Here is a 233679-nt window from a genome sequence, read left to right on the forward strand (position 1 = left end):
ATTTGATTTGTATTTCACTCTGTAAATATACTCATTAGTAAACCATTCTCACAATGGCTCCTTGGTTCTTTGATAATGTCCTGAGTAATATTCCTATTTTAGGGTTGCTTTCTTGCAGAAAAAATATGGCTGAGGTCTTGTTAGGGTTATGTTTCCTAACATAAGAAATATTACTGCAGCAAAGAAGCTATACACAATGTTGTATTTCCAGACTGTATTTTCACATCATTAAATTGGAGGTTTGTCTGGCAGAAGGCTTCCTAAGTGGCAGGGAACAGAGCTATTTAAATAAATTGCTTCTTTGTCTCTGGAGAAGCAGGACATAGGTCCTAGAAATTATGTATATCCTGGATACTGTGTCATAATTTTCAGTCCTTTGGCACCAGTCATTCTCCATACGAGTATGTATCAGTCATGTAAGTCATCTGTTTAGCAAGTGAATAAAGTGATTCCACCATGCTAAAACAAAAAACAAAACAAACCAAAAAGAACCCCACCCCCCCAAACAATAACAAAAAAACCCAACAAACACCCCTCCCAAAAAAAAACCACCCAAAAAAACCAAACACAAACACCACCCCGCCCCCCCAACCAAAACCAACAACAAAAACAAGGAAAAGGCAAGGGAAGCAGGATGGGGTAGGTACTGATGTCGCTTTTGGTTTTCTTTTCTAGAGCTTTCGGCTTTCAGGAACAGACCAACTGCCTGGAGAACTCCCTGTTCCGCCACGGCCGAAGCGTTGGGAAACGTGAGTTCAGGAGCACGGCCGTGGGGGTTTTCGGGGCGGGTTTCCGCCAAGGGCCGCGGCCGGGAGCAGCTCCCGCTGCCGGGGCGTGTGCGCCGCCCCTGCTCCCACAGAGCCCGGGCCGGGGCGGGCGGGACACGGCGGGACACAGCCCCGCACAGCCCCACACGGCCCCGCATAGCTCCGCACAGCCCCGCACAGCCCCGCCGGCCGCGGAGGAGCCCCGGGCAGGGGGGAGGAGCCCCCGGGCAGGGTAAAGCCCCCGGGCAGGGGGGAGGAGCCCCCGGGCAGGGAAAAGCCCCCGGGCAGGGGCAGCCGGCCTGCGAGGCGCGGGGCTGCCGGCAGCCGGGCCCCATCCCGGTGCTGCACCCATCTCATCCCCCCTGAGCCGACCGTGGCGCCGGCGGCCGCCCCAGCCTGCCCGGGTGCGTTTTCCCTGGAGACATTTGCTGTCCTTAGGAATGCTCAGTGACAGGCAGGACTGAGATAGGCGTCTGGGAACTTTGTTGCAAAACAGGTGAAAAAACCCCAAAACTCAAACCCCACCATCACAGTATAGAACTGTGCAGTAAAATGTGTTTATGTGCATGTAGATGTGTATGTGTGTATATATATAGGAGTATGCGTGTATATACAATACAATTAAACAATAGGAACAAAAAGAAACTCAACAAAACAAACCCCATCTGTCTGGTCTTTTATTTGCTGCTAAACATTTACATGGAAAATATAACCCTGTGACCTTGGAGCAGGAAATAAAAAAGCAGAAACTAATTTTTTCCTGACATTGAAAGGTCACTGCATCAGCAGCTTTTCTGATCTCACAGTATTTTATAAATGTGTTTCAGTTTCTTTCTGTTGCACCTTTTTCTCTATTGAGACAATATAATTTAACCTATTTTTAAGAGCAGCAAAAAACCACAGTGGAAATGAACATTTAGCTGTCTCACCTACTGCAGATATCCACCCCCTCAATCTCCTCCTGAGGTTGTTACAACCTAAGTGTTACATTCAGCTATTTTATATCCACTGTTTCCACATTCATCTCACACATCAAGTAAAAACATTAACCTTAATCAGTTTTGTACATTACGTGTTTTTTCTTCCATGACAGATATTGTGAGTGAGCTGTCAAGTGGAAAGAAGAAAACACTGAAAATTTTTGTAGTGGTTGTTTCACAGTAATTTAACTCTTCTGAGAATTTCAACCCTTTTCTGAGATATGCGAAGACAGCTCAAGAGAAGGAATTTACGCTGAAACATATTTAGAGTTGTATTTTGTGCTGTTGACCCAATTCTTCCACTACAGTCTACAAGTTAATGTGAGTATATCCTTTTGCTTCTAACACTTGAGGGGCCAGGGGTGTTCTGTATTCCTCAATGACTTCTAGAATCAAGAAAATGAAAAAGACAGTGCTTGCTATTTTTTGCTAACGTAGTGCATGGGATTAAGAACTCTTCTTTTATTACACAGTAGCAAAGCAAGGGGCCTTAATTGTGTGCAAATCTTTGGAAAAGAATATCTGTCTTTACAAGAGGAGGGTAGAAAATGCTTTTCCTGTCATTCCTATATTATTTCTATTCCTATTACCTTTACGGACATGAGAAAGCTGTTTGGCACTGCTTGTGATTAATAATCTAGGGACCTTGACTCTGTGTAGATGGATGGCCACTTGCAGTTGGTGTTCCTGGTATTCATACAGAGCTTTGACTGGATTATATGCTTCTTAAAATGCCCATGGTGTTTTATGTTCTAATTTTTGCAACATTTATGTCTTTGGTTATAGTGAACCACTGTTAGCAATACAGAATTTTCCCTACTGGGGAACTTTCCAATAATGGGGAAGTTTCCTAAAGAAGTAGGTATAGTTACGTCAACATTTAAGTGGTCACATGAAGCTTTTTGACAAATAGTTCTGTTTTTCCCGTCTTTTTCATTTGATTGTGGCACAAACATGCAGCAGCAGTACTGAGGAGCAATTTGCACAGTGAATATATTTTGCTTTTAAAAAACTATTTGCCACAGATGTTGGAAGCTGGTAGGAGGACAGAAAGGGCATTGTGGTAGGTTATGTAAGAAAAACAGCAAGTAGATAGCAACGTCTCAAACTGATCCAAAGGATCCTTCTGCTCAGGGTAAAACAGAAGGTTCTATAATGGTTATTGCAGTGGTTTTCTTTTTGCATGCACAGCTGGATTTGACCTGGACCTACTTTTTTTTCCCTCTGAAAGTGAAAAATTGAATACAGCAGCCAACTTTCTCAGTCTTGAGGAAATTTGTAAGTAATAGTCTTACTTTTTTTTTGTATATTGTAAAGCTTGTTTTCCTCTACAGTGGGAGAAAGCATGCTAATAAATTTCAGCAATTGCAGGACATAAACATGGGTCTTAGGACTATAAAAGCTAACTTCTTGTCTGTCTTCCAGGAGTTAATTAGAACACCTCTCCTGGAGATCATGCCAACATTAAGTTTTCCTGTCAAAAAGGTGGATAGGGGTTGCAGGCAGGAATATGGGTATCTTTCAGTATCCTGACTCTAGTGCACATACTGTTTGTTCCAGGCAGTGTACTAGTTCAGGCAGTCTGCTTGGTTTTGTGCAGTCTACAGCCTCCACTTAAAAAAAAAAAAAAAAAAAAAAAAAAAAAAAAAAAAAAAAAAAAAAAAAAAAAAAAAAAAATTGAGTCTGAGTGTGCTGCAGCTCTGGTCATTCTGACATGGAGAGTGCACAACAATATCCAGTCAGTCTCAGTGGCAGCCTTGTCTTGAGAATAAGGGTGATTATGGCACATCTGTGAGATTGGTATATCTCTATCTGGTTTGAGAAGCTTTACTTTGGAGCTTAGTTGGTGGTCTGGAGTGCTTGTTACTCAAGCAGGGAAATCGTGATGGAGGCATTCCAATGCATACATGTTCAGAAAAGCTCTTGGCGACCCACAGTATTTGGCTGCAATTTTCTAGTGCTTTCAAGGACATCACTTGTGGGTAAGGAATAAGTCTGGAACCTAACCACTTTATGAAGCCTAGGATTTATCAATTAATCAGGTCTTGCACCCTAATAATCTTCTGTGTATTTTTCCTGCATCTGTTTTCAGGTCATGCTTACATGTTAACAATGTAGTAGATTGCCTTCCTTTCTCAGTTCCATATGCATTGCCTGCTGCAAATCAGCTGTTGGGATCAGGCAGCAACACTCTGAGGAAAAGAAGTAGCTTAAATCAAATTGTTATAAGGAGTCTAGTTCCCTTAAGCCACAGCACTGTAAAGGCACATGTGTCTTATGAATTCAGGACAATATTGTTTTTTCACTATTATCTTAAAGTTGACAATCAGAGAAAGAAGGATGAAACATTTTATAAAAATGGTGAAGAATAGCAGTCAAGATAGAATTTCATCAGTTAGGAAGTGTCATGGGTATTACAGTTGTCTAATTTCTTACACAAATTCTGAAACTACCACTAGAAAACACTAAAGGAAATCCTTCCTTATTTTTGTGGATGTTTGGGTATCCAAAATTAGGACTTTATTTAGAAAAAAAAAATTACCATTTTCTGTATTCATGAAATATATCTGTTAGGGTGTTTGATTTTTTCTTAACAGTAATTTGAAAAATTATGGCATTACTGGATATTACTATTGTTCTGACTTAAAATACAGATTTAAAATCAGTGGGTGTGTGAAGATTAAATGTATGAGTTGATATTAATAAGCATTTTAAAATATTAAAATGTTGGGTAGGACTATAAAACCTATGTCAATAAAGAGGAGAAAACTTCTGACAGAGAAGTGAAATGACTTTTGTATTCAGAGGTAAAGCAGCAGAAATTCAAGGCAATAGATTCCACTTGTAGATTTGCTGGCTTTGTCATTGTTTTACAAAGGCACTATTGTGTGAAGAGCTGATAAATAGTGGTTATTGTGTAAATACATGTTACAAGATTAACTACTGCATGAATTGTTTTCACCATATATGTAACTCTGTGAGCCTTCTGATATGTACTGTGAGGCCAGGGTAAAAAAGCTGGGTGTATTCACAGTATGTTAAACTAAAGCAAACAGGTGGGGAAGAACCAAGTTCTATTTCCTGCACTGACTGAGTATAGAAAATTATTTCATTCTCCTATTAGGAGCAACATTCCCTGCTATAGTTACAGGAATAATTGGGTCAACAGATAATTATAAAGTACCTGTTTAGCCATAGCCAAGAACAGATGTTTAAAGCAAATAAAGTAAGATATTTTTCCTGGATCCACCAATGCAGGAAGATTTCTGCCTGATTATCTACTGGATGCAGTTTTGTCCTGTTTTTAAATAGAGTGGAATTCAGTGTCTTCTGTCCTGTTCTTTGTGTGGACTGACTATAAAGTGTATTTGACAGTGCAAGTCTGAAAATGAGTATGTGTTTATATTTGTCTATTATTTTATCATTTTAGGTTCAATCTAGATCATGGGAAGACCTTTGTTTTTGTATATATTTTTATTCTACTGGCGTTTCCTAAATGGTAAGAAGCCAAATCATGAAAAGCAGAACTGTTTTAGTATGTTTTCTTTCCATGTATGGGCACAGAAATGTTAATTTCCCCAGTTTTCCTTCAGCTACTAGCATTTTAGGTTTTGCATTAATGTTTTAAGTAAAAAGGCACAAGCATGGCTTTACATTAAACTAGATGCATGTATTTTGATATGGGGCCAGGTTAAAATCCCTCTCAGTGTTCCAACAGAGGCACTGTTTCAAACAAAAAGTTTTCTAGGTTCTATCAAACCTGGGAATTCTTCTGTATTCTTTAACATTGTTGGTAAAAACAATTGGCATTTATACAAAGAGAACATTCTCATTGGAGGCACTAATACTGATCTGTTACCACAGGTCAGCTGCTCTCAAAGGAACAGCTGAGGGGCTGTGCATATGCAGTTCATTGTTTCTAGTACAGCATCACTCTGTGTGCATGTGTGTGCACAAAGCAGGTGTTTGCAGGTGTAAGTGCCCATTGTGTGTGCATACAGAATCTTGTGTTTTGTCACACCTTGGACAAGTACATACCAAAACGTTTAGCTTTTCAGAACAGAGCAGATACTTTGGTCCTTAAAATTTCCTACAGGTATGGTAAGACATGACTTGAAAGATTAGGTGTATTATTGAAAAACTAACTTTTCATCCAAATTTCATTTTTCAGCTTTATTCACTGTTGAAGCTCCTCAGTCACTCTGCACTGTGGAACGTGGGAACAATGTGACCATGGAATGCACATTTCCAGTGAATGGGAAATTAGAGTTGAAAGATTTAAGTGTCAGCTGGGAAAAGAAAGATGAGTTGAAGCTGGTTTATGTACTTCACAAAGGAGAAGAAGACTTCAAAAATCAGGACAGTGACTTTAGGGGAAGAATAAAACTGCTGAAAGAGAATCTGAACTTGGGACAGTCTCTCCTTCAGATCAGTGATGTGAAGCTCAGAGATGCAGGGGTTTACCGCTGTGTAATTGTCTATGGGGGAGCTGACTACAAGACAATCCATCTGAAAGTTAAGGGTGCGTGTGCTACTACAGAGGTTCAATATTCTGATACTCTTAAAAGATTTCAGAGGAGACCGTCAAGTAAGACGTATCTGGATTAGCAGCTAAAGAAACCTCATCGGAGACAAGGAGCTGTCTGATGGTGCTTGCGCAGCTATACAACTTGGCACATCTGTTTAGGTTGAATCTGTGTTCTGTCCTTTAAGTCCCCGATGACATTTAAGGAATGGGATTGCAAAATCATGTAGACAGTACAAAGACCATAAAGCCTATTGAGCTTTCTAAACCACATCAAAATGTGGTTTAGAAACCTCTAGTTACAGACACAATAGTGTTACTTTTCCTGTCAAAATCCAAGCTGAAACTAGACCTTGGGGCTGTGGAAAACGAAAAGGTGTCTTGCATTTAATACAGGCTGTTCTTCTAGTTTCCTATTGCTAATGATTCTTTTTCCAATTGTTTAGCTCCTTACAGAATTATAAACAAAGGAGTTGTGAGCACAGGACACAACAAATGGAAGTTGACGTGTCAGTCAGAAGGATATCCAGAAGCTGAAGTGATATGGCAAAACAGAAACTATGAGGATTTGACTGACAAGGCAAACACAAGATTTGAAACTGGAAGTGACCAGTTGTACCATGTGACAAGTACCCTTACAATCGAAAGTGGAATTGATGAGATTTTTTACTGTATATTCTGGAATAAAGAGCTGCAAGAAAATACATCTGCTATTTTACACATAGCAGGTAACACTTCTAAATTTCATTTATGGTAATACACTTCAAGGTGCTAATGTAATTTTGTCCCAGCCAAATCAGCCATGATTTGTTTATCTTTCCTAATTTTGAAGAGGCTAGAAAGAAATACCTGTGTCATTAAGTTTTGTTATTAATGTACACTTTTGCATGCTAACATGTTCATCATGAACGTATGGTCAGAATTCAAAGACAGCAATTTTGTCTGACCTGCAGGTATGTGGAAATTGAGTCTAAATGTTAAAAAAGTTCCATTATTTGGAAGACATGCAGCTCAGCACCTGGAAATTAAATCCTCCCATATAAATTAAACACATTTTCCAAGAATATTCTATTTTGTTGATGATTACTGTCACATAAATTTGAACAATATGGTCTTTTCCTGCCACTACAGCCTTTGCTTTGAGCATATTTAAATTTAACTAATTGTGCACAGATTTTTTTTCCTCATAAAGTCTGAATTGAAGGAAAACTCATAAATGGATAAGACCAATTCTCAATTCCAATGGATAGACAATTCCTAATTAGACCTTTTAACTGGGAAGTTCCTCTGCTGCTTTTGTTTTTGATTGTTCTTTTCTGTATTGTAGCCTGATACATTTTCAACTAGACTGGAGATCTGATCCAAATCAAAAATAGTATTTTTCTTTGTCAGACTATTACTTCATCAGATCCTTTCCCAGGTCCAGTTCACCACCTAGTTTTAAAAATACTTGTGAGGGCACACTTTTTGGGCCTGACAAGGGTTTGAAACAGAAAGGTTAGAGTGAGAAAGCCAAGTCGTTCTTTCAAATGGGAAAGTTTGATTTTAACAAGAAAAATATCTGACTCTTTGCATTTAGAGCTTTACCAGATGAAAGGAATTCTCTGACCTCTTTCTCAATTAGCTCTTTTTCTCCAATCCTGATGGGAAAATAAACCGGATGTAACACTTTGACAAGCAGAATTCTGATGAGATCAAAGGCACTATCACGTGATGCAGAAAGCAAAGAAAAATATTAATATGTTCTTCACTCCCCTCTTTCTTTGAAAAAAAAGTTAAGTGCACCACTAGCACCTGACCTTAGACACAATCTATAATGTTGTTATCATGACTTAATTGCTCATAGCAAAAATAATAGTGAAAATGAAAGGTAAAAGGAGGCTCTTACGCAATTATGTAATGTCTTATCCCCAACTTGTTTTTCTTGAAGATTCTACTGATGTCATTCTCCAGGCTGAGAGCAGACGCTTTGTTGGAGCAGCTCTCATTGCTACTGCTTTTGTTGGATCAGGGCTTCTATTTCTGCTCTGCATAAGAAAAGGTATGCAAATTATTTATTTTAAAGTATCTCCATTATTATCAATCTGCTCTGTTGATTCATTCTCACTGAGTGGAAGAGACAATTTTTTACCACAATATTTATTTCTCTTTACTGGACTTGGGTAGATACTAGCAAGTTGACAGAATGAAACCGATTATCAGCCCTTCACAAACCACTTCCCCATATATGTCTGTTACTCCTTCTTATAGCTAAAGATGTAAGATTAGTGTCTAACCTATTCCACATCAAAGCACTTTTTTTAAAACTTACTGGAAGATTCCTGTTCTGTGTCCTCCCCTTTGACTGGGGACCAGAAAGCTGGTAGCAGACAGGATACTGGAGGTTTTTTAGTGGTTCTTTTTCTGCATTCTCTGAAAAATTTCACTGAACTGTGAGCACCTTTTTTTTTTTTTAAGAGAATATTCTCACTCAATCTTCGTACCATTTCACTGATTTTCTTACTAAGTTTTGAGCTTCCTCAGTTCATTTAATGAATTAATATTAGACATTTTCAGCATCACAATATGTTGAAAAGCTAAAGCATTGGCAATAATTTAATTTCACTTGCTAGCTAACAAAAGAGAAACTTGGAGAAATAATTTTTAGGTTAGCTGAGTATGAAAAGAATATGGTTAGCATCCAAAATAAAGAAAAAAAAGGGGGATTAAACTTGTTACTTGAACTGAAAGAATTACTGTTAATTTCTTTTTCTTTCATAGGTTGGGTGGGGGAACGGGGCAGCTATGGAAATGTCCTGAGAGAAGTATTCATAAGCTTGCAGGTGATTCTAAAAGGCTGCAAAAAAGCCTGTAGGTAACTCTGCAGGTATAAGAATATACTTGCCCTAAGAACATGATAGGAATAGGAGTAGAACATGAAAGTAGAAGAAGGGACAGCAAAATCCTTGACTGCTCAAAAGAATCCCGCTGGGGATTTCAGCGAAGGTCAGAAGTTTCCTAGGTTGCCTGAGTAATATTTATTGTTTGTGTGCGTATGTGATAATGTATATCACATTAGGTTTCACATCTATCTACATATAGACACATATACACATGTGAGAGTGTGTGTGTGTGTGTGGTAAACTACAAGTTGATTCAAAAACTAAACTAGTGACAATAGGTTTTTGTCTTCAACACTAAGCTGCCCTGAGTTACTCAACAAGTGATTTTCTCAGAACAAAATCTTCTCAGAATGTGGGCATTTTCCCCCTCAAAAAAGTACTGAGAAGATAATCCGCTTTTTGTTCCCTGTTTTCTGATATGTTCAAATTCTGGGTGAAAAGATGTAATGGAAAACTATTTGAACAAGTATATTCCAGTGATGTTAGTGTATAGTATCAATGAAGTTCTGGCTTAGAAACAAAAAAAGGAAGTTGGAAAGGAAATCAATAGACTGGGAGCAATGAAGAATTTATTTTAAAGTCTTTGAAGAAATTTAGTGTTTTGAGAACAAAAGATTACACTATGCTAAGTGTGCCCCTCCCACCAATGTGTTTAAGCTCTTCATTAGATCTAAAGCAAGTACTTAGGGTGGTTCTTTAAATTTCTTTTTCCTTTGTTTTCTTTCAGCTAGAGAAAATAAGGGCAACGGAACACCTGTGGCGAGTTCATCAATAGCAAGTATGTACATATGACTTGTGGAAATAATTGCTTGAGAATTAAATTTGTAATGGTGACGACCAAATGGAGATTAAATTCAATTCTGATTTTGCTTCCTACATTTCATTTACATAACACCTATAAATTACAATTGAAGAGTGGCTTTTCATCACTGTGTCATCCTTTTGAAAGGAAAATGTGAAAGGAAAGCATACTTGTTCCAGGAACTGATGCACTCCTGATATGCACAAGAAAAGGACAGAGCAGTATGCTGTGTTTTGGAAAGCTTGCAACAGGAACCAGGCTCCCTGGAAACTAGTATCTCAGAGTGGCATCACATCCTGATGTGCAGACTTTGTGCTGCAATTTGAACTGCCTTGGCACGGTCTTCTCCAGTATCATACCATGCATTTGAGGGTCTTTGTCCCAACATTCATGACAGACACTTTGGCCCCATTGAGAGAAACACAGAGAAGCTTTAGTTTCTGTGTTGTGATATTGATGTTATTTACAATGAGCAAATCTCAGTGGAAGGCCAGAACCACCACGACAAGTAGTATTGAAGGAAATGAAGAAAAGAGCAAAGAGATTTAACATTTACACTAGGAGAGAAGAGATTAAAATCCTTTTGCTGCCTCTCAGGATGGTTACTGGTTGATTTATTTTTAATTTGTTGCATGTTTTTTTGGAGACCACCACAAATTAAATTGCTGAGTGAAATTTAGTTCATGCTAACCACTGGTGTTTTTCTGAAGAAAAACTCTCTTGAGAATACTTACCCAAATGTACATGGCATTTGGTGTTAATCTCATCTCTTGCTCTGCATTCAAGTCACTCCTGAGTGGCCTGAGGTGGCAGTTTCTAACACAGATTTATCACTCTAGAAAAAGTTTAAGCTATCCTCACTGCTGCATGTATTTATGACCTTTGCTTACAGAGATGTCAAAAGATAAGGATACACATGACTGCAGAGATGTTTCTTTTGAAGACAGAGAGCTGAAATGTAAGTATAAATGACAAAGGAGAAATCAGTAGCAAATTGCACACAACATAAACTATCCATGGTCACTGGAGCACTGATTCAAGGCTGGTTTATTTAGCCTCTTGTTTCAATAGACAGAGACTTCAAGAGAAATATAGCCTCTCATTCTGTGTCTTACAAACTCACCATCATAGAATCACAGAATGACTAGGTTGGAAGAGACCTCCAAGATCATCAAGTCCAACCCAACCCTAACCTCAACTAAACCATGGCAATCATAACTCATTGTGTACTGTTTGTTACATAAAATAATGAACTTGGTTTTTTAAATAGAAAGTAAAGATATATAAAGAAAAATGTGATGTGGAGATATGTAACAACCCAAACCATTTGTTTTTTCCAGCTTGCACTGTTGCTATAGAAAGAGTTGTTCAAACACACTTGTAAGGATAGTGATTGCAATGAGGGAGGAGACAGGGACCCATCACAGCCACTTAAGCAGCTGTGTGATTCTGTCTCACCAAGCAAAAAATATATGATCAAATATCTCAAATCTATAAACATCCTTTAGTGTGGAACAGAAGGGTGGAATTATTGAGGTTTTTCTCTCCTTTCCTTGCTGACTTCTAAAGCACTTGCATTAATTGCATCCCAAATCCCTCCCTGCTACACTTTACTACATTAAACATACAGGTAAGCCTGCTGCTGGTCCTGCAAGTATAGATCTCAAAGTCAAAGAGTAGGGGGCTGGGGATATGCCTCTGAAAATACTGACAGATGGAGCACTAAATGTATTTGAACTAATTTTAAAAGGTTTTAAAAGAAAGGGGGACCTAAGCAACAGCAATCTCACTCCATTTGCTAAAGAGCAAATATACTTCCCACAAGTATATTTGAACTACCACTTTATTTCCTCCTATGATCTTTTAATAATTTAATTTGAAATCTTAAATTTTGACAATGAAGGAGACTTCTTGGTACCTCCAAACTCTAGGAAAGGGCCCTAAAGCTATGAAGTGTTCTGTGCCTTCATCATTCTGTAATTTGATAGTTTTTTCTTACAATTCTTCCTGTTACAGATATGCAAATTGAGAAGACCTAGCAAGAGCAGGGGAAGATTGTTTTCCTCTATTGTGAAGAATTGACAGCTCAAAAGTTCTCTGCTCTATCTGTTCAAGGGGATATTAAATTTTTGTATTTATTGTTTGATGGCAATCTTCTATATGGTTGTAACAAAGGAAAAAATGAAGTTAATGAAGTTAAAATAAATATTATAGCATAAAAAAATATTGAATGCAAGCTTCTGTATATGAGACCAGATACTGAGGTATTTATTTAAATATCAAAGTTTCCACCTTCTCAAGTTTAGTCAAATGTGTCCTTTAAAGACACATTTAATTGAAAATATCTTTCAGGTAAAGCACTTTAGGTCTGTGAATTTCATAATGAATTTCATAGCTAGTTCTTCATAGGTCATCTTCTGAACCTTTTTCCCTTCCTATTTCACATGAGATCTCAATTTCCTGCATAAAACTGGTTTTCCATCTTTTGAGGAATCTTTTCAATACTTTGATCCTCATAGAAGATGAAGGAGCAACAAGACAAGATGCCATACATACAGGGCATTTTCAGTCCTTAAAATACCAGATGCTCACAGCTAAGCCTGAAAAAGATGATTTAAGACTCTTGGCAACTATGGATTGGAAATTAAATAATACAGAGCTTTTTGATATCTTCCTTTGAAAAGCATTTTGGGCATTTAATTTCATCATGATATAGCTGGCACTACTTGGTTACTGCTCATTGCTCTTCTGATTTACAATTTAGGGATGATACAATTCTTTGGACATTTAGGAAGAATAGCCCTTGGTTTAGATGGCCATTTTGTTTTCTTGGGAATGGATAAAGGAAAATCTATTTACTTCTAGGACATGAAATACATGCGCATGTGATTACATAGAAATGCTGAAGAAAACTGTTCCTAGATACCATTTCTCAAGTTATTGTTATGTTACATTTTGCTAAGTGCATAGCTTTTGCAGGAGGATCATACACACATGAAAATAATTTATTACAGTGGTATCCACAATTGTATTTTTTAAATAAATCACATTTTGTTTTTCTTGGTGTTTTTTTTGTTTTTTTTTTTTTTTTTTTTTTTTTGTTTTTTTGTTTTTTTTTTTTTTTTTTTTTTTTTTTTTTGTTGTTTTTTTTTTTGTTGTTTTTTTTTTTGTTTTTTTTTTTTTTTTTTTTTCCTGCTTTCCTTAACCTCTCAGCAAGTAATGTATGCTCTATTTGCATATTTCTGAGATAAAACACTACCTAAGATTTAGCTGTAGGAGAGAGTCTACAGCCATGACCTCCCTTTAATGGCTCCCACAAAGAACTGATGGCAGAGAACTGGAATCTCACTGGGCTCAGGTTTTATTTTTCAGTCAAAAATAAATTATTTATTGTGCAGTTTCAGGAATGTGGACACAGTCCTCATTTATGAATGCCAGGGCTTCACTGCTGGCAGTATTCAAAATAGCTAATGTAAGGTTGTGTTTAATAATCTCAGAAAGCTGTCTGTCCTATGTAGTAGAATAGGGAAATGTGTCTCAAAATCATAATGGGGTTGGCCAACCACAGTTAAGTAAAATAGTTGCTACGAAGTGATTTCCCTAATTCATTGAGACCTTGTGTATTCTGATACTGATTCTTCCCATTTGACTCTTCAAGGTTACTATGTAAACTTGAATATCTCCTCTTGCTTTCCAATGTGCTTTTTGATTCTGAGTGTCATCGAAGATGATAGCCAAATTTTAATTATCTACAGAGGGGTTTTTGAAATATCAGGGCCATTTGTAGACAAAGTACTGACTCACCACAAAAATGTAGAATCACATCACCACAAAAACAATTCCCTTTTCAGACAAGATGATCTCTTTACTTTCTACTTCCTGTTTGTAAAGTTGTGTGCACTTTACAATAAAAGTGAAGAACTCTCCTCTTATTAGTTCTTACAAGCCTTTGCAAGACAGTGCTTTTAACAGTGTTTAGTGTTATAGAACTGAAGTTAATGTCTTTATCAAACTCTACTGAACAGCAGGAACTGTTACGTTTCTCTTTTCCCAGTATGAGAAATGGCAAGTTACTGTTGAAAGTCCTGCATATTGGATGAGTTAGATAATGGAATGAGGGGATAAAAATATAAATTCTGCAACTGACTCCTAACTTCTAAAATGAGAGCGCTTGAATCCCTAGGTGGTTGATGGCAAGCATAAAATTTTGCTACTTCCTTAAAAAGCAGGACATGTTGTGGGAAATGGATTTGTGGGGAATTCTCAAAGCCTAACAGAAGGCTCACATAGTCCTATACACCTGTATGCAAACTCTGAGATAAGGTGGGCTGACTTGGAAAAGCCATGAAATAGGACAGACATTGTTGAAAGAGAAATTGAACTAGAAACAAGTTTCAAATGATGACCTTGCAAATTTTTTAGAAATAGAACTATGAAAGATGTATTGTACCAAGACTCACGTGAGTATTTTTAGATGATTGGCTTAGAAGCATTAGCAGCATTGTGTGCAAAAGCTGATGACCCAAAAACCACTTATAATGTATTGTAATTAGGAAATAGTTTGGCTTCTGATTGTAATGGCGTGAATTGCAACATCTGTACCATCTCACCATTCTCATGAGACTGAAAATGGAATAAAGTCTTTTAAAACGCCTCTCAGGAGCCTCATCTCAGAGGGAGATAAAGGCACATGTGGTGACTAACAGGTAAGGTGAAAAGGCCTACCCTCACTAAATAGGCTGTGTTTTGTACTTCTCTGAAAATACAAAGCTGAACTTCTCTAATCTTATTTTAGAAGTTAAGCTTTTAGTATAATCTAAGTTTTGTGACTTCACTTTTATGAATGCAGGGAGACAGGCCCACATGTTTATGTTTTAATGCCATAAGTGCGTTCAGGTCAAGTATTCGCTGCTTATTACAGAGGGAGAATATACACCAAAGTGAAAACAGAACACATTAAGTTCATGAGAACTAGGTAAGTGGAAATCCTTCCTATTCTAACACAAAAAATGTAGTTAAGCACTATACATGTAATAACATTTTTTCCTTCAGTTAAAAACATTTGCATGCCATTATCAGTGTTTTCAGATATCTGGAAAACAAAATACGGCAGCAAGCAGAAGCAGACTTAGGTGCAGTAAGCTGCATTTTACTTCCTAGTAGCCAAGCATTATTAGATTTCCAAAAGCACTCAGAAAAGCCTGGTTCTTGTGCACAATCTAAATTGGCTTATTGGTATTTCAATTCAGGACTCATTTATCTGACAAATGTAACTGTAAACCAGCGTGGTGGCCTGCTTTGTGATATGGCATATAATTTTGTGGAATATGAAAGCTATTGCTAATTAAAATTCCATTAAAGAGCTAATAATATCAAAAATAGAGTCATTGCTATTGATCTGCACAGCTTTTCACAGAGCAGAACTGCAGGACCTTCAAGTGTATTCCTCTATTTCCCTGTTCCAAAAAAATACCATTCAAGCATGGGCTAGCCAAGAAAACAACAGATATATTAACAGCGGAATTTCTGCTTTTTGCAGACATTAACTATAGGACTGCTGGTTTTAAAGCATCTTCTCCCAGATTCCCTGTCTCTCTCTCTGGCTCCATATTTCTCTGGCCCTGCAAATGCATGATTGTCCCAGGCAAGTCAGATACTACTGGGTTCATGTGATGCCTAAGGCAAGTCACTGACTCTTGGGCAATTTCACTAAGCTATCTCCTTGTTCCAAAATGGGAACACATAAAGAAAACATACTGAAGACAGGACAGGCTCAGAATGAGTAGAAGATGGTGATGGTGACCACAAAGTAGCTTTGCTGTTTCTTTTCTGTCATCCAAATCATTGACTTCTGCCAAAGAAGTCACTGGAGCTTTTCTGGGAAAAGGTGAGACTACCCATGAATTACTTCGTGTGACAGGGCTACACATGATAAGCTTACCGAAGAAAAATAAAGTAATGTAACAGTGGTTTTGTTGAACTAGTTTGCTCTCTAGGCAGCAGGAGACATAATTTCATAAATCAGTCTGGAACTGTGAGGTAGGCAATCATACACCATCCCAAATCAGCTAGGATTCACATCAGTAAAGCCACAATCGTTTCTTGTGTTGAGGTAGAACACAATTCTCACAAGCAGTGAGAATCAAATAGGAGACAAAAGAATATGTGAGTCCCACCTCTAGATCAAATGCATCTGTATCCCTTTTATGCATCTCATTCATGATGTCATCCTAAATTAAAAGACAGTGTGATGAAAAATTAAAAGATGCTGTTAAACTGATAAAGCTGTTTGATAGAACAAAATACTTTTATATTGGAAAGGGGATCTATCAGTCACCTAATCCAGTCTTCCACTCAAAGCAGTGACATCTTAAAAACAATTGCCCAGGCTTTGTCCTGTGAAGTTTGGTACATATGTAAGGATGGAGATTCATAATCTAACTGGAGTGTTTGATTAGCCTCATAGTGGTTTTTTGTTTTGTTTTTGAGTTTTTTGTTTTGTTTTGTTTTGTTTTTGGTTTGGTTTTTTTTTGTTTGTTTGTTTGGTTTTTTTTTTTTTTTTTTTTGTAATAACATCAATTTAGATAAAATTTAGGAGGAAATGGGTTCTGCAAATATTAGGTAATTGCTTGACAAATTCTTGTAAAATTAATCTGATGAAAGCTAAGAAAATGCAACTTGATAGTTTCATGAATGTAAAACAGTCCTAGTAAATGCAAATTCAGGTGCCAATGCTGTATACTGCTCTAAATGGTTATAAACCCACTGAAAAATCGTGGCTATAATCAAAAACATAATCTGAGCACATTAATTTTATGGAATGATTTGTATAATTTTTTTGGATGCATGCACCTTCTCAGCAATGCAGAGATGTGAGCTCAGTGTACATTCAGAATGAAACTGACACTGCCAGCAACATCCTAGGAAATGTCCTTTCAACACAGTCAGATTTTTTATGACATAAAGCCTGAATAAGAACAGCCTACAAGCTGTGCTATTGGTGCATGTTATGTGTTGTCATAAGAGTTGGGTAGTTTCTGCTGTTGTGCAAATACGATAGAGCTTTGAAAATCTTTGCTGTTACATGAATCAGATTGCAATGACCTCCATAAAGATCTGATGTGAGTACAACACTTATAAAATGCAAATTAATGTTTCCTGTGTTTCTGACTGATGAATTGCAGGTTTTTTCCTAGATTCTTAAGATTACTTAAGTTCACATTTACTTTTACTTTACCTAAGTTATTTTTCAAATTATTGCTGGGATAGAGATTCTGATTCTGAATGAAAGATAAGCTCCAGATCCTAAAACACAGGTCCGCATAATTTCTAATCCTGGTATTTTTGGTAGGTGAAGCTGTCTTGCAACTCTATCTTCTGTCACAGGCAAAGGCAGAGGAATGGTGCTGGTGAGACTCACGCATGAGGCTGTAGCTCTTAGAAAATATTTAATCCTGAATTTCAGGGAAGATTTGAATGGAGAAAAACCCCTCTGTATATATTTGTATCTATACATTTCTGTTTACTTTCTTTTAGTTGTTACTAATGCACTACCAGTAGACAATAGGTTTGATTGTACAGCAAGTCTGGAGACTTCCACCTTCTGCATCCCAGAAAAAGCATAGGCTATGAAGAGAAGAAGTTTTTGTGCCTCTCTGAGAAATCTTTCTTTCTGTAGAAGCTGCAGATATGAAAGAGAATCAGCAGTGTATCATGCCAGAGTGTCAGCCTGTATTCAGTAATGCTCCTAAGAGCTGAAAGGCTCTGAAAGGTTCTCTGATATACAAAACCACTTTTGAAATGTAACAAAATTTCATCCAGTTCTATCCTAGTATCTAGACAAAAAAAAATTTCAGCCATATTAGAATGATTGTATTTGTCACGGAACAAAAAAACTGACAGTAGAAAATATTCAACAGGTGACAGTTATACAATGCAGGGAAAGTGAGAATTCACAGAGAGTGTGAGCAAAGGAGGAAGTGAGAAATTATATGTCTTCACCTGAAACCTGAAGCGAGATGGAGAGCAGACTGAAATGATGCAAATAGGCTGTCACAGGTAAACATCAGGAACAAAGGAATCATCCCAACAATAAATTACCTGTGTGATGAGGTGGGCAACAAGGGACTAAAACAAGTGTGCAAAAGACAGAGGATCTTTTGAATAAGGTGGGTTTGAGAGAATGAGAACAAGAGATCATGTCCAGAGAATATACTGAGACAGGCTGGAGAAGTGGCATTCAAAAAAATTTAAAAAGGATTTTTTATGAAATTCCTGAAACAGAAACAAAGTATCTTCTTTCTGATGGTGAGATACAGAACAATTATAGTTTTTATGAGGATCTAATGCTTGTTTTTTTGTTTATTCTGTTGTTTATTTTCTGACCTAGGACTTTAAAACTTTTTTCTTTAATTTTTTGGAGTTTTTCTTTTTTTAAACTGGATTCTTCACTCAAAGTAAAATCGGTTTAGCCATTTCATGAAGATGTCAAAAAGTTGTGTCTTTCTGCACACACTAGGGTGTCAAAAGCTGTTGAAAAAAGTTTGCTTCCATTGCAAAATGCACAGAAGACATGGGAGTTTCAGTAACAGAAAAAGACAAAACAAACTGTGACTGGGACCATATAATCTTTTGCTGTGTACATAGGTGCATGAGAAGATAGTCTCTTTTCTAACTAAGTGAGCATAAAACTCCTTTTCACGCAGGGAGTGTCAAATGGAGAAAAGCCTGTTAACACACCTTGATTGCTTTGATTAAGATGAGTTTGTAATTTTGGATTACTTCCAGAAGGCACTGTCCTGTGCTTAGTATGGGTCCTAGCTTTGCAATACAATAAGACAGAGGGTGTAGAAGGAGAGGGATTAGGAAAGCACAGTCTGAACTGATCTCAGCTCAGTAATGTTGCAGAGTCTGTCTGCAGCAGAGCAAAAACATTGAATGTAGGACTGAATAGATCAATTGCAATATTGGTGTTTCAAATCCATAACAAAATCTACCAGCTCAAAGTGTCTCAGGATGCAAGACCACTTGCAAAACCTTGTTTGCTTAAGTGCACAAGACAGGTCATGTGGAGGTGGACACAGGCCACTGGCCAGCCTGGTGACATTTCCATCCTCCCAGCTGTGGAGTTCAACGTCCCCTCTTCCTTCTACATTGTAAAAACACCTGTGTTATACCTGATAAAACCAAGAAGGATCACATCATAAGTCCTGTCAAGGGGATACCTCGGTCTGCAGGGAAATACAATTCAAAGAAGGGTCTGTCTGCCATAGCCATTAAGTTTTAAAAGGACCAAGTACCCTTTCTTAGTCTTTTATTATGTTGATCTTCCAGAATGAAATCTGAGTGATTATTGTGAACTTCTGTGCTGATTTGACTCCTGCTTTAAACCTGGAAGAAAGCCACTGTGCTTGAAAGCTTGTTTAGCTTTTCCAACTGTTCTGATTATTCTAGTGGAAGTTATTGGTCTAAACTCTCCTTGCTTAATGCTGCTAAGTTTCATTATGTAGATACTAAATGTGTTTACCAAATGTGTTTTCTAAATTATCCATTTGCTGGAATACAAATATTTTAATAGCTGAAACAATGTTTCCAGGAAAGGGCTTTCCATTATTTTATAAGGTCCCTGAATCCCTACGCCTCTGGTTGTTTTCTGTAGTGTACACACACGGATTTTGTTCAGGATGCTTTGTTAAACTTCTGTTGAGAATAACCACAGAACTACAGAACCATTGAATGATTTAAGTGTAAGGAACATTTAAAGGTGATCTACTCCAACCTCCCTGCCATGTGCAGGAGCAATCACAGCAAGGGTACTAACCAAAGGTAGTTTCAGAGAATCTTACACTAAGATGCTTCTTTTACTTTAGAAAAGTATTATGATCTTTCATGGATGAAAAGAACAGGATTTAATTTACATTACTCAGATGTAGGTTTCAATCTTTATTAGAAAGGAGTAAATTGCAAAATATTCTGTGATCTTTATGTTCCTTTATTTAAAATAGTTCTTGTAAACTTAACATTATGAACATTGTGAGAGTTGTCACAAATGACAAATCAGTCCGAACTCTTATGACCAGATGGGTGCTAACCTCAGTGGCCAACTCATTGTGGTTCACATGAGTGTTTTCTGAAAAAAGGATCCAGTAAATAACAATAAACACATACAAAGAAGTCTGTACAAAGCACAGCTATTTAAATTAACTACCCCAGCTTTTGCTCAAGAGTTCCACGGTTTAAGCATGTAGCAGACTGATGTTCATATTTTGCCACTAGCTTCAGTTTCTTAGAGAATCCTTATAACATCGAGCTTTGTCAAGATAAGCACCTTTTCACTTCTGTCTGTAGAATGGAATGAAGTCTACACATTATGTTGAAAATGGAATAATATTGTTGCATGGAAGGTAGAACTCATACAGTTTGAAATGGGAATGCAGAGTCTAAATTTTCCAAAGGAAGAAGAAATATCCTTCTCACTTCTTACAAGAAGGATTTTGGACAATCACTTAAGATTTTACGTGAAGTAAGGCCAAAATTTACCCTTTTTTTGAGACAAGTGTTATAAACCTTCTGGATATGTGAGCTGGAACTAGGACTAAAGTCACAGGCATGATCAATTGAATGAACCAAGTGGAGAAAAACAATACTTAGTATCATTTTGATCTTTGGTGGAAATACAGGAATTTATTATCATTGACATCTGGATTTCAGTCAGCATTCACTACAAAATTTACCAGAATATGTTACTTGTGGGCCAATGAACTCAAGTCTGGGTATTTACTGAAAATACAATCTTTGTATTTTCAGGAAAGCAAAAAAAAACTATACAAAAAATAAGATTATAGTCCTCATTTTCCCTAATGATAGTCATACTTTTGTTTTCATTGGTCCCATTCAAACTTTTTCTATTGAGCCCTGCATCTTCATTGAAATTACTACAACTCAAAAAACTCCATAATGATCTTCAGATGTTTGATGTGATACTTTTTACCACTTTGATTATCCAAGGTTTTTTCAACTTAACTCTAATAATCACAGAGCACTGTGTGATAACTTGCTTTTTCTTCTGCAGGCTGGTCTGGGAAATCAATTTACTGACTGCGTCTGATCTGCTCTTGAAATGTCATGCTACTTCTTACTGTTCTCAGACATGTATTTTCAATTTCTCACTTTGCTGCAAGGAGTGTTAAGTGCTGATTTTTACGGCACAGCATTCCTTCTTTTATCTCTGCAAATTTGTAACAGGCATATGATGAATATATTTTAGAAGGTGCCTTTTGCTTAACAGAAAAACAAGAGACAGTGCTGTGCATAAGCTTAGGATAAGTTAGGATAGTTGTGTACAAGGACTACTGAAGAGCAGGGCATGTCATATATTTTATGCAAAGCAGGGAGAACATAACATGAGGGCTATTCTGCAAGGTCATGAATGGTTAGTAGTGCAAAGTTCAGAACAAATCACCTTCCAGATGCTGGTGCAGGCTTCTCTATAGAAGTGTATCAGAGCCACATGATGCAGTTGCATGAGTCGATTACACTGAGATTGCACAACAACTTAATGTCTACTAGTGAGATTACGGAAATAAAGAAGGATGCCTTCTAATGCAGATCCTTGCTGACAAATCCTTGATCATTCTAACACACATCTATGCTAATAGATCTTTGATCTTTTTAATACAGATCCTTCCTGATTCCCACAAGCATTCTATGACTGCTTTCAGTATCACAAGTTAAAATGTTCTCATGTTTGGTTTCTTTTGTGTATTTATATTGTGTAATGCTTTTCTAAAACTAATCCCTCTGGTCAGGCAAGATTTACTTGATATTTATTAATTGTAATTATCTGCTGGGGCTTTGATCATGTATCATCTTATTTTTACTACCAGTAATATGTATATTTTTAAAAATCCTATCACCTCTAGTATAAAATAAACATGCTCTGCATTCTCAATGTACTTTGAATTATAAAAAGAAAGCAGAATACCTAAAATGTCTCACATAAGGTTAATCCAGGGACCTAAATATTGATGTGAAATACTGTTCCATTCTTCATTCAGTTCTTCCCCTTATGTCCATCTTCTTCACGGTTAACTGTGTGGAGAAGTGAGCATAGCAGGAGACTGAGGATGGCAAATAGTAAGAGTCTTTAGTTCTGCATCTAGAAAATAGAGATATTGATAATGTTTATTAGCTCCTTTCTCACACAACCATAGTAATTATGATCCATCACACATTAAGTAGTGATGGACTCAGTCCTCTGACAAAGGTAACTAGCTTTCATTTACATGTAATAAGTCTGCTTACAGTAGTTTACATATAAATTCTGATATCATATGATTAAAGTCTAAATTTCCAGAAAAAGTCCCATAATTTTGGCTGCTAATTTGCTAAAGGTTGAGCCTCATGTTCCAAAAAACTGAAAGCTCAAGGGTAGAAGCAATGAGAGAAATGCAGCACCTGAGAAAATTGGAACCAGAATGTTTCAAGCTGAGCCCACAAAAGAATAGGGAAGCAAAATGAAACCCGTCCTCCAGTAAGTCTAGTTCTGGGGAAGTCTAAAATTGCTCCTTCGCTTCTTTACTTCCTTGTAGCTTATTTCTGGATCATATTCAATTTTTTTTTCAGATTATACTTCATGTTAGCAAGATTTACTCAAAGTAATTCTTCTGTCTTCTCTCCTTAGTTTTGTTATTTTGCTTTTGCCATTTCTTCATTGTTTGGGGCTTTTTCTTTTTTTAGTTATGTTGATCTGTATACAATAATATGAAAAACATGTGATAGTTTGTTTGCTACTGAAACACTCACTCCAAAACTGTACTTTCTCCTTTTGCATTATCCCAGGGCTGTCGGTTTACTGTCAGGTGAAATAAAAGGCGATTTGTACATGTCAGACGTTACCATTTGTAAAGCGAAAGAATAGCAGCAGTAGGTTCATTCTAATCCTTTCTGACGCAAACTTCAACTTACCTACTCCAAGATTTCCACTGCCTCACAATGTGTTCCAGGTTCTTCCTGGTCTTTAGGTTTAAGGCAATAAGTAAATGCTAAATACCCCATGCAAAGCAGAGTTGAAACTAAAGCAGGGCTAAAGATCTTGTGAATTAGATCAGGAGTTGGCACAGACAGTTAAAAAATCTGTTTGTGTTTGTTCACGAATCTCTCCAGCATGGGAGGAGTCAATTGTGATTGATTTTTATTTGTGGATAGTAAAAAATAAAGAACCATTTCCCTGTCAGACTATTTTAAACTGCCTGCAAGCTACAGATCCTGAAAATGTCATGAGTGAAGTTGTGGAAATGTTTTATTTCTCTTTACTTGCCACAGTTTCATTGCCATTGGTTCAAATTCTTTGTGTGTCTATGAGCTGCTCTAATAAGGATTTTCTCATTTCTGCTAGTAGCCTAGTATTAGTTTCTGCTTATCAGCTGTGATGGATTTTAAAGGCTAGCATGGCTCTGATCTGCCTCAGCAGAAGGTAGTTGTTGCAAGTTGTAGTGCAATCCTACTTTTATTTCAGGTTTACTTGAGAAAATGTTCCAGATTGTCACAATACTGTGGATGGAAACACAGCTCTCCATGGTTTCAGGTAAGAGAGAAACAGCCTTCCAGTTCCACTAGCAGAACCAATGCAGCTTTTAGTCTGTGGTTCTTCAGCACCTCCAGCAATACTTGCATGAATGGTCAGTAATGTCTGGAGCCTCTGCTTTCCATCTTATAGAAGGCACTGGCACTGACTGAGCACAGGACAGGTGTCCATCACTTTCCAGAGTCAGGCTTCTTTAACATATTGTGTACTGGCAGCTGACGTGTCCATCATTAGTGGCATGGCTGTGAGGAAGACGACCAAAGCAAGCAATGCCCACTGGGGAGCATAACAATCTCAGTGCACAATGGAGTGAAGCAAAATCACTTGTGTTCCCCTGTCCATGCCTCTAGCAATAGCAGGCTAAAACACAGAAAGAGCTTGACACTTTTTCACATATTTTTTTCCTTGTTACAGTTGTATTAGAGTGAACAAACATTGCTAAGGGGAACCTAGAAATGGTAAGGTTTCCCTGCATTTCAGAGACACATGCAATAAAAAGAATGCATGAACAGTTTCATGACTTCTCTTTGGAATGTCACTACCAACACTTCCAAGTGCTCCTGAATTTTCAACCAATATGGGAAGCAGTAACAAGGTATATTGAATGATGTATTATAAATAACTCTGCAATATCAAGTATACTTTAAAATAGCAACCTATTCATAACAATATTAATTTCAGATTGCATGAATGGCTGAGATGGTTTTGATGTATTTTCTGTAACACTGTTGCATGTGTCTGAGAAAACGCATGAGATCATGAGATATCAAATGATACTCACATGGTTCCAGGTTGGTGGAGACTTATAGCTACATAGCAACTCTGAGCTAGACATGTTTATCCAGTGGAACTCTGTTTCACAGGAACTACGTTGGTATTTCTTTTTGTAAAGGATAATAAATTAGATTTTACAATTTCCACAATTGTTGCTTTTACTACCACCTTACGATATATAAGAGACCATATCATAGTTGATAAAAATGGTCCCCGTGTAACCACTGGTCTAGCCTTAAGTCACTCATAAATGTGAAAAAAACCCCAACCCATAAAACTTAGTCATTTTGCCCTCATCTTTCAGATTCTGTCATCAATACAGAATGTAGATGATTTGCTAGAATTACTATGTGGTAAAAATATAAGTGTGAATATGAATAAAAAATGCTTAAAACTTTTAGTCAAATCAGTAACCATATACCTCTGACTATCTGTATACAGTATATACTATCTGTTTACTATCTAATACAGTTTTGCCCAAATTTAAAGGAAATCAGAACATATAATGATGAAACAAATGAACTTGTTCTCTTTTCCTCACATAGCTTTATTTACAGTTGAAGTTCCTCAACAGCTCTACACTGCAGAGTATGGAAACAATGTGACCATGGAATGCAGATTCCCTGTGAATGGTTCAGTAGATCTAGGACTCCTGACTGTTGTCTGGGAGCAGAAAAGGCAGGGATGGTTGAAATCAAAAGAGGTGTACACATTTCGAAATGGGAAGGCACTCCACCCATCCCAACATCCTGATTACATAGGAAGAGCATCACTTCTGCACAGTGAACTGAAGGTGGGACGAGCCATCCTTCAGATCACCAATGTGAAGATGACAGACACAGGATCATACCTTTGTCTCATTGACTACCAGGGTGTGGACTACAAGTACATTGCTTTAGAAGTAAAAGGTGAGTGGTCAAATTAAACGTAATTGTATACTCATTGAGATGTCTCTACTAAATTCCTACAAGCTTGTAGAGAATGGGTAATCTCAAGGAATTAGTTGCTTGTTGTCTGACAAAGACTTTGTGTTCAGCCCTCACTTGAACCAAAGCAGTTCTCTTAGTGGTGGCTAGCCTTTGGTTCAACAGCTGAGCTCCTCCAGGAACACTCGGTGCTGGGAAGGGACAGCATCTGTTCTTTTTCCATCCTTCTTCCTTTCCCCTTCTTTCTACAGCCTCTTCTTCAGTGTCACCTCCTCCCTCCTCTCCTTTGATCCCCTGACTTGTTGGGCCACCCTCTGGTCATTCCCAAAAGTTTCTCAGAGATGGTTCAACACACTTACGAACCCTACTGCAACTACCCAAGTGGCTGGGGATTCCCCAAGTGACTGCAGTTCCCACAGCAAGGATGTGATTTTCTGTGTTCATTGAAGCCAAATGGGCATTATTAATAGATGTATATGTTATTGGAGAGCACAATAAACCAGATCTTTGAAAGACTTCTGGTGTTTCCCACTAATTGCATGTCTGTGTGATGCAAGGCAGCATTTGTTTCCCACACAGATATTAAAATAACAATCTTTATCAAAAGCAAAAATGGACACAGATATTCTTAAGACCCATATTAGTTCCTCTGAAAAGTTAATTTTGTTCTAATATGATGAAAATATTACACTGTTTATAAGATACGGTAAAACAAACATGAAAATCAGCCTTTCTGGAAGTGGCATATTCTAAAAGTGAAAATAAGAGTCCTGTAAGATTCCATTTGTCTCCTCTGTCTCAATAAATTATAAATTTAGTGTCAACTGATGCCCTGTATAAAGTACTGGAGCATGTTCTCTTGTAGTAGGCATGGTAAGGATTGAATAGTCAATTTCTCATTATTCTACAAAACGTCCTTCATCATTTTAAATAAGTGTCCCACAGATATAACCAGAGAATACATAGCATTAAAGGAAGCAGGGAAAGTGAAGTGGGAAAATTACTATTGTTGCATACAACAATTTCACTCAACAACTTCTTATGCAGCATCTTACAAGAGAATAAACACTCAAGTAGTGAGAATACCAGGTGAAGACAAGTTTGTTTTTATGTGCCAGTCAGAAGGCTTTCCTCTGGCAGAGGTTTTCTGGCAAAATGAGAATGTCAATCTCAGTGGACCTGCAAATACGACCTATACACTGACTGCAGATGGCCTCTACAATGTCACCAGCATCCTGATATTCAAACCAAATATGAGTGAGAACTACACCTGTGTCTTCTGGAATAAAGAACTGAATGGAGAAACTTCAGCTCACATTTCCACTTTAGGTTTGTATGACCTTGAACTTGTACATGACAGTGTTCATACACAAATCATGCGCTATGATCCATCACTGGAGTTCAGTTCTAGAAACTGGTGTAATATTGATTCTTGGGAAATGGAACAAATCAGTATTATTTATGTCTTTGAAGTCTCAGCTAGCTTCCACTCCAAAAAATCAGTCTGTATTTTTTCTATATATTTTAATTTTAGGGTAGCTTTCATTATTTTCCCGCCAATACAGCGGGAAAATTTTCAGCTGCATGAGTATCTTCCCTCATAGTCTCCTATTTAATTGTTCTACTTAGTTGTCTACCTTGACTTCAGCAAGACTTTTGATATTGCTGTATAATATCCTCGTGGGTAGGCTCAGGAAATGTGAGTTAGATGAACAGGATCAACAACTGGTTAAATGACAGAGCTCAGAAGGTTGTGATCTGAGGAATAGAATCCAGATGGAAGCCTGCTGTCAGTGCCATTCCCCAAAGATCAGTACTAGGTCCAGGCTTATTCAATTTATCAACAACCTGGACAAAGGAATCAAAGGCACTCTCCACAGGTTTGCTGGTGACACTAAACTGGGGGGAGTGGCTGATCCACCCGAAGGCTCTGCTGCCATTCCATGGATCTTGATTAGCTGGAGAGTTGGGCAGAGAGAAACCTAATGAGGTTTAACTAAGTGTAAGGTCCTGCACCTGGGGAGGAATTGCCTTACATGCCAGCACAGGCTGGGGCCTGACCCCTGTGAAGTGGTTTTGCAGAAAAGGACCTAGGAGCCCTGGCAGACAAAAAGCTCTCCATGAGCCAGCCAAGAAAGCTAATGGTATTTTGGGGTGCATTAGAAAGAGCATTACCAGCAGATCAAGGCAGATGATCCTGCCCCTTTACTCAGCAGTAGTGAGGCCACATCTGGAGTGCTGTGCCCAGTTCTGGGCTCCTCAGGACACAAGAGAGAAGGACGTACTGCAGAGGGTCAAGTGACAGCCACAAGGATGAAAAGGGGTCTGGAGCATCTCTCTTACGAGGAGACACTGTTTAGTCTGGAGGAGAGAAGACCGAGAGGGGATCTTATCAATATATACAAATATTTCAAAGGCAGATGCCAATAGGATAATGCCAGACTCAAATGCCATACAAATGCGAGACTTCATTTGTTTTTTGTAAGGCTTTTTACAGTAATACTTCAGAACAAATTAATCATAAAGTAAGTGCAAATCACTACGTTGATAAATTTTAAAAATCCTTTGTTCAGTCAGAGCAAAACTTTAGAGAAACAGAACTGATAACTTGATAAACAATGTCTATTTTGTAAGTCATAAATTTCCTTTCCTTTCATGTTTTTGACAGCTTTAATGAGTACACAGTATAGCGGACAAAAATTCCTGATCTCTTTAATCATCCCCACAAGTGTGACTGTAGCTGTCGTTCTCTCTGTACTAATAATTTTTCAGAAGAGAAAATCATTCAAGAATGAGCAACCCAAAAAAGGTACATTTTACTTCAGATAGTGAAACTTCTCAGTTTTTTTTTTTTTTTGTTCTTTGAACAACCTTTAAGAAATTTTAGTAACCCTAGGTACACTTACATGACTTTGGTGACATTTTATTTCTAGATGACAAGAGGTTATAAAATGAGATCTTGGATAACTTGAGTTGGGTTTTATTTTCTTCACTTTGTTACCGATGTGAGACAAGGTGTATGGAAAGCTACATTTTTAAAACTAACCAGTTAGTATTTTGTACAGCACACAAAAAAACTCTGCTTTGGGTAAGGAGGACTGTAAAAGCAGTTTGAATGGTGTTTTCTTTATAGCTACAAAGACATTGTGGCTACAGTGTATTACAGGTAATTTTTATTTTTCAACTCCATTATTGCTGTATAAAATGGTGTGATACAGGACTATCACAGTATTTCTTTTATTGTTTGCATGTGCAGAAGTGCAAAAGTCATAAAGCAAAGAGACTATTATTCTAATATTTTCTTGCACATGAACAGACTCCACTAAACCAGACAAATGTATTTATAGTCATGAAAGGAGAGTCTTACCATTTTGACTTCCGAATTTTATTCAAGTTTTGTAAAAGAAACATAGAGATGTTTAGTTATTTCATATGATTTAATAATAAACTTATCTGTGCTTACAGCTAGTTTTATCTAAAGGTTTGTTGAATTGCATTGTTTCTTTCAAATGTAGAAATGTTTAAGCTAAATTTGTATATATTTACTTTAACAGACGGGAAAAGAAAAATGAACCCTAATGCAAAGGATGAGAACAGTAAGTCATAGGCAATTTTTAAAATTTACATTTACAGATTTTTCTTTCTTACATCTAAAATCTTAAAAAATATCTAGATTGTAACCTAAACAAGGTTACATCAAAATAGAGCGTAGTTTTGAGTTTAAATTCTTTTTTCCATGAGTTTTTTTAAAATGCAGTTTCTGGAGTTTTGACTTTCTCTTGGGCAATGTAAAAATTTATAAATATTGGTTCCCTTTCACTGAGGTACCAATAATTTTCATACATAGCTCAGCACACACCACTGTATACTAACTGGGGTTCTAGTAGTCTTGGCTGAGAAGGATATTCACAGAAAGCTGGTTGTTTTAGAAAGCATCAAGTTTTTGTGGCAATAGTCTATTATACTATTGGATCAGGCTACAGGTTTTAACAGCAAATAAAATGATACCTCATTTACCTGGAATACTATAATCTCCTAGGCAACTTCTTGTCTTATGAGAATCTGACTTGCCTAGACATCCAGGAATTTTGCATTTCAGAGGGAAGATAATACCTAAAAAATTGTCAGGATGCATCTATTTGTTCTATTCTAAAATTGAAATGGAAAAAGAAAAAAAACAAAACCAGATACCACCATAGAAAACTATAAAATATAAAATATGACAAGAAAAGTCTTAATGTACCTACTTAGATAAATCAATTTTGTTGCCTATAGATAAAAGTTTGACAGGTTAATGCATTGTGAGGAGAGAGGCTGTAGCCAGTGTTAGGTACTTTGGTTCAGCTGTAATTCCTTGGTGTCCATGCAGACCCTCACACAGCATAATGAGGTCAGCTCTGAGGCTGCCAAGAAGCACAAATGAAGTAATACTGTGATGCAGCTAACCAAGTGAACACAGAGACAAATCAGGGCTTTTCCAAGGACAGGATTTTTTTGAGAATCCACTCATGTTTCTCACTGCTAAAAAAATACATGAAGAAGTCATCAGCTTAAAAAAATAAATTTTGTGCATGAAAACTAGAGATTGGATGAAGAGGGGATGAATCCACTGATTTCCAAGTCACCTTCAGGTAGTCATGTTTGCACCTTAACTGTAACTGCCACAGCCAACAGTTAAAATAACACATTCAGAAAGACACTTTCAACTTAAGAAACATTGCTACAGTCAAAGTCTCATTCTTATTTTTCATGTGACAGTATGAAACTTCAGTGGCATCATGCCATTCACTAAACACAAGCTCAAGTCAAGCAGCATTGTGGAGGACAGCTTTGGTGCATGTCTGGACATAATTCCAGTGCATATTGTCCAACTATAGTTTAGCTTCTCCTGGCTTTTTGTATTACTTTTGCGGAATTTTTCCACTTCAGAGCCTCTTCTGTGCACTCAGTGAAATGAAGAAATTAAAGGAGACAAGGCTGCTCTTTGTGGTTTTACTTCTTCATTTTAAGGACAAAAAAACTGTCTTATTTGCAACAGCAGTAAGTCAGATGACAAGCATTCTCAGCATTGGATATTTTTAAGAAACCCTGGAAAGAACCTTTTTTCCATGATGAGTAGGTAGGTGAAGCATAAAACCCACAGATACTTTATCACAGTGCCTTGGAAATGACCCATACAGTTCTGGTTACGGGAACAAGGATTGTTAATGTTATCAGTTTTAATTTACAGCTCAAGCCGCAAAAGAACTGAATATGCAGGGCATTTAAACTCATCACTGAAGTCCCTGTTCTGCACACTTTTAATCACATGCACAGATTTACTGACAAGCATTACCATGGATGCTCTCTAAACAGATTTCAGTTTTCTTATTTTGTTTATATGGCTGAAAGTGAGTGATAGCTTCATTGTAATAGAAAATTCAGAGTTTGGACTACAGATAAAAGAGAGAATTCTTTCCTCGGAAAAGATTGCAGAAGATGTTCTTGTAAATTATGACAGTTTTAAGGAGCCACTGTAACTTCAGTATGATCCAGAAGACTGAGCTTTCATTCATTACGACTAGGTTGTTAAAATCAGGCTTTTTATTTTCCTTAATCACTGCAGAATATTTAAACTAATGCTATTGCATTTTCTTTCTTTAAGGTGATGATTTTAACTCTCAGACTGAGGCTTTATACTTGTCAACTGTGACAGCTTCAAGAGACATTGGGAGTGTGGGTCTGTGAAAATTCTTCATCTTACATGCCAGATTTTGCACTTTTTCAATCTGTTTTTGGGGACTTCAAAATAAAATTACAGCACTTTAGTCTTGGGATAAACAGTGAACACATGGGGATGTATTTGCACTGCAGTGATAGAAAGCTATGCCTCCTCAGATACTATATCTTCTTGAAGTTACTGAGAACTATGCTGTCATGAAATGTGGTTTACCACTGTGGAGAGGTCATCTGAGTACCTTTGATACACTTTACTTTGGGATTTACTGTTGCTCAAGGGATTTTTGTTTAAGAATGCCTTTATTAACTCTTCCAGTCTCAGGAAGGCTGCTTGGATTCAAACATCCAGCAGAATTTGAATAAAAGTTGTAAATGCTATCTCATGTCAACTATCTTTCAGGTAGAAACATCATTACATGCCCACATCCCATTTCCAAATTTTCTAACACATTAAGCAGGATATTACCACAAGTACCCATGATCATGGCAATATACAGACGATATTTCATATCACAAGAGCAATAAGAGGTTGAAATTAAATTAAAGGACAGACAAAAAAAATCCCAATACTATCAACAAATTGATGTTATGTTGTATAAGCGAATTATCATCTCTATATAAAACCTCACAACTAAGTCAGGTAAAAAAAAATGAACTGTGATGCTATGCTACAACAAGACAGTAAGAAGTTTCAAATTTGAACTGATTATTCAACAGAATTTTCTTTAGGAGGAATTTGGAAGCAAAAGTGAAAATGAAGGTCAGACAGATTTCTGCAATGGTTATTTTTAAACTGTAATTTTGCCTTTGTTCAGAGGAAGAAGTGAGTCTTTTCCATGCCAGGCTGCTTTACTTCCCAACACTGGAATACAAGATTAGGGAAAATATTCAAAATGAAACATCTTTGCTTCTTAGCTAGTCATGAGATAGTGAAACAGGGCAATAGGTAAGGTCTGTCACATTGTTTTGAAAGACTAGTGGCTTTGGTAAGCTGCATTTTCTAAGATAGATGTAACAAGACTGAAGAAAGATGTTCACATGGAAGCTACTTCTGTCATGATCTTAGAAGAGTTCCACTGATTAAAGTTTTTGTTCATAGCACTTGCTCTGAATTTGAATGGGAACTGCTTCTCCAGTGTCACTTTGCAGCTATTTATTCCATCAAAAAGTGGACCTACAGTGCTGCTATGAGACCAGAACATCAGCAATCACCCTCTTGTTTCACCAGGACAGCTGATTTTAAAAAACAGGCCTGCCATTGATTTTACTTGTGGAAGAGAAAAACTAATATCTCTCTGACATTATCTGTAATTTAGTGTCTATGTATTGCACCTTTAATTACCCATTTGTAGCCATTGCATTCAGCTGAGACAAATCCACTCTAGGCTTGCTATGTCCTATGTCCTTGCTGACATGGCAAATCAGGCAGATGTTAGAGAATCAGAAGCAGCTTCTTGAAGCATTGGTTGGCTTAATATGGAATAGCAGGTTGGGAAGTGCCCTGGCTTGCACCACTTAGCAATATTTAAGGGTCAGTGCATACGGTCAAGCAATTTCTTTCTGTTTCAGATTTTTACTCTGCTGGGAACTATGAGCCCTTGCCCTTCCATCAGCCATGGTGAAATCTAACCCACTGTGGTCCTGGAAACAGTTAATTTTCCATTGTTCTATTTCTTTTTTCCACATGAAAATGAAATGGAAGTAATTAAAACTTATTTGGACGTAATTAGAATTTATGTGGATGAACATAAACAGTATACTGCAGTGTTTGCAATTAGATTATGCTGATAATCATTGTTCCCTATGAAAATGGAAGTCAGCCTGTCATCATCTTATACTGGTGAGTAAATGCTGCCTTGGTGTAGGCAGCAAAGAACAAGTGTGGGTAGCATTTCCTGCTCATTTTATAGGCATGGCAAACACTACCCTGCTTTCCCTCTTACTGAAAGGTTTCACCTGGCATCCCTAGGCTGAGGCAACTCAGTTTTCCACAACACTCCTATGCCCTATCCACTCAATTTCATTATGTATGGAACAATACATAATTTTACTTTACTGTAATACTTTTAGTTTACTGCAATACTGTAAGAATACCTAGAAATGTATTTTGACTCATGAGTTTCTATTTTCACCAGCTCTTGCTGGATACTTATGAAGCCGATTGTCACATCTGAGTATGTGAAAGTCAGCTTGTCAGCAGCTTGGCCAGTCTATATAAGTCTATGAATTCATGCAAGACTTGTCTTTTACTGTAAACCACTGAGTATATGATATGTGTGTGATATGATGAGTCTCCATTCTTTCTGCTTCACCTACTGTTTTACATGCTGTTATCTCCAAACAGCTGAAATGAGTTTTCACATACAGATAAACTGCCTGCAAAATGTTTAAAGGGTTTGTGTTCTATTTGTTTGGGGATGTTCTCCTTCTGTGTGTGTTGTTGTTTTTGTTGTTTGTTGGTTTTCAAAAAAAACCTTGGGGTTGTTGGGGGGGTTTGTTTCTTTGGTGGTGTTGTCTTTTTGCTTGGTTTTTTTAATAGTTTTGAACGTTACAAGTGAGTCAAGAGCTGATGTTAGACTATAAAACTATTAGGTGTTTTTAGAATTTGACTTTAAAACTTACTTGTACTGTCATCTGGCATCTTTGAGTGGCAGAAAAGATACCTTGCCTGAGAAGATTCTGTTACCCTTTCTGATATGTACCACCTCTATTCACCTCCATACATTTGTCTCAACTAGGTGCATGTCATAAGCAATAGCATCTTAGTGTACTGGAAAAAAAAAAAATGGATTCAACTAAAGTTGGTGAAATGTTTGTTTGAAAACATGTGCAAAGAATCTACTTGGTGGTTTATAGTCACCTAAAACATAGTTCACCGAACTTTAATGATGACCATTTTTTACAAGCAAGCAGAGGAAAAAGTTTGTTTTCAGTATTTAATTTTTCTAGTATGGCTAAGGAATACCTACTTTTCCAATCCACTGACCTGCTTTACTATGTATGAGTGAAGTACTTGCCATTTTAGCACAGGAGTGACTGGCAAATTGGGCGATTAGTCTTTCTGTTCATTCCTTACCTCTGCTATCTACCAGAGATTTTAAGGGCTTACAGTAGGTTTATTTCAGCTTTTCTACAACCGCAACATTTTCAGTAGCTGTGAGTTGCAACTTAGTCTGTGATTGAGAGCATAGAGCAGAATAAGACTAGCTGTTGGTAGCCAATTCACTTTCATACTGGCAGCAGCCTTAGACCATACCATTTTCTTGATTCCCATTACCATAGACAGGTCTGAAAGCAATAGGTAACATCAAGAAGATGGAAAAAGACAAAAGCAGAAGAGATATTTCTAAGACCCAGTTGAAATGCCCTGCAAGACTTAAGTTTGCATACTGGAAAACCACCAGCTGATTCTGATTATGGGAGCAACTGGAAATGCCTTTTAGAATTTTGGACATCAGGAAACCCCTATCCTTTCTTAAGAAATACTGCATCTTTTCTTACAGAATTTCTTCTTTCATCTGACAGAATCATACTGTTTGCCACTGAAACCAGTATCTACCTACTCCACAAAATAGTTACAGAGAAAGGTTTACAAACCACCTCTATACAGTAAAAAGAGTTGCTGTTACAGGAATAAGACTAGCTTCAAGCTTGTCTTTTCTTTCTGTGGGGATGGGGATCAACTAAGCGACCTCAGAAGTCCCTTCTAACCCAAAATAACCTTTGACTGTAAACTTGTTGCTCAAATTATCTTCCATATCCTTTGTAATTAGGCTTTTCTTCTACTCTGATGAACATGTGGCCTGAAAGTACAGCCCCAGATCAATGACTACAATCTGGTTCAACAAGATATCCTGGTTTTCCTCACCATATGGTCAAGTGTGCTCTTTTTTCTATTGCTCAAGCATAATACTTTTTTATAGCCAGTGCTTGGTAATATTTCACTCAAACTCAATATGCAGCCATATGGTAAATAGTAACTGAAACAGGTAAGTGCACTGTACAAATATTGTTAAAAGCTGACTCTAAAGAACTACTGAGTTCCTTTTTGGTTTTATTTTTACTGTTTTTTCAGCAGCTAAAGTTTGTTTACTCACAAGCGCATTTCCTTAACTGGGCTTTTCCAAGTGAGAAGTGAAACATCTTTCATGCAAAGTTTGTGTTAGAATAAAGAATGATGCAGTAGAAATTCACAGAGTGGGTTTAAGCTCAGTCCTTACGCATGTGTTTTTCAGGCAATAGGGTGAGACGATTACCTGAGTCTCAGCTGGTGAAAGTGGGGCTTTCACTAATGAGGTGGGGAATCTATCTAGCCAGAAACTTGGGGTTCTAATCACAACATTGCTAGCAAGAGGATTTCTGTGCTACTGGACAACAGCATTTGTGTAGTAAATCAACTTTTTTTTCAGGTGATACAATGGTGATATAATAGACATACTCTTTACAGCAGTAAAATAGAAAATTGTCAGTCTTAACTATGCAAATCTGGCAAAACAGGGGCAACGTATCAGTGAATAGACAAGTGAATTCTATTCTATCAGTGAACAGATGTATAAACTTAAGAAAATCACTGAGAAAGGAGAAGCTGTTGGTGAGAACAGGGAACAGGAGAAGGTCAACAATTTTTTTTTCAAGACAGACACAGAATGTTTGTGAAAATAATACAGTCAGATGAAGCACTGTGAGCACAAAGAGCTTCCCAGTTCATATAAGAAGCTGTAACTGCTGACTGATATTTCTGTACATCCCCAAAATACTGCAGTCACAGTGCACAGATCTGCCTCAGACTGGTAAGAAAACTGAGAGTAAGACAGCTGAAAATTGATTGAGCAGAAGCAATGTATTTAGACTTTCATGTAAAGTCTTTGATTATCTCTATATTTGCCGTGGATGTACTTTACAGTCCTAAAGAGTTGTGAAGTAAAATGCAAACCACAGAGGGGAGACCTTGCTGAGATACTGGGGAGGATGTCAGAGGCTACAGCCTGCTTCTGGACTACCTAAGTGCTCAAAACCAGGTGCAGAATCTAATTCACCAAACCTAAGAAATGAAGAATCTGGTGAATTCCCATCTGGTGAAGCTTATTTAAATGAAATTTTACAGATGATGAAGATTAGTATATGTTGTGACTCGGAACAATTTCTACTGCCCCATACATTCTTCCATTAACACAGGTTTAACAGTTAAACTGCAGAAGATATTACTCACTCAATTGTTTTAATTGCCACTTTGTTAGTGTATGAAGGATTGTTTGATCCTTTATAAAAAGTCTCAAACCTAATTTCTACAAAGCTGTTCAGATTTCCAAACTAAAAATGCTTATGACAATTGCTGCAAGAGGACAGAAGGTTAGAACCCCTGTCCTCCTAGAACCTCCATTGTGAGGAAGTTGCTTGGGTTGGGGACTCCCAGGATTTCCACAATGCTGAGCTGTACAATTGTACCTCAGACTGCAAAGACAAGGGTGGAAAAAGTCCAAGGCTGAGAAGCATTTTCTTGCTTCAGCCAAGGCAGACTTGTTCAAGACTGTGGAAGCCAGTTCAGGGCACAAGCCAGCCCTGCTCAATTAGTCACTGCTGATCTATCCAGTCTCTAATACTGCAGAAACCATTATTCTGGAAGCTGTACTGTGCACTGGGATAATGTAACACTCCCAGTGCTTCCAGGTGACTGGTCATTGTCTAAAACATTGAGATTTAGCTGTGAATTTGGCCTGACAGGAGACTTGCTCATGGGAAAAAGCTAAGAGTTTCTTGACTCAAATATGGAAAGCTGTGAAGAACGGTAGGAAGTGATTACTAAAATCCATTAGACAGACAGGATCCCAGTATCATTCAGAAAAGACCAAGGATTTTCTCCAGTCAAAGGTCATCATCTGTGAATCTGCTGTGTGCTGGATCTTGATATAAGTCATGCATCTTTTGTTGATCTGCATGTTTTGAGCTTCATTCATTAATTGATATGCCTCAGGTACTGTAGCAGAATTCTCTGCCTAGAGTGAGGGTAAGCCAGCTTGAACAATACCCTATATGAAAAAGCCATATTTTCATATTTTCATGATCATGATGGATGGAAGAGAGGGCATGCACTGCTTTTGGCATTGTAGAATGCTGAAACTAGCCTGACTCATCATTTCCGAACTTAAAACATTCTGAGTAAAAACAATGTTTCCTGGCAAACTGGCCATGGTGATACAAGATTCCCCATAAAGGAATCAGTGATATTACGGGTAACTCATCTAAAGCCGCTGACTTGACACAGCTGGCCTAGAGACATTTGACAGATAAGCACTTTACCCTATAAAAGCCCAGTCCCACTCTCTAATGGTAAGATCTTCTAACATATTCCCTCTCAGAGTACATGTAGATATTCCTCCCTTGAATAGTCACAGCCCTCAGGGTTAGTCCTCGTGCCTAAGCAATAGACATGTCCATGGTCATTGGTATAGGTGGGGAACTTCAATATCTATTAGTTATTATTTTGCTAGCTTAAATATAACTCATTCAGTTTGCCTCAGTAAACAGTGCACTATACAAGCACTTATAGCTATCTATATTGTGTGTAGCAAGTAATTCTGATTAAGATCTTTTAGTCTAATCATTATCATTACCATCAATATCATTACCATCAGTTTGAAGAAATAATTTATTTATATAAATATATTTGGTTTGCTATCCTTAATCAGGACAAAGTCATATAAAGGCTCAAGTACACCTATGTAATCCTTTAGTTGTAAAGGAATAAATATAAATGTAAAGAAGTAAGTATAATATAAAGTAACAAGCTGTTGACAAAGGATTGTTGGCCTAGGATTGGATCCAGCACACCCAGCCTTCTCTCTGAGAAGGAGTTCAGAAAGCATGTATACCATTCCTGCACTGAAAGGAAGGGTCTCCTTGATGAACCTTGTGCAAAGATTCCATTCTCTCCACTGACGGGTACTGACGGGTACCCGCTTAGTAACAGCAGCACAGCCAGATGTATGGCTCAGCTACAATTCTGGGCTACACTTATAACATGATCTTTGATATGTAATTTCAAAGTATAACCATAAAATATAATTAAACTTCTTGTTTCCAAGCCTGCGTGGCTTTTATTTTGGCATTGCCCTTTGGATAGTATTTGAGTACTCCTTGGATTTCAGCTGCCTGTGCAAGTGAAGATAGGATTGTTGTTAAATAGTCCACCAGGATGGAAAGGAATTATTTAGAAGACAACAGTGACAGGGAGACAAAGATATAAAGTGGCTGTATGCTAAATGCACAGTAGTGATTAGACTTCTTGAGAGTTTTAGAGAAGGGAGGATCAACAGAAGCTTTTCCGTGAAAGAGGTAGAGCAAAAAACATCTACAGCTAGAGCTCAGTAAGTTCATGAAAGGGATTTTATGGCCAGAGTCTTGCGACATTGGGGTCATGGACACAGTAATAAAGAAACCTTCTCCAATTCATTGTTTCTGTTTTAAAGATCACTGAAACCTTTTTAAATACAACCTGTGAGAACATCAGCCTTCCTACAGTTGAAACTTTTGAGACACTGTTTCCCACCAGTAAGCCTTGCCTATAATTATTTTCTTTTATAATCACCTTTAATAAACAAGAATAAGAAGCTGTAGCTTAGCAACTACTAAGCTCTTGTCCAGAAAGTCTTATTGCCTAGGCCTCTAACCAAAGAAAAGGTCTGTTTTAATAAAAAAGCTTTGACCTTGGAGAGACATTTGTTCAAACCTGGGATTTACCCAGGAGAACAAGAACATATACACTGTTTTGATATATGTTGAAAACTTACTTGACATGAAAAACAGTTCTCATCTAGCACAGTCATGAACTAAATTTTCTAGTAAAGGGGCCTACTGGATGGTTTAGAAACCAGAAACTTCACAGCAGAAATAATGAAAAAGTAAATTAAGAAATAAGGGTAAGCTAAACTGTTTTTCAGGCTTATGTGGCTGCGTGTAGCTAGCTACTCAGGCTTCCCTATACCCTTTCACTTCACTGTTATGTGACAGTGGGAGCTGTAGTACAGAGTACAGGTATGAGTTACTGCCCTGCCCACGGCTGGCAGGCATTAGCCAGCTGACAGGTGTGTGCATGCTGCTCGCAGGCACCTCGTCTTTTGTACAATTGGGCTTTGTGGCATTAAGATACACCCCATGAAGACAAGCTACAAAAGCAGATGAAACCAACTGTGTGAACCAGTCTGCAGGGACAGAAGTGACACGACCTGTTTTAAACCCCTCCTAGTGCTTATGAACACCCCTGAAATTTTTGAAATTGTTAATTTTCCATCCAAAAAGCTCTAGCATCCAAAAAGCTATAAGGAAATAAGAGAAGCAAAATGTAAATGAGCTAGGGAGTCTGGCTTGTATTTTCAGTGTAATTTATAGAATTTTCCCCCTTCACTAAACTTGAACTGTTCTTTTTTGTAGTTTTATTAGGATACAATGCCTTCTAAAATGCCCCTTTTCTTCAGGAAAAGAGAGGTTCTTCCTCTGGCTTTTGGTAAGCTAGGACAACATGATAAGATTGTGCTTGTTTTCCTCCAAAACCTGATACCTGTAGATCTCAGTGCTGCAAGCTGCATTTTGATATATTTACAGAAGCACATTGATGTACAGCAGACTATACTACAGCAAGTATCCTTGAAAGCAGTGATGTTCTTACCGGCCTTCATAAAGTGTCTTCCCAAAGGCCATACATCCCACTATCACTATATTCATTTGAACTTTGAGCAACAGTTGCAGTTCAAAGTAGCAGGAAAATAGCTGACTATGTTTCTGAAAAAGAGATAGTAACTACATTGAAAACTCAGACGGCTGCTTTCAGAAGGAACAAGGCAGTCTATTTTGGTCCCATTTTCTAGCCTCAGTGTGAGTTCTCCTAAGACTAGAGTAACTTTTTTGTAGTGAATCCTACTATTTGTCATCTGATCTATTTCACAAGAAGTAAGAATTTCCTTAGAAAGGGATTTAACTAGCTTTGTGTTTTTTAAGTGGAGCGTTAACACAGTATCTCCTATCTGAAAATCTAAAAATGTTTTCCAAATATATTTTACTGACAGAGAAGGTAATATGGACCTTAATAAAAGCATAATGAAGGATATCAAAGAAATAAAAATGTGACATCTCTGAAGTTTCATTACAATCCTCATGTAACTAGTTCTGCTGTCCTTGCAAGCTGCCAGTAAGCTGCAAGAGCACAGCTGCCTCATGAGGGGCAACCTCAGCACCACATCCTCCCCAGCAGGGCTTAACACCAAGGTTAAGCAGGACAAGGATTAATGAAACATCTCTAACCCCTTCTTCTCAGTCAAGGTGATTGTGTCAAGTTCAAAACCCACCAAGGAGATCCAGTTGGGCACAGCCAGCCAGGCCTGGACATGGGACAATCTGCAGCATGCACCAATGGCCCAGTCAGGAAAAGCAGCAAGTCAGGATGACAGAGGCTGGGCACAGACCTACCTAAAGATCAACTCATGCAGTACTTGGGTGCCTGGGCATGAACTTAAAGGAGGGTTCATGGGCCCACTGGCAGAGGATGCATTGCTGGGGTCACCAGTGAGGCTGGCCAGGGTAGCTAAAGCCTACTGTTAGATATAGCCACCCAACAATGAGGGGTCCATTGCCTCCTGTAACACATCCTGTGTTCAATATTCCTAGTTTTAATAGCAATCTTTGTACTAGCTATAAAGATTTTAATAGCTACTCTTTGTAATAGAGTAGGATGTCTCCTGTAAGTCCTATTTTTAGAGCAGCCACTTCTGGAGTAACTATGTTCCTTCTGCTCTACCTATATTATTTTACCATTGCCCTGCATATTGCTATTTTTAAATATCAAAGGGTTTGGAGTTTCTTTTGCAATAAAGAGACACAGATGCTTAAAATATATTTATTCATACTTACATCTAAATGTCTGTTAAAAAAAGTTAAGTCAGTTAACTTACAGCTATTCTTTATTGCACAGCAGCACTAATTTTTTCCTTGTGAAATTCAGAACAGTTTGAGATCTCAGCAGAGGTTCAGGAAAACTCTGAGCAGAAACATAGCTGACATGATCCCTGCACCCACTTAAGACTTTTTTTTTCTTTAATGACTTTTAATGACTTTTTCTTTAAAGACTTTTAATGAAAGTATTAATCAAGGAAAAAACCTCGTCCCAGCTTCTCTTACAGCTAAGTTCTGCTGAACTGACCACAATGCTGCTGACAGATCTTATCTCAAGTTAGGAGGATTGGTTACACGCTTTAGTGACCTATTCTCTCTTTCTCAAAATAAACTTGGCTATATCTAAGGAAATGTCATCTGACTTCTGCTTCTGACAGCTACATAGTGTGACTTTGCAATTTTGCTGCTTCTCACAAGTCAGCAGACCAAATGACTGGTAAGGCTGATAATACAATAACAAGTGCTAGAGACCTTCTCTGCAGTAGTTCTGCCTTTACTGAATAATCATGCTCAGGCAAGGCCTTTAAATTAAAAGTTAAGCATAATACAAAGTATCACAAAGTATGGAGCCAAGTGATTTTCAGCTGAACAAATCATCAGCACAGTTACCACAGACCTATTACCAAGCAGAGTAATAGGGAATTATAAAAAATATTTCATAATAAGATCTCACCAACTAAAGGAAAAAACCCCACAAAACATACGAACAAAGTAAGTACTATTAAAGAAAATTATGATAACAACTATGATACTTTCCTTCATCATCTCCACCACCCCAACAGGGAATACACTGGTAAAAATCTGAAACGAGTTTGACTAAATTAGCCCTGAGGATGCGAAAAGAAAATAGTAAAATAACTAAGCAAAGTGTGATGATATGCAGGTATTTAAGTGCTGTGCTGGCATACTGTGTGTCTCAAACAGCCACAGGATTCTAATGGGGGTCTTTAATAAGGAATTTGATAGTTAAACTAGTAAAAGTTTCTTTGTATGCTACACTAATGATTTTCAGTCCTATTTGCTGTCTGGTTCTTCTCCTCTCCTGCTGCTCTCCTATGCATATTTCATATTTCAAATTTCTCTTGAGCATTATGTGCCAATAGCCACAAGGGGAAAAAATAAAAAAGAAATTACAACATATTTGTTAACATTTTTACCTATATAAACACTGAGTCAAGTACCACTGTCTGGCCAATGTTTCAAATAATCCCTTTTTTGCCCGTAAGTCTCTAAAGACTTAATTTTACTAATACAGAGGTCTGAAATTTTATGCTATTTGACTAAGACGCCATTTCAAGTCAGAATTTATAAATACAACCAGACAAGCTGTCTGATGGCCAAGCGCTGTGCTCTGTACATGGATGTCTGGGGCATGTGAGGGCTGTTTCTATATGCCATGAGAAATACAGCTCAAGTTGCTTCTCAAACAGTGAGGAAAAACAACAGTATCACTGAGAAATATGGTTATCTTTCTTCTTCTTTTTTAAAAAACATTTGCTGTGTTTTTTCCTCTTTTTAAGAATATTTGCTGTGCACTAGCAACGCTGCATGCACACTAGTATGTACTTTGTAACAAGAGAAATTTGAAATCTAGGTGTGATGTTCTTACATTTTTAATGACACCTAGCCCTGGTCAAAGAGGCCAAACAATGCTATTGACATGAGGGAGGCTTGTGTTTTATCTGTCATTTACATCCAGAAACACCAGATTGCTGGCATTTCCACTGGGTTTGTCAATATTGAAACTATGTCCTGCTCTTGGTGCAAAATCCTGTATTTCTGCATCTCCATTATTCTACTGGCAGAAGCTAAGTTTTCAGCTCCTTAATTCTGATTTGCATGTCACATTTGGAAATTTCTCTTGAGACCTATGCAACAAAGCACAGGATTCTGCCTGTAACATGGGAATTTTAGTCTGCTGCCTCACCAAGAGGAATATTATTTTGGAATTTACTTCTTAGTGGGATCAGAAGAAATGAGGGATGAAATTTCAATATTTCAAGGACTAGATAAAAGTCTCACAATTCCAAGAATTCACATGACTCAAGACAAGCACTTCTTTTACTTATATACTTAAAACACAGTTTTTCTCCAGATTTTGCTGAGCAATAGCATACCTGGTTTTCCCATGTTTACACAGAGCTAAATCTTGAGGGGTACTGAGCTGTCACAAGTATCTATGTTCAACAGCAGCTCCAACACTGAACAGTTGCAGGACTAGATCTGTAAACTTAATTTTTCTACTGACTTCAGTTATGAATGTCCTGTGCTTGCTTACAAGCCTTACAAGTTGGTAAATTCTTCCAGCTGATAGATAAAGCAAGGTTTCAAGAGCAGTTTTGCCTATGTGCCTTCTCATAAGCTCCCAGATGCGTCAGAGGAATTAAACAAAAAATAAAATTTTGCAAATCCATCCATTAAAATGTAATTTATAATTGTTGAACCACTGAGGTTCTGGTTTTTTAATCTCTACAGAGATTAATTAGAATTCTATTTGTACAGGGTTTCAGGATAAAATGGGTATTCTATCAAAGAACAAAACATACCATTTTGAAATGTGTTGCCTGAGTAAAAGCTGAAGGAGGCTCATTGGATACTGCAACTGAAGGATTAAAGTTTTACCCCATTTAATACTGGGGTGAATTATGTATTATGCATTCCAAATGGCAACACAAGAATGACAGTGATTTTCATTCTGGGCATTATAATTTTTAACCTTTAGGCAATCTTGTTCACGCTCACCAAGTAACATTACGTACGGGCTATCAGCCAGACCTGATTTTAGAAAAAATAATTAAATGGTGAGAAAACACATACCTACAGTGGAACAGCCTACTCAAGAAGTGAACACCCTGATATTTTCTTTCTGCTTATTTGGTATCTAGCCAAATGCCCAGCTTCACTAGATAGTCCCTAGGTTTTGTATTGGAAAGAGCAGTGAATACTAGTCCCTGTTCATATCGTCGAGTTTGATAGATTTTGCAATGTTTCCCCTCTCACCTCTTCCTTCTGTGCCTCCCACGCAAACAGAAGCTTCACTCATGCAAGCACAGACATACAGGTGGCCTGATCTTGTTCCTCCTCTCTGGCTGATCAACAGCAACACATATGCAGGCCCTCACTCAAATATGTCAAAGGAACATTCACATTTGAAGTCCTTTCCATGTCACATACAATAATTTTTCAAATTCTTTTCAATTAATTTAACCCTTGGTCAGATCCTACTCAGTAGCCTGCAGTCCTGAGGCCTTTAATAATTTGTTGCCCTTGTTGACATCAAAAGGTGAGAACAGCCCACTGTGTTGATGTGACAAGATCACTTTGAACTTACTGACAAAATAATGTTCTTATTACTATCAGTAAAGTAATACTGAGCTGGCATTTGTTAGGGCAAAACATCAGTGGCTAAAAAGGTGTTTAAAAGCTGATACCATAGCTGTAGTTTAGGAGTGCATTAAAAGCATGCTTCACTCATTTTTAACTTGTAAATAAGAACCTCTTATTAGTACAGCATGTCACACGGAAAAGTATAGCTGAACAGTTTAATCTATTTACATACTACTGAAGCCAACGTGTGTTGCTAAGGCACTTAAAGCATGTGCTTGCTAAATGAGTCTTCTGACTAAACATCTTCCTGCCTGCATCTGTCTTCTGTAAGACATACATTTCCTGTCACAGACATAATATCAATATATTCAGGGCTGGTCAGAATTTTTCCCTGACATACATAAGTGAAACAGAAAAAAATAACCCTTAATATGGAAGTGTAGTATTCTTAATAAGATCTGGTAGATACTCTTACTGAGACTGTAAGCCAGTCACTCCAAGACATGTGTTCCCTAGGATTACTTAAGAACAAACAGAGCTATGTTTCATCACATGATGCCTAAATGTTTTCTGCATGTCCTTATTTACTGTTTCCTAACTAAGTAATAAGCCAAGTCATAAAGCAGTATCCAAGCTGAAAAACTGGCATCCAATGATAAATAACAGTTATCAAATAGGTAAGCTTTGGTGTACAGAATTGTATTTTGTTCTGCCAGCATTTCAATCACTTTGCCTCCCACTGAGTATTTTTGTGGGTATGGTCTACAAAAGCTGAAATGCTCCTTTCTTTTATTAACTGGAAATGAGAGCTTTGATTACAATTAGGAAAATATCTGTTTAACTCTGTCAAGGAACTGCTGAAAAGTTGAGACTGATTCAGTGACTGAAAAAATGTGACTACTGCAGTATAGACTAAAAGCAGAAGTTCATATAGCACTTCTCCTTTTACTTTGCTGTTTTGATGCCAGTTTAAACCTCCTGAAGAACAAGCTCTACGGCTCCACACAGTGTTGATTTACCAATGTCACACCTCTGAACAGGCTACAGAATACCTACAGATTTTTCTAAATGTGGATAAAGTCAACCAACTTTCTATCATTTTTCAAGTGCATTCTTATTTAATGCTTTTATTTTTCATTTAGGTTATTTAATATTTGTCAGGTCTATCTAGGAATATAACTGACAGCATTCACTTTTTTTTTTGCGTGTATGTTTTCAGCTAGTCCTGATGTTACATCTTTTGCCACTTTAGATCTCCAGTTTCTGCTGAAGTTGTAGAAGCTTCTGCTTGACAAAAACTTCAAATCTGTCTCTTTAAATAATTTAAACACTTAATTATGGTGATGCACTAATTCTTAATATTTTAGCGGCAAAGACTTTGATGACATCCTAGAGACCACAAAGATGTCCCTGCACAGACTCAGACTAGAAGACAGAACTCTTGGCTTGTAACTGTCCTCATTGTTCTGAGCCTCATAATTGAAAAATATATTTTGTTTAATGTGAAGGGCACAGTCAGGAATGAGAGCAATTTACTAATAAATACAGGAATGAAAAGGCTCTATTTTCTTCGATTATATTTTTGCACTGAAAGGGTTACCATTTAATCAATGATGATTTGAAATGAGCAATCAATTTTCACACCTTTTATCAAGAGAGAAATTATTTCCAAGTTCTGTTCTGCAACTGGAAGGTACTTTAAGCCACAAGACACAGATTATTAACAAACAGGTAAAAAAAGAAAATTTGAAAATAATTTATTTAACACTGGAGTTCTATAGGAAACAGGTCAAAATATGACGCCTTCTCCAACACTGACAATTTCCACTGTACTTGCAGTCATATTTTAGGGATGTTTTGACAGTTCTATTTCAATATCAACTCGGCTCAAAGTGACAAAAGGCCCCTACAAAAAAGTTGATTTTTTTTTCAGTGTAATCATTATTCACAAAGAACTAAAAGCTGAATTGATCACCTTTTTCTTTCAGACATAGCCAGAAATAAGCTTCTAGGGTAAAGAGAAAGGGGAGTTGGAATTCCTGTTGCTCACAGGACTCTGTATGATTGTAACACAAAAACTGACAAGAAACCAGGCTCTTGAAACAAGCATGTAATTTGTGTGCCATTTCAAGAATTACTTTCAGCACTCTGCGTATGTTTCCAAGCAGCTTGGGAATGAAATTCCAAAGTTTAGATGATGGTCTGCTAGAAAAATACTTTAAAAGAATGAGCTCAACCACCATAAACACATAATCAAGACAGAGTGGAGCTACTACAGCTCTCTACTAACCACGAAAAATCCTGCAGGGGGGCACTGCTAAAGACTGTCTGCATCTTAACATACTTTCAGAGGTTATTTAACACACATCTCAGTCCAAGTAAGTGCCTGCAATGAAGAGACACAGAAGACAAGGTTAAGATCCACTAAGATTATAGAAGAAAATCCCAGTGTTTCTTTCTTCCTTTTACTTGCTCCTTATATCTGTCCAAGAAGAAACCTGTGGATGTGTTTTACATCCTGTCACCTGAAAGTCAGGGCCCTGCCTCTTGGATATAGACTGTGTTCCATGTCCCATGTTCAACAGACTGCCAGATCGGACTCCTGCCTCCAGCATCTGTTATCCTTTACTATGCACCTTCAGACTGAAAACATTCAAATTCATCAGCAGAGCTGAGGCATGATCTATTACAGGTAACACTGGATTACACATGTGTTAAGGATAACATGTATGGCTGTAATATGTATAGCAATATAATTCAAGGGCACTTCCTTTGAATTTCAGATTATACAATAAAGCAGACATTCACAAGGTATCAGAAACACCTAGTATAACTAGTAATTTAAACGTATAATATATGACAAGTCTAGGCCATGCTATCTAGCAATGCTTCCATATGCAAGAGCTCCTATCTCTCCAACTCTTTTGTCTGCTACTCCCATATCTGTCTAATACACTCTAACCCTACTCTATAGCCTTCATGTAGGTGGTGTTACCTGATAAAAACATGCAGTTATCACCCCAAAAAAGCTTTATTAATTTCTTTCCACACACAGCAGATTGCATGGTACTTTGGTCAGTTTGTTTACAGTGAATATAAAATGTCTTCCCAGCACTGGTTCACACTGAAAATTATGTTAGTAAATGCACACCAGAGTCAGTTAGCTCCTTCTACAATCCCCTTTTCCTCTTAGAAAGTCATATGTAGTTTATATACAGACTCTTTATTGAGCAGCAGTGACCCAATGCAATTAAATGATTTACAGTTCATTATGTTAGTGCTTTGCACAGGAGACAGCACTGTGTGTTCCAGAATCTAAAAGAATTTAATTACTCTCTAAAGCTGAGATTTCAATAATGATCTGTGATTCTGGATGTTTCATCTTCCTAGTATCAAATATCAAAGGAACACAGCTCTCTAGACATATTCAGAAACCACAAAGGCATTTGGCAAAGTAATTGTGTGCACAAAGCAAATACTTCAGTGGTAAGCTATTCATGAAACTAAGAGCATATTTACCAGTCACTGAAACTTAGATAATGAAGTCTGAAGGAACAGTCTGTATTTCTAAGGATATTTTCACTGATGTAGAAGTTGTTGGGTTTTTTTTAAATACCCTCCACTGAATTTATAGCAGTTATGAAAACCAAATTGAAGTTCTCAGGGCTGTACAACCTGAAGAACCCTGATTTTCTACAAATGTTGTGCTAGCTATGTTAAATCTGACAGACCATGGTTTTGGCATTCCAAAACTTTGAAATACTTGTCTCTCTTTTTGTCTGGCTTTATATATTGGTATGGCTGCTAATAAATGGAATGAGCCCTGTCATGATTTCCTTTTATATTTTCTCAGAGGTAATAAATAAAAGAGAGTATTTTGGGCCCAAATTTATTTGATTTCTAACCTAACTAAATCATAACCACAACTTTATCCACTCCAAAATTCACTAGTAAACTTGCAAATTTTAGCTCTGTGTTCTTGAATGCTTAGTGAAAGCCAGATTTCAATAATATACACATTTAAGAAATTTAGAATAAAACTTTGTCAGTTGTTTGGTTTATTACTGGAAAAAAACCCAAAACAAAACATTATTGCAACACATTGTTGACGAACTCAGGAAACTGGGTTCTAACACTGCTGGTTTATACTGCTGGTCATGTAAATTGTTCAGTCAAAAACTGAAATGGTACCATGTGATGTGTGCAAAATAAACTGTAAAATGGATGGCAGTACATTACAAATAGTCAGAGAATGATCTGAAACCAATCACTATTAATTACATTAATTTATAAATTACCAAATGGTAAATAATATTGCCAAATAAATTTGTGACCATTTGAGGGACTGATTGCTAGAAAAATCAGGTAGAATTTATCTAATTAATTCTATTACTTGCACTTTCTAAGCTCAAATTTAGCTTTTTACTATATTTAAATGTGGCTGGGTAAGCAACTTTGAAAAATCGTCAGAAAGTAAATCTAAACATTAGGATTAAGAACTGTACTGTACTCTGCTCCAAAATTATTGGCTTTGTCCCAGTACTTCAGGCCATCTACTGTACCTAAGAACAAATAGGTGCATTGAATAGTAAAAATATAATAAACTCTTCTTCTTCTTCTTCCTAACAGCCTTTTCAAAGAAATACTCTTTCTAGCTCTCTTGATTGAATTCAGAAATTGTCTGAAATAATCAGAGTGATTTTCCTCTTTATTAATTGCAACTAGCCCTAGCGTCTAATTCACTGCTTGTTTGGTTTTCTCCCTTTTACTTTTAAAATACGTAAGACTTTCTTGTGGTGTTACAAGAAATCACTTCCCTTTTACTGGGTTGGTTTTTGAGTACTTGGGGTTTTTTTTAAATTTCTGATATTATTATTTTGATACTCTTTTAGATTTCATCTTTAAGGATGGTAACAACCATTGTAATTCACCCTCTGAGAACACCCTGTGGATGGTCTGTAGGAAAATGATTTGAATATTTGCCCTACTTTGTCTTTATTATCTGGAACTGTTCTCAATGTAAATGTCCATTTCATGGATCAGTGGGACTAACAACAGGACTAACAACATGGGCAGTTTAAATAACAGACTAATCTATGACAATCTTCACACTGGTTTGTTCCACAACCAGTTTTACAAAGCAAAGAAGACTTAATGAAGACATTTTTATGCACGTAACACAGATGCTCACTCACTGTCACACACTTTCTGTGTTTTATATGACACAACACCTGCATGTGTAAGCAGCATGGCAAAAACTTTACCACACTGACTCTGAGCACGCCTCACTAACAGCCTTTCTGTGAGTTTTCTTCTTTTACTTTAAGCTAGCTACATTGCTAGTAGTGACAATAGTGGGGGGAGCAGTAATTGATCTTTTTAAATTTAACATGCAGGAACTGACACTGTCACTGCTCATGCAAGAGCTGCAGACACATTAGGTGAAAAGCTAGCTGCACATTCTAAAGGACAGCTCAGGGCAACAGCTGCACATTCACACCAGGAATCTTCACAGATGCAACTATACAGAACGGCTACCCTTGTCCAACATTTTCATTCCAGACACCAGCACTGTCTCCTTCCTTTCACTAGCCTGCTAATATCCAAACATTTGTACCTAGGCTTATGACATTTCAATGTCCCTGGACATTCCCACAGCTCTGCATTAGGTCTTCCTTTCCAGGACACAACCATGTCAGGAGTGTGGTTTCCAGAACAACATGACTGTCACTGAATAGACAGCTGCAATCAAGACATAATTTCAACTTGGTGAAGTTGATGACAACTGACAAGTGGACCTTGGTGTAGAAAGGGCTTTCACAATTCTCTTGAGCTTTGTTATCATAGTGTTGCCACTATCTCCTGTAATTGTGCCTTGGGAGCCACCGCCAGAGCTGATCAAGAAACTCTGAGTTTGGTCCACTGCATGCATTTAATTTCTACACAACTTTTGCATCCTAGAGTATTGTGAGTTACATTCCCATACCACAACACCCAGATATGCTTTTCTATTCAAGTACAAACAACCCATTATTAGAAAAAGTCTATCACCACTGATTTACCATTTTAGGCATCAGATTTGTTCTTGATTTAGAACAATAATGGACCGAAACAACTACATACTTTGGATCATGTTTGTATTACTGACGTGAGGATTTTGGTAGTCACACTTTTAACAACGTACTGCCATCATTACTTCTAATTTCAAGTATGTGCCTCATGTCTCTCCACAGAGCAAAGAATAGCAGCAATACAAAATTGCAAAAGCTTCAGTCTCTGCTTTTTGCATAATGTACAGTTTACCACAAAATCCTACTGTGTAGTTGCTATTAAAAGCAGTAGCAGTTTCCTTCCTTAAAGCTGGTCTCAGCACACAACCTTGCATTGATCCACACGCATGAACAGCATGATCTGGAAGTATGTTTGCTTCTTACAGAAACACATTAGGGTGCTGCAGCATTAACTAAGGAAGCTACAAACAACTATGAAAAACATGCAGGTCTCTTACTAACTGTTTCATGGAATTTCTTTGACAAATTTCTCCTTACTTTCAAGTAAAATGAACTCAGCTAAATGCAATTAATCCAGAAGGATGATTCTATCGTTTCAACTGTAGTGTGTATTTTGTACTATTTATTTCATAATCTGAGGGATAGAAGGAGAGTCAGTAAAATGAGATGACATCATACTCCTAGCATAATTTCCATTTCCTAATTCAGAAGGCTAGCAGTCAAAAACATGAATCAGAAAGAATTCAGAGAAAAGACTAAAACAAGGAGGGTCTTTGCAGCATAAAGCACTGGTTGGCATATATTTGAGAGTGGTGAATTTAATTTTAATGCATTCCTGACTTGCCCAGTTAAAAGTCTGAAGTATGAAACATCTGGGTATTTTGATCCTTATTTACTTTTTTTCCAAGTTATATTATGGTTTTGTTAGGATTCTAATGTATGTGTTCTTTTAACTCACTTCTCCTTTTGTGCTTGTGTTCAGATGAAAATATTTCAATTTGAAAATGGTATCCATATGGCAACAAAAATTCATATGGTAATATAATCAGAAAGCTGCAGGAGAGAGAAGGCCTCTGGTGTGTGGATAACATATGTTCTTTGAAGATCACTGGGTAATTCGTATGCAGTGAGACCTGTTACCAGACAGCTCAGTCCAGACAAACTCCTCTACCAGGCAACACCCAGAGGGAGCTATTTCATAAAACTCTTCTGATTATTTCTACCAATGGCTATTTCTTTCCAATAGAGGCACTGCCCTTGCAATGGCATGGAGATCTTACCTTTAGTTCTCTTCTATTTCCTTTTATTTTCCAGTTACATAAAAAGACTAACAAGCCTCATTTACAACCTCTAAACCTACAGCTTCAGTTTCTACTTTTCATCCTTCACACTACACACTCTTGCTTTCTCCACAGTGTGTGAAGAAAAGCATTTGGGCAATGATGGAAACAAGATTAACAAATAGGTCTTGGGTAAAAAAAAGTCAGTGTGGATCCTCGATTGGCAGAAACGTTTGTGGCAGCACCTGTCAGAAGACTGATGCAAAACCCAAGATACAGCACACTCACTGTGTGAGCAACCACTCCCTGCACTCACCTTGTCCCCAAAACCAGCTCAGTGGCAGTGTTATCACCGGACACCCACAAGGCTTTCTCACATGGATTCATCATAGAGCCACAGAATGGCCTGGGTCAGAAAGAACTTGAAAGGTCTGGTTCCAAGCTCCCTGCCATGGGCAGGGGCACCTTCCACTAAGCCAGGCTCCTCAGAGCCCCATTCAACCTGGCCTTGAACATTTCTATAGATGGGGCATCCACAGCTTCCCGGAGCGGCCTGTGCCAGGGCCTCATCTCCCTCACAGCAAAGAACTTCCTCCTCAGATCTACACTAAACCCACTCTCTCTAAGTTTGAATCTACTCCTCTTTGTCCTGTCGCCCCCGGCTCTGGTTCTCTGTCCTCCGCTCCGCTTCCCTCCCTTTCCCTCTCGCCCCCGCACTCCCCCTCGCTCCCGACGCCAGGCACCCCTTTTCCGCCCGGACCAGTGACGCGCAGCGATGTGACGTCACTTCCGTTCGCTCGGGCCCGCCCCAGCCCCGCCCTCCCCGTGCCGCCGCCGCCCCCCGGGGCCTCCGAGACCCGCGCGAGGGCCGGGGAGGAGGGGACGAGGGGGAGGAGGAGGAGGAGGAGAAGGAGAAGGAGAAGGAAGAGCAGAAAGAAGAGGAAGAGGAAAAGCAAGAGGAAGAGGAGACGGAGGGGGAGGATCCGAAGAAGGAGGAGCGGAAGGAGGAGGAGGAGGAAGAGGAGCGGAAGCGGAAGGGGGAGGAGATGGCGGCGGGGACCGCGGCGACGGCGACAACACCGACCCGGAGTGCGGGCGGGCAGAACTCCCGCGGGAGGGCGGAGCCGCCGCCGCCGCAGCGCCCCGGCGCTCGCTCGGAGCAGTGACCGCCCGGCCGCGTCCCCTCGCCGCCGCCTCCCGCAGGCCGCCCGGCCCTTGTCCCGCCCGCATCCGCCCCCGCCCCCGCCCCCGGCGGCTGCGGCGCTGCCTCGTCCCCGCGCCAGCAGCGGCGGCCCCAGCGCCAGGGAGGCCTCGGGCCCCCGCCCCAGTGGTGCTGAGCCCAGGGGTCCCGCCGGTGATTATGCGTGGTCTGCCGCGGACGCTGCGTCTCTCCTTCCGCTGTCCCCCCGCCTAGGCTAGAGCAGGCTGAGCGCCAGCTCCTCGGGAAGTCTTCAGTCATGTATTTCCTCAGCGGCTGGCCCAAGAGGCTCTTGTGTCCTCTGGAGTCCCTGGAGCAACCGCTTCACATCCAGACGGATCCCCAGAGAGCTTTCTTCGCAGTTTTGTTCCCGTCTCAGCTAAGCATCTGGTACTGCAGAGTGAGTATCCATCGTTTTATAAGCTCTCGGACCTTTCTCTCCCAGCTGAAAAGACTTATCGTCTGCTGATTTTTTTTTCTTCCAGAAACGATTGTAAAATTTGATGCTAACTTTACAGGATATTCCAGTATTTGTGAAACTGAGCGGTTGTCTACAATGTTTAGTGATAACAATACAGTCTTAAGAAAATATGCAACATCAGTCTGCTTGAATTTAATACCGTTTTTTCCTAGAAAGTGAGACTTCCAAGCAACTTTTTTTTTTTTTTTGAGAGTGTGCATTCTGCTTGTGCTTAACATAAGGAGTATTTGTAGCAGTGTCGGTTTTTTGCTTAGATGCCTCACGTCTTTCACCTTTGTATTTTCTGTGTTTTATATAAAGGAACGTATGAATGTAGGAGATATGAAACACTCTTTGTAAAACACAGAACAAATGCTGTTAGTACCCAAAATGTTATAACATTGAAGTTCACAAACTTTTATTTTTATGGCAAGTTTAAAAGTTTTGTGGCTCTAACAGAAGACTAGTCATGGCTTTTGTATGGAAGGTGCTGGTCTACCTATATCTGGTTTGAAACTGTATGAATAATTGACATTAAGCGCCTTGCTTTTAATTCATGTTGTATTAGTAGCAAAAATCCTGTTTGTCAGTTTGGTTTGATGCAGTCAATGAAAACCATGGTACTGACTTTAAATTTTGATGCTGGATCCTTTTAAATACTGCCTAGATTAGACCCTAAATCTGTCTATAAATATCTCTAGAGCCAGGTGGTTTATAGAGTTCATCTCAGATTACCAGGGAAAACCAACAATCTAGTTTTAGAAAGCTGATACTAAAAGATGTCAAATGATAGTCATAGCCTTAAAATCTTGTTTTAAATTATGCGAGGATTTCATCACGTTATGTTTTATTGTGCTCAGTAAGGCTGTTCACCTGGCTGGGGTGCTGGTGCTGTTTTCTGAACCTAGACAGGTATCCAGCTGGCACATAATCAGCGCAGTAACTTTGCTGTGTGAACATCAGCATCTGGCCTCTGTTTTCTTAGGTTTGGAGCACACAGTGTACATGAAGTGCACACTTTTTAGCTTTTGCCAGTTGTCGAACCTGTAGTTGTACTCTGCCAACACAGCAGAACAGATCTTTTTTGTGGAAAGACATAGAAAACAACAGGCTCACAAAATGCTTCACAAGATGTGCCCTGTTGTCTAGAATGTGGTTTATGTACTTTATGGTCTGTTCTCAAGGACGAGGTTCATTAGCTTGCACGCTTGGACTTGTTTTGAAATGTTAAACATTGTGTGACTGGCTACAGACAGAGCACTGAAAGAATTCACTTGGTGTAGATGAGTTGACTAAATTCACAGGTCATTAATATTTTTGAAATAGACTTTTATTCAGTTTGTAATGGGTGCTTTTGAGGAAGTTGCCGACTTTGCCAGGCCTGACTGCTGACTGATCTTAAACTGAAAAACGTGTTACAGTCTCACAGCTTCTGTGGACAACTGGCTGTTATCAAAAACCTAGAAGAATATAGATTTTGGTCAAGGTAATTTTTAAAGAGATTTTTTTTCATTATTTTTATGTATATAGCTGGGCTCCTGAGTGTGGTTTGGTGGTTTTTTTTTTTTTCCCAGGCATTTCTTTTTTTCAGTTTCTTGTTTGTTTTTGAAGGAGAATCTTAAAATCATATGTTTGCAGTTTGATAAAATAAAATAAAATTACTGCATTCTGGAAAATGTTTTCATTTGTCAGAAGTATAGCCTTTGGAACAAAGATAAATTCTAGTCAGGTTGCGCTAACTTGATTTCTTGTCACAGAAAAGCCTTCAGGCTGGTGTTCTTGTTAAGACTTGTTACAATCTCAGGTGTATATGAAAGGTTTAATTTAAAAATGAGGTGAGGAGACTGGGAAAGTTCTGTTCTGAAATTTTCAAAAACAGGGCTCTTTGAAATGTTTCCAGGTGTGTGAGTTTAGAATTCAGTATGTGTAGTTTTAAGGTGACATAGTAATGTTTAAAACTCCTTTTCACCTACTGTGCGCTAAGAGCTAGTGGAACTAAGGAAAGTTGATCCCAAAGTCTGGATTGTTTCCTGTTTTGTAATCAATATAGGTATTAAGACTCAGACCAGGTAAATCGTGTTAAAAAAAAACCAAAATGAAATTCTGCTAGTGTTTTTGAACCAGAAAGTAGTTGACTATTTTATGTGTTAGGAGACATTGGATTGTGGATAGAGAAGACCACTCAGGTGACTGATTTTGATCATGCGCAAGTATTGGTGAAAGGTTGTTGAGAACAGCCCCCAGATATGCTGACATTTATTTATTAATTATTTGCATGTGCTACTGTACTAGTATATACATTATTAAACATACAAAACATAGTCTAATTTTATTTCATGTGTTTAGAAGAGGCCTACATTTGTCACCTGGTCCAATTACCTGACCAATTCTGGGCAACTAGAAGTTAAATCATATTATCATGAACATTATTAAAATGTTTTTATGCACTAGTAGATTCTGGGCATGAACCACATCTCTTGGATGCTTGTTCCAGAGTTTTAAAAGGAATGAAAAAGAATGAGGTAACATTAAAATGAACACATTTTAAAATCATTACTTTATTTTTTAGTGGTACGAAAAGTCCTTTCTTGCTCCCCATTGGATTCTGTTAAATAAACCCCATTGTGGAGACCTCTGGTCCAAGCATTTTCTTTAAACCAGAAAGTTTTAGATCTACATACTGTAGATAATTCTTTGACACTTGAGAGCCAGCATAACTGTTTTTATTGATAGCATGGAAAAGCTCGTCAAACATTTTCATTCAGGTAGTTTTAAATACTTGGATGCTTGAAATGAGAAACATCAATAAATGATAGAACCTTTCTGAAATGCTGTAATGAGATGATTGCTGTTTAGTAGATTGACTTGGGAACTGAAGGTGAGGTTTACAATGCAGCTATGCAGTCCCGTGTGCCGTGATCTTTCCTGCTTGCACCTCTATTTTAATGGAGCTTATGGTGGACTAGTGATGTCTTTTTAAGGGGGTGTTAAGCTTAATGAACAAGTAGAAGCTTGTTTATGTAGTTGATGAAAGGATCAGAGGAACATTGTAGTTGACCTTTTGAAAGTGTTACTCATTTGACAGTTGTGGCTTTAATTCTGAATTGGTTTAGTTATCTCTTGAATTCTAGAAATTTACGCATAGGGCTCTTGATTTTAAGGGACGAGGTAATGCAGCTGAGGAATGAGGTCATAGACAAGTGGAGTTCCCTGCCTAATCCTTGCCAAGTGAGTTGTGTGCAGCAAGAATAGTCTGCTGGTGTAGTTGTATGTATAAATATGGTTCTGTGTTTCCTTTCTTTAGTACTAACAAACTTTTGACAATGACAGGGATAAGTACTGGCTTTGAATATTTAATGAAAACTCCTGTAGGTTTTTGGGACTATCTGCTGACTCAGTCAGTCAAAACCAGTTTTGTGAGCCCTTTGAAGCTAAGAGTAGCTTGTCCCATCTGCTCATTCAGAGGAGAATTTTTCATTACCTATATGCTTCTAAGTTTATTATTTGTATTTACTCTTGTCTTTTAAACTTGTGGTTCTGTTTCTTTTTTTCTGATGATCTGATATTGCATCAGAACAGCTAAATGAACTAAAATAAGCTTTTGGGAAAGCACGCATTAGATTGTCAAATAGTTGGTGTACATTTTAAATGCTGAGTAAGTTGATATTTAGACATCTCTCTCATATGTGCTCTTCAGCCTCTAGCTGTTGCCGTATTATAGTTGAAGTCAATGTGTGCTTTAAATCTGAGCATACAGTAGGACAAAAGAGGGCACTGGGCTTCTGTTGGGGAAATGATCTCCGTAACCTGGAATTTTGCCACACTATGAAAGAAGTTACTTGTGACACAGTGCATAGAGTTTGTAAGATATATGAATAAGTACATTAAAATTATCTGCAATTGTTTCTTTAGTCTTTTTTTTACTTACAAGGGCTGTTAAAAAGAAATGTTTTCACTATGCTTTCAAGATTATGTTTTCATCTCAGAACTGTAAGCAGAATAATTTACAGAATTATCATGCATGCCTTTTTCTTAATAGAATTGGATACAGCATCTGGAGGCTTTTTATCTAGAATTTGATTGCAGAATGGGACAACAGATGTCTCAATATAAGTGGTTGTGTTGGCTGTTTATTGTGAACAATATGATACAGATAGCATCAGTGCAAGTTAAGATATCCTACTACTTCTGCTGTGTTTTCTTCCTTAGTAGTTTAACCCCCGAAATGCTGATCTCTTATTTATGCCCTTTAGACATTTGTCTCAGAATGCCATTTCTTCTTACTTGTCAGTAACAGTAACAGTTGTACTGTTGTTTCTGTTGAAAAGATGCATTTGTGATTCCATAATGAAACAAATGTTACATTGATGAATTTATCTAATGAAATCCAAAATTGTCATGTGGTTACTCAGTAGGACTTACAGGCTTTCAGTGTCTCATATATCATAAAATAGATGACCCCTGAAAGCTGTGTCATAGTTACGTGCATGAAGGGAAAAGAAATTCTCAGTGATGACTTTTCGGTGTCCACTTAGTTGCACGTAACAGAAAACCAGAGATGTATAGAGTATGCCTTTGCTTTTTAGCAGCATTTTTGACCAGTAAGTTAACTGAAAACTTTCACTTGGGAAAGGTAGTGGTAGACAATTCTGCACTTTGGTTTTCTGAATTATTTCACAATAGCCATGAAGCACGTGACTGGAAGTTGTGTCTGCTCTGTTGAGTGGATACCCTGTTGATTCTAAGCTTTCCAAACACTTTCAGAATTGAATTAAAGGAGTTATGGTTTTATAATTAACCTTGCTTTTAGAAATTCTTTTGTCTTTCTATCTTCTGTTTTGTCTTTCTATCTCTGTTACTGACAAAATGGCCTTTTGTAGTCTGTTTGTATGATTTTCTTCTGTTCCTTATGCACACATACTTAGTTTTATTAGTTTCTAATTTTACAAAACTTCAGCATTTAAAGTGAAGTACAGACCATATAGTGACAAAGTGCACAGTGTCACTAGACTTTTGTTCTGTTTTGTTCTGTTTTCTCCTAGACTTATCTTCGTCACTTAGATCGTAAGCTCATCTGAAGAGCGTTTTTGATTTTTGTCTTATGCCTACAGCCTAATGAAGCATTGAAGCATTTGGTATATAAAACAAAACAGGACATTTGTGTTTGTCATAGAAATTGCTTCTTTGTCCTCCATGAGATGGATTTTTGATGTCTAGAATAATACATGGTCAGGGGATGAGAATATTACATTTAACAATTATCTACAGCCATGCAGGTTCTTGGATTGATGTTACATTAAGAAATCCATACATAAGACCATGTTGCATATGTGCTGTCAGATCATGTGTTTGTTTTTCAGACTTAGTCCAGTAGTTTTCTATTGTATGTGCTGACCTACTTGTAAAATCAAAAATATGCACAGTTTGTCATTAACCTGCAGTCAAGCTAGAGAATCTGGTTTAAGGAAACTATTTTTTTTTTCATTATTTTATATTCTGTCAAGTGGTTGCACGTCTTTTCAGTTGAGTAAAGTATAATTTTCTGTGACACCCTGTAAACATCTCAGTTAGGACACTTGCTCATGGGGGGGCTGTTGTTCAAGTCTGTTCAAGGCTACTTGTCCTCTTAAAGAGGGCCTTTTTAGAGCAACATTCACATCTCAGTTAAGGATTTAAATATCAGCTTGATTTGCATTTACATCAACTGTACTGGAATGCTTGTGTTAAGGTAATTAATAATTTCCCATATTTCTGAGAGAATTTGCTGAAGGGTTTTTATACATTAATAGATTTTTTCATAAAAAACACGTTATTTATGGCTAAGTGTTCTGACTGAGGTTATTCTTCTAATATTTGATAAGTGGGCAAGATACAGTGTTAGGTCAGGTAGAATTAAGTAAAACATTAACAATTTTGGATTATTTCATCGTGGGTTTGGCTGTGGTGTTTTGTGTTGTAGGTTTTTTTAATTGTTTGCATTGTATTTTGTCTAGATATTGATACAGAGGTCATCTTTCACAGAGGATCCAGAGGGACTCTTTTTGTTCAACTGAACAAAATGTAATGGCTGTGAGTTTTTAGGTGGTTTGAATTTAGGTGGCTTTGTTAATGGAGCTGTCTTGCTTACCTTACTGTTTTACAAGTAGTGCAGTTCATTTCTGGTAATGCAAACCAGATTTGCTTTCATGTTATAATCTCACATCAGTAAAAAGGAGGCATATTTAATGCTAGAAAAACGTTGTGAACCATAAAAACTTCTGAGTAAGAACTGTGGAACATGTTCTTGTTAAGAGATAGCCAAGGTAGCTGACTGATGGAAGGAGATAAAGCTGTGAGAATGAGAAGTTCTGTTTCTTTTCAGTACTGTTAACTACTGCACTGGAGAGTTTGTTTACACTTTAGTAATAGTAAAGCTATATTCTTTCTAAGGTTACATTTCTTATTTTTATTTTCACCATTTTTCTTGTAAGCATCCACTGCCACAGTTCCTTTTGTAACTTGAGTGGCAGGTTCTGACCTTATATTCCTCCTGAAAGACAAAATGTACCTTATCAAAATGCTAGATTTTCTTTACAGCAGATTTAAAAATGCTAGATATGCTTATCTATTTTGGGGAGCTTTTTTTAAATGTTTAATTGCAATTTGAATTAAAACTTGCTTACTCACTTCTTCCTTAACAACTGAAGGGGTTTACTTCTTCCTCTAGACAAAATTTTTACTGCTTTTTAAACAATTCCTTATTTATTAGGTCCTTTGCTATGTTTCTGGAATCCAGTTTCTTCTAAAGCTGTGACTCTACCATTAATATTTCAGCAAGTGGATTTTAAGCATTTTAAAGAAGATAATATTGGCTTATTTGAGACAGTGGGCATAATTAATTAATTGATCTAACTACATTTCCTTATAATTTTAGTAGCTGCATGCAGAAGTGTGAAGAATAAAACCCATGGAATTTTAATGAAGCTTATATGGAGATTTGGGTGGTTTTTTAACAGGAAAAAAGTAAAGATTTAGGGAAAATTAATAGTTACTAGGATCTAAATTAATCTAATTAATTAATAGAATCTAAACCTCTACTGTTTCTATACAGAGTATGAGGTAAGTATATAAACCTAACAAGAGAAGAGTATCTAGCTAACCATCCGCCCCCCTCATCCCGCCTTCTTGGTGTTTCTTTGGTGTTTGGTTTTGTTTTTTTGTTTGCTTTGGGTTTGGTTTTATTTGTTAAAATGTGTGTTCAGTAGCTTGCTGTGCTTGGGTCAAGTACTTAGGTTGATGTATATTCCTGTTTACAGAAGTATTCCTGTGCCATTATACATTTTCAGTCACTTTAGATATAATAAATTACTTCAGATGTAAAATTACCATTTTTCATGCATAAACAGAGCAGGATCTTGAGCTCTCCTTCTATCTTTGTTAATCCAGACCATTCACACATCTGTGGAAAGCTTTTAAACAGAAGTAAATTTCTATGTTAGCGTTTTCCTCGTGTCTGAATTAATGCTTTTGAGCTATGTAGTATGTAGAAATTAATAGTATCAGTGTAATAATTTCTCATTTAACCTCTAGCTAGGTAGCCTTTGTGACCTATTTAAATTGTGGTGGGTCTGCTTTCTGTTAAGAAGCTACTTAAACTACAAAAAATAACATTAGGAATTCAAGCAATCATTTTTAACTCCTTAAGTCTTCATCTGTGAGATGCAAAGCCTAGAAATCAATTTGTATAAATTTTGTACCTGATATATATGTATAATGTTCTTCCAGCTTTGAAGGTGTAAGCAACTTTCTTGTGAAACAATGTCACAAGAATTCTAAACTATAAATACTGTAATTATATTCTGTAAGTGAAGCAATATAGAAAGAAAATTGTGTATTATTGAGTTTCTAATTTTGCCAGCTGCTAAAATACTTCAGGCCACGGAAGTGCTTTAAGAATGACCTCCAAGTTTGCACTAGTGATACAGATTACCAAGATGCTACTTTTTCTCAGTTTGTCCAGTTAGGGTGATTCTAAGCCAATCAGTGAAAGGCTGTGTAGTTCATTGACAACAATCAATAACAATCTGCTAGTAAGAATAATTAGTTATCCGTTTTATGTTAAATAATTTGATGCAAAAGAAGCCACACAAATTGAAAAAGATGGTGCAAATAGTTCTTAGTGTAAAGATTAGCATGCTTGTTATACTTCATAGATGTTTATTTTTGATAATTCAGTTCTCTGTGTGTGTGCAATTTAAAGAATAATGCTGTTAGCAGCACACCAAGTCATACTGTGAATTTACCAAGGCTAAGGCTGCCCATATGATACTAATTCAGCTTGTCATTTACATGCACAATGACAACATTGCATTGCTTTGTTTTATACTATTTAAAATTATTATTCATGCTTTAAAATCAGGTTTTTTGTAGCTCTACTTTTTCTGAAAGGAAATGGAAGGAAGTGATTCCAAATAGGATGGTAGGAGATACTTAGCAAATTCTGGAGTGACGGACACTCAAAAGATTTGTGGGTAGAATTAATGTTTTTATATTTGTTGTACTGCTCCTACTGGTCTGTCAAGTAAGTCAAGAACAGTAGTAAACTTCCATCACCTGTGGTTGTAGTGATGGTTGGGAAGCTTTGCCTGGTGGTATCATGGTTAATTTCAGTAAAATGAATGATTACTCTATATCCTCTTGTTTCTCTTTCAGTGTGCTTTTTCTGGTACAGTGTTTGATGGTCCAAATCTGAGTGATAACTGAAATTGATAAAGTTAGAACAGCAGTATGATATGAAGACAAGGGGTAACTTCTTTGACAGAACAAAAAGTATGTCCTGCTTAATTTAACTCCAACCTCCCAATGTTGGAGGATAATGGAAGGGGAAGTACCCATCCAAGCTGAAAACAATGATTGATTCAAGACCAAGAAAATAGAAACAGTAGTGCAGTATATTTAAGGGGAATGAACGTTTTTAAGCACTAGAGCAAGGAAAGGTAACTTTGTGTTAGGTTTTTGTGTTGTAGCTCTCGACTGCATTCATGAAAGGGAATGAAGGCCTTAGTGCCTATGGTAGCTTTGTCAGGTCTTCATCACCCCAGAGCTTTTCTCCCTTCCCAGAAGGAAAGATGCTAATGACCTCATAACTTGCAAAATCCTTCCAGCTAACTGTAGAGGTGGATTTTCTGCAGGTTCTGACAACCTGTTCTAGAAAAAAAATTTCCTGATTATCATTCTCTTTAATACAATGGCCCGCCCATTTAGTAGAAGCTAAGCAAATGGACTGTGCCAAGTATTGTATAGATTATTTCATCCTAATTCATTTGACAGTCCTCGTCATTATAGGAGCCTGTTTGAGGTGGGTCTGTTCATCTTAAGCATCGGTCATCCTTTATCTAAATTGAAACTATTTCTGTAATGACTCCTGACTGTGCAATTAACTATTTTATTTAAATGTGCTGGCTTTGAAAGAGTGAGATTAGGAATGACAGTGTGACAGCAATTCTCCAAGGACTTTCTTTAAAAGCACCATTTTCTAATGGATTGTCAAATATTAATTTTTTAACTTACTTCAAGGAAAACATGTTGTAGCCATTAAGGAGACATAATTCTTTACAGGTATAGCATAATGTAAGAAACATCCCATTCTGTCTAAATATGCGATATAACTATTTACTGTTTTTTCCTCCAGCCAAGCGTATTAATCGTAAGCTACAAGGAACTTTCAAAAGCAGCTTCTCAGTTTGGACCTTATAAACAGGCAGAATGGCGGCCTGACAGCAGAATGATAGCTGTTTCAGTAAGTAGAATTTTTCCTTCTTACTCCAGTTAAACTATTGCAAAAACAAAATTATGCAAACACAATTTCTGCACTTCTACAAACTTGCAGATCATAAATATATTTAATTGATATTTATCTTGTGAAAATATGTAATGGTACCAAGGACTTTTTAGACAATGAAAGCTTTCTTTTGCAGTTTTCATTAATTTTTCCTTGTGAAAATGAACTACAGTTCTTTGTCTTAAAACAATGGTTAGATGTATTGGCAGGGATCAATACAACATCTCATAACTTTAGTAATCTGGTAACAAATAATACGGTAATGTAAAGTTACGTGAATGAAATAGTTGTGGACTTAGGTGACAATCCTATTTAACTTGATAAGTAGGGTTTAAAGCTGGGTCTTAAGAGATGAAACTTGCGGTTTTACTACTGGCTTTTGGTGGTTAAAAAATATTGCAAGTCACTGAGAACACAGAAACAAGGGCAGTGGTAAGTGATACATGAACTCTTGTGTTTAGAATCTTAGAGATGAGATCTTGTCTCACATGGAAATAAAGTCTTGTTTCATGGCTGTTGCTGTGTTCACAGCACTTTTGACTGTTTCAGCAGCAGTATTTAAAGATTGAGGTGCAAGGTGAACACAAGAAAAGTGGAGTACATTTTATAAGAGTTGCAATGTGGGATAATCCTCTTGGTGTCTTTTAGTCAGGTGTCTTAACATCAGGACCAGGTCTTAAATTAGGCATTGTTATCGTAGTGGAAGCCAGATGATTTATGGAGTAGTTCATGTCTCTAATAATATCATAATAATCATAAATCAGCTAAGCTTCCTGTGGTCCAGGGTTTTTTTTGCATAACGCAAGTTAATGCAAGTAAATAGTCAGTCTAAAATGTTTAAATTGCCTAAAAGTATTGCATGAAATCAGTGAGGTCAAGTATTTCTTTTAGTGCCAGATTATATTTTCAGAGACTACTAATAATTATTGATAAAGTCAGAAAGATTTCTATAATTTTTACTAAGAATGAAAAAGAATTCTTCAGTTTTATATTGTGGCATGTATATCCAAACAGATTTTAATTAAACCTTTATGTAGTAGTTTAGAGGAAATGTGAATTTTTATATTTAATGACTTTGCATATTATGGTTTTTTTTTTCCTGAAATGCTGTGATCCATTTGCTCAAGAGACCTTGTGGTTTAGCTGACAGTCAGATAACCTTTAGTTTCTCCAACTTCAGTCACTGCACTTTGAAGTTTTTCTGCAACTAAATGTACAGTGTTCTTTTTGGCAGATAGTGTCAGAGTCTAAATGCCCATAAAGTCTCAGTTTGTAAACTGAAGTTCTGTGAATTAGAAATCAAAATTATTGTAGTTTATAAAATAGTGAGTGTAATAAGATTTCGAATATTTTTCGTGTTTCTTAGGATAATATTTCATCCCTGGGTATATCTATACAATATAGTCAGGTATGTTTACTATGGTGATTTTAACATAAGTTGTTTTCCAGTATACTTTAAAAAAAAAAAAAAATATATATATATATATAGTTTAATTTGGAATAGTTAGTGAGTCCTACTGAAAGACCACATTTACAATATTGCTGGTTTTGTTATAGTGAGACAGGGCAGAAAGTCAGTTTTTGGAGCTTAGTGAAGAAGGTGTTCCTGCAGATGTGTGTTACCCTCATCCCCAGGGAGAGTTCAGTCCAAGTGAATACTTTTCTCATTTTTCTTAACTAACACATTCAAATGAAGGAGCAATAGCAAAGCAAGTTTTTAATGAAAAAACCCAGTAATTTTGGACTGAATTAGCTTCATGTAATTACTGAAGTCTTGTTTAACAGCTAAAAATTTTAGTTTGAAAGCTGAGTTAGGTGATGTTTCTCACCTGTTACTACCTGTGCTCATAACTACTTGATTATAGTAATTTTCTGTAATAAAACTTTTTTTAAGAAGGTGAACATAAGGCTTAGTATGTACTTATTAGCCAATAAGTACATTTATTAGCCAGTATGTACATTTATTTTCTTTTTTTTAGTGTCTTTTTTTTTTTATGACATAATGATGGGGAGCGTAGTCTGGATTTTATGTCCACCAGACCAGTGATATACACCATGTTTTTTGTTTCTGATAGCCCAAATATTCAGTGTCTCTATGAAAACAAATTACTTTGCAGCATATGCTTTGAGGTAAATATTATTTGTACTGCAGGCAGACTTCGAGCCAGTGTATCAGGCTTTATAAAATACCTCAAGTAGCTTTAAAGGAATGCAGTTAAACAAGCTTAAGCAGTTTTCACAGTGTCACCATCCCATAGAAATTCTGACTTCTTTTTCTAGTATCTTTTGTTGCTAAACTGTTGGCACAGTTCCTAGGCAGATCTTATTTTTTCCCCCTATATTTTGTAGTTTCTTCTTTCATATTGCTGGCTTTTTAATTTTTCCAGTGTTACTAGGAAATACTTTTTCTTTTCTAGATTACTGTATACATGCAAGGTAATTAATTCTAGTAGTAAATCAAACTTAGGAATTGGATCGAGATGCTTCAGTATGAAGTATAAGGAGGCATTTTGGTCCTTGCCATGTTGTAGGCAGTCCTCCAGTACAGACTGCTCTACACCATGCATTCCCATAGCTAAGGCAGAGCTTTATGATAGCATACAAGAAACCATATTGTGAAATCCTTGGTAAGATTCTTTGTGTTTATACTTCTGACTGTCAAAGATTAGAGTGATCAGGGAATGGATGACAGTGATGGTTACTTATTTAGTAAGTTTCATTCAGACATTTTTAAAGCAATGAAACCTCTGTAAATGAACATGATCAATTTTCCGGAAGTCTGTGCTTGAATGCTTCTGCATTTCATTTCCCTCTTTATGGAATTTGAGGTTCTATTTAGAAATGAACCTGTAACAATAGCAACTTTGTGCTTTGAATAGTGTTCACTAAGGCCCTTTGTACCTTAATATCGGTATAAAGATGCTTCACAGTATTGTTTTACTCTTCTTTCCAGGATAAGATAACTTACGGATTAAATATTTAATGATGTAATGGAAAGAACCTGTAAAGATGTTAGAAATGAACACGTTTCTTTACCACTTAATACCTGAACATGATATTACAGCACAGAGAACAGCTTCCATTTATTGTCACCCTGTCTCAAGCTCACCATTATGGTTCAGATTTTATTCTTGCTTGTAAAAGATACTCACTTTGAATGAGAATAATAGTGTTTCTTGGAATTCAAAACCAAAACACAATTTTTCTAAAGCAAAATGTTTGAGGAAAAGCTGTGGCATCTATGAAATGATACACTAAGCTAATAAGAGTGTTGCTTTATTCAAAGAAATGGAAACCAATCTTGCAATGAAATGTGAAACAATTCATTTCAGTGCTTTTTGTCTGCAGTACTTTGGATATGGGCCCTGTACTTTTAATATGGGCCCTGCCCATATTAAAATAACTCGATGGAAACTCTATTTAACCAAAATACATTTACCAATTTGCCTGGAAAATAAATTCATGCTGTAAACAAATAACACTTCTTTGAACACCTCACATTATTGATCATCTGCTTTTCTCACGATTAGGCAAGCAGGTCCTAGGTATGACTGGAACATCATGTAACTAAATGATTTTTATTTGTTCCCTGTGTATAGTATGAAGTCATTCTTCCAGAATGATAGCATATGGCTGGGGATTGAGTTATTACAGGTGTTGTGGTAGCTAAAGATATGTGATGTGAGGATTTTTGGAAACTACCTGGATGACCAACACTGAGAGGCAGTGCCTAAACTCTTTGCACTCAGTAATGTCTGTATGTTCAAACACCTGGAGAGTTTACTCAGGTACTTCCCACCTTCTACTTTGTTTTCTGCCTTAGTTCATGTAGTTGGTATGAATTACATGCCCAGGTTCTAAATATCTGAAATAATTGTCAGATTTTATAGATTTGTATGAATTACGGGAAAATTTCTGATGGGCTTGTGCATAAACAGCGTTGTTTTTCCATTCTTTTGACCTCCTGCCTAGTCTAATCAATTGACTTTAAGGGTGGGTATGGATTTTACCTGGAATTAAAGTCAATGCACAGTATTTAAAATGTGTGAATGGATGTATATATGAGACATACACAAATTACATGAGACTAACAGATTTTACTAATGCTGAGACTAGATATGTATCTTATCAGTATTTCTCTTTCAGACTGCAAATGGATACATCTTATTTTTTGAAGTCCTGTCAGGAAGAGACAAGTATCTTTATGAGCCAATATATCCCAAGTAAGTATTTTAAACTTTGCATCCTCACAGTGTGATAAAATGTTGCTAGACAACTCCTAAGCAGTTTTTATGACAAATGATATTTCTTTTACAGAGTATGTCTTAATACTTGATTAAGTATACGAACCATCATTCCTATGAGTTAGAGTCAGTGCCAGGAAGAAGTTGTTTTTAATTAGATTGCTATTAGATCTTTAGGTCCATCTTACAAGCTCTTAAAATCCTTAATAGCAGGGTTAAAATTGTCTAATTTTATAATTTGAGATAGTGTGTTGCATTCATGATTTTTAACATGATACAATAATTCCTTTTGAATAACTCTGTTGAAAAAAATCATGTGTCTTAGGAGCTGTTAAGGCGCAATTCAAAACCAGATCCTGTCTCCGATCTTTTTTGATAATTTAGAGATTTTTTGAAACAAATGGGAAATAAAATCCCAATATTTTTGAAAGCAAATTGATGTTTTTAGTAAGAATATACAGGTATTTTTGGTGCAGTGTGTTATGTTGTCAGTGTCATCTTATTTTCCTTATTGTGAATGACAGAATACACCTTACACATTTAAAAAGTGGCTGTATTTTGGGTGTGTTTGTGGTTGACTTAGTTGATCTTGGATTTTGCAAAATCGGGAAATGCCTATGACAAATTAAAACTTTGAGGAATATATGTGTATGTGTCTGTGTGTTTAGATAAGCAGAATCTGTAGTTATGGATTGGATTGAATTTGTCCATGCAAATTATAAGACACTCTCAATTTCTAATTGGCAAGAAATTTCTTACCTTTTTTTTGATATATTCCTCTATATATCTTCAGCATTATGGTAATACTAGTCAGTTGACTTTTTTTTCACATTCATAAAAAGAGTTAAAGTTGAATCGTGGGTGTCTCCACACAGTCATCTCTGAGGAGCATTGGATAACCTAGTATGTCATGTAAGAAAAAGACATTTTGATCTTTTTTTTCTTTTCATTGTAACTGTTAGCCATAAACATTAAAAGAAAATAAAGGAGTTTTTCAAACGTATTTAAATTCAAAATCTGTCTTCCTTCAAAAATATGTATGGGAAGAAATTACCTAGCAGGTAATGAATGATTTTGAAGTGAATATTGCTTTATTGACTAGAAAATTTTTTCTGTGCTATGGTTATAATGCATCTTTTGACTTCTGAAATAGCTCTCAAAGCTTTGGCATTAAATGAAATTTATTGTTGCAATTTAATTTTCTGTTTTCCAGAAACTTAAGAGTAATGTAGAGAACATATCTAATTTTACATGCCTATTTGGGGAACTGAACAGCAGTTTTCAAACTGACTCTTCACATCTGGCTTAGTGTCATCAGGGGAAAAGGCAGACAACCTGTTGCTGCAACTTGTCTAAATAAATAAAGTGGTAGTATATCCTTAGCTGTACATTACATAAGGCAGAAAACTAAGCCAGTAGTTTGAGTTTTTCTTGTTCTTTCTGTAAAGTTGGGGGGTGTTTTAATTGGCAAAATTGGAAAACTTATGGGAATGTGTATAAAGCACATGGTAAAAGTTGAAAAAAGAAGTTTTGGAAAGTTTGCTTAAAATATCACTTGTAGGAAGGCCCGAAAATACCTGTTAAGCCATCAGTGACTAACCAGTGCAACTTTTGCATAAATCTTTAGTAATTGATATGAATTGTTGACCTGAAAATGCGTGGTTTTGTTGTTAAGTTGTATGTTGAACAGTCAGGGTTTTAAAATATATTTGTATGGCCCAAAAAGGACTATAAGGCAAATTCTGTAGATGAGTAGGACAAGGTGTTTGTCCCTAGTGTGTTTATAATATGTTGCTCACAGTCTCTTAAGACTAATGTATGTGCTTATCTTTAAGAAGATGAATGATCTCACTGAATTTACTGGGATTAGTAGTTCGTCTATTCTTAGCCCTCAATTTTGAAAACCTAAATAAAATTACTACTGTTCTGATTATATTAGATCAAAAGAAAGACACAGGCATTTGTGGGTGAGCTTTGTCTCCTGCAATTAATGTCAAATGATTCTTTAAGTTATTAAAATGGAATGAACTTCATTTGTAGGTGCAGATACAGTGCACTGCCTGTAGGCAGTCTCACTAATTTTCATTGTAGAGCAAATACTTGGCAGGGAGTTAATCAAACAAAAACCTTGCAATCTAAAATGAATAAACAGACAAATGAGACCAAAAGCTTGAATTGAAACTTTAATCTTTCTTTTGGCATATGTTCATTTTCCAAAGGCATTATTTCATTGAAATGCTTGGATTTCACTTCTGCTGTGCTGAACAATACCAAATTAGTTTTCTTTACTCTGAAGCCATTACAGATCAGTTGTATGTGACTTGTTTCATGCTTTAAAGGGGACATCTTACTGTTTTCTCCCCACATAACTGTGTTCTTGGCTCCTTCCTCTATGTTGGCAGCAGTGATCATGCAGCTGTGCCTTAAGTAAAGTTGGGTTACTGACCTGATGGGGAAACTAAACCTACCTATCTCCCTTTTTTACCCCTCCCTGTCCCCTGTCGTGGATTCTAGTAGATTTGTTTGTAAGCTGGCATTTAGTAAAAGGCTGGCATTAGAAAATTGTGACCTTGAAGTAGCACTGAGTAACTACACTGAGAAGTTGAAAGACATGAAGTGACTGTTCAGTGATACTTGTATAAATCATATAGTTCATGGTAAAGCATTTGCTGGGAACATTTTAACTGTCATGGAGATAGTAATTAGGACTCTTCCAGTGCTGTCTTGTGTTGTTGTTTACTGACACTAGGTGAAGTGAGAGGGTGATGACTTTTGCAGAAAGTATGAGGGTGTCCTTGCATTAGCCAAGTGAGAGCTGCTGGAAAAAAGTCAGTAAAAACTGAAATGGATGTTCAGTCATGTTCTACTTTTTAAAATTATGACCAATTCTTAATGTTTATTAACTGCCCATATCTACTAACTTTTTGTAAGCAGGAAGAAGCCTGTTCTTTAGTAGAGTTTCTTTAAATAGTAGTGGCCAGTTTTGGCAGAAATACAAAATTTCAATGTCATGACTACAGTGAGAAGGGGAAACCCTCTTAATACAACTTCTTCTTGAACAGAATGCTTAAGCTGTGCATGTCAATATAACAAGGTGGTCGTGCACTGGGCATACACACCTCATGAGGATGAGTAACATCCTCAGCTGCGGGAAAATACTGGTCTGCTGCAAAATTTCCTGGTTTAGTCAATATCCTGAAGTTGAAATTGCAGCTAGGTTTGTTAACATGCAGGTGAAAATACTGAGAATGGTTGTGTTTAAATTATCTTGTCAGCTTAGTTCTCATTTAAACCAAATGTGCGTATTTTACCATAAATGAAAGAAAAAGTGGATAGTCAGAAAAGCAGGTAATTAGGTGTATAAATAATTTCTTGACCAGTAGTTTTTTACAGTCTTCAGGACTGGGGCCTGGGTAACTGAAGTAAAGTAACTTCATGTGGTATTGATACTTTTTTTAATAACTGCTTTAAAATTTGCTTGATAATGGTTTAGCTTTGATTTGAAGAACAGGATCAAATGAGTCGTTGAAAGTCAAGATCACTCATCATTTGTCTGTATGGGAGAGGGATGTTTGTGGAGAAAATGTCCTTTGAATTTGTAGTTACTTTTATACAGAGTTGTTACTATATGTAGCTGTTGAGTGAGGTGGTCTAGAAGTGCTTGCCTGTATTTGGTGTTAGTTAACTGAACTACTCTAGCATACAGCTGTTGTACGAACTGTAATTCCACTTATGAAAGTTTTTTATTGATCCAATTTAAACAAAATGCTTCAAGGTGGAAAGCAAAACAGAACTGTATTAGAAGTGACAGAAACACTTCTGTCCTTTATAACACAATATGCATTGTAGTATATCTAATCACAGCATGATTTATTTTCAGGGCCGAGTCTCTTTTTTCTCAATCTAATCAGCACATGTTTAGTAAAAAAGCTAAAGTGTGAATTGAGGCTAAGATGCCATCCTGTTTGAATGCCAGAGTCTTTGCTTTTCCTTATCTTTCAGTATTATGAAATAAAGAGATTTTGGAAAATAACACTGAGTGAACTTCCCCCTGCATCCTGCTATTGTTTGTTTTAAACCAGACAGAATCAGAGCCTAAGAAAATTGATTTCCTGTTTAAAAATGCACATTTGGCATAATTTCCTTCTTTTCATATCAGCCAATATTAATGGTTGTTATATTCTGAAATTCGGTGTTTTAATGGAAGTACTGAAATCCAAAATTAACATTCGTAGCTGTAGCCCACAAAGCTGTTGAGGTTTGTTGTATTAGTAACTGAGGATATAGCTCTTACGAAATTTAGAATATGTTAAATACTTTAAGAAGATTTATTGGGAAATACTTCTTAAACATCATTTTATACCTTTAGAGATTTAATCTGTATAAAATCTATTCATGTAGGTATGGTAGGAGTTAGTCAACTAACCTGTTCAGTATTATGCATATTATATGTAAAAACCTGTGACTAGATTTATATGACAAAAAAGTGTTCATGCCATAAGTGCAACATATAAATATTTATACATATATAAAAGGAAATTTTTCCTTTTTATTGCTGGAATCCATTGGTAGTTTTTTTCTCTGTAGGATCATCTGTGGATGGCAGGGAGAAGGAACTCTGCAGACCTGAGATATTGTAGAAACACGTGATTTTATTGCAAGGGTTGTGGGTAAAAAGTCCTGCTTTCAGCCACCAGCCTCGGCTGAAGGGAAGCCCCAAAGAGAGAGGGAGAGAGAGAGGGTAAGGGAGAGAGAGGTAAGGGAGATAGCAGGGGTAAAGGGGGTAAGGGAGGTAAGGGAGCTAGGGCAGGTAAGAGGGCAGGGGTCAGAGAAGTAAGAGAGATCGAAGACCTTGTTACAATACATTATATCTCCTTTTGTGTTGAATATTCTGATTCACAGTGACCAACTGGCATAAGATACAAAACCTACAAACTTTGCATGCAGCCTGTAAGAACTACTATATTACCATATCATCTTATATTCTAAACTCTAAAGACTACTTTTCTTATCTACTTTTTCCCTGATGTCTTGGCAGAGTGGAGAGGGCCTACACCCTTGGGTCCTTTTGTTTTCTGTCTCTCAACCCATCTCCAGCTAATCACTGTCTTCCTGCCTGCCCTGATCACATCTCAAAGCTGCCTTCATTTCTATTTCACTCACAGGTTTTACATCTCCAATATTTCTTACCAGGCAATCATATCCGTAAGCCCTTCCTATCCCATCTCTCCCTCTCTCCCCTGTTCTGTTGAATTACTGAAATAGTAGAAATTGTTTTATTCATTAATTTTTGCACACATTGAAGTATACAAGGTATTGCTACTATAACTACGATCATTACTATTCAAATAATCAAACCTATTTTTCAGTACATTAGTTTGAGAGCTGGTAGAAGGTTTTTCTGTAATTTTTTTTTTCAGCTTTTGCTTGTGTTTTGTTTTTAATTCACTAATCAGTAAATCTGAAAATTTCTGCTAAATTACAATAGTTTTGGAACTTTTTGAGGCAGGACTGAGAAAGTACATATTTATAAGATTTTAAATATGTACAAATTCTTTTACCAACTCCCAGGATAAGATTTGCTGAGACAAATAATACTTTTAGCTATACTATTTTTTCAGTAAAAAGACAAAAATAATTAGGCAAATCTAAAGTCAATATAATGAAGAATGCTTTAACTAACATTTGTCTACTCACTAAGTTATTCGCAAAGAAAATACAGACAAATAAAGCATTAAGAAACTGTTAATGCAAGAAGCTAGGGTGGCACTTTAAATTTCTTAGGTTTTCACGCAATTCCATCTTTTGTGTTGGTAACAGAGTCCACGAGAAGAGATGGTCATTACATTTAGGTGTGATGTAGCTCTTTGCAGTTTCTTTGTTCTTTTGCTTGCAAGGATGTTTTCCTTCCTAGAAAAAAGAAAAGACACAAGCTTCTTGGCAAACATGTGTCTGAGAGAAGCAGTTAATTACATTCACTTAGTTTTAGTTTTTATTTTGTGAAATGTTTTTGTTGTACTACTTTTGTTGTTTCCCTGTAAGTTATTGATGTAGTTTTTTCTAACTGATTGTTCAGCTGGGGAATGGGATTGCTTTTAACAAGTTTTGCAAGAATTGCACTCTGTTAAAAGAGGCTTCTGCTTTTTGTTTTGGAGCAGTTTGCTTAACTAATTTGCTCCTTTTGTTTCAGTGATTGAAGCACTGCCTAGAGCCATCCTTTCATTCCTCCTCCACCTTTTTTTTTTTTTTAAGAGTAAATTTGGTTTTTACACAGTGATGGATTTTTGTACTACATAGGGATGATTTGATCACATCTCAAAGCTGGCTTTTATTTCTATTTCACTCTCAGGTTTTACATCGCCAATATTTCTTACCCGGCAATCATACCCGTAAACCCTTCCCAACATTTGTCAAATTGTGATATTTTAGGACTGTAGTTTTTCTGTCAAAGAAAATGTTTCTGGCACTATTGATATTTGACTAGGAATTGCCAGTCTGTTCTTGGAGTGAACTGTCATTCATGCTTAATGAAAACTTACAGTATCCTGCTTAATTTGTGAGACTAAAAACAGGAGGAAAAAAGCAGTAATTGTATGGTGTTTAGTGTTTAGTTTTTTAAAATTGAGCCAGAGTAGTCTGCAGTTTCATTCCAGCGCTTGGATACTTTGCTCCAGTTCAGAGCAGATTTGAAGAGAATCAGTATTGGCCATTAGCCCACATTCTGGGATATTTTCCTACAGTGAGTGCAAGTACAAAGTCCTGCTTCAATTGCTTCAGTCTGGATTTTCCACCCAATTACTAAAGTAACTACAAGACAAAACATGAAAAATAATGCATTTAAGGTAAGACTGTAGCATGTTAAAATTTATCTCTGCCTATGATTGCATAAGGAAAGTGACAGTGTATAGAAGCAAATTTGCAGCTTTGTAGGCTGTGGCAAGCTGCAGTGGTAACTTTTTGAGGAGTTTCCAAACAAATTTGTACAACTATTTTTATATTTGACAGTGAAGAGATGGGTAATACCATCATTATAGAGGCTTCTCTGTACTGAACTGATCGTTGTTTCCGTGTAGAGTTTTGCCAAGGAGAGTAATCAAAGGTTTTTTGCTTGAAAAGCACGTGTGTTGGTGCTGAAGATATTTTTGCCTCTTAAAAAAGAAAGAATTGAAAAACTTTACATGGCTAATTAACTAAATGGTAATTGGAGAGTCTTTTTGTGTCAGGTTTCTTCATATCCTCAAGTGGAGCCTACATTTGGGAGTGATATGGATGTTGTGTAAATTTAAAATGAGACCACAATTGTGTAGATTATCAAGTCTCTGAAAGTGCCTTAAAAATTAAAGTTGTTATCTAACCAGTATGAATATGTGAAGAAACTAGTTCATATGCTGGTTTACAATACTGTATTGTTGCTTATAAACTTGGTTACTCTATTCATGTATTACTCTTTCTGGCATTTTTAAAAGCTATCTCCTTTTTTATAGCCTGGTGGTTTATAGGTGCCATAAATTACCTCATCAGTGGACTTTTTCTTCCTGATTCAACAGACTGAAGATTAGTATGTACAAAGGTTTTGAACTTCAAACTCTCTAAGGGTAATCAATGAGGTGTATAGTTAATTAACTTACTAGGTAATTTTCAGTCAGAATTAAGGTCCTGCTGAACTTTACCATTGTGATTTTCCCTTTAGGATTTTGGCTTTGTTTGGGAAATGTATTTTAAAAACTAGATTAAACTGAAGAACTTTCATTAACCATTATGACACTTGTAAACTCTTGATGTGGTTCAAGAGATTTTAACTTTTTAATTTAAGGGAAATTTAGGTTGGATGTTAGGAAGTTTTTTTTACTGAAAGAGTGATAAAATACTGTAATGGTCTGCCCACGGAGGTGGTGGAGTCACCATCCCTGAATGTGCTTTAAAAAAGACTGGATGTGGCACTTGGTGCCATGGTTTAGTTGAGATGTTACAGCATGATCTTGGAGGTCTCTTCCAACTTAGTGATTCTGTGATTCTGTAACTGTTGTCAAGAAATCTTTGCAACTGAAATAATAATTTGGTAAACGATATAGCTTTTTTTTTAACAGTCAATTAGCATGCTAGCTAGCTGTTTCTTTTCTCAAACTGCAGAAATCTGCCACTACCTAATTGTGTATTAAAGGCTGTACTAAGAATTACTTTTCTAAGCACTTATTCTTAATAGTTGTTACCATAAACTCACTTTAATTTTGTTGGTGCAGCTATTGCCAATCTGTATGAAAACTGCTCTGCATCCACCAGATGTAGTTAATCCTCAGCTGGTAGCTGCCTGCAGTGTGTGGTGAGATGCAGATTTAGGGGTGAGAACATGCTTGTTGCATGAAAATCATGGCTCAAAGGTGATGATGCAGGCTCTTTGAATCAGGTATAAAAAAAATGAAGTCCTCAGCTTTTCAGTGTGAACATTAACTGAAAATGTTCACATGAACCATTGTAAAATGGTTAGTAAATGTTGTGTAATTGTGCTAATGCAACAATAATGGCTGTTGTCAGTTTTTTTGCGTTCTTGCCTTCAAGGAGAACAACTTGGAGTTCTTGGTGATGTAAATTATTTTAGAAACACTGCCTTGTGTTGTCATATATATATTGTCATTAATAGATGAAACATCACGATTTTTAATCTTCTCCTCATCCCTTTCCTCCTACTCCATAATCCATTTTATCAGAAACAAATAAGAATGTCATAGTCCAAAGGCTGTATATAAATATTTTAGCTTGTTGGTATCAAACAATTGTTCTAGAAATAATTTTTAATTCTCTGAAGTATTTCATATTTTATTTAATGAAATGTCTCTATTATGTCTCATTACTTGTTACTACTAAGAATGGATGCTACTGCCTAGTTTGTTGGGTTTTTTTTAAGGAATGCATTGTTTGCCATTAGCCACAGTAATTTTTTTTGAAGAACTGTATTTTTTGACTCTGAGAGCATTTCTGAATTTTTCTAAACTATTATCTAACAATAACTGCCAACTATATTACTATGATTACCCCAAACTGTAAAACTTAAATATGAATTTAATGTGAATTTTGTCTCCGGACTAGAGTTCTCCTTTACTAAGATAGACAAGATAGACTAAGATAAAATGATAGACATTATTTTTAAATACTTAGAACAGACTTAAAAATTATATGTGTTATATACCATAATTGCAATTATGAAGAAATCTTTTAAGTACATGCTTTCAGATTCTGTTATAATTAACTTCTTAACTGATTTTAGATGCTTTTGGTAGCAATGACAAATTTGTTTATGTTATTTCTGAATGAATTTAGTCTGTGTATCATGTTGTATGACTTAAATGCTGTGTAATTAATGGAGGCCATAAATGCAGTACTGTGCACCTTGAAAAATTACCTGGCTGGTGTCCTGGTTCCTCCCTGAACTTCCCACCATTTCAGATAACAAACTTAAAGGCAATTCTTCCTACAGTTGAGGACTCTATCTGACTCTGCTTTTGCATGATGCTGCCTCTTTTTTTGAATTTAGGATGCTTTTAAGTTTGGTGTCCTGGGACTTTAAAAACAGCATCCCTAATCTTTCCATGTTTGAGGTTTTCTTGAGTTGCAGTTTTTCCTCAGTTCTAAGAGGAAACAGGCTTAGTTGCATTAACAGATGCCATGTAAATAGCAGTGATTATATTTGATTTGACATGCAGCTGGTCAGTCACTGGAATGTGTTCCTCTCAATTCTTGTGCAAAAGTGAGTTACCCAAAGTTTGGCTGCAACCATAGCAGATGCTGATGTGGCAACCCAGACCAAACATTCTTTCCTGCTTAAGTCATCTGTGTGCATTCTTTGTTTAAAGGTCAAAGGAACTCAGCCAGTAAGGCTGACTCATGTGGACTATATGAACACAGTGTACTTTCTGTAGCACCTCCTTTGCACCCATATTAGGGGTTTCTTTTTGAATTGATGAATTAGGCATAATCACAGGCAATGAACTGAAACAATGGCATATTTGGAGTTTCAGTGAAGGAGATGTGCCTCAACTCTGTGTGGATCGGTCCCCTTGCGAACTGGATGATAAAACCCTTTTTGGGACAGAAATGGTAGTGCCCCAGTGGAAAAGATAAGATGCCACAGATGCTGACCAATTTGCTAAAACTAGCTCATGAAACTGAAAATATTCAAATATTCTTGCAAGCTATTTTTTTATCAGAGGTGTTGAAGGAAAGAAAGCCAGCCTACACTGAGACTTGAAAGTTTTCTTCCTGGAAAAGATTTCTTTTAAACCATGTAGTTACCATTCTGGCTTTGTAGTTTGTAATGTGCAGAAATGCTAGGTTTAACAGACATGTTAAGTTGTGTCTTATACCTACCTAACAGTAACATTTCTGCATTACTCAAACCTTTCATCTCAGTTTAAGTCATTTGCTTGCACGATTCAGTTGTACCACTGATTGTTGGTAAACCAGAGTTACTTCATCTAGTTTGGAAGTGTACTGTCTGGAACCGTGTGTCCACATGGGTTGAAAAGCCTATCTCCAAACACCCGGACTTTTCTGAGTTTTAAAAAACACCACAACAACCCCACGATGCTAGTATCATTGAAAAAAGAAATTACTGGTTTTTTCAGGGTTCCTGGCAGTCTATGATAGCTAGCTTGTATGAAGGGCTAGATCTTTCCTAAGACAGCTGCCTTTTGCAAATAATTTTTGTTCAAAATGCAAACCAAACATTCTAATAATTTAGATATATACAAGTTGCCATCTTTTGGTGGTAGATTAACTAATCTTAAAGTACTTTTTCTCATTTTTGCTGTAATTTTTCACAGCCATCATAGTTTCTTTCTGAAAAAATGATACTACTTCCATCTCCTAATTCCAGATTGTCAAAGATTACCTTGGTCTTACCTTAGCTGGCATATATCTTTGTCCTTGCTACATAAGGAAGGGTATAGTGCCCATCAAAGAATACTGATAGTAATTTAGCGTTGCTATAAAATGGTAATGAGTTAAGACCTTGATATCTACTGAGGATAGGAGGGAGAGTGATGTATCCTTGTGCTGTCAAACTTCTCTAAAGCTGCATCTGCTTTGGTTTCTGCCATGTCTTAAGCAGTTATATTTGGTATCCTGATGTAAATTAAAATAAGTGATTTGTCACTTAAAATACAGGTAAAGATTACATGAATTTGTGTACATATCTATTGTTTCTGACTATTGAAATTACTATAAATTCTAACTTGTCTGCAATGCCTGTTTTATTCATAATTTGCTTTGCTTACTAGCATAATGCTCATTAGATAGATGAGCTGGATGACATGTTACAATACTTATGACTGTAGGTCAGTTTTCATTTGAAAAAAATGTTAAAGAAGCACATGGTACATCTGATAACCCAGATAAGTAAGGAATACTTTAATTATTCTGTATAGTAATGTATAATGATGTTGTAACTTAATGAGTGGAATGTGAAATTTAAAATGAGGAAGATAAAAATAAGAAGCTTTCTACATCCAGAAGTTGATATTTTGTAATAGTCTGTTTAAAGGGAAGCAATCAGTGTTCAATCATCTCTTAGTCAGTCTTAGGTTAAAAACTAGTTAATTTGCTGCGGGGAGAAATATTCCTATGGAATACTGTGATAGATGTCTACTTGTATTATGCATGCTGAATTTATGTTACAAAAGTGATCTGGAAAAAGGAATGGAAGAAACATAAACATTTTGCAGTCTGTTAGATCTGTAATGCATCTTGAAAAAGAGTGAGTTGGAGATATTTAAGAATTCAGCATCTTTAATCACCATAAACAGTTGAGTGCCAATTTATTAAATCAGATTTTTCACTGACACATTCACTTATTTTAGGAGTATTAAGGCAGGCCATACAGCTATTGTAATGTTTATTCTCTGTTCATTGTCTTATTTTGCCTACATATGCTGTGGACGTAGAGGATATGTTAGACTAAACTTTTAGCACCAAAATTACGTCCTAGATATTCAGTGCTGCTTTTGGCAGATTGCATATGACTGGCTGGGAGGTGTGGGTAGATGTATATGTGGGGGAAAAATGACCACGGTAATGTAAATCAATAACTCTTGTGTCATTTGAGGGACAACCTGTTATAATTCTAATATTTCTCTTGTATTTTAGAGGAAGCCCACATCTGAAGGGAACCCCACATTATAAGGAAGAACAGTGTGCGCCTTCCTTAAATCTAGAATTGAAGAAAGTGCTGGACTTACAAGCCTCTATCACAAGGTATGCTCATTAATTGGATCTTGAGAATTTTTCCATATATACCAGTACTTTTTAAAAAGTGAAGGGAAAACGGGATGGAAGAAAAGGCTTCTAGTATGTTTTTAGGCTCATTAATAGTAAGGACTAACATTGGTAAGCTTGGTAAGCTACTATTAGCAACTAGTAAGTCTGAGGAGGTGAAAAAGTTGAATTGCTGTTTAAGAATTCTTTCTGTGCTTGGCTATACTGATATTTTTGGCATATGGAAGTATGTAGTATGTTCAGTATTACTGTGTACTACTATAAATGACTTTGTTCTTCAGCTCACACATGTTCTTCAGCACATACACAGCTTCAGTGTGTATTAGAGATTTCATAGAGGTGTTGTTAGGTTAGACCAAAACTGTATGCAGCATTTCAGCATTTTTCCAGATGCCTGCGTAGAGTCCACACTTGTCTTTTTTTTTATCTCTTGCTTTTTTTTTGTGATTGCCTGTCCTGTAAAGAAATTTTGAATGTGTTAAGTAAGTATGTGTGAAAAGTTGGTGAAACTTCATAGCATTGGAGTGAGGTGGAAAAGTAACAAAGTGAAGTTTGGGAAGAGGGTCCTTAGGAGAAAATAGGTGTTGGAAGACATGCAATATATAGTGGAAAAAGCTTTGCAATGCAAGTAGATTAACAGTAGTTGTCAGGATTTTGGAAATGCTTAAGGAAGGATTTACAAGGAGATTAATTTCTCCTTCACCAGCTTCTTTCAACCACAGATTAAAATGTATTGTGAATTATTTGCAGCCTAGACAGTATTGTTAATTTTCTGGGATAGGTGAATAATTGATTGTTGGCAGCAGTGTCTTAGTCAAAAGTATTGAAAAGATCTTCAGCAATTAGTATATCAGTTAAACAATTACTCTAACAGTACAGACCTGTTCATGAACTGTGATTGCTGCAGAGAAGTTAAGGTGTATACCATATTTTGTCAGCGTGGTAAATGTTTGTAACTTACATGTAACTTTACAATGCAGTTGCTGGTGCAAGAGGTAGTAATACAGTGTTTATTACATTAATTGATATTTCTGTGACATTGATTTGAAATTACTTTTTTTAGGGATTAACAAATACATTTTATTAGTTTGCAGTCCATGTTAGAAGATCTACTTGTGGCTACTGCTGATGGATTTCTTCATCTCATTCACTGGGATGGTATGACCAATGGAAGGAAGGCTATCAACCTATGTACAGTTCCGTTTTCTTTAGATCTGCAGTCTTCTCGAGGTAGGTTTTAGGGGTTGTATTGCGTACAATAGTTACCTCTCAGTGACATACCATCAAGTATAAAATATTCTGTCTGTTTGTAAGCAGAGATGGGAAAATGTTGCCATTGTAAATGAGAATGAAATAGCCTGTTTAAATTGGATTTTCTCTTTGAAATAATAAGTAAACATCTGAAATGTCTGTTGGCTTGCAATATTTCTGTGTTCACATATTTTTAAATTACTGATACTTTTTCAGCAGGTTCACTTTTGGGATTTGAAGATGTTTACATCAGAGATATGGAATACTGTGCCACACTTGATGGCTTTGCTGTTGTTTTTAACGATGGCAGAGTTGGTTTCATTACACCGATGTCAAGTAGATTCACCGCTGAGGTATATTTCTGTTAGCATTTCTACCATGCACAATAACTGTGTTTTCCTTGGTCTCTGCATTTCAGTTAGCTTTCTACTTTAAATTCTGTTCAATTACAAACAAAAATTTAACATCTGCTTAAGAGATGACATAAGAACAATACTGCATTTTGTAGCATAATTCATGTTGGATTTTTATAGGGTTGGTACCACTGGGAGACCATAATTGATAATAGATTTAACTTTCTTTTATTTGTTCAAATTGTTATTATAGACCACATCTTATTGTGCCAGACCAACAGACTTCTGTCAGAAGTTGTAAATGGGCTGAGAGAAAGTGGTTTCTCCTGTGGCTAAGTATCATAAGCACTATGTCTAGGGCTTAGTCCTAATCAAGTCTATCTCTTTCTCATAGTGACAAGCATACTTCAGAATTTGTTTTACAGGAATCTTTTCCCAGCTAGGTGTTTTCTTACCTGTAATTCAGGCTAAAAACTATTACATTTTGTTTTTCGATATCTTTTACTTGCAGAAAACCAAAAAGAATACATCTAATATCAGATTCCTTCATCCACTTAAAATACCTGTGATCTTAGCTGTTGCAAATGGGAACTTAGTTTCCTGTTTTTATTTTTCTCTTCATTCTTAGTACCATCTACTGATTTTATTTTTTTTTCCCTTGGCAGCGTTAGGGACTTATTTGCCTTACAGGTATTGGCTGATTTTGTTATTAAGAGGTCTTATAAACAGTTTTCTTACATACTGATATCTTTCTGTGATTTATATTAAGAAGAATGAAACCAGTTTTGCATATGCTGGATTTTGTTTTTTTGAGCCAGGTCAATCATCTTGACATTAATAAAAATTTTGAGATCGTGAAGGTCAACTGACAGATGTGTAATATGGTGTACATGGATAGAAGCTGACTGTTATTTATAAAAGTACTATTTAACAAAAAATCTTCTGAATTCTTTTCTCTACAGCAGCTCCATGGTGTTTGGGCGCAAGATGTAGTTGATGGAACTTGTGTGGCAGTAAATAACAAATACAGGCTAATGGCGTTTGGATGTGCCAAGTAAGTTTTTTAAGGCTGGTTCAGAGCAGGGGGAGATTGTTTCATTATAAAGCTGAATTAGTAGTTACTTCTTAGTAAGTTGTGTTGCAAGAACTGTAAAGATGAAAATAATCAGTCTGCCTAGAGATTGCATAATGTCAAGAAGGCAGGAGAGAGGTAGAAAGAAATGGTTGCCTGCTTGAACTGCAATTGAAATTTATATTTGCTGTTCTGATCTATGGAAAAAAAAATTAAAAGGTGGCTGGACCAGTAGCAAGGATTAGAAAGTGCTGCTATCCCAGGAGGATTATAAAGTCATTTTTAAGTAGTTACTCATAACAATACTGAACAAAAATCAGCACTTTGCACTCAACTTAGAAAATGCTCTGTGCAATCATGATTTGGTCAAGAAAAATGTTGCCTTTATATTTGTAAATTAAGTGTAAATTAAGAATATTTGTAAATTAAGTGTTGTAGAAGTGCTTTTAGCTGAGCCTTCAGCTCTCCTCTGTATAATACTGCTTCAGCTGGCCTTAGAGTGCATTTTTTTATTTTCTTTGATTACATTTTACTTGGGTTTTATTTTAGAGCATTTTAAAAAATCCGTGGGGTTTTTTTGTTTGTTTGTTTGTTTTTTAATCTGTCCTCTTAAGAACTAGTGTTCTTGTTTTTTAGTAACAATACAGTGTGTTGGTGTTTCCTCTGATAAAAGAATAGGTGTTTTAATTTACTGATCTTAGTATGCCTCAGTACATCCCTGATGAAACTTTGGCACTGAGTAAATACTTCCTTCCTTAATGGATTGTCTGGCAGTTGGAAGCCATAAACGTATGTGAATTGTGTGTACATATGTATTTTAAGAGAATGAAGTAGTTTTAGTGCATTGATTATATTAGGGCTGGTGTTCTGGGTCCTCAGATGCCTTCGGGAAAGCATCTTAGAAATTTGTTTCATAAAGTTCTTTGAATATTACTAGATTCAACATCTCTGTTTTAGATAAATTTGCTATTGGTGAGAGAGAAAAAGCAGCTTTTCTTAACCACTTGAAACTGATAAGAAATACAAATGGTCTGTAGTCTAAAGCATGTGTAATGTCTTCCAGTGGCTCTGTGCAGGTTTATACGATAGATACTACCACTGGCGCCATGCAGTTTTCTCATAAATTGGAACTGACACCAAAACAATATCCTGGTGAGCTACTTTTATTGGTAGAATTTTTAGGGTATAGTATATTTTTTATCCTTGGCTATTTAACCTCTGTTTATTTGTTTGCATAATCGCTGATATGAATAGTATTTACTCCTGTCTGTTTGTAATAATTAACTCTTGTGTCTTTGCATTTTTAGCTGCTTTCTTTTTAATTAACTTCTGAATGTGTTTTGTATGTAGGGGTTTGGATTGATGGTTTGTGGGTTTTGTGCGTTTCTTTGACTAATTCTTAATCTTAAAATTACTTCTCAATTACCTGAGGAAATGAGAGGTTATTGTCAAAACTGATAATGAGTATAACAGAACTGTGAATTAATTTGAAGCAACTGACGTGTAGGGTACAGAAAAAATACTGAATAATGCAGCATCCTTCCTGCACTGCCATGTATTTTTTCATGTAGTATTCTGTGCTTGAGACTTAGGAACATACAAAGTGGGTAAATTGTGTTCTCAACTGAAAATGTGTGTGTTTAGTGGTTTTCAGTTAAGAAACAAATCCATAAATAAGTTTTACAGTTGTGTTAAGTGCCTCTATTGTCCAAAAAATCACTTTATCGGAATTGCGGTTCTGTGATTGTGTTACGGCAGTGTACATCTGGCATGTTTTCCTGTATTTTTATCTTCTGATGAAACCAAGCATGTGTTGGAAAGAAACCATTGTTTGTTCCTTATTCATTTTGAGATGGTCAGTTTGATTAATGCATCAGTTAGTTGAAAAATCAAATATTTACTTCCATATATTTTGTTTATACTCTTAAGGTAAAAATAGATAAAGGACTTTCAGTGTTTTCACTTGTTTTATTATCTGCTTTTAAACAGATATTTGGAATAAAACAGGACCTGTTAAACTAATTAGATGGTCACCTGATAGCTGTGTTGCAATGGTGACCTGGGAATGTGGAGGTTTGTCCTTATGGAGTGTTTTTGGTGCTCAGCTTATCTGTACTTTAGGAGGTGATTTTGCGTGAGTATTTTTAATGACATTGTAAAGAGTTTATTAGAAGTATTTGTTTTTCTAATTGAAAGCATTTAAATAGAAATTAATTCACCAGAATAGCTTTTCAAAAATCTTTTTCCTTTATGATTTTTTAGATATCAAGATATCATTGCAGATATTTAGGAGGAGATGATTTACATATAAACAAAAATGTATTGTTTTCATTTTGTAGTGGCCTTTTTGTCTGTAAAATAAAATTACCCTAGAAGCAAGCTTAAGCAAGCAAATATTAAAATTCCCTCAGTGCCTGTATTTCAAATAGTTTATGCTAGACATCTGACAGTTGCATTGCCTTTTTTGTAATGACATGGATCAAACAGGCTGTACCATTTTAGATGAGGTTCAATATAGAACCATATGAAAATACAAAGATAGGAATTTAATTTATTATTGATGAAGTTATTTGCAAACTCAGACTTGTTCTGTTCTGTTTTTAGGTATCAATCTGATGGTGCCAAAAAGGACCCTCTAAAAATCAGTTCCATGGTAAATAGGAATGGAAAAATACTGTAATAGGATGGCTCTTAAAGTTTTAAATTGTTTTTATATAACAGATTTCCAGAAAATCAGACTGTGGTTCTTTTGCGTAATTCGTTTTCACAGTAAGATGCCTTTACTACACTTCTTAACTGCAATATTGCATTGAAGGAAAAAGGGACAACTGATGCATTTTTTTTTTTCATGGTAAACCTGATCATGAAGTATGCATGACATGCCTTTTCTTGCCTTCACTTTTAATATTAAGAATAAACACTTTCAGGTTTTCTTAATTTTCCTTTTTTATCTGGTGATATATATCAAAGTGCAATGAGACACAAATCAGCACTAATTGTAAACTCCTTTATGTCTCTAAAATTTTTAACTAGCCAATTAAAGTAACTTTACTCAGATGATGAATTCCAGAGAAACTTAACTGCTATTTTTTAAATTTTTAAGTAGTTGATGTTAAATCTAATCCTGCTAGTCTGTAAAATCAATATAAAAATAGAATAAATTAGAGTAAATTTTAAATTAAAACAAATTTCAAACACATTCTACAAGACTTATACAAGCGATGGTGAATTTTGTGCAGTATTTCTAAAACAATTTAGTTAATTTATCATGACATAATTGCTATGAAGATTGACAACTCTAAATATGCATCCCAAGTAGAGGTACAAATATGCAATGACAGTACTTCTTAAATGTACCTTTAAAAAATTTCAAAGACTGAAATTCTGGTTCATTGAATTTTATGAACAACAGCCAGTGTAATTTTGGAAATCAGGATTGTTTCATACCTGGCTCTGTTGAATTTTTGTTTGTTGCCCTAAACTGCAAACTAAACAGCCTTCATTACTTATGTAGGTGTCTTTGTATAGTTGCACTTCATTTAACCATTATTTTTTCAGGACAGGAAATAATTCAAGCTAGATTCCTACTGTACTTTGTGAATTGTACTGTTTGATTCCTACAATGTTAGGTTTTAGAACAATAAAATGTGTGGATTTTTTCCAGGCTCATGTATATCATAATATATATACATGATATACAATATATACATATTATACATATATATACATAATATATATACATGATATACAGTAAGTTTCTGTAGTTCTTGTTTTATGAGAATATATAGTGTTATGTTTATATATATATATATGTATGTAGTGTTGGGTTGGAGGTTTATTATTGTTATTCTTTTACCTTCAGAGCTGGGGATCAGAAGGGTATCATCTCTGGGTTATTGATGGGAATTCTTCTTCAAATGTGAAACCTGAAAGAAATGCAAACAATGAAGCTCAACAGTTTGGTATTCTGCAGTTTCAGTTCATCAAGAGTGCCCTCACTGTTAATCCTTGTATGGTAAGGTTTTTTGTTGCTAAATATATCTTTATTTTAAATCACAGTTCCAGTTTTAGGTGACCTCTGAGTTGTTCTCTCAGATTTTAAGTCTGTTCTGCAGCCATTAGAGTTGTCTTTCTTTTTTGTCATAGAGCCTTTAAAATGGTACTGTGAAAATATTGCTATGCAATAGTGTAACATAAAACCTGTTAGTATATAGTGATACAAAAACTGAGAATTGCCTCAACACTTGTTTTTCCTATTGTGTGCTTATAATCTCTTAATATATTAAGGGTTTCCCTTTATCTTCTGTATATGGAATTCAAAGTTGCTTTTTTCTTTTGTTTTGTTTTGGTTTAATATAGAGTAACCAGGAACAAGTCCTCCTTCAAGGAGAAGATCGCTTATATTTGAACTGTGGAGATGCAGCACAAACTCAGAGTCCCAGAAATCCTTCGGCACACTCTGAACATAACCACAGCAGGGAAAGAGGCCCATTTTCAGATGGCAGTTTAGATTCTCAGGGTTTAAGCACTTTACTAGGACACCGGCATTGGCATGTTGTACAGGTAATTGATCCTGGTTGCCCATATGTGCTTTGTCACTGCAGGAGTTTGTAGGAGTAGAATATTCATCTGATCTCCTCACTCTCTGCCATATCTTTTTCTTCTGGTATGAGATCATTGCCTTTTTATTTTCTCTGGAAGTTTGCCATTGTACAGCTTTTTCTCATTGAAAAAGGTAACTGAAAATTGGTCTCATCAACCTTGTGGCTTTGACTTTGCCAGTAAAAACAGTCTTAAGGGTCTTAAGACTTCAAGAAGGAGTAGTTAATTACTTTGCTGTGCTTTGAAAGGGAGAATAAGTGCAACACACAAGAAATCATTTAGGTGTTTGTTTTGTTATTTATGCAAAATGGTTTAAAGTATTTTCAGCTGATGAATACACCCTTCAGACTCCAGCTGTATTTTCAAGCATGAAAAATGGCATCTCTTTAAGCATGTAATTAAAACTTCACAATATTAAGCTGTGAAAGAAATTGTTTGCAGGGTAGTAATGGGACTTCTTCTATTTCCCCTATTATATAGAGGAAAAGATACATATCTTCTGATCTGTAATTATAATGTGTGTTCTTCTATGCTTGAATTGGTGGCATTTTTTAAATAAAGGTTCCTGAGAGGCCCCCAGTATTTTGTTCTTCACATAACACATGAATCAGTAGTATTAAAAAGTGTTCGATTCTAGGTATGTAAGGCAGGTTCTAGATACTGTTGAATTTCCACTTTAGCTGGCCTGGTAGTTCTGTCTTCTGGAACTGGTGTAGGAGGGAGAGGTCTTTTTTCTGTGGTAAAAGTAAAGCTGAAACAATTAGAATTACTAATGGGGAGCAACATATCCATGAAAAAAAACCTGTGGCTGGGTCTCAAGACTACCTACCTGCCTTGTGTCAGATGAGAAACTGGAGTTTGAAGCTGGGTTTGTATCATCCCATGTGACATGAAGAATCCAGCACTGAGATTTGATCTGCCATATTCCAATCAAGCTCTCTCATAAGAAAGCTTTTGGATATGCTGGTGTGTATTTGTGACAGGATTAGAAATTCCATCCCAATACTTAAAGTCCTGCCTGAAGACTGTATTTATCAAAACTTTTATTATATTCCCGTGAAAGATTCTCTTGGAGAGAGAGGTAGCTGGGCAGAGAGATGAGCAAATTGTGACTGTTAATCTGTAATGTAGTATTAGCTGGTATAGGTTGTTAATGCATTTTGATATTTTGTGTATTAAAAACAAGGTAACATTTAGGCATCAGTAACTTTTGGTGTGGGGGCAGTAATTGTATTTAAAAACAAAATTCCAACATTAAATACCTTTATGATAGTGTTTTGGAAAAAAAATACTGACATTGTCCAAATCCCTTTAGGATGTTGTAATTAATCAGTACTTTAATTGTAGTTGGTATAGTCATGTGGTTTTGATTTTCTCTTTTTTTTTTAGATTCACAGTACATATTTAGAGAGCAACTGGCCTATAAGGGTGAGTTATTTTAAGAATATGTTCATGCTTATTTAAAAATATTGGAGGGTTATAATTGTCCATTAGGATTGGCTGAACTCTGAAAAGTGAAATAATTATTTTACATTACAGAAAGAAAACTGTGTTAGTAAAGTATGAAACATGAAAATACTTCACACATTTTGAGTCTGAGGTCATATTGCCTTGTGATGCCATATTTGGATAAGATAGATCATTTAAATAAGTTCCCTTCTGAGGTTCTGGTAGTTTTCTTTTCCTTTTTTACAGTTTTCAGCTATTGACAAGCTTGGACAGAATGTAGCTGTTGTTGGCAAGTTTGGTTTTGCACATTATTCTTTACTCACCAAAAAATGGAAGTTGTTCGGAAACATTACCCAGGTGAGAGCTGATGGAATCTGATGGAAAACTTTATTTGTTGAGATGTGAGACTTGGAGAAAATTAAAGAGTATAATTTTCAAGTAAACAGCCTGTAGACACACTTGGGATTAGGGGTGCTGGTTTTACATGTGTTTCTCATAAAATGTCTGAAACACAGATCTTGTGGTTTTGACACAGTAATTTGTGTCTGGGTATTAGCAGAGTATTCCAAATTTGAGTGCATATAATCAGACACCTAATTCCATTTGTCTGAGAGTTCATGTGACATAGCTTTGGATGTAAAGCTTGTAAATTCTGGATAGAAACGCATAGGAGAGATTCCAGGGATGCCAATAGAATAAAGAACTGTAGAACTGTAGTTTGTAGGATGAGATTTGTCTTTCACATACTACTCTTTAGTACTGTGGTTTTTTTAAACTATTTCATATACGTAGTCTCGTCACTATGAGTAACGCTTATAGAGATCATGCATGGCTTTCAGAAATTACCCATATAATGTACATGTCTGTGTGCAAAAGTATATAAAAATGCATACTTTTGTGTAATTTGCTTGCTTTTTTCTTTTCAGGAACAAACGATGATGGTGACAGGTGGCTTAGCATGGTGGAATGACTTCATAGTTCTTGCATGTTATAATTTAAATGATCACCAGGAAGAGGTGAGATGCTTTCCTTCAATGTAAACATATAATGATTAGAATATCTGGTCTGGATGACAGTAATATATGCATGACAAGTATTGTGGTATTATAAACATGTTTATAAATTTGGTGGCTTTTGGTCATATTCAGAGTTTATATATTAATATAAAAATAATTCTTTGCTGAAAATTTTTGCTATTAAAAACTATTTTCTGCTGACTAGAGTAAATCTATTCATTGTTTTGAAAACTGTGACATTTTTGCATGTTACCATGAAGTGTGTTCTGAGATACCTGTTGATAGTGTTTTGGGTCACTTTCACAAGCTTTTAAACTATATGGGCAGAGGAGATTTGGTTACTCTTTGCTTTTTAAAACTGGTGAATAAAATTCCTTCCTTATGGTTGTTGTTCAGTACTTCAGATTTGGCTGTATTGTACTTTAACCTCTTTGGATGTAATAATAAATGCAATGGATAAAATACTTGATGAAACAAAATGTCAGTAATGTGTCTTGATAGCCATTCCACAATAAAGAAAATAACCAGATGTGGAATTACTATTATCTTGTTGGTAGGCAGAATCTGTATTCAAACTACTCCTTTTCTTTGCAGCTGAGAATCTACCTGCGAACATCTAACCTTGACAATGCGTTTGCTCACATCACCAAAGTGCAAGCAAACACGTTACTACTAAGTGTCTTCCGGGACATTGTGATATTGTTCAGAGCAGATTGTTCCATTTGCCTTTACAGTATTGAGAGGAGATCTGAGGGGTGAGTGTCATTTGTTGAATGCTTTTGCAGTAAGGTACCTGTAGGTCTGCTCTCAGTCTGAGTAAAATCTTAAAATAATACAAAGGTGTTTGATAACTGGTGGAGTCAGATTTTTAAAATACAGTGTGGTGAAGTGTTATCTCTATGCACAAGTTCATGAGTGTTGTCACTTGGATGCATGCTGATAGGTGCATTAGGTATGGAGGTAGGTAGCAACTGATGTATTTTTCCAGCTGTCTGAACAAATATGTTCCTAAATTATAGGAACTTGAAAACTGAATATTAATAGAAAAAAAAGGTACTAAAAGACACCCACATATTTGAATATTTTAAAATAAAAACGTATTTCTAATATTAGAAGCAGTAATTAGTAGAGGGAAGGTGGCAGCAGGCTTGCAAAGATGAAGAGAGAACACGTTTGGTCTTGGTGTCGTGGTGAGGAATTGTTTTAGTGCAAAAGAAGTAGTAACGTAAGATGGGCCAGATATTTTCAGACAGTTAAGATTAGTGAATCTAAGGAGGAGATAAAGATTCAGAGGTAGGGGGTTTTTTAAAGTGCCTAAATACGTGGTTTTTCCTACAGTTATGGTATCTTCTTTTGAGTAAGAAGAGACCTTTTTGTGGTAAAAAAAAGCAAGTTGTTGATGAACTTCAGAGAAAAATACTTTCAATGCTTTTAAAAAAAAGCTCCCAACAGAATCCAAACCTGGGAACTGTCTCATTGAAGAGTCAATAGGGTCGTCTTCTGAAGTATCTGATATTGACTTCTGCATACTCATAGCTGTATTTCCCAAAGTATCAAGAATACTGACCCAGTTTCAGTTTGTCTGGTAACTTTATATAGAGTAGATATATAGGCATTTCTACTGATTCCTGATTAAAGGAATATCATTTGTTCTGTAAACTGTTTGCTAAGGGTAAGTTGCTTATTTTCATTAGGTTTATTCAATGTAGTTATTTCATGTTAAGTACTGTTGTAAAATTTCTAAATGTAGTAATTTTCCTTTCAGTCTTAATCCTACTGCCAGTATTCAAATCCTTCAAGAAGTGTCCATGTCTCGGTACATTCCTCATCCTTTTCTTGTAGTGTCTGTTACGTTGACGTCAGTGAGAACAGAGACTGGCATCACCTTGAAGATGCCTCAGCAGGTAACAGGTCTCAAAATCTGGTAGAATTGGTGCCTGAATTTGTTAGCTTACTCCTTAAAGGTTTCCTGATTGATGAATAAATCATAAATCAGTGGCTCTTCTATGTGGTAAAATCCAGAATGTGTTTTTTCTGATGTTCATTATATAGACATTTTATGTGGGAGTTAGGGGTGAGGGGGTAGAAACAGAAGAAAGAGTTTAGATTTTATTTCATACATTCTCTTTTTAACTTGCAAAGGAACCAAATCTTGGTGAAAAAATTAAATTTAACTCTCTCAAGGGTATGTTGCTCTATCATATATTAAAAGTCAAAAACCAGAGCAATCCATGGCATTAGGAATTACCTTTCTCACAATATGTCCATTACTCAAAGAATAAATAGATAATATGAAAAGATGGCATATGACCCTATAAGGTACTCTTGGCCACTTCTGCAATAGCCAAACAATGACTTAAGGTGTGAAGGTCCCTCTCTTAATTTCAAAATTTAGTCAGGGGCCTGAAAGCACATGCAAAGAAAACTTGGATTTTTGTTGTCGGGGTTGCAAACAGAGTAGGCTTAACTGAGAAGAATACTTTGCTTTCTTGACACACCTTACTGAATTTTTTTTGTCTAACTGCAGCTAAATAAAAGTTCAAGATGCTGTGCAAGTGTGGCTCAACTCTTTTTGGCTCAGCTCCTGGGTTATGTACCACTGTTAGTCTTTGAAGTCAGAGACTGGCAATAATATTGTGATGATACTGATAAGAATACAGAGCTTTATTTTTCTTAAAATACTGGTGGATTGCCCATTTTAAGACTCATAGTTGGAAAAAGTCCATATTAAACACATAGAGTGAGTCTGGTGAATAAGAAACCTTCCAGTATTTACTCCTTTGCACAATAACTGGTTCTTGATTTTTCTTAGTCCTTCTATATTAAATTCAGTTGTTAGTCATCTCTGTAAATTGGCATATTTCATTTACACCTTTTTTTGTTTAGGATTTTATTGTGGTTATGAGTAAAATTATCATTCAAAAAGCTTAAATAATTTGCATAATATTCTTTCTATCTGTAGGCTTGTGAAGCTGAAAGTATAATGCTTAACTTGGCAGGACAACTTATCATGTTGCAAAGGGATCGATCTGGACCCCAGATACGAGATAAAGATAATAATCCTAATCAAAGAAAGCATGTGAGTAAATACATGTGGAGTACTGCATTTGGCTTCAAAGATGTCAGTGATGGAAGAAGCTGTGCAAGAGAACAGTCCAAACATAAAGAAAATAGAGTTATATCCAAGGCAGTATCTACAGTTCCAGACTGAATTGGTAGCTGGAAGTATATTAGCATTCGCTACTTATATTGAAATGAAATAGACAAGCCTTAAGAGTAAAGATACTGCCCAAAATTTGGTATACACCAGTAACAGAAAATCTCTAGTCTGTCCAGAACTGTTTTGTATGTTTATGGAACATTATAATTTTTTGCAGAGTATGTTTACAAAGTTCTTAGAAATAACAACAGTAGAAATCAGTTATTAAACTTGCAATTTTTCCTGGCTGGTGAAAACCAATTCTGTGTGAAACAAGCACACTGAGAGAGTGAAATTTAGAAAGTTCAGATAAAGATTTGTCAGTTCTAGGTTGGACTTGTGGGCTAACTGAAAAAGCAGAGAGCAGGTTTTTATTCTTCACCTTTATTCTTCTCTCTCTGTTTCTTGACTAAGTATTAAGGACGTTAAAAAAACGAAAGAAATGTCTTGAAGTAACAAAAGTATTAAGTGCTCTTTTGTCACAGGCTAGGATGCAGATAAGAGAGAGGCAGATTTGTTTCTTCTCTGTTAGAAGAATAACATGTTTGAAGACAGTAGTTCTTTGCTGAAAAATAGAGTTCTTATGAATAGGGTAAAAATAAAAGGAATAATGGATACTGATTTTTTTTTTTAATTTTTCATTTTAAATAGCTGCCTTTTTGTGCTCCGGTTGTCCTAGCCCAGTCTGTTGAAAATGTATGGACTACTTGCAGGATTAACAAACAGAAACGCCACTTACTGGAGGCTCTGTGGCTCAGCTGTGGTGGGGCAGGTATGAAAGTCTGGCTTCCCCTGTTTCCCAGAGATCATCGAAAACCACATTCCTTTCTGTCAAGACGGATCATGCTGCCTTTCCACATCAACATATACCCATTGGCTGTTTTGTTTGAAGATGCCTTGGTTCTTGGTGCTGTTAATGACACTGTGCTCTATGACTGTTTATACACTCAAACCAGTGCTAGAGAACACTTAGAGGTTCTCTTTCCTTTCTCCATTGTTGAGAGAACCTCTCAGATCTACCTCCATCACATTTTACGCCAGCTCTTGGTTAGGAACCTCGGTGAACAAGCCTTGCTTTTGGCCCACTCCTGTGCCACATTACCATACTTTCCTCATGTACTAGAACTGATGCTTCATGAAGTGCTGGAAGAAGAAGCTACCTCACGGGAACCCATTCCCGACCCTCTCCTTCCCACTGTGGCGAAGTTCATTACAGAATTCCCCCTCTTCCTGCAGACAGTTGTTCATTGTGCTAGGAAGACAGAATATGCCCTGTGGAATTACCTTTTTGCTGCTGTTGGAAACCCGAAGGACTTATTTGAAGAGTGCTTAATGGCCCAGGACTTGGACACAGCTGCCTCTTACCTTATTATCCTACAGGTAATGCCACCAAATATATTACAAGAATGTTAACTATTTACTAACACTGCAGTATTTTAAAAATAATGTCATGTTAAAGTTGTGCAGGTTCAACAGATCGTTAATTTAACAGTTTTCTGTTGATATTATGTCCAGTTATGAACGGTGATAAGATCATGCAGTGTAACTAGTTAGTTTATTGTTTTAAATAGGAAAATAATAGCATGAAATTTGCTGTTTATAATCTTTGATTCACTTGGATGCGAAGCAGTGTGGCTTCACTTAAAATTAGAACATCTGATGCTCTATAGTAAAAGTAAATCACTTAATTATTCTTTGTTGCTTGCAGAACATGGAAGTTCCAGCAGTTAGCAGACAACATGCTACTCTCCTATTTAATACTGCCTTAGAGCAGGGAAAGTGGGATCTCTGTCGTCATATGATTAGATTTCTTAAAGCCATTGGCTCTGGAGAAACAGAAACACCCCCAGCTACACCAACAACTCAGGTCTGTGATTAAGAAAAGTAAATACTGTGCATCAAGCCTTATATGATTAATCTTCATGTTATATATCATGTTTGGTCCTTTGAGTGTATGTTTTGGTTTTCTTGGTTTTAGGAACCTAGTTCAAGTGGTGGCTTTGAATTCTTCAGGCATCGCAGCATTAGTTTATCCCAATCAGCAGAGAATCTCCATAGCAAATTTAATTTGACAAAAACGCTGAGTATGCCCTCTGGCCCATCTGGAAAAAGGTAATGTCCTCGCCTTCCCCACTTTATTAGGTACAGGACTAACTTTCTTACCAATTGAAGTTCTAGAAATAAATTGTATTATAGATTTGTCATAATCTCCTTCTGCATGTTTTGCATTTATCATTTCATAACTTTTGTATTGTTGTGTCTCATAACATTCTTGGGAGAATATATTCTCACACATGTAAATATATATGTATATATGTATGTATACACATGCATACTTATATAGATACTGCTTACCAAAAGACTCCGTAACCACTGGATGTGGTACACATTGCATGTGTAGAAATTTAAGTAGCTAGTGAGACCACATGCCTCATATTTAAATTATCTGTTTTGCTGAAAAATACATTTTGAACAGCTCAGTTTGCAGCATCATAGTGTACTCTACTATGCACATCTTGATCTGGCAGTGTGTTTCCAAGCTACATACAGAACTTTTTATGCCTTGGGGTGAACCCCTCTAAAGCTGCCCTATACTGACCCAATATTGACAGGTATTACAGTTCAAAAGTAGTATTGAACTGAAATTCATTATTATCTGCTTTGGCATTTTTCCTCAAAAAGCAATTCTAATATCAATTCTGAATTAGTAATTTTTAATAGAGAATACTATCTTAAAGGTTTTGATAGGAAGGGTTCTAGGCCAATGCTTGGCTAATTCTCTAAGCTTTGCAGTGTCATCTGCCTTTTATCTCTCTTACTTTACTTTTTTCTGCATTGCCAATAGTTTAATGCTCTATAAATCCTGCTGCTGTTGTAACTTAAATCCTTTATTTCACCTACCTGTTGAGGCAGTGGGATCTTTTAGAGAGTATAAACAGCAAGGAATGATGGAAACAGCTTCTGCTGTTAAACAGAAAGTTCCCCTTCTACTACTCTGGTCACTCAGTGTTCAGCAGTTGTGGCCAGCAGCCTTTGCAACTCAGCTTTGTCAGCGTTCACTTGTCTGTTCTATGCTGTGTGTGCAGGTGGAGTAAAGACAGTGACTGTGCTGAGAACATGTACATTGACATGATGCTCTGGCGGCACGCTCGGCGTCTGCTGGAGGAAATCAAGCTGAAAGACCTTGGCTGCTTTGCTGCACAGTTGGGCTTTGAGCTGATCGGCTGGCTGTGCAAGGAGCGAGCCAGAGCTGCCCGTGTGGAGGACTTCGTGTGTGCTTTGAAAAAGCTACACAAGGATTTCCTATGGCCATTTCCAGTTATACCAGCTTCATCTATCAATTCACCTTTCAAGAATGGAAAGTACAAGACAGGTACAGTAACATCTGAGTTTGATATGAACTGTATTTCCCTCCTGCAATGCTACATTTGTGAATCTCACCTTCAGCCAAGGAACAGGATGAGACTTGCCACCTGCACAGCTTTCTCACACAGAGTGTATTTTTTGAAGAGGTTCTGTTTAGCATAGACAGTATCTCTTTTGTGATTACCATTTCTGTTGAAATCTCCTGCTTTCTCAGATGTACTGAATTGGACATCAGTGCAAATGTTAAACTGAACATGGAAATTGCTTCAGTATAAATTCTGCAGAAAAATACTAAAATATTCTTTTGTAGTCTCTTGATGAAGTTTTGATTAACTTTTTAAAAATTAATGTTCCTAATGTTTGAAATTTATTTGTTAGATGGTAAGAACTGACTTCCTTGCTGTAAACCTCCTTTATATTATTATTCTCTCAGTTCACTACCTTATCTCCTTACAGCAATGCTGATGCTACCTTATCTCCGTATGTCAAGGTTGACATTGGCTGCCAAGTCTTCCTCTTTTTAGTACCAGCATCACTATTTACTTCTATTGATGCTAACACTTTATTACATCATACTTCTTTTATGCCAGTGCTCACATAAAAAGCTCATAAAAAGCTGATCAGAAATTCCTGAAATGCCTAAACTTGCAGCACTCCCTTGCATTTCATTGGTCCCCTGATTATTGATGTAGATTCAAGTTTTACCTTCCTGAAATGCCTGGAGAGAACACTCTAAATTTCCTTTTGGATACTAACGTGATTTTTCCATGGTGTGTTTTGATTTTTTAGCCATGGGGGAGCAACTACTAAAATCTCAATCTGCAGACACCTTTGTAAATATGGAAATGGACACAGCAGTTTCAAACACACCTCGTAGTCGCAGCTGGCTTGGTACTATCAGCTCTTCTCAGAGAGAGATTGACACTGTTTCATCCCATGGACCACACATGCAAGATGCATTTCTTTCTCCTTTGCTAAGTAAAGGTTAGTCACTCTTCCTTCAATCTGCTCATTGGAAAAAGTTGAAGTGTGTGCTTGTATTTTGATTTTTGCTTGTCACTGCTGTATTGTCATTTCTCAACTGCTGATAAGAAAAATCCAGGAAAAAAAAACAGACTTACTGAAAATGAGTTTTTTACAACAGAAATTTAGTGCCCATGTTGTAGATTTCTAAGTACGTGCAGTTGAATATGAAATAGATATTTGCTGAGGTTTCTGTCTGTGGTGATAACTTGAAATTCAGTATTTTTTCAGTCTGGCTAGGAAGAGTGTCCTACGTTGGGTTTTTTTTTTTTTTTCTTTGTCTCTTGCATGGATAGGCCTCTTGCAGGGGTTGGAACACCTCTAATTGCATGAACTTTGTGCCTTTGAGTTTACTAAGAATGGTATTAGATACATTACTTATTGAGGGAGTTGAGGAAACTAGAGACCCATATAGTTGTGGTTTTTCCTATGGCTTTATTTAAATTGCTTTTTAAAAGCTGCAATGTATGATCAGCTAACTAAAACAGAAATTGTACTTCATGTATTTTTCCTGAACACAGAAAGAAATGGTAAAAGTTTGTCCAACCATTCTAGTCTTTTTTAAATTTATTTTTAAAATGTTTCATACTTCCTCTTGTCCTTGAGCATAGAGCAACGTTTTCAACAGTATCTAAATCATGTGATTTCCACTCTATTAGGGAAAAGATCTAAGTACTTAGTCTGACCTACAATCTCTTAATTTAAGACTGTAGATCCTTCTGTGAGATTCAGAGCATTTGGAGATCCTCTCTGACCAGTTGGGCATGGTCTCATTTTATTTTCACTCTTGTTTTTTAAATCTGGAGACTGCTAGAAAACTACTGTGTCTTTACATTGCACTAATTTTACTGCTGTCTGCCACTATTGCTCTTCCTATAAACTAGTATAGCAGGGTTTTTTTCTGAGCTGGATGAAGATCTTTGAGTTCAACAGACTTTGGTATGCATTTTGAAGCAGTTTATTTATGCAGTTTATTTTTTTAAGAAACTAAATTAATAATTAAACTAAGAACTAATTAAAACATTGCAAGCTGAATTCTAATAACAGTTTCACAAATTACTCATCCAGCACTGGTATTCATGGGAAAAAAGATAATCAAATAGGGTTTTGACTTTCTAAACATTTTCCAAGAAAAGATGAATCTGCTTTAATATGGAAATCATTCTCAAGAGTAGGTGCCTTCATGACTCACCACTGTAATGGTTTTATCTTTGATGTTACTGTTCCTTTGAAAATTCTGTTACTGCATGCGCTTTTTATGTTTTTATTGGCAATACTTCTTTTTCTAATTTGTGTAGGTAAATATTTACATTACAAAGTGTTCAAAATCTTAATGGTTTTGTGTGAAGAAAATAATTTGATATTGAAATTTTATTTTAACAAAATGAAAAGTTAAGTAAGCAGAATTTTAGACAGACTGTAATCCTGCCTAGACTTAATTCTAGGACTACAGTATGCAAGATGCTGCATCAGTGTTTTTCTGATGATTGCCAACACTACCTAGGATGTCTTACTGATAATAATTCTCCTGAATTATTTTTACTGGATAGAAAAACAATTGCATTCCTGCAACAGTAGTTGTGCCATCCAGTGTGACAAGAAGAATGCTGAAGCAGGATGGACAATATGCATGAAGTAACTCTGATACACTAAAAAGCATTACTTGTTTGTCAGTTTTTATAGGAAGTAGTTCAGAAATTCTGAGTCTTACTAAAGTAGTTCAGAAATTCTGAGTCTTACTAAAGTAAGTAGTTTCTTTTTTTCCTTATGTTTCTGAGTGTTTTTGATAGGTGATGAATGCAGCATTGGTTCAGCAACGGACCTGACTGAAACAAGTTCTATGGTGGATGGAGACTGGACAATGGTGGATGAAAACTTCTCCAGTCTAAGTTTAACTCAGTCAGAGCTTGAGCAGCTCTCTCTAGAGCTGGCCAGTAAAGGGCCACACAAGTCACAGGTGCAGCTGCGGTAAGTAATGACACATCTGCCTCTGAGACTGAGAATTGCTGGCATGCAGCATTTGGAGAAAGAAACAATCTGCACAATCACAGTGCAATTTTTTGTCTTGCGAGTAGAAAAATAAACAGCCTTTTTTTCCATATAGGTACTTGCTACATATCTTCATGGAAGCAGGATGTCTGGATTGGTGTGTTGTCATAGGCCTTATTCTCAGAGAATCTTCAGTTATCAACCAGGTTTTCAGTATCATGCAGTCCTCTGATATTGATGGAGAACTCTGTCAGAATATCAAGACTGGCCTAGATGCTGTTGACAAGTGGGCTTCTACAGATTGGTAAGTGTTACTTTCCACCTTCATATTCACTTGAGCTCTAGATAGTTTGTTACCTAAAAAGTAACTTTGACTTATTATCAATACTTTAGCTGAAACATCACTTCTGAGAGTTGTAATGAAACTGGGAAAAAAACCTGAAACACAAACCAAACTAAAACAAACCCAAACAACTAGCTTTCCAACTTTTATTGTTTGATTAGGGTTGTCTTTTCTCTTTATTTAAAATCATTTCTGCTTTTCAAGCACATGACAGAAGTACTAATTTTAATTCACTCATGCTGTTCTGTCCCATTTTCTTCCTAGCCCTGGGTACAAGCCATTTCTAAGTATCATCAAACCACAGATCCAGAAACTAAATGAAATAGTAGAAGAGCAAGTACAACCTGAAGCGTTTCAGCCAGTGAATCCTTCTAAGGCTCCTGAACAAGCAAACCCAAGAGCTGAGGAAAGCAGGACTTCATCTAGTCATGGCACTAATCCTCAGAGTGATGCTGGCAGCAGCAATGCAAGCAGACATGAAGAGGACAAGGCTAAGACAGAGGATGAGGATTCATTCCAAGAAGGCAGTTACGACTGTGTTGTGTCTTAAATGGAAGGTGAACAACTTCCCAAGCATCAGGTGTGAAAGGAAGCAAACCAGCTCTTAGATCTGTTTCTGTGTTTTGGATTTGAACTCTTTTTATTTAATTTTGTTTTGTTTAGTTTAATATTTCAGCCTTTGAAATTTTTAGCGGGGATAACTAAACACCAGTTTCATCTAATAAGTTCAAAAGGAGGCATGACTTTTTTGATGCAATCGCCAGACAGCAGCTTTACATTTTGATACTTTAAATAGTGTTGGAAAGACAGTGAACACACATGGTGACATGTTCAGCCAATGTTCATCAGTACCTTTACATCACCAACACGTTCCGAAGAAACAACTTATATTTTGCTTGAGTTTAAAAGGCGAAGAGGGGATTAAATATAAAAACTGTTTTCTTTGCAGCTTGACTGCCTAATAAATATCTGATCAATGCAGTTCAGATTGGTTTGATACTGATATTTTGTATTAAAGAACTGTAAAATATATTGTACGTTTTTGTGAATAATCTTGTAAAAATATTCAAGGCTGTACCATATTTGGAGGTACCTATATGTATTTGCATGTTTCTAGATGACTAGTAAAGTTAAAGCAGAGTTGCACTTCTTTCTGGATGAGGCATACGTTACTGACCTAACACTGACACAAGGTGGCTTACCTGTTTTTTACTGCCACTTAACAGATCTTGTAGTTGGGTTAAGGGACTGCTGAAGGTTATTTATTTCATTGTAAATTCTTTTCTGATAAATGGATTTTTAAAATGTAAATAATCATCATATACTCTTGCTATGGAAAACTAGTTTAACAGCTCATACTTAAACATTTTTCAAACATTTTATAATATGCATACTTCTAACTAAGACATATTTAACTTTCATACAATGTTATGAAAACCTGGCTGCAGAAGTCTGTTGCTTTGAGGTACTTATTTTTTCTAGCTGCTGTCCCTATGTAATAACTACCTGTAACAGTATTAATTTAGATATTAGCTTGTTTGTACTACTGTGCAATCTGAACAAAAATGCAACATTACTCATTTTATACACGATAAACTAGTTTATTTTTTATAACATCACCTGATTACTGACATGGACCAAACTAGTCATCGTAGGGTAGTTACATCATCTGTTGCTTTTCTAGTGTAGTTACTAAATGCTCATCCATTTAAAATCTGGAAATTAAGACTATTCACTATTAAGTTTTAAATGAATTGTGGTTTCATCATCTTTATTTCCTTTGTAGATAAGATATCAAGTGCTTTAAAATGTACAAATATTAAACTGTTGCTTTAGAATGGCTTTACTAAGCCAATACAACCAGTACAAGTGCAATAATTGCGAGTATTACGTGGAAAGCTATTCATGAATGCAATTTAAACTTCATTTTATAGAGTTGAAACTGAGACTGAAAGAGGAAAGAAACTCAGTCTGAGTCCCAGCATTAAGCTTATTCTGCGTTGTAGTTACTGGTTACAGATAATGTCTGTCATACCTACAAGCCTGTTGTGACCTGACATCAGAATTCATTATTGTTTTAAGGGGATAATACTTAAAGATTTTTTTATGATAAAGAAACCTGCTTAATCTATGTTAAAAGAAATAAAAACTGTGCTTCAAGTTAATATTTTTCTGTGGTTCTGTGGTAATGATGTAAGCCAAGCCCATCCTGGTCAGTGTTCTGCTGTTCAGGTTTTGGATCTGTGCAAGTAAAACATACCTTAACTGATATATTAACATTCTTAATATTCATATCTTATTACTGTGCTCCTGTTGTTTGGCAGGTAAATCTTTTTAGTTGTGAGATTTTAGAAGTTTGTACTTCTTTAGTAGTAATTATCTCTATGCAAATCTTACATGCTAATTTTGTATTTTGATTTCACTCCTGTTATACTTGTAATTAAAAGACAAATGTACTCAACTTTATTTGAAGTTACTCCTGTGAAAAATAACTGTTTCTGACTTCAAGCCAGGTAGGCCATCTTAGAGGGACAAAGCTCTCAGAGAAACCACCTGATGAAGATTGTTTTTTATATTCCTGTTCCTTTTTTTTTTTTACACTCCTGCTGCTTGTTTTTTACAGGATGAAGGAGTCAAACCTTTTCCTTATTAGTGCATCTTTGAAGTTACATCCACCTGCTGCTGTGAAAAGAGATGTAATGGGTTTAGGTGGTAAGGGTTTGGTAGCAAGGGGGACTGTGTCAGAGCCAGTTCCAACAGACACAGGGAAGCCTGTCAGCTAAGCTGGTGCCTCTTCTCTGCAATGTATTTAACAAGGGGTAAAAAATACTGTGGGAGATGAGTGAGGAAGAGTCCTGCAGGCAGCCAGGCCCATAAAGGAGCAGGAGGATCCAGGCAGTGGAACAGATTCCCTGCAGCCTGTGGCTCTGTGCATGTAAACACACACATCAAATAATATCCTAACAGTCTTGCTATTATTAGCCTCTCACGCTGTGGTACTGCTCAGCAGCTTAGTCGTTTTGGACAGTGGGGAAGCAGGCTCTCCACCTGCAACCCATTGTGGAGCACGCTGGAGCGATACCCACAGTGGCAGCCTTGGAGCACCCACACTAAGCAGTGGATGGATGAATCCTGAAGGAAGCTACAAACAGTCCATGTAAGAGCAGGTTTCAGGGAGGAACTGTAGCCCACAGGGGATCAATGCTGGAACAGCCTCTTCTTGAAGGACCACCCCAGCAAGCGGAGGATCCACTTTGATGCATTATACAAGAGACTGTATCCCATGGAGTCGACCCCATGCTAGAGCAGGGCAATAGTGAGGGAGAGGAAGCAAGCAGAGAAGAAATGTTACAGACTGACCATGACCTGACCATCCCCAGTTCTACACCACTGTGAAAGAGAAGGTAGAAGAGTGAATCCAGGGAGGTTGAGGCGAAGTGTTATCATATTTTAATTGGTAATAAATTAATTTTCCCAAAGTCAGTTTGTTTCATTTGTTGTTTGTACCAGTGAGTAATATTGCTGTCTCAACCCATGAATTTTCTCATCCTATCTTCTCCTGGTCTGCTGAGGGGAGGGTTATCAGAGGGCAGTTTGGTAGGTACCCACCAGCTAGTCAGGGTTAACCCATCACAAAAGGTTTATTCATCTATAAATCTGTGCTATTTTAACTAAAGATTGGAAAAACAGGCCACTTAACCAGTTAAGGATCAAAATAATTTCTGGAATTCCAACATGTTGACACTCTTTTCATTTTGTGTATCCAGCTCACATAAAAATGGCTGATATTAGATTTTCTCCTTTATAACAATTTGTGCATCATCAAGTTTTCTTGATCTGGTTATCATCCTGTGCAAAACTAACTGCCTCAGAAAAATGGGAACAACTCTATATTCCTTGCTACCAGTTTAACAAGTCCTTTCACCATGGGTATATTTGTAAAAATGCTTGAATCAAGTTGCATTTCTGAAGGTAACTTTTCACAATCACTTTTGTCAACCCTAGTTAAACTAATTTTTCCTCAGCATGTTTTAGGAGAAGAAGCCAGTTCAGATGGTTTTAGAGCCAAAGTGTCTCTAAGCTACAGGCTTGAGACCCACTGTTAAGTAAGCAGAAATACCTGAACTAATAACTTAGCCAGAACCTGTACAAAGGAGGTCCTTTTTGTAATAAACAGAGGGGAGAAGTTGTCTCTGGCTATGATATTATAAAAGATGATGGGTAACTTGCTGGGAGCTTACCACTGTAAGCTGACTTCAGCTGAAGGATGGATTTCCCACAAGTAAGGGGGAACAGAAAGGCTACAGACACAACTTACTGTCTCAGTTTAGGTTCCTATCTTACAGCTGAACACTATTGAAGTATGCAGTGAGAGGAATAGCAGCATAGGGTGAGTGGTGTAAAGTCATCCCAGTGTTTAAGCAGAGAAAAGAGAGATACAAACTTGTTGAGTGTTCTATTTATCGTGTGGCCCCTGAAATAGGAAACTCCTTGGGCTCACTTACTCAGAGAGCACTGAGAGGCTTTGAATCCACAGCTGCAGCCTGAAGCTACTACACAGCAGACACAAGGCTCCTAACTACTCTTTCCTTGCTTTTTTGATATTGTTTATTAGCCAATAAACTCCACCTCCCAAAAAAAAACCCACAAATACAAAGAATAAAACAAAAAAAGCCCCCTCAAATAATACAAACCAAAAACCTCAAAACAAACCAAAACCACCCAAACAGAACAAAGCACCACCCCCTCCCCTGAAAAAAACATTTCCAAATAAACTCTGCATGGGCAGCTTTCTAAGATGGTAACTTAAACTCACCTGGCTTTGAAGCTTCTATTAGTTCCATTCTCAGAACAGACTGAAAGACCAGTTCTTTCTTAGATGAATTACTGCTAGTTTTTAAGACTGATTCTTTCAGCTTTCTAAAAACTGAATTTTACAAAAAAGTTTGCTAAGGAACACTGATACCTGACATCCTGCTTGAAATAGAGAGAGCAATTTCTAGATCTCCCTTGACTGGCTTGTACTTCCTGCTCAAGACATTGCTTTAAAAGCTTGGCATGTTCTCAGGCTGCACACACAGCTTTGACAGAACCATGAAGATTTGCGACCCAACAGAACCTCTTCCGCAGTTAACAGGGGAGCTTGGCTAATCTCTAGGATCAGTTTATCCCCCAAGACTGAAAGGGATTTTCATGAAGGTTGAAAATGCATGTTCTGTCTTCAAAATGGAAGCCACAGTTACATAAATTGACACTAACCACAGAATACAGGTTTACTGATCTTACATGTCTTCCTACCATTCTCCACCAAGAATGGTAAGAATACTAAGTTCTAAAATGGGTCATCCTGCAGGCTCCTTCCAGATAATCATCAAAAGTCAGATTACTTTTAGCCCTTGAGGGAGAAAAGTACGGAACAGCTTTGCCATGCAGACAAACTGTTCTTCAGCTGTGTCCCACCTGTTACAACTAGCTCTGTATAGACTTGTTAGATCTTGTCAATTTGATTAGTATTTTTCCAGGAGGACTGCAATCCAACCCAGACTGATAGGTATTAAAGACAGATCTTACTAGCACAGAACAGCCCCACTCAGCTCAACAGTCTGTCAGTTTGTGTATGATAGCTGAAATTTTCCTGTTCACTGCACCTATCCCAACACTTTCTTTATTCAAATGCATACTTCTACTTGACAGGCCATCTTGAAGGGATGGTGACACAGCATAAGGATGCACTAGATTGCATAACCAAAATACGTAGAGGCCTCCTTTGCTTAAATTGATAAAATGCTTAGTACTCAGCTTCAGAAATATGTATTTTAAGAGGATATTATAGACTCTCAAAGCCATCAAAATGAGGGAAAAACAGAAGAAGGCAATATAGAAAATGTTGTGGATGTAAATTGTTTCAAATGAGCATAACATAATTCTAAACAACTGTTTACTGCCTCCTATGCCCTTGTATTTTAAAAGTTACCAGCTGCTTGCATTTTATACACTTCAAAGAGTAAATCACACAATGCTTTTTTAGGAGAAATAGTAACCCACCGTAGCAGAAGACTCATCTGCTTGTACTTGAATAGGGAAGCAGACGGACACAAACAGCAAATTTTTCTGGTTTTTTGTCTTAGATCAACAATAAATCTCGAGATCTCAACCATCAATTTTGCAAAGAATACTTAGCGTGGCTACCAGTGACTCCTCTGTATCACAATTATTTCAAAAAACACACTCCTCTCCAGGAAACCAGCCAGATCTCCCATTTTAGCTTTTTTACATTCTTTGGCCAAGCTTATCTTCTACACAGCTCTAACACGAGCTGTCTAACCCAGCACCTCTTAGCAGTTTTTCAAGTAAAATAAGCTCAAGTAAAACATTACTGCAATGAATGAAAACAACTCAAATATATAGCCTTTAATCACGCTAAAAATCAAGTGTCACCAATCAAAGTTTTGCTTTTATTTACAAAGACAGAAATTTGCAACAAACCAGACATACCTCATAATTAAATTATTTAACAAGGATTAAATCCTGAGATAGCAGAAGTTATTGCTTCACTTAAAGTTTCAGAAATTGCCAACAGGCTTTTTTATATTTTTGACTCCCAGTATGAATTCTTCACAGAGCACTTTCAAAGCTTTAAATCAGAGGCAAAACACAAAGATCCAAACTGAGGAAGATGGTAAGTATCAGTGCAGCTTTAGTTAACTAGCTGTGCATCAGCTAGAGTACAGTACAGCACATCTGCTGAGATTCAAGACACAGGAGTTTTAGTTCATAACTGATTTTCAAATCACTAACAGCACTTTTAAATAATATAGGGATTGTACTTTCAAATCAGATACAATCAAGTGATGATGATTAATGCACATTAATATATTAACCCACAAGTTTTAAAATACTGATGGCCAGTTCATTATGATTACAGTAATTAAACCTCTTACCCTAGTCCATGAGTGAGTTGACAATCTTTGTTAACATCCCTTGCAACCAATGACACTGGTTCTTTCCACTATTACACACAACTACAGAACAGCTCGAAGGAAAAATACCTGACTGGAGAGTTGTTACCCATCACACAAATTAACTGTCACACAATTTTCTTTCATGTGCTCTGGAAACTTGCCAGTACTAGCATGTTTCTACTCAAAATGATGATGCCTGCACAAAATCTGCTCTGCATGACATTAGGCAATACTCATGAGATTAAAAACACTTAGATTTGTAGCATAGTATTGCTATAGCCAAATGTTTTATATATAATTTGGAAAAAACCATTAAGTTTCTTCAGATAATGCCAAGTTCTTAGAAATTCAGAAATTACCCTTAACTATTAACCACTGCACTAAAAAACCCCCAAAACCCGGTAAGTATAAAAAAAGAGGTCACTAGCTTCAGATTTCAAAGCTTGTCAATTAAAATTGGAAGATTCTCTGAAACACAGCCATTTATAAAATCCATCTGATGAAAATAAAGTAAGAGCAATCCAGAATAATAGACATCTTTTCAAGATTACTCCTTTAGGTATTTTTCCATATGGAAAGGTAAGCTTATTTTAAGAAACAGTAAAACGTATTAGCAAGTGCAATACAGACACACTACCAAAATTTTCCCCTGAGGAGATACCAAAGTTAGCCAATTCTAATAAATTAGAAGGTAACTTAAAATTTAGATAGATTAATTATGAGACATTCACTTAAAGGAGTGCAGACTTGGCACTCTTACATATGAGAGAGCAAGTCACATGCTCATATGCTGATAGTGAAAGATCCCAACAGGAACAAAACCACAATATGGTAGCTAGGTGGAGCTTAGCCAGTCGTACTGTATACCAAAAGGACAGGAAAAGGATTTTTTAACATACAATTTGGATAAACAATTACCACATCTCATCATAATATTCCTTTCTCTGCACTCTGCATTTGCCAAGGACTCAATGTAACCTACGTAAGTACCACAGCTTTCAGGGACTTCATCCAGTGACAAAAGTAATGCTCAGGACTTTGCCACCTCTGCCCTGCTCCCACAGGAACAAACACCTAGTTGGAGATCGGACTTGAACAGGACGGACAGCCATGGTAGGTGATACTCCATGTACCAGTGAAGTACAATTTTACATAACATCAAAATAACGCCATGAAGCCCTTCCATCTACAATTGCCACCATTTATTATGCTAATATTACCTTGTCAAGTGCAGTTTTTATTTTAAGAAACCCACTTAAGTGGAAGAGCCAAGGTGAACTGCATTTCAGAAAAGTATCATTATATCCCCAAGACAGCAGTAGACTTTAAACAGTCAAACTGCCAAAGAAACACCATTTGCTGAAGTATTTTAAATTCTTGCTGAAGTCTCTGGCAAGTTGTTAGAAAGCTCTTGCCACAAGGGCATTCTATATCAGAGATAACCCTATCAGTCCTGCAGCATTGCTGTAAAAATTAAAAGACAAAAAGGTCATAAGTACAGGACCAGCCAGAAGAAAATGTCCAGTTTGGAAACCTCTCCAGTAAGGCATAGAGTTGAGGTGACTTTTGATCTTCCCCAAAAAAGTAATGTGCTGCTATGGCGAGGGAGACTATTCCATCAGAATGCTTTTCTGGGGCCTGAAAGTGAGAAGAGGACAACACAGTCTTTATGATTGTTCATGACTTTTCAACATGAGATAAATTCAGACACACTTCTCTACAGACAATACCAATGCAACAAAATCCATCCTACAGTTCTTTGTCCTCTATGTTAAAACACTTCCTATCTTCAACGTATCATCTGATTACATGACAAGTTCAATTTGAAATGAACTGGCAACCAGATGTTTTGCCTCTGATGTGTTACACATCTTCTACATGCTCCAACTTCAAAGTTTGTATCTGTCTGTTTTGCTGACAAATCAAGATATGGACTCCAACACATTATTTAAACTTATCCTTCTACAGCAAATCCTGAGGATACACAGCCCCTTCTGCCTAGCTTTGCCTCTAACATGCTTGCAAGGCTTGTCACACTTGAGACTCCAGCCTAGCTTATCGAGTACTCTTTGAGGATTATTTGTGTTTAGACTGCCTGGTGCAGGAAGGAAAAAGGGACTTTCTGAACTTTCAAAGATACTTATAGGAATTACTCAAAGGATAAGACACTGTTAAACCTATAGTAAAAACATACAGGTCTGCAAAAAATTATTCGTTTGCAAGTTAGAAGAGTTTGGAGGCAGGTCATAAATCCCGCTGAAACAGCAAGGCTGGAAGCTTTGCCTCCAGCTGAAAATAATGTAAAAGATAATTTAGAAAACAAAGCTTTAACAACTCTCTTCAGCTTCAAGACAAGTAAATTTTCCACCAAGGACACTGTATTTTCCCAAAACCAAGCAAACAAGAGAAGAGAAAGGGAAAGAGAACTACTCATAATACTAAAAATCATCCCTGAAATAACAGTAGTAAAGATAAAACTTCAAGTACTCTAAGGTTAAGATTGAAGAACTCAAAGTTTATGATCAAAGACCACAGAGACAAGAAAAATATTTTTCCCTTGGCTCGCTGGCAGAAACTCATGGAAAATACAGGAGAGCTGATCTATATATAAAGCTGACATATTAAAAGAGGAATACTAGAGTTAAGATGTACCAAATAAAGGAAGGCTTTAGGAAATTACTGTGACATTTTTCACATAGGAATGCAGCCATGGTGGGAAGAGGGCGGACCAAGGCATCGCCTTTTTCCCAGCAGTGCCACTCACCGTCAGTTCCACCCAGAAGTGCCAGGGAGCCGCGTGCAGCCCGCGGGAGTAGAACACAAAGTAGTCTCCCCCCAGGCTGGGCACCGGCACTCCATCCCCAAGGGACCAGCGGGACAGCGCCGACCCCACGTGCGGCCGCACGTACAGGGACATGTGGCTCGGGCCTGTGGGGACAGAGATGCGTGTCCACATGTAGCAAAGGGCAGAGGCAGAATAACCACTTCCTTTCCCAGAGAACAGCACGTCATCCTTGAACTACCATTCATGTCTTCCAAAGCATGATAGAAATATCTTATGCTTCAATTTTTCCCAAGCACTGGGGTGAGATGATGATGTAACAGAGGAATACAGGACAATTTATGATAATAAATATAACATAGTCTTATATATACTAACATATAAAATGCTACAAGATCCAGTTTAGCAAGGATCTGCTGTAAAACAATCAACACTTACTCAAGACAGACAAGATTATCAATCCCAGAAATAAGAACTGCAAGACACCATTCAGCTTCTAGTGTGCTATGAAATGGAATTAATTCACGCTTATCTCAGAAAGCTCACTATCTTGTAAATGGCACTAGAACATGCAGTACAGGAGTCAAAGCCTGATTTATTATGGGCATAAAATAAACACAAATCATAAACCAGAAGCTTCTTCAGTCACTCACCAGATACTTCAAAGTTTAACCTCACAGCGTTCCGGGGCATCAGCTTCTTGGACAGAAGTTTAAAGTGAATGGGGCTTCTTGGCAAAATTTCTGGAGCAGGAAGGTACCAGTTTTTCCTGTGGAGGAAAAAAAGTTTCAAGTTATTCTCAATGGAACACCCTGAGGTACTACACATCAGAAGACAAGAAGTTTCTCTGTAGTACAGCTGACTGTGCTGCCATTACATGAAATACTCAAAAGGTGTCAATTCTAGCAAAAGGCAGGTAAAACCAGCTTGTGGCCAGACAAACATTTAAAGGACATATTAATAGAAAAATAGTCATCAGTGTATGAATTCGTTACCTTCATCTGCTCTAAATCATAAAACAAATTAATACTTTCACCCTCAAAGAGCTAAACTTTTGCTCTCAAGATTCCTGAGGTGAGAGAAATAGCCACAGCACTGGTTTCCTTCTGTGGAAACCTGCTACTCTAGACATCCCCTGCTGCCAGCTGCAGTGGAGGAAGGGAAGAAGGGAGGAGACATATATCCTACTACTCTGAACTGCCCTTTAGGAGCACCCCCCCCACCCCTCACGTTTTTCTCCACTGTGCTTACATCTATTTTCCACACATCAACTTCTACAGCTCCTGCAGGAGGACCCATAAATCTCTTGCAGAGACTGTGACAGAACACACAGAATCTAGGAAGACACTTGTCTTCTGAAGAGGAAGGATTATTTACTTTTAGACCAGGATTATTCTTAGTTTTTCTTCCCTTATGTAAGTGAAATTGCATAAACAATCCCTGTACTTTGCAGGAAAGTGCTGAAGTTAAGCAGAGTTCACACAAACCGGAACATGAAATGCACTGGCAGAATCCAAGGAAGGCCACAGAAGGGAGCCTGCTCCTCACATGGAGTTCTAATGGTGTCATTGATTTCAGGTACATGGGGAGTTATGTGAGATATTCCGTTATAATCAAATCCATTAATCCATATACCAGAGTCACTTTTAGCCACTTTTCCATCTAGATCATGAAATCTTCTGCTTGTGTGCTAAAAGAAAAAGAAAACAACAGAAAGATAATGGAGCCTCTGGAGTTTCCAAGAGTCAGAGGTGATTCTGAAATAACCTGCATGTGAATCCTTAAGGTCTACTGCATTTTCAGTACACCTTTCAGCACTGAACATGTATCTGAGTATTCATGAATATAAATGCAAGAATTACGCAGACAAGAAACATACCATAAAAACACAATCAGAAGACGATGGTAGGTTTTAGCCCACCTCAAACCACACTCACTTTTTAATTTACCATTGCTTACACAATTTGCCCACTTAAAACCCCCTAAAATACCCTGCTCTTCTGACACAGAGGAACTGAACACTGAGAGTGAACAAGGAAAACAGGAGCAATTGTTTCAAATCCAGGAATAATCATTAGAGTTTTTAAACCAAGAAAGAAAGGGAATATTAAGCCTTGAAAAAACCAAACATATTTGCAACCAAAAGAGGCAATACAACATGCTTTTCTTACCTGGAGAAAGACTCGCTTAGGCTTTGGATTAGCTGCATCAGAACTGTAAGGAAAGAAGATTCCACTACAAACGAGAATCAGAGTGACTACAAACACAGTAGTTAAAGTTACTAGTGTCGTTTTTGTACTTTTGACAAGGTAAATGAAGTTAATCTAGAGAATAAAAAAACAGTCCAGTTATAAAACTGCAACACTTAGATATAAGACACTATTTGTATAATTCTAAAATTCAATTATGAAAATGAGGGTACATTAAAAAGATGTAACTGCAAGTACTACCTCATACAAGACACTTCTTTTTAATCCCAATATTTAAAACTAGGATTTTAAAGATGATTTCTTTTATAAAAAAGGAAAAAAGTGAATACTCCCTGGAACTTTCAAAACTTTCCCGTTGTTTTGAAACAACTTCCAACAAAACAAAAAACAGACCCCCGCCCAAAAAAAACCAAAACAAAAAACCCCCAACAACAACAGCAAAACAACAGAATTTTTCCAGATTCTATGGCAGCAGGAAAACCCCACAAATCTGAATTCTGAGTACTCTTTTTTAAGTTTGTATATGTACTGTTCAGTCATATATTACACCTAAAATGAATCTCTGCTTGAAATTCAACATTACATATTTTACATCAGTCTTTACTACATCATCACAGAGCAATAAAAGCTCTGTTTCAATGACCTTTCTTTGACTAACACAAACCACTGAATCTTTGACACATGTTCTAGAACTTTCTTGTAACATTTAAGATACTGTCAAATTATCACTATCTTCCAGTATTAATTAAAAACCCATCTTTCTAAACTACAGAGAAAGTTTAAGGGATAAAACCAACATTTACAAATTCTACTTACAAAATAGGAAGACAGGATCATAGTGAAGATCACAATAAATCCTGCCAATACCATATCTGGTGGAATTTCTGAACCACTTCGTCCCATGACAGGTGTAAACATTTCAAACACAGTCCAACTAAGATACAGCATATACAGATAGGGAAAAAACATCCCCAGCATGTACATCACAATAAACTTTATTGTGGCACCTATACAGAACAGTAAAAAACGAAAGACAAAAAAGCAAAAGCTTAAAAGGACATAAACATACAGTGTTACTGATATATCCACAAGGATATACTGCTGCAAGGCCAAATACATAGTACTGGTCCTCATCCCTGACATGAATGCGGAAAGTTGATCTCATTTTGCACAGTCAATACCAGTATAATTTTCAAAATCGTCACAAAATTATTCTTGTATTACAAAAAAAAAAAAAAATCACAATATTTTTATGGGTCTTTACTGTCAAAGGTTTTTATGAACCTTTACAATCAAAATTCTGATTACTTATTACTTATTAATTACTTACTTATTACTTATTAATATACTCAGATATACTGTTCCTTTAGCCTGAGACATGGGATGTTTTTCAGTGTATTTTTTAAAGCTTCTCACACTTGAAAACTGTCTTTAATCCAAGAACACTTTTTCATTACAAAAATGTGACTTAATTAATTTGACTACTCAAAGTCAATGTTTGGCATTTCTTTTGCTTAAATAAGAGTAGGAGTACAAGTTTCGAAACACAATTTCTGCCCCTCAAAACTCATACCTTTTTGGCTGAATTCCTTGTGGATCAACAGTTTAGTGAGTAAAGGAAAGGCTACCCATAATGTACAAATGAATGCTGAACAAAGGCCCATCTGAGTCATCACAGCCAATACTATTGACCAAATCATCAGTGAGGCATCAAAAAAAACATCTCCCAGGTGCTGCTCATTCACATTCTGTAACAAAAAGAAGTAAATACATTTCATTACTGTGCAGATTCCATAGATCCCATCTCATGAGAACACACAGAAAAATCCATATTCCTTGTATATAATTATTTATAATATTTATAATTATTATGTAGGCAAAACAATTTTGACAAGCATCATCTCACCATCCTCTTACTGTACACAATTATCCATGACAGTGTAATTTTTTCATTAGTTTTCTAAATCTGCTGACATAACTTGAGAAAGAGATTACATAAGCTGGGGAAGAAGCGGGAAAGGAATGTACAAATCACAATACAAAAGAATACACAAGGCTAGTGTTTTAGGCAAAGAGGGCCTTTTTAAAAAAAATGTAACACAGCATATTAAAAATTATGTAATACTTATGGGGAAAAAATTATCTGGACCCCCTGAGAATGTAAACTTGTTTTTAAACAGCTGTTAACAAACTTCTTATACAAGCACTGTTATTAGTGCACAAATATTATACTGGTGCCTTTTTATGTCATGCCACAAGCCGTCACTTCATAAGTCTGCTTACTAAAATATGTTACTTTTTTAAATAAAACACATCATAGGTGAGACAACATCAGATTTTTTTGGAGGGGGGGGGGAGAAATTCAACCATCAAAAATGTGATTTGCTTTGGTTTTGGGGGTTTTTTTTAAGTTACATGGGCAATGCTGCAGTGTTTTCAGTGCACAATTCCTAACTGCAAATCCTGCTGATAGCAAGAAGGACTGCTTGCATGAACAATGGTTATCAGAAAGCACCTACTTCAGCTTCGGGGTGAGAAGGAAAAACAGGAGGAGAGTGAAGAAACCTACAAGCTGCCAAACCAATTCAAAACATAAAGCTTACCAACTCATAAGTTGAGCCATGAACTGCCACTGCCTCTGATAGCCAAGAAAGAGATTGGTTTCCAAAATTTTTATGCAACTTTTAAGTCAAATCCAAGTTACAGAAGCAACATTAACTGTACAGTGTGGTGCAAGCTACAGCATGCAATGCTTCTGATTTTCAGATGGTTGATCTGATGATTAGGCAATTGTTAGGCATGAAATAGATCCAGAGCCTGAAATGTCTCAACAGCTAATGAAAGTATCAGCCAGCTCATCCAGAAGACTGAAAAACAGTAACATTGCATCTATTTTATGGCTCATCTTTTCCACAAAGGGAAAACACCAAATACACGTATTTGGTAACACACATGTACCAGTTAACATTCCCTTCTCCTCTCAGAACTTCTCATACAATCAAATGGCATGAAGTTCATAAAACTTTTTCAAACATCTGTATTTGGACAGCAACTAAGGCTTTCTAAATTCCCTTGTCCAAAACTCAGCCAAATGGCTGAGATGGTAAGTAACAGCAAGCTGAACTACTAAATAATACTGCACCTAAAACATAAATCTAGCAGGCCTGAGTAGCCAACTTCTGCCCTGGAAGAGTGTCATCTATCAGGTAACTCAAGACTATTTCTATTTAACACAAAACCATATGGGACTGTTACCATCTATAATTATGAAATTATTACACAAGTTAAATCACACTGGTTAGTCCATAAAAAAGAATCCTAAGCAAAACAGATAGACAGACAGTAATCATGAAGAATGACTGTCACTGGAAATGTAACACACACCAAATCCTTACTGAGCCTTGCAGAGGCCTAAATGACTTTTACCTACCACAGAGAAAAACACAGACAACCAAGAGCTCTGTTCCATCTCCAGCTCTCAAAACAACTATAAATCAGAATAATCACAGACAGGTTGGAAAATACCTTTGAAATCATTTGATCTAAGCCTTGCACTGCCAAGGCCATTGATAAACCATGTCCCTAAGTGCTACATCTAGAAATTTTTTAAATACTTCTGGTGACCAAATCCCTTCCCTAGGCAGTCTGTTTCAGAGCTTGATAATCCTTTCCATTAAGAAATGTCTCTTAATATTTGATCTAAACCTTCCCTGGCATAACTTGACATGTCCTTTTTTCCTGTTGCTGGTTGCCTGGGAGAAGAGACCAAACCTGCGGACATGCTCTGGAACCAAAATGTCCTTGTTGTACTGAAGGGCCCAGAACAGAACACAGGATTTGATGTATGTTACACCAGTGCTGAGTACAGGGAACAATCCCTGCCCTGGTCCTGCTGGCCACACTCTTGCTGGTACAGGCCAGGTGCCATTGGCCTTCTTGGCCACCTGGGCACACCCTGGCTCGTGTTCAGTCACTGTCACAGCACCCCCAGGTCCTTGTCCTGTGGGCAGCCTTCCAGCCACTCTGCCCCAGCCTGTGGCACTGCCTGGGGTTGTTGTGACTTAAGTCACAAAGGCTCCTGCCTTTTTTCTGAAACATCTCCTAAAGGTCAAAGCTGCCTTAAATCACATAGCTCTTACCTCTCTGATTTAGCAGAACAATCGCTATGTTTAGATGAAGCAATTTTTTTTACAGCAACATTTTAAATACTGAAAACCTTTTGCTTTTCTTTTTTAACCAGCTCAAAAAGCAGGTGTCCCATAGATTAAACACTTCATTGCCCTTCTACAATAACAACAAAGTCTTGCCTACCTTGTAGAAGAACTTCTTGGCTAGCATGTGCACAAGAATGAGCTTAGCTGCAGCTGCAGTGCCATAGAGAGACACAGAAACATAGAAGTGGGTGTACCAAGAAAGAGCCCGTCCAATGATGGAGACAAACACTGCCACCATGAGGACTGCTACCAGTGTGCACACCCAGCTCATTAGGGTTAAGCTGAATGCAGTCAGTAACTTCTTCAGGTTATGAACAGCTACGAAGAAGAAAAAAGAAATTTTGTTCAACACTTGTGTATTTTACTGCAGACTATCATCAGAATTTTAATTACCCCATGGTGTAACTACTTTAATGACCAAAATAAAGGGGTCCCCTGTGAAGATACCTTAACAGCATAGTTTGCATCACTTAACACATCTTTGCATGTCTATTTGCACACATTCCTGCTGCAAGGTTTATGCTCAGAATACTGGTATAGTTTGCAGATTACCGCTTTCTTAATTACAAAAATTTTACCAGAATATCAGTGGAGCCATGGTTCCACTTTTAAGTATACAAAAGAACCCAGCAAGAAACCCAACAAAAAACAACAACAAAAACTCCCTCCCAAAAAACACAAAACCAGACCAACAAAGCACCAAAAACATCCCCAAGCCCCCTTCTCATTCCCCTCAAAAAACCCAACAACAACAAAAAAATTAAGTTGTTTATCTTGTAACATTTTCTTACTCCAAAAATGTTTTCTCTCTTTTGAGAAGGAGATGTATTTTCTTAAGCCTTTTAAACAGGCATGTTTGTACATACACTGAGAAGGTCTAACTAGATTTAAGTTGATTTGTATCCTCTATTAAGCTTTGCTGTCATTTTCCCTGTTTCTTTTCTTACTTGGCCCTGTCTATAGATAGGTGTTGAAGAAACACAGTTCTGACACCATATTTGAATTAACAAAATAAAAAAATAATATGGATTAAATTTTAATTTTAATGAAATGGTAAGAGACAAAATCATAATTCATAAATGCTAGACATCTTAGGTCTATCATATTCTTTCACCATCATAAGTATTCAGATGCAAAATTTAAACACAAAGCAACTCTTGTGGCATGCTGCACACCTAAAATTTATTTCTGAAGTTCAACTAACCAGATGCTGTGATGCCCTGAACATTTTCGACATATACTTTTGCATCTAGTAATTGCTATTTGTTGAAGTCATGCAATTAAAAATAACAAAACCAAAAACCACCTACACTTACCTCTGGGTTTTGGCTGTAATACTTTTTTGCTTAAATAAAAAAAAGCAATTGCTACTGTAATATAGTTCATAATTGTGCCAACACGAGCAGGATAAGCCAGGACAAATAAACCAAGTATATCAAAGAACACAACATTTCCATGTCGATACTCAAAAGATTTAGCCAACTTTTCTGATGTAGCTAGGTATTTTAGGACAGCTAGAATATTGTCACCTATTAAAAGAGCAGATACACAATACGATTATATTAAGGTTGATAAACTACCACACAGCATTTTTTTAATATAACCATTCTGAAAAATGGTATAGAAATAACAAAGACATGAATACACAAATGATTATTCTCAAACTGGTATTAGACAGTACACACAGAATAGTATTTTCATTAGTTATTCTATCCAGCCATCAAAATAAATATACTTGGAAAGTCTCATGACTTGGATATAAGGCAGCGAAGGCAATAATCAGGCTTTCAGCCCATAAACTCTTCACTTCTGATATTTAGCGCTGGACTTGAAGGCTAACCCACAGAAGAGTTTATAATTCCCTGATCTTCCTCCTCTCCTCCTTACCACTAAGTGACCTGTCCAGGTTTCCATGACTATGAATCACCTGCCTTTCTTTCCCTACATGATTGTAAAGACAAGGCCACTATTTTTCTTTGTGGCACCAATCACCTCCAGGCACCAATCACCTTTCCCTTTCATAAAGGAAACATCCAAAACACAGGCAACCAAATGAGAATACTCATTTTCAGCTTTCATTTTGCTTTTATTAGACCATTAGAAGCACTTTCTGGCTGTAAAGTTTGTGGTTTTTTTGGTTTTTTGTTTTTTTGTTTAATCTGTGATATATTTACTGAGACAAGTTCTACATAAAATCATCATGACTACTAAAATCATCTTTCCAATAGGAATTTGAAAGTGTTACTTTCTGTCCTGCAGCTAAATTGGTGCAAGGAAGCCTTTAAAACACTTATTCACACTGGTCATCTAAATTGGCTTCTATATAAACTTGAAGAGTGAGTAGCCAAAATCCCGGAGGCATTTAGGATTATGCTGGCTTTTCCTGGGAAGTTAAAGGTCTTCGTAATTTTCTTTACTGCAGTCTGCCAAACAGCCTGCTATGAGCACAACATGTTGTAAAAAATAAATCCTGTTTATCCAGTCTGTGTGCTACCACATAAGTTTTACTGTGGTCTATTCTAATAAAAAAGCCTCTGTTGGCAGGTAAGCCTCTATGCCACCAGCCTACTCAAAAGCTCCTGATGAGAAACATAGACCAAAAATGGGACTTAGTGAGATAAAAGGAACACAGAATGCTGAACAATCAGGTATCAATGGATTGGCAATAACTTTGATTTGAAGGTGACTGTGGAATCTAATTAGTGTCACTGGATGCTGATAAAATTTATCTTCCCAAGTTGACCAAATATATTTCCTTTTTATTTAAAACACATGTATTCCGTTAATTCTTTGTTCTTGCGAACATGTACTAAATATGTAATTAAAATTATTCATTTATTATTACCACAATCTTACAGCAAAATGAAAAAGTAGCTACAATATTACTCTTTGGTAAATTACTGAATCCTTAAAATACCGACCTGCTCTCTGAATGGAATCTGTCAAAATTCTGTCTGATGTGTCATATTCTGTATGGTAAATGTAGCCATTTTCAATAAAAGCCAAATCTATTCCTACAGAAAGAGAAACAGCATTTTTAAAATCTATGCCATCCTAAAACCCAAAATCAAATATGTGAAAGCCTCCCATATACTTCACAGAAAATGCTGCTCTGCTTAGTAATCCAGTCATTATCCTTAGATATAAACAAAATAGTCCTCTTTGTAGAAAGAAAACTACCTGGACTTCCAGTGTCTTTAAAAGGGAACAGTTTTAAAACATTTTAAAGTATCTGTCCTTTTGCATGTACAAATTCCCATGCCATCTGTATGCAACTGGAGAAGCACATGAAAACACCTGATTATCTCAGCTTCAGAAAAGATGTACAAGGTGCTTGCCAAATTTACTTGCAACACTTGTCTACTTGCAATAACCGTTCTTGCTGAAAAGTAATAAAAAGCAGCACTGTGAAACTGCAGAGCACCTTCTCAAAATACCAGGTGTGCTCTTTGTACTTCTAATGTGTAAACAATTTTTCAGAGAGCCGGTCTGAAAACGGTTCATTGCAAAGTCCAAATAATTTGTTCAAACAAACAAAAGTATTTACCAAAACCCAAAGGTTATTCTGCTTCATTAGTTATACATTCAGTGGATCCCCCATTCACCTGTTCAGCTGCATATGCAAAAAACTGCTACCTGCAATCTGAATTCTCACTATTTTTGGCAAATTAAGTCTGAATTCTGAGGAACAAACCATTTTTTTAACTTAATTTTTTAAAAATTGGTTTATTAAAAAAACCCCAGAGGTCAATAAGAAATCATTTACCATCCAGGTACAATTCTGAACAAAAAAGACATTGTACAAAATCAGCTATTTTATTTTCAGAATAGAAGTGTACTGCAGAACAGTACAAAATATGCCAGAACAACTGCTTTGTACTAACAATCAATTCAAAAATATCACTTTTCTTGAAAGTGACTCCAATGACAACCTGTCCTGGACAACAAGGACTTTACAAAAGTTTATAGCCTTCTGAATCACATGTGTTCACACTGAGTGAACATTTCATATTTCTTTCTCACTGTTCATTCTCCACAGAAAAGACAGCAACCTGTAAACAGATTACCAAAATTAGACGGCTTCTGTCCTGTTCTTGATTATGGAAAAAACCAAACAAAATGAACCAAAACTCTCTGAAAACCAACAACCAAATCCCCCAAAAAACAACACCAAAAACAACACCACCAGTAAGAAATAAAACCAACCCACAACAACCAAGCAAAAACAACAACAAAAACAACAACAAAAAAACCCCAACCAAATAAAACCCAAGGGTAATGAAAATGCATTCATGACTTTGTCACTATCTCTAAAGAAGATGATTTTGGTTTATCAATTAGACACAGACATTGCATCCCTGCAAGTAGGTTACTAACATCATATACCAAAATGTTTCAAAACAGAATATTTAATAGAGTACTGTTCATTCCTGGAGTATTTTCCTGATATTCAGGAAACTTTTTTACAATGTACTTTCTTTCTGAAAAACGCCAGTCATCTAAAAACAGCCATAGCAAACTACACAACAAACTCAATCTAAAAGCTCTTTTCTTAGGAAGCGAACAGGGAAATTCCCTGCCAGTGTGAGAGACAGACCAAATTTGAGGATATTCACACAGTCAACCACAGAACAGTGTCCTTGTTATAAATATAATGTGTATTGACATGCCTTTTGATAACATACCTGGAACATTGCCAAAATCCCTGTAGATACGGAAGTCTGTATCTGCTGGGATAATGCCACTCTGAAATATTTCCTGTGCCACCACAGAGGCAAAGGGATGTTTGGCTGCTACTACATATGCTTGTACCAACCAAGGGTTCTCAGGTCCTAACAAAAGATGAGCAGAAAATGCACATCAAATATTTTTTGAACTTCAGTTAGGATATGCATCCTCATGGTAACAAATAATGCAAAGTAACCAACTGGAGATTTAGCACTGCTGCCCCACAGAGCATACAGTAAGTACAATTGTGTTGGATGAATGTCTCATACTTGAGAGAAAGAATTAGCTACACCTGGGGGAAGAAAACCAAGCCACTGTTGCTTCCTGTGTCCAGTGGTAGAGCAGTTAAGTCATGTCCCCAAAAGACCCAGCATTAACGAAGAAGTCACAACCTTTAGCCAAGCTTCCAATCCATCATGTATGTATCACACATCAATACTGCTGTTTAGATAAAAGTCTCTCCCCCTAAAGCATTCAGTGCAAGTAAACAGCTTTGATTGAACTTCAATGTACTTCAGCAGTACAAGAAAGTCCACAGCCCATCTAGGCTGGGGCACAGATCTAACCTCAGCCTACAAAACAAAGAAGATCTGCGGCTTCCGCAGCACGAAATGGAGTTCTAATGCCAACGTCTTCCTGCAAAGATTTTAAAAGAACTGCAGTGAAAAACAAATAAAACATATCAAAGTCTGAGTATTAAGATACATGCTCTATCCATGTTTTTCTCCTTTTTACCTTGATGTAAAAGGAGAAATATTCTCTAATATTCTGCCCTCCACAGGCTTCCCATCTATGAAGCAACTTCTGTGGCAGTGCTTTAGCCTGCAAGTATCTGAAGACTGAGAAAACTTAATTGTTGCACAGGACTGGGAAAAAGGCACAGAGGTTCTCTTGTCTTTCACTTATGAGTCATTTTCAATATTCCTTCAAGTTTGCATCATTTATTATCAAATTATCCTAGTGTAGAAATCGGACACAATGCAAGCTCATACCTGTTTGAAAAACAAGTTCTTTTCCTCCTACACCTGCTGCCTCCAAGTTAATAAAAGCTCTGATTGACTTGGCCCACTCATGTTGTGTAATGAAGCCATGACTAGCCTGGATGGGAAAACAAAAAAATATAGATCAAATATCTACCAGACAGACTGCATATAACTCAAGACTGCACAAGGCTGATAACACAAACAGATGCAGAAAATGCAAGTCTTCCACTTAAATTAATATAAACAATATTCTTAATTCAACTGTATCCTTCCCTTCGAAATAATACACATTTTCCTCAGAAAAGACAGGTAATTAATGAATATTTCAAGAGATTATTCACACAAGCCATATCTTTAATTTGTTAAGAGTTTTGATATGCTGCTCTGATATATAATTTATAATTCTGGCACATTCTCACCTGCAAAATATTTTCTTCTGCACCATTAAATAAGAATATGACAGCATGCTGTAGGGACTCTGATGATTTTGAAAGTGTGTTAAGTATTTCAAGCATCACTGCACAGCTAACAGCATCATCACTGGCACCTTAAAATAATCAGCAAAATAATAAGGTTTACAATAAACGCACCAATTTGCAACAAAGACAAGAGAGGAAAAATGGTTTATGCTATTTCAGTCACTTAATATAACTGCAGTACAATTGTATTAAGCTTTAGTATACTTTCTGGTACTGCTTATACCCTCTAATCTGTACTAGCTGAAAGCAACAGCTGAGATAAAAATTATGTTCAGAAGCTGAGCAAGCGAATTACAAAACATCAGATCCAGTGCTACTGTTCAAGAAAAGCAACTGTTCAAGCACTACTGTTCAAGACTAATCAGGTTACTAGGAAAGAAATGTGGTCATTATCTACTTTCCTAAATACAACATTAATAAATAAGGACATAATTTTCATTGACAGCACTCTCAAATTTAAAAAAATAAACATTCCCACACAAGTCACCCTAAAGCATTCTACACTGTTACAACACACTCAATTAGATGGACAAAACCTCAAAGTAACACAAACCTAAGACTGCAAAACGAAGCTAAGGAAATATCAGAATTCACACCTTTAAAAGCCTCCGTAAGGTATACATTATAATAAAAGATTTTCATGATCAGATGCTTTTCCCCACTCTTCTTTCTTTGCAGAATCCCCTTTCACTCTAATCTCTGTTCTCTCTGAGTTTCTCATCCAGCACTACAATCTCACACCTCCCATGCCCCACTGGTTTTTTTATCTTGACTAGGCATCCATGTTTTAGTCAAGGTCTCCCACTTTCCTCACTTTGGTGCAAGCTGTAGCACCTCTCTATCCCGCTCTGACAAATAAAATTTGGGAGAAAACAGAAATTTAAACCTCACTCCTTTGGGCCTGGGTTGCACACATGTTGCTGACATGCACTGAGATACTGACAAAGGTGTGGTCAGGCATGATACCTAGGCACACTTGTAAGCTGCTCAAAATGTTCAATTTACACACAAAAGAAAAAAAAGAGCAGCTTTTCCAAAGGCAAAACTTAAGAAGTATCTGCCACGAAAAGGACACATTCCTAATAGAAACATAAATCTTAGTCTAGATTTAGCTTTAGTTTGTTGCACGGAATAAATAAATTTGAAATCTTTCCAATACACCATTCTCTACCCAATTTCTCAGAAATTATGGTTGTGTTCTGACAAAAGCTTTCCATAGATGACTACCCAAATACCTGATTTAAAGCCCTGACTGTCACAGTTTTCCACTAATTTCTGTGGAAATTAGTGGAAACCTGCAAATATCACAGAATATTCTGAGTTGGAAGGGACCTTAATTGCTACCCAAATTTATCAGGAATCTGCTCTTAGCCACACTGAGTTATTCAAAATGCTGTACTGAAAACTCAGAAGATGTATATAGTTTACAGTGAAGTTAGTAATTTACCTGCCTTGCTGTGAGATTAAGAAAAATAAAAGTTATTGACTTTAAGAGCCATACAGATTTACATCTGATAAAAGCAGCCATGTTGCCATAGACCATTACACAAACTTGCAGAGAAAATATACCCCAAAACCTCATGCACAACAAAACTGACAGGAGGTTGTAACAGATTTTACAGCAGGTATCAGTAACCTAAGAAAACCACATTATGTCTGCAATGATAATTTCAAGGATGTTTTCGCCATTGAGTTTATCAGAAAAGAATCAAACAGACCACCTAAACTGAAGAGTAGTAGAATCATAACAAGAGACATGTTTTAGGACTTTACAGTTTATGTTTTTTCCTTCACAAGGAACACAAGCCTTCTAAAATTAATGATTTACTGAGATTTACTTCATTTGTACATATATACTTTTTGTATATATAAGCACCACAAGCAGATTATATTTTATTATCTGATTTGCAAATGTATTACTTGCTGATTTTTGAGTCATGCTGATTCTGGTTAAAAGCTCACCTTTTTGGTAATGAAAAAAAAACGCTGTAAGCCAACAGCTAAAGGAAATACAGGAAAGGAGAGAATAAAAGGTTCTTGCTTAGGTAATGTGCAAGTGGCATACTAAGAAAACAAAAAGCAGAGCAGCTCCTTGCTGCTATAAACAGCTAGGCTGCTTGGTGATTAACAACAAGCCACAGGCTGATTTCTAGCTCCTCTGCAGATTTCTGTAAAATCCTATACAAACCACTCTGATATTTTTGGCATTTCTGTGCAAGGTTGGTGAAATATTTTAGTGTCTGAGTAACTGTAAAGAAAATAACTAATGTAAACATAATCCTCTTTTATAATCCACAGAAATGGGCACACAATTTACATAAGACATCAATTTTAAAACAATTTTTAATTATCATGGTACTATGCTTGCGAAATATTCTAAGTCTAGGTAGACATATATAGACTCTCCATACAGTAATTAGCATCTCTGCAGTTCCTCAATCACAGAGCATAGTAATCATGCATCTATTAAGCTTAATTTAGAAACTCACATTGTACAAATATGATTGAGGAGAAAGAGAAGTTCTGTATACTATTTATGGGCAGAGAAAAGGTAGAAGGAGTCCAGCAGAAGCTTTATTTCTTTAGCTAACACTCAGCTGTTTCCTAAATAATGAAGACTAGTCATACGTGCTAAAGAACAGAAGGTTCACCACCCAAAAAATAAAATATTGCGTGGGATGTAAATGAAGAAACTCCAGTAAAAGCTGCACCGTTGGTGAGTGCCACTTGTGGGTGTTTCTCAACTGTAGTAACAGGCATACATCTGTGGCTGCGTGTTACAACAAATTTTGTGTTTCAGATCCATACCTTCCTGTATTTGTTAAACTCACAAATTTACAAAATAGTTTACACCGTTGCTGCACTAACAATTCAACAAGATTACACTTCAAAAATATAGAGGAACAAGAGTAACAGAGTACACAACAGTGACAGTCAAACTAACAGTAAAAGATATACACACACTGCCAAGGCAAAGAACGCCAGCGTTTGATCACTACAGTCTTTTGAGACAGAAGCCTTGAATGTGGAAAGAAAAAAACCTGGCATATCTTAAGCATATCAGAATAAAAATCTGAGATACCAGCAAAGGAGGGCAAGCCAGACTCATTAGTAGAGGTGGGCAAAGCCTCTGGCACAAAGCATCCCGTGAAAGGAAAACAAGGATTAAATCAGTACAGAAGTATGAAAAGACCTGGACAACGGGTGGAAACAGTACATGAACTACATGCATAAGCAGTGAACTATAAGAAGGGCAGATATAATCAAACTTTCCAGAATCTAAATAAGCATCTGTAAATTGCTGCCTACCAGAAAGTGAGAGTAAAATCCTGAGTTTAACAGGATCAACTTGTCAGTCTAAACAATGAATTTCACTGAGACCCAGCTGACTAGTTGACATATGCATTATTCTAACACGGCTACTTGGTAGGAGAAATCCATGACGCAGCTCACGTAACACACAGAAACATGGAACAAACACACGGACCTACCCGGGGTATTTGGTACGGAATCAAAGTGACAATTGGATAACACTGCATGCTCAGCTCCATTGCGAGGCTCCAGCTTCACTACCACATTGGTTATGTTTGCATAGTAACTAGTAAAGCCTCCTAAAAAGTCAATGCTGAAGGAACCCGTGGGCCTCTGTATGTCTACAGATATCTTGTGAGCATCCGTGCTTTCTTTTTCTATTCTCCTAATTTGTTCTAAGAGGTAGTTAACCGCAAAAACTTCATTTTCTGGACTTCCAACTGTTCTGGGCCCAATTGCTGTAATGTTGTCAAGATATCCCCTGTAAGACATAAATTAACACTTCAGCATTAATACATCCAACATTTAGTATGTAACTTTTCTACAACTGTAACGTTTTTGTACATGGTTCTATTTCAAAACTCAAGGTAAGCAGAAGAGGCTAAAGCCAGTTAGATGGTAGCTCGTAATGGGCATACAGGAAGATCTTTACCCAGGACTCCTTATCTTAACTACCTGGATATTAAGCCGTTGTACCGGTTTTCTGATCTGAACATATAATTCAAAAAGAAACATAAGGGTGAAGGAAGATTTTACCTTCAGCGAGGTTCTGTACACGCACACACGCCCTTTTCTGAATGGCTCAAAAATGACACTTTTATCAAGACATGCACCTGACGCTAACACTCTAAAACTGAAATTACTGTGATAGTTTTAGTCTTCCCGTCGCCTCGGTAACACAACAACTAAAAATTTGCAAAGAAGCTCCCCGAGCCACCGAGCACTACACGACACTACCACAACTTTCACTGCGGGGGAGGCGCCGACATCAGCTCCGAGCTCTCGCCAGGGCAGAGCACGACACGAACCCCGCAGGGTGGCCCCCCCGCCCCGGCCCCGCCGTACCTGGCCCGGGCGGCGCTGAACTCGAGGGGCCCGGCGCGGGCGGGCCAGCGGCCCAGCAGCTGCCGGTGCGACACCTGCGCCAGCGCCCGCAGCCCCAGCAGGTACAGCAGCACCAGCGGCGCGCCCCGCGCCTCGGGCAGCGGCAGCAGCGGCCGCCGCCCGCCCCGCTTCTTCCCGCCCGCCCCGCGGTCGCCGTCCTCCCGCGGCGGGGGCTGGCGGCGGTCGCGCTGCGCGGCGGTGGCGCGGAGCCGCCACTCGCCCGTGTCTCCGCCGCGCTCCATGGCCGCCCCGGCCCTCCGCCCGGCCCTCCGCGCAGCCGCAGTGCGGGCACGGGTCTGAGCGCGGCCCGCCCCGCCCCGCCCGCCGCTCACGAGGCCCCGCAGAGCTCGGGCGGCGCCGCCTCCGCCGCGCCGGGAGGGGCCCGGGCGGGTCGGGGGAGCGGCGGGTCACCGGGCCCAGCCTTCCTGCCCGAGCGGGGCAGCCCCGGAGCACAGGGCACAGGATTTGTCCGTACAGTTCTTGAATACCCGCGGTGAGGGAGACTCCACAGCCTCTCTGGGCAGTCTGTTCCAGTGCTCAGGCACCTGCACTGTAGAGAGGTTCTTCCTCTTTTTCAGGGGGAGCTTCCTGGGCATCATTTTGCTCAGAACCACTGAGAAGAGTTTGGTCCGTCCTGTTGGAACACTCCCTTCAGAGACTTGCAGACACTGGTGAGGTTGCCTCACAATCATTTTCTCGAGGCTGAAGAAGCCCAGCTCTCTGAGCCTTTCCTCGTAAAAGAGGTGCTCCAGTTCTTTAGTTACTGCTGTTGCTCTCTGCTGGACCTGCAGCAGGAGCTCCCCGTCTCTCTTGTCCTCAGGAGCCCATAACTGGGCAGGGCGGTACAGCTGGGCCTGCGTTAGGCTGCACACTCCGAGCCCTGGGCCCTCTGTCCAGCACAGCTCCAGGGTGAGTGTCCACCTGACCTGCACCTGCCCAAAGACTGCCCACCATGTGCTGCATCACCTCTCCTGCAAAAGTTTGCAAGGCTTTCCCTGGTTTCCTGCTTCTTTTAGTCGTTTTGGTTGGTTGGTTGGTTTTGTTTTCATTAAAACAGAAAGTTCACAGAAGTAACAGTGGGGCCACATAGGGGAGCAGCAAACTGCCACAACCCTGACAGTAACTCTAACCCTAACCCTAAAAAACATGAAGAAGTAGCACTGGTGGTTCTTGCAGGGCTTCCTGCATTTCCTCCACTGCATTGTATCTTTGGCATTTCATAGCTGTAGCAGTGCGCAGACTGGAGCTCAGGTAGGTTGGGGTGCAGAGCAGTAGTGCCAGGAGGTGCTAGTGAATAGCACTAGTGAACTTCCAGTGAACTCGTGCCAAGGAGAGCACCCGCGAGGATGGGGCCTGAGCAGTGATAAGGCCCATCACCAAAGAGCACTCCACATGGTTCTCCTGGGGAGAGAACACTTCTGCCTGTTCTCGCACTGTCTTTGAATGATGGCACAAACCTGTTTGTGGTTATTTTCCCTATGTTTATCATACTGCTTTCCAGCATTCTTCACCATTTTTTACGATATCCTAAAAGATACTTATTTTTTGCTGTTTTGTGAAGTATTCTGGAAACAAAATGTGCAGTGGTCTAGAGAAATGGCAGTTTCAATCAATTCAGTGGTGCAGATAAACACTGAACATTGTTGCTTTCTATCCTTGTTGCCAAATGAAAACTAATAGGATTTGCAATACTCTTTGGAATTAAAAAGTCTGAAGAAAGTGGTGTACTGAAAGGTGATGACTATGCTCTCTGCACACCCCAGGTTCTTTAGGAAATTTCCATACTCAGGCTTAGCAAGTTTTCTCATTTGCTTCACTGCATCCTCAGTACAGACAAGATTATTGACAACAATTTATGATCTACAATTCCACATTACACTACAACCTAGTAATATAGTTCTTCGCTTATTCTGTTTTGTTCAGTTTTTCTTCCTTTCTGTTTTTGTCTCACTCATCTGTGTTACCTCTCTCTTCACAAGCAGACAAATATACCTACAGGTTAGGTTCTCAAAAGCAGATTTTACCTTAGAAACTAATATGAAAAATTCCAATATATTTTTTTCTTAAAAACAGCAATGCAGAATTAGTCCACTGAAAGGCTTGCAACGCAAATAACAAAACAAAAAATCAAATGTGATCCCCCAATATATCATGGAATGGAAACTGCCCTTTGAGAATGTCCTATTAATAACCTGTATGATGTTAAGGTGGTATTATTAATATACATAAGAAAATATGTTTTTAAAGAAGGATGGGCCTGATATCCAGTGTAAGTCTCTATTTCTCCTTTGAAATTCTTATATATAGAGATGACAATCAAGGAATCAAATATGGACTTTCATCTCTTATTTTGATTTCATGGATAATATCATCAGTGTTAAAGTACTGGGGGCCACCACTCCTGAAAGACTCACCTAAGCAGCTTTATGCAGGGTCAGCTCCTCTCAAGGAACATATTTTGCTTCATATCCATTTTACAATGCCTACATTATTTGTAACTCCTATTTCTCAAACTGTGCCTGATGCTTCAGATTATATAATGATATGAAACATTAGGCACAGTTTGAGAAATAGGAGCTACACATCATTTATGTATTTTAGCTCTAGGCATACACGAGGATTAGAACTGTAGAAGAATTTCATTGTTTTCTTAATGATCTTCTGCCTTTTATTCTTTCAGCAGTACTTGAATATTAAACCACTCCTTGTTAAGAAAAGGTCTTGACTACTGATTTTGGTGACAGTCATACTCTTACTGATCAAAACAGTTTTAAAAATTCTGTCAATTCAAAATTCAGAAGTAATTTTCTGCTTTAGATCAGAAAGACTTTGTATGTTTGAAAGCTCAACAGCCCTTTTATCATCTGTTCTGAGCACAGCATTTGGGAGAGCACTGTGCATTATGAATTAGGCTGGAATTAGAGTGCTTACATGTTTTGACATGACTGTAATATCAGAGTCAAATACATCAGCAAACACAGTGCCCTTTATTGCTCTGTTAGTCTTGAATGACCAATTTAAGATAATTGGATCTAATTTCCAATCAAATTATTCAGCATTAATTCAGTTTGACTTTATGTCAAGAAGGCTGGTGTTTAATCTAGTATCTTGTCATCCAAGCTGGTTCATTTTGTCAGCTCACAAAAGAGGAAAATCCCATGTTCATTGTGCATTAATTATACTTGTAGACCTTGTTTTAAGCAGAAAAAGTAAAAATTCCTTATTGATAAGGACTATGGGTTGGATTCCAACAATTCCTTATTGATAAGGACTATGGGTTGGATTTGTTTTCTATTTTAGTAGCAAAAGCAAGGTAAGTCATAGCAGGTCAGCATTCTTGCTTAACATAAAAGTATGATATGAATGTTTTATATGCTAAGGCCACCATCAGTTATTTAAAGTGAGAGAACTAGAACACTATCTAAAGAAAAGCGTTCAGTTTTGATTAAAAATAAACAGCGATGAAACAATAGGCAAATTGTTCCCGTTGTCACCTTACTTATTCAAACATGACTTACTTGTCGTATTAATTTCTTAGCTTCCATTTTCTGTCCATCAAATCTTCTTATATGTTTGACCAATTAATTAAAAAATCCCTTTGTTACAAGATTTCTAGTCCAGTTTAGGTATTAATACATCATGATCAAGACTCCTCTTGCATTCATCTTCAAACTTAAGTTTTTTAAACTGTTGATTTTTCAGCCCTTTCATCCTCCTGCTAACCATTGTAATTTCAAGTTTCCTAGTAACTCTCTTGCACTGCTAAACCAAAAGAAATACTATTGCAGCACCTACGCCAGTGACACATACAAAGGTAAAATCTTTGCTACTCTGCACGGAGGCAGAGATGCTTATTTGCTTTAATATAAACATAATGCCACAGCTTTGAGGTGATGGGTGCAGCTGTCTTGGGAATCTGGTTCTGTCATTGCATCATGTTCCATCCATCCACTCCGCGTCCCACAGTGTAGTGGTGTGGTTTTGATCTTATCAGTTTTATGTATGTATTTGTTTCTTGTATTAAGTTCATTTTTATAAGTTATAATGGTTTGCCCCATGCCACCCATGTTCCATCCTCCTTGGTTTTACCCCAAGCCCAGTTGTATGTCAATCAGAAGTTATCCAGTCCCTGGGTCTTGTGTGTCACTTTGGGGTCTCTTCCAAAAGTCTGGAAAGTTCCAGTGAGGACCCCAAGTGATTGGACAAGACTTCAGCTGTCTCCCCTTACGAGTTATTGATTTGTTACAATATATGTCATTTATCTGGAGAGCCATACCCACATGATCCCTGTTTTGTCCCCAGTTAAACCCATCCCTGAGTTCCTCCCCCCAATAAAAGGTGTTGCATTCAGGGGTTTCCAGGTTTTTTTCCCTTGCTTTCCCCACCCCCCCCCGCCTCCGCTGCTTCTGCTGAGGGGTGTCTGCTGGGGCAGATACACTGATGAATAAAGCCAGCAGTTAACCCTGAACAGCCTCCTCTTTTTTCCTGCTGTCGTTGCTTCACTCCTTCAAGCAAGAAAAGAGCTCACAGGGGTCGGTGAGGTTCACCCAGCTACCGAGCCGTGCCCTTCACTGTTGAGGTGTCAGGGCTGGCCGAGGCAGAGACAAGACACCTCTACACCACAGCTTCTCTGACAGACCAGCTTTCAATGAAACTTGGACTCAGCAGAAAACTCTATGAGGAAGAAGAATCAGATTTTACATTCTGAGTTTCCAGGGTCTATTATGTCAGGCCCTAGTGATACATGTGGGCTTGGAAAAATCTTGCTTCCCTGCACAGAAGGTGGTGTTGGATCACTGAGCCTTCTTGCCACAATGGAGCTGGATCTTTACTCCACCCTCAGGCACAGATCTTTCTTCCCTTCAACCGTATATCCAGCATTTACCTCACTCCTAACCACAGTCTTGTAACTAGAAGCTCATATTAAATCAATTTTCTGCCCTGTCTTTAAAGTGGGTTTTTGAGCACTATTACCAACAGTACAGTTCCTGACCCCTAACTGTGGCCTTGTTCTCACTTTGTGTACTGCAAGTGTTTGCCATGCAAACTTTGTAAGCATTTAATATTGCTGAGCCAACACACATTCTTCTTCATTATCTGTTGCCATCCTAGTCTTAAAACTGAAATTAGGAAGAGCTTTAAGACCTCAGTGCAAGAATCCATCCTTAATAAGGGCAGCCTTGTATAGCCTTGTATTCAGTTCAATACAAGCAGCTGTTCATCCTGAAAACTCTCCTATATAGGCATGCTTCATGCTGTCAAGGAAATTAGCACTTCTACTTGGACTTTATTTCCTCACTTTGTCATAATTCCACAAGACAGCACCTAGCCATGGATAGGACAGGCTAGTTTAAGAAAATAGCACAAGAAGTCTAATAAGCTTATATATATCTTAATGTCTTATATCTCAGCTGAATCCTTGTAAAAAACCTTCCCAGACTCAACCAGGGGACATTTAGGGCTGATTAAGCCAAACACATCCATCTCTCTCCTAAGATATGAGGACAGAAAATGTCTCATTGACACTCCAGACATACCTAAGAATTGGGTATTTTCACCTTCATGCTATAATTAAAGCAGAATGATTAAGCCCTGGTCATTCTTTTCAGAACAGGAAGTGGAGGAAGCCACCCACAGATGCTAGATTGATAGGGCACAGAGAGAGTTTTGTTTGCATCAGCACTGTATTTAACCATTTTGTTTTGATAAGCTTAGGCCATGCATTTCCCTCTTTCCTGTTTAGCAGTACTCATTTCATGTGCCCCTTCTTCTTACCCTATAATTCTGTAATGGAAGCTATAATCACAACCAAGAATTACACAGAGAAAATGAAATTATTATTGGTTGTTGAAAAACAAAACAAACAACCTTTGTTCAGATAAATATACCCTCCACTTGCAGCCAATTCAGGCTCTATGTTACCCTCTTTCCTGTAGCTACTCTGCCACCCTTTCCTTGCAGGCTGAGCATTCCCTTTGTTATAAAGGGAGGCTAGGGATTGATGTTGCCCTGGGGAGGGGAGCAATCAGCACATCTGACTATAATTTCAGGACAGAAGGCTTTTTCATCTTTTGGTCCCAGCCTATAAAGCTTCAGTCAATCTTAAACTAATAAGAATTTGTTAAACTGGTAATAGGATAACCAGAACGCAGACCAAAACCAAGCCACTTATTCTTCTTTTGTCTATTAAATAGCTCACTTTTTACAGTCTGGCAGTTTCTGACAAACCCTGATCACTCACTTGCTTGTTTGCTACCTCTTTCTGCTCTTTAGCCCTCCTGATGTCTGCCAGCTATCCTATCTCCACCTCCTTTGTCGTCCTAACTTTATGCAACTGAATCACCACCCTGGTTCTTCTTCTCTAATTACATCAAGATTAAATTATCTTTTTTCCTTCAAGATTTTAAGTACCTCCACACTCATCCACATTTCTTAGGTTCATTTAGCATTTGGCATCTCTTTTGGCAGTGATGTCAGTCTGTTTGTTTCTTAAGTAACAGTTTTCCAGTCCTTTCATATGCTCTCTCTTCTGCACACAGTCCTCAGAATAGTTATGTTCAGGCTACCCATATTACATTAGTAATCACTTAACACCACAAATCAAACACAGTCATTTTGATTCAGTCATTTCAATCAATGTTCTCTTAGCTCATGGATCATATGACCTGGTAATGTTTTATCTTGGCTGACTATCTGTTTATCAATGCTGTCAGAAGGCTTTGGTTAGGAAAAAAAAGAGGATGTATTTTATAAGAGCAGGTTGTTCCAAGCAGAGGGACAAGCATGATCATCACCAAAGACTGATAAATGCAGGAGGCATGGTTTCATAAGCTCTCTGCCTTTCCATCCATCACAGCTAACTGCAAGACTTTCATAGGATCTGTGTGTATGTACGCTGGCTTTCTACATTTGTGCAGTTTATTTAAATAAGAACTACATTTCAGAGACTTGTTTCCCAGATTTTATATATACTACAATAATAACAATAAAGAGGCAATAGATAGATATGTTGTGTCTTCTTCAAAGACAGCCCTATTCCCATTGAAAAATTGTGGGAGAATAGATTATGGGACATTAGGAATGGGGCTGTGGCCGAGCCTCATCCCTAATGGGTTACAGCTGTGTATGACAGGTGACCAGCACTGAAGGAGAAGAAGTGTGGAATGCTGATGTGTATTGACCAATGACAAAAGAGTAAAAGGAAAAGGGTATAAAAGGTTGTACTGGGGAATAATATAGTGCTGATGCTTGCCATAATTTTTGGCATCAGTTTTGTGTCTATTGTCAGTTGGTACCCCCTGTGAGGAGTGACTACTGATAAGAAATCAGTGAAGAAATTCTCTGGTGGTGAAAGAGGTGAAGTAATTTTGAAATCAGTGGAACTGAAATTATTTACAGCAGCAGAGAACAATCACTACTTTCAGTTTTGAGAATACTCAGAAAAAGTCATTTTAGAAATATATGTATATCCAACCTCTGTTTAAACCATTGCTGATTTCATTCTATCAGCCTAGTAATAAAAGCCAAGACACACTAACTTCTAAATGGTTAAATATTTAAGTATAATCTCTTCATAATCATGAATTACTGTTATTATCTGAAATACAGATTTCCAGGGAGATTCTCATTTCACTCTACACCAAATATTTCATGAAGCAGTCTACCTATGAACATATTTTGTACTTACTCAAGCACTTAAAGTGGAAGCTAGCCGTTGGAATTAGTGAAAGCTGAGCTGACAAACTAGATCTGAGCAGAAGTGACTCTTCTTGCCACCTGGAATAAACTTTTTTTCCTCCCATATATGAATGGAAACCAGAAAGTTCTCCTAAGTGTTTTCTAAGATGCTTAAATGTTGAACAAGAAATAATGTATGCAGTTTAATAGAAGTTCAGTCTACAATCTTTTTGTTATTTCTTAGGTAGAAATAAGACATATTTAAATTTTACTTGTAAATTTAACACATGGAAAAAACCAATAGGAGAAGTACTGTACACAAGTATACCACAGTGTTTCCATATGTTGACAGAAAATTGTGAAAATATTTTAGCTTAATCAGATGAGTAAAATCTACTATGGTATTAGTGCATAATAGCAGTTCTGGATAACCCAAACTAAATGGTATGAGTAAAGACTAAATGTATTTAGTAGAAGGGACTATAGAAAATGAACATTCAGTATAGTCCCGCTAAGACCATTCTGGTTTTAAGACAGAGTCATGACAGGCCATGACAATATTCCTTTGCACATAATCCCCATTATATTTCAGTGAATATAATGTTAAAAATAATCTGATGGACTGACCAGTGAAATATTCCAGTGAAATACTTCATTTTTTTGTCTATAGACTTGAACTCCTGTGACTGTAATATAATATTTAAGGCCCACCTATTCCAAGCATCCAAACAATGAGGAAGTCAGGCAGAAACAGCAAGAGGCTCATCCAGATGAGCTGTGGGTTCTGAGAGAATGGGCAGAAGAAGTGCCTGAGCCACGATGTCACATTTGAGAAGTACGTCATGGCCGTCTGGTGAAGCTATCAATAACTGGCAAAGGGGAAGCATAACTACAGTTTTTAGAGAAGCAATAAGGAACACTGCAGGAACTATAGGCCAATCTGTCACACCCCTGTGCCCAGCAACATCATGGGTCAGAATGTGGTGAGCTAACAGGGCATGTGAATACACTAATTGTATACAGCCACCACGTAAATTTCTCCTCTGGATTGAGCAATCTTATCTCATCCCAAGTTTTATTCCTGGCTACTTTTTTTCTGCCTTCTGCATTGTAAAAGCAAACAATTAATTTCTCCATATTGGGAAACTGCCCCAATGTAGTGACCAGCAGGGTCAGTTCACCAGTCTAGTACGCTGCATGAAAACCCAGATGGTAGCAGGAAGATGAAGTAGGAGTGGTAGCAACTTTTCTATCAAGGCTGCACACTAATTCCACTTCAAAAACTACCCCATCATTTTCCTTTGCCAGAACTGTGTCTTCTCCAGCCCTAAAACAGCTCTAGAGAATTTTCCCAGCAAAAGAAAATTAGAATGTCACCTCACAAATTTACTGGCTATCCATTTGGATGCATTCCCAAAAATATGAAATGTATCTGTTTCTTAGTTATGCAGGTCAACTGCATATTTACACTTCCCTTTAGCACACACAAACTACACAGATTACTGATCAAGTCATGAAGTAAGTATACAAGCATGAAAATAAAAATATTACAGAAAGCAACAAGCTACTGCAACAACCCACCCTGCCCCCAAAACAATTACAATAGCAGTATAGCCACCACAAGATTAAGGCAAATTGGTAGGAATGGGAATAAGTTACAAAAAACTAGCAGTGAGAGATGGGAGAGAAAAGTTTTACAGGGACTAGCTGTATTTAACTGTGGGCTCTTAAATCACACAAGTAAAGGACTGTTCTGGTGTGGTGAAAGGTTCAAATATGCATGTATCATGCTCAGGAGAGCAAACTCAAGCTTCCTGTAACTTCTGTAGTTGCTGCAGGCTATGTGATGCTCACTGTAGCCAACATCTGCCCAACAGCACAACCATACAGAAGCCACAAATGAATTTCAAATTTAAATAAACATTTGCAGTAAATGCCCCAGAACACAGAAGTTTGAAGTCAGCTGACACATCTGAACTTTCTGGTTGGTCCAATAGTTGAGTTCAATAGAAAACATGGACAGCAGTCCAAGGCCACTGTAAGTATAGTACAGATAAATAACAAAATCTGCATTCCTCCTCCAAGTTTCCCCCACCCATTCCTGATTTTGTTTCTCTGATTCTGTAGTCAGGACTGAACTTTGTTTTTGAGTATAGGTGGAGTCAAATGACTTTTGAGGAGGGGAGGAGGAGATTCTTATAACATCTGATGCTTACACATCCTGAAGGAGACAAATTGGTTTGTTCTACTAACCAGATAATAGTTCAGATGAGAAAGATTACCTGGTGCTTTGCAGCACAACTCAAGAACTTACATGCAACTGGCAGGTGAAGGAAGACCGTTCTATCCCATGCAAACCTTGGCTATCTGAATAAGGTAATTTCTTGATGCTAAACTTGATTTTTGTTACTTCTAACTGCTTGCTCAGAGCATTCAGCTCCTTTTCCATCTTAATATGCTTTGTCAATAAACTGCTATAGATCATACTCATTTGACTGACTCCTTCTAAAATGATGTTATGAAGTTAGAAAGGAAAATTTCATAAAGAGTTCTTCCTGAATTTGTGTCAGAGGAGCAGTAACTAGTATGACTCTATTGTAGTTGAAGCTCTAGTGACAGGTGAGCATCAGCAGAGCCAGTCTGAGTGTTAGATGAAAATCACAAGCTGATGAATGTGACAAACATAGTGCCTGTTTCTTGCCTGTGTACCAAGGCACATGTGTGGAGAAAGTTTCAGCATAAATTACAATTGAGTCCCTTGTTTCTTTCGATCTTTCTTCTAATACAACCAATAAAACAAGACAGTATTATTTAATCTGTTGTTAATTTATTAAAGATCTACTTTGTATTTAGTTTTACATAGTTCCTGTTTCAAGGTATCAGCCTTTGGTAAAGTAGTTCTGTGTCTATGTATATTGAGTATGGGTTTGTGGGTTGGGTTTTTTTTGTTGTGGTTTGTTTGTTTGTTTGTTTGTTTGTTTGTTTTTGTGGGGTTTTTTGGTGGGTTTTTGGTTGGTTGGTTGGTTGGTTTTAGGGGTTTTTTTCTTTGGTTTTTGGGGTTTTTTTTTTTTTTTTTGTTGTTGTTGTTGTTTGGGTTTGGTTCTTCGCGGGGTTTTTTGTGGTGTGTTTTTTTGTTTGTTTTGGTTTTTTGTTCGTTTGTTTTTGGGGTTTTTTGGGAGGGTTTTGGGTTTTTGGTTTGGTGTTTTGTTTTTTTTTTTTTTTTTGTTTGTTTGTTTGTTTGGTTTTTTTTTTGTTTGTTTTTGTTTGTTTTTGTTTTGTTTTTTTTTTTTTCCCTTGGTTTTGGTTGGGGTTTTTTGGTTAATCCAAATCCAAGGTAATAGTCCTATATTTGTACTGGAAACCTAAACCAAACACCCATTAGCAAGCCACATTTCTTTAGCTAAGTGTGGAAGAACTTAATACTTGCTCTTTTTTGTCCTCTTCTATAAGAACCTGTATCTGTAAAGTATCACCAGCTCACAAGGAGCCACTCAGCCTCTATTAACAGAGAGTGAAGACATTCATCTGGGGAGTTTTAAGTATGAGTTGCATGAAAACAAGAAGTTTAGTATTCATACTAACAACAGTTTTTCCTTGATTCCATCACCAAGTTGTTTTGCAATGTGCAGCAAATGTATTCAACTCATTTGCTCTTTTGTAAAAAATAAACTAGAACACGGAGGACAAGATAACCACGTAGAACAAGTATCCACCTTCACAAGTTTATGTGGCACCCTAAAATGCAAGTAATGAGATAAGCGTTTTATAATTTATTTTATTATTGTCTGATAAGCTTTTTGAATCATTAGCATGAATCAAAGGAGAAATAGCTTGGAGAACTTGTAGAGCATGAATAGAGGAACAGCCCCAGTGCCTCAGAAAGTGCCTTTGTAGCTATCCAGGTGCAAAAATAAAGGTTGCACTCTTGCCTGTGTGTTCTTGCTGAGAAAATTTGCCATGAGCATAATAGCACTACTAACAGAGCCCTTGCTGATGCACACAACAAGCACAGCCTCTCCTGATTTAAGCCCCTCTCTCACAGGACATCAGTTCCGTTCTGTTCTCATCTCCAAGATGAGAAATCTTGGATGTAGGAGTCAGTGGGATGCTAGACAGAATGCTTATGCTTCCAGGCACAGCTTTACATTTTTGAGGGATCTTGTGTATGGCCAGGCACAAGGGAAGAAGCAGTTTCCCTACAGGTCTTTCCTCTTTTTCATTTAAAAGGCTACCTTCAGGGACAAAAGGAGTAAGTGAAGATATTAATACCTTACTGTTTACCATTACTCAATAGCTAAGAGCAAAATGAGATCCTATATAGTTTTTTTTCAGCTTAGGATGTTTGCAATTACATCATCTTATAATAAACTTTCTCTTGCAAATGAAGGAGGAAGAAAGCAAAGCATGGTGTCAGAAATATGTTCCCTTATTTTAATAACTGTGCTTTCTTCTGCCCTGTTCAGGCATTCCAACAATTCCCTACAGTATGTAGCTGCACTGCTTTCATGTCCATAGGGCTGCTGAAAAATAACTACCTCATTAATTAACTGCAACTGAAATAGTAATTTCATTTTGGAGTTACATGTAACACTGTGATCATAAAAAGCAACTGAAGGCTGAATTCTCAGCTGTGGCATGAAAGATGTATTTGTTGTAAGGAAACATGCTGTTCATTTAAATTTTGTGAGCAGTAAGGCCCAATTTATACTCCTGCTGGGACAGAGTTTGCCTAATGAAAGTGAAGGGTGCTGGGTGTTGTCATGCAGATTTTATCATGCCTGTTTTAGTCTCAGTGTTGCCTGGTAGATAGCAGGATATCTTCTATCTGTCTTATGGCACAAATCATAATCCCTTGCCCAGGCATGTCCATGCAGAATGCAGAAATATTAGTATCACTCTGCCTAGGCAAGCTTATTTAGCTTGAGTGTTGCGTCCTTTTTGTGTTCTTCCAGGCCTCAAACAAAATTATGACTATGCTACTTAAACTCAGCATTATCAGAAAATATGGCTATAGCTTGATATAATTTCTTATTTTCTTATAGTAAACTGAGCACTAATACAAGTATTAATGCTTCCAACTTCACAAAATTTATGACCTTTGAAAGTATTAGCTGCATTTGACAACTGAGAAAACAGGCACAGCAAGATCTAACAACTTGCTTAAGGTCACCCAGAAACTGTGGAAATGAAAACCCAATTCTTTCATGCAGACCTCAACACAAGGCAGTCTCTCCCTGTCTTGTGGCTGTTTTCAGATTTTTTTTAAGACATACAAATGTGTCCAGTGCCATGTCAGTCCAGACACATGGCAGTAGAACGATTTTGCTTCTGATCTCTACAAGATCCCTGGCTTCTTTTTCCCACCCTGCTGCAGTGATTCAAATCCTCCTGAGACAATGTACCTCAATGGAGCAAATCACAGGACTAGTGACTATTTCTTTGTACTGATAATTTCAAGTGGTATGGATTCCCTCCATCAGCTCATTTTTTCCTATCTGCACACAGGGCAGATAATTTTCAGTATAGTACCTCCTCAGCTATCTCAAGTTCCTATTCTCCTCCTGAGGTAGGTATTTTTTGATCTTCTGCATCTTGTACAATATCCCTGCTCAGAATTTCGTGTCCATGAAGGAACCAGAAAAATGTATGAATGTTTCTCTCCTTCCAGCCAGATCCTGTGTCCTCCATGCCCTGCATGATTACTTTATGCTTATCACAAAACTTTTAAGGGGAAATATACTTTTTCAGTTTTGGATTTAATAAGATATTTTTGCCTATGAATATATCTTTGCAAGGATAGAAGTGCACCATTTTAGCAAAAATGCTTGGCGTTGCAGGAACTATTAATATTTATAAATGCTGAAATGTTGAAGAGCCTAAAATTTTTCTATCTTTGAAAATCTTCATGTCTGAATATTTTCCCATTGTCTTCTCTTCTTTGTTCACATCTGCATGCTTCTTTTGTTTTCTTAACTCTCTAGTTGAGTTTTTTTAAAATTTTCTTTATTCAGTCTTCTGTCTTTTGGGGCATCTGTTCCCCAGGTAATATTTTCAGTCAAACCACTGTAATTAATGTTGTATTTTAACTTGATAATTACTTGTGTGAGCCATTCCTAGAATATTTTAATTAATTTCTTTAACAATGGGCCTTCTACCAATTTGCAGATCTGGTAACAAGTCTCATCACCATCACTACCACTTGAGAAAAAAAAAGAAAAAAAAAAAACCCAAAGCCCAGAGAAGATCTAAGAATTGGAAAAGATGCAGGCTAAAGACAGCAATCCACCAGATGGTGGCTATGGTTGGGTTGTGGTGGTGTCAGCCTTCATGGTAATGGGCCTCACTGTTGCTGTCCTCAAGACTTTTGGTCTGTTCTTTGTTGAAATCCAGCAGCACTTTGATGAACTTGCAAGCACCACTTCCTGGATCACATCAGTAACCATTGCTGTCTTTCATTTAGGAGGTAGGTGGTAGTACTTCTCTAGCATTTTATTTTAATATTAACTACTCAAGCAAGTTTGGAAACTTCCTTAAAAAAACCCAAACCCAGAAATATGTAAACTCTACAGAAAATACAGAATTTTTTCAGGAAATTGGCATTTGCTGCCTCAGATATGGAATGGGTTAATAACAGAACTCTATAGACACAGGAATTGATTGCCTGAAAAAAAAATCTTGTACCTAAACTCATGATTAAGTTTTGCTACAGGCTTTGAGCTAAACTCATTAGAGATAATTCTAATAGCCACAGAGCTTGTTGAATCAAGCTCTTAAACCAGTTTGTGCAAGTTCACTGATCTCAGAGTGACTTTCACTTTTTCAAAGCACTTCAAAATACAAGGATTGTGACACCATCTATCAGGTAAGCCATCTGCTACCAAAATGATTTTTCCTGCTTTTTCCCTCTTATTTTTATCTTCACCAAGATCCCCTTTCTTTGCATGTATTACCAATTTTGTGTCTTCTTTACCCCTCTTAGTATGATTCCAAGTTATTGATCTACCAGAAGACTCACAGAGTTAAAAAGAAAAAAAAAATCAATTCACTCAGAGAGAGCTCAAAAAAGACATGAGCACACAAGCAGAGAGTAGGGGAAGAGAGAGTGAACTGTCCAAGTCAAAGGCAGTGAGCTATAGGAACAGGTCAAATACCACATCACACTAAATGAAGGAGGGAAAATTAGGAAACATGCTGTGTTTGACTCAGCTTGGCTGTTCAGAGAGTCCTTAGTGCCCTTGTAAATTGCATGAGCCTTCACATGATGTGAGGATTCCAAACATGTGCAGGCTTGAAACGGCACAGAATTTGTGAAGTCTGCTCTGCATATTCTCATAGAGATATATGGTTGCAATAGGTAAATATCCTTATATAATAAATGCTATCATAATTTTGTTTCTTAAGATAGTTCATTGCATAGACACTATATAATTTCATGCATCCTACTCAGTCCACACCTATCACTATTATTGCTTGGAACTGCAGTATTTCCAAACATCAAGAGCAAGTGATCTTTCTGTGAAAAATGTATTCAGAAGTAAAAAAGAGTAACCCAAAGTCAAAGTAAAAAGATAAAATAAGTCATGAGTTGAAAAGATTTTATCAGTTTTATAAACTGCTATCCTTGATGCCTGCTTTGCAGTGACAGATATAATTAACTGAAAAAAAAAAAAGAAAAAACTGATTCACAGACCAGAGAAATGAATAAATGGTAATCAATCAATTTAGTTTACAAATTAGACATACCACTGACATATTGTGATACTATTTTGTCATTCAGGCATTTAAACTTCATGAGAAGAAAAAGCCAGCAAATGAGAGAAAAACTTAACAGTCCTGTTTTAGCTGGGTTTTGTTTTGTTATAGCATATATTTACATTGTATACGAATGTATCAAGGAATAGAGCATATGACACAATAATATCAAGTATAAACCAGCAAAAATATATTTGCCTAGCCAGGTATGAGGCTGGCCTACTTTAGGAAGCCAGCTATAATTTTCAACAGAAATTGATTTTCATCCTTTGAAATCCTTTGAAAATAATCCTCTTTCAGTGAATAAAGCTCGGTGGTCAAGCATTCCAAACCCCCTCTATATAGCAGTTTATAAATGTTTCAAGTCAATATATAATTGTCCTCATCTTCTTCTGCCTTTGCTTCATTTATAGGGACCACAAGACTTCCTGATGAAGATCACCAGAGCCTCCAGTTCTTAGAGCATGTTTCTCAGCCTGGCTTAGTCTTTCTTAATGTGTATCTCTAGGACATCTTAAGTGTTACTTGGCTCAGTATGAAGGTTGATCACTGAATTATTATTTTTTCCTATTTGGATCCCTTCAACAGCAGGTCTGTTCTTGTGTCGAAGGAGAGCATGTGCTTCCACTCCCAAGGTCTGCACTTGCAACAGGCTGTTCAGTTTACCACAGCAAGGATGCTTCCCATCACCTTCATCAGCCTTTTCTCGGTACTGATGTACACCTCTCAACACCTTCCTCATTGCACTTTGCTAGTCATCCCTTCCTATGGCTTGTACATTTTCTGTGTGTTGCCCTCATCCTTTCAAACTCTGGAGTCAAGCTGTTTTACCCATTTCCAGTTCTGTGGCTAGCTTCTTTCTTTCTCTTGCTACCCCATGTTCAATTTCTGCCGGTTTATTCTTCTTATTTGGTATTTAAAAATTGAGATTTAGTAATATTTCTGCTCCAGCTGCAAATCTTTTTCTTGTCTTCAAGAACTTTCATGGACATTATCCTGTGTCTACTTTTCTCCTCTTTTTTTCATCATATTGTATGATTCACCAGCTGTATGTACTTCATCATGTCTCATTGACTACTTCTTAAGATAATGACCAAATTTCAGTATCATTTCTACATACTTATAAAATAATCAGATTGTTGCTGTAAAAACTGGTGAGACATTTGAGGTTTGTATAACTCCTGCCAGGTCTGTCTGCTATCAGACAATGTATATTCTGCAGATTTTGCAACAACTAATACTCTATCAGGTTTGTTTCACTCATTCTAGCTACCCAATTCTGATCTTAACACAGGTGAATGTACGACAACCTGCCCCTACAAAATACTACAAAACCTTCCTTGCTGGCTGCTATCTCTTAATCATTGTCTTCCTACTTATTTCAATTTAGAAGCATGGTCCCGGTTAACCGAACTCAGTTTTATGCACGAACTCCATTTCCAAGGATATAAATATATAACAGATATATGTAGGGAGCTGGTTCATGCCAGGCGGTCCTTGGGAACCCCCTAGTGGTCATGGCTATTTAAACAAATCCTACGGCCTTGACCTCGACTCTGAGATGTTGATGGAAAAAACGGCCAGGCAGTAAAACTGATCCTTAATTAAGCAGAAATATCCCTGACATTTCAGGTGTTTCCAGACAGTGACTAGAGACCAAAGAAGCTGTTGCACCATCAGATCTGTACCACCTGCACCTTTCCCCTTGTGTTGAAGAGCCCCTGCACTCTTTAAAGAAACTGTACCACTAAATAAAGATATAAGAAATGAACTGCCAAATTTCTGTAAAAGTATTACCACAAAATAAACCCTAATTTTTGGTCCTTTATAAACTTTTAAAATTCCATTAAGAGTTGATTTTTGCAAAATTCTAGAAAACAAAAATTAGTTTTCTCCAGAAAGTTTTCATGCCAGCCGTAACAATAACACATTCTTAATAGTAAAATTTTTATAGATGAATTTATAGGTTCTGTGGCTGAAGTCTCACTTTCTGCTAAAACAGTCCATGAAGTTCTGTCCTGTTGTTAGTTGTATTCTCATATGAAAATCAGTAGAACTGTCCTACTACAAGGAAGGCACTATAATGCTCTTTCCCTTTAAAAGAGTCCACATATGTTGAATATACTTTCAAATCTGTGCCTCAGGGACATTCATTTCTCTATCAGCAAGGATACAATTTTGAAATTTTGATTGATCTCCTACCCCATCCAGCAGAATTAAGGTTGTTTTTGTCAAGCATTGTAAGGGTAGTCCTCCTCAAAATGTTTTATTTATCTGGCCATGTTGATCAGAATAATGTTCCTAATATATTTTTCTTTCTCTGATTTTTCTGCTGATCCAGCCCCTGTTGCCAGTTCATTGTGCGTACAATATACCCATCGGACAGTTGTGATCACTGGAGGATTTCTGGCTTTTTCAGGAATGGCACTGGGATTTTTTGGACTCAACATAGTCTGGATGTATGCAACAACTGGCTTCCTACAGGGTATGAATTAATGGCTTTCTTCCACTAACAACTTATTTGAATGTGTTAGTGGTAGGAGTTTTAAAATCTGGTATCTATTTTGACTTTATGAGCAGCCCCAACAAGCAATGCTCTTTAAAAGTGATTTCCTTCTCTGGAAATAAGAATTTGTACAGGAAACCTGCAATGACAAAGAAGACAAATATTTAGATGCCAGTAATTTACACCTGCAAATTATATGCAAGCGGAAAATTGTTTTACTTTTCACTCAGGGATAAGAGCTTTGTGAAAGTTTAAAAAATCTTTATAAAGGGTGCTGAAGTAAAAAGACATGGAGATCCCAAATTCTATACTTTCTATCAACTTATCTTCTGTTTTGAACAGAGTCCCAGGCTTTCATTTGATTCCAATCCTTTCCTTTACTCCAAGAAAATCCAGGCCAGAAAATGGTCTTCAACAGCTAGCAGATTTTCCTGGAACAGGAAGAAAAGCTAGCAGGGAATAAAATAAACCATTCCAAATTCTGCACTGGATGCCTGAGAAAATGTCTGGAATTTGAGCCCTTTGGCAGTCCTGGGCTGCCAAAGAGTCTAGGGAGCCATTAAAATAACTCTAAGTTAGAGCAGGTTTTAAGTTTGCTCAGAGCATTCAAGCAAGAAAATGAAGAGCAAATAGAAGCGATTAACCAGCTTCCTTCGTGTTCTGCCTCACTGTCTACCCTGAACACAGCTCAGCTTAACCTGCTGGTCTGACCAAGTACCAACCTTAATGCAGACAGCATGGACACTGAGATCTCTCTAGCTTCTACCCCATGACAATTTGATCTCTCATGCACTGACAAAGCTGTGAAACCAACTTTTTTTTTTTTTTTTTTTAAGTGAGATTATAATAATGTATATACTTCATGTTCTATTTTTTAACTTGATCATATACAACTTACAGAATAGAATGTCAAAAATATACCCTTACATCTACTCCAGCTAAGCTCATGCTTCTTTGGGGCAAAAATGTTTTCCTTCTAACACTTTTTAACTTTGCAAATATGGAAGCACTGACTGCTTTAATTTCCACCTTCAAAAAATACCTCAGCAGTGCCTAACCAGTGTTATTTGTATTGGTGTTTTTCAGGTCTTGGCATTTCTTTTTCGTGGACACCAGCCATTAGCATTGTTAGCCACTATTTCTCCAAGAAAAGGGCTTTGGCCAATGCTATTGCCAGTGCTGGAGAATGTGCCTTTGCATTCATGTTTGGGCCATTTTTCCAGTGGTTGATTAGTCAATATGGATGGGAAGGTTCCCTCTTGATCATTGGTGGCATCCAACTCAATATTTGTGTCTTTGGAGGACTGATGCGACCCCTGGCAAGCAACTGCCTCCTTGAGGCCAGCCATTATGAAACTAAAACACCACCTGGCAATGGTGCATCCAGGAGAGACAAAGAAGATAAGCCTCCCATCATGCACAAAACCTTCAACTGGATGCTTGTGAGACGAACAGAATTTGTACTTTATGCCATTTTTGGTATATTAGCTGCTATGAGCTTTTTTGTTCCTCCATTATTTTTAGTTCCACTTAGCCACAGCCTGGGAATAGATGAATCATGGACTGCATCCCTCCTATCCATTTTGGCTATGGTGGACTTTGGAGGCAGATTGCTTTGTGGTTGGTATGCCAACCTCCATGTTACCAAAACCATTCATTTGCTGGCAATGACAATTACATTGATCAGTACTTCCCTGATGCTGTTGCCACTGGCTAACGATTACCTTTCCTTGGCAATATTCACTGGCTTCTACGGATTCTTCTTTGGTACAACAGTTGCCATTCACATTACAGTGCTGGCAGATGTTGTAGGCATGCCAGAATTTGACAGTGCTCTGGGGCTTTTCATGCTCATTCGAAGCACTGGAGGTTTTGTGGGACCTCCTCTTGCGGGTAAGTTAAGACAACTCACTGCCAAATACAGTTTACAAGAAGAAAGGGGAATGGTAATACAAACTGAAAAGATCTGGATCTGCACTCAAACTTCCCCCTTTTTTATCTCAGGGGTATCTGAGCCAAGAAGTGCATTAAAACAAATAGTCAAAATACCTTGCTCTCTCTCTTCTGCATGATTTTAGAGATACCTTTTCAACAAGAAAGGAGGGATGAAGGGCAGGGTTCACATGGTGGTCCTGCTTCCCCGAATACCACATGATGCCACTTGGTGGCCTCCAACTATCTTGCTAAGAAAGTGTGCCTCTGGGACAAGCAGCAGACACACACTTTCAGAGAAGAAACTGAAATCTGAGACTAGTGATGTTGCACAAGTGCTGGTATTGTTGGGAGGGTTTCTACAGAAGTTCAAATTGAATAGCCTGAAACATTAGGGTATGCAAACCTCAAGGAAGTTTTCAGAGAAATGCTTAATGTTTTTAGACAGCATTGGAGCCAACTAGTATAATAAACAGGGAAGGCAGCACATAAGAACAGTGGGAAGAGAGAGCAGACAATGAGACAGCACATGGATTTATGGGCTGGCAACAAGATATAGTCATCTTGGAAAAATGCAAGGCAGATGAACTGCAAGCTGTCGAGACTTTAAAAAGTGATATGGCAAAAAAAATTGACCAGTGTGACTTGTACAATGCAGATCTGAGTCCTCATCCAAAGACCATTTTTCACATATTACAAATGACTTTTGTGGTAATGACATCACTAATGGGTTGCAAATGAATCAGATTGGAATATTGGAACATTTTCATTCACTTTTGAAAATACAAGAACCAGGAAGATTTGTAGAGGGTTTGAGACAGAGCAGAATCAAAAATGTGTTGGAAAGATCTGAATAAAATATAGTTTATAGTGGCTGGTCACTAGTACTGATTATCTGGAAATCAGTGTGGCCACTTTTTGTATATTTAGTAAACTGTAAAGAAGGTATGGAAGAGCAGAGAACCATAAGTGCCTCTCAAGCTCTCCTCTCCTCCTTTGAGTGTAAAATCTAAAAGATTTGAGTTCATGGTTCTTGTGCCTAATCTTAGTTTAGAATGTGGGCTAGAGAGTACCCTAAACATGGACAAACTTCCCACAAGCAAGCAACCTTCATCAGCCCGCAAAGGAATGTGCCATCATACCCAGAGGGCAGCTGACACACTGCTGCAGTGCTACTACTGCACTAGAGATTTTTCAGTATAATACACAATGGCATTACATATTTTGGTTGGCTTAAAGCTCCCTGAAAACCAAAGTCTTTTTGTTAATATCTGTGACTCTTTGTAAAGTGATGAACTGGAAACCCATAGCACACCAGACAAATTCTCCACTTTGTCTCCAGCAGATGAATCTCCTTTTCTGCTTTAAACTCACTTGTGCTGTAGTTATGGTCCAAATTACAGCAACTGGTGACAGCTACCCCACAGAACATGGAGGTATTCATGTACACAGCTGCACACTCTGTCTTTTTTTTTCTGCCAATACCTGCACTGTCTGCCACACTTTAGGTTGGAAAGTGCTTCAAACTGTGTAATATATTGTTCCACTAGCAATTCACATATAAAAAGCAATGAGACATCCATTGTGTTTCAAACTGAAAAATACTATAGTGGGGTGATGTTCCATGTAGTCATGATGTAGAAATCTGCAAGAAAAGTACGTAGCCAGCACACTCCCTTTGTAAGCGGATATACTCACACTGCTGAGCTAATGTACATTAGCCTGTTTTCCATCAATCACACTCCTGTCATTTGTTTCTCTCCAGGTCTGATTGTGGACATGGTTGGAGATTACAGAGCAGGCTTCTACATGGCAGGAGCCACTCTTGTTCTATCGGCTGGATTTTTAATCATTATAGATCAACTCCAACAGAGGAAAAAAAGAGGAAGCAAGATTAGAACTAAACCAGAAAAGTCAACATTATCCTACCTCTCCCTCGATATCCTGAAACAGCAGAGTAGAAAGTATTAAGAGCACAATGTAGTGGTGTGACTATATGAGATGTCTGACAGCACTTCAGGACATATGGAAGTGTTTTATTTTTGCCAAACTCACTATTATTAGTATTTACAAAACAACAGAAGTTTTGGGTAGGAATGTTTGAAACAAAGGAAGAAAGTAATTAATTTACACGTAAACTAGAGCAGTAACCATTACCATATTATTTTGATATTGAACTTGCATTTTGACTATGCAAGTCTTCAGTAGAGCCCCACGAGGGCATGCTAAACGAACTAGGGAAACCATAGTCTGAATTAAATTGCCATGAAGCAGGTGTGCAAATAGAAACTCTACCCCCAAATGCAGACTGCAGCTATCATTAAAAAAGAGGAAGAGGCATCAACTCACGAATGTTTACTTGGGGAAGCAGTGCCCAGTATTTTCAGTAAACAAGTTGGATCTGAAAGCACAAGTAAATGAATACAGTTCTGAGCTTAAAGGTTTGCAGTGCTGGAATATGATAAATAAATAAACCTGATAAAAGGTACAAGTTATATGAGTAATAGAATACAGTAGAGAGAAATGCAGTCCTAAAGATCAGAAGTAAAAAGCAAAATACACCCAAACAAAATGAAGAAGGATTAATGAATAGTAGAGGAAGACCAAAGACTACAGTGGACTTTAAACTGAGTAAGAATCCCAAATGCAACCATATTAAAAATAGTAAAATTAAAATATTAAAAATAATAAATGTCTTTCTGTGTTATGGTAACACACAGGAGATGATGATGCTTCCAAGGCTTTAACTGGAAGAAGTATGTTAGTTGCAAAGAATTAAGAGGAACGTAAATGAGAAAATTAAGAAAACAGTCTAAGGAAAAAGTATAAGAAATAAATTTCAGAAGACATAAATTTTTACAGGGCATGAAAACAGCCTTCAAATCCATAATAGGCTGAGATAAAGAAAATATGGTTAATTCCTTTCCTTGTTAAGACAACAGGTAATTGATATAATTCACAGAAAGGCAGTAATATAACAGGGGAAAAGCTTCACATGCAGGCTATGGGGAGAATATGAAAACACTGAGATATCAGAGAATAGGTAACACACGATCAAGGATCTAAATATATGTCCTTCAGAGTAGTAGAATGGACTAGATTACTTCCTGAGGTCCCCTTCAGTCCCACACTCCAATTATCCTAAGGCAAATACTTTGACTAAACACTCTATAAGAATAAAAAAGAGTCTGTATCCAAACACCTGGGTTTTTGTAATTTTATTCTATCAGGGAAAGACAGAATTTAAGGGAGAAAAGGCTGAATAACATTTAGAAAGAAAACAGTGAAAGGAAAAACACATAGCACTTTAAAGTCTTCAAACTCTTACGGAAATCACATCTACCCTACTTATAAACTTCAGAAATTTTCACCATTGAAACACTTCTTCTGTGAAGCCAAGACTTACATAAATCTCTTATCTGAAATAATTACTTATTGTCTCATAAGAACAAGTATTTCAAAAATTTAATTTAACTTAGAGGGGATCAGCTGAACCATTAATAAATCAGCTACCTGTGAGGGCTTGATTGAAGAACACATATTGGAAGGAACACACCTGAGTGTGGAAAGTCTTTTAGTAAGGCTCTGAAATACCTGACAAAATCCTTTTCAAACTTATCAATTGAAAATTTTAGATTTTTCTAGTATTGATCTTCAGTCTTCTGCAGTGTTCCACTACTTAAAATAACTCTTCATTTTACAAAATGGCAGTGGTATTGCTGGAGGTGGGAAGAACAGGGAAATGTTTAATAGATCCAGTTTCCACCTCTGGCATTCTGTTAAAATTCTGTATTTTATTTACAAGCCCTGTCGCCAGTTTATTTTGGCATGTCCTGATGTTTGACACGGGCAGTAAAGAACGGACTTAGTGACATGCTGTGCTGGAAGAACAGGGGCACAAGGAATAGGTCAAGGGAGGTGATTATTCCACTCTGTTCCACAGCTGTGTGTACATTTTGGAGCAGCAAGCACAGGAAAGAAGTTGACAAAGATGACTGAGCTCAGCAGAGGATCATGACAGGCCATGGAACCAGGGCTGGTTCAGCCAGGGGGAGCGGCAGCTTTGGGGGCACCAACAGGAGGAACAGAGGTGAAATGGAGGAGATGCAGCTGGGCTGTTCACAGCAGTGCATGCTATGAGGGTGAGGCAGCATCAAAGCTGAAACACAAGGAGCTCAGGCAGAAGCCATGAGGACAGCCCAGCAGCACAGACATGGTCTGCATGGTCGGGCTGATGACATCCTTGCGGCTTTCACAGCCTGACTGGGCGAAGTCCTGAGCAGACCAGTCTGAGCTCAGAACTGCTCTGTCAGGACTCAGAGATTTCCCCTGGTTCTCACCAGCCTGAACAGGATCTTGTGAGAAATGAAAAGTCATACTTTTGTTTTCTTTGCTAAATGCACTAAGTAGTATTAATCACTTGGACACTCTGTCATCTTGTTGCTATGTATCTGTTTAATGGTACAAAAGAAGTCAAATTATAGAATCAGTTGTGGGATATCCTCATTTGGAAAGGCTCAGTCAGGATCATCAAAGTTCAAGTCCTGACCCTCCAAAGAGTCACATCATGTGCCTGAGAGTGTTGTCTGAATGCTTCTTGAACTCTGTCAGGCTTGGTGCTCTGACCACTTCCCTGGGGAGCCTGTTCCAGTGCCCAGATACCCTCCAAGTAAAGAACATTTTTGTGATATCCAACCTAAATCTCCCCTGACACAACTTCAGGCCATTTTCTCTGGTCCTGTCATTGTCGCCATAGAGAAGAGACCAGTGTCTGCCCCTCCTCTTCCCCTCATGAGGATGCTGAAGACCACAATGAGATCTCCTCTCAGGCTCCTCACTGCCAAGCTGAACACACTGAGTGATTTCAGCCACTGCTCACATGGCTTCCCCTCCAGACCGGTCATCATCTTCATTGACCTCCTTTGGGCAATAGTTTTATATCTCTCTTATATTGTGGCACCCAGAACTGCCCCCAGCACTGCAGGTGAGGCTGCCCCAGCTCAGAGGAGAGTGGGACAATCCCCTCCCTTGCCTGGCTGGCAACGCTGGGCCTGATGTCCCCAGGACAGGGTTGGCCTTCCTAGCTGCCAGGGCACTGCTGGCTCATGTTCAACTTGCCAGTGACCAGGACCCCCAGGTCTCTTCCTGCAGTGCTGGTCTTCAGCCTCATTCCCTGGCCTATACACACACCCAGGGTTGTCTCCTCTCAGGTCTAGAATCTGACACCTTCCCTTGTTAAACTTCATTTGTTTGGTGACTTGCAATTTGTCGAGGTTGCCCTGCAGGGCCTCTCTACCTTCAATGAAGTCCACAGCTCCTCCCAATTCAATGTCTTCAGCAAACTTAGTGTTCAAGTCTGGCATCCAAGTAATTTACGAAGATGTTGAAGAGCACCAGCCCTAAGATGGAGCCCTGTGGAACCTCACTAGTGACCTGTCCCCAGTCTGATGTCACCCCATTCACTGTAATCAATGATCAACTGACCCATCAGCCAGTTGATCACCCATCACATGATGTGTTTATTCAGCTGAGTGCTGGGCATTTTGTACAAGTTCAGGGTCATCTGGGAGCTGCTCATTCTCACAGTCATGGTCCTCCAGCTCCAGGAAGCAGGGTCCCCTTAGTGCCTTATTGGTATTGAAAGTAGAGGGAAAGAAAGCATTAAACATTTCTGCCTTGTCCATGTCCCTATTTGCAAAATTACTGTCTTCATCCTGTAACAGGCTGGTGTTATTTCTACACTGCTTTTTGCCATTAATATATTTGAAAAAGCTCTTTTTGTTGTACCCCTCAGTTGTGACCAGCTTCACCTCCAGCTGAGCTTTGGCTGCTCAAATTTTCTCCCTACAGTGACGTGCAGCATGTCTGTATTCCTTCCATGTCACCTGAACTTGCTTCTGCTGGACCTACACCTTTTTCTGTCTCTACCTCCCAAAGAAAATTCCTGCTCAACCAAGCCATCTTCTGCCTCACCTGTTCAACTTCTGACATTTGAGAATTGCCTCCTCCTGTGCCCTTAGAGGGCTGCTTAAAATGGGACCAGCACTAAGAGACCCCAGCATCTATAGAACTATTTTCCCAGGCTACCTTTATTTGCAGATTCCCTGAGCAGCCTGAAGTCTGCTCCCCTCATGTCCAGAGCTCAAGTACTCAGTGTTTGCATTGATTTTGGAACTGCTTTTACTTCAGCTGCAGCTGAAGTAAAATACTTCATGTTAAATTTCACTGGACTATTAATACAGGGATTACTTAGAATCATAGAATCATCAAAGTTGGAAGAGACCTTTAATATCATCAACTCCAACCATCCACGCAGCACTGCCACTGCCATGTCTAAATGCAAACCATGTCACCCAGTGCCAGGTCCCACACACCCCTGAAACATCTTCAGGGATGGTGACTACCACCTCCCTGAGCAACCTATTCCAAGGACTCCTTTGATCCATGTTGTAAGAAAGTAGTGAGTGTTGACTATACTAATTTTCTTCAAGAGATGGCCTCACAGGCCTAAATCAGTAGCCCACCTGTAAGGAGTTCTCACCCTAAAACAGTTAGCAAATTACTGGTGGAAACAGGATTGGGAGCTGTAGAAAGAACACTGCCATTCTCTTGAATCCAGGTATGGTCTCCTGAAATTACATGCAAGGGAAGTCATAACTCAACCTCACCTTGATAGCACCCAACTGCATGCAAAAGTTTTTCACCCATGGTTGATCATCCTGCCTCTCCTGAAGAAAGTCCCACAAATCTGAACAATCCCCTGGGCTCAGAACCTCCAATTTACCACAGACAAAGTGGAAGCAAAGGAAAACTGCCAGAAAGCTGTTCAAACATATTTTTTTAGAAAAACATGGTGGAGTAACAAAAGCACCACTGTAATCATGGCACCCTCTTGGCACAGCTTTGACAGGATTAAGACTACCATTCCTTCTTTACTGTAAGATTCAGAGATGGAGCAGAGGGAGATGGGTCTGACAGTAAGGACCACAGCTTCATTTGGAAATTACTTGAGGAGGAAGTTTGTGTCATGAACCAGGCTTTCAGGATGAGTATATTTATGGTGTTTGTGCAAGGCAGTCTACAGGACATGTTGCTCCCTGGAGGGGCCTGCATTCAAGGTAGGAGCAAGTTGGGGAACAGCTTCTTTTCAAAAAGCTTCAAATCTGGCCTATAGTGGAACTCTTCAGCCTGGAAGTCAGACAATACCTCCTTCAAAGTAAGTTCCCAAACCATGGAGAGACTTAAGCATCTAAGGATGCTTAGGACAAACTGAAAGGGATGTAATTCTTTATTTTCTCGTACTGTCCTGTGTTACTTGTAATGTAGATTTAGCAGTGAATTTCCATTGAATTTCCCATAAAACTCAAAACTAAAATCTTTATTAAGTCAGTTGTCAAGGTACTTATGGGTTGGTTGTTTTTTTTTTTTTACTGTGTGCTGTAGGAAGCCTTAAATGTCAGACAAAAATAATTATCAATTAAAGAAAGTAAATGAATAAAAATCCCAGGATCTTGTTCTAGAAAGACGAAATTGTAATTGTCAACAGCACAAACCCAATGAACAGCTATTCTTTTTCAAAGAATAGTCAGGCCTGTTATTTTCAGATACACCAAAAGCATCAATTTCCTATCTTTCACCAAGATTCATCAGAATGTGCTGGATTTGCCAAAGGTTTGGCAATCAGAAAAAAATTGGATTACATAGGGGTTTCTCCAAAGTACTCCTCTTTCATCCTCTTCTCCTGGAAAGTTGTCTTTGAAAAGGTAACACCTTTGCAATCCATGTCAATTCCAGTGACTTTACACTGATAGAGTTATCAGCATGACATCAGAGAATAAGATTTTGCAAAAAGTTTGAGATCAGAAGCAGGATGTGGTGTTTCATCTCCTCATCCATACAACTCCTCAATAGCAGCATTCTGCATTTACATTCCAGATAGCACCACAGATTCATAACAAAGTTGTTATTTTTCCCCCTTTCTTGTTAAACTACTAACAAGAGATTCATTCAGAACACATAATATTCAAGCACTTGACATTTTACTCCACACATCACTTGAGGCAAGTAAGGGTCAGAGACTGGTTTTTGCTACATGAAAGAAATCACATGGATTTTCTTTATTAGTGTTTTGATTCTCACAAGATCAAGCAGTGCCCCTCAGTTATGCTCTTCCAGAAGTGAAGCTTTTCTTAAGGAAAACACATGATTTAATATGGAACTTCACAACATTTTTAGAGTGCACAGGAGCTGGCATATTTCTTGGGAACTTGACAGACCTTGATAGTGTCCACTTATAGTTTTACGCACACGGATATTTACAGAAACTTCCCTGCACCTCCTTCACCTTTGAAATTCCTGTTGAGTTTGTCTGGGTTAATTTGCCCAAATTAGCTAGTTTATGCTCCTCCCTGTTCATTCTTCCTGTGCCTTTTATCTTTTCCTCTGTAAAAACTGTGTTGCTTCAAAATTTAATGGGTCTAGCAAAACCAACTAGATCCTTCTGGCACTAATCACAGAATGACTGACTTTGGAGGGCACTTCTGGAGGTCCTGTGGTCTAACCCCCTGCTGCAGCAGAGCCCCTTGGACCTGGTTACCTGTGACTATGTCCAGGTGGCTTTTGCAGATTTCCAATAGGGAAGACTCGACAAACCTTTTGGGCAACCTGTGCCAGTGCCCAGTCATCCTCACAGAAAAAAACAGTTTTCTGATGTTCAGAGAGCCCAGCCTGTGTTTCAGTCTGTGCTCACTGCCTCTGGCCCAGTCACTAGGCACTACCATGGAAAAACATAAAAGACAGGTCAGATTTTTACCATAATTAGGAAAAATACAGAAGCATCCCCACACTAGCTAAAACATACTGATGTTAATTCTTTTTATCTGACTTCCTAAAGAAATGGATGTTGGTCACTCACATTATCTGTTCTTTCCTATTTTCTTTTGAGTCTCTCAGCCATTTTCACCATATTTAGAGCCCAGTGCACAGCTTCAAAGGCAAGTGAAAACTTAAAAGTGCTTAATCCTTCAAATTTAAAAAATCTGTAGAGGGACAGAGAAGCTCAGGTTAATAATTCATTAGGATGAATGACAAGCAGAACATGGTTCTTTTATCTCCTTACTCTTTTGGCAAAACTGACTGCTGGTATATCACAGTACCCAGATTTCTGAATCAGAGACTGCCATTTCTTTCCTGACCTTGTAAATTGAATTACTACAGTGTTAGCACAGGCAAAGGCCAGGCTTCATTAGTTCTGCAGTCGTGGGACAGACACTCTTTTTGTTGCAGTATTTGCTTCTCAGTATAGAATTTAAACTGTATTTACCTTAATCTAAGATACTTCTGTCACAGGGTAATGAGTTTTGGTCCACATATACTAGTTTGCGCAGTGTTAAAACGGTGCAAAAAGTGTGTATAAACAAAGTTATAGTAAATACATGCAAAAATTCCAGTCCTCTACAACAAAGTAAGCAGCTTTACTTTGATGAAAACATGTTTGAATCTAGGAACAGTCTGCCCACTCTAGAAGCTTGGGCAGGTAAAAAGATGTTGGGCTGACTCTCAGAGCACATGTAATTAATCAAGAAATAACAGATTTTTCTGCTGCTTTTTAAGAGGGAAGGATGCAGAAGAAAATGAGAAGTTGTCTTCTTGTCCCTTTCATGCTAATTAATGCATTCAGAAGCTGTACTGAAAGGAATTTAAACTCGTGATAGTCATAAGAGGACAGATCAAAGGAGAAAAAAACAGACCAAGCCAAAGAAAGCTGCATATGCCTTCAGTTAACAGACAGAATACACATCTGAAGGAGGTAAGATTTATGTATTTTTTGTTTTACACAAAAATTTTAGCTTTGTTTAAAAATTATGCTTTAGAAGAGGCTTGATTGTCTCTAAGTAAACTGAAAATGTTTTTTTCCATCAACTAGAATACTCTTCAGTAAAGTAATTGTGTTTTATAATTTACCTGTACAGGTTAGGTAGACTAGTGGGATACTATCAAGTAGCATCTGTTGTGCCCTCCACTTTACAGAAATATGATTATGTATGGATTTCTTCTTCACTATATTTGATAGAATAGATTTTTAACAGTTCATACAGCTCTGATTATCACCTTAAGACTAGCAATAAAGATTGTAATATAAATTCCTGACACACCAGAGTTTAGATTGTCAGCAGACAAATCAGTATTCCCATTTGAAATTCAACAGATCTCTGAGAGTCTCCAGTGACTGAAAACCTGTCTCCCTGAGTGTTCGCAGGGGATAACTGAATAGAAGGACAACTATTTGTAAGAAAAATAGTTTTTCTTCTCAATAGTTTTTCTTGTCCAGGTAAATTGCCTTTTTTTCTATATTCTAGATTTTGCTTCAGAACTCTGCCATCACTTGGTACCTAAACAGATCACATCAAATTCTGCAAACTCTGTTACACTGAGTTGCAAACATCTTGATATCAGTGGTGATACTAATATGTAGACTATAGTTATGGTTTGAGCTTTATCCTAAATTGGGACAGTTGCTGTGTTATGGATCTACTTGATTCTGAAGATATCAGATTATCCTGCCCTCTAAAATGCTCCCATTAAAACAAAGAAGCTGAAAATATTATTTTTGTTCCTTTAAAGGGAACAAATTATTTATCACACTGGCACACTGTGTTTCTACCATATAGGTTTGAGCAGGACCAACCTCACAAAATGCCCAGAAGATATAACCACCTGGATGGCAACTATGTCAGAGGGAAAGGACACACCTATTTTGCAGCAGAAGAGTAAGCATAAATCAAATCCTATGTTAGCATGTAAGCTGGTGAAAGAATTTGCATTGAAAGAAATCCAGAAAATTGTATCAAAAAAAGCCACTGTTGTACATACATGGAGTGTCTTTTAACTATCTTATAGTTCTCACTAATGTTTGTCCTAGCGCAATCTTAAACAGCCCTCAATGTTAAGAAAAATCTGAACTGCAGAATTCAAGAATCTAGAGTTAAATCTAGATTTAAATCATATGATCACAAGTCTTTAGCCTTTGCCAGGTTTATTGAGGATTATTTAGAATTTACTTTTCAGGCTGTTGCACGGTGATCTGTATACTAAATCTCTAGATTCACAGACCTCTCTTGGGAACCTCAAACGGACGTTGTCTCATTCTCTGTTCCCAGAGAAATGGTAAAAAAATAAAGGGAAATACATCAATGCCATGCAAATATGACTCCCAAGTTGCTTCTGGCAATATTTTGCCAAAAAAAAATTTTTTTACCTTTGAATTATAATAAAATATGTTTGGTCTGGGACTGTTGGAGATACCACCCAACTGGTTATGTTTTATTACGTAAGACAAGTAATTCCAGTGTGTGGGGGATATCTATACTTGCTTCAAACATTCATACTGCAAGACAGTTGGTTCTCCATCAGCCATGACAAAAAGCATAAACAAAGGGGAAAGCTCTCTAATAGTCCATCCAAAGCAGTTCAGTCCCTTACAAAAAAAAAAAAAAAAAAAAAAAAAAAAAAAAAAAAAAAAAAAAAAAAAAAAAAAAAGGCGCTGGCTTGTCATGTTTCAGCGCTTGAAACTAGGAATGCTCACCTCTATGCTGTGAATTCTAGTGGCGGCAGCTGTAATCAGTTTCTAGATATGCAAAAGTGACACTCTCCTTCCAGTGCCAGAAGTATTCTAGATAGGAGCCCAGATTCCTAGCAGCACAACTTCAGCTTTAACTGGAATTGCAAGAAATCAGATACACACTTCCCATACTAGCCTCTGAGTAGTTAGGGAAGGAGTTAGATGGTGAATTTGCAGTCACAAGTACCAGCTCCAGAACATACATTCTGGGGGCATACAGGCTAATGGACATCTAAAACAACACAAGTGACAAGTAGAAAATCTAAAAATGTAGAGAGGGCACCAGCTGCCTGGAGAGGTAGTCCCCTCCTAGTTTGAATTGGGCTGACAAGAGTAGCAAAACCAGTGGAGCCATCTCACAACTTTGGCTGCATCAGAAAGTGACTGCTGTGAGCTCTGTTCTTGGGCTAAACAGGCCTGCAGGCCACATAAAGTCTTCAAAAGGTGGGAGCAGCTTACAAGATCCATGTACTTGAGAAAAAGAAAATACCTTTGTCTCCAAGGGACTTCACGTTTCAAATAGCACACAGGAAGTTCAGACAAAAAAAGCAGCCTGTTCTGCCCCACAAATCTGCCTGCATCCTTTCAGGCTTTTTAGTTCACAAAAAAATACTCCTTCATGAGACTTGGGGTTAATGAAAATGGCAGCAAATAGATATAAAAACTCTCTGGTAAGTCACATAACGCCACTACTCAGTCCCAATGAAAAAGCCTGGGGTAATTACTGAAAGGCAACTAGGCATAATATACAGAAGTATGTTAGAATGGGTTTATCATGACTCACATAGTAATTTTTTCCCCCATACTCTTCCCTTTACTCATTTCATATATTCTTCTTCTCCTAAACAGACAAAGAATAAAAAAAATGGGGAATGAATTTGCTACGTCTCAACAGGGAAGATATTAACACCAAAGGAAGAGGTTTTGCCACTAGGAAATTTGAAATTACTTTGTCAGCTTGCTTTTTGACATAGAGTAGAACTGTGCTGCTTTTGCCAAGTCTCCAGTGAGCAGTGGGAAGAATATTTCACAGCACAATTTGCAAAGCATATTTTCCCTACAATGACCCAGTGACACCAATACTGTGCCTAGTATGTCATGCAAGAACTAAATCCTTATAGAGGTCTTTATGAATAATTCAGAGTTTCTTAGCCATGTTTAAAGGTTGTAATGTGTTTTATGTATCAAAAAACCCCTTCTGTCATTAGAAGTTGTTGCAATATGATGCAATTAGGATACATTTTAAATACTTGCAGCCTAGAGAAATTTAGCAAATGGACATGAGCTGCATCATTGTGGATGCGCCATTTAATTCATTTCACATTCAACTGCAATATCACAATGCTGTGATTTGCTAGATTTACAGACAGGTATGTTTTTGGAATCAGTAGTCATTGGTAGATAATTATTTTCAAAGAAATATATTGTTAAAATGTTTAAGAACTTGGTAGAGAAATTAGCTAACAGCGAAATCTACAGAAACTGGCTGAATATTGCCTATTTTATGAGGTAAATTCTACTCCATGCCTTCCTCTGACAAAAGGATGCTGACACAAACTTTTGGTCTAACTGTTCTTGCTCCCAGGAGGATGAATCCAGTTGTAGTGCAAATTACTTTGTTTTGCTTTCCCAACAGAGCTCTGGGTATTGGACTTTTCATTTTGGTGCTGGCAATTTTGCTTGTCTTTGGCTGCTGGTATTACAAAAGACGTAGTGGTTACAAAAGTCTGCGGGTAAGTGTAGCAGTTCATTTTCTCTCATGCTATTATTTTGACAATATATTACCTTGATTTGCATTACATTAAAGCAGAGAACATCAAATCTGTAACAGGACATCATTATCTCAAGCAGTATTTACACTGGCATATATCACAGACAAAACCACACAATATGAAACACAACCTGTCCTGAAGAACTTGCCAGTCAGACAAAGGGGTAAGGGGAACTAGAAGAAAAGGGACATGAAACCAGTTGCCCAATTTTGTACAACACATCAATTAAAAAATTATTTGTAGGAAGCATTCCCTTTATATTTACACAAAACAAAGAGATGTTCTTTGTCGCGTCATTTAAATAAAAGTAATACATTCACTGTTCATAAGATTTACCCCTAAATAAGATACGATTAGAGTAAATCTAGGAAGCAGAGGAGAAAAATAACTGTTACAAGTAGGTAAATATGCTTGCATATGGGTGATGTGTGATTCATCCATATAAAATTTGACTTGCAGTTTTAAGATTTACAGAAAAAGTGACATGGGTTTGAGATTTGTTTTCTTAAAACTACTTTAAAAATACTTTCATTTGTGTCTTATTAGAAAATATTTTTTAAAAGGTATAAACCTTCTCATAACATCTGTTGTTAGAAGTACCAAAGCTTTATTTTTGAAGTTTTGCTCCCTCTCCTATGAAAGAGAGGTCTTTTTTAATTCTTCAAAGTGAAAGCTTCTTATGGTTTAACCTCATACAGCAATTAATCACTATGTAGACACTTGCTTACTTCCTGCTGCCACCCCAGCGTGGAGGAGAACTGAAAAGAAAAGGTGAACTTTACAGGCTGAGATAAGAACAGCTCAAAAAACTGAAACGAAATATAATCATCTACTACTAATAATCATAATAATGAAAAGGAGAGAAAGAGAGCAGTAAACCCCAAATGAACAAGTGATGCCCAATACAGTTTCTCACCACTCCCAATTAATGTCCACCTCATTCCTGAACACCAATCAGCCCCTCCCAGCAAAATCCCTTACTCATACACTGAGTGTGATGTTTCTGGTGTGGAATATCTCTTTGGCTAGTCCAGGTCAGGCGTCCTAGCCATGAGCTGTCCCAGTTTCTTCTGCACCCACTGTGTGGCAGACCGTGAGCCACCGAAAAGTCTTTGAATTAGTGCAAGAGCTACTGAACAAAACCCAAATCATCACTGTGTTATCAGCATTAGTCTCATAATGAATCCAAAACAAAGCACTGTACCAGCTGTTCAAGTGAAAATGAACTTTACTCCAGCTGAAACCAGGACAAAGCTTTATCCAAATATATGTTTTACAGTATCTTTTCTTTATCCTAATATTTTGAAGAATATGTAAAGTAACTATCTGGAACTAAAAATGCAGCAAAGCTCTCATCTAAGTCAGCAAATCCATTTCCTTGCTGTTTCTGGTAACTTTGTCCCACTCTCTTTCTATCCAAGTATTCAGTTATCTATCCAATTATATATATCAACTGGCAGAATATCTAAAAACTGAACTTCCATAGTGAAACGTTGCAAAAATGAAGGTAATACTCAAATAATCCCTTCAAAAATCAAAGCAGATACCTGCTTTGTATATCCTGACAAAAAAAGCATAATCTGTTTTTTAATTCCTTCTCATCACAGATTGCTATCCTCTGGTTTTGAAAATCCTATTTTTCTTAGCTATTTTTGGCTAGGAGAGAACTGGTACAGAATATATATATAAAAAAAATGTTGAAAAACTGGAAAACAGAAAGGTTGGGAACTAAAGAAAGAAATGGATGGCATAAAAAAGAGAAGGCATTTGGGTACATAAGATTCCTACATCAGTTTGGGACCTAAAAAATGTGGTACTTATTTTTCTGGCAATGTAATTGGAATACACAGGAGAGAGAGAATACGTATCAGCAGAGACAGCAAAAAGTGTTAGGTACAGTATCTTTCCTACTTGCATTGCATCTAACCCCAGATTCTAATACATTCTGTTTATGTGCTGTCAAATTTTGCTCCAACCTCACAGTCTCTTCTTCCTTTCACCTTCCCCATATTTCTTTATGATGTGTCACAGAGCAAAAGTTCTAGTGTGAGTACAATACGAAACGTGGTAGGTGGGGGAGAAATACTGGACTGCAAAATGGCTCTGCAGGACTACAGAGACTTTAATTCTGTGGTAAGTTGCAATCAAGATCTCACTTAAAACTGAGTAAGACATAGGGAGATAATATTGTTAAATAGAGACTTAATGATTTCTCCCTTGGTGTATTCTCTCTTACTTTGAGTCTCCATTGCCTCAATATCAACTTAGAAAGTAGTATTTGAAAAAAATTGTACTGTGAAAAATAATAATAAAAAAAAATTAAATCTACTATTTAGAATGCTTATTTTAAAAGTTATTTTCTTTAATTTACATTTATTCTTAAATTGTATGATCATTTTGCAATCTATTAGAATGATGCAACACCTGAATGCTGAAACATGCTGAAAAACCTCAAACACCTCTGTAATTGATTATCTACCATTCTGACGAACAACAAATGGATTGTGTCTGGTATACTTTACTCTGACAAGCATTACCAGGGAACTTTATAAAATTTCAATGTGGTAGCTCTTCTAATCATTATGGAAAGACAAACATTTAAACTTTCAGTTTCCAAAAAGGTAAATTAAGTGATAAGTATATATAAATGGCTGTGTTTAAATTGCTTTAGAATCAAGAAGAAGCTAACTTTGAACAATTTTAAATAAGCTGCTCAAATTTTTACCACTGGAAATAAGACAACATGCCTGCATCAAGACTCTTAAAGAAAAAGCTTATTTGTCTGAATTATCAATCTGAAAACCTCTCATATATATAAGAAAAATATTCCTGCCTTTATAACACCAAAAATTGTCTCTTTGGATAAGCAATAGCAATAAAGTGAATCTGATGCAAAACCAGAAAACATACTGCCAAACAAGTAACCTTAATAGACACAATGAACAAGCTCAGCTTCTTTAAGTCATAGAAATGTTTCTAATATGGTGGTAAATAGCTTGCTGTGTGTTAAATATAATTTTCTTGTCATTTTTCTTTTAACTCAGTTGGGATTTTTTTTTGATCTTTCACACCCATTTTCCTTACCTTAGGTACCTGATGCTCCACCAGCTTATGACAAAATTGCTGCAGAACAGTCACCACCGCCTTATTCGCCATGACATGAAATTTGAAACCCTAAACATACTGATTCCATCTCTTCATGCTCACTCTTTATTTCCTGTATATGCTTAACTTTCCTAAAGCTAAAATCATACAAAAGAAAACAACATGTTTTCATCAGCAGTTGCTAAGAAGTATTCCTGCTTAATTTACAGAACTGGTCCTTGAAATGCCTTAATAAATCTGAATGTGCTTTTGTTTTAAGCTTTTCAGTTCTTGTGGTCAGATTAATACAATATGTTCTGGTCATCTTGAATCCTTCATAGGTCTACACAGACCTGTAATTACACAATTCAGTATGAATCAGAGTAAAAACTGATTGCACCTTTGTTTTCATCTTTCTCATTTAGTTTCCCTTTGAAAAATAATTTAAAAATCCAAAAACTGAACACCAAAAACCACACACCAAAAAAAACCCACAAAAAAACAGAACCAAAAAACACCCAACTATTCCTTAGAATGTGATGTAAAAGAATCTTGTCACAAAATGAACTAAACCATTTGACTATATGTCCTCTTACAGACTGTTTTCCACACCAGCAGTTTTAAAATCAACTTCCAAAAAGTGATTATGTTTTACAACACACTTACAGCTCACATCACTTGTTTATGTAGCTGTAAAGAATTAATTCCTTATAAAACATGATCTAGGCAATCTAGGAGTTTTTGCTTGGAGTCCATACTACTTCATACTGTGAATGGATATAATGACATCACCTTTTGTTTCCTTGTGGCAGTCATGTGAGAGAGCAAAAACATTCTAAATATAAAGATTTATATGTAATTTCTTTCTAATATGATGAAACTATGTAAGTAAATGCACAAAACCCCATGCTTATTGAAGAACACAGAAGACAGTAGACTCTTAGATGTTAATTTTTGCAGCCAGAATACATAGTTATTGTCTACTCAGCCTTTTTGTTATTGCTTGCTTGCCAGATTATTACTTAAGATTATATGCAGATCAATGAATTTATACACAAGGCCTGATATCTCACAGCAGGAGGCAGCTAAATTGGTACAACATTCATTGAAAACAAAAGTAGCTTTAAGAAGAAAACTGATTTCATAATGCAATTACTAACTACTATTAGTAAAAAATCTAATTCTTTGTCATCAAATATGCAAATACAAACATCTTAAAACAAAAAAAGGTTTAAACAGAAGGCACAGTTACTTGCCTAACATAAACTCCATCTATATCGATAAATAATAAGACAGGTTTTTAAAAATGCTTCTTTTGTAATAAAATGTTTATCTAATATTTAATATAAATTTTATATAAATTAGTAAAATTGTTAGAGGGTAATAAATATCAGTAATTGCCATGAAAGATTATAATCCATCCATATGTTTTTATAAATTTGGTTGATAGATTTATTTAGAACCTCAGAGATGTATTTTAATCTAAAACACTGTCTTACCTGTGTCATTTCCAATATCCGCCTGTCAGGAAAAAAGCTGTGGAATTATTTAGCAAGAGGAAGAAGAATACACAGGAAAGCATAAAAATGCAATCATATAGCTAGTAAGCACTTGAAATGTAGAACACAATGGCTGACTAAGTTTCTTGCAGGACTGAAAAGCTAAAGCTTGAAGGTTATATCTTTAGCAACTCAGCACTCTGCATTTCACTACTCTAGGGCAACATTCTTTCAAAAGACTGTGCAGTGCTACACTAGAACAGAACTGACATACACAGTAATTTTCTCATGTGAGATAAAAATCAATTAAAAATTAACAGAGATTATTTACTATGAAGAAGTGAAGTGCTTAGATTTCAAAAAGTTTTACTTGATTGCATATATTTTTAGTAGCGTCAGAATTACTATATTACCAGATGTTGCAAAAGATCATGAGGAAGTTAACACTGATGAAGTAGAAATATTAATTTCTTTGTGGAACTACGTAAGGCCAAATTGTCAAAACCCTTCAGGAGCCAGAACTGGAACAATTAAACTTTGAGCTGAATTTATAGATACTTAAGGACAGATAAGCCCTCTTGGAAACCTATCCTTAATTTTCAGAAAGTCCTCTCCTTTTTTCTCCTGGTGAAAGCAGTATTTTTGCTTTATAGACACAGTTAGACAATGGTCTCAGGTTTAAGTGCATTAAAATAACAGCAGGAAATAGAGCTTCACAGAGCACTCAAACAGTTCTAAACTTCCTCACTCAAGCTGAATGCCATTCTAAATTCCATATTTCAAATCTGGGCTCTATATCCAGTGATGGTACATGGCAGAGTCTGGCTGCTGATACATTAAAAATAAATACAGTGATACAAGAGAGGTCAGACCTTGAAAACAAGAGATCTGTAATTGCTGAAGTTGCATGATTCAAGAACTGGTACTTTCTGTATTACACTCAATAACACTACACTTTACCAAAGATTAGTTAAAACATTCCAGGACATCTGTTCATTTAAAGAAAAATGCACAGAAATGTTTTTAACTTCTTTACATGGAGAATATGGTATAGGGTCTTTAATCTTCCTGGAAAGTCTTTCCAATTAGACAGTTGTATCACCTCGGAGTAGCAACTGGTCACCAAAATTTAGATTCATAACTTTTTTGGTTTGGTTGTGTATGTAATAGAGAGGATATAAAAGTCAAAGACCTTCTGCTCCTCTGGTTTTTACCGTCTTTGCAGTCAGGCTGCTATTAGATGCCTTGTATTACAACTATAATCTTGAACAAACATGATATTTGTGCTTCATTTTCTTCCATCAAAAAATGCTAATGAAGAAATTCACAGGCAATTTGAGTTTTTTCCCAGGATGCTGATGAAGAGGTGGCTGGTCATAGCTGGAGAATAAAGCTCTGCTTGCTGCTTATCTGCACCATCAGAGCAGCAGACGCACTGTTAATAAAGCTTATCTGTACAAGAAGATCTCAGGAGCTTCTGCATAGCTGTGCATTAAACCCTTACACAGATGCAACAAATACTTCAAAAACAGAGCCCTTGCTAATATAGTGTATTTTAGTCAGATTGGTAAATTAGAATGGCAATAGTAGTTACACTGTCTGTGTTTGGATTTCTGGTATGATCCTGTTGGATCATCTACTTTCTAATGCAGTTGCAAGCCTCAATGTAGCCTTCAAAGACATTGAACAAAGGTAAAATGCAGCACGTCCTGATGAGTTCAATCTTCCTGGTATACTGCACCATGTAGGAAAACACTCTCTTGAGCCAAGAGCCAAAGAGTATAGTCTGTGTAAGTCAGAGGGTTATCATAAAAGGAAGTACCATGAACTTTCCACTTGCTTTTGTTAGAGTCTCACCAGTCTAGTGTAAATGACCGGCATTTGCAGCTGGTTGCTAGGCGAATCCAGTGATACTCACCTTAGTAATGTCTTTTGGCTTAACTCCTGCTACAGCTGGGGATGTATGTATATTATCTTAAAGAAAAGATAATATATATAGTAAGAACTGTAATAGTATTAGCCACATTTCTTGTAATTTTTCAGTGAAATACTTTGATTCATATTTATGTCTAATATTGGTAGAATATCCATTACTTTGTTGGTGTTATGTCCGTGTACTCACATGACATAAGAGTACATTTTTTGCCTTTAAAAGCAAACTTCACTTCTTATGTAAAGGAAAAGGTTAATGAGTTTTTTTGTCTTGGAAAAGTAGCATTTATGCACCTATACTTTTCTGTTGACTGCATATTAATCTGTACAAGAGGGTGAAAGGTTGTTGCGTGTTCATGCCATTTCATTAAACATATTTTACTGTCCATTAGAGCTGAAAAATGCTTGAAAATTTCCAGTGTCATCTTTTGGACACAGCTCTGCACTGAACTTTACATGCAGTACTGAAGATAAACTAGCAGCAATATAAAGTTTAAAAAGCTATCTACTGGTATAACCTACACATCACATATATGCTACCAGCTAAAATTCACCACTTGTGTACTTTTTGGAATTGACCCTCCATATTTTGCATCCTTAGAGAACCTCAAATTTTTGCTTTACTTCTTTTATGCAAAAAGCGCTTGGCTCAAAGGCAGCAGCCTTAGATTTCTAATGAACAGAATGAACAATTGCTTCCCTTGCTGCCAAAATCTAGCCCTTCTAGATGTTTTGTCGACACAGATTTTACTCTTGTGCCAATACAAAAGACTGCATTTTTGGGGGTAGTGGTATTCCTAACTGCCTTGTGCTCACAGCAATATGAAGAAGAAAGGCTCATCCATTTCATTCTCATCTACCATGCAGCATCTCTCAAATCCCACTGGATCACACCTCTCACACTGAAACAGACTGTCTAGAGAGGTTGTGGAATCTCCTTCACTGGAAATACTCAAGAACCACCCGGATGCAATCCTGTGCAACGTGCTCTGGGATGATCATGTTTGAGCAGGGAGATTGGACCAGGTGACCTGCTTTGGTCCCTTCCAACCTGATCCATTCTCTGCTTCTGGGATTCTATGACACTTACTCAGCAAAAAAAGGACCAGAGACTGCTGGGCCCTATTTAACTAGAAAAAAAAAGGCAGAATGTATAAACCATTGTGGGAACACTATTGACATTAAATATTACAGTTATTGCATTCTCTTGTTTCCCCAGAAAGCTCTTTGCATGGGATAGCTGCAAACTCCAGTCTTGGTGGATTCACATGGGTGAGAACCTGAACAATGCTTAAACAGCACATGTGCCCTCCCATTTCCAAACCATTTTAGTATGGCCTCAATTAGATGTTTGGACCACATGCTTTACTTGCTCCTTTCCTGAGAGATACATTACAGGAGTTCAAACCAGTACAAAACAGAGTGATGGCCTAATATAAATACTTCAGTCTTTCAATACTAATTTTGTAGTCTTTTCAACTCCACTAGCTTCCATCTCTGGATGAGAGAAACAGAGTTCTCTGCTGCATGTTTGCTATGTTCTCTGCATTCACAGAAAAGCAGGCTTCCTTCTTCACAGTTCTTTTTTTTTATTTGTTTATTTACCTTAGCATCATCTTGTAGTTATAAGGTGAAAGATCTGACTCATTTTTTGTTGAAAATAGCTTTCTTAAGAAAAAGGTGTTATCTTCCAAGTTCTATCAATTTGTCCTTTCCCACTCACCTTGGCAAAAGTAATTGATTTCTATTTCTCCATACCACCACATACACCTCACTGCTCCTGACACTCTGGACCAAAAGAGTGGCCCTTTTCAGATGTAGTTCAGTGCTAGATTTGATTCTGCAGATGTTTGCAGGAGGAATTTTAGAATTGTCATCTGGGAGCCATAAAAAAGAAAGACCTTAGAACTGCTTCATAATTTGCATTTAAACAAAACAAAACAAAACAAAACAAAAAAAAAATAAATCATATGCTAAGTGTGAATATTCCCTGACATTAATATACTGTAGAGAAATCACTGTAAGGATTCAGGTATCAGATATCTATCTTGTTATAAATTACTCCTATTTCTCCATCTCCGGGAAACTCAACCTGAACATTTTTGGTATCAACGCAGATTTGAGAAGCTTGTCTTTCTTACATTCATAATCTGCAGGATATGCAGCCCACATGATCTACACTTCCTGGATTTTGGCCCCAACAATTTCAGCCAACTCCTCATTTAAACCTTCTGCTGTTTAACAGGATTCATGCACCTCTTCTACCACTTCTTATAACGGAGAAGCAGGTTTTTGCATTTATATCACTGTTTTTTCTGCTTTGCTTCTCTGAATTATTGCTCACCTTTTTCCAGTACCTGATTATTTGGCTGCAAAATCTGCCCTTTCACATCCCAGACAAGCTCAGGCTGAGCTCACACAATCCCCCTGGAATTACTATTGGAGGCTGTGTATACATACTAGGAAAATTAACTCATACTTGATCTATTCCTTAATTCTTTCCACTAAGTATTCTCTACTGGCCACTACAGTGAGTGAAACATCAAGTCCAAGGTGCAGCTAATACATGGACAGGCCTACTGCACCAGCCACATCACTAGCATCTCATGTGCCTAAGTAAGAAATTCACTTTCAGATGTTTTGTTAAAAAATGTATTGGTTTTCCATCAATTTCTTAGGCCATGGAGGAGGCAAATACTTTAGACAGGCCTCTCCCACTTTTTGTTCTTCTATGATTACATTGCAAAAAGCACTCTACTAGCAAGAACAGTATTTTGAAGGCATAATATGTAGTTGAACTGTAGAATACTGTCCAGACAAGCCTCAAGCAAACTACTATAATTTTAGTATTGGTGTGTTGCTAAGACAAGTTGTCAATGTTTTTTAAAAACAGATAGAAGCAATTCCTCCTTACCAGTAGCTAGAATTGAGTATAATACTAAAAATACTAAACATTTTTATATTGTGTAAATGGAATCCATCATGATACTACTCTTCCTTTATTGTAAGGAAGACATCCTGTGGCTACATAGTAATACTCAGTCACTAATTCCTCGCTGTTATTCAATTTCATTGCTGCATGTGATTAAAAAAAAAAAGAATGAGCAATGATTCTGCAAATAACAGCATGTTACGAGGACAGATCTCAATCTGTGTGCTGGTATCAGATGGCAATGACATATTGTCAACCAAAATAGTCTGATTTTATACCTGCTTATTCATTCCTGTTTATTTATATGTGAGATGGAATCAATATGAACAAGTAATAAAATAAGTATATTGTCTTTTTTTAAATGACATTGGCATTGACAAGCAAAGTTATAAAGCCTGATCACAAAAATCACAGTTGTTTCTTTACTATCTTGCTTCCCTTTGCTATTTAATTTTTATAAATGCTATTTGTCAATGCTCATCACATTCTTGAAAATAATTGCATTTTCCAAATACTTTCTTCATTGTAAAAAGTGAGAATAGAGGAAGATAAAGCAGTAATCTAGGTGTCTAACCTTTAATTATGGATGGGATGTTGGAAGGAGACAGGGGACCAAGGATTCTATTCCCAGTTCCTCCATGTTGTTATGAGAACTCAGAACTTCATTGTCTTCATCTGCAAAAGGTGGGAAATCATATTTATGCACATTTTAATAGACCTTCATAATTTCAAGAAATATTGTAAGCCATTAATTACATTTTCTTTGCATTACATACCATTTTCGTTAATTGTATTTAGTTCAGCTGAGATTGTAAAAAAAGATACTGTAAGAGCATCAACTTTCTGAAGCGCTTCTGGACCAGTCACAAATGAAACGATGAACTATCCTGGTTTCCAAATTTCCTCAAGACATTCAGGTGTGATTACTGACCAGACAATTCCGTATTTTGAGAAAATAAGAAAATACACAAAGATTTATCAAGATTTTAAAGTCTGCTTTTATGTCACTGTAGTTTCAAGGATTTTTTTTAAAACAACATTGCTCTGTGTCACATTTACAAGTGGCTTATTCAACAACTAAAAGTTCCTTATCTGGATGCCAATCTGTATAGAATGACCATATACAGACTTTATCTTGTACCCTATGCACAAAACCAATGAGATTTAAAAAGTGTAACATTGAAAAACATTACAGCACTTTGTCCTTTTACATCTTCAAGAGACATAAACCAAGCAAAAATAGGAACAGAGAGTGCCAGACTTCCAGTAGTTTTAATAACCTGGTTTAAAGATCATGTCTTTACAATATTCTGCAAGTGGTATAGATATATTGGATGAATTGAGTTGACAGTGATGTGAAATGGGTTTACAATTGATGTTTCTATGAAAAAGTTAGTATGAGGCCAAATAAATCAGAAACCAACCCACAAACAAACATTGAAATAATTATTATGAAAGAAAAATCATCAACACACTGCTGAATAGCTCATAGAGCCTTCATGCACTCTTCTGGTACCACATCTCAAGAATATAGTAAAAGTGAAAAGGTATACACAGCAATGACAGCAACTGATTACTTCCATGAAAGAAATAATTGAATTCACGATTTCTCTTTATTCTAGAAAAAAGATAACCAACGTGGCAAAGGTCTACATAGGCCACTTGGAAAAGTAGCAAAGAGCAAAGGCTTACTGTATCTTACAATATAAATATTATTTGCATCAAATGAAACTAGCAGGTGCCAAGTTTGGAAACTAAAAAGGAGATTTATTTACAAACTCTTTACCACTGGATGCTGTGAATGGTAATAGTCTGTTTATATACTTCCATGAATTCTGGAAAGGATTGGTGTATTTTTTTTTATCAAGAGAAATACACTGAAAGCTATTATACTGAAAAAATAACAGCTGTGTGAGGAGGACTCTGGATCACAGATTCATGGATACTAAGAGTATTCAGGCCTGTTATTGTGCTCTTTTGGAATGCTACTGCTGAGTGCTTCAAGAGACTAGGTGATGCTGGGATTGATGGCCATCATAATATAGATAGATGGACCTTGAGTCTGATGCAGCATTATTAATCTTATTTTTCTTATTATTTTGAGTCAGTAAACTCACTTGTGGTGCAGCTTACAGGGAGCAGTCTACATGAGTTTAAGTTCTTGTGAGTACCTCTGGCCATTCTATTAAAAGTAAACAGTCCTTAAACATAACAAATATTCATACTTCAATAAAAATTAATTATTAATTTACTTTAAAATTAATTTGGGCTACTAAAGTTCTGGACTACCACAAAGTATAAGCAAAAACCAACCATAAACCACACACACACTGTGGTAGCTAGGGATGCCCTACAAATGCTATCTTTTATAATTTTCTGACCTACTCCCATGAGACAAATTAGTTTCTCTTCACTCACCAGGAGAATTTTTGCTTCCCTTTTCATATTAAACCCTTTGTTATGTCACAGAGTGAAATCAGCACAGGTTTGAATGACTTGACAGAAACACTTGGTTTGAATAGGTACTTCTAGGAGCCCTAAGACTTGTCAAATTTAATTCCTTCTAGCGTGGCAGAATCCCTATGACAAAATGGCAGCACACACATGGGGGTTTGAACAGTGAAGCAATATTAATGTCATTTTCTACTCATAGCAAAGCAAAACTATTGTGCAGAACATGTCCATTCAGGTAAATAAAAGGATGTAATTGAGAATATTCAAAGTCATTAGTAAAGCTAAAATTTTGCATGTAATATAGTGTATGAATACTTGTATACAATTATCAGAGGGCCTGCAAAAGCACAGCATTTTACAAGCTCTGAAAATTTGAATGTTTTTTCTTAAAAGGCTGATTTATTTATCTATGTTTATATGTTTCATTAAACATCTTTTTAACTTCAAGTTGAGATGCAGGCAGTTCAAATTTTTCATTGTGTCTGTGACTATAATCTATTTTTTTACAGTTCTTTTTGTGCTAGTAGTGGTGCTATACATTTGATGGACAGCAAAAGGTACATAGCAAATTGTCAATGGGTATTTACATTCATTTGAAAAAAAAGCCTTATCTTTGACCAACATTCATACTATTGGAGAAAAGTATTGGGAATAGGAATTTTATTCACAAAAATTACTAAAATTTGGTTTTACATAACAAATGTTGCGAGCCCATTACACTTGAGTAGTCGCAAGTCTTTCTCCAGAAGGACATGGAATGTGAGCATACCTCTGATAACTAAAATCCATAAAAAACTGTAATCAAAATGAATCAAACTTTTCATGTTGTAAAGTTTATGTCTGCCAAATTATAAAATATTTATGAAAATCATAAAATATTGCCATATTAATTCAGAAAATTTCTTGGAAATCATTCAAGCAAGTTACTTGAGTCCTGAGTTCCTAAGTTCAGCTCTTCTAACTTTTCTCTTTATTAGAATCAATTATAGCATAAATCTTTCTATTACATTAGCACACAGAAAAATGTCATGCAAGAATTTTTTCTCCATCAACACTTCAACTTCAATACTAGAACCTAGTCTTGAGCTTTCCAAAAAATGTAGGCAACTTACTCTACAGTAAATATAAATTCAAAAAAAAGGAAAAAAACCAATCATTGCAAGAATAGAGAAAAATCCAAAAAAGCAAGTTACAAGGTTCAACCAGTGAAATGGATATAAAATGAGTTGCTGGTATACATGGGTTTTGGATATGTTAAATGTCCATGAGGAAACTGCCATTCTCTGCCACCTCCCTCTGTCAGAAAAGTCACCTACAGCATTCAACTGTAAAATGCAGTTAGAATTAAATATCCTTAGTCCTCTAAACTCTACGAGGACAAGCAGACAACTTCACTACCAGGTGTCTTCAAAATAAGTCACAAAACACCTTTCATGAGAAGTAGGAAAATCATAGCAGGTAGTTTTTTCTAAATTTAAACAAACCTCCTTTCATTGCACAATTGACAGCTTCCATCTTTCCCAGCCCTGAGATAAGATGGAAATTTCTGATGCAGAAAGATTCAACTTCCCAATGCAATTCTTTTAATTAGTGCAAAAGGAAAGGTCCCTATGGAAGGCATAAGCCTTTCTTCCCCCTACTTTCTCAGAACTTCAGCTAAATAGCTATCAGGTTACTTTTCAGAACAATTTAAAGGGCAGCTGACAGAGGCAGTAAGATGTGGTCCTGTTCTTCAGCTCAACATCTGAACTTCAAAACTGTGTACAGCAAAAAGGGAAGGGAAGTAGAAAATTCAACAGGATGAAGAGCAAAGCTTGAAGTTTCATTTTTATGAAGCTCAGTTTACAAACACTGCTAAATACAGATACGTAAGCTTTTATCCCCTTTGAAGTCATAACTATTTAAAAGGCAACTATCATTTATAAACTCCTCTGAAATCTTCCCTTCTAGTTTCTAAAAAAATCCAAGCCAACTAACTCCACAAAAAATCCAACATATATAAAGACAATAATTCTAAAATCATCATCTTCCATAAGATCAGCACCCTTTCTCTATATGCAAAATCACAAAAAATCTCCATGAGCACTGCAGCAAGCAGTTGTGAACTCAGCAGATTGCAGAAAATAACTCAAAGGCTTTATCAGATCAAATGCTGAAACTAAGCCAATAAATACTGAATACACTGTATAAAAAGAGCATTTTTATGCAATATGTGAATTATCCCCATTCAAAGTACTAATAAAGCTTCTTTTAATCTTGTATAATGTTTTAGCAGTCTCCTTCCAGACAGATCACTTATAAGCTAAAGAAAAAAATACAGATCTAGAAAGCATGACCAGTGAAAAAAATGGGTACTTGTTATGGCTAGATGGAAGATTAGTGAGTGATCTTGTTAAGTTACCAGATACATGGAAATACATACAAGGCTGTAAAACACAGAACGATGAATTATTCAATAGCTCTTTGAGCTTTAAGACAAAGCATGGCAGTCCTTAATAGCAATCAGTATGACTTAGACTGGTGTCTAGGAAACCATTTGTAGTCTTACCATTTCATTGAAGTTATTTAGGCAACATAACCAAACCATTAAGAATGGATGAAGTATGGGTTATTGTGCCCTATATCATGAGGAACAACAAGGAGGCCTTCCTTCCAAATCTCATCAAATCACATGAAATTTTAAATCAGAGAAGAATAGAGAGATTAAAAAATTTCAATCTACCATACACCAAGAGTATATGTATGTATGTATGTATTCTCCCATGGTGTAACAGTTAAACATATTTTTAACTACTGCCAACACAAAGCAGTACAGCAACTTGATTTATTACATGCAGATTCTTCTGCATTGTTGCTAAACAGTACACTGGTCCAAAGTTACTAAAATACTTTAAAAACTATACATTATGGAAACAAAACATAAATAAGACAGCATAGTTCTTTGTACATATTGTTTAGTACAGGTTTTTAGGAGTTCAGGAATATGTACAATTCTATACTATAGACTGCATTTTTACAATGCATAATTGTTTTAAAAGAAACAAGACAAAAAATAAATTTGACAAATAAAAAGGAGATATACACTGTCATAAACACACTGGCAAACAGTCCATAGTGTAAGATGGAACATGTGCAAAAGGTGAGATTTCTCCGAACTTGAATTCAGTTTAATGAATTCACTGGTCATTTCTGAGACTTTTACTAGAGAACTCTCTGAAAACTTCTGACAAACTTCTGACAAACTAAAATTTTTCTTTCTCCAAATCCCCACAGGTAAACAGGTAAGAACTGTAACCTTGTTAATATTGAGTAAATCAATTGTTTAAAACATTGTAAGAAATTATTCAATAGTTACAACTTCCGAAGTTTAAGAATGCCCCAGAATTTCAAAGTGGCTCATTTGCAGTAAATTCAGGATGCAGCTTTGTCAAGTTTATCAAGGCAAGATGACTGAGATGCAGGGAAGACCACGGTAGGATTTCTGCTTGTGGAAATAACAACAGGAAGCAGCGATGAAGACAGGGAAGGAACTTTTGGTGCTGAAGTATTTAGAGTATTCAGTATGGCTCCCTCTGGACTGACCAACAGTTTTTTGATAGAACTATCTAGCTGAAACACTGATGTGTTGCTTGGTAAATGAGAATTTGGAGGATGAACAGCAGAAACAGAAGATGTCGCTACATTAATGGGAGACTTTGTCACTGAAGACACAGACAGAGTTACTGCAGAGAGTGGAGTACATGAGCTAGCTGGAGTACTAAATATCTGGGGTGTTGCATGTACGATGGGTAAAGCATCTGCAGCTCCAAAAGAGTTCACAATTTTTGTAGAGCTTTTCAAAGGATGTTTCGGTATTTGCCAACTTAATGAATGACTTGGTGCTAGGATGATTTTTGAGGTTATTGGATTAACAGTTGGTACACCTTGAGGCTCTTGACCATGGTTAATTGTTAAAGGAGTCTGTTTTGTATTACAGGAGAGAAGAAGAACATGGCTGCCAGCTCCAAGGCCTTGTAGTGGAACAACAAAACGAGTACCATTAATCATTATCTGAGTTCCAGGTGCCAAAGGCATACAAGTGTTAATAATGATTTTCTGTTGAGTGGAAGGTTCATTCAATGGAACTCCTCCTGTTTTGCTTGTTACAGGGGGTGAACCTTCAGACATCTGAATGGTAGAAGCACAAGCATAATCATGACTTTGTTTCTCTGTTCTGGGAGGCACCTGCTGGCATTGTAGCGTAGAAAGACTGGGAAAACTAATTACTTCACCTGTATTTGGTGATGGAGGGGGCAAAACACTCTGAGGCTTGTGAATACCTGCATGACTTGATACAGCAGCTGAAATTCCTGATGACTGAAACTGAACCAGCGTGGGCAACTGTCTTCTTGGTATTGGAAGAGGAGACGGAATTGCTGCCAACTGAGGAACTGTATGTAACACCTTAGGAGGGGTGGCAACAGGTCCAGGCAAGCTAATGACCGGAAATTGCAGAGCAGATGCTAAGTTTTGAGGAGATACTGTTGGCTGTGTTGAAATCAGCACAGATGAAGCAAGATGTCCTGTTTTCACAGTTGACATACCCACAGTATTTCCAATATTTGATGCACCAAGTTGATTACACAGAACTGGCCTTATTCTGGAGGGATCATTGCCACCAATCAAGACAGTAGGTTGTGCCCCAGAGGAAGTTCTGCTTGATGTTACTGAAACAGATTCTACTCGTTCACTTGCTGTTATTGTAAAGGCATTTTCAGCTTTTGTTGCAACACATACAGATTCATTAGCTGACATGGCAAAACTTGGAACAGGAACCACAGTACTACTTGTCAAGGATGGGGCCAGGGCCGTCCTCTTTTTGTCTTCTCCTTTAGGAATGCCAGAGTGCAATACATTAACTGGTAGAGCCTCCTGTGCACTGCCTTTAGTATTTACAATGGTCTGACCTATATTTAGTCCAATTTTCACATCTTTTACTTGAGCAATAGTTGGTGATGAGCTTATTCTTACTGGTGTTCCTAGTGTAGATGGGATCAAAACCAGCTGTGGTTGCTCTGTGGCATTAACAAAGGTTTTGGTTAGGGAAGAAGGAAGGTTCTGCTTCAATGACTCTGCAACTAGATTGGTGGTTGATGGGCCATTGGCAATTTGTGTGTTAATGAAAACCAGCTTCTGAGCGTTAACAGCAGTGGATGCTGGACAGGGTATAACACTGACCCCTGATGCCCCAGAGGGAGATAAAATTGGTGGATTTGTGATTAATGTAAATTTCTGGACTGCAGTACCACTGATTAACTCTCCATTTGTTGCAGAATTTGACTCAGATTGTGTAACAGATTTTGTTTTCACTTTAGTATCCCCTTGATGCTTTACAGAAGAATTTGGAGTTTTGACAATATTACTTTGTCCAATGCTAGTCACACTAACAGGGCTGTTTGGAGTTGAAGACACTGATTTGCTAGCTAATGGAATGGAGGACAAAGAAGACACATGGCAGGAGTTCTCTCTTACTTGACACGAAGAGTCCTGAACAGCTGGCTGCTGTAGTGTGAATTTGGTATTTTTCTCCATTGCTTGGGTAAAATCAGCAGGGAAAACTGGAATGTTAACAGGAGAAGCTGTTGAGGGGGCAAATACAGAAGCAGATGATTGTCCAATATGTGGGAGACAAGATGTGGCTGTTGGTACAGATGGAAGACTAGAGCATGATACTGCTGTGGTTCTTGGCACAAGAAAGGCCTGAAGTTGAGATGTGTAAGTGAAAACTGAACTAGGACATAAACTACTAGGTGAAATCTGGTCTGGGTTTGTTTGCACTTTAACAATTCCAGTGTTTCCACCTCGTGTTGTCACCAGAATAGATTGTGATTCTCTTACACACACTGTCTTTAGCTCCTGCTTAGTTTCAAGGCAGTCAGTTTGCTGCTGTGATGCAACAGTATGAGAGGCAGAATCAGTGTTTGTAGATGCACTTAATGCTGTTGCTGGTGTCAAGGATTGGCTAACTGTGGAAAGAGTAGGTGAAGCCAAAGACACAGGCAAGGTAGCAGTCGAAACTGTAGCCTTGATTTTGTCATTTTCACTTTGGCTTACCTTAATTATTGGTGATAAGTTATCTGCTGAAGTTACAAGAGACAATGGTTGTGTAGTGTTTGTAGGACTAGTCACTTGTGTTGAGTGGGTAGTATTCTTGCAAAAAACTGTAGTGGGTGACTGAGTGGCATTTGCAGGGCCTGTTACCAGAACAGGTGTTAAAGAAACACTGACGTTTGATATTTTTGGTAAAGATGTACAGTGCATCTCAAATGATTTTTGTTGTAGTGACTGAATATCCTTGGACACAATTTTTTCTTCCTTCTGCTGAAGAAGAAAATTCTTAGGTAAAAGAAGAACTTGTTGCATGACTTTTTCTCCATTTTTAGGGTCAATCATAGCCTGCATTTGAATTTTCACTGAGCTGTTGGGAACGTCTAATGGTACACAGTGGCCATTGGGCATTTTGTATACCATTTGTAAAGGAGTCTTTGAACTGCCCTGGCAGGGCAATGCTGGTTTGATCAGTGATGATTCCAAAGCTGGTAAAACTGATTTTTCAGAAGTAGACACGTTCATGCTTGCAGGAGGCAACAGTTGATTTGTTAAGGTCACTTTGTTCCCAATATTCTTGGCAAGCAAGGCCTGGATGGGTTTAGTCCCTTTCAGAAAGTTTGATACTGATGTTGCAGGATCTGTCAAGGAAAGCAACTCTAGAGCTGACCCTTCAAATTCTTTCAGCTCAGTCAAGCAACTATCCGACTGCAGGCTACTTTCTGAACTCTGGACCACAGCCTCATTAGTGCTCAGTTTAGCTTTCTTTCTTGGTGAAAGCTCATTAGCGCTTTGATCCAGACAACTATTTTGCTTGAACTGTCGTTTAATGCATTTGGGCAGTGTCTTCTGTATCTCTTTAGAAGCTGATTCTTTTTTCAGAATTCTGTTTTTTCCTGCAGGTAAATTCATCTCTAATAGTTTCATTTCATCTGCAAGGATATTAAAACAGAAACTCTGTTTTACACGTTTGCAACTGATAACCCTATAAAACAGTTTTACAGTGTCTCAGTAAAGGCATTACACTAGTTTGCAAGAGTAAACATATGTGGAAGGAAACATCTAATTTTTTAAGGGCATCTGGTCAAGGACCTTTGCAATACAAAAAGGAGGTAATAAGGGAAGGAGGAAGTAATAAACAAGGACATACAGCAACTGACCAGCAATGGGGAGACAGTAAGGAAAACCAAACCTGGTCAATCAGATTAATTGATAACCGTATGTGAGAGCATGAAAACATATATTCCAGCAAGGTTATCTTGAGGGGGAAAAGGGAAAAGCCAGAAAAAAAAAATACAGAGATACAGATCTAACCAAATAAAAATAGAGACAATGTCAAGAAACAACTTCACCAATCACACCAATTGATGGACTATCAGGAAACTGCAGAGGCCTCTTGCAGGAAGATCAACTTTTTGAATTTAATATGATTATAAACCAGGGGAGATGCTGGAGACAGAGCCAGGAGGGGTGAGGGAATTGGTACTGGTATACAAACCCATAAATCAAGGTGTACGGGTAAGGGGGGTTGCAAGAACAGCTACAAGAGGTTACACAGCCTGTGGGCCTGGTGCCAGCTGCTGGGGGGTGAGTGTCTGTATGTATCCTGCCCAAATCCAGTGTGTGTGTATTCACTGATAAACTTCAAGCTAGACTAGATGGTGAGCAGGAGGGCCTGGGGGTCTGGACTCGCCTAACAGGTGGACTCCTGAGTGGGGGATGCCTGCATGACAAAGATGTGAATGCTGATGAGCGTGTTTCATGCTGAGCATCAAGCTGCACTAGCCAGTGAGCAGGGGATGCATGAAGTGTTAAGAGGGCTGAGGACGCATGTAGGAAGGCCAGGAAGGCTGGGTGGACAGAAGGGCCATGCATTGAGGTTTTCATAGCATAGGGCTGCAGGGGGTCCTCTCTGAGAAGAGAGGCCAAGAACTGTCTTGTGCCAGACACAGCTGGCAAATTCGCTGCAGGACATGGCTGAGCCTGTCGGCCAAGCTGGTGATGTCTCATGGATAATGCTTTGTTGAAGCATGTGACAGAGTGGACTGAGGAAAAAAGTAGAGATACAATCCTGCAGAAACCAAGGTCAGCAAAGAAAGAGGGGTAAAAGATGCTCCAGGCACTGAAATGGATTCCCCTCCAACCCAGTAAGACCCCTGATCAAGCAGGTTTACCTGCTCCCATGGAGGACCATGCTGGAACAGGTATGTACATTGCAGATGCTTGAGGATCCCATTCTACAGCAGGTGAGCAGAATGCCTTGAAGAAGTTGCAGCCCATGAAGAGCCCATCCTGGAGCAGATTCCTGACAGGAACTGTGGCATATGGGAGAGCTACACTAGTACAGTCTTATGCTGAAAAACCCTAGCCTATGGAGAGGACCCACAATGGTGCAGTTTGTGAAGCACTACATTCCATAGTGGGGACCCCACACTGCAGCAGGGATGAGGAAGGAGCAGAAGGGACTAACTGTTACGAACTAACCTCAATCCTCAGATTCAATCCTTTCTGTGTCATTTCACAGGGAAGGGAGGAGGCAGAAGAATTGGGAATGAAGATGAGCCTTGGAAGAAGGTGGATATGTGAAAGGGAGGGGTTTAGGTTTTGTATTTGTTTCTCACCATTCTACTCTAGCTTTAATTGACAACGAATTAAATTAATTCTCCTCAAGTGAGTCAGTTTTGACTGTGACAGTAACTGGTGAGTGATCTCCTTTTTGTCTGTATGTTGACCATTAAGCTTTTCGACATTATTTTCTCTCCCTAGCCTCTTAAGGAATGGGAAGTGACAGTGGTTGGGTGGGCATCTGGCAGCCAGTCAAGGTCAACCCACCATAAAAGTAAACTCTGCACAGATCTACTGTGTTATCACAGAAGCAGTTAAGCACAAAAAATAGCAAACACTTACATAAAGCAGAATTTTCATCTTGGTCATGTCTGCCCTCTTCAAGTCTACATCTGACAGATATGTACCACAAGCTATTTTCATATTATCACAGTGGTAGAGTTAAAGTAAGAAGTAGGACACAAGCTCACACAGCAAACTTAGGTTCCCAAATCAACTTGATTCAGCTCCTGAATCAAGTTCAAGCTACTGAATTCCAGTAAATGCTTACCATTGTCTGAGTGATCTTTTTTGGGAACTTCTATATGTTCTGCAGATTCTGATGATTTACCGCATACTACTGCAAAAGATTCTTTGCCAGAATCAACTTCACTTTCATCATTACTCCACAATTCTCTGGTAAATTTATCATGGTCTGGATGTCTTTTAAAGTCATCATAGTCCTTCTTCAATCTAGACCTTAAAAATAACAAAACTAACTTTACTAAAAAACCACACTTTTAAACATTAATTTTATTTGTTTTGCTGCCAAACTAAAAGTTGGTGTAGACTTAATTTCCTGTGCCCTTCAAATAATTATAGTGTAGCCCTGTCTGCAAGTCTCTAAAATAGAAAATGTGAAATGACAGCAATGTCCCTTACTTTACCAAAACTGAATTCTATTTCATTAAGTCCTCTAACAATAGCAAACAGACTGAGTCAAACAACCATCACCATTTTACTGCATCCACATTCCTTTTCCTCCTTCATCTTTCATGTAACAAACATACTTATACAGACTTGAGTATTACCTGTAAAAACTCTACTCCTTACTTTGAAGGCAATCCCAAGAAGAGAATTAAGTAAATCTCATTTTTTTTAAACACATCATGCCTTTGACTCAGCTATGAGACTGTGACATAACTTTCTCCTTAAGAACACTTTCTTATCTCAGCCCATTACAACAGCCACTGCTATCATTTCCATGGGTTCACATTCCACTAAAGAATGTGCATATGACAGAAATACACAAATACTTCACTCATTTGAACACCATTCAGAAACACATCCACTTACCTTGATACTGCTAATTTGTACATGTTTTCATTGTCCCTTCTTCTTAACCATCATTTAGATGGGATGTAGTGGCTATTTTAGTGTACATACATTGTACTTCAGGATTCAGCTGGTGGTAACCAACACAATGCCCAGAAGGATTATTTAGCAAATTAATAAATAGAGTAGAGCAATTAACGCCTTGTGTGGAATAGAATCTAGACTATTCTGGCCTTAACCCTTATGACAGTAACAATAAGATCTTGAATTTACTCAGTTTTGCATTAATATAACAGTTGTTTGCACTGAATGTAGCAATGGCCAGCTGCTCTCTATGACATGGAGAGCGAGGAGCCAAGAATGATGTCACAGCTGGCAGGACATGAGCCTCATCAGTCAGCAAAAGCTATTCCACTCCCCCTGGATGAGGGAGTAGGGCAGGCCAAGGGATGGTAACTGGCTTCAACCAAGAGCCCAGATCAACAAGCAAGTTCCTGGGGCTGAGGCAGGTCTGAGATCAAACCAGAAAGTAATTTTCAAGTTTAAGATCAGGACCAGGTACAGAGATGGCTCACCCAGTTAAGCGATTTCTGGGCAGCTCCAAAGTGATGATGCAGCTACAAGGTCAGTCTGAGGGTCAGTCCAGATCAGTAGGATCCATGGCCAGGCACAGTAATTGCTGAAGTTGAGCTGGAAACTGGCAACTGCAGCAGAGATTGAAGGCAGAATAACCTGAAATGGGGGTCCTGGGCCCATGGACATGCAACACAGACGGACAGTCAGATGCAGCTGCTAAGGGTCAGTGGGATCTATCATTTACTCCCAACTTTGACACTCTCACTGAGAGCAGACATTGAAGCCTGTTTGAAGATGTAATGTGGACAACACTTCAGCTCTCCATCAGGATTTTGATCTTGGAGTCTACACGTGGAAGAACTATAGGAGCACACCAGGGAACTACAACTGTACTAAACTTTCTGGATGCAATTTCCTTTTTTCTTTTGAGGAACTTCTGCTGTGAGGCCAGTGAACAACTGTAATCAGTGGGCACAAGTAACTTTCCATTTTAAACCTTGCTGCTATTCAAATACAATTCAACATTATACTCTGTCATAATCTTGAAAAGACCAGAGGACTTTTCAGAAGGGAAAGAAGACCAGAGGACTTTTCAGAAGGGAAAGAAAAGGATTTTGATCATAGACAATAACAAAGTAAGGAAGGAAAACTCCAGACTCTTATTCCATACTGAGGCACCTGAAGGAAGAAGTGCTGTCCAGGCCTTCATAGCTTAGAAGTTAGATGCTGTTATTCAATGAGTAGATATTAGTACCTCACTGAGCCACCCTACAGACAGAGTAACTGCACCGAGACTTATGGAGGAATTTATGTTTACACTACAGATTGATGTTTACAGCAAATTTTGCTAAATTGCTTTCTCCCTTTTACATGACACCTTCCTTCACCACTGTCACTGGTGCTACACAGCTGCCTAGCAGCTGCATAATGAATCAGACCAAGACAGTGACATAGAATCCCCCATCCATCTTTCTTTCCTCCCCATGATTTGTAAACATTGTTCTTCAGACAGACCCGGTCCCTAGTATGCTATGTGTACACCCAGTTATGTCATGGAAATACTCAGTGTTTCCTTGTTGAATAAACTAGAGTTACAGCCTAAAACATACATACTAGAAACATGAGTTGAATTCAATTAATTTTGGAAGTTGTCTAGCACTCCAAGTACATGTGTCTCCAGCTACCAGCACACACACATAAAGATCTCAACTACCCTGTTCCAGACTAAAATTTACTCCTATCAGTCACAGCTCATATATACCATTTAACTAACTTTGCATGACAGTTCTGTGTTCTGTAACCACATTGATGCAGCACTGGCAACAAACAGAAGCTGGATGCCACTGTGCTGCTAGAAAGTGATGCTCTTCTTGCCATCACTGAAATTTGGTGGGATGTGACTGGAGTGTGACTATTGATGGCTACAGCCTCTCCAGAAGAGACAGATGAGGAAAGAGAGGGGCAGAGGAGTCACCCTCTACATCAGGAGGTAGACTAAGTGTGAAGACCTGCCTCTGAAGAACAGCCATGTGCAAGTCAAAAGCCTGTGGGTAAGAATCAGGGACTGAGGCAACAAAGAGAACCTTGTGGATGGTTTTAAGTACAGACCCCTGATCAAAGGGACCCTATTGACGAAGCCTGGCAGCATCATGCTCCCAAGCTCTTGTCCTGCTGTGGCACTTCAGCCATCCCAAAATCTGCTGGGAAAGCAGCATAGCAAGCTGCAGGCAAGCCAGGAGACTCTGGAAAAGCATGAGGGATACCTTCTGGAGCAAAGGAATAGGCAGCAGCCCTCCAGAGGGGATACAACCCTGGATCTGATGGGCACCAGTGTAAGCGAGCTGATCATGAATGTCAAGATTGCAGGGAATCTGGGCTGCAGTGATCATTGGTGGAGTTTGCAGCCCTGAGGGATATGGGCCAGGCAAGGAACAAAGCTAGGCTCCTGAACTTTAGGAAAGCAGACTTATGGCTCTTCAAGGAAATAGCCAGTGAGATCCACTGGGAGACTTCCCTCAGGAACAAGAGAGTGGAACAGAGATGACAGATCTTTAAGGAAGCCTTCCACAGAGTGCAAGAGCTGACAATCCCCAAGAGCAAGAAACTGGGCAAGAAAGGCAAGGGAACAGCAGGGCTGAGTAGGGAACTGCTGGTGAGACTGAAGGGAAAGAAGCAAATGGACAGGCAGCTGAAGCTAGAATGAGTGGCCCAGGAAGAGCTTGAAGAGATATTGAAAAGATCAAATTTGGTTGTGCAGGGTCAGGGTGAGGAAGTCCAAGGCAAAACTGGAATTGAATTTGGCAAAGGACACAAAGAATAACAGGAAGGACGTCTACAGTTACCCACAAAAGGAAGGCCAAATAAGGTGACCCTCTCTAATAAATAAGGGTGGAAAACTAGTAACAATGAGTAAGGAGAAGGCTGAGGTACTCAACAGTTTTTTGCCTCAGTCTTTAAAGGCAACATTTTTTCCCAAACCTCTTGAGTAGATTAACAGCAGGACAAGGACTGGGAGAATAAAGTCCCTCCCACTCTAAGTAAAGATCAGGTTCATGATCACCTGAAGAACATGAACAAACAGAAAAGAGGGAACTGGCTGATGTATTTGCCAAGTCACTCTCCATGATGTTTGAAAAAATCTTGGCAGTCAGGTGAAGTCCCAGATGGCAAGAAAAAGCAAAACATTGTACCCATCTTAAAAAAGGGTTGTCAGCCTCACCTCTGTGCCTGGGAAGATCACAGAACAGATCTTCCTAGAAGCTGTGCTTCTAGGCACAGGGAGGTGATTTGGGACAGCCAGCACAGCTGCATCAAGGGCAAGTCCTGCCTGATGAATTCAGTGGCCTTCTAGGATGGACTCACTATATTACTGGACAAGGGAACAGCTACAGCTACATTTCTCTGGACTTCTGTACAGCCTTTGACATGGTCCCCCCCTAACATCCTTGTGTCTTAAATTGGAGAGATTGTGATTTGATAAGCAGACTGTTAAGATAGATAAGAAATTGGTTGGACCGTGGCATCCACAGGGTAGTGGTCAAGGGCACAAAATTCTGATGGACATCAGAGGCCAGTGGTGTCTCTCAGGTGTCCATACTAAGACAAGAGTTATTTAACATCATCACTAAAGACATTGGCAGAGGGATTGAGTGCACTCTCAGCAAGTTTGCAGATGACACCAGGCTGAGTGGTGCAGCTGACCTAGAGGATGGGATGCCATCCAGAGTTACCTGGGCAAGCTTGAGAAATGAGTCCATCGGAAAATCTCATGTGTTTTAACAAGGTCAAGTGCAAGGTGCTGCACCTGGGTTGGGACAACCCCCAGTCTCAGCACAGGCTGGGGATGAACGGATCACAGCAGCCCTGTGGAGAAGGACTCAGGAGTGCTGATGGAGGAGAGGCCGGTCACGACCCAGCCACGGGCACTCACAGCCCAGAAAGCAAAACGTGTCCTGTTGCATCCAAAGCAGTGTGGGCAGGAGGACCAGGAAAGAGATTCTGTCCCTCTACTCTGCTCTGCTGAGACCCCACCTGCAGTGCTGCATCCAGCTCTGGGGTCCCCAGCACAGGAAGGACATGGAACTTGTTGAAGTAAGTCCAGAGGAGGCAACCAAGATGATCAGAGGAACACTTCTCTAGTGAAAGTCTGAGAGGGATTGGTCTGGAAAGGACAGGGACAGGCTGGAAAACAGGCAGCTTCAGAGAGATCTAATTTCAGCCTTCCAGTACCTTGTCCTAGGGTGACTATGATGCTTGTATCCCCAGTTGTCTGTTTTGTGTGTGCTGTATGTTGTGCTCTGTACCTCTAAAACTGGTTCTGTAAGTGAAGCAGGGAAAGAAGAAGCATGCAGTTTTTTTGAGAAAATAGCATTCACTCCTACATTTTTTTTTTCTCCAGACTCTGTTGTGTTCATTGGAGGTACGGACAGTGGTCAGAAAGAGAATTTTTTTTTGCTTTTAGTTAAACCAGCTGAGGCAAAGAAGCTTCCTGGACTGTTTTTTCTTCCTTTTTCTTGGAACTGTTTAAATCTGCTCTGACTGAGAAACCTAGAGGAGGACCGGGCTCTCGGGCCCGCAGCCCCCTGGGCCTGGACCTTGGCATTTTCCAGCACCAAAGGGACTGGGACTGATAAGAGACTGAGAGGGCTGAGCAAGGACTTCTCTGAGTTTTGCTGTCACTCTTTGGAGTGGAGAGAGGTTTTATTGTTTCGTATTATTAATTCCTTATGCTTGTGGGCAGTGTGTGTGTTAAATAGTTTTTTCCACTTTTCTCTGAGGAAGTTCTTCTCCCAGACCGGCTGAGGAGGAGGGGCCGTTTGGGTTTGCTTTCCAGAGGAACGCCATTCAGAAATTTCCTCCCAAAATTTGCCCTAAACCAGGACATACCTGAAGGGAACCTTCGAAAAAGCTGGGGAGACAGAGTTGTACAAGAACTTGTAGTGACAGGACAAGGGGCAATGGCTTCAAAGAGAAAGAGATTAGGTTTACATTAGAAATTGGGAAGAAATTCTGAAGTGCAACGATGGCACTGGAACAGGTTGTTCAGAGAAGCTTTTGAAGTCCCATTCCTGGAAGGCCAGATTGGATGGGGTTTTGAGGAACCTGGTCTATGAAAGGTCCCCGCCCATCGCAAGAGGATTGGAACTGGATGATCTTTAAGGTCCCTTCTAACCCAAACCATTCTATGATTCTGTGATTTGACAGACAAGAATACTGAGCACCAAACCATTCCACAATAGAATTTAGAAAAAGGATAAAATTGTAAACTTCACATACTGGAAAATGCAATTCTTCCTGACAGTAATACTATCTGCCATGTTTCCAGAAGGATTTTGAATTGAGAGATACATGAAGAAATTAACAGCTAAAGAAAATGAACAGGAATGAGAATAGAAAGGAATAGAAAAATCTCAAAACTTTTACTTGGGTCCATTATTTAAAGCAAAATATTCAACAGTTTTCCAAATAAGAATTTTAATTAATGCATGATATTCACAAAATGAGCTACTGAGGAATCAATTTAATGTCTTTGGTGTTATATTTGTTGTGGTTTTTTAAACATAACACCTTTTACACTTTTCAGCATTAGCTCTACACCACATAACAGTGTAACTTGCTTCCTTCACACTCAACATTTAAGGAGCAGTCTCTTTTCCTGTCCTTTGTCACAGTATTTGATCCTCTAATCATTCCTTGCTTTTTAATTGCCTACATGGCAAAGCCAAGGTACAATTATAGCAACAGCTGTACAGTTAAGAGGCAAGAATGGCACTGAGGTTCAAGACAGTATCTAATCTCTCCATGATTTATAATCAGAGTAGCACCTTCACCGCTACTAATACCTGTGCTTTATTAGATTTAAACATGTCACTACTTCACTCATACTCCTCTGAAATACTTCTTTCCAGATGCATCTCTAATTTACTGGGTTACAAAGATCTCAAAACAATGCTTCAAGAATCTCTGTGGAGAATTCACTAATAGTTAATTTAGGCAGCATTATTTAGTAAGTCGTCAGAGTATTCTAAGAAGCCCTGGTATAGTTCTCTAGAGAAAGGTTTTCAGCAGTTCTTAACCAAGTAAGCACTAATGCAAATCCTAGCTGTATCGTGAGATACTATTGATCAGCATGCTTAAGGATTCTAGAGTGTTTTAGAGGAAAAAAACAGTAGCGGGTTAAGCTCAAATTTTTTTGGAGATAGTAACTCTGGAATATAAGATAATTCTTCCAACTAAAGTATTGCCAGTGCCTCACTCCTCTTCTCAAACTGTTTTATTTGTTTAAGAAGCCAACTTACTGATCAGTTTTTAAAATGTGAATTTTGTTCTGTTTTTCATCCCATGCACCACTGTTGAAAAAAAAGAGCAGGTAATTACCTGTTTCTTTGAAATGCTTTAATTAGCTTTGGTTCCCATGGTAACAGTTCATTAAGCAGTCGTAACAATGTACCATGCAATTCCTTTACTGCTTGCTTCCGGTGGTACCATCTTCCCTGAAAACACAAATTCCATTTATTTATCATTACATTAGACCTAAATCTTGTTAGATTGTATTAGTACTACAATAATCCTGGTACACTGATATGGCATATGAGGAAAACAACTGGAAGAAAAGATTAGAAACTTTCAGAGTTACATTTGCCCTTAACCTATGTACGACATTATTACTTTTATCTTAACACTACAGAGGGATAATGTCCTAGTTGGAAAGTAATACTGCAAGGACACTTACTTTTTACAGGTCAAAATTAAAACTGAAACAGGATTCTACAAATACACAATGTGTTTAAAATTACTTAAGTGAGTAACTAACAAAATAGTAATCCACTCAGGTCAGGGAAATCAACCATGTATGTACTTTCCTCAGTTTTTCAGAAAATTTCACCATAATCTCATTTAAGTAAAGTGATATAAATTATAACATTATTATTTGCAAAAGGAACCTTACCACAATTTTCAAGGATAAAAATCCCACTGTTTTCCCATAACATTTTATTTAAAGTTCTAGAAAAAAGGGTTTTTTCAAAAGAGAAGTTTAGCAAATTCTTCTTTTATGAAGCAACAGACTATGTAGCAAAGACCAATTTTCCAACATAAAATCCCTTAAGCTTCTAATTCAAACATATAACCAAAATGGTTTATTTTCAAAACTGATACATGGTATCTTATATTCATGTTTTCATATATCTAGAAAACCTGAATAAGGAGAGAAGACATTGGGAAATGACAACCATGCTGGCCATGGTGCTATAGAACACACCCCTCAACATTCACAGATAGTCCTTGTCCATATTTCTTCCCAAAACTTTATTCTGTAGTTCAAAGCATACAAGACTGAACAATGCATATATATGTGTAACTGTTATAAAAGAGATGTGGTATAGTACTCCCACTCTACTAACTCTATACTACGTCTATGAAGATTTTAGCTTTCAACTGGTCAGAGAAGATGCAAAACTATAAAGAGATTATGCAATGTTCTGCAAGAAGAAGCAGCAAGACTTGGGAACTTAATTATTTCATATACATATTTAGCTTTTGATAGTGCACATATCCTTCACAGCTTCTTGTGGTCTAGCATACCAAGAAAGATAAGGCAGGAAAATCTGGATAAAGCTTGCCACAGCTGCATTTCAGCAGTCAACAAAAATGATCTTCCTAAGGACTTTGGACAATTTCTCTCTACATATTTTAGCAGATCTCTCCTATGAATGCTAGATCACTCAGGTTGAATGCTTGTTTGAAGACCGGGTATCTATTTTTTATGGATAATCATTTATATGTTACATAACAAAGCAAGTAGTTACCTTCATTCTTCAATTAAAATTACAAAAGCAAAGATTTTAAGTGGGATCATTATGCTACATTACGACATAATGATCAGTGTTGAATATACAGACAAGCCAGTAAATTGTTTTAAATTCCTTCACTTGTGGCCAGACACATGAATAAAGCCTGTCACTAGTCACTACAACAAAAACCAGACCTTGTGCATACTGTAGCCTTGCAGGGCATTTGGTATCATCTCTTAGCATGAGTAATGAACAGAATTAATTGTTAACATACAAAAGAATATTACATGCAGATTTATTTTTCTTATAATATAAACAAAACATTTTGCAGGCTGTTTTAAAATAATGTATTTATATACTACAGTATAAGTGTATTGTCTCAAAACAAAAATCAAAGCAAAAATAAACAATGCTACTATTATTGTAAAATAGAAATGCTGTACATGCAGTTGATATAGCAATGAAAATATGTGAAAATGTAATTTAAAAGATATGAAAAATCACTACAAAGTAAAAACACCAAGAAATTATTAATTTCTGAGTCTAATTTGTTTTTCAATAAGGCTAAAATCCTGGCTTAAGTGGAAAAAAGTGTATTTATCAGAAAGGTAAGTATCAGCTGACCACTGAATAAATTTGAAGCGGCAACTGTTATGCAGCCAGCACATGTACAATGTTTAGTCAAGAGCAGACTTCAAGACTTTATTGATTTCATTAATACTTCACAGAAAAACAAATATATTCTTTTTATCTCTGCTTACAAAAACAAACATAAAAAGCTAGCCAATTCCTGTCCCCCAATTTCACAGCTAGATCTAGTTGGAAGCCTGTCTCTAGCTGTGTCCCCAAGGGTTCAGTATTGGTCCAGTACTGTTTAACTTGCTCATCAGTGATCTGGATGAAGGGTCAGATGCCTCTTCACCAATGACACAAAGTTGGAAGTAGTGGCCAATACTGTTGCTAGAGGACACAAAAAGAACAACACTCACGCAGTCAGGTTGTCAGGGAAAAAAAGAGGGAAGTTTATTTTTTGACTTTGATTTATATAAATTTTGGACAATGACCACAGATTGGACAAACAAGGTTGACACCTCTCCAACCACACTGGTCAAACTAGAAGTCCATTCATTGTCCTCCTCAAGAGAGGAACAATAAGCAAGAAAACAGTTTACAAAACATTACTTTTGTTTACATGAAAATCTGTGAGAAACTCCACTACAAAAATGCAAACATCAGAAGGCTGAAAAAGATCAGGGCAACACAATACCCCAGCGAGTTTCTCTTCAGAAGGATATCAATAGGGTGGAGAAACAGGCAAAGAGGAACCATTCTTCCATGTAATTTTAATGAAAATTTTATAAAAACATAATTTTTAAAAACATAGGTTAATTATTTCCCTTTATCCCAATTACATATTTTCTTAGGAGCGTTTTGGAATTGACAATAAACGTGTTAATGGAAGCATGAACAAATTCTAGCCATGCGAAGAAACCTTCTTCCTCAGAAGTAGTCAGGACAGAACAAGTATAGGCCAAAAAAGACTGCAATAAAAATTTTAAAAATCCTTCTCTTTTAAATTATTGCCATTCGATTGGTTTTCTGTGCAAACACATAAATGCTAGATGCCATTATTCCTTAAATATTAAACAGTAAAAAGAGACATAAAAAAATTATATAACCCATCACTACAAAATTTAGCATTTCTTCTCATATGCAATTTGATTCTATAACACAGTCTTGTGTTTATCTTTTATTCAGGGGGAGAAAAGGCAAATCAGTAAGTGATTTAACTATGGCTTAACTACCTACTACATAGCTGCCTACTAATTTCTGTAGATAATAAATTTGTTTTCATAAATGTCTGTGTTGTAAATTCTCAGAAATACCAAATGATATAAGAGATCAGCCAGAAACTGAAACTTAGGAGACTCAGGCTGGATGTTACACGGTATGTTAATCAGAAACATACAGCACTTGTTCCCTGAGAAAAGAGGCCCACCTGGCTACACACTCCTTTTCTTCAGGCTCAACACCCACAGCTGCCTCAGCTGCTTCATACAAAATTTATGTTTCAGACACTTTACCAGCTCCATTGCCCTTCTCTGTTCTCACTTCAGCACCAAAATGTCCTTGCAGTGAGGGGCCCAGAACAGAACACAGGACATGAGGTGGGTCCTCACCAGTGCCGAGTACAGGGAACAATCCCTGCCCTGGTCCTGCTGGCCACACTATTGCTGGTAGAGCCCAGGTGCCACTGGCCTTCTTGGCCACCTGGGCACACCCTGGCTCGTGTTCAGCCACTGTCACAGCACCCCCAGGTCCTTGTCCTGTGGGCAGCTTTCCAGCCACTCTGCCCCAGTCTGTGGCACTGCCTGGGGTTGTTGTGACCCAAGGACAGGACCCAGCACTGGGCCTTGTTGAACCTCACACCATTGGCCTCAGCCCATGATCCAGCCTGTGCAGACCCCTCTGCAGAGCCTTCCTGCCCTCCAGCAGATCAACACTCCCACCAGCTGTCTGTGAACTGACTGAGGTGCCCCTTGATTCCCTTGTCCAGATTACTGAGAATATTAAACAGTGTTTAGTTACCATCTTGTTCCAAGCAGTAACAAATAAGACACTGTATTTTTTCCGGAAACACAATAAAAAGTATTAACACAGGAAAATAACAGAGGCAAAAAAGGACTAGACAGAAAAGTATAAAATGTGACTTTGGCCTATGTCAAGTTACAAGTAAATTTCAAAAATGCAAACACAATAAAAACACATTTTAGAAATGGGCTGAATGTTTCCATATAAATACAGAGAGACATTCAACACATTCAACTGAAAACTTACCTTTTAAAACAAGGTTTCTGACATCCAGAGCAGCCCGGAAATGCTGACTCCACTCTCTGTGATTGATGCTCCAACATACACTATTCTGACATACTTATCATGGAACCCCATAGCAGACTGGAGCCAGGATATTGATACATGGGGTAAGGACTGAACTTTTTATAGGAGTTTTTGTTTTGCTTTTAAATAAACGCACACACGCAACACCACAATATTATGCAGTTTTATAAGATTGTCTGTAATCTTTACTTAATATCCCAGGGACATAAAGTAAAGAAAATGAGTAATCTTATAAAACCATGCAATATTGTTGAAAAGGGGTGGTGGTGGAGGGAGAAAACTTACCCTTAATAGGCCTGCTCCATTCTGCTGCGGGGTTCTGTGGTATGTGTGACATCACCAGTCTAGCGTTTTCTAGTGATGTTACACAGAGAGGGAGTTGGTGATCTCCAGCTGCTTTGGACAACAGATACCTAAAGGAAAGAGATCAGTAACTTTTTCAAATCATATATGGATTAATGTTGAATATTCTTAATAACTAATTTATGGGCCAAATACTACAATTTCAGACACTTACTTCCAATTTTGACTGAATAAGAATGCATGACAAGATATCACATATTCATACTATGCAAACTCATCTATTATTGAAAGTGTTTTAATTTTGAAAACGCTTTGAGTTCTCCTCTACAGTGAAAGTTCCTGAAAGTCAGTCTTATATTTTACTTTCAGCAACATCATTCTGAACATTATAAATATATACCCACAGCTAACCAACCTCTGATATTCTTTGAAGATTGGGATGAAGTAGAGTCAGGAAGAATGACTTGTAGGAAATTATAACACAAATTCACTTCTGACATCTCTTAATCAATTTTATCTTTGAGCATTTACCAGCAACTAATGAAAGGTCCTGACTCCAGCACACAGTTCCATGACCTAGATATCTGATCACATTGAGTTATATCCTAAAATGATCTCACACGCTTTTCTTTCTACTACAAGCAAATGAAGTAAAACAAACGAAAAAAAAAAAAAACAACACCAAAACAAAGTGCAATAAATTTCTACGCAGACTGTCTGTCTCCTGATTTAATTCCTTTCGATGAAATGGTTTCATTCAGATGTTTAGTTACATGTTATAATTTTCTTTAGGCAAAACTACTACACAATCATCACTGTGTTGATCAATATACCACATTTTTTAAAAAATATATAAATATATATATTTAAATATATAAACCACAAAACTACAAGAGAAAGTTTATTATCAGCGTGAACAGCGTGACTGTTGAACTCAGAACAGTGAAATTATCCAGCACTGAACTATCACATTTTACTCCTCTATTAAAAAAATTTTGAAGTTATTAAACTAAGTTACATTTCCCCAACATACAAATAAATTGGCTGTATGTAGTATTTTAAACTATTTTAAAAATTCTATGTCTTTTAAGTTGTTAAGATCTTACTTAACTCCCGCTCATATATCTGAGTATCTTTATCTTCTTAACTCTGGATATACAAGTGTTTCTGCAACCTTCAGATGAGCATCTTAAAAGCAGCTCTTTAACTAGCACAGTCTGTTGACAGGAATGCCTTGAATTATTTCTTCAAAACAACGTACTAACTGACCAAAATCCAAATCATTGTGAAGTGTTCTGAATACGTAGTGGTACTTCTGTGACAAAAATGTATGGGTATACACTCATCTCTGATGCAGAACCCACACTTTCACATTTGGAACTGTAGAAAGGTGTGTGGCAAAACCAGTTTTAAAAATGCTTTTCCAATAAAATACATTTATTGGAGTTTTAGTCAGTCACACACAAAAAGGCACAAACAATCAAGAGAAAATTGTTGCAAAAAAAAGTAAACAATAAAGACAGGAAACTGGAGAAGCTGAAAAACTGAAGACTATGACAAAAATATTGAATGCCAGTGAGACAAGAAAAAGTTTAAAATATCAGAAGACAATTATTGTGGAGAAGATTTCAAAAATCAAAGCTTAGAATTGGCCTTATTCATTCATATTGTACAAGTAAATATTACAAATGCTCCACATCTTCAATCTGTCCTCAGAAGTACAAGAAGCTGCACGGATTAAGTGTGAAAATTTCTGTCCCAAAATTCAGTATTTTGGGCTCATATTAGTGTTTCCAAGAGATGCAGGCAAGACATAAAGAAGCAATAACAGTATTTGGAAGTGACTAAAAACAAATCAAATGCTCAGGATAAGGACGTAAGAAGAGAATAGGTTAGATATCATATAGATGAAGATATATACTGACAGAGAAACTAGTCTTAAATTAAAATGTTTCAGCTGCAAGACTTGAAGTGTGTCAACTAATACCCTCAAACTCTAGTATTTATTGGTATCTCTTATTGTAGCTCACTTTACTTGCAGTTTAAACCCGAAAATGGGTGGTACATACACAGATTTCTGAGATTATAATATTTCCTCTGTGTGTGTACATTTATGAAAAACAGTAATGCTGATGAAAACAAGTATAATTGAAGACCTTTACATGCAAAAGTCTCAAGCACAGCACATATTTCTTTGGGGAGGGAGGAAGTGGTCAGGACAAGAGCAAGCAGGAATGAGGAGAAGTCAACCTCTGAATAAAAACTGAGTAAAATTTAACCCAATAATAAAAATGTCTCCATAGGCCACAAATGAGAAGACACTGTATATTTTTCCACTTCATTGTTTGCAACATTATGGTCTGAATGACTAAAATATTAGCAAGAGCCCCAAACTATTTTTGATGGTTACATGAGCTTCTGCTGAAGGGAAGTTCTTCTGAAGTCCTTATAGATTCTTCTCTAAACACAGTATCCCTGCCAAACATTTTCAAATGTGATAATATGTCCTACTTCTTCACTGAACAGAGAGGGAATATTTCATAAACTTATAAAATTAACCATTTTGCATTATTTTTTCCATATATTAACATATTTTTAAAATAAAATGTAGCAAATCAATGAAAAATCTCAGAAAGCAGTCTCCTAGTTTAGATACTTACATCTCATGAACAAATTTAACAGCAGCTTATTTGGAATCTCATAATAAAACACCAAGGGAAGCATGTTCCACTCTGGACCAATATATTCCTTTGAATAGCCCCACAAATGAATTTCTGTCTGAAGACAGAACTATTCTAACTATTTCTGACCTAAACCAGTGGGTTCTTCACTTTAAATTTTCAGGTATACTCTGAAATATGTACTTTTGCAGGTGACTAAATGCTGCAGAAAACCTCAGTTTGCTTTCAGGCCTTTTGACTCACCTGCCTAAAATAAATATCCATTTCCAAAGACAGACAATGGCATTCAACCTCCTGGGACCATCTCATTACAAGCTCCAGGAACAATAGCAGAACACAAAACCCTGAAAAGCGAGGATTTTACTTTTTTGGTGATTAAGTCAGGAACATCGGGGCGTTACATATTTCTGCAAACAATAAAGCCTTTTCTCCAAATCATTATTAGCTGTTGTCTTGGCTGATGTCCTTTAACTAATCCTTCCCTTAATCTTTGTCTGACTTTTCTCTCTCTCTAGGGATGATGAAGTCTCCTTTTCAGGAAGGTACTGCCCATTATTTGTTTTAACCTTCTCAGCTTAATTGTAGGAATCCTGGATTCTAGCCTCCTTTCTCACTCCCCTAGACAGCCATGCATTCATCCATCAGATATGGGTAAATAAAGTCTTGTACTTCAGTAATCAAGAAGTCTTTCCAAGTTCATGTAAAAAACCCCATTCATGTTACTGCAAATTCAGCTAGCACCTGCAAAAAAGCCCTAAGTTCATTATTATATGCAAGTACCCGCAGTACTGTCACTTTGACGCTACACAACATGAAGAAGGATTTGAAAAAAATAAAAAAAAGTTAAAAATAAATTTCTGCTATGATATGCAACAGTAAAGTACATACAACTGATCAACTAAGCAGCTTAATTAATAGTTTCACACACACACACACACACACACACAGTTACATCAAATCACATGGGAAGCAGATTATCTGAAAGGCAGTAAGGAGATTTCCATTCACACTTGAAGTCCCACTGATTTGACTGGACAGAGAAGAGCTAGGGAAAAGGGGGATCCAAAATGCCAGAGACTGATAATTGTGATCCAGTGTATTGATCTGACAGAATACATTACTTTACTGCCTCTTCTCATAAAAAGAAATCTCATATATTAGATGAGGTCTTTATATGATTCTAAATATACTAGCAAAATGCTTCTCTATCATGTGTGTTTGTCAGAATTATTTTTTCAGCAATACCACTGCAAGTGTGGATTTAAGCTACTTTGCATATCTTGGTCAATTGCTAGTTATAGAAAATTTCTAGGAGCTCACACTCAACAGAATGGCCATTCATATTACATATAGAGTCTAAATTTTAAAAAACAAACAAGAGCTTAAAATGCAGTAAAATATAAATAGAATTTTTAGCCAGTATGTTGTTCTACTTCAGGTTCATAATTGTTTACTGACTGCCTGCAACGTCACCCACACCTTATCTATGTAAGTATCAGCAAAAAAAAGAGACTTAATTTCTACTAGTATCTAATTTTCATTGCTGTAAATTTTGATTTTTTTCTATCAATTCAACCTTTACTCCAGATTTTTAAATTTAAGAATGCAGCTTCACATGTCCTAAGCAATGTACAAGAGGTAGAAGAAATTCTCGGTTAGACATTCCTTAGGGTATCAGCCTTTCACTAGGCAATGCACAAAAAATAAAACTTTAAGTCCTTTAAGTCCCCTTTCTGCACTTTTCACATTCTTATTTCCAGTCAGGTAAACAATAGCAAATCTCACTAATTTCTCCTCTCCCTCTCAATGTGTAATATGTGGTAAGGAGAGGAATTGTTCAGTAGCTGAAGGGATAGACTTTTTAGAGCACCCCGATGGCAATACCACATACAACTTCACTTGCTACACAAAGGTGCTTTTCCTGTCAAAATAAGTCCCACTTTCTTTGGCCCATTTTGTAGATGGCCATTTCATTTCAACTCATAGCAGAATACAAGCACAGGTATCTGTACAACTCAATGATAAACTGCATTAGTAAACCAGTCTGACTTACAAACCATTCACCAGCAGAAATAAGTAATTAGGTTTATCACAGTCTAACTCTCACCGTGCAACAGAACAAAGAATTTTGCTAGCCTCTCACATGGGATGGCACAGAAAACAGAAGCTTCGAGAGACACAGAAAGTACAAACTATTTATTTGGCAACAGTTTTGGCTTATGTCAGTTGAAAGCGTTTGTGAAATTGCAGCGTCGCTTCAAATCTGTGTTGTAAAGTTCAAGTATACAGTTAAACTCTCCAAAATTAAAGAACTGAGGTGAAATTTAATTTTCCACTCAAAGCAGTCACAGCAAACTATCACAAAACAAATCTCATCACGGGTACAACAAACTCACCAGTAATCATGAAAAAGTGCTCGGCTTTTTAAAAGGAAAAATACTACTCATAGCTATTTCAAAAGACAATACAGGTGTATAGAAGTAGAGATCCAAACTGTTTTAATCAGTTAAACAGTGAAAATACTTTCCAACAGGTTTAGTATTTCATTGCTGTAAAAGAAACTTGTAGAAATGCCCAAACTTAAAATTATCAGTTACTTTCATTTACATAACCCTATTCTAATTTTCTTTTAACTTGCCAAACAAAAATATGTCATGTCATTTGTTGTCTCAAGTTGATGTTGCGAAAAGTATATACAACCAGTCCAACTACCTACAAAAAATGAGGGAAAACAGTGTAAGTTCATTCATACTAAAAAGGCCCTGTAGCTTAGCTCTTTCATTATAGTCTCGATTATGTAGAAGTTCTGCAGAAGGAATTCCTTTTATATACTCTAGAATGGTCTTCAACATAACAAAAGGGAGGTTACAATTAAGAAAAAATTATACGTGAAAGTCTTCATTCAAAGTTAAATAAACTGTACTTCTAAAATATGTTGGCATTTAACATAAAAGTAAAGCTTGCATTGAAGGCTTTTCTCAGTAGCATGCGCTAGTAATTACTACAACTGAAATTACCACGGAGGTTAGTTGCAAAAAAGAAAGATTTGTAATGCTTCACTCCGGTCATTATTGCAAACGAAAAATCAATATTAAATTACCATGAAGTAGTAAGAACATTACCATTTTTCAGCCAAAATAAGAAAGTCCACGAACAGCATGGAAGTGCCATCCTATTAAAATAAACTTTCACATTAGGTGGAATTTCCATCATCAAATTAGAAGATTGTTTTACTTAACAGATGCTTTTTTTTTTTTGAAAAGCTGGACAAACTCAATTCTGGATGCTTCTGAAACTGCCACTGTCATTTGCTTAGAGCTGAAGAATGGAAGTCTGCATTTTCCCCAGTTTTTCAGATATCAAACACAATTGATGGTGTTAGACATAAAAAATTAAATCCTAAAGACTTTCCTTACAAAACAAAACCTCATTTTTGGAAGTTCAAATTTATTATTATTCACCTAATTTAACACTTTTATATTTGTACATTTAAAAGGTAACTATGACATTTCCCTGATAAATATCTTTTTCAAAATCAGTATCTCTCACCTTACTGTTTCCTCATAACCACTTCTTCAGCAATTAATCCTAACCCTTTTTCTTTACATAAAATTTCTAACAACACAAGTGTTTAGAGACACAGAATCATGATTTGATAGGTCTATAAAAGCACAACCAAAGATTGTCCTTACCTCACAACTGCTGAATGCTGAATGAATTCTATCTTAATTCCCCTGCACTTAACTGCCTGGGTTTTTTAAGATGGTGCAATTAGAACTAAACATAGTATTCCTGCTGAAGTCATGCAACTTACTTACATAATGACATTATCAGATTTCAGTTTGAAGTGCAATTATGACATATTTAGCATTTGTCTACCCTTGAAGAAGTCCTGTTCCTACAGTTTTACAGCAGACTGTAAGTCTCACCTATACTAAGGTTATTGAAATGCTCCAGTAGCATACTCTAATTTTTTAGCTTTTTATCCTATTGCTGACATAGCCTTTCTGATAACCTCTTAGCATTCTTATGATAAAATCAGTTTGCAATTTAACAACTACAACATCATTTCAAGATTAGGCTGGTATTATTCCTCTGCCTACATTAACGATTATTATGCTAATTATCTGTACTGATACTTGTCTCTCAGACTCCTAGTTTATTTTGTCTCTCTTCTAAAACAGTTCTCTCCCTTATTCAAATAACTTAAGAATATATTGATTCTTCATGAGATACAAACTTTCACTTGAATTAAAAGTTGTCTGGTTTCTAACATTGAAAAAATCAACATTTCTAACTACTTATTTTCATAGAAATGCCACCATAGAAGTGCCTACCAAAGGTTCAATAAACTACAGTGAAAAAAGTAGTAAGAGTTCACTATAGAGGGCTGTTTAAATGAGTACTATTCACGTATTTAAACCCATCCACAACCTTAATAAGAATCACTGCCTCCTGCAAAAGGCCATATATGCTGGATTCTCTTGACTGTTACTCCATTGAGGTTTTCAGTTGTACAGACTCAGTGGTCCAGTGTATATTGTTAAAATTTGTACCTCAATCTGATATCAAAAGCCAGACAGCACGCTTTCTGGTACAAATCCCTTCAATAAATATTAAACAGTAAATTTTAGTAAGACATGCAAAAAAGAGGAATTAAGAATTCTAGCTCACTAGAAATTCTGATCAAAACTGCATAGACAGACATGAGAATTCTATCTTGTAATTATTTGTTGGTAAGAACTTGTCCTCAAGGCAAAACAGTCACATGTTTAATGGAGATGAACTACTCATTTTAAGGTGTTATCACTATCTACATTTTGTTTTGGCATGGAGAATTGCTAACACAGGTCATGAATTCAGTTACCATAAAAACATTGAGAACAGAGCATAACACAGAAAGGATTAAGATTACAGTCCCCAGGTATCAATCAACCTTAGGAGGTTTCATGCAGTTACTGAACAGCATAAAAAACTTCAGTTGACAGGCCTCAGCAAGTAACTGACACTGTTTCATATCCATACAAGAGAATGCTTTTAATGTCACATACCGATTTCTTTTTAATGTCCTCCAGATCTTTGAGTTCATTCTCAATCTTTGTGATTAATTCCCTGAGTTCATCAAGATTAGTGCAAATAAGCTAAAAAAACAAATGAACACAAACACTTGGTGACGTGGGACTTGGAAAAAGTACAGTGAAATTAAATAAAATTTAAAAGCACATTATTACTTAGTGCCACAATTTGCTTTTTATTTTCTTATAGTATTTTTAAACATTAAAAAAACCAACCAAACAAAAAAACAGGACTTGTTGAGAGGAACAAAATCTAAGTAGAAAATACTCTTCAGACAAGCCATACCTCTACCTGTAAGCTTCCATTACAAAATTTAGGAATTTTCTTAAAAATTCTGTGAATGACAACTACCAAATTTGTATGAATTACAGGGATGACTTTAGAACAGCTCTGAGTACATCAGCTTCCAGGCAAAATAAGTATACTAGTTTTGTAGTATGCTGTGTTTATAACGTATTACACTTGGTACAACCTTTCCTGGACATAACTTTGTATGCTTATACAGAGTATTCCATCCCTGGATATGTTCAAGAGGCATCTGGATCTGGTGATTTGGTTTAGGGGTTTGGGGTGACAGTAGCAGTACTGGGTGGATGATTGGACTGGATGATCTTGATGGTCTCTTCCAACCTTGATCATTCTAAGGCAACTAGTCATCTAATAAATATACCTACTTAATGTATTTTTTGAAAAAGTAGTTCTATATTCTTCTCATTCTTGTCTTTAGAATCAGCTTTTTACACTTTTTTCCTTTCATAAAATAGATGCTATTTTCTTGAAAAAATGTCAGATAAAGGTGATTTGTATCTTTTGTCTTATCATCATCTAGGGCAAGTTCAAAAACTAGACTTAAAAAAATAGAAATTATTAAGATGTTAGGTTCTTTTTGATTATCTTATATTAATACTTGCTTCATTTGAACACCCTTAGATGGACACATTTTCCTTTATACTGAAAACATGCTGCAATAATTTCAGAAAATCAAATTTTAAAAGCCCATACAAAACTCACCCTCACATTTTAAAATGTTTTTATCAAATAACTGTTAGGTATATTTCCCCAATTCAGTAATTTATAAAAATGTATTTTTACTTAAAATTCATGTGCAGTTTTAGTTTTTCAACTAATTCATATTAAAAAAGCACCTTTGCTAGTCACTATTAAAACACTGAATTAACACTTTTAGCAAAATAAAATAAATTTTAGCAAGAAACCTCTAGTGCACACATGCCATTATTGTTGTAACATTGTGTACACTTGAAGCATTGAGGAAATGGAGTGACTGAAATCAAAGTTTACAGTTTTCACATTTATCAAGTTTAGAATAGCAAATTAGCAAGGAAATTGGCAGTGTCTTGCCATAGACAATGTATGCAAAATTTACTTGTGAAAAGTATCTCAATCAAGAAAACAGAATTACTATGGGTAACTATTAAGTTCAAAATGCATGTCCTGCACTTAAAGGAGTCCCAAATACCTAAAATATAAACTGAAGCCAAATACTGGCTGTGTCTGGCCTGGGAAGTAATTTATGACACTGTATTATTAATCAAAAAAGTACACCACAAAGTCCTTGACAAAAGTCAATAAAGGCATGGATAAAGGTTTTCCCTACACAATTATAATCCATTTTTTGACTATACACCCAACAATTCAGTTACTGAACTCTATTGTTGTTTTCTATTTTCTCCTATGAGGCCAATCCAAACTATATCAATATGAAAACATGCCAACAAATAAAGTTTAATTGCCTCGGGGATGGGGCTGACAGCTAGGAGTAATCACATCTCTAAGTCACAATTTTCATCAGATGAGGTGTACATTTGAGGGTCATAACCTGTGTCAATTACCTACTGGTAAAATAACAAAGGTAACAGCTTGGAGGATTTACAGTCAAAATTAGTTTAGAATTTTAAATACTCCAATACTGTACTGAAACGCACTATAAAAAGGGTTCAAGAAAAAACTTTCATTTTTTTTCATTCACAGTATGATTTGAGATGAGGAAAAAGATGCACACTGACTGGGAAAAAGCTAATTCTAAAACTTCTCCCATATGGTTACTATTTCCTATATTAGAGAATAAAGCTAGCATTTTGAAGGAAGGGTGAAAAGAACCGTGATGAAGATAACAAAGTGAAGTGTACTTCACATATTTTGATGTGGACTCTAGATGCTATTTCTCCCAATGAGATTCTTATTTATATTTCAGTGTTCTTTGCTCATAGTTGGTAATTGATGGAACTTAGTGATTCAATTTTCTGCAAACAACATTGTGTTCTAACTTGTTTTGTATGTTTCAATGGGTAAGTTAGCACGAAGGCAAAAAAAATAGATTTTAATGTTACAATCTAATAATTTTGTCAAATTTTGAAACTAGTCATTTCACATATGGCTCCTGAAGAACATGCCTCCTAATCATCTATCATCAGGAAAATAATCTGAAGTGAAAAAATATTTCTGTTTTGAATTATCAGAGAGCGAAAAATTAGTCCCTATTCTCTAGAACACTACATGGTGGCTTAAAGATCCAGGGTGTAAACATTTACATTAGTGTAATCTTACTAGTTGTGTACATGTTAACTGCAACAAAGGCATACATCTGGCACCGTACTTACTACAGAGGATTGTACTTTCTTAGGCAATAAGCACCCTGTTTTTCAATTGTATACAGTGGAAGCCTCAGATATTCAGTAAAATTTCAAATTCAACTTTCAGTGTTATGATGCAATCTCAGATCTCAGTAATCTCTCAAAGACTCTGAAATCAACTTAAAAATTAATTCTTTAACATCACAGAACCGTATCTAATCTGTGCATCTCTTGATAAATACAAACCTAGTGTATTCCTCCAGATCACTGATGCTCTTTCTTTGCCCCCTTATCTTCAGATAGACTTTTTGCAGAATTTTTACTCACTTCAACAGGGTGTCACACTGTAAGTTATTTGTGTAATGACTGTTATTTATAATTGTATTTCCTATGAAGCTGTTCTTTTATCACTGACATATACATATGGAAAACGTCCTGATAGCCCCCTTTTGAGATCTGCATTTAATATAGACCATAGCTGATAAAACAGAAATTGTTAAAAACACTGAAATAATGCATGCATGTTCCTTTTCTCCTTAATTATCATACATACAGGTCTATACAGCTAAGTGTGTGAATGTACATGTGGTGAAAGGAGAAAAGACTGAGTGAAGCACTGGTAATCAAACCTAAATGTACTCCACAACTGAGAAAAAAGCTCACAACACATTAGTGTCTCTTCTGTACAGCACTATAATTACTGTCATTTCTTTAAAATGTTAACGAGCAACAGTAGTAAGAAGCTTGGAACTCAGAATAACAAGCAAGAGACAAATAAATCATGATCTATGAAGCCATAAACTCACTTCTCCAATAATTTTCAAAACATTAAAACCAAGACTTGTTTTTTGTGCATTTTTATTTGGTAAAAAGAATTTAATTTGCATCTGCTACTGATTTGAGTTTATTTTGTTGTTCACAGGACTTTGTTTTTTTAAAACAGCTTTGAGCTATACTTATAAAAATTGCATTCTAAATGTTAGACTAAGTAGCACTATTACCTACTGAATTTTCGTTAATAATTTATTTTGATTTGTGTCGCTGCATATACTAAAAGTCTTATTAATACTAATTTACTCAGCTTTAAAGCCAAGTCATGATTTTCAGAAGAACTACACTTAAGTACAAAACATAATCTTATAAACTAAAGTGCCTTCTGGTTGGGTTTGGGGGTTTTTTACATTTGCACGTTGCAGGCACATGAAATAATATTATACTTCTTAATTTATTAACTTTCACTCCAAAAGAACTGATGCATAGACAAGAATATCAAAATTATTGTGGTTTTGCCCTCTCAGTATATCACACAGGACCTGTAAGCTCTAAGCTGTTTTACCAAATACTTAAAAACTATATCTGTATCTTCAACCAGTTACATAATTTCATAAAGTTTGGCCATTCGTGTATGTGGGAAAGAGTATGTTGAAGCATCCATGACCAGACTCCAAAAGTCTTAGTATTATTCAAAATATAAAAGGTTTAATCTCTGCAAATTCTTCTAGCAGTCGTATCTCCTGAAAGAGTCAGATTAAGTTGTTAAAAAGTTAAGTTGTTAAAAAGCTCCCCAATAAGATTAAACTGCTCAGTACTAATCAGTCTGAGCCTCACCTGAAACAGACATTAGTCCTAGCTTTGATCAAAAGAGGCAGAAGTGTCTTGTTACATTTTAATGTAAGATTTTACAGACAATAAATATACACTTAGCTAGATATACATATGTTTTATCTGCTAAAGCTAAAAGGCTGGGCTAAGTTTTACACACACTACTTAAATGCAGTTGTTTAATTATGTAAGAAATTATTTCTAATCTAACTGTATATATCCATGGCATGCAGATAATGTGTTTGTAAAAAAAAAAATTAGACATGTACCTATTTTTTGGAGTTGTTAGGAAACATTTTAGCCACCACCATTACAATATAAAGTCAGTGTAACCTTAAATATTAGTCATCTCTCAACATTGACTGTTACTACTACACAAGAAATTCTACTAGCTCCATCTGAAACACATGATCATGATGGACTGATTCAGGGTGAGGGTATTACAAAACAGTCATAATTCAATGTGTGCCTGCAGGACAAACTTGCACAGATTGCTTTCTGAAGGGAAAGAAAACCCAAGACAGCCAAAGGAGAACTTCAATCCAAGCAGCCTTGCATACATAGAGAGCAACTTAGAATTGAAGTACTGTAACACTTCTATTACAGCACCATAAAACCATGTTAGCATAATTAATACCCTTGCTGCTTTCTAGAGCCTACGAGGTCCTGGTGGCCTAGAAATCACATGCTGGTGAGGAATAGCAGTTGCAAGCAGGGTAAGCAAAGTTGTCTATACATTTTTTCATGTTCTTCAGTTAACCAAGCCAGATTTCAATTCAAGAACCACATTGTCACACCTCATACAAAACCAAGTAATTTCAACCCAGACAATTACATCTACCTTAAAAATGTCTTTAACAAGTTCTAGTTTTTATACTACTTCTAGGTTTTATGCTAGTTCTAGGTTTTATACTGTGACAGATATATGTGGCATCATAAACAATACTGAAAATAGTGTTCAAGCTGCACATCCTAAAGAGAAGGTGAAATGTACTTTCGAAAAAATCAGTTTAACCTTTTAAAAGTAGAAGTTTCACTAAATATTTCCAAGGTCTCTATCAGACACTAAAGGACTTATTTCATAGACATTCATATTTCAAGTGCTTGCAACAAAAATTAAAATAATTTACCTGAAATTCTGGTATGGTAGACTTTCTGACACCTTTCCTCTTCTTTGTGATTGCTTTTTTAGATAGCGATTTTTTTCCTTGTAAGATTAAAAGAGAAAAGCTTCATAATGCTGTTCATTGCACTTTATTAATAAAACCAAAATACATACAGACTTGTAAGTTAAACTGCAACTAACAGACGTTTTTCAGTAAGTCATGTAAACATGATGAATCAGAACTAGACTCAGCAGAAGCAAACACTGAATAAGTATCTGTGTAGTGCAGTCTTTTGTGTGGACTGGAAGGAAAAAAAAAAGAAGAAAAAGCCTACTACAATTTCAATAATACAGCACCTAAAAATCTAAGTAATAAAAGTAACATTGACACCAGTCTTCTGAAAGAAGTGAAATCCAGAACTTAAGACACAAACATAAAAAGTATAGAATCTTACATGCAAGATTTGTTTCTCTAACACTCTAAAGAATCACACACTAGGATCTGGGATCTCTGTATCTAATAATAAAAAGATACCCTCAAAACACAAGCAGTATCTAGAAATCCCTGACTGAACATACTGAATTTACCAAGAAAATTATATTGATTTGTTTTTTCTGCCTGTAACAATACCTAACAATCTTAGAAGACAAACAACTTCCTATAATGCACTTCACATGCAGCTGTGGGATATACAAGCGGAGCTAACAAAAAATCTCTGTGAAGGTAAGGCAAGTGCTTTACTGCAAACAGTGTAAGAGTTCACAAGTCATAAACATTTCTCAAATCAAGTAACTATGTCACCAAACAAGACAACAAAGTTTCTTATATGGTTATTTCTACAATCATATAGTAAATTTAAACAAGATCATGTTTAACTTCTTCATTCAGGCCAAAACCATCACTCTAACATTATCATTTGTTCCCATTCAGGAATCCTAAACAATAATTTAAAACCTTAAACAAAAAGAGAGTTGAAGAAAATAATGTGGAATTTGTTATCAACTAGCATGATTGCAGGCATTTGGTAATAATACAAGCACAGGCAGATGAGATATTTATATTAATGAAAATATTGGCAAAATTCCCACTTAACCTTCTTCCTTACAGATGCCTTAAGTGTGTGCAAATGTGTATGTATGTGTACATACAAATATTCATAGATGCCTAGGCACCTATATTTCCAGTTTATTACACAGTGAGTTTCCTGAACATCTTACCTGACTCTGAAATAAACACACTTACAGGACAAGGCACAGGGCTTGAACAATCTAGATCTGAAACTCCACATTTTGGAAATCTTTGAAGCCCTCAGGGGAATCCCCAGGGCCTTGCCCTGGAAGAATATACCACAGAGTCCCCACCTAGGCTAGAAGAAAAGACTTCTCCCATGGTGCCTTGCAACACTATGTGATTTACCCCACGTTTGTTTTCCCCATATGCCCCTAATTCTCATGGTTTCTCCTTTCCCTGTTTCCCCATCGGTTGTGGTATCCCCGGTGGCCTGCCCCTGTGTCTCCTACAGGGCACTACCCTTTGCCCTGCTCTTTGTACAGGCCCTGTGCCCTCAGACCATTGGTTCCTGACCCCTACTTAACCACTGAGCACCACATAGTCCGAGTCTTTTGTCTTTGATTCCCTTCAGCATGTTGGAATAAACCCTTGCTGCAATTTACCATATAAAAGGCCTTTCTTGCTTCTCTTCACTAATCTAGTCCAGGGCGTGTGTGGTGTGTGGATTTGACTGCTTGACTGAATGCCTACCCAAGCATCTCTTTCCAAAAGAGATGCTTATTGGGAATTACGTACCAGCAACCACCATCTAAATCCCATGTTTCTACACCACATAAAATCAAATTTAAAATATTAAAATCATATATCAAAATAAATAAAACAACCTAGAAACTACCCATACCAAACATATTTAAAAATTTAAAGAGTCCTTAACTACCTCAACTATAAAAAAAAAAAAACTTACATATTTCACATTGGAGAACATGTGATAGAACAGAGAAGCTTATTTATTAGAACAATAACCTAAACATTCTGACAGCAGGGAAAAAAAGCCAGCATTTTTATTATATACTTTATGAATACAGCTGCACGCTACTATTGAAAACAATGTTGTTCATTGAATAAACTAAAGTAGACACCTAGCAGCGTTCTTGACAAACTGACTCAAAAAGAAGTCTAGTCATATGATGGCTCCTTGCTCTAGCCCTTTTAAAAAATGTGATCTGGAAACAAAATGAAAAGACAAAAAAATAAGGCATCTAGATTGTCTTGCTTCTTTACAAAAAGGAAAATTTTAATAGGTTTAAAATAGAATTTTCATTTTACTTGAATACTTTTAACATATTTTTCAACAAGTATTTTACTTGACTATTTTCAGCATCCAGTGCTATATGATGTATGATGCAGCATAATTCAAGAAGTAACAGTTAAACAGAAATACTCTTTCTCTTTTCCCCAATATATCCTTATGAAAAGGAGGAAGAAATTTTTAGAAGAAGTTATAAATAATTAGAAACCCAAATAAAATAAACACACATAATTTCTTTCTTCACATCAGCATCTGAAAAGCATGAAGTGGGAAAGATACAGAGTTACAGACAGACCAACAATTAAAATAAACCATCTAGAAGCAGAAGAAAATGAGCTTTACTCATTAAAGTCAGACATATTATAAAGCACATCTGTTGGAATATATGTACCAAAAGACTTATGTAATTCCCAGGCTGGTAACTGCTATCAGCTAAGCACACATCTATATAGAGCAGCACCACAGTCTTTTTCCCTTTTTTTTTTTTTTTTTTTTTTTTTTTTTTTTTTTTTTTTTTACACCAGATGTCTTATGGTACAGGCATTTTTGGATATAATGTATTAAAAACTAAAAAAATCTATAGCTACTTGTTCCATTGAAGAGAATTAATAAATACAGCAAACTACATATGGCAAATTCATCTTCTACCTCAGTAACATCCTTTTAAAATACAAAATAGATATTAGAAAGAACTTGCAGTGGTAGTACTGACAATTTCTCCCTTTTAAAAAAGCTTGTATCTGGTTTCCAAAAATAATTCCTCAGTTTTAAACAATGGTAACAGAAACCAAATCTTTCATAATTGGCACTTATCTGTGATTCGTATGTATTACATAGGTGAAATACATTTTTTTAAGTGTGCAAAAATCCAGTTTTGTAACCCAGAGGTGTGATGATCTTGTGAATTTCCACCTGGCACTCAGACTTGCAACTGTGTAATAAACTGAAGTATCTTCTCTATGTAATTGGTTATACACACCCAGATACTAACACTGTCTTGGGATAACAAAATCACTAGTGAAAGGCAACTTCTCAAATCATTCCAGAGGTCTGCTAGACATCTTTTCTCTATAATCCTGGAAGAAGAAACTATCTCAAAGGCTTATATTAATTCCTGAGCAGATGAAGTAATGTTTCTGACAGCACAGTTCGCAGTGCATTTTGAATCATGGTGCACTGTGCCTTTCAGAGCATACTCAATGTACAAATACACTGAATTACTGACTAAAAGCAATCAATTAAAAAACCTTAGAACCTTATTAAATCCTTACTAGAAAAATATTTATAATTAAGAATCTCATATACATAATCTGTTTAGTTCACCTACTCAATTCAACACAGCCTGCTTCCTGCCCACATTTAAAGATATTCCAGTGTAACTTTACATTAACTAACAATTTACTGTGCCTTGATTAGCAACTATGTCTCCAGCCTTTTCCAAAAGGCTCCATATCCCAGTTTGTTTTCAGTTCAGAGTGGAAGAAACTTTGAGGCATCTCGTCCCCAACAGAAGTTAACAGGAAGTCAACATTTTCTTAACCAAGAGCCCCTTAGCCAGTTCTGTGAAAATTCTTAAACATTAAACTTAAGTTCAGTAGATCCAGAAAAATCTGACTGCCCTAAGTTTTCCTTTGAAGCTGAAACAAATTCTACTGATACTGTCAGTGAATAGATATGCAAGCAATTAACAAAGTAACATAACAACTAAAACCTGAACACTAATTACAAGCATCCAAAAAGCAGAGATTAGATGCAACTAAAACATAAGCCATCTCAAGTTGGTCTTGCCATCAAGGGTGAAGAAAGGGAAACAAAAGAGATAATTCAAATATCTTCTATTTTTGGCATAAAAATGAGACTAATAAAACACTAAGCCCCAGAAATGTTCTTGACACTTCTAAATTACTTCAGCAAGAACAATACATCCTTATTTATAACTTTTTCTACATTGGGGTTAATGTGATTTGTAAACAGAAATATTTTTACAGATCCAGTAGAACTTTTTATTATGAAGTCTGGTTCTTGTGTTTGAGTTCTTGTGTTTGAGTTCTTGTGACTTCTCCTTGAAGAACAAAAGCAATGCCAATTCATGCTTCAAATCATAAAGTGACAACACAGAAAAATTTTTGAATAAAAACTTCTTCTATAAATAAAAAATAATTATTTTTTATAACACTGAAACTTTTTTTCTTGGATATGGAGCCAAGTCTTGTATCCCAGATGGGGCAACACAAGTTTTTAATATCCAACACTAACTCAGCAGTATTTGTCATGGTAGAATACAGCTAAGTTAGCCATATCCAACTCAAGAATTTCTGGTTTTCCACTACATTCTAGCAGCAACCGTGGTGTACTCAAATTTAATAACAGGCCCTGTATATTTTTGTCAATAAATTTGTAAGACACATTTCATGTCTTTTAAAGATTTGGCAACTATTGTACATATCCTATTTCCTTTCAATCTCCTACTCTTCTATCTTGCTCCTAACACCTCCTCTTTTAGAAAATATAACATGATACAATCTGGAAAATGAAGCATTATTATATAGTTTTGAAGCTTCCCTATTGATGCACTTTTATACATGAGCTAAGTCAGTCTGAACAAGTGCATTAATATTGCTGATTTACAACATCTGAAACCCTGTAAAACCTCAGTGCTACATGTTTCTGAAGACAGTGGCACTGAAGCTTAATGCATGGAGTACATTGTTACTTGCTGGAATATCTCACTTATTGTTTTGAATACAATCAACGGGCTGCTCCTTTATCTACAGGCTAGACAAGACGACAAAGTTTTTACTGAAGATAAAAGTCTCCAGAAGTCATCTGAAGATTAAACTCCTAAGGACAGTAAACCAGGCCTTTCAAAATTGCTGCCAGACTGTTAAAATTAATTTTCTCACATTCCAGCAATGCCTGACTTCATACACAAAATGTAATGGTACTCTAAAGAAATAAAATATATAGTAAAATGGACTTCAACTAGGTAGACTACCATGAATTTTCCAGAGCATGAGTATATGGTACAGAATTTACATCCAAGGTTCTTCCAAAGTTGTGTACTGTATTGGTGTTTTCTATACTAACTGGAATAAAAAGAGATTCAATTTACACTTACTTCAACCTCTGCTTCAGGCACATTACAGTTATTTCAAGCAGCCTCTAGTCCCTTCTATTTTCTCAACCCTACTTCAGATGCTCTGAATTTCATTCGATCCCTGTTTCAAACATGCAGTTGGAGGATTCTCATGCTCTTGCACTGTGCCTTGCACTGAAACTTACCTAACTCCAGTAAGAAAATAACATTTAAAAATCAATGCATAGCATGCAGTTATTGACAGAACAGCACTGACTCTGTCTTTCCATTACCTTCAGTAGTACTATGTCAATCATAGCGACACAGAATAACCATCACCTGGTTTCAAAGACATAGATTCAGTAAAGTGGTCACACCTTTTCATAATTTGTAAGAAAACTCTGTCGCTATGGTAAAGGTCATAATATAGCTGTATTTTCCAGTAAGTTCTGCTCACAATATTTCTGTGAAGTTTTCAGATGGAAAAACAGCATGACCAGGCTATATTCACTATGGGTACTACTGCCACAGTAAATCAGGAACATGCAAATCATCTCAATAGAAGCACAAACTGTGACTCAGTTACATTTAGATGCCTAAGAGAACCAATAGCAGGAAAAAAAATTCTTTGAAATGTAATGAAAGGTACTTATTTTACATTCCTGATGTTCTCTTTACTTACTGTACTTTTAAAGAACATCGTAAAGAGCTATTATGGCTAGGATCAGATTTAAATCAGGTGTCTTTGTGGCCTCAGAACAAGCTTTACTAAATCACATTTCTACTCCATATTGTAAGGGAATCTTTAAACATAAGATTTAATTTCAGACAATCTTTTAAGAAATACTAGTTACCCTTAAACATTAGGAAACATTACAAAAAACAAGAAATTAGCATGAATTGAATCCAATCCTATCCATTTCAGCCTAGCAGCTACAGGACCAATGGACCTAGGAAGAAAACCGCTTTCTTGCAATGCTGTAAAGTTATTGCAAAATTTTCTCCAGCAAGGTCAAATGAAGTAGTCAGAATAAGATGGGAAATGTGCCAACACATCAGGAGATAAAGGACAACAAGTTCCCCAAACTAGAGTTCTTGTTTGCCATTTGGGTTCTTATTCAGTTTGCTTGGTTTTAAGAAGACTGAAAATAGTGACATATTTGGAGAGTCAAGTCACAAAGGCAAATGTAAAATACATTAGTTTCCCTGAATACTATGTATATGAACTTCAATTGTAAGTCTTAAAAAATCTGTTTAGATGTGGGTAGTGAAATATTTTGGAAGAAAGAATTTGTGATTTAAATAGTAACCCAGTTACAGGGTGTTAGGTGCAAATATTTAGGATATCAATATTACTTGTTCTCTCAGCTCTAAATTTTGACTTCTAGCTACATGCATTGCCATCAGATCTTGACTAGCTTCTTAACCTCTAGAAGATATTTTTTGTCACCCAGATTCTTGGTGTTGGTTTTCTGCTTTTCAGATGAAATCCAATATTTATCTGTCAGTCTACATAGTTCCGAAAAACAGCCTGTTACTTCAAAAAATAAAATGTTTGAAGGAGTCTGTTAAAATCTAGCATAGCTAGCTTAGTCCAGGACTCAAAACAATTAAGCTTTTATGCTGCTTCACATAACATCAAAAATACTACAGCTACCTGAACAAATTGAACTGACTTAAGGTTTCTGTAACTTTACTGTTTGCAAATACCTTTGAAATTCTCCAGTGAGTTAACTGAAATCTGTGTTGTGTATCACTTACCTGAAACAGTTAACTGGATGCTGCCCAATTCTGTAATAAAAATGTCATCAGCATAAATTCTGATGCCGATGCATCCTGATTGCTGGACTCAGGCCCACTGTCAAAGCAGTACTGTTTGGTGACCTAAGACTGCACGGTTTCACTATGAATGACTTCATCATCTCATGCAATTACCCTGTGTTTCTTCATAACTTGGATAAGATAAAATTACCAGAAAAGGGAGAAACATTTCCACAATATTATTTGCTATAATGTAAGATACCATAAAACACCCTCATGTGACACTCTGTGGGGCTAACCAGTAAGTCACATTCATTCTCTTGAAGATTTTGTGCAACAAATTAACTCTTCTAATTAATTATGTTCTCTAAAGATACATTCTGCAAAAGAATCATAGTTTATTCAGCTGATGTTTTATATGCTTGTGTTATCAGGTAGGTAACTTTAACTCCAAAATTAATGTCCAAATTGTCTAATGCAATAAGGCTTGCCTTTTTCACAAAATAAAACCTAGACTTATTAACTAAGAAAATAACTTTTAAAAAACCCTGTATCTTCCTAATTTTCACTGTAAGTAAAAAATGTCAGCTTACCAGACTTGTGCTTCTTATGTTTTGCTTTCTTTTTAATTATAAACAACTTGTTCTGGATTTCAGATTTATATGATTTGAATGGATGAAGATGAATCTCACGCTTTCTTTGCAAGTCATCAAGTTTTCTCTGTAGATTTTCATTTAAAATATCCTTCAACTTCTTTTTTTTCTTTTTCTTCTTTTTTGTCAGCATCTTATTTAGTTTCTTATTATTTTGCAGTAAGGTCTCTAGCACCGTTTCTTTACCAGATTCACGGTAATTTCTGCCTTGGTTTTCATTATAAGTGCCATTGACATGCATTTGGCAAGCTTTCAGTGTGTTCTCCTTGAATGGACTCAGCTCAGTTCTTACTCTGGCCATTTCAGTGCAACCTAGTCCATTCTCCACATCTGTTATTTCTTCTGAACTAGGGTGGCCACTTATATCACCAGTCTCTCCTGAAGTAATCAAATTCCTGAAGTTCTCTTTATAACAACCAGTTTTTTTGACTTCACAAACTCTTGAGGCTTTTATTTCACAGTCAATCTTCATATCCTCTGCAGTGGCTCTAAAGCTACCTAAATGTGTTCTTTTTTCTGGACAGATAATAATGTCCATACTTTTCTCTCCTTCTGTCTTGGAATGACACAGCAGTTCTCCCCCAGCAGAACTGACCTCCCTGTTGCTTTTGCTTCCATATTGATGTTTTACTCTTTCTGATTTAATACGTAGCACTTTCTTAACTTTGATGGGAAGGGACGGGAATTCAGGAGCCTGAAAAGGTTTTTGTTTGTAAATTCGAACATCTGCACCACAGAACTGTGGAAAGTGAACATACGCATTTTCCAAGCAGTCGTAACCAAGAATTACTTCTCTGCATTCATGGATAGGCTGACCTAGCACCGCATCCTGAACATCCTTTTGTGTTTCATATACAAAGTCACAGAGACCTTTTAGCAGCCATACTTTTTGGTAGAACGGTAGCTCATGAAATGGTTTTTCCTCCAAGGGATTAACTTCTCCAAGCACTTTGAAAAACTGGGGACACAATCCAAGTTTCTCTGCAGCAGCATTGGGATTGTCGGTCTGCCCCACAACAGTATACCAGTGTTGCACTTTCTTTCTGAGTGCTGCTTCCCAAGTCCTGTAGGAAAATGTAGGCCTGCGATGTAACGTAGGTCTGCGATGAGGAGGACTTAACAAAGAAGTCATTATTTTAGATAAAAAAACATTACACTGAGGCATCAGAAGACAACGTTCCAATTCATAGAACACTATTTCAGGTAAATTTAAAATCTGTTGTGCTAAACAAAGAAAATGACCAATAGCTGGAATCTCCCACATTGTCTCCATCCTTGTAGGTGCTGCTTGAGCTAAAAGTGATTTTTCCCACTCTTCTATTTCTTTCTGACTAGCTTCTTCTGCTTCTTTTCTTTCTTGATCTCTCTGCCTATTAAAAGAAATTTCATGAAAATTCAGATATTGGGTGAACAAAAACAAATGAGAGAGGAAAAAAATCAGAACTACAGTATGTCAAACATCTTGAAGTTATAAAGTGCATAGTAAAACTTTTAAAGTTTTCCTTCAATTTGTCTTACTTTGCAGTGCAGAACACATCAACCAAGATGGGAAATCATTGTAGTTTTTTTCTATCACCACTAGTCTAAAAAATGGAAAAAGTTAAGAAAAAACCCTGGCATATATCAATGGCTTGAACTGTTTAGATTTTCAGGTATTAAAAAAATATATGTCCTTTCTCAATCCCTTTTAATCAGAATTAAGTATTGCTGACAAACTATTCACATAAAAACCTCTGAAACAAATTCCAGGTAAATCTTGTTTTCAAATGGTTGCCCTGTGGCTCATGTCACCCGCCTTGTACACAAGCATAAGCCATCTTCCTAAGCACACAAGTATACATGACTAAATGCTAAGTGCTTCATTTATAGCCATTCTCCCTCCCACCCAAAGGTGTGTTACTAGTCAGCTTGCAATGGTGGTCAAAAAAGAAACAAGTATCAGGACACACAAAGAATGTGAAGGAAAATAATACCAAAATTAAAATGTTATTACACTAATTGGTTTGCCCTCACCTGAGAAAATGTATTCAGTTCTGGTCCCTCTATCTAAAAAACAGGATAGAGCAGAAATAACACGCGTTTGGAGAAAGAGGTTATCAGTAACCAGAGACCTGTAAAAACTTCTGAGTAATCTCGGAGCCCACACAAAACACTAGCAAGATGAAACATGACATCAGTACGTAAATCTCATATGATAGACTGGGAACTTCTATTTGCTTCTATTTGTAAATTTGTAATGAAATTTAAGGGCAGCACACGTCAGAAAAAGAAATCCTTCCATTTCAGACAATTAATTACATGTAGCTTACCATCTAAGAGACAAGATATGTCAATTTATTTCCAAAGCAGAAAACTGGACATCTGCATGAATCACACAAATATCAGAAGTTACCAACAGAAGGAAACTTTCTTTAACACTGCTGCACTAGTGACTAACATTTTTGCCTGAAAGTACAACCACATTCCCAAAGACAGGATTAGGATTCCGCTGTACTTACAGAAAGTTTTTTAGAGCTCATCCTAAGCTGCTTTTATCTTTTTCTCTGAAGCTTCTATCACTGCTGAAAACTATCACCTGCCTCTAACACAAATGTGACCTGCTACTGGAATTTACATATCCTTATTTCCAAATTGTGAATCTTCAATTTTATTTCTTCATGAACAAGTAACAAATAAATGCCATATATACATTTAAAGCATCAATGCCTTCCAAATTCAGCAAAAGAGTAATGATAAATTAAAATGCTTCTTATGACAACATGAAGTTGATAGTGGCTTCCAGCTGGAAGGGCATGTATTTCAAGCATTAACTATTGACTACCTCTCTTAACAATGTAAAAAATGGAACAAACATAGCTTTGTCCACATTTTCGTATCAGCACAGGAGAAACTTGCCATGTGTATGCAAAATAACATAAAATACAGTAAGACTCTACTGAGTACTTTATCTTCTATAATAAAAGTAAATGTTGAGTGACTTGTTACCATAATTAGAACAGAATTTTTTAATACCACATATATGCATGCTGGTTACTTGTATATCTACTATGTGCAGAAGGACAGACTCATGTAAAATGTAAAAGTCAAACAGGTCAGTAAATTCTTAACTTCAGTCTCCTGATGCAGCATTAACTTCAGAATATTAAAGGATGGAATATAAAGACAAAATCACATTTTTCAGCACAAACTTCTATTAGCTAGCCATTCTTACTGAATAAACCATTAAATTTAACAATACTACTTGCACATGTAAAGAGGGCATTTTTAAAATTCTGATTCATGTTCTATTTAAATGTGCTAATATTGCATTGGTATAATAAATAAAAATAACTGAAAATAATAAACAGAAATAACTAATGTCCAAGTGAGGCAGTGGAAGAAATGATACTAAGCAAAAGTGGTCTGAAACATAAATTTCATAGCACTCTCAGATCCCACTCCCTCATTCCTCCTAAATGTAAAACATACTTCCTAATAACCTCCTGCCTCCAAAAGGTGTGAACTCTATTAGCACACGGCAGCAAGACTAAATAGTGAATACACGGTGAGATAGAGCATACGTAGAAACAATAGCATTTCAGTACGTTTAATAAAAAAAAAGTTTTGGTGATCCAAAAATATTGTCTTTGCAAGAAGTTTCAATTCTTTACCAAGTAGTAATTTAAATCAAGGTAGAATTATCAAAATAAATACAATACCCTAGATCTGCCTCTGTCTAGATAAAATTACAATTATTATATCATGTTAAAGAATGTTTTAAAAGGTTCCTTTTAAAAGAAAACTAAGTTGTTTCACTTATAAAAAGTTTGCCTTGTTTGTAAGCTGTTATTTTAAAACAGTATCTGTTGTCATTCCATTCTCAGTAGACATTCAAGAAAAAATGTAAATAATAGCACACTTTGACATCTTCATTATTGAGGTCTTCCTGCTAGCATCCTTTGGAGGGCACAGCTTTCTCCTGGGTGGGGTTTTTTTTGAGATGATAAAGGGAAGTAAAGAGAGAATAGGACACAGGGCAAGGGAGCAGGAGTGAAGGAAGAGAGAAACTGGAGAGGGAGGTAAGAGAGATACATTTGATATTTTAGTGGCACAAATATCCTTACACTGAGAAATTCTCTGGGCATACATATTTGGCTTTCATGATGACAGCAACTGTAAAAAAATACTATTGTTTCATACTTTTATTTACATTTACCAAGAATATGTTTGCATACAAGTATTGGACTTCAATAGTAACAAAACTGCTCTGAGGTGAAGTTGATTTTTCTAGACTAACCATGGCCCTATTTCTAGAACACATCTGCAACAGTTGTTTTGCAGCTCTTGAGTGGCATCTGACCTTAAAACTCAGCAAACATGACACCCAAGTACAGGTAACACCTAAAACAGAGTCCAGACATAACTCCCTACTCTTCTTATAATTTCCTCTGTTATTTAAGGCAGCAGACACATATCAACAGTAAATTCCTTCTTTTTGCAACAGGAGATTTCTTGGTGGGGAAAAAAGACAAAGACTAAATTTTATTTTGTTCCCCAAATAACCACATCCAGCCTACTTAGGTGCTGATTCACTGGTAAAAGGTCAGACACTGGAACTCTCAATAATTCATAATAACTTGTTTCTACAAACTTTCTTTAAAAAAAAATAAAATAGAAAGTTACATACAGATTAGCAAAATTACATATTATTCTAAATTAAGCCAAGATTTAGTAGTCACAAGATACTAAATTTGGAGATGCCCACATAACCTGATTTCTGTAACTCAAATATCTTAAATCATATTATTACATACTCTACTGTTTTCCATTGGATCCAGTTAATTCCATGCTAACACCCTCATAAAAAGCAAAGTTGACTATATAAGCATACCTTATCCCACAATTTCCTTAATTAATTTACTAACTTGCAGCCAGAATTCAATTCTTTAAATGTTTTAATGAACACGTCTGAAACTTACCCCAGGATCATGTTTTCAGAGAGGAAAGACAGTTTTGTAAGTGCCTACATACTTTTCAACAAACCACAGCCACACAGACACTTAATTTCCACTGAAACCAACCAGTTAATTATCTGCCACTCACTGGTGGTTTTAAAAATTTCAGTAGGAATATATCTTTATATTTCAGTATCTAACTAACTAGTCAATAATTTCCAATTATAAAATAATTCCACCACTGTTTACTGTTAACTAATATGCAAATTAGTTGATTTGTTACTTACTGAGCATGTAACCAAGAGCTGAGTAGAAACGCACACAAGTGTAATTAATAATTTGAAGAAGATAGACAATATTCTGATAATTACAACAATTGAACAAAAGGAATGCTTACAAACAAGACTGACAAAAGTAAATTAGATGTTGTCATATATGTACTTTGGTGGGGTGAAGTACTTTTGCTGCCATACAAAAATTATTAGTTGCAAAATAGTGAAACCAGCTTTGCAACAATACCTTGTCAGTTTTTACATGTTGAGTCTACCATTATGAATGTGTCACTTGGGGAAAGTTATAAAACATTACATCAAGGAAAGTGAAACTGATCATCAAGAAATGGATAAATTACAAGAAAAAAGAACTTTCAACAAAGAATACCTACATAATAAAAGTAACTAAAAGATTTGGAGTAGGATTTCCCTGAAGTTAAATACAGAAGAGAAAATAAAAATCCCAGTTCAGAATTTTCTTCCAAAATACGCAGTTGAAAAAAAGTTTGCAAAATCCATTTCAAGGATTTTGTGGGAAAGAATTAACCAAAAAGTATTTTAAGGATTTAATCTACTAATTTAATTTGTATTTCATTTTTATTTCTGTACAATAGACATGATTATTTATACATTCGACTATTTAAAATTTAATTTTAGTTTTATTTAATTCTCATCATAAGATGCCTCTGTATTATGATAGTATATAAATATCTAAAGCAAAGAATTATATATAAACTTGGACTTCAACCGGCAATTTCTTTAGATATGAGCCTAAGTTTTATAGAAAGGCCCCTGCATTTACAGTCTTACTTTTCTGGAACGGAAATCATGCAACTCTTAGACATTCTAAACTAAGATAATGTATGGCTACACACATAAATTACAACTACAAGCACACTGAGTTGCCCACTGGATGGCCAAAAACTAAGCCCTCTTTTTATGTTCGTGATAACTCATCTTAAAGTTGGGTGAAGAGCAGATGCTGCCTATCCGAACACAACTGATTTGCCAGCACTGTGCTCTCCAACTAAAATATACAAAGCTGCAATCTTCCATACTGCTTAGAAAGTACCTCTTCTGTGCCAACCTCAGTGCATTAGATTTCTAAAAAAAATTAGCAGAATAACCATTTTCTTTTCTTAATAACATAACATAACATATACTTTAGCAATAAGCCAAAGTAAGTTTAGAAAGTTGCAATACATTTTCAAATGAAAATAATGTTGAAAGTATGTGCAACACTTTGAAAATTTATATATATTGTAAAATGTTATCTTCACTGGAAATGTGTAACTACCCTTATAGACCTTCCAATTTCCAAGCCCTTTTCATAAAACTACTCAGAAAAGGTACTTTAGGAAAAATTTTGGTGAGCTGGGAAACAATTGATACAGAGAGGTCCAATTTACTTTGAAAACATGGTGCAAATAAGAAATAAAACTGAGAGAAGATATCTGAAGCATCATTACTTGGAGAGGTCAATAGAGTCAAAGAAATATTAAACCAGCTATCTACTGACAGATTTTTACTGCTTCTTAACAAGTACTACAATTCAAAATTTTAGGGTGTAAAGAGGCATGCTAGTCATGGTCTTTTTCTGTTATTGTGGAACATTCTGTAGAATCAACCATCTTTTGTGCAGGATCTGGCACTTTTGAGTATACCCAGATACATGGATTTAACAGTTAATTACTACACTTTTGCAGCAATGTAGTTAAAACAGGTGTATGAAAGCGTAATTTTTATCTTGTTTGGTAAACTGTTCTACAGACTCTACCAATGAATTAAAATCTAATCAAAATGTCCTTTTTCATAACATTGTTATCACGTTCTGAGTTCTAGATCATAGAGTTGAACAAAAATCAAGATAATTTTACCAAAGAAACAATAACCCTAGTGATCTTTGCTTTTTTTTTTTGGCAAAGTGCGATTAAAAGATTAGTGGATTAGAAGAAAGAAGAAAGTTCTACAGAGAAAAGTACTGTCTAACAGTTAAGTCAGCCATATAGCTTCAAATCTGCTGAAAATGAAGATTACCTGCAAAATTAAAAGTGAGCTGATTATGTATGGGGAAAGTCTACAAAGCTGTGAATTTTGAAAAAAGGCAGAAAAATCTTGCTTCCTGAAGCAAACACTGTCTTACCATTGTGCACCACGTTTAGACATAGTCACTCAAATTATTGTTAAAATAAACAAACTTAAAAGCTTCATTTTCCTCAAAGTGAAACATATTAGCATTAAACGCTGCCTGGAATGATATAGCTCTTAAATTTAAAAAGACCACAAAATCTCAGAGTTATTTATGTGTACAATCTAAAATTGTTACCTAACTGACAAGCTGAAATGCCACATCAGTGAGGTAACAGCAGAGGCACTGGCAGAGATAATTTGCTTCTGGCTATCAGAGAGAGAAGCAGTGACAAGATCATTGAATCAGACTGTGGTTAAGCACTCTGGTAGTTTTTAATCCAATTATTGCATGAAAAACTGTCCAAGGATACGTATGATAAACCATAATGCACTTGCAGGAAACTACTGTGGATGCTTTCAATTAATATTAGAAGGTTTGCTACACTAAAATAAAAGCAGCTGTAATTTAATTCAAAACTTATATAACCTCAGCAATTCTTCAAGTAAGTGGTACTTATTTTTTGCATTGTGGATGCACTCTATTGTAGCCATGAACTTAAAACCACAAGAGCACCATAACATTTATTTATCTAAAAAAGCCATAAGGAGCTAGCCTCTTTAGAGAACTAGAAAGACACAATTATTTAAAACTAAAACAAAACAGTTTTTCTTATTACCTCTTTTCCTCTTTTGCTCTCAGTTGCTCCTCTTGTCTTAGAACCTGAACCATCACAGACTCAAACATGCCTGTTGACAAACCTACTATATTGCGAGGAGTGGAACGACGTCTTGTAGAAATGCATGCTGTTGTTTTCTCATCATCCTGACCACAGCATCCTCTAGATGTTACAGTTAATGATGTTTTTTCTCTTAAATGCCTAGAAGAAAAAAGCAAGCAAATTCACAACTACAAACTTGTACCAGTGGCACCTTAATGCCTAGCCTACCAAGCATGAATTGAGCACATTTACCCAGAAAAACAAAAAGTTACTTTTTCACCTTTCATTTTTTTTCCACTTTGAAAATTCCTTTATGAAATTTTAAACTTGAATCCAACATACTAATACGACCTATGTTTTCACACCAGCTAAAAACTGTATCTTCACCATAAAGTTACCAAATATTATTTGGAGATAGAATCCCCTATCTTAATCCATTAAGATATAATTATAACTCATAATCTTAGGTATTTGGGAAAAAAAATACTTCCACAAGATCTAAGATAAGAAAGTATCCTTTTCAGCAGATACCTAAAAATAGGGGGCTGGATGGTGGGGGGAAATGTATATTAGTTGGTTTAGGCTGGGGAAGTATATGTTAAACACCGGTTTCATTCTATTTAAAACTACAAAAACTGAAAGACAAAACCCTACAAATTTGTCTGCAAAGTTACATTTCTTCTTGCATTGTTTCAAAACACTCCATTAAAACTAAGTTTTTCACAACCTGTGAAACATTTGAGGGACAGAGGATAAAAATCCAACCTCCATTCAAAAGGAACCTCTATTCTAAGGTAATTTTCTGTGGCTCGTAGTATCCAGGAATTATACAACCAATACTGATTGATTTCCTTGAATGACTTGAAGGGGATCATTGACCTAAATACGACTCTGTAATGATGTAAGAACGATTGTTCCAAGAAGTAGTTCTTCAATTTCATTTTACAAATTACATTATGTTAAACACTTCAAACAAATTTGTCTAACTAAAAATTGTAAAAGAACTTTGAGACCTCTAGATTCCATAATCCTTTATACTTACAGTTCCTAGAAACTTCTACTAAGCTAGTGCACATAGACATAATGAAAAAATCATTACAAATCTCTGAAGAGTTAATTCAAGACAAATTCACTATATATGAGGCAGAATTATCTTTAGACAGTTCAGTATTTCCTAATGATTACCTGAAATAGACTGTGCATTGAATGGAAGAAGGACAAGAGCAATTGAATTTTTTTTTTTTTAGTAAATATCTATATCTCTATTTGAAAATACAAAATCTTCCAAGTTGCATTTGGCTATTTATCTGCCAGCAGTAACTCTACTAAGCCAGGGATTTCGTTTTGTTTTGTTTTTTAAAATCAGGTTTTACTCAAGCAAAATAGGAACGTTCATGCCCCACTACGTTCAGCTCCTTTCCTTCTGCTACCCGACTGTCCCAAAACTGTTGTTATGCAGAAACAGCTTCAAATGTACACTTACAACAGCAGCACTGAATACATTCACTCTGCTTTCAGGTGACTTCTGCACCACTTTTCTGAAGTGTTTTTCCTACATGAGCAACGTTCTTACCAGCTTGCAGTTCATGCCGTGTGTCACCAGCAAACTTAAAGGTGATCGACACATACAGCTTTACATATTTCCCAGCACTGTTCCTTCTTCACTTTCATCCTTCACCAAGAACAACTCTTGATTTTTACACGCAGAATACTATGCCATTCAGAAGACCGGTGGGCTTTTCACGGTAAGAAGCCACCATGGTTTTCTGATAATGACAGAACAACGCCTAGAAAGCCTGTACTTCAGTTGTGATTTAATCTGTGCTTTCTACTATATAGCTCGAGAGCTTTCTATGTTTCAGCTGCTTTGGCTGATAAGAAAGTTCCTGCCAGGGAGTTACATTTCAACTTACCGTGATTTCCATTTTGCCACTAAAAACTATAGTATGGCAAGCATTGTCTCTCATTTTATAATTACAAAAAAATACACTATTTTAAAGCAGGAAACTTCGGCTTATATTTTATTCCTACATACTTTAGGAGCAGTAAAAATTTCACAGATTGTAAAAGTAACCATTTCTTAAGAGCCAAATATTCATACATAGTTCAGACAGTTTCACGACAGAATAAAATAAAGAAAGAAGCATTTGACATCTTGTGTAAACAAGTGTCCCTCCCTCCATGTTCACAAAAGGCTTCTTTCAGAAGGAAAATCTTAGCCAGGAAATACTGTGCTCTAGTTGGCATTTTGAGGTTTGGAATTTCCAAAGCGTTCTGAATTAAGATTTGAATAGTTCCCAGTAGGAAACGTTAATACTCACGAAAGTATTGAAAGTTCTAATGTTCTTTTTGTTGTGGGGTTTTGTTTGATGGTTTTCTTTTAACAAATTTTTTACGTAAAGAAACACACACCCTGTTCTACTTTATGTAAAGAACATGCGGCACGGCCCCTATAGTGTTCTACACCTACCGGGATAGCAGTGCCAACTTCTGTTCCAGCATCATCTCCAGCTTCTGGGCCTGTTTGGAAAGCCAGTGATCCACCCCGTGCAGCCGATAGCAAGTCTCCAGCATGAGCCGGAAGTCACACACGAAATCTGCTATCCCCGTGTACTGCCCGCTAGAAAATTTCTCTTCCATTTTCAATAGCCATATTCCAGCTGGCAACTGCTGCAAGGACTGGCTGCTCTTACGGCCCGAGAGGGAGCCAGCGCCTTCTTCCCCGGAGGACGCCTGATCCGCGAGGGGCTTCAGGAACGGCGCCGTCAGCGGCCGGTGCTTCTCCAGCAGGAACTCGCGCAGGATGCGATACCCCTGCTGCAGTTCGGGACTCAGGCTCTGCTGCCAGGCACTCTTCCCTCCCTCATCATCTGCCTTCTCAGGCTCCTCCATCCCCTCCCGAAGGCCCGAGGGCCGATCCGCCGAGAGCTCTTCGCCGGACTCCATGTCTCCCGCGCCGGGCCCGTTCTCCGGCATCTGCCGGGCACTGCGGCGCTTCGCCCCGCCCGGCCGCCGCATCCGCCCCGCGCTCACCTGCCCGCACGGACCCCGCTCGGCGCCCCGCCGGGCCGGGGGGCGGGACGCGGCTGCCGGTGGGGAGGCATCGGCCGGGCTGCCGCGCGGCCCCGCCCGCCCGGGGACCGCGCCCTCGCCCTCGGGGCCCGCCCCCTTCTCGCCCCCCCGGCGGCGGCGGCCCCGGCGCATCCCGCTCCCCGCTGCGCGCTTCCCGCCGCCCCGCCCGGGCCTTCCCTCCCTCCGCCCGCGCGCTCCCAGGGCAGCCGGCGCGTGCCGGCCCCGCGCGGCGTCCCTCGGGTAACGGCGCGCGCGGCGCACGAGCGCAGGGGAGGGCGGGGGCGAAGCCCCCCCGAACTATGAGCCGCTCACTCGAACGCGCATGCGCGCGCCCGGCCAGCGGCCTTGCGCGCGCTTCGGGGGCGGGCGCCTGTGGTGTGACGTCATCAGAGGGCGCCCAGCTCGGAGACGGCGGGGGAGACCCAGGGGCGGCCGCTGGTGCGCGCGGCGGGGCGGGGCCTGGGGGCGGGGCCCGGGGGCGAGAGGCCCCTCACACTCACAGGCCGGGGGTGTTGCCGCCCTCCTTCCCGCGGCGCGGGTGGGCACGGCGGCGCTCGCCGGCCCCACTGGGTCTGCTGCTGCTCTGCTGCGGCTGAGAGGTTTCGGCCACGTAACGGGTCTGTCGTCTCACGTCAGAGCTGTCCCACCGCAGGTGTTCAGCCGCCGAAGCGCGCCAGCAGCTCACAAAATCAGTCAGTTCTACACTCTGTTCTGCTCGACTTGCCTTAGGAGTTGATGCCTTGCGAGGGGAGGCGGCTCCTAACGACGTTGTCCTGGCCTGGAGTGCACCTGTAGTCCTTTCACGTTTGCCCTCGCGTTCCCTCCGGCCTCGCTCACCCCTGCACGCTATCTATCCTAAAGGGCATTGCCCGGCACCAGACAGTTGTAATTGCCTCCAGAGCACTGCAAAGCACCTGGAGACAGATTTCCGTGTGTGGTTTTGCTTTTATCCTCTTCACATTCCTAAGTGTATGAAAAGCTGAGGGAACCCTGCTGAAAGAGAGGGAGAGCAGGGGAGAGAATGAATGTAAGGGAGCAGGAAAAAAACCCCTCTACTTCTATTAGGGGCATTCTTGCTCTTCAGAGATCACTCCAGAGACCTTGCTCGCAATGGAGTTCTCTTAATGGGAATAAATGCCTCCGCACTGCAGGAAGGCAAACCTGCTTGGAGGGATCATTGTGCATTGAGGCTCTAGTGATCCATGCAATAGCTAAGCCCAGTGTAGCTATACACAGGATGGCCTTCAGGTCTGCGTTGTGCTGTGCGTGTCCCATGGCCACCGGATGAATTCAGGCACTTTTAGAGCAGCTGTGGGCAGCTCCCACACTGCTGGCATCTCCATGGCCTTGCCTCTATCTAAAACTGCAGGCACAAGTCCTTGTGCAGACATCCTCTCTGACAGTAGAAATGATGACTAAAGTTGTTCTCTTTTAAGGAAATCCTCTTACAGCTTGAATGATCGCAATGGGATAGCCCTTCACCAGTATTTGTGATGTACCCTTGTTGCAGACCCATTTGATGCTGCACTGCTCATGCTTTGTGGGATCTGAAATGCTGTAGGATAACAGTTCTCTTTTTCCTTATGATGTTAGCTCTAAGAAATTGCATTTGAAATGATACCTTGCAGAGTCTGAATGCCTTTCTTTTACTGGGACCATAAGGACCAGTATGTCCTGTAGCAGAACAGAAGGAATGCTGTGTTATGTTTTCTTTAATAACTGATGTCTGGAATAGTGTTCATCTTGTCTAAGTCCCATTCCAAGCTGAAGGTGGAGGGTCATCATCAGAGGGACAGAAGTGGTGGAAGGATTCCAGCAACATGTGGTGATTAAATCAACTGTAGGAAAAACATAACTGAAGAAAACAACCACTCAAGTAACAGTGGGAATTTCTAGCATAACTTAAATGGAGCTAGGTGAGGCTGACAGCTTTTTTAGAAGTTTTACACCTGTTGGATGTCTGGCCTGCAATACTCACTTCCTGGCTCATTTGTACCCTCTGCAACCATACCTGGCAGCTTAATAGAAGTTTTGCTTCTTGCTATGTATGTGACCTTGCTTTGAGAATATGAGAACTTATAGTCATAGTTCATTGGCTGAGTAGCCACAAAATGTGTTCAGAGACTTGATGTGATAACATCTCAGCTATATTCAACTCTCCTGTCAGAAACTGAAATTTTATGGTGATGAAAGAAATGAAGATATCAAGTTTACACTCTGAAATTAAATTTCAGTGAAGAAGGGCCCACATATGACAAAACAAGATAATATCCTTTATTGGGAGCTCTGACTTGTATCACCAAAATATTTGAAAGAGGATATTTTTTTCCATGTATGCAATGGAAAGTATATAAAATGGAAAGAAGTAGGCTGAAAAATATTTTTTTAAAAAGGATCATACTGAAAAACATCATTGCATTTATAAGAACTTTTTTGTATTTTCTTATCTAATGAGAGAAATACATTGTATTCAAGGAACTGTGATGTACTATCTATGTACTTTCTGAGTCTTGCCACACGAGTGCACTGTTGAATAAATGCCATGTACCGTTCCTGCCTTAAATTAGAGGTACCACTCCCATCTCAATGTAACCAAGGTAGAACTGCTGAAGCAGAAGGAAACATTTTGGGAAACCTGTAACAATGGTGTTTAGTTTTACATATTGAGTATTAATAGGAGCTATGACTCACATATCAGAAAAAAATACCTCAACTTTTTTGAATAAATAGAGTTGATAAATATTCTTACCATTTCTCTCCATACATCTGGATTAGATATACAGTTTTTGCAAAATGGCATGATAGAAGTTTACATATATTTTAATAATAGAAATAGTTGCAAGTGTGGATGTGCATGATCTTCTCAAAGAATATTACAGTAAGTGAACGCCTCTGCTTTCATGTTATCACAAGGACAGAAAGGAATTTTGTCATTATAATATTATCCACAGTGTCTTAGGTGGGTACAGAGCAGTGCAAATGTCAAGTGGATAAAGATATGCCATGAGGACATAATGTGAGATATGCTTGGGAAAGAGTAATTTTCCATATACAATTCACAAAGGACAAGATGATCTAGCAAAGGAAAAGAGGCAACTGTCAGACATGACCAGTGTCCTTCACCTCTGATGTGATTTTTTAGTGATGGAGCATTAGCAGGTCATGGAGATCACATTCAGGAATCTCAAGAAAGGAGAGTATCTCAGCCTGACCATGAGAGCACCCACAATTTCTACAGACACCCAATGACAACACAATTAGTCTCTTCCTAAACCTTGATTTGGGTATAAGTTTTTATCATGTACCCTAACCAGATACTTTTTCTTTGCATTTGCTTTCAATCTGAAATTTGTGTTATTAAACTACAAAGAAGTTACAAATATTATATAGATTAAGATGATGAATAACTAAACAAACCCCAGCTGTTTTAAATCCCTGAGTTACTGTTGGCCATTTTCTATACATAATAAAAGTTTATATATCCATTTTTAGAGATTTATAAACAACTCTCAGAAAATGTGTAAAATATATACAAAAATATACAAAATATTAATATATACAAAAATTTTAATCTGAAGTTCTTAAATCCAAAGGCCCTTTAGTTGTCTTCTATCCTATAGACAAGAGAACTATAGCATTTTTGTGAAAGAAGATATTACCACCCTCAAAGAATCATTTTTTATTATTCAAAATTATAACATTCATATTAGGGCACTGAAGGTTTGTATTCTAACAGGTTAGAGCTGCCAGTTATAGGGTGTAAACTGAACAACGAAGGATGGTTTCTGTCGCGGCAGGACAGAATATTTAGAAAGAGAAGTAAAACTGACTGTTTCTTTCTGTGAAGGCCTGGATTCTTCTACCTTGAAATCACATTCTCTGCTTCAGGAGTAGTAAAGTATCTTCCACCGTCAACTTTAGGTTATGCTTCACAAATCAGAAAAAAAATCTTTTTATATATATATAACATATATATAACTCAACATATCATTTTCTTCTTCTCCTGGCAGTGTCATAAATAGTGACTAAGTGGCTCCCATTTTCCTTCATTCTACTTCTTCTATTTCATACAGTAAAGCCAGGGGTCCAAAGTACAGGCTTCTGCTACTGATGACCTCCATGGTGACATAGAATATAGCCCACAATAAGCGTCCTGGCCCCCTACTGTGAGGTGACTGGATTACCATTGCCACCAGAGACATTTAAACTGTATGCTCAAGTACTTACATGCTCCTTCTCCTTACATATAGTAATGGTAAATAAAATGAACACCAACCTGTAGAAAACACTATCAGTGTGCTTTTTATTTGCAGATCTGACCTGCAAGTTTCCAGATAAAACCTGAAGTTTCCTTTTATGAGATGCACAAAAATTATTGGAAAAGAAACAGGGCTCTGGAGTGTGAAGAAAATCAATCTTTGAAATGCCTCAGATGACTTATTCTGCTCATCTTTTTCATCCTCTCTCATGTTCCACCACCTTTACTTGCATCTTTCTCCTTTTTAAGGATACAGTGCTACTTTCTAATGCCAGTGATGTCCTCATTGCCAATTAGAATACAAACGGACAGAAAATAACGAAACTGTCCTTGAGTTCTATGTTTTAAAGATATTCCTCCTTTTTTGAGTCCTCAAAACTGTAAACTGTTCTGCATTCAAGCTTCTGCAGCATATAGTAGTGAAAAAGTACAATTCTCCTTAAAAAAAGTAATTCTCAGCAACTTAAAGCAGAATTAAAATTTTACAGTGTGTTACAATGCATCAAAAATTCATTCTCTAACAAAGACCATGAATGTTTTTTAAATTAACATGACATGATCTAAAATTTTGTTATAATGTCTTTTTAGAACTAGAGAAAGAATAAAGCAATTGAGTACATTAAGATTTTTTTTCTTGATTCCAGATGGTCTTTGGAGTCCACTGCATAAGAACTATATGGATATGAATGCTGTAGGATGCCCAGGGACTTGACCACTAATGTCTAATGCACCTCTCTGCTGTGGGAACTGGCACAGCAGGAATCAACATGATTTCCTGCCCAACCATGTAAGACCACCAGCAGAGACCTTCCTGCAGAGGCCACAGTTTGAGAGCTAGGAATGTGACATGAGGGAATAATTGTGCCAGATAATCAAATAGGGTAAAACATCTAATCTCTTTGGTTCTGTAATAGACTCCAGAATTCAGATCCCTTATTGGCTGCCATTTCACCTGACAGCTGGACATCCAGTACATACAGGCTGATAACTAGGTCCTTAGCCAAGCTGGAAGGATAACTGATGAGATCAGGCTGCAGCATTTCATTTAGCAATGTTTGTCAGTCTGTCTGCTGTTCAGCTGCTGATGTTCACAGAACTTGAAAAAGTGTGTAATTTTTTCAACTAGGCTTCCTCCTTCCATGCCTTTGCAAAACTTAGTCCAGAAGATTTATCTGAACTTTTATCCGGAAGATTAAAAAGTGGCTGGAGAGGACAGATGGACAACATATGCCTCAGTCCCTTAGAAAATTGGTAGCAGGAACTAAGTAATCTCTAACACTGTTTATTTTTACTCTACTCTCTGTAATTGTGCAACACAGGAAAGGAAACAAAATTGCTTCATACAGTCCTAATATTTATTTATGTGAAAGATTTTGCAATTATACTTTATTGTGTCTGATTGCATACCTGAGGTTTTTAGGTGTTTTTTGTTTCTTTTTTTTCATTTTTGTGGTATTATAGAAATGACAATTATTTCCCCTTCCCAATGCTGGAGAGTGGAGAAAAATATACAAGGATATAATTTTCATAGCAAAGAGAGATTTTGAGAACAACTAGGTGCAGAGATTAAAATGCACAGAGAGTCAATGATTAGATGATGAAAATATTTGTTCCATTCACTGCCTATTCGGTTAATTTATAATCATTAGCTGTAAAGACTATGTTGTACAGTATCTGAGAAGACAAATCATGGGCAAGAGCTAAAACTGTAGTCACACAGATATGAATGTCTGCTTCTGACAAGGGAAGAGAGGACTCTTCCAAATATCTTCAGATCAACAATTGTACAGTATGTGTTGTATGTCACTGTTCCTGGTGGATGGTGTGAAAGAAAAGAATCTATGGCAATGTGTATCCTTACGTGTGGATACACCTTGGACATACAGCACACCTCAAGACAACTTTATATGCTACTATGCCAATCCATCAATGAGGAATAGTGGAAAGATTGGGCAATATTTAAAAAGTATAAATTAAAACTATTATCTGTACAAACACTGACTCTGGTTCTGAAGTGTCACAAAAGTTACAGGAATCTTTCAGCAAAATTTTGTTAAAATGTAACAGTCTTTAGTCTCATTCAGCCATATCTCATATCTCGTTTTATTCTACATTCAAAGAGGAAATACAATTGTTTCAAAATAGGAGATACAGAAAAGCCAGAGTAATTAGTCAATATAAACCCTATATTTTCATAATATTGATTTTACAGAATCACAGTATAATTTAGGTTGAAGCAGATCTCTGTATGTCTGTTGCCTCCATGCTCACAGTGGAGCAAACAGAACTGCTTGCTCAGGACCTTGTTCAGTTAGGATTTGAGTACCTTCAAGGATGGAGGCTCCACAAAAGGTTTGCATGCAATAAGGACAAACTGCTGTAGTCCAAGAAGATATCCTGACAGCCTCTATATTTTCCTCCTGACTGTGCTCAGGACATCCCAAGAGTCACACTACATGCCTGAGAGCATTGTCCAAATCCTTCATGAGCTCTGTCAGACTGGTGCAGTGGCCACTTCCCTGAGGAGCCTTGTCCAATGCCCAACCACTCTTTGAGTGAAGAACCTTTTCCTGACACAACTTCAGGCCATTCCATTGGGTCCTGTAACCAGTCCTGTCACGGTGAAGAGACCAATGCCTATCCCTCATCCTCCTCTTATGAAGAAGTTGTAACTGCAATGAGTTGTCTCCGCAGTTGCCTCTTCTCCAGACTGGAAAGAACAAGTGACCTCAGCTACTCCTTGTATGGCTTCAGTATATTACTGTCCAATGAATCCTTTTTGCTGAACGCTTTTTGTGGTCCTGTGTGACCCCTAGCAAGTGAAGGGAGGACATCTTTTGCCATTGCAAGTTCAAGAGGTATCATCCTGCTCTTATTCCAAGAAACACCAAAAATAATATAACCCGTAATGAGTAAAAAACATTTACAGTAACATTCGGTGTAAGAACTCTAGACTTAGAGAAATGTTAAAAAATAGCAATTTAGCATTGAATTAGTAGCAGAAATAGTTTTCATTTATACACACCACTCTTCACTTTTGTGTGTATGTTTTTAAAAACAAACTTTAAAAAAATTGTAGATTTTTCAGCAGTGGTCAGCACAGAAAATCTATGTCATAAGTCTTCTGTTGTAAATAGAAACACATGAAGGTTTAAATAAGTCCCCCTCTTTTCAGTAGTAGGGATCTTCACTGCACATAGAACTGAATTATTTAATGACAGTTTGGAAGTACTGGAAGCAATAGATAGGCTCTGTTTAGTCCTATGTATGTCTTTGGCATGCCATGTTAACAGGATGTGAAGGAAGATTAAGTTGGAAGTTAAATGCTCATGTCATAATGTTCTTAGAATATTAAAAAACCCTAAGAGTTTCCAAGAAAAAATGCATTGATAGATTACCATGTTGGTTTCTGTCAGTTAGCAAATATATTACTGCTAAATATATTCGGTTTGGGTTTTTGTACCTTTAGGGAAGAAAGGCCTCAATCTGAAGAAAAAACAAGAACTTTCATACAAATGTTAATACATATTCTGGACTTTAGAATAGAAACCTCATAACCTAAACTAGAGCAAGTTTTTTGAGCTGAAATCTCCAAAATCTGAAAACCCTTCCTTGCACAATCTATTTTAATGTTTTCAGCCACTTTAACTGAAAATGTTTAGAAAAGTCTTTCTTCATACTATTACTACTTGTAACCAACCTTTCCCCCAGTGTAAATCTGACTATATACTGGAGTCCAAATTAGAAGTATATGATTCTTTTTTGTGTGTGGTACAGTCCATTGGCTATGTTCCAGGCTTTTTCCAGCTTGAGAGATTTTGAATTAGATATCCTGTAAATTGTTGGCAAATTAAACGGCTGATAAAATGGCTAGTATTTACCATATGCTCAAAATTATTCATGCTGTAGCATGTGGTACCAGGAAACATTTCCTTCTTCTCTTTTCTGCAAATATTTACTTTTTGCAGATGAATACCTAAAAAAAAAAAAAAAAAAAAAAAAAAAAAAAAAAAAAAAACCCATACCAGTTCTAGGCAGCTGTTTTTCTCAGTTGTTTCCATGCCAATAGTTATATATAAAATATTTTTTTAGTAATTTCATTGATGTATTTTTCTCTATCCCTGTTCTCTAGAGGTTGTCACCATTCAAGATAATTTAATATGAGATAATAATTTGAATTCGAAGAGAATTTCAAAAACCTGTGCTGTAATGGACTGAACCTAATGTTGTAACTGTTGGAATACAGTTATTAAGAGAGGTCCATGACCAATGAAATACATCAACTTTCATAGTGAAGCTTGGAGAAGAAAAGCAAACAAGCAAGCAAAGAAAGAAAGAGTGTGTTATGCAGTCTACATTTTACAACCTGTATCCATCTGCTCCTTACTAAAAAATGCAGCTGCAGCAGCAGCATCAAATCCTGACTTGGTATAGCATCTGAACAACTGTGTTAAAACAAATTAATATGCTTTTCCCACATAATACATTTTTCATTGCCTTTGTCCTTGTTATGGTTTAATCTGGACGGTAGCTAAGCAGCTGTGGGCTCACTTTCCACCACCACCCTCTCCTGCTGTGTCCCCTCCATCTTCCTCTACCCTAGATTCCTCACTAGTGTGGCAGTGGGAGGACCTGAAAATTCCTTGAGTAATTGTAAACCCTTCTTAGTAAAATCTAAAACACCAGTGTGTTATCAACATTATTCTTATCCTCAATCCATCCTTCAGTACTATACCAACTAGGGCAAAAATTACCTCTGTTCCCAATAAAACCAAATCAATATCCACTCTTAATTCTGTATCATTTATGTCATGCCCAGGTTCCACTCTTCCCAGTGCGTCCTTCCCTGTCTTCTGGTACATACACACAGATTATCACTGCCATAGTCTACAGGTTATCCCTCTAAAATGTCCATTGAGTAAAATTAGTCCATGGATTCGGGCTTCTTCTGTCATAGTAAACCTTCAGGGCAAGAGAGATGGTGCATGGTATTGGATAATGTCCATGGTAAGTCCATCCCTCATTCACAAATCATTTGTATGTTGCATCTCTTCCTCAATGGCCCAACATGTCCTAAGTCCTAGGCTATCTATCTTCCTTGTCCTTTTCTTGTGATAGTCCAGTTTTGGAGTAGTCTGTTTCCTGATCCCTCTTAGAGGCAGCTCCTTCATCCCTTACTAAATGCATCCACTTCAGCTTCCAGTGTTTCTCCTTGCATACAAGGGCAGATAATACTGGCACAGGCTGGTTCTCTGGTTCAGCCATGGACTCTGTCACTTTGCTCTCAG

At 37.3% G+C, this 233679-nt stretch overlaps 7 protein-coding genes across 14 annotated transcripts; 5 read left to right on the plus strand and 2 right to left on the minus strand.

Annotated features, from left to right (window-relative positions):
• The first annotated feature begins 604 nt into the window (after positions 1-604).
• Positions 605-13414, plus strand: CD274 (CD274 molecule). Of its 3 annotated transcripts, none has more exons than XM_083884282.1 (10): positions 605-639; positions 1861-2068; positions 2939-3025; positions 5178-5246; positions 5919-6269; positions 6719-7000; positions 8203-8313; positions 9882-9932; positions 10849-10914; positions 11973-13414. In XM_083884282.1, exons 4-10 carry the CDS (start codon positions 5192-5194, stop codon positions 11993-11995), a joined length of 939 nt encoding a protein of 312 aa, XP_083740408.1. In that variant the 5' UTR covers positions 605-639; positions 1861-2068; positions 2939-3025; positions 5178-5191; the 3' UTR covers positions 11996-13414. The 3 variants fall into 3 exon arrangements, with proteins under 3 accessions (XP_083740408.1, XP_083740407.1, XP_083740409.1); XM_083884281.1 differs by having other exon boundaries at positions 617-749; XM_083884283.1 differs by lacking the exons at positions 10849-10914; positions 11973-13414 and having other exon boundaries at positions 617-749; positions 9882-10232.
• Positions 13415-16871: 3457 nt separating this feature from the next.
• On the plus strand, positions 16872-30988 carry LOC310922438 (programmed cell death 1 ligand 2-like). The gene is made up of 7 exons (XM_083883011.1): positions 16872-17077; positions 23473-23541; positions 24861-25223; positions 26289-26570; positions 27910-28050; positions 28796-28837; positions 30886-30988. Exons 2-7 carry the CDS (start codon positions 23487-23489, stop codon positions 30966-30968), a joined length of 966 nt encoding a protein of 321 aa, XP_083739137.1. The 5' UTR covers positions 16872-17077; positions 23473-23486; the 3' UTR covers positions 30969-30988.
• Positions 30989-52856: 21868 nt separating this feature from the next.
• Positions 52857-102603, plus strand: RIC1 (RIC1 homolog, RAB6A GEF complex partner 1). Of its 6 annotated transcripts, none has more exons than XM_083883926.1 (27): positions 52857-53117; positions 62848-62955; positions 67144-67220; positions 79380-79487; positions 80596-80738; positions 80976-81112; positions 82075-82166; positions 83248-83336; positions 84174-84318; positions 84789-84837; positions 86047-86199; positions 86544-86747; positions 88176-88214; positions 88482-88592; positions 89162-89251; positions 89846-90006; positions 91017-91155; positions 92214-92330; positions 93102-93830; positions 94159-94317; positions 94429-94562; positions 95537-95823; positions 96606-96800; positions 98618-98807; positions 98944-99132; positions 99436-99751; positions 101795-102603. In XM_083883926.1, the coding sequence occupies exons 1-26, from the start codon at positions 52977-52979 to the stop codon at positions 99719-99721; spliced, it is 4272 nt and encodes a 1423-aa protein (XP_083740052.1). In that variant the 5' UTR covers positions 52857-52976; the 3' UTR covers positions 99722-99751; positions 101795-102603. The 6 variants fall into 6 exon arrangements, with proteins under 6 accessions (XP_083740052.1, XP_083740053.1, XP_083740056.1 ...); XM_083883930.1 differs by lacking the exon at positions 101795-102603 and having other exon boundaries at positions 52858-53117; positions 93102-93222; positions 93574-93830; positions 99436-101331; XM_083883927.1 differs by lacking the exon at positions 101795-102603 and having other exon boundaries at positions 80979-81112; positions 99436-101331.
• Positions 102604-105550: 2947 nt separating this feature from the next.
• On the minus strand, positions 105551-126187 carry ERMP1 (endoplasmic reticulum metallopeptidase 1; the record flags this gene model as incomplete). Its single annotated transcript, XM_083883082.1, has 15 exons — positions 105551-107771; positions 108898-109061; positions 109569-109684; positions 110403-110605; positions 111087-111239; positions 111942-112132; positions 112699-112873; positions 115437-115657; positions 116656-116868; positions 118261-118353; positions 120025-120171; positions 121060-121165; positions 121470-121597; positions 125021-125322; positions 125907-126187. 15 exons carry the CDS (start codon positions 126185-126187, stop codon positions 107607-107609), a joined length of 2658 nt encoding a protein of 885 aa, XP_083739208.1. The 3' UTR covers positions 105551-107606.
• Positions 126188-139883: 13696 nt separating this feature from the next.
• LOC310922539 (monocarboxylate transporter 2-like) lies at positions 139884-147783 on the plus strand (the record flags this gene model as incomplete). Its single annotated transcript, XM_083883169.1, has 4 exons — positions 139884-140085; positions 143716-143859; positions 144967-145773; positions 147578-147783. 4 exons carry the CDS (start codon positions 139884-139886, stop codon positions 147781-147783), a joined length of 1359 nt encoding a protein of 452 aa, XP_083739295.1.
• A 7785-nt stretch (positions 147784-155568) lies between these two features.
• MLANA (melan-A) lies at positions 155569-162379 on the plus strand. Its single transcript, XM_083883813.1, has 5 exons — positions 155569-155620; positions 156483-156581; positions 159069-159165; positions 161236-161337; positions 162294-162379. Exons 2-5 carry the CDS (start codon positions 156508-156510, stop codon positions 162360-162362), a joined length of 342 nt encoding a protein of 113 aa, XP_083739939.1. The 5' UTR covers positions 155569-155620; positions 156483-156507; the 3' UTR covers positions 162363-162379.
• A 9130-nt stretch (positions 162380-171509) lies between these two features.
• BRD10 (bromodomain containing 10) lies at positions 171510-224079 on the minus strand (the record flags this gene model as incomplete). The annotated part of the gene is made up of 8 exons (XM_083883081.1): positions 171510-178124; positions 180308-180495; positions 187525-187640; positions 199873-199962; positions 205221-205297; positions 212947-214376; positions 221020-221220; positions 223532-224079. 8 exons carry the CDS (start codon positions 224077-224079, stop codon positions 174517-174519), a joined length of 6258 nt encoding a protein of 2085 aa, XP_083739207.1. The 3' UTR covers positions 171510-174516.
• Between the last annotated feature and the right edge of the window lie 9600 nt (positions 224080-233679).

Source organism: Zosterops lateralis, assembly GCF_965231275.1.
Source record: "Zosterops lateralis genome assembly, chromosome: Z".
NCBI lineage: Eukaryota > Metazoa > Chordata > Aves > Passeriformes > Zosteropidae > Zosterops > Zosterops lateralis.

Coding starts and splice junctions, on each gene's coding strand:
- MLANA (XM_083883813.1), top strand. CDS start 156,508: ATGCCCAGAAGATATAACCACCTGGATGGCAACTATGTCAGAGGGAAA. Junction 156,582..159,068: donor ACCTATTTTGCAGCAGAAGA/GTAAGCATAAAT, acceptor CTTTCCCAACAG/AGCTCTGGGTATTGGACTTT. Junction 161,338..162,293: donor ACAGAGACTTTAATTCTGTG/GTAAGTTGCAAT, acceptor TCCTTACCTTAG/GTACCTGATGCTCCACCAGC.
- LOC310922438 (XM_083883011.1), top strand. CDS start 23,487: ATGTTCCAGATTGTCACAATACTGTGGATGGAAACACAGCTCTCCATG. Junction 23,542..24,860: donor ACAGCTCTCCATGGTTTCAG/GTAAGAGAGAAA, acceptor TTCCTCACATAG/CTTTATTTACAGTTGAAGTT. Junction 28,051..28,795: donor GAATGAGCAACCCAAAAAAG/GTACATTTTACT, acceptor TTACTTTAACAG/ACGGGAAAAGAAAAATGAAC.
- RIC1 (XM_083883926.1), top strand. CDS start 52,977: ATGTATTTCCTCAGCGGCTGGCCCAAGAGGCTCTTGTGTCCTCTGGAG. Junction 84,319..84,788: donor ACTTTAGGAGGTGATTTTGC/GTGAGTATTTTT, acceptor TTCTGTTTTTAG/GTATCAATCTGATGGTGCCA. Junction 99,133..99,435: donor AAGTGGGCTTCTACAGATTG/GTAAGTGTTACT, acceptor TTTTCTTCCTAG/CCCTGGGTACAAGCCATTTC.
- CD274 (XM_083884282.1), top strand. CDS start 5,192: ATGGGAAGACCTTTGTTTTTGTATATATTTTTATTCTACTGGCGTTTC. Junction 6,270..6,718: donor AATCCATCTGAAAGTTAAGG/GTGCGTGTGCTA, acceptor CCAATTGTTTAG/CTCCTTACAGAATTATAAAC. Junction 7,001..8,202: donor TGCTATTTTACACATAGCAG/GTAACACTTCTA, acceptor TTTTTCTTGAAG/ATTCTACTGATGTCATTCTC.